Source organism: Ascaphus truei, chromosome 2 (genome assembly GCF_040206685.1).
Source record: "Ascaphus truei isolate aAscTru1 chromosome 2, aAscTru1.hap1, whole genome shotgun sequence".
In the NCBI taxonomy this organism is placed as follows: domain Eukaryota; kingdom Metazoa; phylum Chordata; class Amphibia; order Anura; family Ascaphidae; genus Ascaphus; species Ascaphus truei.
Window position 1 is genome coordinate 60429685 of NC_134484.1, and position 226989 is coordinate 60656673.

The following is a 226989-nucleotide window of genomic DNA, read 5'->3' on the forward strand; positions in this document are numbered from 1 at the left end:
GTGAATCTTTTTTGTCGAGAAGCACCCCGCTTCACAATGTTCAGTTGCCCCTACAATAGAGCAGACAGCTACACACACACACATATACACAGTCACAGAAACAAGAAAGACAAACAGAGACAATCACAGAAAAAATGGAACAGCAACAAAACAGAACAGGCAGACAGTCTTGGTTTAAAATACCAGGGTTATAATTCTGTAGTTCTTTATAATTCTAGAATAGTCCAATCTATTATTTTTTTAAGTATGAATCATCAGTATTTTTATAAAAGATAGGCTAACACCATTAGTAATGTTAACTTTTAAAAGGGAATAGATTGACAGAAGAACTACAGAATTATTACCCCGGTTTTTAAACCAAGAATGGGTACATGATACCATAAAGAGAGGGGTTATTTGCAGTAGAAACTAATGCTTTTTACAGAAATTCTAAATATATCAATTAGCGGGAAAAAGGAATATCTTAAAAATTTTAAAACATTACATTTGAATTCCCTTAAAAATCCATAAATGTACAAATTTAAAGGATCTATTACGAACAAGAGAAATAGAATCACTCAGTGATAAAAGCTAGAATACTCAACATACTCACCTATACAAACCTATAAGAATCCTGGATTTATAATGTTGTCAGCTACAACAAGATTTAAAGGGTATCAGCAGGTATCATGCACCACACAATCCGTAATGGCCACATCTCCCACCGGGTGGGGGAAATACTGTTACATAGGTATAAATTGGACCCACATATTCTCATGCAGAAAAACTGTGTTGGGTGTAGAAAATTCTTCCATTGGCTTCTTTGATATAGTAAAAATGTTGTTGGATGACCTGTTTATTTATTCTGGTCAGTATTCCTTTGACTCTCTAAAGGTCTATCTTGGACTTTTTATTGTTGGGAGATATCTCTGATGTAAGGTATTGATGGTAACTTCCATCTTCCAAACGAATGAGGGAATATAATTCAGTTCTTTTCCAAATAACTGGTCATCTTTTCAAGGGAGTCTGTGTTTGTACTATCTTTCATTGAGGAAAAAAACTTTTGTTACCTTTTCATGCAATGTTGATGGGGGCATGAACAGATAGAAAGATTAACTCCTTGCGAGCCATTATGACATTCTCAGGACATTAGACTGCCCAGTACACTAGTACACGTCATATGACATCAGAGCAACATGGCTTTGTTGCTAATTTTCTAAATTACTGTAGAAAAGGCAGAGCAGTGAATACAATCTGAACAGAAGATGAGGACCCTCTACATCCATTTATTTCATCAAATGCTCTGTGATCATTTAAAAGAGCAATGGCTCCATGGCACTCTGAAACCATTGTATACAGTATATTCTTTTGTATAAACATTGTATAAATACCGCCGACTGCGGTGTTTCCCTTACTTTGCATGGGGTGCGGTCTCTGCTTGAATCAAATGTAAGCTGTGGTAACATCTAGCATTATCCCAGGACTTTTTTTCATCATTAGACCAAGGGGTTTTTGATTCAGAGACCCCCAGTTAGTGCCTTGTTATTGTGGATTTGTGGGTTCATGTGGATCCTTATTTTATGAAGTGAATGTTATTGTTTATTTTTACTAAGTCTAATATAAAGGTTATTATCTTTACTGACTGTGGGGCTTATGCAGAGAGGTACTGCTTAAATTCGCCACAGGATTGTAATTTATAGTTGTGGTATGCAGGGAACTCCGGTAGCGCGGTGTGCAGGAAATGGCTAATTAGGCGAGTTTCACTTGGTGTGAAACTCGCCATTCTGAGCCGCGCGGTATTAGCCCATAATACAGCCAACTTTTGTTGGCGGGCAAAATTTCCACTAAACGCGCCATTTAGTAGCTCCGATTGGCGCGTTCATGCGCATCGGAGCTACTGGAATCTTGCGTTTTTTCGCAGTGGCGAGATCACGCTTCTCGCCACCCGTCTGGCGAATTTGAATAGCCCCGCCAAATTCTCACCACTATCTCTTTCAATGCAGACATTTTTGGCGCAAACCTGCCGAATTTGACCTTAACGTGCCTCTCTGCATAAGCCCCTGTGTGTTTTTCCCTTTCTTGCGCTTTCTTTTTATTTGCATTGTATATATACTGCAGACCCTCCAACATTTGGAAAACAAAAAATAGCTACACTTTAAATAGATACAGGACATAACAAAAACAGGTGTAGTACCTGAATATGTATAGTTGGAGGGTATGGTTACTGTTATAGCTCAACTATTATAATGGAAACTTTTTAAAGTGTTTGTTGCAAGCAATATTTATACACAAAGTACAGTTGTGTGCTGCAAAAAGATAGAATTATTCTAAAAACTATATTGGAGGGCCCCCTTGTGGCAAATCTACTATAGAATATCACACATGGCTCTATAGACTGATATCCTCAGTCATTGGAGAGTTAGGTAGGCAAGCGTAGTGTAGTGTTAGGAAAGTATTAACACCTGTGGTGCCTGTGGTATACAGTACATTAGTATGGGGGCTAATGTATTTTATGCCATTATTTTGTTTTCTCCTGGTGCAATATTAACTCACTTTTACCAGGGTTTGATAACTCCTGACAATTTACTTATTTTCATCCAAAAATATTATTTTATACTCCATGTGGGAAGACAAAACACACTTGAGAAAGAGATACCCGAGAAATATGCAAATAAATTGGGAATACATATTACAGTATTTTATTTTTGCATATTTCCTAGCTATCTCAGGTTAGTTGTGTCTCCCCATGTGGAGTAAAGGGTAATCTATTTAGAGATATGGTGTATATAAGTCAATAGGCTCTCTCTGTCACTCTCTCCCCTTCTCCCTCCCTCCCTCATACCTTAGGCCGGTGAGATTCCTGGTTGTGACTTTCTGACCAAACAGACAGCTTACTGAATAGCTCATACATATGTAGATGTGCCCGATTTGGATAACACACAAACTTGGATACTCAGGACCAAATTGCGTCAAAAACTTGCATTTTTCCACGGTTTGGATACGGGCTTAATGAATATGGTGAGATGCACTTATTGCAGTTTAATGGATGATAAGCCCATTCACTATCAAGGTTGATTGGACTACTGAGGATATTTGAATCACCAGACAGAACACGGGTATAACAAAACAGAATTAATTTAGCCGGAGCTAACCGTAAAATCACATAGCACAACAATACTTTACTTGCACAAGGGGACAATGGTGCACATCTAATCTCACTAGATGGAAGGTGCTGCCAGCTTACCTCCTTGAGTCCTCTTGGTACCAGAACAAGCGTGTTTCTTTTGCACGAATACAAAGTCCATAAAAGTATAAAGGTGCAATCCTAGTACAAGAGCATGACTGGGAAAAAAAATTCTTGTGGGTAAAAGGTGCTACGAAGCTAGTTGACCTCCCAGGATCTTCTTAAGGTTGGAATAAAAAGTAAGTATAGTCTGGCTAAAGACTTGCGGCTTGCGTCCTAGTAGTAAAACACACAGCCTTTACAAAGACTGAATGCAGGCAGGTAACCCGATCACGCGGGACATAGGACTGAGTTACAGGAACCCAGGATGCACACAGAGGGCCTGAGACAAAGTGACAGTTATACCCTTTCCTAATTAGAAAGGATGAAGAACAGCAGGTGCGCACATTTCATCAGGACATGGAAGAGAATAAAGACACCCAATAGTGCAATATTGTCTGTTTCAACAAATACAGTGTTGATGAAGACTCAAAAGATTTTACACTCACACATATTAGACGTGATGATCAGGCAGTGTGTTTGTATAAGTAACCAACTTTTCACCAAACAGGTACTCCGTGTTTACACAGGTATTATTCCATGGGAAGGGAGAGAAATTCCACATATAGAAAGGAAAAAGCAAAAATAGTATAATATTGTTTTTATTTAAAATAACAAAGTAATGCACTTACTGTACATAAGTGACTTTGTGGTGAGCATTTAGACCACCCTGGGTCAATTTGGACGAACAGCACTTCACACAACAAAAGCTTCTGCTTCACGGCCGATACAGCATCCACTGGGCTAGATGGTGCAGTCCTTCGTTTTCAATGTCCCCAACAAAGTGTCCTCCAGCAGTGCAAGACTCCACCCTACGCGCGTTTCAATTTATTAGTCTTCCTCAGGGGCTAATCTAATAATATCTGGTGTTCCTCCCCTTAAATAACCTGTCGCCTTCCTGCTTGTGACGAGTTATTGGTGACGTCATTATGCATGCCGTCACTATGACACGTCATCACGTGTCTCAAGTTTGTTTACATTCTGAACACAATGCGCAGTAACAATTTTGCTGCTGCCATACAGCTAGTCTCTAAAAGGAAGCAGTGTGATTGCATGTATCTATCTTGGATACCCATAATAACACCCTCATGTGTCCCAATCCAGACACTATATAGATATAAATAACGCTCCATTTAGACACATGCAAATCAGACCAGCAGAGACATAAACATAGAATAATTACAAATAGTCAAAAAACTACACATAGGTAATTACATTTAAAAGTGATAACATAATCACAATTGTTTCCTTGTGTGTACATTAAATTAATTTCTTATTTGGACTTTATTCCGTAGTTTATTATCATTATTTCTTTAGAGACAGTGAGTGCTGGAACATTTGTGTTTGTTTGTATATGATTTTAGCGGGATTAGGGTCCTCTAGGTTCCGATTGCACCCTGCAGTAAGTATCTCATTACCATTTACTAGAGTGCTGTCTATCACTTTTGTTTGTATTATTTAAATATGACTAATAAATGGAAAAGTAAATCCCTTCATAACTCCAGTAATGGTAATCATATTAATCCCAGGATCAAAATTCTTCCTATGTTTGCCTATGTGGTATATCTCTGTGTACTGTATCTTTCCTTTCTAAGAAGATGTCTAACCATTTCTTAAAGATACCTATTGTATCTGCCATCACAGTCTCCATGGGTAATAAAGTCCACTTTTTAACTGCTCTTACTGTAAATAATCCTTTCCTTTACTGCTGGTAAAATCTCCTTTTCTCTCAATATCAAGGGATTACCCGGGGTTGCTTGTACTGTCCTTGAGATGAGTAGATATTTTAAAGGTTTCTTGTATTGACCCTGAATATGTTTGTAAATAGTTATGATATTCCCTCTCACATGCTTCTTTTTTAAGGCAAACACATCTAATCAAGCTAGCCTTTTGTCATGTCAGATGTTCCATTCTGTTTATTCATTTGGTGGCTCTTTCCTGTACTTTTTCCAGTTCCATAATGTAATTTTATGGATTAGTGCCCAAAACTGCACTCCATACTATATGTAAAAAAAAAAAAAATTCACAATAAAGTTTGTATTTTTATGAATCTGGGTCCATACATTATCCTGGAGATGCATTCCATATTTTACTCTCTTAATTACATCTCCAGATGTAAGAAGATTGACTGTGTTCGGCATCAGGGTAAACTGCATGATTGGGGCTGCCGTGGTGCCGGAGGATTAACGTTGCGGGGTCTGATCCGGATGCATGGACGCCTCATAGCTAGATCGTAGCAGACACTGTCTCTGTAGCAGCAGCTTTTTGCTTTTCATCCATGACTCTAAAAACAGTAAGTCATGCTACATCTGTTACAGTAGTGCTTACACAGATACAGCTGAACCCCGTTATAGTGCGTCCCTATATAACGCGAATCCGCATATAACGCGGTTTTCACGTGGCTCCCGGTTTTTTTTTTAAATATTTTTTTTTAAATATTTTTTTTACATTTTTTTTGCACACTGCACACTGCACACTACACACTGCACACTGCACACTGCACACTGCACACTGCACACACTCCCAGAACTCACTGCACACACTCTCACTGCACACACTCTCACTGCACACACTCTCACTGCACACACTCTCACTGCACACTCTCTCACTGCACACACTACCAGCACTCACTGCACACAAACTCCCAGCACTCACAGCACACAGCACTCACAGCACACACAGCACACTCATAGCACTCACAGCACACTCTCACAGAACACTCTCACAGCACACTCTCACAGCACACTCCACTCACACCTCCCACTCCCCCTCCCTACCTTTGGAGATCGGAGCGGAGCTGGCATCAGGAGGAGGGGGGGGTGTCGGGAGGAGGGGGGTGTCGGGAGGAGGGTGAGTGAGGAGCAGGCTGGGCCTCAGAGGGCCGCGTGGGCTAGGCCCAAAACTGATTATGCCGTGGAGGGCCATTAGGTGTGGGGGCCTTGGGGGGGGTAGGAAGTGGATGCCAGTGGAGGGGGATGGATGCCGGTGGTGGGAGGTAAGGAGCAGGTTGCGGCTGGACTCGGAGGGCCGCTGCTGGGGGACATGTAGGGCTTCCGGCCACCTCTTCCTTCCCTCCTTACTCCCTCCCGATTGGGCGCACGGCGGCCATTTTTTTTTAATATTATTTTTTTGCGGTGGCCATTTTGTTTTTTTCGCGACCCCGTTACTAACGCGGTGGTCTCGGGTGGACCCCGAGGACCGCGCTATAACGGGGTTCAGCTGTATTTCCAGTGCAGAGAACGCCTGAGATAGACTTCTCTGAAGATGGAACAGGTTAACAACTAACCTCAATGGACACTACAAGAGAATGAACTAGTGCACAATAAAATAGGTGAGAAAAATGCTCTTATAAGAAGCTAAGCTAGAACAGATGTTCTATTGCATGAGGACACAATTTTGAGCTAACCAGTGCACAGTAACCCACCAGGAAATTATTTGAGTGTTAAGAGCTCCTTATAAACGAAGTAATATGTAAAATTCACTAATTATTGATTAAGGATTTATATCCAAATTACTTACATTTGTTTAGTGTTAATGGCATCTATGTTATCTTTTCTTTCTCCCATTCTACCCATGTTATGATCATCACCTGATTACCCCCAAGTGGAGGAGCTTGGACTCCGTTACCTGATTAATACCTCAGGACATCACATGGTTGGAACCATTTACTCCATAGTGTGTTTATAACCCTCATTGTGGTATATCAGAGGAGACATTAGAGTCTATTTTTCTGCTATATGTATCCCTTGTGATCTTGGTTGGTCAGATGATGTGTTTGGTAGCCATTGATAATTTGTCAAATTTTGATTTTAATTCATTTGTATATTTGCATCATTCACAATCACAATCAGTACTCACTTTATAATCTCATTTAGTAGTAGCGCTACACAATCTTTCTTTTCACATCTATATTTTAATGTCACACCAATGAAATTCATATTATAATCCCCATGTTTATTTATATATTTGAGCCCAGGTGTTAGACATTCTATTGGAAAAATCTGTTTAGATCCATGGAACTATATTTTCTTGTCGGCTGCCTTTACAGCAGGTAGGAAAATGGGCAGACTACAGTAGGTGCCATTGGCCCATTGCCTTCTAAATTTTGAATCCCCTGACAAAAAATGGTAAGCATATATTTAGCCCAATTATATTTATTTGGTATATGAATCAAACCAAGGAACCACAATACATTTCCAGCTATTTTGTCCTTCCAAGCTACATTTTCATCAATTCAGTATTTACCAGAATTTACTCAAGTAAATTGGGCTAGGCGATATTCTGTATTTACGGAATCATACCCAAATGTGGCCATTTTTATGTGATTTCTGAATTATGTAATGCCTAACTTTCAGATCAGTATCCATGCTCAGCTTTTCAAAATCAAGTTCCCCTATAGGTGGCTAAAATCAAATCAAAAGAAATGAAAACACATTCTGTAAAAGCTGTGGACACCTGCTGCCTTTGCCAGCATTTTTACATCACCTCATCCTAAACTCCTTTCTTTATCTCTTCCTGGCGTACAGCAATATATGATCAGAGATTTCCTACTGACTACTGATTTGATGCTGCTCTGTATTCCTTCATGAGCTAAAAGGAGATGGTTCACAAGTTAATAGGACCATCATACCAATGATTTTCATATAGCAACACCACAGGAAAATTACAGCTTTGAGAACTGAACTTCAGTTGACACTTCCATGAACAAGAACATAATCTTTAAATGTTTCTGGAAGCAGTAGATTAACAATGACATTGGGGAAAGAGAATGTGAGTCGTTAGCATTAATTGGCTATTAATTTCCACTGATTACAGATCACTCCCAGATAGAAATGTCTACCATACCAGGGTGATGCTCACATTTTAATATATATTACTCTTCAAGTTGTTGCAAGGCCAAATACACTTACTGTGATGGAACCGTTATCATAATTAACTTTGTAAAATGATGAACCCACCTAATGATTTTTATATACAACCTACCTTGGAATACCACAGAAATTGTGACTTCAGAAAGTCTATAACAAGTCTTTAAATGTTTGCATATTATGAATGTTTACCAATAGATAATGCACTAGGAAAGTACATTTTACCTAATTAATATATCCATTAATTTAAAAAAAAGTTCTAATTACTGACTGTGAACACAGGGTTTGATTTATTATTGTCTTTCAGCTGAAAACTGGTGCAAAATACAATCTGCACCAGATTTCTTAAAAGTTAAAATCCAATTGCTTTCCAAGGGAATCTTTACTTTTGATCAATGTTGTACTATTTGGCACCCAAATAGTCTCCACGTAGGGAGACTTTGGGTTCTATTGACCAAAGTCTCATGGCTGCAAAATTGGAGCAAAAGCATTGCAAAAACAGAAATATATTTATTAAAGAAAAGGAATCCCATTGAAAACATTATGATTTTTTCCTTTGCAAAATCTGGTGCAATTCTTTTTGCCCTAAATTTGAAAGCAGGAGGCTTTAATAAATAACTTCCCTTGTATCTGTACTCTACCAACAACTGCAAAGACACAGAACAGTTGTTGTTTTTGTCTTTGGATAATGGTAATACTGTATATACAGATGCAGCGGCCATTATCCGATCATTTCAAGGGTTGTATTCCTTTGCACACCACGTGTTGGCTTGAGATTTCTTGAAATTTTCCTGGTGAAAGAAGCGAGTTTACTAGTGTTTTGATCGAGTGCAGAAAATTGCATTTTAGCGTTTTCTGCAATACCGTTGAGAAACTCAAGTGGGCGATCACGAGTTGTCTTAAAAAATCAAATTGCAATTCAACCTGTCTTTTATTCCAGTACAGTACTTCAAGTGTGTGTGTAATTATAATTTGAAGATTAAAAATATGAGTTCATATACAGTTCATGGGAAAGAAGTATTTTCTGAGGCTCCTTAGCTTTTAGCCATACAAAAATTCTCAAACTCTAGAAGATTTAAAATATGAACACACACAACAAAAAGTATTTTAAACGAATTAAATGTTTTATTTGTACAGGATAATAAAGTAAAAATTAATAATACAAAAATTCAACTTCGCTCTCCTTCCGAATGTAAAATATATAATCCACACATGAGTTTGTGTCAAATTGGAACCTTGTTGAAACGCATATGCGTGTCATCACAGTTCTGTGCATGCGTGTATGTCAAATTGTCAATTGTATCTGTTGTACAGTAGTCTTGCTCTTTGTGTATCTATAGCACAGTAATGTACTGTATATAGTAAAAACACTGTTTATGTGCTACAGTATATTGTAGTTATATACTGTAGTATACTGTACAGTATCTCTATGAGACACTTTTATATATTTAAATGCATTTAGAACTTTACATTACAGTATGTCAGAAAAAGAATTGATAGTCCTCCAGCGCGTGGTCTTATTGCTTCTTTCTCCGTATTATGTAGAGAGAAAAACAGAAAACAAAAACAAACCACAAACCAGTGGTATAATATGCGTTGATATCACTAGGGATGTTAGTATAGAGATGAAGTTAAAGAACTTAACACTTGCCTGTGCTTTCTTCTTGCAGCATGTATTCCTCTATACCCTTCCTGCTGTTACCTGTCAATACGGGGGTCCTTTCTATCTCCACTCTCCTAGTAATAATCAATAGGAGTGTAATAAGGTCCCAGGTGAATGAATCTCAGGAAGGCATCACATGTATTGTAGGAAACCCAAGCAGGCAATGAAATCCAATTGCAGATAATTGTTTGTTTGGGATCCCCAGAGGATCACTCAAGGCTTGGGAAAGAAGCCGAATCAGCCCTGATCAGGATCTTGAATAAAAAGCAGTCTCTTTTTGATCACAACCTGTGCATTTAGAGAATGTCACATACAGTACACCTCTGCACGCTGTAGTGTTGCTTGGAGTTGCTATGGACGCTTTGGTGCTGACAGAGCTCTCCCACACCTACAAACAACCGGCTGTCAGCACCAAAGCGTGCATAGCAACTTCAAGCAACACTACAGCGTGCAGAGGTGTACTGTATGTGACATTCTCTACCTGGACAGGTTGTGATCAAAAAGAGACTGCTTTTTATTCAAGATCCTGATCAGGGCTGATTCGGCTGCTTTCCCAAGCCTTGAGTGATCCCAAACAAACAATCATCTGCAATTGGATTTCATTGCCTGCTTGGGTTTCCTACAATACATGTGAAGCCTTCCTGAGATTCATTCACCTGGGACCTTATTATACTTCTATTGATTATTACTATGAGAGTGGAGATAGAAAGGACCCCAGTATTTGCAGGTAACAGCAGGAAGGGTATAGAGGAATACATGCAGCAAGAACAAAGCACAGGCAAATGTAAAGTTCTTTAACTTCATCTCTATACTAACATCCCTAGTGATATCAACGCATATTATACCACTGGTTTGTGGTGTGTTTTTGTTTTCTGTTTTTCTCTCTACATAATACGGAGAAAGAAGCAATAAGACCACGCGATGGAGGACTATCAATTCTTTTTCTGACGTTCACACATGGAGGAGGTTCAATAACCTCCCGGGGACTCTGGCTGCGGGACTACAACTAACTTTATTGAATTTGAAATGTACAGTATTGTTAAAATAGGTCTGGCGCCGTTCTACCACTTTTTGCCCACATTACAGTATGTAGTGGATTTTAATGATTTTTATAGTGTACTGTATGTCAAAGATTAACAATATTTAGATATACTATATTTAAACTACTGTACATCAGTACTTTATTTTTTTATAGTACTATTTAAGCACTAAAAGCAACTTAATTTCAAGATTGATATACTGTATACGGTACTGTACTGTATGTCAGATATTTATATATATTTAAATGCCTTTACAACTTTATGTATAGTACGGTGTAGTCCTGTACCTGTACTACTGTAAGTGTGTAAACAGTAAAACATGAACACACTCAAAAATTATATGTAAAGAATGAACCATTCTTTTTTTTCTGGATAACAAAGGAAAAATGTATAATACAAAAATACAATGTCGCCTCTTCTTCCAAATGTACAATCTTGTCTTTTTCTTCTTCTCAATGGCTTGTGCTTCTTGGACATCTTGGTCTGTAAAGAAAGAGACAATATTATATATTTACAATCTCACCATACATTATTCAATCCCGATTTTGGGGGAGAAAGGGCATGCCTTGTATCTTTTGCTTTTGGGGGGGGTGGAATAGACAAAGCATGCATTGCATGTGCTACAGCGCTTTACCATAGGACTAGAGGTTTACAGTACATTAGGTTTTGGGGAGTTTGGGGGGAAAAGGCATAACATGGGGAACAGTATATTATGACTACAGTGCCTTGTAACTTCTGCTTTGGGGGGGAGTTGGAGACAAAGCGTGCATGACATAGGGTTCAGCACTTTACAATATGACTAGAGGTTTACAGTACTGCTGCGGCAGCTTTTATTCTAACAAATCGCCAGTTTTTCCCTGGCTTTTTCCTGGAATGCGACGCTCCTCACTTGGCACATGCCGCGTTCATTTTGCGTTCCCAGCCACGGGTCATGCGCGGCTGACGCGCGGTTCATGCGTTTATTGAGAATGGTTCGGATTTAATAGGTTGCAGTTCTTCGCGTGTCCGCCAGATGGCAGATATTCATGAATTGTAATGCGCATGTGCTTCAGTAATGTGTCGACTTGCAGGTGTTTCTTTTAAAAAATATACCATGGTGTGCTATTGTAACTTGGCCTTGAGACAGAAGGAAGAGGTTGCAAAAATGTATCAATTTAGGCTTTTCATATTAAAGAAAGACAAAGACCAGTTTCAGTTACAGTATTCTCCAGAGACCCGCCCACCATGAGTGTTCAAGTGCAGCCCGCTTTCCAAAAACCCGACAGAAGTTACGCGTATTTGATATGGGCCGCGATTAATGCAACAGAGGATAAGATGGCAACAGTTGTTCAAATTTATCAGTATTTTATCGAAAACTATGACTTTTACAAATTTTTGCCAACTCCTCATACGTGGAAGCGTGCAATAAGGAAAAGGTTATGTAGCGATCCCTGTTTTTATCGTATTGAGCCACAATTTGTTGGAGGGTATTGGTGTATATCACTGGCTTTTTCCTGTATCTATGATCATGATGACGGCAAAAGGCGAAGGGTCGTGTTAAAACCAACTAAGAAACGACAGTCGCTGCCAAGCAATGCACCAGCACCGGCTTCCAAAGACGGTCCCGCCGTCAGTGACAACCCTGAGCCTGAGCCGGATTTTGCGTGCAGTTTCGATCAAGCTTGCATGTACACAGGCGGCACACTTTATTTGAGTACGGCTCATTCCGCAAGCCGGGATATGTCCCGGCTTGCGAGCCGCACTCCCTCAGGGTGCCGCGCATCACCGATGCGCGGTCACGCGTCATCGGGTGCCTGTGCCTGTGCCGCCCCGAGGGAGCCCTGGTGTCGCGCGGATGTGAGGACGGCGGCGGGACGTTCCGGGGGACCCGGCGGACCCGGTGAGGAGAGGGGGAAGCCCCGATCGGCGGGCCTCTCCTCCGAGGCTTCGGCGCGTGCCCGGCACCCTCCGGCGCGCGCCAGGTTACTGCTGCGGCCGAGAACGGGCAAATGCTCGAATAAACTCGGCCGCAGCAGTACCTAAGCAATTTCCAGCCTCATCAGTTGACTACAGGTGGACTTGTCCCACTGCAAACTATTGACGTGGATGATCAAGAACACTGGACTGGCAGTGGACCGGCGCCGGCGCCAGCTGAATGGGAAATACTATGGTGAGTATTGTTGCCGTATTATTTTCTGTGTTTTTATTATTTTGACAATACAGTATCAATATCGGTGCGATTCAAAAGTCAAGCGATTCTCCTGTAAGCAATATCATTGGCTGAGCGGCTTCTACAGTACTGCAGATACTGAACAATTGGGGGAACGCTAGGCGCATGCGCATTGGAGCCTTCTCGAAATGCATATGCGTGTCATCGCATCGACGGTAGGCGCATGCGCATGTGAACAGGAGATGCCCCCCCCCGAGAAAATTATTGGTGGGACTGGCTGGGTACTTCTTTAGGGGGCTGACCATTACAGTAAAACTTTTCTTTTTGTTTTTCCTCAGAAAAGAAAACGGCTAATGGAGGGATTTTGATGGATAATATCGCTTTGTGTAACAATGCCTGCACATTGCTGAATCGGATTAAAAAACCCACGTACCAGAGTCTACAGTTTAGTTGCCGTTGTTATTGATTAGGATAGAATACTGTACCTGAAACAGTATGCTGATGTTTTCCGGCCGTACAGTATACTGTACAATACTTTTTTATATACAGTACAGTATACTGTGTAATAAACCCGAAAAAATAAAAACTATGCATTTATTCTACATGTATCACATACATTATGTGTCTTCTATAGTATACAGTGCCAGTACATACAGTATAGTACAGTTTGTGTCTTCTATTTTTTTTTTAATACTCTTATACTGAGCATGCCTACAGTATACAGTGCAGTATGCCTCGACATTCTAGAAACACTGTATTTTGTTACAGTAGCAAAAGAGCAAATGGAAACAATGTAAGACAAATCAACATGTTCTTTTATTGGTGGAGTAAGTACAAAAACATTTATTTACAAATACTGAACAATGTAGAAACATTTTAAGTGCACAGCAATTCAAAACATCAACAGGTGTATGGTTTACTGCTACATTTGTGAAAACATTTATGTCAGTCAGTATGGTTTACAGTCACATGTTTTAAAAACAAATTCTTTATTCATAAAATAAGCAAAATGCAACATCTCCTTTATTAAAGAATGACAAGTCAAAACATATACTGTACAGTGGGATGGTGTGCAAAACAGTCTGCACCACTACAGTCCTTGAGGGCAGCAAACAGGGCGGGTTTTCAGGGTAACCTTTGAAAACCGTGCCTGTTTGCGGCCCCCAGGGACTGGTGTGTGGACAGCAAATTAAAACATTTCTGTATAAATACAAGTAAAAAAACACACAACAACATCTCCTTTATTTAAGTACAGCAGGTCAAATCATGTACAGTACAGTACAATACAGTTCAGCACAACAGTATGGTCTTACAGAAAGTCCTCCGCATTGTCCGTCCATGGCCGATTCCTTGCATGGCGCAAAATGCCATTAATGCAGTCTCGAACGCCTTTCATTACAGGATCTGTAATTGGATAAAAGCGCCGCCTTTCATTCCGAATGTTCCGTCTTAAATTGGCAGGAAGCGCCTTTTTAACGCAATTTCCGTCGTAGTTCACTTTGAAGGCCCAGTCGCAGTACAACGAGTAGGGAACATGGTGCTTAAAAAGTAACATGGCATACTTGTGGGGTGCACCAGCATTCTTCACCCTATACTTCTCCCTGAGCGCCGGTGGCAGATCGCACAGGGTGATGTCGGGCACCGTATCAATGCGAGCGACTGTAGGTCTTTTGGGAGTGGATGTGCTTGAGGCGACGGGCGATGGTAGGTTGTCTGGGAGAAAGCTTTCCTCCGGTCTTGGTCGCCGTGTTGTCTCCTGGCGTGGTCTTGACGGGGTTGTCATGTCCTCCTCAACAGCATACATGTACACTGCAGTGGAGGGGGTGCGCTTGGTGATGGAAGGGGGTCGAAGGCCCCATTCATCACATCCATGTCACCCCCTGCTCCAGCGTCGGGGAAACAGGCATTAACACCGAGCAAATAATGTATGCCCGCTATGTCAGCCTCTATCTTCTCCATCCGTCGATCCATCCGTTGATCCATATGTATCATCCGTTGATCCATTTGTAGCATCCTTTGCTCCACATTTAGCATTGTCTCCAGAAGCAGATCTATCTTTGCTAGCACAATAGAATTCCAGGGGAGATCCACAGTTATCCCATTCAGCATCCGGTCTAACGAGCTGCTTCTTGTGCATGGCGTGTGAACATCTGGGGGGATGGGTGCAACAGAGGATGAGATGGGGTTTCCATGGAGAGAAGCAGCAGCGACATCGAAGAAGAGTGGAGGAGGTGACCTGTGGATATCCGGTAGAGGAGAAGCAGCAGCGTCGTCGAAGAGGGATGGAGAAAGTGACCTTTGGATTTCTGAGCGAGAAGCAGAGTCGTCTAAGAGCAAAGGAGAAAGTGACCCGTGGATTTCAGAGGCAGCGTCGTCGGATAGAACTGGAGAAGATGGCCTGTGGGTTTCCGTGAGGGCGGCGGCAGCGTCAAGGACGAGGGGTGGAGAAGACGGGCTGAAGATTTCCGGGACAGCGGCGGCAGAGTCGTCGAAGCGTATGGGAGGAAGTGGTCTGCGGGTTCGATGAGTTGGCTGCCAATCGTTTTGCGTCGAGAGTACATCACCGTATAGGCATACCCCGGTTTAAGTACACTCACTTTAAGTACACTCGCGAGTAAGTACATCTCGCTCAATAGGCAAACAGCAGCTCACGCATGCGCCTGTCAGCACATCCTGAACAGCAATACCGGCTCCCTACCTGTACCGAAACTGTGCGCATGCGGGGAGACTATAGAGACTGTTACAAATGCATTATTTCCATCAGTTATGCACGTATATGACGTTTGCAGTACAGTACATGCATCAATAAGTGGGAAAAAGGTAGTGCTTCACTTTAAGTACATTTTCACTTTACATACATGCTCCGGTCCCATTGCGTACGTTAATGTGGGGTATGCCTGTATATCTTCTTGACATAATAAGGCTGACATCTATGAAAACCCTTAGCCTTTGGGGTCAGCAGAAGGTTTTCTTTATTGGCCTTAGCCTGTCGCTTTTGCCTTGGCGTGGAAACGGCAACCGCCTTTCGCCTTTCGCTTTTTCTGCTTACAAAAATCAGAGCCCTACTTACAAGCAGCAAGGTATATACAGGCAATGCAACAAAGAGTCCTCTGGGTGCTGCTGATGTTTTGTCAGAGATGTAATTCCTGCTGCACCGCGACTCTCGTGCTGACCCTCCCTCCAGGGGTTACCAGGAACAGTGGCAGTGTTGGAGGCCCGCTCGTGGGGCTCACAGCTCTACTCCACGAGAGGCTGTTCTCCTCACTTCCTTCTCCGGTTACACAAGCTATCTCAGTGCGCCCACGCGCGAGTGTGCCCGTGCCCTTTAAGGGACAGTGTGTGCGTCCTGTATGCCAAGAACTGACGGCTGCAATGGGGCGCAAATGTAACCAAGTGTCCCAATAAGTCCAGTACCAAGCTCAAAGTGACTGTGTCACCTGCCCTACGCGTTTCGTGGACGTTACTCCACTTCCTCAGGGAATACAAAGACTGACACTAAATGACATATACATATACCCTAACCAATTAAAGTTAATTGCCCAATTAGGCTGTATAGCTTGCATGTCATTAATATCAGATCACTACGTCTCTAACAACATAATACACATACAATACATTAAAAACATTCAAATATCAACTCATAACCATATACCCAAAATTGAGGCCAATTGTCATATCATAATAGGCATATGTGTATACCAAAAAATGCCATATTGTGGCCAGAGGATAAACAAACTTGCTTAAACCGCTTAATATGCAATTGCTGGTACAGAGTCAAATGGGTGAGGTGCCATCCATTAGGTTATGGTTGCACTTAACTTAATGCTTGTTTTAACCCTCTCATCTACCTAAAAAGGAGCCCAGCTCAAAATCAATATTCAGCCCATATGGGCTAAGTTCATAAATCCAAAAGGCCTCCCTCCTATTGATGTGTTGAATGTTGAAAAAAGATTTAAGGACCTGTGACAGACATCAAATATCATGGACAGGCAGATTAGCATTGGTAAAAATGAACACACTACCCAGGATGCTGTATCTATTCCAGGTACTACCCGTTAGAGTTCCACAAAAGATATTAAAGAGCTAGAAAAGGAAATAACAACATTTATAAGGCATGGCAGAAAGCCAAGAATAAAGAAAAAAGTAATGGGACTACCAACAAGACTAGGGGGCATGTTTCAACCAGATCTAATGAAATATTATGAAGTGGCCAGGTTAAGTCCCCTGGTATACTGGTCAATGGAGGAGTGTACGAGACCATGGGTAGACATAGAAAGAGCAGTAGCCCAGACAAAAGACATGGCGACATTACTATGGTTAAGGAGAGAGACAAGGCAAGAGACAGTCAAAACACAACCAGTGATCTCACATTCCCTAAAACTATGGGATACACTTTGCAGAGTTAAATCTGTCTCTTCTGTTCCCTCACCCCTGACCCCAATTCTGTCTGACCCAGAGTTCACCCCAGCCATCCAATCGAAAGCAGACAACATATGGAGAGAAAAAGGCTTGGGGAGACTCTGGGATGTTGTAAAATCAGACAGGATAAAAATATTCCAGGAAATAAAAGAGGAGTTTGACCTACCAGACATGCATCTGTACCAATATTTTCAGATAAGACACTATGTCACTTCAATAGAACCTGCACAGGATGTTTTTAGACCACTAACAATTTTCTAGAAACTATACTCACCTAGGGTATATCATAAAGGAACTATAGAACAACTATACCAGACTCTGACTACATAGAAAACCGAGCTACCAAGTAAAAACAATCTAGACTGGGAAAATGATATTGAGCTAGCGCTGGAGAGTGAAGAGTGGAAGGAAATATATGAGTGATCAGTTAGATCATCTAGGTGCTCAGCAGTTCGAGAAATCAATCTCAAGATACTACATAGGTGGTATTACACCCCAGCCAGACTCCACTCGTTCTTTCAAGCCACCTCCCCCCTATGTTGGTGCAACTGTTGCCAAATAGGCACATTCAAACATATATGGTGGATATGCCAGAAGATTACAATATTCTGGAGAAACATTAAAAGACTAATAAAGAGAATCACGGGCCTGGACTGCCCATGGAATATAGAGACAGTAGTAATCCTAAAACCAACAGGGGATATAGAAAGGAATGTAGACAAACTAATGATACATATTGTGTCCTCAGCTAAGGCTGCGTCCAGGGTGAATCCAGCCGGGTGGAGGCACGCTGAGGCTGAGGGAAAGCGGGTGCTTTCCCTGGCCTTAGACCACGTGCCATCCGGGGGGGTGTCGGGGGGGGGGGCTGTGATGTCACGGAGCTGGTTCGCCCTCATTGGGCGAACCGCTCACGTGACCGGCCCTGCGCTCCGGCGAGCGCAGAAACTAAAAATTTGGTAAAACCTACGCTTCTGCACACTTGCGGAAGCGTGCACGAGCCCCTGCTAAAGCCGCTCTCATTGCAGATGGAGGGGCTCACTGCCGAGCAGCAGCGCGCCTCAGCATGGGTCAGCACCTAAGCGCTGACCATGCCCGAAGCCTAAGGCAGTTATAGCTAAATACTGGAAGCAGAATGTTCCTCCGACAATAGCAGAGGTCAAAAACAAACTAAATTATATTATGATAATGGAAAAACTTACCAGTTTAATTCAGTATAGTTATGAAGGATATCTGAAGATATGGGTACCATGGATGATCTACTGGGAAGCTAATGTTTAAAAACGTTCTGTTCACATTATATCTAGCCAGTAATCATGTATCTGTGATATGAACCAATCCAAAATGCAAATGTATATGTAATAAAGTATAAATGGAAGTACCGTGAACAAAGTCAAGATTGAAATGTACCCCCCTTACCCATTTTATCTTTTGTACCCCTCCCCCCCCCCCTCCTAAATAGAACTTGTAAAAAAGAACAATAAAATACAATTTTAAAATAAAAAAGGAGGAATATCTTCTGGTCACTTTTCTAGACCCTCACTTAAAGAAGCAAATTAAAGAATGTGTGCCTAGGGAGAAGCAGACAGTAGCACAGTGCAGGGAGAAACTTGTTTCTAGAATGCAAGCGTTGGTGGAAAAGAAAAGGCAGAGGAGAAGAGTGAAGGACTATGGCCGGACACATCACAATTAGGATGCGCACTTCAATACACTAGTGACTGCTAAAAATGCTGAACCATCACTGGGGAGTAGTAATTATAGGGTAATTCCTGATACTAGTATTAGTAGACACAGTTATGCCTCCAACTTGAACATGAAGCTAAGGTATGGTGATTGGGTTTGATGATGGTGAGAATGTGACAGTACAATGCCTCAGCTATCAACCAGCCAGCATGCTATCTGAATGAGTGTTCAGCGCTCTTCGGTTCATTTAACGGTTCATAGAACTGGTCTAGTAACACTGTGGAAAGGTTTACACTCATTACATCCATTTTCCATGACTATGTTATGCTGGTCTCCCTCTTCTGAGGAGGAGGAGGAGGAGGAGGAGGAGGAGGAGGAAGATGATTAAATAGCAAATTATGTAGAAATCTGTGTTTGTAACTAATTGTGTTCCAAATCAAATTACAATACACAGTACTTACTGGATGCCTGTGTGCTGAGCTGCCAGACTGAGCTTCCATCAGTGCACCTGACATGCATGGGTGGTTGGGAAAGGGGTGGGGGGCCTGGACACACTCCTAATAAAATGTTTGCCCTGTGAGAAACACTGTGTTTTATGTGTCATTGCCCACTGCATGTGCTTCCTCCCTGTACCTGCAAAAGAAACAGGTACTTCTACCACTGCTAGCGCTGTAATGCCTGCCTCACTAACTGAGCTTCTAGAGCTGGCATAATCCCTTTTCAGTTTTACAGAGAAAAAACTAGTTAGTTTATTGTTTTTATATTTAAAAACAAAATGGCAAGAGGGTGGTTTGGAGCATTTTTGCAGTTTTTCAGACGTAAACCGAATCTTGGCAAGTTCGTACATTTCTACTCAGTTCCTCCCTTAAAACATATGTAGCCAAGGCTGGGCCAGCAAACGTTCTGCCTTACTTCTCATGTAAGTTCTAGTAAGATCCAGGCAGTGACAGGCTATCCTATGGCTATCCTATGGGGTTTTCCCCCTCCTGCAGCCTCTGTGAGTGGCAGAAGTGGAGATGACCTGGGAGTCTGCATGTGTCTGCATGTGTCCAATAAGGATGCAGATCCTGTGCCCTCCCCATTTGCACCAAAGAGGAGGTGTCCTAAATTGAGATGAACCCAGCCCTCACAGGGTGGGGTTCAGGCAGTTCCCTCTTCCCCTTCAAGGGTTGAGGATGTAAGCCAAGTCTCCTCCCGGCTGGGAGGAAGATCTGCTCAGTCCCTCGTGGGCTGGGTGCATTCCACTACTCTAGTGAAGCCTCATCATTACCAGCAGGCCTGTACCATCCAGGATCCTGGAAGCTATCCTGACAACTGATTGCAATCGCTGTAAGAACATCATGCAGTGGCTGCAGAATAAAGACCATCCCTATTTATATATCTGGCTGAGTCGCAATCTATTAGACAGATGTATCGGGATAAAAGACTGTCATGGTGGGGATTGCCTTCATTTCTACTGGAGCCCACTATGGCTGGAGGCGCTGGCACCAAGAAAGAACATCCAGGATCACCATGAGCCTGTCCTGTTTCCCCACTACACCGCGGAACACTCAGCATGTCCTGAGCCAAACAGGTACCGAGCACCACACAGAACTGTAGCCAGGGTAAATCTCCCAGGGGGGGGAAGCATTGCTAAACATATAAAAATAAATTAATGTGCAGAGGCTCTGTTGGCATTAAATTAGCTTAGTGAATCTGTAGGCAACGCAGGGAAAATAACATCTGGCTGATTAAAAAAAATGGCTGTTTCTCCCGTTGGTGCATTGTATACGTCCAGCTGCAGCACAACACGGGTTGCAAGAACATTGTCTCCATCTCTATACTGTATCTAATAGCAGCCTTAGTTTAAGCCTAATGTGTCAAACTGACTAAACTACTGTATGCCGTCTTTCTTATATACGTTGTTCTACCAGTACCATTAAAACGGAGTTATTCATTCAATTCCAATAGTGCCGATCAGGGCATTATCCCTCTTTAATGTAAAACCCCAATGAGTTTTGTTAGTCATTTACAACCTCATTTGTCAACTAATGAACTGTTTTAGTCAAGGTTTAATTTAAACCTCATCGGACCATTTAGTGCCACACATGTCTAAGTAATGAATGATATTCACATGTACCGATTGTGACTGTAAGTAATTATCCTTCTCTTCCTGCTATTAAATATTTTGTTAGGCTATGACAAGTGAAGGGTGCCATGTAAAATACTACCAGGATGTGCAAAAAAAAAAATAATCATGCGGTTACATCGTTTTCTACAAAAAATGGGAATTCTACAATTCACTTGAGGCATTAGCAGATTTGTTCACACTCAGTAGGGTGATGTCGATGCCTCTTTCCTTAGTTCTTCAATGTGCAATAAAATAACCAAAAAGAGACAAGTGTGGTTATTTATTAAACATAGATAGTGCCGATTGGCGGACTATTGCAAAGAAACTCCAGTTGAAGTCAATAGCAGTTTCTGTGCAACAGTGCCCGATGAGGCACTATAGTAGAACAAAGAATAAGCCCCCTAATTAATATAGATATATCAAAGGTAATTTACATACACTAAAAAGTGGTACAAATGCTTGCAATGTTGGTGACATCTGCCAAAAGTTTGTTCAGATAGGAATTTGGGTGCATGGTGAATGAAGGCCCTAGAAACAGCACTAGCCCAAGCCCCACCATAGAGGAGTCCAAAAGTTACTGATGTTTGGGTTCCACAGTCCCAGGCCTTTCCCTTGAATCTTCTTTACCCTATCAATGTAGTTCTGATAAAAAAACCTTAAAAAGAGGAACATACAGTAAGACCCACACACTTGCACTCTGGTTTCAGCATTTAGTGTTACAAAAAAAATAGAAAAAGATTTTTTTTTAAATATTCTTTTTGGTATAATGTAATTATGTAATTTGACTCCTATATGCAACTACCCTGTATATAACGTGAGATTTTTTTTGGACAACTCACTGTTTTGTATAATTGATACAGGACCTTACCTGTGACTTGGTAGTGGGTATAAGGAACTGTTTGAGGGCATCTATCTTATAAATTTCAAATGATGTTAATAAACTAAGACACCAGATTTTAAAAAATGCGCTCCTAAATTGAGATCAATGATGTCTCCATACAATATGTATATACATTAAACCTATTTATTATTTATTTATAAAATATTTTACCAGGAAGTAATACATTGAGAGTTATCTTTCATTTCCAAGTATGTCCTGGGCACAGAGTTAAGACAAATAATACATGGTTACAAATACAGTTACATAAATGAACAGGGTGTACCTTATATACAAGACATTGCATGCACAGTTAAAGATAATATATATTATGGGCGCATGAAACAGTTACAAACCAGATTAAAATGTGAGACAGCCTTAGATTTGAAAGAACTTAAACAGGTGGTGGATGTGAGAGTCTCCGGTAGGTTGTTCCAGTTTTGGGGTGCACGGTAAGAGAAGGAGGAACGGCCGGATACTTTGTTGAGCCTTGGGACCATGAACAGTCTTTTGGAGTCAGATCTCAAATAATAAGTGCTGCATGTGGTAGGGGTGAGGAGCTTGTTCAGATAGCTGGGTAGCTTCCCAGAAAGAATTTGAAGGCAAGACAGGAAAGGTGAACTTTGTGCCTAGACTCAAGTGATGACCAATCTAGTTCTTTGAGCATTTTGCAGTGATGTGTGTTGTAGTTGTATTGGAGAACAAAACGAAAAAATTGCATTGTAGAGGGTGTCAAGTTTTCTAAGGTGGGTTTGAGGTGCCGAGCCATATACTATGTCTCCATAGTCAATAATTGGCATTAGCATCTGCTGTGCGATACGCTTTCTGACCAGGAGACTTAGGGAGGATTTGTTCCTGTAAAGTACCCCTAGTTTGGCATTGGTCTTGGTTGTCAGGGTATCAATATGCACCCCGAATGTTAAGTGGGAGTCAAACCATATGCCCAGGTATTTAAAACTAGTGACAGGCTTTAGGATGGTGTTAGCGTTGGTTCTAATCTGTAGCTCAGTGACTGGAAGCTTTAAAAATTTAGTCTTGGTCCCAAATACCATTGTTACAGTCTTGTCAGTGTTTAAAAACTGTTTGTTTTGGGAAATCCAGTTTTCGAGTCTCAAAAAGTCACACTGAAGTATGTGTTGAAGGTCAGAGAGGCTATGGCTTTGTGCATATAGGATTGTGTCATCTGCATACAGTGGCGACCAACTTTATTCTAACTCGGCTAGCTCCGCGAATTTCAGAATATCCCGGTGATGTGCGGTTTTGTGTCGTTTTCGCCCGGAGTGTATTGCGTTATTTTCGCGGCTGTGATTTAAGTATTTTATTCCCGCTGTCTGCAATACTGCAATGCCGTGTAAAAATTCATGGGGGCGTTTGTGAGCTGTTGTCTTTGAAGCCGTCCCCTATAACCCCTAACATACACATATAGTACTGTATATGCACATCAATGATACTATAGGCCGGCGGGGGCGAGATGTGTTTGCAGCAGAGAGAGATCCGTTGCTCTCTCTGCGCAAACATCGGCACATTCAAAATTATTTAATGTGTAGTTATGGGGCGTGAGTCCCAAATACAGTGCTCAATCTAATCTGAACTTGAATAGGTAATAAAGTTCATAAACTTTTGGGAAGTCAGCCTATGAACACAGCAAGGTATTGGACCCAGTGCTTAATAAATGCATCCACAATAACGTTATCAGATGAAAAAATAAATAAGGGTTAACATACCGTTAGTTTGTAGGATTGCGCCATACATGACCCTTGTGTTGCTGCACTGTTACCGGTCATCAAGTCTCAAAGGAAAGAGACATACAATACTCACATAGGGCTGCTTCCCTGGGTGCGTGCATCCACGCTCAGTGTGCAATGTAGTAGTAGAAGAGATCCGAAGATTCCAGCGGTGCACAGCTCATAGGAATGGGAGACCAGCAAGGTGTTGATTAAAAATATGTTTTTATTGAAAAAGCATGGTATGGGGGACACACTCTGACGCGTTTCGGACTGGCGTAGTCCTTAATCATAGGGCTGACTCGCGTCTTCAGTTCCCCCTGTCTTATACAGTAAACCCCTCCCCCTTGCGTCATCGCGCTATGTGTTTAGGCGCGAAAATCGCCGGTAAGGAACCTCATTGGTTGCTAATCTATTCCAATCAGATGCCCGATCGCGTGGGTTGGAGAATGACGTGCATGATAATAAGCCGTGCGCACAGCCCTCAGGCAGCACAAGCCGCGACGTTGCTAAGCAACCGCCATAAACAATAACATTGGTCTTCCCGGCATAACACTGTTTAAGCTGGTAATTCTCATACAGTAAACCCCTCCCCCTTGCGTCATCGCGCTATATGTTTAGGCGCGAAAATCGCCGGTAAGGAACCTCATTGGTTGCTAATCTATTCCAATCAGATGTCAGATCGTGTGTGTTGGATAATGACGCGCATGATAATAAGCCGTGCGCACACCCCTCAAGCAGCACAAGCCGCGACGCTGCTAAGCAACCGCCATAAACAATAACATTGGTCTTCCCGGCACAACACTGTTTAAGCTAGTAATTCTCATATAGTCGCCACGTGAGGGGATCGGGCAAGGGGGGGGGGGAGGGAAGGAAGAGACAATAAGACAAGGGGGAAAAGCAAGATACAATAAACATGATATAACATGTCCAATAAAGTTAATAACATACATGACAAACAAGAACAATAAACATTAAATATTAGACATTAAAAATTATGTTGCGAATCTTATATCCGCAGTGGAGGTACTAAGGTACTACAAAGGGCAATATCATGTAATGAATATATCAAATATACATAATTTACATTAACTAAGCTTTTGTCATAAATGATATAGTTTTTTCATTTGCCCTTACTGTACTCTAAATAAGGACATATTTCTGCTCATTCTGATTAAGATTTATGTATTGTACATGATATAATACGTATTCCTGGGAGAAGCTAGGCAGAGAGCACTTAACATGAAACACTATGTACCTCAAAGAATTCCTGAGTTCAGAGATGAATAACTCCCCCAAGCTACTAAAGTATAGATAGAGTATTAATTTATTTAATTAATTAAGGAAATGTTTCAATTCCCAGTCCTGTTTCATACCCCTGGGTGCCATTGTCCCAAGGGCATAAATCCAGAACATTTCTCGGCGATTCAATAGTGCCTCCCTATTTCCTCCTCTGGGATGTATAGAAATCTTCTCAATGGCACTGTATGTAAGTGTTTTAATGGATCCATATCGACATGTATTAAAGTGACGCGCTACTGGGAAACGTTCATCTTTATTTTTGATACTGCGTATATGTTCTGTGATTCTCACTTTCACTGATCTAATGGTCCTGCCTATGTAACCACTGCCACATGCACATTTCAATAGATAAATTACAAAATCAGTATTACATGTCATAAAGGACTCGATCTTATAGATATGACCAGTATAGATATCCCTCAAGGATTTGACAGGTTCCGCATATCTACAAAGGTTACAATTGCCACATTTAAAGAATCCCCTTGGTAGCTGTGTGGTGTTTTTACTTTTTGAGCTAAATAAACTGGGAGATATAGAATTACCGATGGTCTTTGCTTTCTTAAATACCATTCTTGGTTTTTGTACAGTATAAGGATCTAGTTCTGAATCCAATTTCAGAACCCCCCAGTGTTTTTGCAAAATATGCCTTATTTGCTCTGCTTGTTTAGAGAAGGTCGTTATGAAGAGTGGGACCTGTGCAGCATCATCCCGTTTGATGGATTTCTTAGATTTCCTCTTTTTGCTTTATTGTGTGTTTAAAGTATTTTAAAATTAGATAGATGTAATTGTTGATATTGTATTGTGTGCTTGTGTTCAGGGTTAGCCTTGGTTTTAAAGTTTGTATTCTGGTTGGTACTTATATTTTTTCACATGCTAAATTGTTCTGCTCCAGGCGTGAATTAGTTAATTGTTTCATTGTTCGGGATGGACTGTCAATTGTTTAGGGATGTAAATAATGATTGCTAATTGATTTTTGTTTACTTGATTGGTTAAAATAGTTTACTTGTTTGGAGGTATTTGTATTTTGCTTGCAATGATATTGTTAACATTCATTTGCAGAATGTATATGGTGCATAGATTTTATGCATCATTTATACAATGTAAATGCAATGTATTGATTGGAATGTGAGGTTTTTCATTGGCATTTGATGATTTAGATTGTAAGATCAGTTAGGATTATTAAAGGAAATTCATTGTAATGTAGTGTGTCTGTATGGAGAAGTGTTATTTGTAGTACAGTATGGTTTTGATAACCCTTCTACATTTATTTGTATATTGGTTCATCATGTGTGTGTATATACTGTATATATATATATATATATATATATATATATATATATATATATATATATATATATATCTCTGTGTGTATATATATATATATATATATATATATATATATATATATATACTGTATATATAGTTGCAAGATGAAGCCACTGTACAAATTCATGGGTGAAGGGTGGGTATCGGGCCAGTGTGGCTTAACCCCTTAATTTCCTTTGCGGTTATTATCTGATAAGGTGTTTAAGGGGTTAATTGATATCTGAATGTACTTGCAATGTATTGGCTTTGTATTTGCTATGTATTTTGTGGGCAAGACAAGGATGTCGCTGGCGACGGAGACTTCTTATTGATGAGGTCAGTAGCACTTTATTTATTTGAATATGCTAGTTAATGTTTTTAATAATGGGCAATTAATCTATTATCCATATCTGGATAATAGTTATTTTGCACATTATTGTACTGTAGGTGTTGGGGGGGGGGGTGTATGTATTGAATGTATAGGCCAGGTTTTTTTTTTCACATTCAGGGTTTGTTCCGTGGTTCCGCGTGAGACCTCTGGAGACCACCTGTGGGTCTCCTCGGGTATCTCATGGGTATCAGGCTGGTGGTTCCATGGGTGACACATGCGGGGATGAAGCGGTGGCCTCACATCTGTGGGGGCACCGCGGACCCGTAGTCTGCGGGGATGAAGCGGTGGCCTCACATCTGTGGGGGCACCGCCGACCCATAGGTGCGGGGATGATGATGTGTGGTCCCACTCCTGTGGGGGCACCGCGGACCCATAGTGAGCACTCGTGAGTTCCCCAGACCCCCGTGGGAACCACCCGAGGCCCCGCAGACACCTGTGGGTCTGACCCGGGGCTCCCAGACATCCGCGGGCCTACCGTGGGGACCCAATTGTGGCCTACGGTGTCCCAAGGAGACCACCTGGGGGCCATGGCGCTGGTGGGACCCACCAGCAGGCCTCCAGAACCTGTTTGAAAAGGGCTGCTGGTACCCTGTAGGTCTGTCAGGTGCCCCGCCAGCCCACCGGGGACTCGCGTGGGGCTGCGTTATGAACCCTGTTTGTAAAAGGATAAATCTTGTATTTATGGGGGGGCACAGGGGGTGGGTAATGTATTTAATAAATATAATGATGCTTATTGTGGGTCACTGTATTGTTTTTATTGTGGGTACTGGGGGTGGGGGGTATGTGGGTAGGCCTCCCTTGTGTGTGGGTAGTGGGTGAGGGTGGTTAGGCCTCACGGGGTGGGGGTTAGTGTGGGAGGGTATGTAGGCGTCCCGAGTGGTGGGTGAGGGTGGGTTAACCCCTTAATGACTGTAGCGGTTAATAACCGCTATGGTGATTGAGGGGTTAGGGGACATTACTTTGGATGTTTTAATTTTTGTCTCTGTTTTGCAGCAGTGGAGGGGCCATGGGCAGGTGGGTAGTGGGTAGTGGGTGTGGGTGGTTAGGCCTCACGGGGTGGGCCATTGGCAGTGAGGCGCTGCATTATATTTACACGGGATCCCCCTCCCCTCCCCACATTTACATACACTGCACTCACAGAAACACAGGCCAGGGAGATTAAACAGACACATTAGGGGGAGGGGGGGCTTAAACTTTCCTGCCTTGACTGTAATCTGTGTAACAGACACATTGGGGGGAGGGGGCCTTACATAGATTACAGTCAAGGCAGGGAGGTTTAACAGACACATTAAAAATATGTATTTAATGTATTTATTGTTGTTTATGTATTTTAAATACACAGGGGGTGTACTGTACTGTATGTTGTTTATTGCAATGTTTATTGGGGGCAAATGTCCCCAATAAACATGCTATTCTGCCTTAACCCTTCATTGCCTTAGCGGCTATCAGCTATGGTAATGAAGCAGCATTTCTGTATTTTAATAATATTGTGCAGGAGCAGGGGGTCCCTTGAGCTTTGATTTCTGGCTCAGGGAACCCCCTGCTCACTGTACAATATTATTAAAAATACATTCATGCTGCTTCGTTACCATAGCACATAACCGCAAAGGTAAGGAATGATTCTTTATTGATGTGTGTGTTTTATTCATACTGTAGATGTGCAGAGGGTCTCCGGAGCTGAACCGCTGTGGTTTTAGGTCTGGGGACCCCCTGCTTCCTGAGATACAGGCCCCTTTAGGGGGTGCCGGTATCCCTCTGCTTGGTTTATATGCCGCGGTCACGTGATCGGGACCTTTAAATGCAGAGGGATACCGGCACCTCATAAAGGGGGCTGTATCTCGGGAAGCAGGGGGTCCCTGGACCTGAAACCAACGCTGTTCAGCTCCGGAGACCCCCTGCACATCTACACTATGAATAAAAATGTATTTTTAATAATTTTTAATGTGCCGATGTTTGCGCAGAGAGAGCAGCGGATCTCTCTCTGCTGCAAACACATCTCGCCCCCACCGGCCTATAGTATCATTGATGTGCATATACAGTACTGTTTCTACAGAGCTAAATAAGTCTGAACAAACAGAGTTCAGTTATAATTAAGTGGGTAAGAGGTCACTTTCTCACATCTGATTTGAAGGCACAATTACATATGGCATTTAGTTAGTTTCTGAGATTTAAAATGCTATTATATAATGGTTATAGAGAAATGGTTATATAGCAATCAAAATGGAGTCCCCCCTTGATATACACATTATCAATGTGTATGTTAGGGGTTATATGGGTTGTTGTTATACAGTATATATATACTGTATATATACTGCATTACAATTCATGAATTTATCCCATCTGGCGGACACGCGAAGCATTGCAGCCTATTAAATCCTGAAAGAAAGGGATGTGTGTGGTGCTCTCAAGACAATACTTAAAGCCAAAAATAGGTATATGAAATGGAAAACAACCCTTAAATGAATATATAAAGTGTCTCTAGGATGCAGCCCGGTAATGACAATCCCACAAACCAAGTAGTAAGGAAAATGTCAGTAACACCAGCAGGTGACCGGTAGATGAAACATCCTAAAACTGACACAATAATATGGACAAAAAGGAATGAACTCACTTGGGAATCTTCATCCACTATAGGCAGCAAGTCCAATCAATTCCAATGTCCCAGGGTTGAATGTGCATCCGTGAAGGGTACTCTTGATGTAAAACAAATGGAGAAAAAACGAAGCACCAAGTCCAGCTGTGAGTACAGCAATAACACCAATAGGGATACGTACCAAAAAAATAAGCTGTTTAATTGGATTTTTCGCGTTTTCGGACCTCTACAGTCCTTTATCAAGGTGAATACAACAATAACCCATGGAGTGCAATTTATACTCACCACTGTGTTTGTTACTTTGTTCTGATCCAATTAAACAGCTTATTTTTTTGGTACGTATCCCTATTGGTGTTATTGCTGTACTCACAGCTGGACTTGGTGATTCGTTTTTTCTCCATTTGTTTTATATTAAATCCTGAACCATTATCAATTAACACATCAACCGCGCGTCAGCCGGGCATGACCCGTGGCTAGGAACGTGGCATGCTCCGGGTGAACAGCGTGGCATTCCAGGAACAAGCCAGGGACAAACCGGTGATTTGTTAGAATAAAGTCTGCCACAGCAGTACATGTGTATTGAGGCTTCCTTACAAGCTGTGGGAAGATCATTGATGAACACTAAGAAGAGTAGGAGCCCCAGAACAGAGCCTTGCTGGACACCACAGGTGATATCCAAGGGGTTAGAGTTAGAGCCTGAGATGGACACATGTTGGGATCTACCTGATAGGTAGGACTGAAACCAGTTTAAAGCATGCTTCCCTATTCCAGATCACTGGAGTTTGTTAAGCAGGATAGCATGATCAACAGTATCAAAAGCCTTTGCAAAATCTATGAATATTGCACCAGTGAGTTGTCCCCATTCCATTCCACACTGGATTTCATTGCAAACTTTTAGCAGGGTAGTTACGGTGGAGTGTTTGGGGCGAAAGCCAGATTGGAATTGGCTAGGGAAATTTGTCTTGGTATTGGTATCGCTTAATTGGGAGTGGACACATTTTTCCATGACTTTGGATAGAATTGGGAGAAGGGAGATTGGCCTGTAGTTTGAGACCGTGTTGAGACCACTTTTGAAGATTGGGACAACTCTGGCAGTTTTCCAGGTTTTAGGGATATGGCCTGCAGACAGGATAGAGTTGACTATGGAAGCAATTGGTTTGGCAATGGCTGGGGCACCAAGTCGTAGGAACCTAGATTGTAGTAAGTCAAGTCCACATTGGCTGCTTAGTTTTAATTTGAGGAGCGCTTGTGTAATCTCCACTTCGAATACTGGGGCAAATTGAAAATTGTGGGCAGTGTTGGGAGGGGATGGGGCTAACTGGGTACTCCCAGGATGAGATTCAGGTTTGTGGTTTGGGCTGCGTTTCGCTAATAAGTTAGTGGCACACCCCACAAAGTAATCATTGAATGCATTAGCAATGTCAGTGGGGTTTGTCAGAGTAATATCCCCCTTAGTGATATTACATGGTTGTTGATGGTTAGAAGGCTGGAATATATTATTGATAACTTTCAAAAAGTTAGCTGGGTTTGATGTATTCTGGTGGAGATTGTCAGAGTAATATTGTGCTTTTGCATGCCTTGTTTGCCTTGTGCACATATTCCACAGGCTTCTGTAGTCATTAAGACCCTTGGTAGTGCCAGTTACTTTGTAGCTTTCCCACAAGGCATCCCTGAAATGGTAGAGTGCTATGAGTTCAGTTGTAACCCACGGAAGGTGGGCCCCCGTACTCTTATTCTGCGTAGTGGAGCATGGGTATCGCAGAGTTTTAAGAACTCGGATTGGAAATAGTCGAGCGCCAAATCAGGGTCGGGAATTAAATCGATTCTGTGCCAAGGGCAGTTGGTAAGGTCATCCAGAAACTGTTGTGGCTTAAAGTTTCTAAATGTTCTAGTGAGGAGAACAGTAGGGCTTGAATGGGGCGGTTTAATTTTTCTTACACAGAACACTATTGCATGGTCACTGAAAATGTCAGGAAGGATGCCAGAGGATTGGATTCTGCTGGGGTTTGAGGAGAGTATCCAGTCTAGCAAGGAATGGTTGTGTGATTTCAGGTTTGTCCGTGTGGGTTGGGAAATGAGTTGCGATAGGTTAAGTTACTTGATTTGTATCTGGATTTTGTGGTTTTTAGGGTCAAGCCAATTGAAGTTGAAATCCCCAAGAACTAGCAGCTCACTCTTCTCATTCAGAGAGGAAATGGAGCCAAGAAACTGGGTGATATCAGTCAGGGATTGTAGAGGTGCTTTAGGGGGGCGGTAGATGCCAGCAAGCAAGATGGGCTTAGAAAAGGGGAGGCAGATTCTGCCAACTAGAATTTCAAAAGAAGGTGGGCTTGGGGGGCAATTTAACAGTGTAAATTGTAAGGTGTCTGCAATATAAAATAACACCCCTCCTCCTCTCTTTGACCTATCTCTCCTAGAAATGGAGTATCCCTGAATGGCGATATTTGCATCTGGAGTTTTAGGGGTTAGACATGTTTCTGTAAGAACGATGGCTTTGGGTTTATGCATAAGGCACCATGCCCTTAGTTTGTCCAGTTTGGGCAGCAGGCTCCGGATATTTATATGGGCGTCAGATAGTCCTTTTTGGAATTTAAAGGTGGAATTCTCAGGGGTATTGGACAGAGCTGGAATGGGAGGACCTCGGTTAGGTTAAATATCACCTGCTAAAGAGAGTAATAGTATGAGTAGAAATTTGAGTAGCTATTTGGAAGTTGTACATTTGTGGTGTTTGCCATTAGAGTGAGCAGTGGTTAGTGTTTTGGTTATCAGAGTTCTCCACCAACATTCAGTAGATAGTGCAAGGCTTTTGAGTAGTCCAGGGTGTATGGTGATGTTGGGTGTGCGCCAGGAGGGAGGAGTTTGTAGTGGATAGAGGGAGCAACATTTCCATGAGGCCACGAGAAAGAAAAAAGTTAAGATACATAGCAGGTTCATTATGCCAGAGGTAGGCAGTGCTGCATGAAGCTGTTGTGAGCAAAGTGAGTGTGCGCAGACTAAACAGCAGGGGTGTGCCTTTCCCTTGTCAAATGTTTTGCTATATTGCAATGCTAGAGTCAATTCAGGGTTTCAGTGGGCTGAGTGGGTGTGGGAGGTAGTTTTGTGCAGTCAGTTTTGGGAGAGGCTGCAGTGATATAAGTTGTAAACGGGTGGGGGGTTAAAATATGCAGGCTAACAAGCATGGGATTATAGTGTGGTCATATAATCTCACCGTTTGTTGCCTTGAGTAAAAGAGTTTGCAGAACGGTGCAGTCCCCAGCCACCTCTAGTCAAACTATAGTCTAACTATATATTGTCACTTAAAATGATCACTTTAAATGCATCACTCTTAAGATGCCAATGCTACCGTGCCAATGATTTGTTTTATACATCTAAGCAGTCACATGACCCTCCCTCTCCCCAATAAATCAGCTTGTTCCAGTTGGTCAATTAGCACCACACAGTTAAGAGGGAGGGGGGGACACCTTTTGATATTCAAACATACCAAAAGATCAATAGAACAAACTGGGTGGGTAATTCTTTTAAAACAGGACTTGCAGATCAGGGACATACCTATGCAGAGAATGCAATTAGATCCATGTCATATCAGCGGAGGTTATTGGTCTTACATGAAGAAAAGTAAATATATAAACTATAGTCTAACTATATAATGTCACTTAAAATGATCGCTTTAAAGGCATCACTCTTAAGATGCCAATGCTACCCTGCCAATGCCAATTTATGGCAATGGTAGCTGACACAGATCAAACATAAACAGTCTAGGGGGCCAATGGTAGTAGCCTTCATCAAAACAAATCGCCCTGCCATTTCATCCGCCAGTTTTTTTTAATGTTGCTTTTACGGTTTTCAGAAAGCCTCAAATACCCGTGATAGCAAAATTCCCAAAGTGGGCAAGACATTTAAGTGCATAGGAGATACCGGCACCCCAAACGGGGCCTGTATCCCTGGAAACAAGGGGTCCCCGGACCTGAAATCAAAGCGGTTCCGCTCTGGAGACCCCCTGCTCATCTACACTAGTATTAAAAATATATATATTAAAACAGTTTCATTACCTTAGTGGCTAGCCACTAAGGCAATGAAGGTGTTAAACATCAATATGCGAAGCAGAGGAAAATACCTCCCAGCCCGACGCTACAAGCCCGGTAGACAGCGTGTATCACGCGCAGGCTAAATTGACCCTTTGCACAACGGAGACTAACCATGTATGGATAAGAACTGCAGCTGTACTGAAAACCTTGATCACATTGAACGGGGGAACCCCTGGACACGATGAGCCCTTGGTCCCCCTGGGGGAACCGACGGGACTTCGCCTAAACCAGGTACCCCTTTAGTGATGCAGGTAACAGCAGGCAATCTCCAGACGGCGTACTCACGTCCAGATCCAGATGGGTTGAAATCTCCGGTGCAGGCAGTGTGCGTCCAGGGGAAGCAGGAACAGGTAAGCAGGAGGAAAAAACTTGGAGCACAACTATACAAGAACGAGAACTGGAGGCTAATGAAAAAATAACAAATAATTTATTGGGACATAGCTAATTAAAAAGAGAAACTTCTAACGCGTTTCTCGCATGGTGCGCTTTATCAAAGCTTGATTGTCAAAGCTTTATCAAAGCTTGTTTGTTTATCAGCTGAGTTTTCATTTCACATTTGTTGCACAAGAGCAGGACGTTTTAACCTGCGAGTGCGCATGTGCGGGACTATGTCAGGTGAATCATATCATTTTTTAATCAACCACCTATAAAAAGGACATTTCGGGACATAATCATTATACCCCTGAGGAAGGAAGCAGCGCTTCTGAAACCCGTGGGGTGGTCACGCTGATCACACTGCTGATTTTTTGATTTATCCCCCCCCACTGGCTGCTGTTTATCAAATCTGCTGCCACGGATTGAAAGACCATTGTGGTATCCTTGGCGAATCTGCTGCCGTCGTTCACAGGCTGGCTACACACTCTGAGTAGTGTATTGAGAGGGGCGTTCTGTCCACACACCAGCCGATGTGTGAAACTTTTCCAAGACAGAGGAACAACGTGTCCAGCTGTGTCTAGCCACTGAGGAGTGGGGATACTCTCAAATATATCCACTGCCTGCCCTTATCATCTGTCTGGTGAGTGGGCAATTCTACCATTGAAGCAGAGTTATCAGTCTGACCCATCTCATTTTTATTCAATTTATGTACCATCTATATTATTCATATTATTTTTTATATGTCATTTATATGTCTTTTTATTAAATGCTAATATATCTGTTCACCTGTTGATCATCTCAGCTGTTTGTTATATGTTTTGTTTGTCATGTTTACCACACAGTATTATGCTATGCACTTTATTTATTCTTTTTAAGCACGAATTACATCACATTGGAGACACCTTGAGATCTGCACATCAACCAGGCTCGGCTGTTTATATCCTTTTTACATATATTTATATGTTAGGCGCCATAGATACGCATTTCTTTTTTCTACTTACACCTGCCTTCATGAAGGGTGTCCTCATCAGCATACTGCAGATCCATGTTGTCCGATGCCAGAAAGAATACAAGAAAAAATAAAATCTAATGGCCCCTAATCCCTTAAGTCTCCTTAGCAGTTAATATCCGCAAAAGTAATTAAGGGGTTAACCGCCATCCCCCGTTACCTATATGGGCATGATAAGCCACTATATCACTCAATGGTCAACCTAATAAAAATAATTAAGGCCAAAAATCACAATAATCAAAGAAATGCACATGCCACTAAACACCCCATCAATAAAAGAATTAAAAAGCCTCAACAACACATCAATTACATTAATCTATCTCGAAAACAGCAAAAGGATTACAATTATATTATTTCAAAACATAAGATTTAAATTAAATAAACACCTATACAACCAATTAACGAAATAAAACCACTAGCAAAGAATCAATAAAATAAATAAAACCACTAGCCAACAAATCAATTAATTAAAAGCTGTAGCCAACAAAACAAAGAATTAATCTAAACCAGTAGCCAACAAAACAAATAATACATTTAAAACTCTAACCAATCCTAAAATGTACTATAAACAAGCCATCCAAATTCAAAACAATTTTACCCAAACAATAAACAGAAATCGAAAAAATAACAATTAATAGAAAAAAGCTTTTGCCAAAAAATGCGTTGGCTGTCACTGTATTTATCTGTACCCTAAAGGGGCACAGATTAATACAGTATCAGTCAATGGGCAATCACAAACAAAAATAAATACAATGAAAAAACCTGCAAAAAGACATTTACATACATTCAATTGTTGCGGTTAACACGCATTATTTTCTACATTTGCTAAAGAATGCCTGCAATAAAATCCAACAATAAAATGTATATAAATGTAAAGAATCTTGCTGCTTGAATGATACGCAATGTTAGCATTAGAAAGCAGCGGCTGTAGTAATTGTAAAATTGAGAGCTGTGTCTCTTTAATGCTATGTGAACCTGATGTTTCACATAACGTGCAGCTTCGTTAAGGGTCTGGATGTAATCAATTCTAATTTGAACTGAGACCTAACTAGCGCGTCATTAAATAGCCACGTTAACCGTAACAGAGGTCTGTGGATTAGAGATGTTTAGGGGAATGCTTGTTTTGCCTCTGATTATCACTAACGTCCATTATAGCAATGCCATGTCAAAACGGCACAAAACTCTGCATTATTGAGCTTTGATGCACTTAATGATACGTTAAATTCAGTTAGCGCGTCGGTAAGTAAATAATGGAGTTCTGTGAATCTGGGCCTAATCGTTTTTCTCCAAAATGTGTTGCCTTGCAAAACGTTTTCGCCATTGGGCTAATCATGTAGCAAAATTATGGAAGAATGGAAGAAATCTCCCACAGTAGAACTTCAGATAAAAAATTATACAAGCAGCAATCACCATTAAATCATATACTTATAAAGTGCACGATATTCCATCCAGTGAATGATCCTATGTGAGCTCATTTGCGCGGTGTACACCAAAGATAAAAGGGTTAATCAGGGGGTGCCATATGATAGACCAACCTGGCTCCCAATGATTGGATAAACAACACCCTAGAGCTGGATCCCACAGAGTATAACACTACAGTACTCACTGAACTTGATTGAAGAGGTCTGGATGGGCGTGTGTTAGGAATCGGGGAACACGCCCCCTGCGGCGTGCTCCCTCCTTACCTGCCGCATCTCAGTTCCCGCTCTCCTTATAGAGCATGCATGCACCCGCGGTTCCCAACTCGTACCTCGGAGCCCGGCAACCCCCGGTCGCGTCACGCATTCTCTCATGCGTGGCACGTACACGTGACGGCGTGCGCCGCTCTCCAGATGCGAGTTAACTTCACACCCCCTTGTGGCGTATTCTCTACCCATGCCTAGTTTCTCTGATGTCTCTCTGTATGGCATGCGCTGCCCTCTAGCTGCGAGTCAAGATTCCCTGTTGATTCTCTGTGTGGCGAGCACTGCCTCTAGCTGTGAGTCTTCCTTCCTATGCATCGCTGCCCCTTAGTCTGTTGGATCGCTCGGGGTTCGATCCTTAAGAGGAGGATACTGTAACGATGCGTGGAACACGCCCCCTGCGGCGTGTTCCTTCCTTACCTGTTTCCTTCTGATTGCCGCTCTCTAGCTGCGAGATCCTGTGTCTTTAAGGATTCTGAAGCAAACGATGCCATCTTGCTTCCTGGCAAATCCTGCCCTCCTCCTCCTGACTGGAAGTAAGCCTCTCTCTGACTTTCTCATTGCTTACAGCTGCCGCTTCCTCTAAATAGCACTCAGTGGCTACCTATCTGGGTTCCTGCAAGTACTACCATCATTGCATGCTGTTCCTGCCTGGACCTCCTTGGGACCTTTACTCATCTCCTTTGGATTCCGGAAGACTGGGACAGTCATTCATATACTACGAAGGTTAGTTTACCATCGGGTAGTGTAGGTACCTGCTTAGTAGGGTTCACCTTGACGTGGTAGCAGGCTTATAATTCCTTGGCCAATGGATTAGACTAAGAACCCTTATGTTATATTTAGTTTCGCTGCACCTTGCTGTTTCTGGCACTGTGCCTTTAAGGAGGCTGGACATCCTTCAAAAAGCAATTCCCTTGTGGATGTTACCTTGTGCTCTGGACTCTACCGCCTCGGCTCCTTCCATGTTCATGTTCCTAGTTCCATGTTCCATGTCCATGTTTCTAGTTCCTGGTTCCCGTTCCTGACTCCTGTGCTGAAGCGTTGGCTTCCAGCAAACCCCGCGTTGGTGCCTGAGAATGCGCGCACTCCCGCTCTGCTGTCAGAGCATGCGCGCACATGCAGCTGGATCACTCGTGTCTCTGAGCCAGGCACCGCACCTCCGGAAGCGTCGTGCATTCTCATGCGCGCGGCATGCTCACATGACTACATGCGCCGATCCCCAGCTGCGCGGCAACTTACTCCCTTCGTATCCCCTGTGGCTTCTCCACCTCGCTAATGGCCCTTCCCTTTCTCTCTCGCTTGTGTGGATAGCACAAGCGTGACAGCGTGCAACGGTTCAGCAACAGATGCAGGTAAGGAGAGATCCCAGCCAGGGGGAAAAGTGCCATGCACAGCCGCCGTGGAATCGCCGAAATAAGCCGATGTTGCTGGGTCACTTAAAAATGCTTTATTGGGTATTCAATGCATACAAAAATAGGTAAGTATCTCACGAAGGAGAACTCTGACGCGTTTCAGCCTCAGGGGCCTTTGTCAAAGAGTAATCTCCTCCGTGAAAGTACCGGCATTTGTCATCACAGCCATGTAATGGCCCGCCCCCGTGAGTCAGCTGCTAGTAATCTCACGATACCAGATAACGAGACACTCCTAGTATGACACTACGGAGGGTAACCAAGACAACCGGCAGACTCAAAAATGCCGGAACACATACAGAAATGTTTGACAACAACATCTACAGTATAAAGAAATGAAAAACGAAGTGGAAAGTTAAAATCTAAACAACAATACACAAATTATCATCTAAATAAATATGTCTAAATCAAAAAAAATGTACAATAATGAAATAACGAGAAAATGAAAAGAAAATAATATTACAAATAAAATATGTGTATAAAATTATATAGAATCAACTGCACAAAATATACCATTTACAAATACTGTTAAAAACAAATCTAGAGGTACTTAATTGTCATAGGTAGATAACTCTCAATGCTTGTTTGAAAATTATTTAAAATAAATTTTTTGAAATAAATTTTCATGCCAAATCCATACACACATTCTGTATATATATATATATACAGTATATATTCTGTATATATATATATATATATACAGCTAAACCCCGTTATAACGCGCCTCGCTATACCGCGATTCGGTTATAACGCGGTTTTCCCGTGGCTCCCGTTTTTAAAAAAATTTTTTATTTTTTTTTGCACACTGCACACACTGCACACACTCACTGCACACACACTGCTCATTGCTCACACTGCACACACACTGCACACTGCACACACACTGCACATTGCACACACTGACACACTGCACACACACTGCACACACACTGCACACTGCACACACACTGCTCATTGCTCACACTGCACACACACTGCACACACACTGCTCATTGCTCACACTGCACACACACTGCTCACACTGACACACACTGCACACTGCACACACACTGCTCATTGCACACACTGACACACTGCACACACACTGCACACACTCCTCATTGCTCACACTGCACACACTGACACACTGCACACTGCACACACACTGCTCATTGCTCACACTGCTCACACTGACACACACTGCTCATTGCTCACACTGCACACACTGACACACTGCTCATTGCTCACACTGCACACACTGCACACACTGACACACTGCTCATTGCTCACACTGCACACACTGCTCATTGCTCACACTGCACACACTGACACACTGCTCATTGCTCACACTGCACACACTGACACACTGCTCATTGCTCACACTGCACACACACTGCTCATTGCTCACACTGACACACTGCTCATTGCTCACACTGCACACACTGCACACTGCACACACTGCTCACACTGACACACACTGCACATTGCTCACACTGCACACACTGCTCATTGCTCACACTGCACACTGCACACACACTGCTCACACTGCTCATTGCTCACACTGACACACACTGCTCATTGCTCACACTGCACACACTGCACACACTGACACACACTGCACACACACACTGCACACACTCACTGCACACAGCCCTCACAATACACTCACATGTCAGCAGCCCACCCCCCCTCACATGTCAGCAGCCCACCCCCCCCCTCACATGTCAGCAGCCCACCCCCCCCCCCTCACATGTCAGCAGCCCACCCCCCCCTCACATGTCAGCAGCCCACCCCCCCCCTCACATGTCAGCAGCCCCCCCCCTCACATGTCAGCAGCCCACCCCCCCTCACATGTCAGCAGCCCACCCCCCCCTCACATGTCAGCAGCCCCCCCCCCCCCTCACATGTCAGCAGCCCACCCCCCCCTCACATGTCAGCAGCCCACCCCCCACCCCCTCACATGTCAGCAGAACTCACATGTCAGCAGCCCAACCCCCCCCCCTCCCTCTTGCAGCAGCAGCAGCAGCAGCCGATCTGGCTGGGAGGACACAGACACACGTTGCCACGCACCGCAAAACCAGGAGGCTGGGAGGAAGAGGGAGGGGGCTGAGAGGGAGGGGGGCTGAGAGGGAGGGGGGCTGGGAGGGAGAGGGAGGGGGGCTGGGAGGGAGAGGGAGGGGGGCTGGGAGGGAGAGGGAGGGGGGCTGGGAGGGAGAGGGAGGGGGGCTGGTCTCTGTTTTGGGGTCACCCCTGTGCCCTGGCTGGGAGTGAGGGGGGCAGGTCTCTATGGGGGATCCCCCCTCCCTGTGAGGGGCAGATGAGGCTGGACAGAGGCAGCCCCGTCCACTCCCAGAATGCTTTGCTTCTAGCAGCATCTGGCTCCGGTCCCAGCTTTCCTCCTGGGGGCTCCGTCTCCATTTTGCAGCCTCTGCAGCGTTGTACTTGTGACCGTGAGTACAACGTGCGGCTGACATGTAACCCACCCTCCTGCACCCAGAGAGGGGCACTGCCCTGCGGGGGCATACCTCGGGGGTGGGGGGGGAGTTGAGAGGGAGGGAGGGGGCTGAGAGGGAGAGGGAGGAGGGATGAATCGCCGCCATTTTTTTTAAACTTTTTTTTTATTTATTTATTTAATTAATTAACTCATTCCCTCCCGATCAGGCGCGCGGCGGCCATTTAAAAAAAAAAAATTAGCGCGACCCCGTTACTAACGCGGTGGTCTCGGGGTGGACCCCGAGGACCGCGTTATAACGGGGTTTAGCTGTATATATATATATATATATATATATATATATATATCAATCAGAAAATATAGACAGCGCCCTTCACACACTACACCTAAATTGCTGCAGCCCTGATAGATGTGGCAAGAATTTGCACCAGGCAAATATGCCCAATAAACAGTGGTGTGAAAATAACTAAATGTATTCTGGAGGGAAAAACTAAAAGTGACTATTAGATAAAAACACAAAAGCAAAAAAGAAGTGTGCATAACATATAAAGATAAAAATAAAAAAAGCAATAAAAGAGATATTGCCAATTAATGTGGGTAAAAATGACACTGAGTGTCACTGGAACTTAACTAAAAAATGCAAATATAAAAAAAAATGTGTAAAAAAAATGGGTTCTTGTGAAAAGCAATGAAAAAATCAATACACGATTATGAACCCATAAATGCAGTGAATATTAAAAATACTTAAGTCCACATGTGTCCATGATAAGTTGATTTGCAAAAGGTCCAGGCTGCTTCTTCTTGGGCTCACCGAACTCCCACAGTACCTATTAGAGAAAAAGAGAAAAGAAGCGCCCGATCCTTGTGTAAAATCAGATGAACAAAGTTTTAATATCTCATGGACAAGACAAATGCACACTTACAATTTGTTTGATAAAATAAAGCATGTTATGGGACCTGCCCATGCACCAACTGAGGACTCCTCGGTCTCTTCTTTGTGTATGAGTGTCAGTATTGGCTCCAAAAAGGATGTTGCTGTCAGCTGCTGTCTCCAGGGGAGTAATCCTTAGTGTTTGTGAGCACTCAATCTCCACATGCAGCCGCCATTTAGCCTTCTCACACTTGAAACCGGAAAAAAATCTTCAGGCAAGTCCTTGCCTCCTCACGCTGGTGCTGGGAGCTGCCCTGTCACTGTAGGCTCACTGCCAGATATCCCTACGCGTTTCTTCCGACTCTGCGGATTTCATCAGGGGATCTCTGATCAGCTGGAGACAGCAGCTGACAGCAACATCCTTTTTGGAGCCAATACTGACACTCACACACAAAGAAGAGACTGAGGAGTCCTCAGTTGGTGCATGGGCAGGTCCCATAACATGATTTATTTTATCAGACAAATTGTAAGTGTGCATTTGTCTTGTCCATGAGATATTAAAACTTTGTTCATCTGATTTTACACAAGGATCGGGCGCTTCTTTTCTCTTTTTCTCTAATATATATATATATATATATATATATATATATATATATATATATATATATGTATGTATAGGTATGGAAGGATGGTAAAAGAAGTTGTGGGACACAAAAATTGGAGCTACAATAGCAGTGTTCCAATATTGTCTCCATACCTAAGTTGAATACATTTATGGGAACAATATAACACATATATAAATATAATATAGTAATTATCCCCAATTTGCATGATTTAAATCTAAAGGGTAATGAGACAATATGATTATAGATTCAAGAATACATATGCGTATGGGGAAACTACAGTATATGGAAGATGTATTCGTCTAGATGCATTACTAGACACATATAAATCAAGTAGTTCAAGAATAAACATGATATCTAACTATTAATAAAATAGTAAGATGTGAGCAAAGGTATCAATCAATCAAAAAATGTAGAGTATTAAGGGTGAATATCCAGAACATCTCACGTTTATTTAAGATGTTTTGTCTATTCCCTTTTCAAATAGAGGGTGACATATGTTCTAAACCACTGAATTTAAAATGATCAATTTGTCCTTATGGACAGTTTGAAAAGTGTCTTGATACAGGTAAATGTATGTCTTTCTTTTTTATAGATCTGCGATGCTCCATAATTCTTATTTTGAGCAGTCGGATTGTGCGGCCAACATAATTTTTTCCACATCCACAATACAAAATATAGATGACATAATCAGTGTTACACGTGATACATTTATTTATGGTTAATTTATCTTTGGTCACTCCAGACGAGATGTGTTTGATGGACTTAGTGTATTTACAAATGCTGCAGAAGCCACCCTTTTGGTGGACAGAAACCTTTAGTTTGTTTCTTCGGAGTCTCATAGAGGCTTGGTGATAAATATGTGGAGAGGGTATTTGCTCTCCTAAAGGTAAACTTAGGTGGTCTCTTAACGAAAGGTTTAAGGGTGTGATCTAATCTCAAAATATGCCAATGTTTCAAAATTATTGATTTAATATCATTTGAGTGGTGACTGTATTGAGTAGTGAATAATGGATTATCCATAAATTTGTCTTTTGTTTTTTATTCTGTCCCAAATTTGGTATGAATATTCTTCAATAAATCAGATTGTGGTGTAACAAATGCATGATTGAAAGCTTTCTGAATGTCATCACATGTATACCCTCTCTGTTTGAACCTGTGGGCCAAATCTTTGGATTGTTCAATAAACATATCACCTGTGGAACAAATCCTCTTAATTCTCAAGAACTGGGCTTTTGGAATACCTTTAATCATAGAAGATGGATGGCTACTTGTAGCTCTTAATAGAGTATTTCTTGACTTTGGTTTACGAAAGATGTTGCTCTGAATTGTATTGTCCATATCTATGAACAAAAAGGCATCTAGAAATTCAATATGTTGAATATGTGCTTTGTTAGTAAAATGTAAATTAACATCATTACTATTTAGGGAATCCACGAAGCTCTTCAACAGTCCCATACCACCCTCCCAAATAATAATAAGGTCATCAATATATCTTCTATAAAACTTAATATTGTGCTTATAGGGATTGGTGTCACCGAAAATATGTGTCCGCTCCCAATAGCCCATAAAGAGGTTTGCGTATGAGGGAGCGAAAGAAGTGCCCATTGCGGTGCCTCATTGTTTTAAGTAATATTGCCTATCAAATAAAAAATAATTATGTGTTAATAAAAACAAAATAGATTCTATAATAAAAGTGTTTTGTGTCTGTGAAGGATAAAAAAGGTGCAAAAAATGTTGAATTGCTTGTATGCCGTGTTGGTGATTAATAATAGTGTACAGTGAGGTGACATCTAAAGAAACCCAAGTGTAAGTGCGTGACCAAGTGAAGTTATGGAGAGCGTTGAGGAGATCCGTGGAGTCCCTTAAATAAGAAGGTAATTAATGCACCAGTGGTTGTAGGAACCGATCTATATATCTTGATAATCCATCTCCCAAAGATCCAATGCTCAATATAATTGGTCTGCCAGGCGGGCAGACCAGAGATTTATGGACCTTTGGGAGATGGTGGAAGATTAGAACCACAGGATCAGTACAATAGAGAAAGGATCTCTCTTTTTCATTAATTACCAGCAAGAGTACCCCAAAATCTAGCACTCCGTTCAGCTGTGAAAGAAATATATGAGTTGGATCATTGGAAAGTTTTAGATATGACGTTTGATCTAGTAATTGTCTAAGAGCTTCCTTACTATAGCCATCAGTACTTTGGATGACTATAGCTCCACCCGTATCAGCATTTTTTTATGACTATATTATTTTCTTTTTTAACATCTTTAGTTGAATCATTTCATCTCTAGTCAAGTTGCTATGTTCATAGGATGAGAATCTAACTCCTTTAGCTAATTCCAATAGATCCCTTTCAACAAGCTGTTCAAAGGTGCTAATATGGGGTCACTTACAGTGTGTAGGGTAGAATATTGATTTGCGTCTAAAACCTGAATCAATTGAACCTAAAAGGAAAGAATCCGTATCAATAGCAGTATCGACATTGAATTCTTCCCAAAGGTCTTGCATATCTTGTACTGTACATAGTTCTTTAAATGAAGAAACAGTACAATCAATGGGATGATCCAATGGAGACAAGGAAACCAAATCCCCAAAAGGGGAAATGGATATCCCACCATCCAAAGGTCACCCATTGGTTGTATGTGTTTTGTTTAGATTGAAGAATTTTTATTAGAACCAGTTTTCGGACAAACTTCTCAACATCTATAGTGGTATCGAACAATTTAAAATCCTCCAATGGGGTAAAATTAAGCCCTTTATTAATGATAAATAATTAATTGTCAGTCAAGTCAACCTTTGAGATATAAATCAAATTTAGATTATCTATTGATACGTTTTCCTTCTGTTTGCTTGATTTCCTTTTTGACCTTCTAGTCCTTTTCCGTTTTTTGACTCTTTTGAGAATAAGGAGGGTGGCGTGTTCTTATCCTTATTGGAATATCGTCCTGTATATTCTTTAGGACCTCGTGCTCTCCAATTTTCTCTTTTTTCATCTGTGGAAAAAGAGACTGCCGCAGAATGATTATCGTTATCTGAGGCCTCAGATGTACTTGAAATATCACTTGTATAGTTTTTATTTTTCAAAATAGATTTGTGTGGTGTAGAGGTATCTGGATTCTTTGTATTTTTTTGATGCCTGTTACCCATTGTTTTTTTCAGGGGGTTCGGTTTTTGCCAGATGTATATTTGATGTTTAAGATAGTCCATTTTATCTCTCTCGAATTTCTTTTGTTTTTGATCTATGATATCATCTTCAATATTATCAATGTAATCTAATAGTTTTCTTTATCATTTGATTTAAACTCCGGTGTCATACTAAAGGTGTCTAATTCTGTTTGAAGTTCATTGACACCTTTCTCTGTGAATGTTTTCTTTTCAACTTTAAATGTAATTATTAATTCTATCAGTTTGTAGGAACAAGTATTGAAGATTTTAATCCATTGTTCCTCAAACGTTTTATTGGGAAACCCGAATGATACAAGCAGCAATCACCATTAAATCATATACTTATAAAGTCCACGATATTCCATGCAGTGAATGATCCTATGTGAGCTCATTTGCGGGGTGTACACCAAAGATAAAAGGGTTAATCAGGGGGGGGCCATATGATAAACCGACCTGACTCCCAATGATTGGATAAACAACACCCTAGAGCTGGATCCCACAGAGTATAACACTTTAGTACTCAATGAACTTGATTGAAGAGGTCTGGATGGGCGTGCAATGGTTCAGCAACAGATGCAGGTAAGGAGAGATCCCATCCAGGGGAAGAAGCGCCATGCACAGCCGCCGTGGAATCGCCGAAATAAGCTGATGCTGCTGGGTCACTTAAAAATGCTTTATTGGGTCTTCAATGCATACAAAAATAGGTAAGTATCTCACTGTAACGCTTGACTGCCCGCAGACTTGGCCAGTCCCCAATACTGAGGTGGGTAAGGGTATAACACGCACCCACAGCAGTGAGGGCATGTCCGGAGTGTGGTATGATGCGTTGCCGGGCCTGGTGAGAAAGGGTTAGCCTGATACTTGCCGCGTCCGGGGTGCCAGAGGTCTGAGGGTAAAGATCCGAAAGCCGTAGGTAAGGGGCAGGAGAGAGCAGCGTAGTGAGGTCCAAAGCCGAGTCCAGGGAGTAGAGAGGTACACGAAGTCTAACGAGAGGCGAGATCAAATCCAAGGGTATCAAACGAGGGCAGGGGCTGGAGCGAGAGCTGCAATACAAAGAGAGCCAGGCATAGACCTCCGTACTACAAGAGCCACAGGAAAACTATGCAGAGCGAGGAAGGAGAGGGCAGACAGGAACTATAAATGCCGGAGAACCAATGGGAGCAAGAGGCGGAGCGGGGTCTTGACTGAGCGGTCCCAGGGATAGGTTAGGATGCCTGGTGTGGTGTTCCCTAGTGGGAATAGCCTCCAGCTGCTGGGAGGTGGAGCCAAGGCTGCAAGAGGAGTGTAGAAGAGGACGGGTGCGCGCGCACCCCTGCAGCGTGTGGGTGGAGGCGGTGCGTTCTGCGGAGGAGCAGCGTGGCGTCCGACTTGAGCGGGTAAGGAGCTGACGGGGAGGGGGCCTGGGATGAGCTGCAGTACTGGGAGCCGGGGTGACGGGGACCTGCTGTAAGGCGCGTGTCCCCCGATCCTTTACAGTACCCCCCCTTGAGGATCGGGCTCCGGACGATCCTCCCAAGGTTTGTGAGGAAATTTTCGCCGAAATTGTTTAAGTAGAGCTGGGGCGTGAATGTGATGACAAGGTACCCAAGAACGTTCCTCCGGACCATATCCCTTCCAATGAACGAGGAACTGAAGCCTGCCCCTGGAAAGTCGTGAATCAAGAATGGACTGGACTTCAAATTGTTTACTTCAGGAGTTTACTTCATTTATCAAATGAATAAATGAATTTTTATTTTTGCCCCAGCCCCTTTCTTCATTTTTGGCAGTGCTCCACTTTTTTCTCCTTTTCTACCTTTTGCTCCAGTGGTGTAGCAGCACGCCCCGGTACAAACCATTGCAGATCAGCGGTTTTCATCAGGCGGATTTCCTCTACGAGCTGCAGAGTGGATCCGGTTTTTAGCCAGTGTGTGGTCCACACCCCTGCTCCTCACCTGTTCCGGGATGGACTACAACTGACGGGGACGAACGGCATTCGCCTTGGATCGCTCACCGTCCCTCCTGCAGTGACCACCCCCCCAGACTCTGTCGGACGGATACATCGCGGAATCCCCATCTGGCACCCGGTAAGGCGGCGGGAGACTCTACTTGCAGGTCTCTACTACCAACAGCCGGTCCTGTGATACCGGGTAGCCGTCACCGCATATCCGAGCGAGGAGGGTCTTATTCCATCCACCACGGGGGGTTGGCACCATCGGCTCTGTCGGAGCGTATCCCGATATCCAACAGGTGAGGTGGGGATTACACAGACACACACATTACATCGGCATCTACTACGGGACACTCTATGCTTTATTTTTCATTATACCGGCACATATGTGATTTCTTTATTTTACAGCACTTGCCATATTTGCAGCTTCCACGCTGGGACATTCCCCGTTTTTCTATATTGTCAGAGTATACCAGAGTAGGGGTGAGTAAAGACACTGTCTGGCACTGATTTAGAAGCACGGAAACCTGGTTCAATTCCCAGACCCTGGGTAAGTAACTTTATCTCCTTGTGCCTCAGGCACCAAAAACAGATTGTAATCTCCACGGGGCAGGGACTGTGTCTGCAAAATGTCTCTAAAGCACTACGTAAAACTAGCAGCGTTATACAAGAACAGTTATTATTATCATTATTATTTTTATTATAGTGACAATATTATTTCTGGTTCTGCTAAGTGCTAACATAGAGTAGATATGAAAGACTTGTGAAATGTCATGTATTTTGGCTGGATATAAATATATAAAGAAAAACGCATAGAGAGACACTATTAGAAAAATAAAATAGTACTTTATGTAAAAAATATACAATACAAAACTTGCATATTACAAGGTGCTCCAATTCCCAGCCAGGGTTCTGATGGCAGCTTAAACCTCAGTTACAGTCGCTGGAAAAAACCTTCCTGCAAACAAGAGAGGATGGAAGGAGAGGAACTGATGTTCAGAAAGAGTCCTGGTACTCGCTGGGAAGCTTGCAAGTAGCTAATGTAAAAAGCCAGTTGTGGCGTCCTTGCAGGGGAACGTTGACTTCGGGCGTCTGTCGCCACAGCAAGCGTTTTACATCACGTAACATACTGACTCAAACCTCTACACGTTTCACGTTCTGGTGGCGTTTCATCAGGGGTGAGTGACATTTAGCTTTCCTAATCCCACTAATATGTTCCCCTATTCTGATCTTGAGGGGACAAATAGTTTTGCCAACATACAGTAAATTGCAGGGGCATTTAATTATGTACACTGCAAAATTAGTTAGACAATTAATAAATTGATCAATCCTGTACTCTTTGCCAGTTATATTATAGATGATCTTGTCTTTAGACATATATTTACATACAGTGCAACTGTTGCAGCAATAGTTACCCAAAATCCATGGCCTATAGTTGGATTAGGATTTTTAAGCAGTAAGAAGGCAGATATCTGTGAAGTGGTGCATCATACAAAGAAAGGGAAGAGTAATCAAAAGGACATAAAAAGGTCCATTTACCTTCAAAGTTCTAAAACTAAAGGTGTTTCATTCATAAATTAATCATTGCATTTATTAATACATTAAACAATAATTTACTAATATAAAAATATAGATCTTTAGATGGACAACTGTATATAACAATTACTCCCGTCCTAAACTAAAATCCTATACTGACACTACAGCTTGCAGTTATATAGTAAATAACCTTGGATGGTTGATTTCTACATCTTGGATTATTCTGTATTCAAATATAAACAGTTGTTAATCTGAAGTAATAATTTAAAGAATTATACCGTTTTTCATTTGAAAGTGTTTTCAAACACCCTGCTTTATGTGTTGATCTAAACATAGCATTGCCTTTATAAACCTTCCTCGTAGATTAATTGTTTTGTTATATTGCATTACAGGTGGTCCTCGTTATCTGTCATTCCGTAATCCATGGAACGGATTATCTGACACGTCATAATGCATTCCGCGGAACGCTTTATTCGATGTCGGAACGGATTATCCGCCGCAGATTAACATTGGATTTTCAATCTGATATTTTGATATATATATATAAATGTGTGTATGTCCGATCCTGCACAACGCTGTTTCCTGCAACCGCAGCACTTGGGACGGCGTCCGGTAACCACTGCCTGTTCCATATTTTATGGAAGGTTTTATTATGAACATATTTTATTTGACCTTATTGCTCTATGGAGCATGCGCCCAAAAAAGTGACAAAAACCCTCCACAGTAAAGCATATAGCAAATGGAAATATTACTGCATGCGTATTTGCATGTCTTAGACAGGTCTGCAACACTGCGGTCTAAGACATGCAAATGAGCACACAGTAATATTTCCATTTGCTATATGCTTTACTGTGGAGGGTTTTTGTCACTTTTTTTTATCCACCATAACTTAAACTAAGTGTGTGTATATATATATATATACACACACACACACACACACACACACACACACACACACACACACACACACACACACACACACAGTGGTCGATAAATCACCCAAAAATCTACTCGCCGAACAAAAAATCTACTCGCCACCTAGCCCCAACCCTAGTCCCGCCCTCAGACCCGCTTTAAAAAAAAATGAATAAATTCCTAGTAAGAACAACATTCGTTTTTGACATTAGTTTATTTATTGTATTACATTATACTACAATTAGTCCTTGTTACGTGTGTGTGTGTGTGTGTGTGTGTGTGTGTGTGTGTGTGTGTGTGTGTGTGTGTGTGTGTGTGTGTGTGTGTGTGTGTGTGTGTGTGTGTGTGTGTGTGTGTGTGTGTGTGTGTGTGTGTGTGTGTGTTAGATTTAGAAAAAAAAAGCCAGATGTGAATTGTATGTCTTTATTTATATAGCGCCATTAATGTACATAGCGCTTCACAGTAGTAATACATGTGGAAATCAAATAAATAACAGAGCATGGGAATAAGTGCTTTAGACATAAAAGTAACATTAAGGAAGAGGAGTCCCTGCCCTGAGGAGCTTACAGTCTAATTGGTAGGTAGGGAGAACGTACAGAGACAGTAGGAGGGAGTTCTGGTAAGTGCGTCTGCAGGGGGCCAAGCTTTATGTATCATGTGTTCAGAATATCCACATTGCTATTCATATGCTCCTTTAAGCAAGTGTGTCTTAAGGTGGTTCTTAAAGGTGGTTAGAGAGGGTGCTAGTCGGGTACTGAGGGGAAGGGCATTCCAGAGGCGTGGGGCAGTCAGTGAAAAGGGTTTAAGGCGGGAGAGGGCTTTAGATACAAAGGGGGTAGAAAGAAGTCAAAGAAAGTTCAGTCCGCGCTCTTGCTTCCTAGTGTTGCAGAAATGAATTCTCCCTCCTCTTGCTGCTCCTATGGCTTGAAGTGTATCCCCTCACTCCAAAAAACGAACTCCGGTGGAAGACCCCGTCGGCGAACAGAATGACCAAGAAAAGAAGCACAGGAGCGCACCAAGGTAAGGACAAATTGTAAATGTAATAAACAATAAGGCAATAAAATAACTAAACGGAACTGAAATTGCCCCCCTGTCTGACGGATGATGATGCCGATCTGTTGAACATTTCGCTGACCTGGATACTCATTTATTCTTACTTACATGTAAGTTATTTTATTGCCTTATTGTTTATTACATTTACAATTTTTCCTTACCTTGGTGCGCTCCTGTGCTTCTTTTTTCGTGGTAGAAAGAAGACATCTTTGAGAAGAACGCAAGAGTCCGGATGGTGCATATCGAAAAATTAGGGCTGAGATGTAAGGAGGGGCAGAAGAGTGTAAAGCTTTAAAAGTGAGGAGAAGAATGGAGCATGAGATGCGGGATTTGATCGGAAGCCAGGAGAGGGATTTCATGAGGGGAGATGCTGAGACAGATCTAGGAAAGAGTAGAGTGATTCTGGCAGCAGTGTTTAGGATAGATTGTAGGGGAGACAGGTGAGAGGCAGGAAGGCCAGACAGCAGGAGGTTACAGTAATCAAGACGGGAGAGAATGAGGGCCTGAGTCAGAGTTTTAGCAGTCGAGCAACAAGGGCGTATCTTTGTTATATTGCGGAAGAAAAAGCGACAGGTTTTAGAAATGTTTTGAATGTGAGGGGCGAATGTGAGAGAGGAGTCGAGTGTGACCCCTAGGCAGCGTGCTTGGGCTACTGTGTGAATGATCGTAGTTCCAACAGTAATGTGGAAGGTAGGGCCAGGCTTGGGAGGAAGTATGAGGAGCTCTGTTTTAGCCATGTTGAGTTTAAGGTGGCGGAGGGCCATCCAGGATGATATAGCAGAGAGACATTCAGAAACTTTGGTTTGTACAGCAGGTGTAAGGTCGGCTGTTGAAAAGTATATTTGTGTGTCATCAGCATAGAGGTGATAATTAAACCCAAAAGATGTTTTTAGGTCACCTAGAGAGAGTGTGTACAGAGAAAAGAGAAGAGGTCCCAGGACAGAGCCCTGGAGTACCCCCACAGAGAGATCAATAGAGGAGGAAGATGTGTTAGCAGAAGAGACACTGAAAGTACGATTGGACAGGTAGGATGAGATCCAGGATAGAGCTTTGTTCCGAATACCAAGAGTATGGAGAATGGGAAGGAGAAGAGGGTGGTCCACGGTGTCAAATGCTGCAGAGAGGTCGAGTAATATGAGCAGAGTGTAATGACCTCTGTCTTTGGCATCATGGAGGTCGTCGGTTATTTTAGTGAGGGCTGTTTCCGTGGAGTGAGCAGTGCGGAAACCAGATTGTAGAGGGTCTAGGAGAGAATAGGTGTTGAGAAAATGGAGCAAGCGAGAGAATACAAGATGTTTAAGGAGTTTAGAGGCAAAAGGCAGGAGGGAGACAGGTCGATAGTTAGAAAGACAGGTAGGGGCAAGCTAGTTTCCTGAACCCCATAACTAGTTCCTGGACGCCCTGCGTCACAATATCTAAAGCAGCAATCCCGCCTGGGATCTTACCTGATCCGCAGTCCCTCAATATCCAGGTACCCTCATTCCCGCAATGTTATACATTGGAGGGGAGGTGTTCCGTACCTGTCTTCTGGTTTAGGGGGGATTCCGATGTCTTCCGTGTGAAGCTCGAGAGTTAGATCTGGAAGAAAGCAGTATAGGTTATTTCGGTGTAGGTATAGGGCAGTTAAGATATATAGGGTAAATAAGAGATCCAGAGAGAGAGACAGAGAGACAGAGAGACAGAGAGACAGAGAGACAGAGAGACAGAGAGACAGAGAGACAGAGAGACAGAAAGAGAGACACAGAGGGAGACAGAGAGAGAGAAAGAGAGAGAGAAAGAGAGAGAGACAGAGAGACAGAGAGAGACACAGAGAGACACAGAGAGAGACACAGAGAGAGACACAGAGAGAGACACAGAGAGAGACACAGAGAGAGACACACACAGAGCGGCACACACACACACACAAAGCGAGAGAGAGACACACACAGAGCGGTGCACACACACAGAGAGCGAGAGAGAGAGACAGAGAGAGACACAGAGAGAGACACAGAGAGAGAGACACAGAGAGAGACACACACAGAGCGGCACACACACACACACAAAGCGAGAGAGAGACAGAGAGAGACACACACAGAGCGGCGCACACACAAAGAGAGCGAGAGAGAGAGAGACAGAGAGAGACACACACAGAGCGGCACACACACAGAGAGCGAGAGAGAGAGAGACATAGATACAGAGAGAGAGAGACACACACACACACACAGAGGGACACACACACACACACAGAGAGAGGGACACACACACACAGAGAGAGAGGGACACACACACAGAGAGACACATACACACAGAGAGAGAGAGGGACACACACACAGAGAGAGAGACACACACACACACACACACACACACACACAGAGAGGGACACAGAGAAAGAGAGACACAGAGAAAGAGACACAGAGAAAGAGAGACACAGAGAAAGAGAGACACAGAGAAAGAGAGAGAATGAGAGAGACACAGAGAAAGAGAGAGAGAATGAGAGAGACACAGAGAGAGATGGAGAATGAGAGAGACACACAGAGAGAGAGAGAGAACACACACAGAGAGAGAATGAGAGACAAAGACAGAAAAGGAGAGCGACAGAGAGAGGGAGAGGGCGACAGAGAGGGTGAGGGTGACAGGGAAAGGGTGAAGGCGACAGGGAAAGGGTGAGGGCGACAGGGAAAGGGTGAAGGCGACAGGGAAAGGGTGAAGGCGACAGGGAAAGGGTGAGGGCGACAGGGAAAGGGTGAGGGCGACAGGGAAAGGGTGAGGGCGACAGGGAAAGGGTGACACAGGGAGAGGGTGAGGGCAACAGGGAGAGGGAGAGGGAGAGGGCGACAGGGAAAGGGTGAGGGCGACAGGGAAAGGATGAGGGCGACAGGGAAAGGGTGAGGGCAACAGGGAAAGGGTGAGGGCGACAGGGAAAGGATGAGGGCGACAGGGAAAGGGTGAGGGCAACAGGGAGAGGGTGACACGTAGAGGGTGAGGGTGACACAGGGAGAGGGTGACACAGGGAGAGGGTGACACAGGGAGATGGTGACACAGGGAGAGGGTGACACAGGGAGGGGGTGACACAGGGAGGAGGTGACACAGGGAGAGGGTGACACAGGGAGAGGGTGACACAGGGAGAGGGTGGCACAGGGAGACGGTGAGGTTGACACAGGGAGAGGGCGACAGGGAGAGGTTGACACAGGGAGAGGGTGGCACAGGGAGAGGGTGAGGTTGACACAGGGAGAGGGCGAGAGGGAGAGGGTGAGGGCGACAGGGAGACGGTGAGGGCGAAAGAGTGAGGGCGACAGGGAGAGGGTGACACAGGGAGAGGGTGAGGTTGACACAGGGAGAGGGTGACAGGGAGAGGGAGGGAGGGTGACACACACAGACACACATACTCACTCACAGACACACACACATACACACACTCACTCAGACACTCACAGACACTCACACTCTCAGACACACATACACACAGTCACTGTCTCACACTGTAACACACACACACTCACCCACTGTCACTCACACACACACACACACACACACACACACTTACCCACAAGGCAGAGGGTTGCACATGGCAGCAGTGGGGCCTCCGTACGCTAGTGGGCCCTCCACACAGCAGGAGGGCCTCTGCAAGGCAGGGGGGGCGCCCCCCCCCCCTCCAGAGGCGGATACCGTCGCAGCACACACCCCCCCCACCAAGCGGAAGCAGATGCCGCCGCAGCACCGCAGCACACACCCCCAAGCGGTCGCTGCCGCAGCACACACCCCCCCCCCTCAAGCGGACGCTGCACCCCCTTCAGAGGCGGACACCGCCGCTGCCTACTTCCTGCCCCGGGCAGCAAGCGGGGACCCCCCACAGCCTACCTCCCGCCCCGGGCAGCAAGCGGGGTACGGGGGGCGGGGGGGGAGGATATCGGGGGGCAGGAGGGGGAGGAGATATGGGGCAGGAGGGGGAGGAGTTCAGGGGCAGGGGGGGGAGGAGATCAGGGGACGGGGCTAACCCAGAGCTGCCTGCCGGCCCTCTTCCCCGCGTCAACCCAATCAGGGAGGGGGATTATGTATTTATTTAAATAAATAAAAAATTGGCGGGAGCAGGGGAATTCATCTTGCCTTCCAATTTAGGCATTTTCTTTTTGGGGTAATTACCAGGTCATCTGGGCCTGAAGACTGGTAACTCACTATTTCCTTGTCTTGTGCCATCTGTGGGGTCTTTTTCCTCTTACGATCGCGGGCACACTTCCGTCTCATTCGTGGCTGTCTCTTCACAGTGACTGCCCTCATGGCAAGGAATCCACTTTGGGTCCCCTGGGCACTGCAGTATGACTGGATTCCCACTGTGCTACTCCATAGCACCTTGGTCTTCCCATTCCATGCCTTGTGGAAAGTAGACTGTAGTACTGCAATGGTATTGTAGTCATTCTTCCTTGAGCGCCTCACTTGCCTAGGCAGTTCAAGCTTTGTAATCTTATTTTCCAACTGAGCGTTCCCAGTTCTCATGGTACCGTTGTCTTCACGGGCATTCGTTTCTGTGGGATATAGACGCTTGGGCTGGGCCAATACCTTTTTCTCCAACTTCAGCTGAGAAACCTCCTGCTGGGCAGCAGTAGAGTCCAACATAGCATCATGCTCAGTTTTTAGGGCCTCGAGTATTTCGTCTAGGTCACACTTTTGTTTCTCTGCCATCTTGCGGCCAGCACGCTCAGACTCCAGGTCCTTCCTCAGGTCACGAAGCTGTCCTTCTGCATTTCTTTTTTCACTCAGTGAAGCTGCCAGTTCAGCTTCTTTGGCATTGAGTCGCGACTCCACATCTCCTAGCTGGTTCAGCGCAAGGCTTAAATCTGTTTCTTTTCCTCTATTTCTGACCAGCAACTGCCGGTGCTCCTCCCGGACCTTATCCAGCTCCAGCTGCAGCCGAGCCCCCTCATTGGACGTGTGGTCAAGCCGCTTGTAGATATCGGCCATCTCTGTTTCATAGCGTAATATCAGGCACGTTACCTGATAGACGGACACCTCCTCCCTCTCGGCGAGCTGTATCTTGCGCTCAGCAATCTGCGTTTGCAGCTCTTCAATTTGATCCTGCAAGTCCCCTCTCAGGGCCTTCACTTCTTCCCGGTACTTGCTCTGAGTTTGCGTCAGCGCATCCTTCATATTTTGGAGCTCTGCAGATGTCATCACCAGGGTCGCTGCTGCTTCTGTTTTCCAGGCCTCTTTCTCCTTGGCGTACTTGCTCATGGGAATGGAGCAGCCTCTCTGCTTCTCCTGCTCTTGCTCCAGGTTCTGGACCTTATCCCGCTCCCACTCATACAGAGTCACCTGGCATCTAAGCTCCGTCTCCAGCGATGCTTTGGTGGCCTTCAGCTCCTCATGCTGCTCTGTGGGGACATACTGGGTACTCAGCCTTTCCTGTAGCACCTGTACTTGGTTAGCCGCCTGGATACATTCTTCCTGCAGGACCCACTGCATCTCCTTGGCCTCCTATAGCTGCGCACGCAGATCTTGCAGCAGGCTCTGTCTTGCTGCCTGTATTTCTAAAATTTCCTGGGACAATTGTTCCTTAATTTTTTCTACTTGGTGAAGCTTCTCCTTTCCTTCACTAGCCTGGTCAGACAAATCTGAATTTTCTTCTTTCAGACTTACATTCTCTTTTTTTACAGTCTCTAAATCCCTCAGGGCATTCTCATGGGTTTCCTTCAACATACCCAGCTCTGTGTTTAGACTGTGGCCCTCCTGGAGTGAGTGTTCCACCTCTGTGCTCAGAGCGTGAACCTCTTGAAGAGCCTTCCCGTATTTCTGTTTGAGGTTAGCAATCAGTTTGTCTGATTTGTTCTGCTTTTCCTCCATGGTAGCAATTGAGGTGTTGGCATTTTCCAGACCAGTCGTCACCTCCTTCAACTCACTCCGTAAGAGACAGTCTGTTTCCTTCAAAGCCGCGTACTCTTGTAAAGCTGGGAGTATACACCTCTGTAACTCGGCGTTCACTTCTCGCTCCTTCATCAATCCCTGCCACAGGACTTCATAATCATGGCGGCAGCTTGGAGTGCAGAAATTAAAGCCTCTTTATCCTGGATAAAGGATTCATCTTCCCTTTGCTCCTCAATTTCCTTTGCCACCGTTCCCGTGATGATTCCGCCCGTCACTTCGGTCTGCAGCACATCTCGGCGCCTTTCTGACGCATGTCCTGACAGCGCAGGTTCAAGTGGCTCGGTCACTTCCTCTGTGACTTGAGGAACAGTTTTCTTTTTCTTCTTCTTTCTTTTTGCTTTATTAGCTCCAGAGACATCAGTAGTACTGGGCACACACTCACTGGTATCAGTTTCCACATCATGCTTGCACTCCCAGGGCCTTGTTTGCTTTTGCAGCTGTTTGTCTTTCAAAATTTGGGGACACACATCTTCCATGTGACCTACTCCAAGACAGGCCCAGCATACTAAATTAATCTGGTATGAGTCGTCATCATCATCGTATGGCCTGAAGGGACACTGTCTTGTATGGTTATGTACATTGCAAAACAAACATTTCACGTCGGCCATTTTAAACTCAGCAAGGAAATTCTGACACTCAGCACTTTGCTCATGGCGTTATCTTTATACACAGCACATGCTAGCTGCAACTTCACTCACTTCAGCAAAAGGCATTAGTTTTACACAGCAATCCTTGCTAGATGCAACTTTCACTTTCTTCAGAAAAAAATTTGGTTTTCTGCTTGAGTTCAGTACTTTTAAATCTTCTGACCTATGGGTGCTATTGCATCCACACTTTACACATTCTCTGTGCATGCTGTAAGCACAACTGATCACTCACAGTGGGACAGGCTTTGCTTGCTTTTTACTTCAGTTGGGTGGCCATTTTAAATCCCCGCATTAATCTTCAAACCCACTGTTTCCGCTGCTTGGTGCCTTAGGGACTGCCCGCATTCTCCACCATATTGTGATGCCGACACCACATTGCAGTCTCTTTTATCCTAAATAAGGATAATAAATCAGGCCCTCATTCTCTCCCGTCTTGATTACTGTAACCTCCTGCTGTCCGGCCTTCCTGCCTCTCACATGTCTCCCCTACAATCTATCCTAAACGCTGCTGCCAGAATCGCTCTACTCTTTCTTAGATCTGTCTCAGCATCTCCCCTCATGAAATCCCTCTCCTGGCTTCCGATCAAATCCCGCATCTCACACTCCATTCTTCTCCTCACTTTTAAAGCTCTGCACTCTTCTGCCCCTCTTTACATCTCAGCCCTAATTTTTCGTTATGCACCATCCAGACTCTTGCGTTCTTCTCAAGGATGTCTTCTTTCTACACCCTTTGTATCTAAAGCCCTCTCCCGCCTTAAACCCTTTTCACTGACTGCTCCACACCTCTGGAATGCCCTTCCCCTCAGTACCCGACTAGCACCCTCTCTATCCACCTTTAAGACCCACCTTAAGACACACTTGCTTAAAGAAGCATATAAATAGCACTGTGGATATTCTGAACACATGATACATAAAGCTTGGCCCCCTGCAGACGCACTTACCAGAACTCCCTCCTACTGTCTCTGTACGTTCTCCCTACCTACCAATTAGACTGTAAGCTCCTCGGGGCAGGGACTCCTCTTCCTTAGTGTTATGTTTATGTCTAAAGCACTTATTCCCATGATCTGTTATTTATATTATCTGTTATTTATTCGATTACCACATGTATTACTACTGTGAAGCGCTATGTACATTAATGGCGCTATATAAATAAAGACACAATACAATACAAATAAGGCAGAAAACGCTGTATTTCTCTATACTTGGGGTTTATTTACAGGGATAAATAATATGAATAGGCCCACCATCCCTTTGAGAAAACAAAATAAAATCCTATCCCTATTCAGGGAACTAACTGACTTCTCAGGCCCTTACTATCAGGGCCGCCAGCTAAGCCGGTTGTCAGCCGCAAAACATGTACATTCCATACAAAGTCTCTGCAGACAATAACAAAGCGCTTGCCTTATCTTTAGTCTTTTAAGGTCCTCTGCAACCAGATGTCACTGCTTCAGCATGGCTCTCTCAGCAGTGTCTCTCACTCTCTGCAAGCTTCTTTAACCACCTCCTGGTAGCTGGGGAGCTCCTCTGTCTCCCCTCTTCTCTGGGGAAAACTGTCTCTCAGTGCCTTGCTGCTTCCATACTCTTAAGGCACTTCCTGATTAATTAGCCAGCAGGTGAGCAGCCATGCCAGATAGGATTAACTTAACTCGCTGTGGTGAAAAAGTCCAATAACTGCCCCATTCAGCCCCTAGAGGACAGCGATGGCACCACAATATATATATATATCTTTTCTGTGTCCTGAAACAGAACGTTTTCTTTTTTGCTCATCACTTTCAGAAGAAGCCTTCCATAGATCTAGTAAAACAAATCTCCTATACTAATAAATAAAAACAAATTTGCACTATAAAAATTATGAAATTATACCGAATACCTGGGCAAGAAAAGAAACACTTGGATGATGCAATCCAACAGACCTCTAAACCTCCTATACTATATGATTTAACTGAGATTTAATTCTGGTGCCTTATCAAAACTTTAAAGAATTGCAAACCTCAACATTTTTACTGTGATTCAATTGCATAAGGTAAAATTGTAATACTGTACTTTAATCTTAGTCAGGACGATTTCTACAATGGATAAATCATAATAGTGTGGGGTATTTATCATTGTTTTCAGTGGAAATTATAAACTAGAGCTTATAATTGATTTAGGTACAGTAGGTTATCACAGAGTGCTCATAACAAAACAGATTGGTCATGAGTCATCAATTTCCATTTAAACTGAGTTAATATCACACCCTAAAAAAAAAGACAATCTTATTACCTCAATTTTATGACCTAAATCATCAAGATTGCAATAAAAAGAATCCTTGCTGTCATATTTTTAGACAAGTCGCGATGCGGTTAAATTTTTTTAAAACATAAGCCCATTGTCACTGTGGCAAACTAGGAACTCTCCATAGGAGCCTAGATGGCAACACTGGCAATCAATGTCAACCTGTAATAAAATTTGGAAACTTACCCCATCCTGAATGAAGGTCCTCCTCATCTTCAGGGCTGTAATCCCCTGGAAAATAATCCAAAAATTATCCAAAACCCAATAAAAGGCGCACTGAAGATAATATAAATATAGCTAAATTAATAAATTGTAGATAGCTTAAGATATCCCTTCACTTGGTTAAATGGTAATGCCATTAGGACATCAGAGGCACCCCCAACCAAGAACATTAGAAGAAAACATTCCCAATAAGGAAATCACCCCACATCCGGCTAGAGGTTTAATGTCCCCAGATTTGATAAAACGTTAACAAAACTTGAATGCGATTTATAACTCAACCCCGCTAAAGTGCCCAACCATACTATCAGACCATTGACACACTACTTTGGCCTATCCACCCTCTAAGGAAGGAGTTCCAGATTTCCTACAGATAGCCTTCCTCTTACCCCCAGGAGTGGGTCTCACAGGTGACCAATTCTGCCATTTGTTATCCATTCTTGGCTCCCAAAGCAGCTTCCTGATCTGTACTGAGTGGCTCTGGTGTGTGGGCCTATGTATGTGCCACACTGTGGTCATAGCATTCCGAGCCACCCCACTACCACCAACTTCATGAGACACTGAGCCCTCCATAGTGTGCTTTTCTCCTCATCCCTGGCAGCACGTGGTACACTGTATACAACATGGAGAACCCCAACAGTTGTCACAACTGCTGCTGAAGCTACATTGCTGACGGACAAACACAGACCAGGCACAAATACCCGTAGTAGGAACAGTAAAAAAAAATTGCAAGCGAAAACTGTTGGTCTGGTCACTCTACCTCTGCTACACTAAAAGTAACCTTTGGCCCACCAACCATTTTCTACTTCCTCCCATCCCTTCCTACCTAAATTAACCCTATATGGCAAAAACGTATAGGAAGTATAAAATACGGGATAAAGACTTGATTTTGTTTTGCTCAATTACACATTTACAATTACTTGGATAATCAAAATAGTGACACAGTGAATTAGTTTAATTTAAAAGAACCCTTGCTATTTTCAAGGAGCTAGACTTTATGGGGCACATGCATTGTATTGTATTGTATGTCTTTATTTATATAGCGCCATTAATGTACATAGCGCTTCACAGTAGTGATACATGTGGTAAGTGCTTTAGACATAAACATAACATTAAGGAAGAGGAGTCCCTGCCCCGAGGAGCTTACAATCTAATTGGTAGGTAGGGAGAACGTACAGAGACAGTAGGAGGGAGTTCTGGTAAGTGCGTCTGCAGGGGGCCAAGCTTTATGTATCATGTGTTCAGAATATTCACAGTGCTATTCTTATGCTTCTTTAAGCAAGTGTGTCTTAAGGTGGGTCTTAAAGGTGGATAGAGAGGGTGCTAGTCGGGTACTGAGGGGAAGGGCATTCCAGAGGTGTGGGGCAGTCAGTGAAAAAGGTTTAAGGCGGGAGAGGGCTTTAGATACAAAGGGTGTAGAAAGAAGACATCCTTGAGCAGAACACAAGAGTCGGAATGGTGCATAGCGAGAAATTAGGGCTGAGATGTAAGCGAGAAATTAGGGCTGAGATGTAAGGAGGGGCAGAAGAGTGTAAAGCTTTAAAAGTGAGGAGAAGAATGGAGTGTGAGATGCATCAGGTTATCACACCAGTTACGCTATATACGCTCATTGACTTTAATGGGAGTTAGCGCTGGAATGGGCGTAACAACCTGTGTGGGCACATGTTGCATGTGCTCCTCCTACATCTGCCCCTAATCCATTTTCTGAATATAAAACAATGTAATAGCAAATACTCAAGTCGGGAATATTTGGGAAGCAGTGATCATAACATGGTCTCATTTGAAATAAAAGATGATAAAAAAAACATTAGAGATTTTTACTCACCACTTACCATGATGTCGATCATGCAATAAAGGACTTTTATTCATCTTGGTGTTTAGCCCCTGCATTTGCTCTGCTGTGCTCCGCTCACCTCCCGCAGGATTTCTTCTACTGTTTATCATTAGCGTGACGCACGCCAAAGGAACAGCTGATATCTGCCAACCGTGAGTACCCCAGTCCGCTTACCTGCGTTCTGGGGCTAATGTTCCTTGTACCCACACACCTCCTAAGGGTGACATTATACTGTTCTTAGGTAATCAGATATTTTACACTGATTTCACCGTTAGATACAGGTCCCGCCCGCCACAGAGGAGCAAGGGTTAACTGTATGGAACACACGGTTTACATGCTTCATAAGACGGCTTCTCCAACCTGTTATTGATTATATGACATATACCTACAATCATTTCTACAAGGAATACCACTTAGCTGAGCACGGTACTGGGGATCTTTTCCCTATTTTTTCATAAAAAAAACATATACATGTTCAACAAAGACTTTACTTTTTAGAAATGCAGATTTAAATAAACGGAGGAATAATCTACAAGGAATACATTGGGATGACGATTTTTAAGAACAAATGTGGAAGATATGTAAATGGGCAGTCTTTAAAACATTGTTAGAAAAGCGCACTTATCAGTGTATAACCTTGTGTAATAAATCTAAAAGAAACAACTCCAAAGAGGTAGGGGAGGAAATGGAAAAAAGAGACAGGCATTCTAAATTTAGCATAGGTAGAACTTGATGGACATATGTCTTTTTTTCAAACTCATCTACTATGTAACTACTATGAAATCAGCTGCCCAGCATACAGGCCCTCAAGCAGACATGCAGGAGGGAGGGGCTGACAATCTCCAGGTGGTCTTTGGAGTTGGAGTTTCTGTAAGCCCTTTCTGTGGGGCTTACAACTTTCTCTTTTTTGATAATAGTGTCTGCTTTTACTCCAGAGAGCACCGACTGTATTACACAGGTGTATTCTGTGGGTACTTCATCTATCCAACCGGCAGCAGTGCTTTTTCAGTCACCCTGTATTCATCACATTTTTTGCTGTGTTTTGCAGTACTTTTCTTGATTTATAGCTCTCCCTTTGTTAATATCATATTGTTGACATTTGCGGTGTACTATTTAAGTATTTAGTTGTTCTCTTTTTATCTTGCATTCACTGATACTGTACCACAATGGATTGTGAGAATAACAATTTAGATTTTGGCCTATACCTATACAACACCTATACAGACACCAGTACTTACACCTACTCTGAAAGATAAGTTTAATCAGTTTAAAAACACATTAATCAAACAGAGCAAAACATGGTGGAACATTTGCAGCTTACAACATTATATTAGGGCAGAAATGATTCCAAGGGGTCTAGAATTAAAGTGCTGGCCACTTGGGAGGCCAATGACCTATATAAAGCCAAATGGGAAACTGTCCTTAACAGATGCTCTAAAGAGCTCTTGGAGCTTATTATTGAGCATGATCAACACAAGCTAGAAATAACTCTCACAAGTCTGCTCCAGACCCTCAAAACCTGATCAGAACTACAACTCTGCCCTATCCTCCTCTCTTGATCTACATGCCCCACTTTCTGTCTGCTGTTCTCGCCCTTTGAACCCCAGACCCTGGCTAAATTCCCACACATGCATGATGCATTCCTGCACTCGTTCCTCTGGAGGAAATCTCTCACACTCGCCGACTTCCTTCACTACAAATGTATGCTATCCTGTTTCAACTCTGCCCACTCTCAAGCTAAACAAACCTATTTTTTTTCACTAATCAATACGCACAAGTCTAATCCACGCCAACGCTTCTCTGTCTTTGACTCCCTACTCAGACCACCCTCTGCTGCCTGTTCTTCTTCCATCTCAACTCAGGACTTTGAAGACTATTTCAAGGAAAAAGTGAAATCCATATGTGAGGCAATGGCCCCTCTGTATCCTCCCATCCCACACCTCTTCCTAACTCTCCTCTTGCATTCCTTAACTCTTTTTCCGCTGTCACAGAGGAGGATGTGTCGTTGCTAATTTCCTCTTCTCCCTCTACCACCTGCCCTCTTGACCCCATTCCTTCCCATCTCCTAAAACCTCTTGCTCCTACTATAATCCCTTCGCTCACACACATGTTTAACGCCTCCTACTCTGGTACAATTCCCTCTTCCTTCAAACATGTAACAGTCATACCATTACTCAAAAACAGCAAGCTTGAGAGGCGCATGCGCGGCAGGAGCAGGGATGGCAGCTTAACCTGATCGCTCCGAATCCAGCCGGCAGTAAACACATAAAAAAGCATAATAAAACTCACCAAAAGCGCAAAAAAATAACAGGACTTAGTAGGCATAAGAACCAGACATAAAGTCTCATGGCGGCTACAAGGCGAAAATCTAAACAGAAGGAAGACGTGCGTTCATACTTTGCGGGAGCGCAAAAGATACAGGAGGAAGAAAGCATGGCGGCATCCGAATCTGATTCCGGTCCGGAGATGGACGCGATAGCGGAGAAACAGACGGGCGCCCTGAAGAAAGAGATAGCCAAACTCCTATCTGACTTAAAAACATTCTTCCGCGGGGAAGTGGACGCTTTAAGAAAAGACATTCACAGCATCGGGGCCCGCACGAACGATCTGGAGGAGAAGATGGACGAATCCACCCGCTGTCAGACAGCTACAGACTCCAGAGTTACTATACTGGAGAGAAAAGTAGCAGAACTTGAAGAACGCCACGAAGACAGCGAGAACAGAGACAGGCGAAATAATCTGAGGATACGGGGGATACCGGAAGAGATCCTGGACCCTGAGCTATTAATAAACCGCTGGATGACATCCATAATGCCAGAAAAAACAGAAGCCGAACTGGTAATGGACAGATGTCACCGGGCGTTGAGGGCCAAGCCACTTCCCAATAACCCCCCCAGAGATGTGATCATGCGACTACATCACTTTAAAACCAAAGTCGACATCTGTAAAAACACCAGGGCCACCCCCACGATCAAATTTGAGGGCATAGAGATGTCAATATTTCAAGACATCTCTCCAATCACTTTGGCAAGACGTCAAGCCTTACAGCCAGTCACTAGACTCCTAAGAGAGAACAATGTACGCTACCGTTGGGCTTTCCCCTTTGCCCTGATTGTACTGCAAAATGGCAGGTCACACGTCCTTAAGCACATCGCAGAGGGGTCTGAGTTCCTGGCCAAGTTGGGATATCCTAATGCCCTACCGCAGTCTGACACCCCAGCTGGACGAGTGACCCGACGGACGGAATGGGAAAAGGTGAGACAGCCATCCGGACAACAACGCACGAAAGCTGGCCCTTCAAGACCGGGGTGAAGATTAAACACCACAGTTCTCAGTCTCGTTCACTAGTTGTTCACGTTAAAAGTTTGGAACTATATACCCTCCCGAGCTACAGCCCCAAGTAAGAGGGACTATAATACATCCCCCACCGAAAGCTCTGACTCAGATTGAATTGGCCTCGCTGGCAGCCCAAAAAAAGACAAAGGAAGCAAAAACATGGCAAAATCTGCCTAGCCTGTAAACTTACCAAGATGGCTTCATAAGGCTCCACGAGGCTCCAAGAGTAGCTGGGCGGGAGAAAACGGAGAAGAAGAGACGGATCAGAATGGCGGAGAACGCTCGGGCGTGCATGTGAGGAGCTAAGGGTAACCCCGCCCATCGGGACCGCCTACACCAGCCACAAGACACTGCCAGATCTGCGCACGCCCCCAGCTGACGTCGCTAACTATCTTCCCGCGAGAGGTCGGCGCTCGGAAACTGACGTCACCAGCAGCGACTCTGACGCGAGACGCACAGGATACAAGCAGTTTAAGGACAGAAGCAGTAACCGGAAGGCTGGCGCAGAGCACTGGAGCTCTTCAGAGGGGTCCGCGCACTCCCCTACTGGGGAGAGGGGATGAGCTCAACCTATAGAGAGAGGGTAGCCAGTTAAAACCTGTTAAATAAAAATAATAGAAGCTAGAAAGTAAAAGGGTGGGATCACCCGGAGTTTTCTACTAGACAAAAAGATGAGTTATAGTTGAAATTTATCATGTTGTTTATATGCTGTATGTTAAAAAATGTTTTCATATTGCTGCCGGCGGAGGGGCGGGAGTCTGCCCTCTCTAGTGCCTGTTGGCATGTGCCTCTGGGGTTGGAATGTGGCCTTAAGCCACACTCTAATCAAAGACCTGGGCTGCCGCGAGCTGGATGCCTTCCCACAACCCTATTTGGGGAAATGGGAACATCCGGAAGCGGAGCGGTGTTCCCGGGCAGCAAACCACAGGTCTCCAAAGACCAAATGGGTTTCCCTTGTTACTATAACAAGGTTATATGTCCCCTGTCACCCCCTTTTGTGTTTCCCTTCCCCCCCCTCAGGTACCCTCAGAACAGAAAACATAGCAACACAAGACCTACTGATCCTCTTCCATTGGCCGCCGGGCCACCACAACCCGGGTAAGAGGAGAAACCTATACACATACGCAGAATCATCACACACACAACGATGACATTATCATTTATATCCCAGAACGTCAAGGGATTTAATTCCCCCCAAAAACGCAGAAAAGCGTTTGCTGAATTCAAGCGCAGAAATTCTGACGTTCTATTCCTTCAGGAGACGCATTATTGCCGTAATAAGAACCCGAGTTATATAGACAAGCAATATAGGAAATTCTATTTGGCTTCAGCCAAAGAAAAGACAAAGGGAGTGGCTATCTTGATTCATAATAGAATCCCATTCGTGTTGGAGAAGATAAAAAGAGACCCAGACGGTAGATACCTTATTATAGTAGGCACCCTACAGCAAACTAAAGTTACATTGGCGTGTATATATGCCCCCTGCGATAATAATCCCCAGTTCTTTTCAGAGTTCTTTCTTAAATTACAAAATTGCGCAATTGGTAACGTGATACTAGCGGGTGATTTTAACAAAGTCTTAGACCCGCGCATAGATAGATCGCCGAGACAGGAGAAGAGGAGACAGGCAGGAACCAGAGAGCTACTAGAAGGGCTCCGTAGGGGATGTCTGGTAGACATATGGCGAGAACAACACCCAGGCGAGCGCTCTTATACATTCTACTCGCACCCACATGACAGTTATAGCAGACTGGACCACTTCTTTGTATCGAGTAGAATGGTCCCACAAATTTCCGACACCCTTATACATGACATTACATGGTCGGATCATGCGTCTATAGAGCTAAGATGCGCCCAAATTAGGCAGGTTAGCCCGGGAGCAAACTGGAAACTAAACGAGTCCCTTATTAAAATTCCAGAATTAGCGCAGATAATCAAAGACGAGATCAGACAATTTTTTATTACAAACTCAGGCACTGTGGAATCCCACAACATGTTGTGGGAGGCTCACAAGGCCACAATCAGAGGAACACTGATTGGTCTCGCAGCAAGACGTAAAAGGCAAAGAGAAGCGAAATTGACACAGCTATATCAGAGGCTACATGAACTCTCCGCACTACATAGCCGATCAGGTGGAGAGGATATTCTTAAGGAGCTGAAAGATATAAGAATTGAGCTTAATCTTCTCCTCACGTCCCAGGCCGAGAGAGATATAAGTTGGACAAAGAGGAAATTTTTCGAGAAAGCTAACAAGCCGGACACTATGTTAGCCAACAGGATCCGAAATAGGCAACCAAGTTATAACATACAAACTCTAAAAACCAAATCGGGGGAGATGACCTCCAACCCCAAACGCATAGTGGAAGAGTTTAGGCAGTATTATGAACAGCTATATAATGGGGAGAAAGTGACACACAATCCAAAAACAACTAATCTTTTACAGTCCTTCCTAGAGGAAGCAGACCTTCCAGAGCTGAGCAGACTGGAAAACGAGGCAGCTCAGGCTGACTTCACGTTAGAGGAATTGATGACGGTAATCAAACATCTGAAACCCTCCAGGGCCCCAGGCCCAGACGGGTTTTCTAATCTATATTATAAGAAATTTATAGGGGTGCTAGCACCACATATGCTTAAGTTATTCAATGGAGTTCTGGCGGGGGAACCCTTCTCGGCCCAGATGCTTCAGGCGTCAATATCCATAATTTATAAAAAGGACAAAGATCCTACAAACTGCCAAAGCTACCGGCCAATCTCTTTAATAAATTCGGACGTTAAAATATATTCCAAACTATTGGCCAATAGATTGAGTTCGATCCTGCCGAGGCTTATCCACCCGGACCAGGTTGGTTTTATTATAGACAGACAGGCGGCCGATAACACAAGAAAAATAATAGATATTATCAACTACATTAACGCCAACGGGATCCGAGGAGTAGTTTTAAGTTTAGACGCAGAGAAGGCTTTTGACAGGATCGATTGGCCATATATGGAGTCCACGCTTGAGGCATTTGGGTTCGGAGAAAAACTCATAAGGGCAATAAAAGCATTATATACGACCCCGACCGCCAGGGTGATACACCAGGGCTTCCCATCTGAGGTGTTTAAAATTAAAAGCGGTACCAGACAGGGCTGCCCTCTATCGCCCCTGTTGTTCGCCCTATGCGTGGAACCGCTGGCGGCACATATCCGCCACCACCCGGACATAGCCGGAGTGCAAATTGGTTCCCAAGAGCATAAAATCGCTCTATACGCAGATGACATTATATTATCGTTAACAAAGCCGCTTACTTCGTTGCCCAATCTGTTCGCGCTATTAGATAAATTCAGCAGAATCTCCGGCTTTAAGATTAACCAATCAAAATCGGAGGCATTGAACCTCAACATCCCAAAGGAGACAGAGAAACTAATTGAGATTAATTTTCAATTTAAATGGCAGGCCAGAGCTATAAAATATCTCGGAATATCTCTCACGAAACATAGCCGCAATCTCTATCAAGAGAATTATCCGCGACTCCTAAGAGCCCTCACCAAGGAACTCAAAGAGTGGGCCGCATATGGGATATCCTGGATTGGCAGGATCTATTGTGTGAAAATGAACCTCCTCCCCAGGATACTGTACCTGTTCCAAACTCTTCCGATACCCGTAGTAAGATCAGACATTATAGAACTGCAGAAAGCAGTTACGAAATTCATTTGGAAAAATAAAAAACCACGGGTAAAAATGTCAATCATGCAAAGGCCTAAGGAAACTGGAGGTCTGGCAGTGCCGACCTTGATGGCTTACTATAAAGCGGCCCAACTTTGTCAGATCACGCAGTGGCATGGTGATCCAGAGCTGAGGCGATGGGTAGCTTTGGAGAGGGAGGTGTGCGCTCCGCTAGAGCTCAAAGATATTATTTGGTATCCCAGGGCTAGACTAAAAGATCTAAAAAACCCGCTGCCCTCTGTGTTGAACTCTCTCTCGGTCTGGGATTCGACAAAAAATAGACATTCATTGACCTCTAAAAATTCATTAATGGCCCCTTTATATGGCAATCCGGACTTTGCTCCAGGGTTAACTGGAAGGAACTTCACATGCTGGCAAAAGGGGGGCGTAAGAAGGCTTAAGGACCTGGAGGGCAGAGACACAATCAAAACATTTGAGATCTTACAGTCAGAAAAGGGCTTACCCAACACAGATTTTATTAGATACCTCCAGGTTCGGGCATTTTATACCAAACACCCAAACAGACCACCACTAACCAATTTTGAAAAGCTCTGTGATCGGGGAACCGATACACGGGGACTCATCTCTGCTCTATACAGGGAGGTGGTTGGGACAGATAAGGATGACTCACATCGACCCAGATTTATGACTCAATGGGAGACAGACCTGACAGGACCGTTAGACGACGAAGAGTGGACAGCAATTTTCAAAGCTGCGGCCAGCAGCTCGATCTGTACGACACTGAAGGAGAACTCATATAAAGTATTATTGAGGTGGTACCTCACCCCAGTTAGAATGGCAAAATTCGTCGCGGGAGCTTCCCCTCTCTGCCCTAGGCAGTGTGGGGAACAAGGGGATCTGGTACACATGCTGTGGTCTTGTCCACGAATCATTCCCGTCTGGACACAAATTAGAGATTGGCTGCAAAAGGTCTTTTTGGGCCTCCAAATCCAACTGGATCCGTGGGTCTTCTTATTAGGTAGGCCCACGGACGAGGTATCTCGATCAGGAAACAAACTAATAGCACACTTTGCTACGGCAATGAGGTGCGAGACCGCAGCGTTGTGGAATCAGAATGCAATTCCATCGATAGACAAAATTCGGAACAGAATTTGGTTCGCCTGCCAGATGGAAAAGATGACAAGTCTAGTCAACGACACTGGCTCAAATTTTCAAAAAGTATGGTCATTGTGGCTGGCACAGACCGATATCCCAGGGATGAGCAATGCCACCGTTTGGCTTTGATAGTAACAGGTGGGTTGTCCTTCGGTGACGGAACAGACACACGAGAGAGTTGACAAATAGATTGACATATAGGACGAATGCGAGAGACCTACACCTTCCCCCGATCGCCGGACGCGGTGGGTTGATCGAGGAGTTAGATCAGAACACGCAGAAAGAGCTAGGTTTATTGGAATACTTGGAGGATGCTACACCCCTCCATGAGCCGTTACCTGCCCCCCCCCCCACCCCCTCACCTTCCCCTCTCATGTCTTCCCCCTACCATGTTCGTCTCGATGTTGTATGTTATAAAGCAGACTAATTGATAACAATATGATATTGGATTGTACTATCTCTGCAAAAAAAAAAACCAATAAAAGAAAGTTATAAAAAAAAAAAAAAAACAGCAAGCTTGACCCTACCTGTCTTTCTAATGATTGACCTGTCTCCCTCCTGCCTTTTGCCTCTAAACTCCTTGAACGTCTTGTATTCTCTCGCTTGGTCCACTTTCTCAACACCTAGTCTCTCCTAGACCCTCTACAATCTGGCTTCCACACTGCTCACTCCACTGAAACAGCCCTAAGTAAAATAACAGATGACCTCCATGCTGCCAAAACAGAGGTCATTACACTCTGCTCATATTGCTCGATCTCTCTGCAGCATTTGATACCTTGGACCACCCTCTTCTCCTTCACATTCTCCATACTCTTGGTATTCGTAACAAAGCTCTATCCTGGATCTCCTCTTACCTCTCCCATCGTACTTTCAGTGTCTCTTCTGCTAACCCCTCCTCTTCTATCGATCTCTCTGTGGGTGTACCCTAGGGCTCTGTCCTGGGACCCTTTCTCTTTACACACTCTCTCTAGGTGACCTAATCACATCTCTTGGGTTCAAATATCACCTCTATGCCGATGACACACAATTTTACTTTTCTACCCCTGACGTTACACCTGCTGTAAAGACTAAAGTTTCAGAATGTCTCTCTGCTATATCATCCTGGATGGCCCTCAACCGACTTAAACTTAACATAGCTAAAACAGAGCTCCTCATACTTCCTTCCAAACCTGGCCCTACAGTATTTCCTCCTTCCCCATTACTGTTGGAAGTACTATCATTCACTCCTCTCTCACATTCTCTTCTCACATTCAAAAGGTAGCAAAAAACTATCGTTTTTTTCCTCCACAATGTTACCAAGATACATCCTTTCCTCTGTTGTTCGACTGCAAAAACTCTGACACAGACCCTCATTCTCTCCCGTTTCGACTACTGTAACCTCCTGCTGTCTGGCCTTCCTGGCTCTCACCTGTCTCCCCTACAATCTATCCGAAACGCTGCTGCCAGAATCACTCTACTCTTTCCAAAATCGTCTCAGCGTCTCCCCTGCTGAAATCCCTCTCAATGCAAAAATCCTGTATCATACACTCAAATTTCCTCCTCACTTTTAAAGCTTTACACTCTTCTGCTCCTCCTTACATCTCAGCCCTAATTTCTTGCTATGCACCATCCCGACTCTTGGGTTCTGCTCAAGGATGTCTTCTCTCTACCGCTTTTGTATCTAAAGCCCTCTCCTGCCTTAAACCTTTCTCACTGACTGCCCCCCACCTCTGGAATGCCCTTCCTCTCAATATCCGATTAGCACCCTCTCTATCCACCTTTAAGACCCACACTTTCAAACACACCTGCTTAAGGAAGCATATGAGTAGCTCCATGGCTGATAATTAGCACCTCATACAGTAACCTTGGCCCCTTGCAGATGCACTTACCAGAACGCCCTCCTACCGTACGTTCTTCCTAACAACAAATTAGATTGTAAGTTCTTTGGAGCAGGGACTCCTTTTCCTAAATGTTATTTTTATGTCTGAAGCACTTCTCCCCTTTATGTGTTATTTATATTATTGTCACGTATATTACTGCTATGAAACGCTATGTACATTAATGGCGCTATATAAATAAAGACATACATACTTACATCAGCATTAAACACTAACATAATATTTGGCTCTCTATTGTCTATTTCTATTTAATAAATGATTTTAAAAATAAAGAACTGCAATTAACAGACATGCATTTTCAACAGTGGCTAGGGGTATTTAACAAGCCACAAATTACAGGGTACATGAAACTCAGTGAATTTAAATTGCATTGCATTGTCGGTTTATTAGATTGACAATGGATTATTTACTCCACCAGAGGGACCTGTTTTGCAAACTGTTTCATTTCTTTGCTTTAATATACTGAGCATCCTTTGATTTATAAAGCAGGTTTTAGCACACCTCTCCAGCAGTGTAAGATCTTTGCAACACTTTCCTGTTTGTGATAATTTGTTGTCAATGTTCCCGCAGTTTGAGCTTCAAACTGTAACAATAGGCAATGTTAATCTTCATAATACAAGGATACATTGTAGCTGCTGAGTTACACTGACTGAAGGATTGATTGAAACTGAAAGACATTATGTGAACCCGGGGAAGCAGGATTTTTTTTTGTGCCTCTTAGAATTATATTTAGTGCGACTAACAGAAAAAGCAAAGGTTGAAGTGCACGTGAAGATTTTGACTCTAGCATAAAAAAGTACCGTCACAGCATTTTTAACCAGAGAAGGGTTCAGCTCAATTTCTATTAATTCTACTAAATTCTTCTCTCCCTCCCCTATTGCTCAACGAATTGGCTAAAATCGTAGCATTCGTCTTAGCAGGCATGCCACAACTGGAAAAGGTTATTTACAGTAAGGGCCGTTAACATGTGGAATTCATTACCCATGGAGACTGTGATGGCAAATACAATAGGTATCTGTAACAGGGGAGTAATCCCTGTTCAAGTAATGTGCCTTTAATCTAGCAGTGTGGGGGTTAACTGCTGGTAGTCAATTAATAAACACCACCTGCCTGATCTAGTTTGCTTACAAAAGCCTGTCTGTTGAGACAGGAAGTGACTCCTTAGCTCTGAATGAGAGCTGACCTTTGGAGACACCACATGTCCCGAGCGCTGCCAGAAAACACAGCAGAGCTGATTTCAAGACACAGGGAAAACTACTAAACCTGAAGCTGACACACCCTGAGTAAGGAGCTGAACCAGGAACTGAGAAGATTCTCCATCCAAGGAACAGATAAGACTTTTATTCTTAAGAGACTGCTTATATCTGCTTATTTCATGCTATATGTTTTGGGGCTGCGAGACATGCTTGACTTAGGGAGTTGTGAATTAATTGCATGGTATTTCCACTAGAGATACTCCCAAGTGAATAGAAGCTTTGTCCCCCCCCCCCCCCCTGTGTTTGGATGATTTCCTGATGAAAAGGAAAAGGCACAATAAAGCCTATTATAATTTCACCTTATAAAGTCTCCAATTGCGTACCTCTGTGAACGTCCGTCTACATTTGGTGTCCGAGGTGGGACAAGAGGTGTCCTTGTAGTTAAAAAGGACCGGAGATTTTTAGGTGAAATTTTTTTTAGGCTTTTTGCCTACAAACAATCTGAGAAAAAAAAAAAAAAACCTCATGCAGCTGAGATCGGAATTAAAGGGATACACACCATTGAAACCACACTGCACTGAAACTTACAAAAACCCAGAAGAGACTGCTGAAGTAGCTAAACCTTATTTTGCCTATCACAAAGTGTAATATGGTCATTGAAATAGGGGTTTTGCCTTTCAGCCATCGTCAGGTTTCAAGAAGTGAGTCAGCCCTTAAAAGGGATAGGTGTTTGTTGTTTTCAAAAGTTTCGCTGAAGCAGTGAATACAGATGGTGACCCACGAGTGGTACTGATTTTGCAAATAAAGGTTGCCATATCGCATAGGGCTACCAGCTGTGAATGGAGTATATGCAGAAAAGTGTGAAAATTGATACAAGACTGTGCTGAAGCAGGGGAATTTTTAGCAAACAAATGCTGAGTGAGGCGCATGCGCGAAGGATCGGAGTATGGAGGCATAAAAGACTAGCTCCGTCCCGCGCGATCAAAAGATAACGAATAAAACTACCCAAAAATAAATTCGGGTTTTCAAACTTATATCCGGAGCACTATTAACATCCCAGGATGGCTCCAAAGAAACCAGGAGGGCAAAAAAAACAAAAGCTGGCTGATGTAAGGACATATTTCGGAGGAGCAGCAGAAAGTGCCCCAACCAGAGAAATGGCCGACACAGACACTGAAATGGACGGGGAAGATGAGGACATAAATGGTCAATCCCAACTCCCAGTCAGACGCTGTGACATCGAACGATTATATATGGATCTGAAAAACTGCTTCAAGCAGATATTAAAGAGCTAAAGCGTGAGCATACTAAACTGGGGATGCGCACAGATGACCTGGAAACCAAGGTGGATCTTACGATCAAAGCAGGGAGAAAAACAGATAAAAAACGGCTGACTTACAACAACAGATAGATGACCTCAAAGAAAGGCAAGAAGACGCGGAAAACCGCGATAGAAGGAACAACGTTAGGATCCGCGGGGTCTCAGAAGAGATAGGAGACTGTGAGGCTTTTACTGAAAGATGGCTGGAGTCCCTCATGCCAGACAGCCCAAAAGAAAAACTTCTGATGGACCGCTGTCACCGGGCCCTACGATCACGTCCGACACAGAACGACCTGCCGAGAGATATCATTCTCCGGCTGCACTATTACTCCACCCGAGAAGCAATATTGCGGTTAACAAGAGCAATGCCGTTGGTAGAATTTGAGGCCAATAAACTACAAATTTTCCAAGATCTATCCCCCCTTACCTTGGCGAGGCGTCGCTCCCTGTTCCCTGTAACCAAAGTGCTCCGGGAATCAAACACACGCTATCGCTGGACGTTCCCGTTCGGACTCCAAGTCACAAAAAACGGGAGATCCCTTATGCTAAAAAACATCGGAGAGGGCCCAGGGTTTCTAAAAGCACTTGGCCTGCACAGCCCCTGTTGGGAACGGCGGAGGAAGAACCGGCGGACCATCCACACCAAAACCAAAGCGAACGAAATGAGGTTCGCAATAAAACACAATTGTTTGTCACTTAAAACACGTTGTTTTGGGTTTTCTCAAGTTTAACGTTCAAAACCACATTGTGCCAAGTTGTGTACTGTCTAGAAGCAGACCTACACCCACACAGCGATCTCAGATCCCATGCGGAACAACTGCAACAAACCCCTGGAATAAAATCTAAGTCCTCTCGCTATATCCGCCCAAAAAAGAGCCAAGTTCTAGCGAAAGAACTTAAGAGACTCACTTTTTGCCGTCCGCCATGCGGGCAGGAGTAGATGGCCGTCATGCTGGAGCTTCTTGCACCCCACCGTGAAGCGCAAGGTGAGGAAATGGCCGGCGCGCGGGAGCAACGAACAGAACAACCACCTCGAACTAGCCAAGGATCCAAAATGGCTGCCGCCGGAAACCGGAAGCGGATATCACCAAACAGAGGAAGAGACACCCGCGCCATCTTGGAGGTGGCAGAGCTGCCCGGAACGACCACAAGCCGCGAAAGCCTCCGCAGGCGGGAGAGGACACCTAAAGGACACAGACACGTATACTATACGAGAGACAGAGTCCAGACAGGTCCCGAGCTGAGACACCGAAAACGGCGCGGGGGCAGGGGGACACGGGCAATTAACAAAGGAAATAACACAAATAACACCATACACACACTTACACAGATAAAGATACAGGAGAGAGCGGAAGGCGAGGGCTCCCATTAGGCAGCAAATAGACACTCCAGAGAGGCCGCCCACATAAGGCCCCGCAACACTGCTAACAACAGGGATATAGAGAGAAGGGAGCAAAGGGAGGGAAAAAGAAACAGCTATGAGTAAAGTAAAAAGAACACTAAGGGGTTGCAAAATAAGCTGGAGGAGAGAAAAAGGCACAACACGAGTTACAGTTATAGGTTAAGCTCCAGAAATACATAAGACCCTATCCATTAATACAGGTCTACGAGCAGGTGAATGTTACAGTTACTTAAAGTTACACAAGAGTTAAAGTTATTGCCTAGATAGACCGTCAGAAGGTAGTTAGCAAAAGAGAGCGGGCCGGAGGGTATGAGGGAGCTCTATACCCCGAGGTAGGCATGTGCCTTGGACGAGATCTGGGATGGAGGGTCTCCCAGAATCCTGTCAAAGTCCTTTGGGGAGGGAATGAGGGTAAGGGTCCTAAGGGAATGGGGCCACACTCCCCGAAGGCGCTGGACTCTATATCAGGACTGGGGAGTCTTGATGGGGAGCCCATGCTGTTTAGATATGTTCATTTAAACGGCGTTTTTTTTGTTATGTCACGTCTGTACCTACCCTCTCGTGTCTTACCCCCCTCCCCCCCCACCCCCCCTCCCAGCGACTGAGGTCACCAACGAAGCGGAAGACACAGCCCTACCAGGCCGAAAAAGGAGAAGGACTACGCAGCAGGAGCCCAGCCAGATGTTAACAGCCACCGCAAAGAAGCCACCAGACGATGATCCAAATGGGTAGAGAGATATGTTGCCTTTCCCATAATGTAAAGGGACTGAATAACCCAGCTAAACGTAAGTTAGCCTTTAAAGATTATAAGAGACACAGAGCTGACATCCTCTTCCTTCAAGAGACCCACTTCTCCAAAAAAAGCTACCCCAAATATATAGACAAAGAGTTCTCCACAATATATCTAGCCTCCGCCTCAATGAAAAAGAGAGGGGTGGCCATTGTATTCCACAAGAACCTACTGTTCGAGTTAGAAAAGAAAGTAATAGATTCTGAGGGCAGATACATTATCTTAATAGGTTCCATCCAAGGTAAAGCTATCACATTAGTCTCGCTGTACGCCCCATGCGAACAAGCAACAGAGTTTTTTGCTCTTTTTTTCAGGCGCTTACAGCGGGAAGCAAAGGGCCAAATCATATTAGCAGGTGACCTGAACAGGGCGTTAAACCCAAAGCTAGATAGATGTACGGCCCCTAACCAGTCCAACAAATGAGACATACTAACAATCTCCCACGGACTTCGGGACTGTCAGCTAGTAGACATCTGGAGGGAGCAACACCCACAGACCAAGGACTATACTTTTTACTCCCACCCCCATGACCGATATAGCTGGATAGATTACTTCCTTGTATCCAACAGACTGGTCCCAATGGTCTCCCACACGGGCATACACGACATTTCGTGGTCAGACCATGCACCTATAGAGCTGCGGTGCGAGCTACAGTTGCGAGATAGACCGGGAGCGAACTGGAGAATAAATGAACTAGTGCTAAAAATCCCTAAATTTGACCTCGAAATTGCAGACAAAATCAGAGAATACTTTGAAGAGAACGAGGGAAGTGTATCCTCACCTACCACTCTGTGGGAGGCCCATAAGGCTACCCTCCGAGGATCTCTCATGTGCCTAGCTGCTAGACGCAAGAGAGAACAAGAGAGTCAGATCAAGAATCTGAAGGGGAAATTGGCTTCCCTGACAGCAATACATAAAACCTCAAAAAACGAGGCAATCTTGACTCAGATTCAAGATACCAAAAAGCAACTAAATCTAAAACTGACATCTCAAGCTGAAAAAGAAATGAGCTGGACGAAACGCCGATTCTTCGAGAAAGCGAACAAGCCAGACACGCTTCTAGCGACTAAACTTAGAAATAAACAACCATATTACCAAATACAATCAATACGCACGCAAGGAGGGGAACTTACCTCTAACCCTAAGCGAATCGTAGAGGAATTTAAGCACTACTACGAGTCGCTGTACGATGGGGGTAAGGTTATCCACAATCAAAAAACAAATAAAAATCTCCGAGAATTCCTGAAAGAGGCAAATTTGCCCAAATTGGGTAGAGTGGAAAGAGAGGCACTACAGGAAGACTTCTCTTTGGAAGAGTTGACGGATGTCGTAAAGTCTCTTAAGCCAGCCAAGGCGCCAGGTCCAGATGGTTACTCCAACCTCTTTTATAAAAAATACTTAAAACTTCTAGCCCCATACCTATTGAAACTCTTTAATTCGGTACTACAGGGAGCTTCCTTCCCGGCGCAGATGCTCCAAGCGTCCATTTCATTGATCTATAAAGCTGGAAAGGACCCGGCAGACTGTAAGAGCTACCGGCCCATCTCTTTAATCAATACAGACATTAAAATTTTCTCAAAACTCATAGCTAATAGAGTGGGTATCGTCCTTCCCAAGCTGATACATCCAGATCAGGTGGGGTTCATTAGTGGCAGACAGGCGGCAGACAACACCAGACGAATAATTGACGTTATCGATCTGGCCCAAAAGCAAAATATTCCTTCGATGGTGCTTAGTCTGGACGCCGAAAAAGCGTTTGATCGGATTGATTGGCCTTACCTGAAGGAGACGCTGGGGGCGTTTGGCTTCGGAGGAAGCTTATTGGGGGCAATTATGGCACTGTACGAGGGGCCGGCGGCTAGGGTGAGGCATCAGGGATTCCCTTCAGAGCTTTTTCAGATTCATAGTGGCACGAGACAGGGATGCCCGTTGTCCCCCTTGCTGTTCGCCCTATGTATAGAACCCTTGGCGGCACATATTAGGAACAGCCCGGATGTCAAGGGCATAACTTTTAAAGAGCAGTCACATAAGGTTGCCCTGTACGCAGATGATGTGATCCTGACATTATCGCAGCCTCTTACCTCTCTACCCAATGTGTTCTCAATCCTGGGGAGATTCCATCAAATTTCGGGTTTCAAAATTAATCAGGCCAAATCAGAAGCTCTCAATCTCAATCTGCCTAAATCAACCGAAAAACTAATTGGACTCAATTTTAATTTTAAATGGCAGCCCTCTACGATTAAATATTTAGGGGTTAACCTCACCAAAGATTATAAAACCTTATATAAGGCAAATTACCCACAGTTGTTTAAGACACTAAAGGAGGACCTACGGCGATGGGCAGAATATAGCATCTCGTGGATAGGCAGGATACAAAGTGTAAAAATGAATCTTCTCCCACGAGTGCTATATCTCTTTCAGACCCTCCCGATTCCCCTGCCAAGAGACGAGATCCTCTCTTTACAGTCCGCGATAACAAAATTCATTTGGAACAAAAAAAGGCCCAGAATTAAACGAGATATCTTGAGGAGGCCGACATCAAGAGGGGGGCTGGGCGTGCCATGCTTGTTTGCTTATTACGAAGCAGCTCAATTAATGCAGATTCTGCAGTGGCATACAGACCCGACCCTTAAGAGATGGGTGGCACTGGAGAGGGAGTGCTGCGCCCCGGTGGATCTGAAGAACCTGATATGGCTACCCAAGAGTAGCCATGTACGGATGTCAACACCACTGCAGGCCATGAGAAATTCCCTGAAAGCCACTAAAGTGGGGGGCCACTAAATTTAGATGTTCTCTTACAACACAGCAGTCATTGATGACCCCCATATGGGGCAACCCAGATTTCGCTCCAGGCCTAGACAGCGCTCAGTTCACAAAGTGGATCCTAGCAGGCTATCTCCGATTCTACGATCTAGGCAGCAAGGGTGTAATTAAATCCTTCGCTCATGTAAAAGAGAAAAAAAACATCCCGAATACTGAATTATTTAGATACTTACAGATCAGGGCCTTCTATACCAAGACCCCAATTCGGCCACGGAGAACAAATTTTGAGCAGCTGTGTGCCAGACAAACGGACGCACGGGGACTAACCTCTCGAATGTACAGGGAAGTGATTTGTCCGGAGACAGCCGACGCGCCTAGACTTAATTATATGAGGCAATGGGAAGCTGACTTAGGGGACACACTAGAAGACGACGACTGGGATAGGATCCTACAGGCAGCAGCGAAGAGCTCTATCTGTACCACGCTAAAGGAGAATGCCTATAAGGTCCTCATGCGTTGGTACTATACCCCAACAAAACTCTCGAAATTTGTCAGAGGCTACTCCCCGCTCTGCCCCAAACAGTGCGGGGAGAGAGCAGACATGCTCCACATGCTGTGGTCGTGCGCAAAAGTGGCCCCGATTTGGGAGGAAGTACAGGAGTGGCTACAGCGGTTATTGGAGATCGAGGTCCCCTTGGACCCGTGACTGTTCCTGTTAGGCCGGCGGGTTCAGGGGTTCTCGAACGCAACACACAGACTAGTTGCGCACTTTGCCACTGCCACCAGATGCGAGATCGCAGCATTGTGGAAGCAACCACAGATTCCAATTATACCCAAAATCAGAAATCGAATTTGGTTCGTCTGCCGGATGGAACAGTTGACAAGTCTGGTCAATGACACCGGCACAAATTTTCTAAAAGTTTGGTCACCTTGGCTGACACAGACAGACATCCCTGGGGTTGATCTTACCAACATATTGCAATGATAATTAGCAAAGGCGTTCTCCGGTAGCGAAATGGATCCTAGACATTAGGCCCTGGGGTAAGTGATGAACAAAGGAAGATTTAGCTAAAGTGTATCCCAAACTAGTAGAGGAAAGTAGGCATACAGCCACATAAAGAGCTGAGGTCCCGGACCTAATTAGGGAAGCCTAAACAGGCATAGACCAAAAACCGCCAGTGTCGCTCACCACCCCCCCACTCCCTTCCCCCCACCCCCCTTTTTCCCTATCCCTGGTTCCTTTGTCTGTCCGGTATGTCATGTCACGTTTTGTATGTTGATTGGAGGAGAAATACGGAAACAAGGTGACTCATTGTAAGCCAATGGATTGTGTTAACATGTCTGTATTGTTTCACCTAATAAAATGAAAGTTATAAAAAACAAAAAACAAATGCTGAGTGTTGAGTCACCCTGCCGGGAATGAAAGAATGGTTTTTTTTTCTGCAAGTAAAAAAGGTCTGCCTATATATATCTTGGGAGCAAAAACAGACACCCAGAGTGTGAAGTGTGAATGCCATAATACCCAAAGATGAGACTGAAAATTACTGAACTCAGGCAGAAAACCAAATTCTGTCGCTGAAGTGGAAAGATAGCACTTAGCAAGTAAATGGTGTAGAGCAAAAAGACTTTTTACCTAGCAACTGCACATCTTGTATACCTGATAAGAGAAAATGCATGCACAGCACTGCTGATATTGAAAAAAAAAAAAAAAATTCCAAGAAAGAAAAGTCTACAGAGATGCCTGTGAGAGCTACGACCTCTACAAGCAAAATATGCCCATCTGTAGGACTACCACAATTGGGGGTTCTAGCAAATACAGTGGCAACAGCTGCAATAGTGCCTCCTGAGGTCAGGAAGAAAATTACACCTGATAGCCTAAAAATGGAGGACAAGATGCAGCGTTCCTGTAATGAACCCTACCCCACGGAAGAGTGGCCCTTCCAGCCCAATAAAGAGGAAGACATCTCTTACGGGGAACCCGAACCGAGTCACACCCACAAAACACCCCAAGAATGGTGGGGGTGCCTGAACTCGGCACGAACAGAAAAGCCTGGCGTATATAATGAAGCTGCTAAAATTTCTAATGAAGATGGAGACCCCAATATCCCTGAAGGGACGGTGTCATCCAAATAAAAAAGGCGGAAAAAGAAAAGCAGTTCTTCACTTACCGTGGAAGGAACAGACACGTCCGCAGATCCTGTGGGGTAAAAGAGGGACCGAGTTGTCCTGCGGCCTAGAGAAAATGGAGAATTCGTCCCGCGGTTAACCGAATATCCAGAAGGCCCAAGGCAGAAGTCGTGTACCCCAAGAAGTGTCTGTCCGGTGCCAACAGTGAGGAACCCTCAACCAGTCATCCCAGGGAAGCGGAGCCGGAACCAGTGAGTGATGATCCCTTGACCAGCCCTGAAGACGCCCTGAAAATTGCCAGGCATGACTGTGATCTGCTCTGTGAAGAATTGGGAAGGGAGAGAAAAAATAATGCTGAGCTACAGAAGACTGTGCTCGCAATTTACTCTGCGGCCAAGACTGAATTGGAGGATCTCAAGACTGAGCTAGATACTGCAAAGGCTACTATTTCCACCATGGATGAAAAGCAGAGCCAATCGAATAAAATGGTGGCTACGCTAAAGCGGAAGTATGAGGAGGCACTGAAGCAGATGACTGTCTTCCAGCAAGAGGTTCACACTCTTCGTATAGAGCTTGATGCCTCACATCATGAGACCAACAGCTGCCGCACAGACCTGGAAGTTTCCAGAAAGGAACTACACAGTCTCACTGAGGAGCTGGACATTGCTAAAGAAACTATTGGTAATCTTGATATAGATCTCAAAATCTCTCAGAAGGAGCTTCAGACCCTCAACCTAGAGAAGGAAGTCTCACGCCAGGAGAGTGTCATTCTCAAAGCAGATGTGCGTAAATGGAAGGAGGACTGCAAAGAAGCCCTGAAGAATACAGAGACTGAAAAAAGAGAAAATTCAAGATTAAAAAGAGAAAACTTAAAACTGAAGGAAGAAAATTTTCAGTTGACAGAAGAAGTCAAGGAAAAGTTTGAAGCAGAGCACCGACTGCAGAACCAACTGCAAGGTCTGCGTACACACCTCCAGTATGTTGAGGAGAAGCAGCAAACGCTGCAGGAAGAAAAGCTGCAGGCTGCTAAAGAAATTCAAGTGCTGCAGGAACGTCTGATGACCCAGTATGTCCCCGCAAAGCAGCATGAGAAACTGAAGGCTACCCTGAGCATCACCAAAGCAACGCTAAAAGCCAAGCTTAGAACCCAGGTGACGTGGCACAAAAGGGAGCACAAGAAGGTCCACAAACTGAAACAAGTAACTGTGGCCCAAGCAAAGAAGTTCATGGTGCTCCACAATGCAATAAAAATGTGGAGGCAGGCTCAGAGAAAGCAAAGCATGCAGATAAATTCCCTGAGAAGAGACTTGCAAGACACACTCAAAAAACAGGGATCTCTCACGGATAAGATTACAGTCCTACAAGGACAAGTATTGACCCTGACTAAGCGTCAGTATCCCACAGCCTCAAAAACCCATGAAGACAAGGGTACAGTGAGAGCTGGGAATACCGCTTATCTGAAAGACAAGGTTGCAAAATTTGAACCACCTAAAAAAGCACTAGCAAAACCTTCAGCCACCCAGCAGGCAACAAAAGAAGGTACACGTGCTGAATTAAAACCAGAAGAATCCTTCGCTGATGAAGCTGAAAAGATGGGACATTCTCTGGAAGTGGGTGTGGAATTGCAACTTAATCAAAAAGGGGCTGAATTAGCAACCCCATTGAGTGGGAAAATGGCGGTTTTTAAACGCTCTGCAACTGCTGCCATACAGTATGCCTACAATAAGACGAGCACCCGACGCGAGGGAAATCGCATGACCGCGCACGTACAAAAAAGACTATACTTGGAGAAAGTCCTCCTCGAGGGGTGCTGATCTCAAACACCTTCAGGAGGAGACACGAATAAACTGGAGAAAGGGCTCCAATCCCAACAGGACTGAGGGTTCTCTTCCTTCATCCACTCTCATTCAAGTCACTGAGATATCTAGAATGAGAGTGGAAGGATGGGCTTTGGCCGTGGCAAGCCCGAGCTTCCCACAAACAAGGGAGGTATGTAACAGGGGAGTAATCCCTGTTCAAGTAATGTGCCTTTAATCTAGCAGTGTGGGGGGTTAACTGCTGGTAGTCAATTAATAAACACCACCTGCCTGATCTAGTTTGCTTACAAAAGCCTTTATTTTTATCTAAAGAAATGTGTGGGGAATACTTTATAATTTTTTAGTAAACTTATAGCTATTTCTATTGAATTGGATGTGTTTACCATTCATTATATAATTTTTAATATGGATTTTTTAGTATATTATGTATTAAGGTTAAATTGTATTTTAATATATTTGTATAAATTCTGTGGAGATCTGTTAGGGTGGTGAGTGTAAATCAATTACCCAATTAATTAGATCATCATATGTTGTGACCAATAGGGAGAAAGGTCATTACAATTAGGAAGGGTATATAAAGTATCCTCCTATGGGATTACGTCACTCCTGACGAAGCCGTCGACCCTGCACGGCGAAATGCGTAGAGCGTAACCCTCAACATAACACCCTGAGGGAGACGATACCCAGCTGATGTTCCGGTGGCGCCAACTGTACCCGTGTAATTCGGAAGTGACGTATCGGCATCTAGCTTGCAGCTCCGGTGACGCCAACCACATCCGTGAAACCCGGAAGTGACGTATCGGCATCCAGCTTGCAGCACAGGACGAGTACCGGTGGAGAAGGCGGACGCGCTGGAGGTTCACGAGGTCGCGACTCGGTGTATCATCTTTACCTTTCACAACGCCCGTTTTACTCCGGTATCTTGTAAGCCTTGATTTTAACCATTCCGGATAAATTCATATGGTTTTTTAATCTTTGGCTCTGTTGTCTCTCTTCGGGAATTTATTTCTCCCTTCTGTTGTTTAGGGATATGTTCCTTATCCAATAGCCTTTTGCTCCTTGGAGCATTACCACATTTATATTGCCAAACAGTATACACTATGGTAGTTTGTATAATTTCCAGGTATTGACGCTCCCCTGACTCCATTCCACTATCTCGTTTGAGGACCTTGAAACAGTCCCAGAAGGGTTTGAGTGTCTTTACTTTTATTTTTTTGCACGGTGAAGTTTATAATTTATATTATATTTGTTTATCACTGTTATTTGCACTGAAGTATAGTGTTAGAGCGCCATCTAATATACTGTGTATGTTAGTTCTGTTTTGTTTCTATTATTAGTATGGCAGCACCACTGGAAATAGAGGAAATAGAAATTGATAATAATGTTTCTAATATTTTTTCTAGAAGGCACACAAGAGTTGTAGATTTTAGTAATATTTTAAAACTCAATTTAGACTCTGTATCAGTAGTAGAAGAGTCTCACACTTTAGAATCTGAATTTGATAAATTAGAAAAACTTTTTATCAAAGATATTAAAAAAATTTGGGATTACACTTTTTTAGAGCAATATATACTAAATGGTAGAGTTCCAAGAGGCCTTAGAATCAAGAAACACCCGTCCATGGATTTAGAGGATGAGGTGTTTATTGATAAATGGTATACTCTGCTGGAAGAATGTTCTAGAGATCTCATCAATCTCATAATTGAACAGCAGAAAAATCATGTTCTGCAGATTGACATTGAAATCAATGAAATTGAAACAAGAATTGGGAATTTAAGCCAAACGAGTTTATTCAGAGAAAAAGATGCCAATCTGCAGAATAAATTGGATAAAATCAGAAGGGAAACCATCACTAGGAAAGTTAAAAAATTTCTTAGGGATGAAGAAGATTATAAGGATGGACCTCCGAGAAAATCTGACCCTGATGAGAGAGAGAGCACAAAAGAAATTTTAATAATTGAAGCTAAAATCCCCACAAAAACCCATGAAAAACCCCAGAATAAAAAACCATTTGCAAAGAGGGATAAATCATGGGATAATAATAAGTATAATAAGAAATCTTTTAAAACAACAAAAGAGGCACAAAATAAATACAGAGAAAGTCCAAATCAGGAGAATTGGAGATACAAAAAAAGTAAAACTCCAAAGAAATCAAGTATTACTCCTAACAAATCAAATATAAAGATCAATGTGAGGAAAACTCCTAAAAGGACTATTAGTATAGACTTTGATTCGGAAATAGAAATAGTGACTAATAACAGAAAAGAACAAAGAGAAGTCCAAAAAGAAAGATTGTTCACTAAAAATGACCCAAAGAAGGATTCTAAGGAGGATTTTTTAGGGGAGGGGGGGTCCACTTCTTTTCAGGGAGCAAACAAATATGCTCCTCTGATAAGAAGGGATCCCTCATCAGAAAGGAAAAGAATAAGAGTAGAAGAAAAAGGGGAAGAAGAAGGGAAAAAGAAACATCTCAAAAAAAGCAAGAGATAGGTAATAATATCTTCAACCTAAGTTCAAAAATACTCAGTGAACCAGAAAAGTCGCTGATTGCAAAGGGGCTTAAGTTTGCTCCCACTGTGGGTCCCAGCAATTTCGGTCTTTTTGTGGACGCTCAAAGGTTCCTTAGAAAACTCACTATTAAAAGGTTTTTTAGAACAAAGGAGGTAGAGCAGAGAACATCTGACAACCTGAAAAGGGATTCAAATGATAATTGCTCAATAAATATTCCTCCTAAGATACCTATTTTAGTCCATTCTGGTCTTAAATTGCCCTCTATGTTTTATCCCAAATTTGCAAAGGGTAATAATTTGGAGGTATTTTCAAATTTGGTGCAAAAAGATTTTGAAAAATTAGTGGAAACAGATAAAAGGTTTGACAACAATCTAACAAATTCTGAAAGAAAAGCTTTAAAAACTTTGCAGGAAGATACCTCTGTGGTTATAAAACAAGCTGATAAAGGGGGCGGAGTGGCTATCCTGGATAGAAAAGATTATATCGCAGAATCCAATAGGATTCTGGGTGATAGCCACACTTATTTACCTTTAAAGAAAGATCCAACAACAGATTTTTTAAAAGAACTTAAAATTCTGTTAGATAAAGGTAAAATGGAAGAAGTAATAAATATGGAAGAATACAATTTCTTATATAGAGATAACCCAGTTAGACCTATATTTTATTACCTTCCTAAGTTACATAAAAATATTTGTAACCCCCCAGGAAGACCTATTATTGCAGGCATAGACTCTCTAACGTCCCATCTATCTGCCTACATAGATGTTTACTTACAAAAATATGAGAAAGAACTCCCCTCCTACCTCAAAGATACTACCGATATTCTACGTATCTTAGACAATCAAGTTTGGGAAGAGGGATGGTATCTAGTGACATGTGACATCACGTCACTATATACCTGTATAAACCATAGAGACGGACATGAGGCAGTTGACAGAGCACTGTCCAAAGACTCAGAGATGCCAAATGAACAGGCCAATTTTATTCTGGATGGCATCAAATTCATCCTAGAGCACAACTACTTCATGTTCGAGGGTACATATTATCTACAAAAATGTGGTACCGCCATGGGCACAAAATTTGCACCCAGCTATGCAAACCTCCTGATGGGTGCTTGGGAGGAAGACCACATATGGTCTGTTGCAGAGCTGGGTGAAAGTTTGTGCCTATGGCGCAGGTATATAGACGATATCATTTTTGTTTGGAAAGGGGATGAAGATAGCCTCATCCTATTCACCCATTACCTTAATGACAATTTGTTAAATTTACATTTCACATGTGACTATAGTCAAGAAAAAGTGAACTTTCTAGACTTAGAAATTTTCATTGAGGATGGTCTTATTAAGACCAAGACCTTTTTTAAGGGTGTTGATATTAATAACTATATATCTATGGACAGTTGTCATCATCCAAAATGGTTGGAAAATGTGCCATATGGGCAAATACGAAGAATTAGGAGAAATTGCACTGATGACAGCAATTTCTATAGCCAATCAGCCTTTTTACAAAATAGGTTTAAAGAAAAAAACTATGGGGATACAGTGATAAGAAATGCACTAGTAAAAGTAGAAAATTTAGAGAGGAAAAATCTGTTATGTGATAACAAAAAACAGTTGAGATCAAAGAATAACTTTGAGTTTTCATTTTGTACAAATTACAACAGCCAATCAGAAAAAATTTCAAAGATCATTCATAAACATTGGCATATTGTTAAAAATGACTCTGTACTGGGAGAAATTGTCCCAGATAAACCGACTGTAATTTTCAAAAGAGCCAAGGTTTTGAAGGATAAGTTAGCCCCTAGTGCATTGCAAAAAATAAATCCAATTACAAATAGGTGGCTAACACAAACTAAAGGCTTTTTTGGTTGTACTACGTGCACGGCCTGTAAATACAGGACTGATGATAAATTCGGTTATACATCATTTGTAACAGGAAAGCGGTTTAGTATCAAACAGCTTCTAACGTGTAAAACTGATCATGCAGTATACCTTGTGTCTTGCCCTTGTGGGCTACAATATGTGGGTCAAACTTCAAGAAAAGTACAAACACGCATACTTGAACATATTGGTAACATAAGGAGAGGTATCACAACACATTTTCTGTCTAATCATTTCATCCAAAAACATAATGGAGACACATCAGGTCTTAAGTTTACTGTTTTGGAGCAAGTGTTACCACATTGGAGAGGAGGGAATAGAATCACCTCTCTGAAAAAGAGAGAGAGTTTTTGGATATTCACCCTCAAAACACTTGTTCCCTTAGGACTTAATGTGGACTTTGAACTGAGTGCCTTCCTTTGAAGTTTTTTGAGTAAAAGCTGTATAGAATATTAAAGAGGATAAGGATTTGTTGATGTTATGTTTACTATCACACTCATAATGTTTTTCTTCTTCTTTGTTTTTCCTTTGGAGATGCATCAATCGACGTTTTTAATTAAAGAAATGTGTGGGGAATACTTTATAATTTTTTAGTAAACTTATAGCTATTTCTATTGAATTGGATGTGTTTACCATTCATTATATAATTTTTAATATGGATTTTTTAGTATATTATGTATTAAAGGTTAAATTGTATTTTAATATATTTGTATAAATTCTGTGGAGATCTGTTAGGGTGGTGAGTGTAAATCAATTACCCAATTAATTAGATCATCATATGTTGTGACCAATAGGGAGAAAGGTCATTACAATTAGGAAGGGTATATAAAGTATCCTCCTATGGGATTACGTCACTCCTGACGAAGCCGTCGACCCTGCACGGCAAAACGCGTAGAGCGTAACCCTCAACATAACACCCTGAGGGAGACGATACCCAGCTGATGTTCCGGTGGCGCCAACTGTACCCGTATAATTCGGAAGTGACGTATCGGCATCTAGCTTGCAGCTCCGGTGACGCCAACCACATCCGTGAAACCCGGAAGTGACGTATCGGCATCCAGCTTGCAGCACAGGACGAGTACCGGTGGAGAAGGCGGACGCGCTGGAGGTTCACGAGGTCGCGACTCGGTGTATCATCTTTACCTTTCACAACGCCCGTTTTACTCCGGTATCTTGTAAGCCTTGATTTTAACCATTCCGGATAAATTCATATGGTTTTTTAATCTTTGGCTCTGTTGTCTCTCTTCGGGAATTTATTTCTCCCTTCTGTTGTTTAGGGATATGTTCCTTATCCAATAGCCTTTTGCTCCTTGGAGCATTACCACATTTATATTGCCAAACAGTATACACTATGGTAGTTTGTATATTTTCCAGGTATTGACGCTCCCCTGACTCCATTCCACTATCTCGTTTGAGGACCTTGAAACAGTCCCAGAAGGGTTTGAGTGTCTTTACTTTTATTTTTTTGCACGGTGAAGTTTATAATTTATATTATATTTGTTTATCACTGTTATTTGCACTGAAGTATAGTGTTAGAGCGCCATCTAATATACTGTGTATGTTAATAAACACCACCTGCCTGATCTAGTTTGCTTACAAAAGCCTGTCTGTTGAGACAGGAAGTGACTCCTTAGCTCTGAATGAGAGCTGACCTTTGGAGACACCACATGTCTCGAGCGCTGCCAGAAAACACAGCAGAGCTGATTTCAAGACACAGGGAAAACTACTAAACCTGAAGCTGACACACCCTGAGTAGGGAGCTGAACCAGGAACTGAGAAGATTCTCCCTCCAAGGAACAGATAAGACTTTTATTCTTAAGAGACTGCTTATATCTGCTTATTTCATGCTATATGTTTTGGGGCTGCAATACATGCTTGACTTAGGGAGTTGTGAATTAATTGCATGGTATTTTCACTAGAGATACTCCCAAGTGAATAGAAGCTTTGTTCCCCCCCCCCTGTGTTTTGATGATTTCCTGATGAAAAGGAAAAGGCACATTAAAGCCTATTATAATTTCACCTTATAAAGTCTCCAATTGTGTACCTCTGTGAACGTCCGTCTACAGTATCTTCAAAAAAAGGTTGGGATTGACTTCCGGTACGGCGACAGGGCTGTGAGGACGCACTGAGAGGAGCTCCACTGGTCCGACGGGGAGAGCCGCAGTAACCGCGCACCGATAGCCGGCAAAACACCTCCAAAATTTAAAGGGACAAGCTCCCCAACAAGCAGAGGCACCTGCATGGAGAAATACCTCTACAAAACTACACAGATGGCTCCAAAACAGCAACAGCAGCGCCAGGACAAGGGAGAGAAAAGGAGAGAGACCCCCAAAATGGCCGACAGCCACGAGGCTCATGCAGGAGAATCAAGCCAGACCGGGGAAGCAGGCAACCAGGCACAAACAAGGTCAGAGCATGAGAGCATTGCTAAGGCTGTAACAAGAGAAATTCTCTCACAACTAGACAAAAAAATTGACAAAATAAAAAAAATCCATAGATAAGCTGAAAAATGAACTGACAGCACATACCTCAAGAGTGGAGGAGACTGAAGCTAGAATCAGCAATGTGGAAGACGAAATGTCTGAAACGCACCAAACAGTAGAAGAACTGAGAAAAACAAACTGCTTACTGGAGGAAAAAGTTGATGACCTTGAAAATAGGTCCAGACGAAATAACATCAGACTGATAGGGGTGCCTGAAACAGTAAAACAGTACCAACTCATAGAGTTCTGCGCAAAATGGATCCCAGAGCACCTTGGGCTCTCCGCAGACCATGCAATAAAGATTGAGAGAGCACACAGAATGGGTGCTGCAAGGCAAGATCAAGACACTAAACCTAGACCGATAATAGCAAAGATTCTCAATTTTTTTTTTCCAAACGTTTTTATTAGGCATTGCTTGAAATACATTGTATACATAAAAGACATCATATTACCTAATACCAGTTTTCCTGTTTTAACGACAGTAAGAGGGAAAGACTCAACGCGCCCCCAACCATCAAACGTGGGTCGGCAGCATTGGCGTGAGGATGGAAACAGAAAGTGGGGGGGGAGTAGAGAGGTAGAGGTAGAGGGGGGGAGAGGGGGGTGGGAAGGCCCTTCCTCCTCAGTCCACTGTCCTTTATTCCGTCGCTACCTCTGTCTTCTGTTGTATGAGATGATCATTGTTAATCTTTCGTATGGGATAGCCACGGTTCCCATGTGTTATAAAAGGGCTCCGTTTTCCTTTTTAGGAAGGCCGAGAGCTTTTCCATTAACATGACCTCCTGTATGCTCTTTTTGACAGTTTGCCTAGGGGGGGAGACACCTTCTTCCACGAGGCCGCCACCGCACATCTAGCCGCCGTAAGAATGAAGGAGATCAATTTACTTGTTGGGCAGTCAATGTTCTCGATTGGCCTGGCCAACATATAGGTCAACGGATCAATGGGTATTGTGAGGTCTGTGACCTCCATGATTAGAGTCTGTATGGTTTCCCAGTATTTCTGAATTTCTGGACATGACCACCATATATGGTCCATGTCACCCTTATGTCCGCAGCCTCTCCAGCATAGGTCAGAAGCCAGAGGGTAGATTTGATTTAGTCTAACTGGGGTAAGATACCAGCGAAACAGTATTTTATATATGTTTTCTTTGATTGTGGTACATATGGAAGTTCCTGAAGCTGTATCCCAAATACTTTCCCAATCCTCTCGGTCTATAACTGTGCCCAATTCTGCTGCCCAATGGAGCATGTAGTCATGAACTGGAGCATCTGTTGCTCGTTCTAGTTCTGAGTATATTTGCGTTATGAGACCTTTTTGGTGTGCTGTCTCCTTGCTTAGTCTTTCAAAGTTCGTGAGAGGGGGAAATTCCAACGTTGGTGATATTGATTGGGCGTAATGCCGTATTTGGAGGTATTTGAAGACGTTTAGACCTCTTATTTCGTATTTGTTTTGCATCCTTTGGTAGCTCAGGAACTCCCCAAAGCTCAGGAAGTCAGCAATCGCCGAATGTTTTTTGTCGTAAATTGATCGAATTGTCTGGGCTCACAACCTGGTGGGAATTTGGTGTTTTCGGTGATTGGTATAAGTTAAAGATTCTCAATTTTAATGACAAAGTCAGAATTATTAAAGCTTTCAAAGAATTGGACCAATTGACATATGAGACGAAGCGAATTATGATTTTCTAGGACTATTCGGCAACGGTCTCACAAAAGAGGAGGGAATTCAGCAGGGTTTGCACCACCCTATTCAAGCAAAAACGGAAATTTGCGCTGATATATCCGGCAACCCTAAGACTTTATACCGACACAGGAGTGAAAACCATTACGTCCCATGACCAGGCAGAAAAGTATGTGGCAAAGATGACAGCAACCAGGGGTGCAGAGGAGGATTGAAACGCCGCAAGAGAGGATCAACGCTGAAGAAGACGTATGCAGAGCCCAGAAGCCCATTTCGTCCGAAAGAGACTGAATTAAGATAGATGTCCCTTTATTGCTTAAAAAAAAAATGTGTGGATGTATGCGGGTGTGTATGGGTACATGTATATGTGTGAGTAGGATCATATATGAGCATGTGTATGGGTACATGACAATGCATAGGTATGCGTATGGATATATGAGTCTATATATGTACATGTGTACAGACGTGTCTATATACATGGGATCCTACCCCACAGGTCTCCCATGCCCTATAACTCTGAGCGGAGTGGGGGATTAGTTTTCCATCTGCCGAGCCGATATCCAACTGCCTAAAGATACCTTGATGTGAATGTGCTCATTGAATATATTGTGAGTACATGTCCTGCAAGTCTCTATGATAAAACTTTGTGTTATCTGGTAAAGCACTATTGTTTCCATTATCTCTGTATGATTGCATATGACTGATTGGGAGCTGCTGCCAGAGTAAATACACCATCCTGCCTGACACCAACCCTATTGATGTATGCTGCTGTATGCCGTGGTCCAAAGCTGAGGTGTCCAAAGATCCATCACTAATACAAACCTGCTATTTTGAATCTTACATTTTGTAAGTAGGTCACCATAAGAGCCAAGTCTCAGAGTTTGACATATATATATTTTTCATACCACACTATGATTATTTTTGTATTTTTTTCTGGGTGTTCCTGAGGATACTGCTCCCTTCCTGCCCTGGATCCTAAACTGTTGTAAGGGAATCAGTGCATATTCCCTGGAAGGTTGAGAGAATTCGTCAGTTTCACACATTTTTATTTTTTTTGATCACTTTTATAGTTGTTAAGCGCCTTTTCCAAGTCACTGGGTTTCACATTGTTTCTCTGCACTTGATTTGGTGGCTGCTGTACACTATTGTTCTATATTATACACTGTTATTATCATTTTTTTGTGATTATGGAAGTTGTTTCACCAAATATATTTGCCAAAAGACACAATAGACACTTATTGTTCACAGACACTAATATAACACATACACTAGTGAAAGATGATTTTTTTGGATGAGGAATTTATCAAACTAGAGAGGTTACTTATTAAAGATACTAGAAGATGGTTAGACCTCAAATTTTTAAACAAATATATGGATTGTAAACGAATCCCGAGAGGTTTGAGATTTACAAAAAACCCTTCTTCCAATTTGGACGACGAGGATTTTGTGAATAAGTGGTATGAAACCATAGACAACTGCTCCTTTAACCTTATGACATCCTTAATAAATCAACATAAAAAACATATTAAGAAAATTGACGAGGAGGTTACTATAATAGAGGAGAGATTGGCCCATATGGAGGATACCACTGAATTTAAAATTAAAGATAGGGAACTAAAAAAGAAAATTGATAGACTTGAACAAGATCTTGTCACTAGTAAAACTAATAAATTTCTAAGAGACGAGGAAGATTACCTTAGAGGGGAACAAAGAGATTGGAAGAAAAAGAAAAACTATCAAACACAAAGTAGACCTGAGGATAGACAAGTCAGAGAATCTCAGATCACATCAGAGAAATATAGTACTAAACCATATTCTGATAAACGTCATTTCATACCCAGAATACCTAGGAGAGACAATTATGACTCTAAATCTTTGTATTATGGTTCAAGGAATGATTTTATACCTAGACAAAATTTTATTCAAGAAAGAGATCATAAGGAGAAAGAGCCATATAAAGAGAGAGAATATTTTAATGAGAGATCATCTTTTAGAGAGAGAGAACAAGCGTTAGAGAGGGAGAGGCGTAGGGAGAGAGACATAGTGAAAGAGAGAGAATTAAGAAGAGAGAGAGAGTGTAAAGAAAGAGAGCAATACAGAGAAAAAGAGAGAGAACAAAGAAAGGAAAGAGAATTTAGAGAAAGAGAACAATATAGAGAAAAGGAATTACAGAGGGAAAAAGAACTTGCTAGAGAGAAGGAAATAAAAAGAAATCGAGATCAAAAAGAAAGGGAAAAAGAAAGAGAAAGAAAAGAGAGAGAATACCAAAAAGATAGAGAACTCAAAAGAGAGAGAGAATTAAGAAAAGATAGAGAGGACAGAAAAAGAGAAAGAGAGAGATTTGACTCTGCTAAATATGCTAAAGCAAGTAGATCACGTTCACCCATTGGAGCCGTGGGGAATAGTGATCTTCTAGATATCAGTATTTGGGAGACAAAAAACCCATTTACTCCCCTCCTGGAAACAGAAGAGGGGAGTCATTACCCCAAAGGGGAAAGAAACAGAGAGGAAAGCGGGGGGGGGAAGAAAGAAACAAGTGATAACTGCCAACCCTGAAAAGAATAAAAGTATCTTTAATCTTAGTAGTGTGGATTTAACTACTTCACAATTAAGTGTTATCTCCAAGGGACTATCCTTTGCGCCCACTTGTGGACCCAACAATTTTGAGCTATTTGTGGACGCAAATAAATATATTAGAAAACTAACAGTCAAACGTTTCTTTTTAAGTAAAAATGTGGAGTCAAGAATGTCTAACATCAAGCCTGCTATAGAGAAAGAAAGTGAAATATTCAAACACACAACACTTAAGAATAAATCCACATTCAACCCTGCTTATTGTAAGGGAAATCACTTAGATGTCTTCTATAACCTCATTGTAAAGGACTTTGAGGAGCTCTCAAAGAGTAACAAATCTAAGATTAGAAACAATATGAATAAAGAAGAGAGGTCTGCTTTAGAGGAAATAACTAACAATACAAATATAGTTATAAAACAGGCAGACAAGGGAGGGGGGGTAGTCATCCAAAATAGAGATGACTACCTAAAAGAAGCCCACCGCCTTTTAGGAGACAAAAAAACATATGAAATTCTACCCAACAACCCTACTAAAACTTTTTTGGATGACTTAAGAGTGCTTCTAGACCATGGCAGGGAATTAGGCATATTGAATGAGAACGAATACAAATTCTTATTCAATGAATGTCCCCAATTACCGATATTTTATATATTGCCTAAAATTCACAAATGCATGAAACAACCTCCCGGGAGACCTATTGTCTCCGGAATTAATTCACTTACATCAAATCTATCTGCTTATATTGATACTTTTCTCCAAAGTCATGTAAAATCCCTCAAATCATATCTGAAAGACACCACTGATGTATTAAGTCTATTAGAGAATTTTACTTGGAATAACGACTATATTATGGCCACTATAGATGTTGCTGCTCTATATACATCGATAGAAAAGAATTTAGGATGTGAAGCTGTCAATTTCTTTCTGAAACAAGATCCAGATATGAAAGAACAACAAGTTAAGTTTATTATAGATGGCATATGCTTTATACTAGACAAGAATTATTTTTGGTTTGAGAATAGTTTTTACATTCAGAGATGTGGCACCGCCATGGGTACGAGGTTTGCTCCCAGCTACGCGAATCTCTTTATGGGATTCTGGGAGGAACAGCACATTTGGCCCGGTGGCGTTCTGGGGGCGGACCTTGTCCTATGGCGGCGCTACATCGATGATGTGCTTTTAATTTGGCGTGGTGGTCAGGAGAGTTTGGACTCCTTTCTGTCGAGTATTAACGTTAATATGTACAATCTACAATTTACCTCTGTAACAAGTAATATCTCTCTCAACTACTTGGACCTGAATATATATATAGAGAATGACACTCTCAAAACTAGGTCTTTCTTTAAGGAAGTTGACAGTAACAACTATATACTACGTACAAGCTGTCACCAAGATGTATGGATGGACAATGTCCCATACAACCAATTCAGACGGATGCGGAGAAATTGCTCAGACAATACAGTATTTAATGATCAATGCAATATACTTAAGGAACGTTTTGTAGAAAAAAGATATAGAACAGAACTCCTAGACACAGCATTAGAAAAAGCAAATGGTCTGAATAGAAATGACCTATTGGTACCCAAAAATAAAGATATTCCTCCAAAAAGAAATTTTGATACAGCATTTTTAACCTCTTTTAATAGAGAGTCAAATAATATTAAGAAAATAATACAAAACACTGGCATGTTTTATTAAATGACCCAATTTTGAAGGAAGAGATTCCAGAACGTCCGAGAGTAATTTTTAAAAAAGCAAAAAATTTAAAAGGCATAATAGCTCCAAGTAATATTAAAAAATTAGAGACGAACAGAAATGGATGGCTCCAGAAATTGGAAGGGTTCCATGGCTGTGGTTCTTGCAAAGCCTGTGAATACAAACAGCAAGACAAAAAGGGATTTAGGTGCAATAACAAAAATGAGAATTACAAAATAAAACAGTACATGAACTGTAACTCTAAATACATAATCTACCTCCTGGAATGCCCATGCGGGCTCTAATACGTTGGCAAAACATCAAGAGCTATTAAGACACGGATTTTGGAGCACCTAAGTAATATAAGGCGCAATGTGCAGTCACATAATGTTTCTAAACATTTTTCCTTTTTTCATAACTCCAATACGAAAGGGTTAAAATTCACCGCGATAGAACATGTGACACAACATTGGAGAGGACGGGACATAAATTTAGATTTAAGTAAAAGAGAAATGTACTGGGTGCATAAACTCAACACTTTGACACCACATGGTCTTAATGTTGATTTTGAAATTGCACCCTTCCTCTAGTCACTGTAATTGCACTTTCCTGTGTCATCCCTTTTTTAAGTCATGTCAGTCTTATTATTTGCATTTTAGTTTTTCACTTTTAATATGTTTTTATTAATGTTAGCCATATTTGATATTTATGATTAACTAACATATGTTTCTCTCTCTCTCTCTACCCTCCATTAAGCATCTCGATCTAACAACCCCCAATTAATTTTAGTATTTAATCATTTTTAAACTATGTAGGTACTCAGTTTCATGTTTTTTTATAATTAATAAAGTATTTTATTGCGTCGTTTTTTTGGCCACAGAGATCATGTACCCATTTTGGGAGACTCTGTGTGTAATTATGTTAACTATCATGTGTGGAATTATGCTTGATTACATCACCAATTGCCTTAATTGAGAAGGCTATTTAAATAACACCCAGTAGGGGACTTAATCATTGCTCCTGAGGAAGCTGCGGTATGCAGTGAAACGCGTTGAGCCAAAGAAGTTCCAGTTCCAGTTTAGCAGAGCCCAGCTGTATTCACCGTTGGGGAGCTGTTGTACTGCTGTTTCCACGGAGGCAGAGCTGCGGACCGGCGTCCCTCCTACTCCCCGTTCTACTTGCGCCTACCGGAAGTCGTCACCGCCAGGCCAGGAAGTGACGACAGACGCCAACCATCCGGCACCGGACGAGGGGGCACCCTCGTGGAGGACATGTGAGCGGAGTGGAGTGAGGGATTTGTTTTCCATCTGCCGAGCCGATATCCAACTGCCTAAAGATACCTTGATGTGAATGTGCTCATTGAATATATTGTGAGTACATGTCCTGCAAGTCTCTATGATAAAACTTTGTGTTATCTGGTAAAGCACTATTGTTTCCATTATCTCTGTATGATTGCATATGACTGATTGGGAGCTGCTGCCAGAGTAAATACACCATCCTGCCTGACACCAACCCTATTGATGTATGCTGCTGTATGCCGTGGTCCAAAGCTGAGGTGTCCAAAGATCCATCACTAATACAAACCTGCTATTTTGAATCTTACATTTTGTAAGTAGGTCACCATAAGAGCCAAGTCTCAGAGTTTGACATATATATATTTTTCATACCACACTATGATTATTTTTGTATTTTTTTCTGGGTGTTCCTGAGGATACTGCTCCCTTCCTGCCCTGGATCCTAAACTGTTGTAAGGGAATCAGTGCATATTCCCTGGAAGGTTGAGAGAATTCGTCAGTTTCACACATTTTTATTTTTTTTGATCACTTTTATAGTTGTTAAGCGCCTTTTCCAAGTCACTGGGTTTCACTATAACTCTGTACCAACAGATCCACGTATGTATCTTGGACTTGATGTAAAACATTGTTCAAACCAGGAGGGGGAGGCAGGAAAGAAAGAACAGGGGAGGGAAAGCAAAGGCTGCCTCAGATATACGAGCTGGGGGAAAAGGGGAGGAGGGGAAGAGAAGAAGGAATTGGAGAAGAAGGAGGGACAGGAGAGGGGGGGGAATAAAGGGGAGGATGTGAGGGAAAGGGTGGGAGGAAGGGAAGGAGGTGAGGGAAAGGGAAGGAGGTGAGGGAAAGGGAGGGAGGGGAAGGGGAGGGGGGGAGAAAAGAGGGAGGGAGTGGGGGGAGAAAAGAGGGAGGGAGGGGGGAGAAAAGAGGGAGGGAGGGGGGGGAATGAGGGAGGGAGGGGGGGAATGAGGGAGGGAGGGGGGGAGAAAAGAGGGAGGGAGGGGGGGGAAGAGGGAGGGAGGGGGGGGAAAGAGGGAGGGAGGGGGGGGGAAGAGGGAGGGAGGGGGGGGGAAGAGGGAGGGAGGGGGGGGGGAAGAGGGAGGGGGGGGGGAAGAGGGAGGGAGGGGGGGGGGAAGAGGGAGGGGGGGGGAAAGAGGGAGGGAGGGGGGGGAAAGAGGGAGGGAGGGGAGAAAAGAGGGAGGGAGGGGGGGGAGAAAAGAGGGAGGGAGGGGGGGGGAGAAAAGAAGGAGGGAGGGGGGGGGAGAAAAGAGGGAGGGGGGGAGAAAAGAAGGAGGGAGGGAGGGGGGGAGAAAAGAGGGAGGGAGGGAGGGGGGGAGAAAAGAGGGAGGGAGGGAGGGGGGGAGAAAAGAGGGAGGGAGGGGGGATGAAGAGAGGGAGGGAGGGAGGGGGGGGAGAAAAGAGGGAGGGAGGGGAGGGGAGAAAAGAGACGGGGGGGAAAGAGGGAGGGGGGGCAAAGAGAAGAGAGGGGAGGGGGGGGAGAAAGGAAAAAGAAGAGGCAAAAATATATATATATATATAACCATAACAACATGTTAATGTCATGCACTAACCTGAATGTGTTTTCCTATTGTTTTCCTATCGAGACATACCTCCATTGAGCTCCTGGTATCGCAACTGGGGTGAAGCAGTATAGACAGAACAAGAAGAGACAAGGACAGACACCAGACAGAAACCAAAACAGCAAGAAAAAGACCGATCCCCAAGGGGGACAGAGACGAGAAACCATGCTACCGACGAGAGGTACACAGATGCACAAACACACGAACATAAAAACAATGAGACCAAGACAATAGAGGGAAGGGGGGTAAACCCACACTGCATAGCGCTCACACCACAAACAACAAATACACTGGGTCAAGCAAAAGGGACACAAAGACAACTCAACATACGACCAATCTTATTAATAAATAAGGACAAAACATCTGCAGGACAAGGTGGGGGGGGGGGAAGAAATATAAAAGAAATAGAGAAAACTGCTAAGGGGAAAAAATAAAATAAAATAAAAAATAATATATCCCCTAGTAGGGACGCGGAGACTAAAGTGCACACACAAGGAGATACACCTGATATACAGAAAGTTGGAAAATACACCTCTGGAAAAAAGTGAAGTCCAGAAAAGAAAAGAAAGCTAAAAGTTTAAAAAGCTAGAAATTACAATCTAGCAATTTACGACAAAGATCATGTTGACACGCCGGTTTAAAAAAAAAAAAAAAAAAAAAAAGAGTGTTGGAAACAAGCAGAAAAGAGTATAAAAACCCCCAGAACAAAATACTCAACAAGAAACAGGAAAGAGATAAAGAATACATACATAGGAGACACCAAACACACACATATATAAAATGCACACACGAATAATAACATGGAATGTCAAGGGGCTTAACAACCCCATAAAACGCTAAAAAGTACTAAATTACCTATAAAAACAAAAAGCAGATATAGCATTCCTACAGGAAACGCATTTAAATTCAAAAGAAAGCAATAAACTCCAAAGAGATTGGGTAGGACACAGTATCTTTTCCCCGGCTATAGGAAAGAAAGTGGGAATAGCAATACTTATAAATAAAAACCTCCCACTAGAAATAATCAACACAGAGAGAGACAGCGAGGGAAGAGTTATAGTGGCAGAGGTTAGAAGTGGGGGAATAGACTACCTCCTTGGCAATGTATATGGACCAAATGACCACAAGTCTGAGTTTTTTCAAGAGACTATAAACAAGATACTGAAATATAAACATAGAAATATTGTACTGGGAGGAGACTGGAACGCAGTCCAAGACAAGTTCTTGGACAGGTCAAGCCACAAAGATAGTATCCAAACCAAAAACATGAAATTGATTAAAACAGCAATAGGGGTAGTAGATGAATGGAGAACACTTAACCCATTGGAGAGGGACTTCTCTTTCAACTCCAATGTACATAATTCATTGATGCAATCCTCCTAACACCGAACCTACTTAACAAAACAGCACACATAGACATGGGAGAGATAATTATTTCTGATCATGCGATGGTACGCCTAGATCTAGACATGGTATTAGGCAGAGCAAGCCCGAACACCTGGAGATTCCCAAACTACATGAGCGACAGCGAAGATTTTGTAAACTATCTAAAGGGGGCCTGGGAAATATTTGAAAATACAAATCAGGAACATAAGACGAATCCCATACTTTTCTGGGAAACATCAAAAGCAGTAATTAGGGGCGACATCATGGCATATGTCTCTAGAAGGAAGAAACAGGCAACCCAGAAGTTTTGCAAAGCAAGTAAAGAACTTAGCAAGGCATTCAGAGCGTTCAAAACAGACCCAACATCTCAAAATAAAGAAAACTATAATCAGAAAAAATCCACATGTGAGGTGTGGATAGAGAAAAAAAGAACTAGGGAAAAAATCAATAAAAGAAGTCACATTTTTCAGACACGGAAACAAGACGGATAGGCTCCTGGGAAACCTTATGAGAAAATATAGGTCAACTAAACCCATCACTAAAATATATGATAAGAGAGAAATAACCACAGAAGCAAAAAAAATAAATGAGGTGTTCAAAGAATACTATAGCAAACTATATAGAGACAGGGAAGTAAACCTAGAAGCAAGGGAAACTTTCTTTAAAAACATTAAGATACCTAAAATAAGTCAAGAGATATCGACAGACTAAACTCTCCAATCACCCAAAAAGAGATAAAAGACACAATCCAAAATCTTAAAAATTGCAAGGCCGCAGGCCCGGACGGGATGTCAGGAGAATACTATAAAATTCTGAAAGAGGATCTGATAGAACCGCTACATCAAATATATCACAAGGCACTCAAAGAGGCCACGTTTATGAAAACAAGCGAAATGGCCCATATTATGATAATACACAAACAGGGGAAAGATCCCCTGAGACCAGAATCGTACAGACCAATCTCACTGATTAACCAGGACGCCAAAATATTTACCAAAATTATGGCAGATAGGCTAGCGAACATTCTTCCGTCCTTGATACACCCCGATCAATCGGGGTTTGTCAAAGGAAGATCCGCAGTTAAAAATATCAGAAAAGTCCTAGCGGCAATAGAGTGGGTCCGACTACACAAATTAGGGAATACAGCCCTCGTAACTATTGATGCTGAGAAAGCATTTGACAACATAATGTGGAACCATGAGTTCTTCGTGCTAGACAAATTTGGACTAAGGGGAAATTTTAGCAACACGATAAAGGCAATGTACAATACCCCAAAGTCTAGAATAATAGCAGCGGGACATCTATCAGACCCATTCCAACAATATAGAGGGACACATCAAGGGTGCCCGCTGTCACCCCTGCTTTTTAATCTAGCAATAGAACCTCTGGCAATATACCTGAGGCAAATGGAGGAATTTAAGGGGATCATGATAAACAAAACAGAACTGAAACTATCAATGTTTGCAGACGACATATTAATGTTAATGACTAATCCTGATGAATCAATCAAAAAGGTATTACAGCAAATAGAGACATTCGGGTCGTTTGCCGGCTTTAAAATAAATATATCTAAAACAGAAATGATGTATATTAAAGAACCCCCAGACACAAAGGCACCATATAACTTCCTTGTAAAAGTAACGTTGGAGGCAGAAATTTCCAGACTCTACGATAATAACTTCAAACCAATCATAAAAAAAATAGTGCAAGAACTAAAAAACTGGACGACACTACCCTTATCACTATTTGGGAGAGCAAGCGCGATCAAAATGATATAGTTTGCCAGACTCCTACTGTATATCCCATGCAGACTCTTCCCATGCTCCTCAAGCATGTGGACATAACTGAAGTTAATAGAGCAATGACAAAATTCTTGTGGGGAAATAAGAGAAGCAGAATACTGTAGCTCTAAAAAAAATTTACAACTACCAAAAGAAATGAGAGGCATCAACCTACCGAATATCAGGAACTATAATATAGCAAGTATAATGAGACATGTAGGAGACTGGATAAAACACACCAACCATTACTCCTCCCTAGAACTAGAAAAAGAGTTCTAACCAGAGACCTCCCTGAGAGAACTAATACACACAAAATGGAGAGACATCCCAGTAACCCAAAGAAATAATATTCTAATCAAAGACACCATAACAACGTGGAAAATGGTCAGGAAAAAGTTTAAACTTTCCTACACAATCTCAAGATGTACACCAATCCAAGACAACCCCAAATTTATACCAGGGTATACCCAACCATCATTCCAAGTCTGGGAAAAAAAGGCATCACGTGCCTAGAACATGTGATCAACACAGACAAACAGGAATACATGACATTCCAAGAGCTTGCACAAAAATGGGACATTCCCCAAAATTTAATACACACCTTCTCATACACACAGCTAATTAGTTTTTGCAAAAAATTGACAAACCACAAAATAACAGTACTAAAAAACAACAGAAAAGATGACTATTTTAACTCGAAAGAGCAGGAAAAATGCAAACTGTCAGAACTATACAGTATTATAAGGGATCAGGACATGGAGACCACACATACCAACACACTCAGGGCATGGCAAAAAGACTTCCCAGAAATACAAAGCATGGATCAACTAATACAGGGTATCCAAAGGGTACACAAGATTATACCGTCAGAGACATGGAGGGAAATGCAATACAAAATAACACATAGGGCCTACATAGCATTCAAAAGACAGATAAAGACTAGGACAGAGGACACCACGTTCTGGCCCAAATGCAAGACACCAAAAGCAGACCTCAAAAACTGCCTCTGGACCTGCATACATATATCCAGATACTGGGACCAAGTGTTAGAATACATGAAAACAAAACTGAAGATCTCATGGGTAAAGGACCCAATACCTATGATATTCGCGAACATAGAAAACTGGACGAGGGTAAACAAATCAGCAGATCAGTAACTAGACCCACTGAAGTTATACTATTAGCCGCAAGAAAGAACTTTATGACAAACTGGATACAAACACAACAGCCCTCAATGGAGCAACTACATGACACACTATATAAACTAATGACAATAGATAGACTGGAGACATGCATAGAGGTGGGACTGGTTCCTACAGGACAGAGACATGATGACAAAGGACAGTATGGGATAAAAGCATCAGATAGGGGATGGAAAGTAGAAAAAGAGTGAAAGTACCAACATGGCAAGTTACGTTAGAGTTCAAAGTTAAAATAGATAGGAATTGAGTTTGAAAATATTGTAAACATTGTGTATAAAATATGGGTGATATATTGCGAATGTAACCGGAGAAGTCAAAACTAATCGCACATATGCTGAAAAGGAACCCAAGTTAGAGTTCAAAGTTAAAATAAATATGATTTGTATGTGAAAAACATTGTAAACATTATATGTAAAAAACGGGTGATACAATATGACTAACAGAATAAGTATAAGCTGATTGCCTGTAATCTGAAAATGAACCTAATAAAAAGATTTGTGGAAAAAAAAACAGGTTGGACATCTTTTTAGAAAGGTATACAGGGATATACCAAATAAGTAAACATGGGAAGGATGTTGATCCAGGGAGTAATCCGATTGCCAATATTTGGAGTCAAGAAAGAATTTATTTTTTACCTTATGAGATATAATTAGATATGCAAGTACAAATATAGGATAAAGTATCTGTTGTCTAAATTTAGCATAGGTTGAACTTGTTGGGCGTACGTTTTTTTCAAACCTCATCTACTATGTAACTGTGTGACTATGTAACATACACAAAGTGTTATTCTCTTTAAGTGAGGGGATCAGTCACAACATTAATTAGATGGAAAGGTAGATTCAGGTGAAATAATCCCCCCCTCCCCTGAACTCTCTACAAATGACCGAACAAAACACACAGGGTAAAGGGAGGAGCCAAATACATTAACTTATGGGAAAATTCCTCACTATGGCCACACTTACTGGTGCTGACCAAGCAACCGTTATGAGAGAAGGCTGAGAGGAGGGAAGTCAGTGGCCATCTTGGAGAGCCCTGGGATTCCATGAGAGGATGATCAAAAGGGTAATGTAGGGCAGTTGCTGGGGGGCAGGGCAGTTTCTTCCAACCTGATTTGCTGCTGGGTAATGCAGACAATGAGGAGGAGGTATCCAGAGCCTGGGAGTGCTGCCCAGCTGAGGAGAAAGGAGCATGGGTGGAGCGAGATGAGGGTGTGTGTCTGTCCTGTGTGTATTTGTTCTGTGCTGTTGTATGTGTGAATTTTCTGTGACTGTCTCTGCTCTGTGTCTTCTGTGACTCTCTGCCCCCTCTATCTCCTGTGCCCACTCTGCCTATGACTCTCTGACCCTGTCTCCTGTGACTCTCTACCCCCCTCTGTCTCCTGTAACTTTCTGCCCTCATCGAGCACCAGTGACAGTCTATTTCTGCCTGTGTCTTCTGCGACTAATGTCCTATTGTGGGGTTGCCTCAGAAAATGAGCACTGTGATTAGGGGTGCCTCAGTAACGGAACACTGTGATTAGGGGTGCCTCAGTAACAGAGCACAGTGATTAGGGGTGCCTTAGTAACGGAGCACTGTGATTAGGGGTGCCTCAGTAACGGAGCACTATGATTAGGGGTGACTCAGTAACAGAGCACAGTGATTAAGGGTGCCTCAGTAACGGAGCACTGTGATTAGGGGTGCCTCAGTAACGGAGCACTGTGATTAGGGGTGCCTCAGTAACGGAGCACTGTGATTAGGGGTGCCTCAGTAACGGAGCACTGTGATTAGGGGTGCCTCAGTAATGGAGCACTGTGATTAGGGGTGCCTCAGTAACGCAGCACTGTGATTAGGGGTGCCTCAGTAATGGAGCACTGTGATTATGGGGTGCCTCAGTAACGCAGTACTGTGATTAGGGGTGCCTCAGTAATGGAGCACTGTGATTATGGGGTGCCTCAGTAACGCAGCACTGTGATTAGGGGTGCCTCAGTAACGCAGCACTGTGATTAGGGGTGCCTCAGTAATGGAGCACTGTGATTATGGGGTGCCTCAGTAACGCAGCACTGTGATTAGGGGTGCCTCAGTAACGGAGCACTGTGATTAGGGGTGCCTCAGTAATGGAGCACTGTGATTATGGGGTGCCTCAGTAACGCAGCACTGTGATTAGGGGTGCCTCAGTAACGGAGCACTGTGATTAGGGGTGCCTCAGTAACGCAGCACTGTGATAAGGGGTGCCTCAGTAACGGAGCACTGTTATTAGGGGTGCCTCAGTAACGTAGCACTGTGATTAGGGGTGCCTCAGTAACGGAGCACTGCGATTAGGGGTGCCTCAGTAACGTAGCACTGTGATTAGGGGTGCCTCAGTAATGGAGCATTGTGATTAGGGGTGCCTCAGTAACGGAGCACTGTGATTAGGGGTGCCTCAGTAACGCAGCACTGTGATAAGGGGTGCCTCAGTAATGGAGCATTGTGATTAGGGGTGCCTCAGTAATGGAGCATTGTGATTAGGGGTGCCTCAGTAACGGAGCACTGTGATTAGGGGTGCCTCAGTAACGCAGCACTGTGATAAGGGGTGCCTCAGTAATGGAGCACTATGATTAGGGGTGCCTCAGTAATGGAGCACTATGATTAGTCGTGACTCAGTAACGGAGCACTGTGATTAGGGGTGCCTCAGTAACGGAGCACTGTGATTAGGGGTGCCTCAGTAACGGAGCACTGTGATTAGAGGTGCCTCAGTAATGTAGCACTGTGATTAGGGGTGCCTCAGTAACAGAGCACTGTGATTAGGGGTGCCTCAGTAACGGAGCACTGTGATTAGGGGTGCCTCAGTAACGGAGCACTGCGATTAGGGGTGCCTCAGTAACTGAGCACTGTGATTAGAGGTGCCTCAGTAACGGAGCACTGCGATTAGGGGTGCCTCAGTAACGGAGCACTGTGATTAGGGGTGCCTCAGTAACGGAGCACTGTGATTAGGGGTGCCTCAGTAACGGAGCACTGTGATTAGGGGTGCCTCAGTAACGTAGCACTGTGATTAGGGGTGCCTCAGTAATGGAGCACAGTGATTAGGGGTGCCTCAGTAACTGAGCACTGTGATTAGGGGTGCTTCAGTAACGGAGCACTGTGATTAGGGGTGCCTCAGTAACGGAGCACTGTGATTAGGGGTGCCACAGTAACGGAGCACTGTGATTAGGGGTGCCTCAGTAACTGAGCACTATGATTAGGGGTGCCTCAGTAACGGAGCACTGTGTTTAGGGGTGCCTCAGTAACGGAGCACTGTGATTAGGGGTGCCTCAGTAACTGAGCACTGTGATTAGAGGTGCCTCAGTAATGTAGCACTGTGATTAGGGGTGCCTCAGTAACGGAGCACTGTGATTAGGGGTGCCTCAGTAACGGAGCACTGTGATTAGGGGTGCCTCAGCAATGGAGCACTGTGATTAGGGGTGCCTCAGTAACTGAGCACTGTGATTAGGGGTGCCTCAGTAACGGAGCACTGTGATTAGGGGTGCCTCAGTAACGGAGCACTGTGATTAGGGGTGCCTCAGTAACTGAGCACTGTGATTAGAGGTACCTCAGTAACGGAGCACTGCGATTAGGGGTGCCTCAGTAACTGAGCACTGTGATTAGAGGTGCCTCAGTAATGTAGCACTGTGATTAGGGGTGCCTCAGTAACGGAGCACTGTGATTAGGGGTGCCTCAGTAACGCAGCACTGTGATTAGGGGTGCATAAGTAACGGAACACTGTGATTAGGGGTGCCTCAGTAACTGAGCACTGTGATTAGGGGTGCCTCAGTAACAGAGCACTGTGATTAGGGGTGCCTCAGTAACGGAGCACTGTAACTAGGGGTGCCTCAGTAACTGAGCACTGTGATTAGGGGTGCCTCAGTAACGGAGCACTGTGATTAGGGGTGCCTCAGTAACTGAGCATTGTGACTAGGGGTGCCTCAGTAACGGAGCACTGTGACTAGGGGTGCCTCAGTAACGGAGCACTGTGACTAGGGGTGCCTCAGTAACGGAGCACTGTGATTAGGGGTGCCTCCGTAACGTAGCACTGTGATTAGGGGTGCCTCAGTAACAGAGCACTGTGATTAGGGGTGCCTCAGTAACGGAGCACTGCGATTAGGGGTGCCTCAGTAACTGAGCACTGTGATTAGAGGTGCCTCAGAAATGTAGCACTGTGATTAGGGGTGCCTCAGTAACGGAGCACTGTGATTAGGGGTGCCTCAGTAACGGAGCACTGCGATTAGGGGTGCCTCAGTAACGGAGCACTGTGATTAGGGGTGCCTCAGTAACGGAGCACTGTGATTAGGGGTGCCTCAGTAACAGAGCACTGTGATTAGGGGTGCATCAGTAAGGGAGCACTGTGATTAGGGGTGCCTCAGTAACGGAGCACTATGATTAGGGGTGACTCAGTAACAGAGCACAGTGATTAGGGGTGCCTCAGTAACGGAGCACTATGATTAGGGGTGCCTCAGTAACAGAGCACTGTGATTAGGGGTGCCTCAGTAACAGAGCACTGTGATTAGGGGTGCCTCAGTAACAGAGCACTGTGATTAGGGGTACCTCAGTAACGGAGCACTGTGATTAGGGGTGCCTCAGTAACAGAGCACTGTGATTAGGGGTGCCTCAGTAACAGAGCACTGTGATTAGAGGTGCCTCAGTAACGGAGCACTATGATTAGGGGTGGCTCAGTAACGGAGCACTGTGATTAGGGGTGATTCAGTAACAGAGCACTGTGATTAGGGGTGCCTCAGTAACGGAGCACTGTAATTAGGGGTGCCTCAGTAACTGAGCACTGTGATTAGAGGTGCCTCAGAAATGTAGCACTGTGATTAGGGGTGCCTCAGTAACGGAGCACTGTGATTAGGGATGCCTCAGTAACGGAGCACTGCGATTAGGGGTGCCTCAGTAACGGAGCACTGTGATTAGGGGTGCCTCAGTAACGGAGCACTGTGATTAGGGGTGCCTCAGTAACAGAGCACTGTGATTAGGGGTGCATCAGTAAGGGAGCACTGTGATTAGGGGTGCCTCAGTAACGGAGCACTATAATTAGGGGTGACTCAGTAACAGAGCACAGTGATTAGGGGTGCCTCAGTAACGGAGCACTATGATTAGGGGTGCCTCAGTAACAGAGCACTGTGATTAGGGGTGCCTCAGTAACAGAGCACTGTGATTAGGGGTGCCTCAGTAACAGAGCACTGTGATTAGGGGTACCTCAGTAACGGAGCACTGTGATTAGGGGTGCCTCAGTAACAGAGCACTGTGATTAGGGGTGCCTCAGTAACAGAGCACTGTGATTAGGGGTGCCTCAGTAACGGAGCACTATGATTAGGGGTGGCTCAGTAACGGAGCACTGTGATTAGGGGTGCCTCAGTAACAGAGCACTGTGATTAGGGGTGCCTCAGTAACGGAGCACTGTAATTAGGGGTGCCTCAGTAACGGAGCACTGTGATTAGGGGTGCCTCAGTAATACAGCACTGTGATTAGGGGTGCCTCAGTAACGGAGCACTGTGATTAGGGGTGCCTCAGTAACTGAGCACTGTGATTAGGGGTGCCTCAGTAACTGAGCACTGTGATTAGGGGTGCCTTAGTAACGGAGCACAGTGATTAGGGGTGCCTCAGTAACGGAGCACTGTGATTAGGGGTGACTCAGTAACGGAGCACTGTGATTAGGGGTGCCTTAGTAATGGAGCACTGTGATTAGGGGTGCCTCAGTAACGGAGCACTGTGATTAGGGGTGCCTTAGTAACGGAGCACTGTGATTAGGGGTGCCTCAGTAACTGAGCACTGCGATTAGGGGTGCCTCAGTAAGGGAGCACAGTGTTTAGGGGTGCCTCAGTAAGGGAGCACTGTGATTAGGGGTGCCTCAGTAATGGAGCACTGTGATTAGGGGTGCCTCAGTAACAAAGCACTGTGATTAGGGGTGCCTCAGTAATGGAGCACTGTGATTAGGGGTGCCTCAGTAATGGAGCACTGTGATTAGGGGTGCCTCAGTAATGGAGCACTGTGATTAAGGGTGCCCCAGTAACGGAGCACTGTGATTAGGGGTGCCTCAGTAACGGAGCACTGTAATTAGGGGTGCCACAGTAACGTAGCACTGTGATTAGGGGTGCCTCAGTAACAGAGCACTGTGATTAGGGGTGCCTCAGTAACGGAGCACTGTGATTAGGGGTGCCTCAGTAACAGGGCACTGTGATTAGGGGTGCCTCAGTAACGGAGCACTGTGATTAGGGGTGCCTCAGTAACGGAGCACTGTGATTAGGGGTGCCTCAGTAACGGAGCACTGTGATTAGGGGTGCCTCAGTAACGGAGCACTGTGATTAGGGATGCCTCAGTAACAGGGCACTGTGATTTGTGGTGCCTCAGTAATGGAGCACTGTGATTAGGGGTGCCTCAGTAACGGAGCACTGTGATTAGGGGTGCCTCAGTAACAGAGCACTGTGATTAGGGGTGCCTCAGTAACGCAGCACTGTGATTAGGGTTGCCTCAGTAACGCAGCACTGTGATTAGGGGTGCCTCAGTAATGGAGCACTGTGATTAGGGGTGCCTCAGTAACGTAGCACTGTGATTAGGGGTGCCTCAGTAACGGAGCACTGTGATTAGTGGTGCCTCAGTAACTGAGCACTGTGATTAGAGGTGCCTCAGTAACGGAGCACTGTGATTAGGGGTGCCTCAGTAATGGAGCACTGCGATTAGAGGTGCTTCAGTAACGGAGCACTGTGATTAGGGGTGCCTCAGTAACGGAGCACTGTGATTAGGGGTGCCTCAGTAACGGAGCACTGTGATTAGGGGTGCCTCAGTAACGGAGCACTGTGATTAGGGGTGCCTCAGTAACGGAACACTGATTAGGGGTGCCTCAGTAACTGAGCACTGTGATTTGTGGTTCCTCAGTAATGGAGCACTGCGATTAGAGGTGCCTCAGTAACGGAGCACTGTGATTAGGGGTGCCTCAGTAACGGAGCACTGTGATTAGGGGTGCCTCAGTAACGGAGCACTGCGATTAGGGGTGCCTCAGTAACGCAGCACTGTGATTAGGGGTGCCTCAGTAACGGAGCACTGTGATTAGGGGTGCCTCAGTAACGGAGCACTGTGATTAGGGGTGCCTCAGTAACGGAGCACTGTGATTAGGGGTGCCTCAGTAACGGAGCACTGCGATTAGAGGTGCCTCAGTAATGGAGCACTGTGATTAGGGGTGCCTCAGTAACGGAGCACTGTGATTAGGGGTGCCTCAGTAACGGAGCACTGTGATTAGGGGTGCCTCAGTAACGGAGCAGTGTGATTAGGGGTGCCTCAGTAACGGAGCACTGCGATTAGGGGTGCCTCAGTAACGCAGCACTGTGATTAGGGGTGCCTCAGTAATGGAGCACTGTGATTAGGGGTGCCTCAGTAACGGAGCACTGTGATTAGGGGTGCCTCAGTAACGGAGCACTGTGATTAGGGGTGCCTCAGTAACAGAGCACTGTGATTAGGGGTGCCTCAGTAACGGAGCACTGTGAATAGGGGTGCCTCAGTAACGTAGCAGTGTGATTAGGGGTGCCTCAGTAACGGAGCACTGTGAATAGGGGTGCCTCAGTAACGTAGCAGTGTGATTAGGGGTGCCTCAGTAACGGAGCACTGTGATTAGGGGTGCCTTAGTAACGGAGAAGTGTGACTAGGGGTGCCTCAGTAACGCAGCACTGTGATTAGGGGTGCCTCAGTAATGGAGCACTGTGATTAGGGGTGCCACAGTAACTGAGCACTGTGATTAAGGGTGCCTCAGTAACGGAGCACTGTGATTAGGGGTGCCTCAGTAACGGAGCACTGTGATTAGGGGTGCCTCAGTAACAGCACTGTGATTAGGGGTGCCTCAGTAACTGAGCACTGTGATTAGGGGTGCCTCAGCAACTGAGCACTGTGATTAGGGGTGCCTCAGCAACTGAGCACTGTGATTAGGGGTGCCTCCGTAACGGAGCACTGTGATTAGGGGTGCCTCAGTAACGGAGCACTGTGATTAGGGGTGCCTCAGTAACGGAGCACTGTGATTAGGGGTGCCTCAGTAACGGAGCACTGTGATTAGGGGTGCCTCAGCAACTGAGCACTGTGATTAGGGGTGCCTCAGCAACTGAGCACTGTGATTAGGGGTGCCTCAGCAACTGAGCACTGTGATTAGGGGTGCCTCAGTAACGGAGCACTGTGATTAGGGGTGCCTCAGTAACTGAGCACTGTGATTAGGGGTGCCTCAGTAACGGAGCACTGTGATTAGGGGTGCCTCAGTAACGGAGCACTGTGATTAGGGGTGCCTCAGTAACGGAGCACTGTGATTAGGGGTGTCTCAGTAACGGAGCACTGTGATTAGGGGTACCTCAGTAACGGAGCACTGTGATTAGGGGTGCCTCAGTAACGGAGCACTGTGATTAGGGGTACCTCAGTAATGGAGCACTGTGATTAGGGGTGCCTCAGTAACAGAGCACTGTGATTAGGGGTGCCTCAGCAACTGAGCACTGTGATTAGGGGTGCCTCAGTAACGTAGCACTGTGATTAGGGGTGCCTCAGTAACTGAGCACTGTGATTAGGGGTGCCTCAGTAATGGAGCACTGTGATTAGGGGTGCCTCAGTAACGGAGCACTGTGATTAGGGGTGCCTCAGCAACTGTGCACTGTGATTAGGGGTAACTCAGTAACGGAGCACTGTGATTAGGGGTGCCTCAGTAACGGAGCACTGTGATTAGGGGTGCCTCAGTAACTGAGCACTGTGATTAGGGGTGCCTCAGTAATGGAGCACTGTGATTAGGGGTGCCTCAGTAACGGAGCACTGTGATTAGGGGTGCCTCAGTAACGGAGCACTGTGATTAGGGGTGCCTCAGCAACTGAGCACTGTGATTAGGGGTAACTCAGTAACGGAGCACTGTGATTAGGGGTGCCTCAGTAACGGAGCACTGTGATTAGGGGTGCCTCAGTAACGGAGCACTGTGATTAGGGGTGCCTCAGTAACGGAGCACTGTGATTAGGGGTACCTCAGTAATGGAGCACTGTGATTAGGGGTGCCTCAGTAACAGAGCACTGTGATTAGGGGTGCCTCAGCAACTGAGCACTGTGATTAGGGGTGCCTCAGTAACGTAGCACTGTGATTAGGGGTGCCTCAGTAACTGAGCACTGTGATTAGGGGTGCCTCAGTAATGGAGCACTGTGATTAGGGGTGCCTCAGTAACGGAGCACTGTGATTAGGGGTGCCTCAGCAACTGTGCACTGTGATTAGGGGTAACTCAGTAACGGAGCACTGTGATTAGGGGTGCCTCAGTAACGGAGCACTGTGATTAGGGGTGCCTCAGTAACTGAGCACTGTGATTAGGGGTGCCTCAGTAATGGAGCACTGTGATTAGGGGTGCCTCAGTAACGGAGCACTGTGATTAGGGGTGCCTCAGTAACGGAGCACTGTGATTAGGGGTGCCTCAGCAACTGAGCACTGTGATTAGGGGTAACTCAGTAACGGAGCACTGTGATTAGGGGTGCCTCAGTAACGGAGCACTGTGATTAGGGGTGCCTCAGTAACGGAGCACTGTGATTAGGGGTGCCTCAGTAACGGAGCACTGTGATTAGGGGTGCCTCAGTAACGGAGCACTGTGATTAGGGGTGCCTCAGTAACGGAGCACTGTGATTAGGGGTGCCTCAGTAACGGAGCACTGTGATTAGGGGTGCCTCAGTAATGGAGCACTGTGATTAGGGGTGCCTCAGTAACGGAGCACTGTGATTAGGGGTGCCTCAGCAACTGAGCACTGTGATTAGGGTTGCCTCAGTAACTGAGCACTGTGATTAGGGGTGCCTCAGTAACGGAGCACTGTGATTAGGGGTGCCTCAGCAACTGAGCACTGTGATTAGGGGTGCCTCAGTAATGGAGCACTGTGATTAGGGGTGCCTCAGTAACGGAGCACTGTGATTAGGGGTGCCTCAGCAACTGAGCACTGTGATTAGGGGTGCCTCAGTAACTGAGCACTGTGATTAGGGGTGCCTCAGTAACGGAGCACTGTGATTAGGGGTGCCTCAGTAACGGAGCACTGTGATTAGGGGTGCCTCAGTAACGGAGCACTGTGATTAGGGGTGCATCAGTAACGGAGCACTGTGATTAGGGGTGCCTCAGCAACTGAGCACTGTGATTAGGGGTGCCTCAGTAACGTAGTACTGTGATTAGGGGTGCCTCAGTAACTGAGCACTGTGATTAGGGGTGCCTCAGTAATGGAGCACTGTGATTAGGGGTGCCTCAGTAACGGAGCACTGTGATTAGGGGTGCCTCAGTAACTGAGCACTGTGATTAGGGGTGCCTCAGTAACTGAGCACTGCGATTAGAGGTGTCTCAGTAACGGAGCACTGTGATTAGGGTTGCCTCAGTAATGGAGCACTGTGATTAGGGGTGCCTCAGTAACGGAGCACTGTGATTAGGGGTGCCTCAGTAACGGAGCACTGTGATTAGGGGTGCCACAGTAACGGAGCACTGTGATTAGGGGTGCCACAGTAACGGAGCACTGTGATTAGGGGTGCCTCAGTAACGTAGCACTGTGATTAGGGGTGCCTCAGTAACGGAGCACTGTAATTAGGGGTGCCTCAGTAACGGAGCACTGTGATTAGGGGTGCCTCAGTAACGGAGCACTGTGAATAGGGGTGCCTCAGTAACGTAGCAGTGTGATTAGGGGTGCCTCAGTAACGGAGCACTGTGAATAGGGGTGCCTCAGTAACGTAGCAGTGTGATTAGGGGTGCCTCAGTAACGGAGAAGTGTGATTAGGGGTGCCTTAGTAACGGAGAAGTGTGATTAGGGGTGCCTCAGTAACGGAGCACTGTGATTAGGGGTGCCTCAGTAATGTAGCACTGTGATTAGGGGTGCCTCAGTAACAGCACTGTGATTAGGGGTGCCTCAGTAACGGAGCACTGTGATTAGGGGTGCCTCAGTAACGTAGCACTGTGATTAGGGGTGCCTCAGTAACGGAGCACTGTGATTAGGGGTGCCTCAGTAACGGAGCAGTGTGATTAGGGGTGCCTCAGTAACGTAGCAGTGTGATTAGGGGTGCCTCAGTAACGGAGCACTGTGATTAGGGGTGCCTCAGTAACGGAGCACTGTGATTAGGGGTGCCTCAGTAACGGAGCACTGTGATTAGGGGTGCCTCAGTAATGTAGCAGTGTGATTAGGGATGCCTCAGTAATGGAGCACTGTGATTAGGGGTGCCTCAGTAACGGAGCACTGTGATTAGGGGTGCCTCAGCAACTGAGCACTGTGATTAGGGGTGCCTCAGTAACGTAGCACTGTGATTAGGGGTGCCTCAGTAACTGAGCACTGTGATTAGGGGTGCCTCAGTAACGGAGCACTGTGATTAGGGGTGCCTCAGTAACGGAGCACTGTGATTAGGGGTGCCTCAGTAACGGAGCACTGTGATTAGGGGTGCCTCAGTAACGGAGCACTGTGATTAGGGGTGCCTCAGCAACTGAGCACTGTGATTAGGGGTGCCTCAGTAACGTAGCACTGTGATTAGGGGTGCCTCAGTAACTGAGCACTGTGATTATGGGTGCCTCAGTAATGGAGCACTGTGATTAGGGGTGCCTCAGTAACGGAGCACTGTGATTAGGGGTGCCTCAGTAACTGAGCACTGTGATTAGGGGTGCCTCAGTAACTGAGCACTGCGATTAGAGGTGTCTCAGTAACGGAGCACTGTGTTTAGGGTTGCCTCAGTAATGGAGCACTGTGATTAGGGGTGCCTCAGTAACGGAGCACTGTGATTAGTGGTGCCTCAGTAACGGAGCACTGTGATTAGGGGTGCCACAGTAACGGAGCACTGTGATTAGGGGTGCCACAGTAACGGAGCACTGTGATTAGGGGTGCCTCAGTAACGTAGCACTGTGATTAGGGGTGCCTCAGTAACGGAGCACTGTGATTAGGGGTGCCTCAGTAACAGAGCACTGTGATTAGGGGTGCCTCAGTAACGGAGCACTGTGAATAGGGGTGCCTCAGTAACGTAGCAGTGTGATTAGGGGTGCCTCAGTAACGGAGCACTGTGAATAGGGGTGCCTCAGTAACATAGCAGTGTGATTAGGGGTGCCTCAGTAACGGAGAAGTGTGATTAGGGGTGCCTTAGTAACGGAGAAGTGTGATTAGGGGTGCCTCAGTAACGGAGCACTGTGATTAGGGGTGCCTCAGTAATGTAGCACTGTGATTAGGGGTGCCTCAGTAACAGCACTGTGATTAGGGGTGCCTCAGTAACGGAGCACTGTGATTAGGGGTGCCTCAGTAACGTAGCACTGTGATTAGGGGTGCCTCAGTAACGGAGCACTGTGATTAGGGGTGCCTCAGTAACGGAGCAGTGTGATTAGGGGTGCCTCAGTAACGTAGCAGTGTGATTAGGGGTGCCTCAGTAACGGAGCACTGTGATTAGGGGTGCCTCAGTAACGGAGCACTGTGATTAGGGGTGCCTCAGTAACGGAGCACTGTGATTAGGGGTGCCTCAGTAATGTAGCAGTGTGATTAGGGATGCCTCAGTAACGGAGCACTGTGATTAGGGGTGCCTCAGTAACGGAGCACTGTGAATAGGGGTGCCTCAGTAACGTAGCAGTGTGATTAAGGGTGCCTCAGTAACGTAGCAGTGTGATTAGGGATGCCTCAGTAACGGAGCACTGTGATTAGGGGTGCCTCAGTAACGGAGCACTGTGAATAGGGGTGCCTCAGTAACGGAGCACTGTGATTAGGGGTGCCTCAGTAACGGAGCACTGTGAATAGGGGTGCCTCAGTAACGTAGCAGTGTGATTAGGGGTGCCTCAGTAACGGAGAAGTGTGATTAGGGGTGCCTTAGTAACGGAGAAGTGTGATTAGGGGTGCCTCAGTAACGGAGCACTGTGATTAAGGGTGCCTCAGTAATGTAGCACTGTGATTAGGGGTGCCTCAGTAACGTAGCACTGTGATTAGGGGTGCCTCAGTAACGGAGCACTGTGATTAGGGGTGCCTCAGTAATGTAGCACTGTGATTAGGGGTGCCTCAGTAACGGAGCACTGTGATTAGGGGTGCCTCAGTAACGGAGCAGTGTGATTAGGGGTGCCTCAGTAACGTAACAGTGTGATTAGGGGTGCCTCAGTAACGGAGCACTGTGATTAGGGGTGCCTCAGTAACAGAGCACAGTGATTAGGGGTGCCTCAGTAACTGAGCACTGTGATTAGGGGTGCCTCAGTAACGGAGCAGTGTGATTAGGGGTGTCTCAGTAACTGAGCACTGTGATTAGGGGTGTCTCAGTAACGGAGCACAGTGATTAGTGGTGCCTCAGTAACGCAGCACTGTGATTAGGGGTGCCTCAGTAACGGAGCACTGTGATTAGGGGTGCCTCAGTAACTGAGCACTGTGATTAGGGGTGCCTCCGTAACGTAGCACTGTGATTAGGGGTGCCTCAGTAACGGAGCACTGTGATTAGTGGTGCCTCAGTAACGGAGCATTGTGATAAGGGGTGCCTCAGTAACGGAGCACTGTGATTAGGGGTGCCTCAGTAACGGAGCACTGTGATTAGGGGTGCCTCAGTAACGGAGCACTGTGATAAGGGGTGCCTCAGTAACGTAGCAGTGTGATTAGGGGTGCCTCAGTAACGGAGCACTGTGATTAGGGGTGCCTCAGTAACGGAGCACTATGATTAGGGGTGCCTCAGTAACGGAGCACTGTGATTAGGGGTGCCTCAGTAACGGAGCACTGTGATTAGGGGTGCCTCAGTTACTGAGCACTATGATTAGGGGTGCCTCAGTAACGGAGCACTGTGATTAGGGGTGCCTCAGTAACGGAGCACTGTGATTAGGGGTGCCTCAGTAACGGAGCACTGTGATTAGGGGTGCCTCAGTTACTGAGCACTATGATTAGGGGTGCCTCAGTAACGGAGCACTGTGATTAGGGGTGCCTCAGTAACGGAGCACTGTGATTAGGGGTGCCTCAGTAACAGAGCACTGTGATTAGGGGAGCCTCAATAACAGAGCACTGTGATTAGGGGTGCCTCAGTAACGGAGCACTGTGATTAGAGGTGCCTCAGTAACGGAGCACTGTGATTAGGGGTGCCTCAGTAACGGAGCACTGTGATTAGGGGTACCTCAGTAACGGAGCACTGTGATTAGGGGTGCCTCAGTAATGTAGCAGTGTGATTAGGGGTGCCTCAGTAACGGAGCACTGTGATTAGGGGTGCCTCAGTAACGGAGCACTGTGATTAGGGGTGCCTCAGTAACGGAGCACTGTGATTAGGGGTGCCTCAGTAACGGAGCACTGTGATTAGGGGTGCCTCAGTAACTGAGCACTGTGATTAGGGGTGCCTCAGTAACGTAGCACTATGATTACGTGTGCCTCAGTAACTGAGCACTGTGATTAGGGGTGCCTCAGTAACTGAGCACTGTGATTAGGGGTGCCTCAGTAACGGAGCACTGTGATTAGAGGTGCCTCCGTAACGTAGCACTGTGATTAGGGGTGCCTCAGTAACGGAGCACTGTGATTAGGGGTGCCTCAGTAACGGAGCATTGTGATAAGGGGTGCCTCAGTAACGGAGCACTGTGATTAGGGGTGCGTCAGTAATGGAGCACTGTGATAAGGGGTGCCTCAGTAACGTAGCAGTGTGATTAGTGGTGCCTCAGTAACGGAGCACTGTGATTAGGGGTGCCTTAGTAACGGAGCACTGTGATTAGGGGTGCCTTAGTAATGGAGCACTGTGATTAGGGGTGTCTCAGTAACGGAGCACTGTGATTAGGGGTGCCTCAGTAACGGAGCACTGTGATTAGGGGTGCCTCAGTAACGGAGCACTGTGATTAGGGGTGCCTCAGTAACAGAGCACTGTGATTAGGGGAGCCTCAATAACAGAGCACTGTGATTAGGGGTGCCTCAGTAACAGAGCACTGTGATTAGGGGAGCCTCAATAACAGAGCACTGTGATTAGGGGTGCCTCAGTAACGGAGCACTGTGATTAGAGGTGCCTCAGTAACGGAGCACTGTGATTAGGGGTGCCTCAGTAACGGAGCACTATGATTAGGGGTGCCTCAGTAACGGAGCACTATGATTAGGGGTGCCTCAGTAACGGAGCACTGTGATTAGGGGTGCCTCAGTAACGGAGCACTGTGATTAGGGGTACCTCAGTAACGGAGCACTGTGATTAGGGGTGCCTCAGTAATGTAGCAGTGTGATTAGGGGTGCCTCAGTAACGGAGCACTGTGATTAGGGGTGCCTCAGTAACGGAGCACTGTGATTAGGGGTGCCTCAGTAACGGAGCACTGTGATTAGGGGTGCCTCAGTAACGGAGCACTGTGATTAGGGGTGCCTCAGTAACTGAGCACTGTGATTAGGGGTGCCTCAGTAACGTAGCACTATGATTACGGGTGCCTCAGTAACTGAGCACTGTGATTAGGGGTGCCTCAGTAACTGAGCACTGTGATTAGGGGTGCCTCAGTAACGGAGCACTGTGATTAGAGGTGCCTCCGTAACGTAGCACTGTGATTAGGGGTGCCTCAGTAACGGAGCACTGTGATTAGGGGTGCCTCAGTAACGGAGCATTGTGATAAGGGGTGCCTCAGTAACGGAGCACTGTGATTAGGGGTGCGTCAGTAATGGAGCACTGTGATAAGGGGTGCCTCAGTAACGTAGCAGTGTGATTAGTGGTGCCTCAGTAACGGAGCACTGTGATTAGGGGTGCCTTAGTAACGGAGCACTGTGATTAGGGGTGCCTTAGTAATGGAGCACTGTGATTAGGGGTGTCTCAGTAACGGAGCACTGTGATTAGGGGTGCCTCAGTAACGGAGCACTGTGATTAGGGGTGCCTCAGTAACGGAGCACTGTGATTAGGGGTGCCTCAGTAACGGAGCACTGTGATTAGGGGTGCCTCAGTAACGGAGCACTGTGATTAGGGGTGCCTCAGTAACAGAGCACTGTGATTAGGGGTGCCTCAGTAACAGACCACTGTGATTAGGGTGCCTCAGTAACGAGGCACTGTGATTATGGGTGCCTCAGTAACAGAGCACTGTGATTAGGGGTGCCTCAGTAACAGAGCACTGTGATTAGGGGTGCCTCAGTAACGGAGCACTGTGATTAGGGGTGCCTCAGTAACGGAGCACTGTGATTAGGGGTGCCTCAGTAACAGACCACTGTGATTAGGGTGCCTCAGTAACAAGGCACTGTGATTATGGGTGCCTCAGTAACAGAGCACTGTGATTAGGGGTGCCTCGGGATAAAAAAAAATGGTTGAAAACCACTGGATCAGGCATTAGGAGACCACTGAAACCCTGTTTTATTTAATGGTGAGTGTTTTAACTGTGTTTTTGCGTTTCGCTCCTTTCTGGTCCCTGTCAGAATAAACCCTCATTTTTTTAAACCCTTTGTTCTGATAATGACATTTTAGGTTTCGTGTTTACAAAAAGATTACAGTGCTTCTTACAGTACAGAAAGTTTACAAAAACACAACATATAAATGCCGAAAGTTTTACAAAATAAAAATGTAGAAAAACAGAAAAACTAAGCTCTTTCAAAGGTTACAAGAACAGGAAATATGAAAATTCATGTGTTATGATGTAGTCATGTTTTGCTATAAACAGATACAGCCACGAGTATTAGAACTCGTGGCTTGGAAATTCTGGGGCAGTCTCACAGTAAAAGCCTCAACATTGCCTCAACATTCCTGTGAGATTCTTACTGGCCCATCAGATTAACACAGCAGGGGTCCCTGCAGTCCCCACAGTGCTCCCTTTGAGGCACCCCTAATCACAGTGCTCGGTTACTGATGACCCCCCGCTGTGTTAATCCTATGGGCCATTAAGAATCTCACAGGAATGTTGAGGCATTTACTGTGAGACTGCCCCAGAATCTAACAGAATTTCCCAGGTACAAGTGTCCTAATACTCGTGGCTGCATCTGTATGTCCTGAAGTGGTAACAGATACTAGTACCAATATTCTGAACTTTGGAGGAGCATATAAATGGAATTATGAAGAGGCACCAGAGGTGGTTAATCTGTCTAGCATCTCCTTTACAGGGAGTCAGCTACAGGTATTAAATAAGGGGTTTAAGTTCTCCTCTATCTGTTTACCAAATTGGTTTAATTTACCAGGTGATCTTGATTATTTTGGAGAGAAATTGTGTAAGTTAGGTATATTTTATTTGTCTTCAATAATAGAACCCTAAGTGGGATGAAAAAGAAATAACAATTTTGAGTGACATGATTGAACTTTTGAAAGAGGATAATATCTGTATGGATATAATGTCAATTATTCTCCCCTAGAGAACAAACATATTGCAGTTCTCAAATATCTCCCCAACCAATTGTTCATTCCTCTTTAAAGAGGAAATCTACCTTTTGACCTAATTTTGTGAAAAATTACGCAATTAATATGTTCCATAGGTCAGTTCAAAGGGATCTCAATGTTTTGCATGATCAACAACAGAAAATATGGAAAAAGAGCTCAAACAGTTGTCATGGATACTGATTATAATACTACAAATATGTCAACTCATGGTATCTTATGTTATACATGGAACTCTGTTGAGTGAGGACTCCGCAATGTGTTTAAAAAATAATAGCTGTGATTATTGAGGGAGGGGTTGTCTCTGGGAGCACTCAAAGAGACAGAGTTTGAATATATCTTTAGAGATAATCTGAAGGCTCCTTGGTTTTATTCCTTACCTGCAGAGTGGTCATGCCATGACATGGCTGCAGGCTTATAACACTTTGGCCAAAGAGTTTAATTAAATGACCCTTACAGTTAAGTATTTAACTATATATTTTTTTGTCGTATTGAATGTAGCATTGTGAATTTGTCTTTTGTTGTATGAAAAATTGCTTTAAGAAAAGATTTTGGGAAATTGTGTTAGTTAGGACTTCCTTAGGAAGAAAAATAAAATATACCTATTAATACTAAGTGGAATGAAAAAGAAATAGCAATTTTGAGTTGGGTTTAAAAAAAAATAATAGTTGTGATTATTGAGGGAGGGGTTGTCTCTTGAGCACTCAACAAGAAAGGGTTTGAATATATCTAGAGATAATCTGAAGGTTCCCGTGATTTTATTCCGTACCAAACTATATCGATGTCATCATGTGGAGGCACTATATTGATGATGTTATCATGTTATGGTCTGGTACAATAGAGGGTGATAATCCATATTTCATTAAGTTAACTATGGAATATTAGACTGAATTTTTGGATTTACATTTAAATTGTTCTAGGGGGTTGGTAGGTTTCCCCTTTTGTTAAACCTAATTCTGGGAATACTATCCATAGAGCTGAATCATGTCACCCATCCCATAAGATTAAAGCAATTTTATATGGACAACTATTAGATTAAAACGTAATTCCTCAGATCCTGGTGTTTTTCAGAAATCTAATACAGTATCTGGCATTCTGCTCAAGGATACCTTATCTCTACCCCTTTTGTATCTAAAGCTCTCTCCTGCCTTAAACCTTTCTCATTGACTGCCCCAACACCTCTGAAATGCCCTTTTCCTCAAAACCCGACCAGCACCCTCTCTATCCACCTTTAAGACCCACCTTAAGACACACTTGCCAGCCAGGGGAGCCGGCGCTCACCTCACCGCACCTCACCGCCCCCGCGCTGCCGTCCTCCCGCCTCCATTCAGCTGCGGCTTCCTGCCAGGGGCGCCGGCGCGCACCTCACCGCACCTCACCGCCCCCGCGCTGCCGTCCTCCCGCCTCCATTCAGCTGCGGCTTCCTGCCAGGGGCGCCGCCGCTCGCCTCACCGCACCTCACCGCCCCCGCGCTGCCGTCCTCCCGCCTCCATTCAGCTGCGGCTTCCTGCCAGGGGCGCCGGCGCTCACCTCACCGCACCTCACCGCCCCCGCGCTGCCGTCCTCCCGCCTCCATTCAGCTGCGGCTTCCTGCCAGGGGCGCCGCCGCTCGCCTCACCGCCCTCTCCCTTCCCCGGCTCCTACCTGCAGCCTCTGCAGCCGCTTCACGTACGGGGGATAGAGGGGGGGGAGATGCGTGGGGGGGAGAGATGCAGGGGGGAGACATGCAGTGGGGGGAGAGATGCAGGGGGGAGACATGCAGTGGGGGGAGAGATGCAGGGGGGGAAGAGATAATCCACCCACCCTCTCAGTCACTAACCCACCCACCCACTCACTCACCCACAGAGCTGTGAATGGTGGGGGGGGGGGAGGGAACACAGCTGTGAAGGGGAGGAGGGCAGGAGCTGTGATGGGGGTGGAAACGGAGCTGTGAACAGGATGGATGGACCGAACTGTGAATGGGGGGGGAACGGAGCTGTGAATGGGGGGGGGGCAACAGACCTGTCATGGGGGGGGGGAATAACCAATGTGAAGGGGGGGGAAACGGAGCTGTGAAGAGGGGGGAACTGAGGTGTGAAGGGGGGGGGACGACCGGAGCTGTGAACGGGGGGGGGGGGGGGCAGCTGTGAATGCGGGGGGATTGCATTCATGTGCAGTGGGGCCCAGATTGCTTTCAACGGGGACAAACAGACAGGGGGGAAGAAAGGGGAAGGGGGGGAGAGCGAGGGGAGCGGAGATAGGGGGTGAGCAGAGAGAGAGGGGGAGCGGGAAAATTAAATCCTGGGCAACGCCGGGTATATCAGCTAGTAATTGGAATATTCTTATGGCTGATCTTTATTTTAGGGTAACTCTGGGCACTAAACTAAAAAGCCCTTATGCTCAAAAATCAGTTACTTCCAAGTCGATTTGCAGATAAAAGAATGTGTCAAAGTAAATCTGGTAAATGGTTATAAAATATATTTGTGAGATCTTATCCATGCTGTAAGTGTAAGGCCTGTAGGGGACAAAATAAATAGACACATTTGTTAACTTTCGTTAATGGTAAAAGTTTTAAAATAAAACATAGAATTTCACTTACAGTATGTTGTATATTTAGTGCAATGTAACTGTGGTGTCCAGTACGTGGGTCAAACTATTAGAACATTGAAACTCAGAATACAGGAACATTTTAAAGCTGTTAATAGAGGTGATATTTTACATTTACAAAACATTTTAAGGAGGCTTGTGATGGTTGTGCACAAAGAGTTAAAATGATGGCGATTTAACAAAACGGTGGTAATAGATTGAATTTATTACTAAAAAGAGAATCATTTTGGATGTTTCACTTTACTCAATTTCCAGATGGTTTAAAATCACAAATTTGAACTGAAACCATTTTTGATTCCTGATTATATTTAAATGAATTTTAAAGTACCTTTATAGGTCTTCCCTGCTTCCTTTTTTTTCTTATACACTAAACAAATAATCAGTGATTTTTTCGAATAGCAACAGATTTTTGATAAGGGAAATGTATGACTGTATATATGAAATGACCGCCATGTGTACAATCCTCCTTAATATTATATTTGATATAGTCTGTATACCACAGTACAATAAGAGATGCATGTCACTTTAAAAACTGCGTTTAATGCTTCTTTCCGCCGTAGTTTAATTATGGACCATGTGTGTTTCTTTTAATAAATCAGTTTTGTACTATGAGAAAACACTTGTAGCATTTTTCTTTTAAATCAACTCTAAATAAAAATTTTAATGTACTGTATTATAATGTAACCAGCATTTTTTGTTTCTATAGCAACCATTTACACAGTCACACCCCCTTCCTTTTCTGAAACAGGCTATGGCACACCCTTTTTTGAGCCCTGCCCTCTGTCTAGCAGTGCACCAATTGTATTTAGTGACTGCCTTGTCACATGATCTTCCCCACAGAACTTTGCATCTTTGGTCCTCTTCTGCTGCACTGACAGCCACTTAGTGAACCCCGAGCCAAATCTTCGCCGATCGATCACAGGAGAACGAATTGATCTGCAACTTGGTTAATTACTTATTGTGTGGAATGTATGTATTGATGCACATATTAAAGGGGGGGGGGAGGAGAAACAGCAGCTTGGAATGCTGCTTTAAATTGAGATGCTGGCATGAGCAGTTTCTTCTTCCTGCTGTACTAAAAATTATTTCAAAGCTGTTATAGTGGCCAAAAAAGATTATTTGGCCTCACCGATGAAAAATTCCAGTAACAAGTTGCGGGAACTATTGAAAGTTGTCGACTCTTTGCTTGAGCCGGCCTGTTTAGACAAAACCTCAAGTCCTGTAGAAATTCCACCACATACTGTACTTTTCAACAGGTTTTCTCCTTCAAAGCCACAAAAATTTGGAATCAAAATTTCAGCTACACAACTGTCAATGCACGAGTCTGATATTTTCACAGTCAAACGGACTAAAACTAGGTGTAGCACCTTCCAATCAATTACTATAGACAAGCTCCTTATCATGACCAGAGGGATCAAACCATGTCCAGGGGCCTCTTGTCCTGCCTGGCTAAAAAGGATGTGGTGATAGAACTGGCCCTTTTCATTCTCTAAATTGCAAACCTTTCCTTGTCTTCAGGTTTTTTACCCACCCCACTTAAAGAAACCCTCCCTTGATCCACTAAACGTTAATAACTACCAACCGGTTTCTAATTTTCAATTTTTAAGCCCTAAAAAAACAGTTAGTGAATCACCTAACCAGATTTATCTGTTGGACTCCCAATAATCTGGATTTAGAAAACATTACAGCACTGAGACGACCCTGATAGGCATCACTGACTTCCTGCTAAACACAGTAGACAAAGGGTGCACCGCAGCTCTGATTCTTCTTGACGTAAGTGCAGCTTTCGACATAGTCGATAACACTCGTTTGCTGTTGGGTTGAAAGGTAAAGTGCAGGACTTTTTCCAGTCCTTCTTAGTGTCACGTGTGCTCATCACAAACAGGACAAGACCGCATGGCTGAGGTGAGAATATAGATAACCACCGACCTACAACCGCGAGACCGAGTCCGGATAGCAGAGTTAGGCTGCGCTTATAGTGCCGGCGACAGCGACGTCACTTCAAAACAAATGCATTGAATCTGTAGCATGCGCTTATAGTAGGCGCGACGGCGACAGAGAGACAGAGCGACAGAGCGACAGAGCGACGTGAATCTCTGTAGTCAGTAGAATTTGATTTTTACAGTGACGGTCTCATCACGTGACAGGCTGTAACAAATCAGATAGCTTCTAATGCAGAGAAAGGGGGAAAGTGTCTGTGTGTGAGTGCAGGGAGAGGGGGCAATGTGTGATTGTGTGTGTGTGGGGGGGATTGTGTGTGTGTGTGTGGGATTGTGTGTGGGATTGTGTGATTGTGTGTGGGATTGTGGTTGTGTGGGGAGGGGGATTGTGTGTGTGTTTGTGTGGGATTGTGTGATTGTGTGTGGGGGGGGGGATTGTGTGATTGTGTGTGTGAGTGAGCGTGTGAGAGTGTGTGTGTGAATATGAGTGTGTGTGGGTGTGAGAGTATGAGAGTGTGTGTGGGAGTGTGAGAGTGTGAGATCAGGGCTGCCAACAGAAATCATGGGGCCCAGGACAAATGAAAGGAGCAGTCCCCCAACCCATAGCGCACCTACCACAGAATTATTTTTTTAGCGTGTAACTTTTACTTAACCCCCCAATACATATAAAAACACATCCCACCCCGCCAATACATCTAAAAATATATCCCACTCCCCCACAATACATCTACAAATATACCCCACTCCCCCCCCCAATACATCTACAAATATATCCCACTCCCCCCCAATACATATGTAGCCCTCTTTCTTACGCTCTAGAGTGACTACGGGTACTGCACACACCTGTGGGCTCCAGGAGATCTGAGCCTCCGCTAACTGGGAGCCTGGGGTAACACTTATCTTAATGGCAGCGCCTCCAATTACCCAGGATCCCCATCGTGTAAGATTCCCCTGGGGAAGAACCATAGCAACACATATATAATTGAAACTGTTTACTGCACCGCATAAATGAACCCTTATAACACTTTATGGCAATAACACATATATCACATTCCTTAGCTGATACTTATAACGCTAGTGGCTCGGCCACTCTCTCTTAAGGAGTAATGTCTCTGTCCCGTCACCGCGTGCCCCACACCGTGTCCATGTACTGTAATATGTATTTAGGCTCAGTCCTTTGGCCACTCCTCTTAGTGTCCCCAAAGAGTGTTCCCTAAGGCGGGATCAGTGCCTGTTGACCGGTGTTGGTGCACTTTAGTAAATACCTTCCAGTCACTGCGGTGACCGGTAACAGCTTCGAAAAGGATCCGCCGATCCAGCGCCCGGCTTTCCGATGTCGCAATGTCCAGCCGTCTGGTCCCAGACGACTAGCAACAACTTTAGCTCCGCACACTTTGTCCCTATCTGCTGTACAGTAAGAGGTGATATGCTATCACTACAGGGCGTCCCTGCAGCACACAATCTACTGTGACTCAGGGAAACTCCTAGGGCCTACAGGGAAGATCTAACCTATGCAGGTGGGTCACGGACCCCCTGCACCCACAGTACCTCTTCCCTTGCTCCTCCGGTGCCCTCTCGCTAGCGTGGTCTCTCCCCCACGCTTCCCTTTCCTCCTCCCGCCAATCCAGCCCTCCTATTAGCTCCCTAGCATCAGGTGACTCCGCTAAGGCTCCTGGGAGTTGTAGTTACTGGCTGAGCCTTTATCTTATTGGCCAGCCGTTCGCGCGCTTGGACTGCGCATGCGCGACCTCTCTCTGCTCTGACAGTGCCCTTACTATTGCGCAATCAACATGGCGGCGCCCTATACTGTCGGGCCGCCACGGAACCTTACACCACTCCCTCCGGAGATGCACTGCAGCAACAGAAGGCAACCTAATACATCCCTACATTCTCCCCCTCGCAGAATCCAACAACCCCGCTTGGGAACGTAACCATAACATATTTACACATTTTTGCACACCTTATTCTGTATACTTTACATGAGGTTATACATTTCACTGAACATGCCAATTACAGATCTCACTTTATGGCGAGCCCACTGCTGAGCCTCATAATGGGGTGCCCCGAATTGATCGTAAGCCATCCTCATTGGAGGTTGACCAGTTCTTTGGCTTCTGCGAAGCTGCTCTTCAGTTACTTCCTCGGATGCGTAGCAAGTCTCATTTGGCACTTCAGATTCTGCCCTTGAGGGGCTCAAAATGTCTACACAGTCTTTTTGGGGCACAAAGCATGGGCTCTGCGGGTCTAGTGGCTGGCTCACTGGAGTCAGCGTATCTGTCGTTGCACCAAGGGGCTCCTTACCCGTAGCTCCTTCGGGGGATGCCCCTGCGGTCGGAAGGCCCCTTTGAGAGGTTCCTTTCATAGAATTCTCAGAGGTGGCATTTGTTACAGTCTCTGGGCCATCCTCTGTGCTGAATTACAAAGGGTGAATGGGGGAGTGGGGGAATAGGCTCTTGCTACTGTCCTGAGAACGGTGCCAGGGGTTAGTGGAACTACTCTGTGCTATCAGCTTGTCCATCGAGTGAAACAGTGGGCACTTCCAAGTCGTTATCCCCTACTTGAGGTATAGGAAGGAGATGGTTTCTATGCCATACCTTTACCCGGCCTTCGGAGTCCTTGATGCGGTATACCGGGAGGCCAGGCATCTGTGATTCCACTTCATACACCCCATCCCTCCATCTGTCGGCCAGTTTGTGCTTTCCAGGAATGCCCAAGTTACGGAGGAGAACCGCATCCCCTGGACGGATTTCTTTATGTCGCACCTTGTGATCATAGCGCCTTTAATTACTTGCATTTAATTGCGCCGCTGCCTTCTCAGCCAATTTGTAGGCCTGCTGCAAACTGTCTAGTAACCTTTGCACATATCGAAAATGCGTCCTATTGGATACCCCATCGGTAGATATCCGTAGTCGCACATCCACTGGCAGCCTAGCCTCTCGTCCAAACATTAAGAAGTACGGAGTATACCCTGTAGATTCATGTCGAGTACAGTTATAAGCGTGCACCAACGTCTCTACGTGCTTACTCCACTCAGTCTTCTGAGAACCTTTCAGTGTGCCCAGCATGTCAAGTAGTGTTCGGTTGAAACGTTCGGGCATGGCATCCCCTTCCGGATGGTACGGGGTAGTCCGTGACTTGGTGATGTTCAACAACTTCAGCAGTCCCTGCCTTGGTCAGAGTGCAATAGATTCGGTAGTCCATAGTGAATGAAGTATTCCTCCCACAGCACTTTAGCCACTGTCACCGCCCGCTGATCTTTGGTAGGGAAAGCTTGGGCGTATCTTGTATAGTGGTCTGTAATCACCAGTACGTTCCCGATGCCCCGGGTGTCGGGCTCAATACACAAGAAATCCATGCACACCAGAGCCATGGGGCCGGAGCTTTTCAGATGGGCCCTGGGGGCCGCCCGGGTGGGGAGTGTCTTCCTCTGTATACAGCGAGTGCACTGTCGGCAATGCATCTCCACTGATTCTCTCATTTTTGGCCAATAGAAGCGGTCCCGAAGTAACCCGAACGTTTAATCAACGCCAAGATGGCCATGATCATCATGTAGCGCCCCAGAGTACCATGTTCCTTAGAATCTGTGGAAAGAATAATTGTCGCCGGTCGGGATGATTATGGTACGGTATGCCCCGGTACAAAAGGCAGTTGTCCAGCTCGAATTTTCCGAACTCCTTCATTAATAGGTTCACTAGTTCTCTGGGAGCTTGCTTAAGTATAGAAGGATTCTCTTGTTGTAAGGCTTGACGAGCTAGTTCCACCACGGGGTCTTGGATCTGATATTGCACCAATTCCTTCCATGAAATGATCTTATCCTCCGTGATATTCATCCTGTCCGGACGTCGGTACGCTCTAGGAACTGCTCGGGATTGACACCCTAGCGAATCTGCTACTCTTAACTCTGAAAACGCCACTTGATCGTTGACCACAGCAGCTAAAGAACATAGTGCACGTATGCCAGGCCCCGGAATCTCTTCCCACACTTCCTCGTCGGTAATAGGGTGGAGCCCAGGACTTCGCGACAGAGCATCTGCCCCATGTTGGTGGGCCCTGGTTTGTACTTAAGATTGAACCGATAGTTGGCCAGCGACGCTAGTCACCGGTGACCCGTCACATCCAATTTGGTGAACGTATTGATGTAGGTCATTGGATTGTTGTCAGTCCTGACTTCGAAATGTACACCATACAGATAATCATGTAGCTTGTCCACCACAGCCCACTTGAGGGCTAGGAACTCCAACTTGTAGACTGGATAGTTCTGTTCACTTGGGGTCAAGCTTCGACTAGCATACGCCATCGGTCGAAGTCCAGTATCATGCTTCTGGTGCAACACTGCCCCCAAGCCGTTGAAGCTGGCATCCACGTGCAGAACGTATTCTCGATTAGGATCGGCATAGGCCAACACAGGAGCTTGTGTTAGATTGGTCTTTAATCCTAAGAACGCTTGTTTACAGGCCGCGGTCCATTTATCCCCAAAGGGTGTCTGTACAGAGGTAGCTTTCCGCCCGGGATCTTCAGAATAAATCTTTAAGAGGTTATTCAAAATTTTAGCTTTACGTGAGTATCCTTCCACAAATCGACGGTAGTTCCCGCAAAACCCCAGGAAGGACCGTAGTTCTTGTACGTTGTTGGGTCTGGGCCAATTCACCACCACCTCTATCTTTCCCGGATCTGTGGATATCCCATCCGCTGATACAATATGGCCCACATACGTCACGGACGTGCGGCAGAACTTGCATTTATCCATGGACAGCTTAAACCCCTCCTGGCGAAGTCGATCCAACACCTTCAACAGCCGCTCCTCATGCTCCTCCAGTGTCTTCCCGAACACTATAATGTCTTCCAGGTACAACAGGCATTCTTGCGGGTTCATGTCTCCCAGTGTCTTCTCCATCAACCTCTGAAAGGTGGCTGGAGCTCCACATATCCCCTGCGGCATACTCGTGAACTGGTAGAACCCTAACGGGCAAATGAAAGCTGTTCTCTCCTGATCTTCCAGGTCCAAGGGCACCTGATAGTACCCAGACCTCAAATCCAGCACGCTGAACCACTTACTCCCGGACAAAGCATTCAGGAGGTCCTCGATTCGCGGAAGGGTGTACTGACCAGGTACAGTGCGATTGTTCAATGTCCTATAGTCCACACATAGACGTACGGTCCCATTCTTTTTGCGTACTACTACGATAGGCGAGGCGTAGGGACTTTGTGATCCTTGAACAATACCAGCCTCCTCCATTTCGGCTAATAGCCTCCTCACCTCCTCCACATCTCGGGGTGCTATGCGACGGGACCGTTCGCGGAACGGCGTTGTGTCATTCAGTCGAATGGTATGGCGGGCACTGCGACTGCACCCCACGTCCATATCACTTATGGAAAACACTTCCCGCTGAGTTTCCAGCTTGGCCTCCAGTCTCCCTCTCCATTCCTCCGTCAACAGCGAGTCTCCGAAAGTCAAACGCCAACTTTGGAGTTACTGTATGGACGGTGGCCACCGGGCTTCTACCTGCTGCCTTCCTCTCAGGGGTCACCGGATAGATTCGACCCAACGGCTGCCGGTGGTCAATGCACATGAGGTACGGGGAAAGGTTTCACACGTATACCTGAGTTTGAGCCGGAATCTTTCCCGACCACTTCTTTACCGAGGCCAATACTTCGTAGCCGAGTCTCTGGTCATCACGTATCGTGCTTTCCAATGAGAATAGTCGATCCTCCAGACGTCTGGAAGGATAATGACAGGCTGCGACCATCATTCTTCCTTCCCCGGGAGGGATCTCGGTCAATCCACGCTCTTGATTATACAGCATCCCGTGCTCCTCTTCGGTCGCAATCCTACCGCAAGCCTCTTGTAACACTGGGCAAGTAGCTAGAGCCAGCAACGGTAGTTCACCCGCTTCCTGCAAGTACATGCAGATCACAGCTTGTACGATGTCTGTATTGGTCCCCATAATTATCGGGGCGCTGGGATGATCTTGGGGTTCCGGGCATACTAACGCTTCAACCTCCATGGGATGATGCTTGCCGGTGTTCAACTGGGGAATATCCAGGTGTACTTTCACCACTCCATCAATAGGGTTGTCTTCAAGGCTCAGCCCTCTCAACCTCAGAGAGTAAGCGGATAGTAGCGGCAGCCGATGCAGATGTTGATCGTAGAAGGGTCGATACACTATGGTCACCTGGGATCCAGTATCCATCAGCGCAGAGCCATAGATACCTTCAATCACCACCTTGACGATGGCCGCCGGTCCGATTCGACTATTCATCGGGGGCTGGCCCGCCGCTTCACTGGCTTGAGGAGTACACAGCATAGACTTGGCCAGTCGGGACGCCGTCCTTCGTGGGGAGGGGCAGTACGCTCGAATATGCCCCATCTTTCTGCAGGCGTAACACTGGAGGTGGCTGCGGGAGGGACTATCTCAGGCCTTCGGGGACGTTCGCCCCGAAGCGGGGCACTCCCTGGCAGCAGTAGGTTCTTCGAAGCCCTCCTTTTCCAGGTTCACATCCCCTGCCGCCTCAGCTTTAGCTTTTGACTTCTTTGCTTCTTTGACAACCACCCCCGTCTTCTTTCCCGGGGTCAAGTCACGCCCCAACAGCACAGTCTCATGTGCTTGCACTCGATCCATCAGGTCATCAAATGTCAGGGCTTGTCCCGGCACTAGACAGCCACTGACTCGCACGGATATCGGATTCAGCGGAAGAAGTCCCCTTAGCAATTGTGTGGTGCGCAGTCCGTCGGCGTCCACCTTTTGCACCACCTTCCTTCTCACCAGGGTCCACAGATCCAAGTGTAGGCACCTAAGAAAATCAGACACCATCTCTCCCTCCTTCTGAGCCAGGGCGTGAAACTTGGCCATCAGTGCAAACGCATCCACTGGGATCCCATAGGCTTTGGTAAGAGCGTGAATGATGCCAGCCATATCGGCATCCGGATAGTCGTCCCTGTAACAGTGCACTATGTGGGAAGCTGGGGGTCGCAGGCATTCGATTATGTGCTGCCTCCGTACGGCATCCATACAGGACCATTCAGGAAGTACCTGTTCCGCATGATCCAACCACTGTTCAAAACCGACTTCTCCCAGAGGAGTTGGTTTGTCGCCAGAAAACGCCTTTAGCTTCCGGTATTGATGGGACTGGGTGGAGTGGTGTATGGCCTCTGCTAGCACAGGAAGGGACACATTATCAGGCAGATTATTCCCAGCAGGGGCGTAGGCATCCAGTCTAGACATGCTGCTTCTACTTAGCGCCGGCCTAATGGTGGAGGGGGTGAACGAAGCGCATAGACCCATTGCAGCGGGCCATCTGGGTTTCAAGCTGCTCTCGGGGGTACGGAAGAGGTTGGTCGTGACTGTGCTTGATGGGCCAGGGTAACCCCTCTGTGGTGTGGACGCAGCCAGGGGGTCGGCGTCATCCACCTGTACTAGAGGCCAATGAATGCCGGGGGCTTCGGGCAGGATTAATACTGAGGGAATGGCTTCAGGGCATATATCCCGGTCTGTAACGAATAATATTTTACGCCAGTTATGCTCCCCGTCATAATAATGGTTTTTCACTCTGGCAGTGTCCAGGAACGGAAGTTTTCTTACTTGATCAGTCACAGTGCCCTGGGGGAGATGGCGACGGGGACGTGTCCAATGGCAATGGCAGGGGGATTTGGTGCCGCTGGGCCCACTTACGCACCTCGGGCTGTGAGGGCACAAACATGGCGGGGCAAAAATAGAGCACAGTTGAGAAAAAAATAGGGGGCACCCCAGGTCTGAGATCTCAGCAGCGCCTCCAAATGTAGCCCTCTTTCATACGCTCTAGAGTGACTACGGGTACTGCACACACCTGTGGGCTCCAGGAGATCTGAGCCTCTGCTAACTGGGAGCCTGGGGTAACACTTATCTTAATGGCAGCGCCTCCACTTACCCAGGATCCCCATTGTGTGAGATTCCCCTGGGCAAGAACCATAGCAACACATATATAATTGAAACTGTTTACTGCACCGCATAAATGAACCCTTATAACACTATATGGCAATAACACATATATCACATTCCTTAGCTGATACTTATAACGCTAGTGGCTCTGCCACTCTCTTAAGGAGTAATGTCTCTGTCCCGTCACCGCGTGCCCCACACCGTGTCCATGTACTGTAATATGTATTTAGGCTCAGTCCTTTGGCCACTCCTCTTAGTGTCCCCAAAGAGTGTTCCCTAAGGCGGGATCAGTGCCTGTTGACCGGTGTTGGTGCACTTTAGTAAATACCTTCCAGTCACTGCGGTGACCGGTAACAGCTTCGAAAAGGATCCACCGATCCAGCGCCTGGCTTTCCGATGTCGCAATGTCCAGCCGTCTGGTCCCAGACGACTAGCAACAACCTTGGCTCCACACACTTTGTCCCTATCTTCTGTACAGTAAGGGGTGATATGCTATCACTACAGGGCGTCCCTGCAGCACACAATCTACTGTGACTCAGGGAAACTCCTAGGGCCTACAGGGAAGATCTAACCTATGCAGGTGGGTCACGGACCCCCTGCACCCACAGTACCTCTTCCCTTGCTCCTCCGGTGCCCTCTCGCTAGCGTGGTCTCTCCCCCACGGTTCCCTTTCCTCCTCCCGCCAATCCAGCCCTCCTATTGGCTCCCTAGCGTCAGGTGACTCCGCTAAGGCTCCGGGGAGTTGTAGTTACTGGCTGAGCCTTTATCTTATTGGCCAGCCGTTCGCACGCTTGGACTGCGCATGCGCGACCTCTCTCCGCTCTGACAGTGCCCTTACTATTGCGCAACCAATATGGCGGCACCCTATACTGTCGGGCCGCCGCAGAACCTTGCACCACTCCCTCCGGAGACGCACTGCAGCAACAGAAGGCAACCTAACACATCCCTACACATATATAAAATACACCCCCAATACATATAAAAATTAGGCTTACCTTGGGGATTATCTCAGGTCGGGCCGGTGGCTGCAGGGGGGGCGGCGGTGTGCCGGTGGCTGCAGGGGGGGGGGGCGGTTTTTCGTGGTGGTGGGGGCCCGGCAACTGGCGGGACTGTGGAGGGCCGGTGGGTGGCAGGACTGCAGGGGGCCGGTGGGTGGCGGTGGCAGGGGCCCGGTGGCTGGTGGGATTGCGGGGGACTGGCAGTGGCAGGAGCCCGGCTGCAGGTCACAGCAGTTGGTGCCGGCCCTGCCCCGCTGCTGGCACCTCTCAGTCCCACAATGGCTGCTCGTGCGTGCGCCGGGCCTTTCTCTCACGCCGGCGCGCCGGAAGCTTAGCCCAGCTGACTTCCGCCACTGCCGAGAGACCCGGCACCGGGTGCAGCGTTTTATTATTGGGGGTGTATTTTTATATGTATTGGGGGGGTTGAGTAAAAGTTGTGCGCTAAAATTTGTTTTTCCGTGGTAGGTGCACTATGGGTTGGGGGGGGGCTGCTCCTTTCCTTTGTCCTGGACCCCATGATTTCTGTTGGTGGCCCTGATTTTGTGTGTGTGTGTGTGTGTGTGTGTGTGTGTGTGTGTGTGTGTGTGTGTGTGTGTGTGTGTGTGTGTGTGTGTGTGTGTGTGTGTGTGTGTGTGTGTGTGTGTGTGTGTGTCTGTCAAATGAAACACACTATATGAACAACTTTAAAATAATAAATTCTCCCGTAATTTAATGTAAAAGTACTGTAAATTCAGCATACAAACAAAAATTTCAACTCCTCTACATTTCAGCCTTCTCCCTTGCTCTTGTCCCCACCCCTCTGCCTTCCATCACTCCCCTTGTAGCAAGAGACGTCTCCCAAACTCAAATGACAACTTTCGTTTGGGCTACGGAGACGGGAGACGTCATCTGTAGCCGGCACTATAAGCGCAGCCTTAGGGTTGTGTAGCCGGGTAGAAGAGTTCAGGTATGTCAAGGTACTTGCCGTAGTCAGGGGTTGGAGAGTGGAGAGTAGTCGTAATCCGTAGCAGCGGTCGTGGAGAGAGCGGGAATCCAGAAGCTAGCCGAGGTCCAGGGGTTCAAGAAGGCAGAGGTCCAGGTACGAGCTGAGGTCAACACAAAAAGGACAAGGTAAGGCACAGCAACAGCAAGGAACAGCTAGTAGCAAGCACAAGTACATAAACAGGAGTTTATGCTCAGCCAATTGCCTAGGGGCTGACTGAGCGTGCTGACCACGTCATGATGGAACCTGCCCCCCATGTTTGCGTCGCGGGAGCGGAGCCTGAACTCCGTCCCTCTAGCACTGTGCCTCCCGGCAGTGTGGCGCGTTAGTGCGGACAGAGTCTTGCGCGCGTCTGCCGTGACGTGTTCAGAGGGCGGAGTTTAGCCCTGATCCTGACACTTCGTGACTCTAGTCAGAAAGTCATCCTTAAAGAGGAATCCTCAAACACAATCCCACTGACTTGTGGCGTCACTCAGGAATCACAATTCCTCGAAAACATATTCAATTCTTTCAGTACATGGATGATGTCCAATTCATGTCAGACATCTCCAACTATCCTATCAACACGGTCTGAATGATTGCCTTTGTGACATCAATTGGATGGCACTGAATTGGCTACAGCTTAATGCCTCTAAATCCGCGCTGCTCCTGATGGGCACTAAAGCACAAACAGATGCTGTGAGTAACGCCTTCAACCATCAAAAAATCAATAACTTCGCCATCACAAGGAAAGAGAAGGTGAGAAGCCTCTGAGCTATTATTGACAAAAAACATCATTTATCAACGTCATATTGCATCTATTATGAAAAACTGCTACCTGTACTTCCAATTCCATCAACTGAAACAAATTAAGGCCCCGTTCACTCTGCCAGCTACGCAATGTGCGCATGCACAATCGTCACTCTTGCATGTTTGGCAATGGGAGTTTTCAGACATGAAACTACTCCCAGTGGCGAAAGACAGCGTTGACGCTGCTGCAACTCAGGGAGACAACTGAATTTGTGATTTTGTGCGGCAGCAGCGTCACGTGTACTTCGCCAGCCAATGAATGAAAACTCCACCTTCTTTTTCTCTAAATAGAGGATGACGTCTTCCTCTGTCCCGCCTACTGTCGGTTCATTCAGTCTGCTGGGGATGTTCACACATCGCCTAGCAGACAGAGGCGTGCAACCGTGGACGTGCGCACGCAATGTCAGGTAGTAGGCAGAGTGAGCTCTGCCTAAGTCTTTTCTCTTGAAAACCAATCTACATATAGTAGCACAGGCCTTAGTCTCTCCAGACTGGATTTTGAAAATTCTCTGCTGATCGGTCTCCAAAAATATTTAAAAGTCCTGCAATTGGTGCAAAACGCCTTTGCCCATCTTATAGGAAGCAAGGTCACATCTCGCCAGTATTACAAGATCTGCACTGGCTCCCGGTGGAGCAAAGCCTTTAAGGCTATCCACGGTCTTGCCCCTCTTACCTTCAGAACTGCCTGATCAGTAGCAGCTGAATCATGTGATTTAACTTCTTAAGTGCAAAGCAACACTTCTACATTCTTGTACACTGCAAAATATATGTCTTACTGTGGCATGGTGGCTTCCTCTGGAGTCATCCAACTTCAGGGAAAGTTAACTCCCCTCCTATGACTGGGTGGGATATGTGTCGATTGGATGATAGGGCATGTTCACATTTCTCAGAGGATTAATGAAATTGAGAGATGCACTTATAACCCAAGGCCAGCAGATCATATACATACTTGCTGAATCTCCTCTGGTCTCGAGGAGCTGAAGAGAGCTTTCCAGCTCTGGTAGTGCTCACAGGAGGTTACTCACATACCGTACCATTAAAATGGGAAGTACTCTTTCAATTCTGGGTGAAAAATACCTTCCTCAAACTAAGCAACTTGCCAGGTACTATAGTGTTTCTTTCTGTAGCTGCCAGACACGTCTGTTCAAGGGTATTGACTTCAACTTGCTAATCCTGCCATTCTCTGGGTTTGTCATTTGTCCAGGTTCAAAGAAACCCAGTGATGAAAGAAGAAAGAGGAAGTAATAACCTCTTGGTACGACATGGTTCCTGTTCCATATAATGCAAAAGACACAGTTACAGCTGTTAGGGTTGTAAGCCTAGTTTTTTCTTTTTTTTTTTTATGTAGATGGATCAGGAGTACAGAACAAAAGAAAAAGTGACGGACCCAATTGCAGATATTGATAACCCAATTTAAAAACTTTTCATATCAGAAGCTGATGCACATTGGGCAAAAAAGCCGGGGGGATGGGGGGGAACCTTATACACTTATGCTTAAAAGATACAAAATATAAATATTTATTTTAGGGGCCTTGTAGCAGATGTGTGCAGAGGTTAAAACAGGGAGACATGCTTTAGGGCTCATTATTAATCAAATCTTCAACGTAAACAACTTGTGTTTAGTAAAAACGGGGTCTAAAGGAAAACATACAAAACAGACCTAACTCCCATAGGGAGCACTGACTACACCCCATTCTATGTATGGGTTAGGGGACTAAGCCCATTGGATCAGAGAGAAGTAGTCCCTGTGTGATCTCTACAACAGTCCAGGGTGTCTCCCTGACCTAGAGATCTCTAGCACTGAGAGCTTTAGGCTTTTAAATGTAATAACAAGCCAGCTGAGAAGATTAATTAGGGTGGTCTGCTCCAAATTAACCTGCTCAGTTCTGGGCTCAAGCTCTCCACACAGGTTTCCCTGCAAAGCTATTTAAAGAGGGAAGGCACCTAATTAGAGGCCGATTGAAGAAACTCACATAAAACTGATTTGTCCACTAAAAACCTTTGCCGCTCTTTACCTGAATTTTTTGTTGTTGTCAATTTGCCTTATTCAGTAACATATCAAATATTAATGAGCGGGTGTGCCAAAATACCCAATTTACATGCAGTAAAAATGGAAAGAATTATGCACATATTCAAGTGCTATCACAATATAGTTACTCACTTTAACATAGTAGTTCGCTATCAGGATGGATGGAACCCTTGGAGGTAAAATGTAACATGGAAACCAACAAAAGACAGAAGACCAAAATATATCAAAACTGATGGAATTTAATGTAACACAAAAATAATAAGATATGGAAAACAAAATGGAGTCTGCAAAATGTGCAGAACTACACCAAAAAGCAATGGTAGCTAGGGGACAGACAAAAAGCAGGGGCGCAAGAGGTGCAAATGGAATACAAGACAAATCTCTAGCAGCACGCTTCCACTGGGCACCACTATTAGGGTGTGAATAATGTATTTAGTCCAGGGGTGAGCAAACCTTTTATGCCTAGCCCCCCTTTTCATTCATGAAATTTCTCGGGCCACCCCCTGCCTGATGTAATCAAAATCACATGATGTCAGCGCACATGAACTGGTTCAGCCAATGAGGGCCAACCAGCTTTGTAACGCCCCCGCCACGCGTCTACAAAAAAAGTATTTAGAACAAATTACATCACTTAAAAATAAATATTATGATATTTGTCTAATAGTGTCCCCATTTATGCTGTATTATTAATCTCTCTCTTCCCGCCACATCAGGACCTCTCTCCCTTCTTCCACAATCTCACGCTCCTCTCCCAGTCTCTCCCTCTCCCAGTATAGTATTTCCCACTCCCCCTCCAGTGTCTCTCTATCCCTCGTAAAAGGAAAGGAGAATAAACCGTGTGTCCGGTGCTCTATAAAATGTATATGACTGATTGTATTTTTGCAACCTCTGACGTATATGTAGATAGATTTGGCAATCTTACTGCAAATAGAATAACTAAATGAATAAAGTTATAAGGAGAGTGGGATACAAACTAAAAACCTGCGTGGGGGGCTAGTAAGCAGGGAATAGATAAACGCAAGAGAAGAAGCAACCATGGATGACTCCCTCATGAACTCACGAAAGTCTACAGCCTGCTGCCCTTACCCGACCCGGTGTCTTCACTGGCCGTCCTGTCCTGCCGGTCCCAGCTCCACGAACACTCCACGTGTGTTTGGTGTCGTCTCAGGTAAGGAACTGCTTCTCCAGAATGACCCCAGCAAGCCGTGCGCTCCGGCGCTCCTCACACTCCAAGGGGCGGAACCAGAAGCTCACGCTGGGAGGGATACACGGCTCCCTGTGTAGTAAGATGCCGGCGTGCTCCAGTCAGGTATAGCCAATAGTAGATGTAAGATGATGGCGGTCACTGCATAATGGAACTCAGCCAAATGGTAGTTAAAATCAGCTTTATTGGATTTATTGGTGCTGCATCTCGATCCAATAATGCTGATTTTAACTACCATTTGGCTGAGTTCCATTATGCAGTGACAGCCATCATCTTACATCTACTATCTCTCTATCCCTCCCCTCAGTGTCTCTCCCTCCCTCCCCCCACTCTCTTTCCCTCCCCCCAGTGTCTCCCTCTCTTTCTCCCTCCCCCTACTGTCTCTCTCACTCCCCCAGTGTCTCTCTCCCTCCCTCTCTCCTCCAGTGTCTCTCTCACTCTCTCACTCCCCCCAGTGTCTCTCTCACTCTCCTTCCAGCCATTGTGTGTCTCTTCCTCCCACCAGTGTGCCTCCCTCCCCTCAGTGTCTCTCTCCCTCCAGCCATTGTCTCTCCCTGCCCCCAGTCTCTCACACTCTCCATCTAGCCATTGTGTGTCTCTCCCTCCTGCCAGTCTCTCTCTGCTATTGAGACTTACTTTGACATTGGTTAGCAGGCTTGTCATTATTTGATCAAAGGATGCAACCAAAAGTCTCCTTTGTCTTACAGACAAAGGCCAAGCTTATAGTGCCGGTGACGCGACCGGGGACATCACCCGTCACCGCTAGCGAAAGGTGTAATTCGCTTTCCGGCAACGTCGCGGGTGACCAGGTCTTCGATTGGTTCAGAGGCTGTCCCATGTGGCGACAGCCTCTGAAAAATCAAATTTGACCGGCTTCAGAAATTCGCGCCGCCAGCGTTGCTCCCGACGCTCCGTCGTGTCGCGCTTACTATAAGTGAACGCGGTGGCAGCAATAAATTTGTTTTGCCGCTACGTCGCGTCGCCGGCACTATAAGCGCAGCCTTAGGTTTCACTTTGTATATTTATTTGCCCATTTATTGTTAGCTCAATGGGAGAAGCAAAGGGATTCACTTTCTGTTTTTTTCTTTTTCTTTTTAAACAAGATGGTACCTGAACCTCAGTAGTACTGGAAGCCTTATAAAAAAGGATCAGGGAAAGTTGCAGCGCTAGGGAAAATAAAAGTAACCTGACTAGTAAACAGAAAGTTTGACAAGCAAAGACCAAACAGGATGGGTGGAATTTTATAGCCAAAGTAAAATGGCAGCTGGCCTCATGTACACGTCTTGTGTCTAGTGATGCGTCAGAATTTCGCTAATGCAATTTTAGCACCCACTACCTATGTCAGTTGTAAAAAAAATAACTAAACAAAAAGGAATTATTTAAAAAAATTATATGTTTAAAATACTCATATAGTATGGCAGTTTGTATGGTATACGATAAGTCTTGCTCCGATTTTAAATGTAGATAGCCATTATACAAATTCCATTCCAGTTTTAAAACAAATCAGATTGGTGGTCACACAACCAAATGTCCACACCAAATAAAAGTTTCATTTTGTTAAACTGTGAAAATTCAGTTGTCACTCTAAGGGCATTATTCTTTAACCCTCTGAGTGTCTGATCTGAACCATGTGATCGCAAGGCGTAGCAAACACGTGCTAACAGACAGGTCCCCCCATGGAGGGTGCTTCACTTCCGGTTCGATCGCGTTCACCAGAGATGATCACAATCACTCCCAAGAAAACAAGCATTTATAGTGAACCCCTAGAGTGCCCGTATTCATAACGTTAAGGGTACATAAAGGGGCACTTGAAGCGTAAAAGAGCAATAGTGCAGATATGGGCATTTGTGAGTTTCCGTGCAATAGTTCCCCAATTGGCACAATATCGCACATTAATAACCCGCCAAGAGTATAAAGGTTCACATTTTACCTGTGCACTAAAAGTTGAAGTAGGTAAAAATGCTTTAGAAAGTGGTACAGATGTCGCAGGACTTACTGCCTTCAGTTGTCGCTGCCAGAGTCGGTCGCTCCACTGAAGGATTAACACTGCAGTCTTGCTCCATCTGTAGTTTTATGGTTTTTTAGATGAAACTTTTTTGCCGGCACCAAATATCTTTCAATGAGACGGAAGTAGGTTATGGAAGTGTTATCAGTGCTGGCAGATGAGGCCGGTGAAGGCGCTGAGGAGAGTGGCGGCACCGGCTCTTGACCAGAGCCGGTCAGTTCCGCAGGCACATGCTCAGGGATGATCATGTACCTCATACGTGCCCGGTGCATGTGCATTATGCCCGTAATATAGTGGGGGGGAGCGCGCGGCAGTTATAGTTGGCTGTGGTTAGCCAGCCATTGTATGCTAGGGCCGCGTGCGCACGGCAGTGAGCATGGAGCCAGGCAATTGGGAGGAAGACTCGGAAAAGTACGTATTTGCGTCGCTACCGCAATGTATATGTATATATATGTGTGTATGTGTGTTTGTGTGCACAATATTAATAAATAATTTATTCTCACAGCATGTCTTTTTTTTTAATATACATACACACACGCATCTTCCCCAGTGACACACACACACACAGTACCTTCACAGCAGCACGGACCGTACACACAAAAAGTGTGCGTCACGTGCACGAGCTTTTGTACAGGTACGCCCACTATATTACGAGCCTTAGAAGCCGGTAGCACAGACATGCGCAGAGCAACTCCTAACCGCCTGTACTCAGGCTACACACACACACACACACACACACACAGGCTATATGCACACACACTGGCATCACCCACACACTCTGAATTTATAATAAAAAAAGGCAGAAGTGAAAAACATACAAGGTATGTAAACATGTAACACATGAATTTAAATGGGTTCCAATAATATAGTCACTGTAATGATTTAAAAAAAAAAAGGGGAGGTGTGCCGAGCACGCACCGTTGATATCAAACTTCTTTGCATTTTAACACTAAAATTGTATTTTTATATTTATGTTTTTGATTAAAAGTACCAAATATACGCAATTTTTTGCGAAATATCAGGAAGCACCCATACATATTTTGTTCTCCAATGCAACTACAACACACCACTGCGAAATGCTCAAAGAACTAGATTGGCCATCACTTGAGTCTAGGCGCAAAGTTCACCTTTCCTGTCTTGCCTTCAAATACTTTCTGGGCAAGCTACCCAGCTATCTGAACAAGCTCCTCACCCCTACCACATGCAGCACTTATCATCTAAAATTTGACTCCAAAAGACTGTTCATGGTCCCAAGGCTCAACAAAGTGTCCGGCCGCTCCTCCTCCTAACGTGCACACCACAACAGGAACAACCTACCCCAGTCTCACAGCCGACACCGGTCTACGTTCTTTCAAAACTAAAGCTGTCTCACACTGTAATCTGTAACTGTTACATACGCCTATAATATATATTATCTCTAACTGTGCATGCAATGTCTTGTATATAATGTACTCTTTACTTATGAAACTATATTTGTAGCACACTTTCCCCACCCCGAGAGATGTGTGGCTACGGTGTGTGTATATGGTGCAATACCTGTGGTGCACAGGAGACCTGAGTCTCCGCTACTGGGAACCTGGGCTATACCTGAGTCGGTGTTCGGTCGGTAGCGCCTCCACCTGTACAGGATTCTATGATGTAGAATAACCCCGCTACAGGACCCGCATACAATAAAACACACACTTACTGTATGAAAGATAACAGTTTTACTGAACATAAATAACCAAAGATATATATATATATACCACCAACCAGGCCACGCACGGCCGTACCCTCCAATGCTACGCTCCCCCACCCAAGGTGTGTGTGACAGCGCTGCCCCCTTATAGTGTTTGAGTTGGTGCACTGATGCGTTGGGTACCTGCCGGGTGATGCCACACCCGGGCACGCTGATGCCACGATGCTGGGATCCACAGATCCGATGCTGATACTGCAAAGCCTCCGCCGCTACGTTGGGTGGGTCCCTCGTGGATTGTACCATGGTAAACAATGTCTTTATTAATGTAGGGCGATCTGTGTCCTGGACCACAGTCTGCTGCCACCGTGCGGCATCTCCCCGTGTCCCTAACAGTAATATTGCTAAGCAGGGCAGGGTCTCTATCTGAGTGGCAAGTCCCTATCACAGCTATGTGGTAGTCGGGGCCTAGCTGGGGCATAATAGGGGGTATCTGGCCTAGTGCAGATGCCACTGACATCTGCACATATAACTTATTCCTTCCGTGTCCCAGCTCCAACTGCCACTCTCCTGTCAGCTCAAACTTCAAGCACACCCACAGTTCCAATCTCCCCTCAGGAGATTCTAGCAGCCCTATTGGCTGTACTGTGTCATATGTTGAGCAGCCCCTGGGGTGCTGGAACCTTTTCTGCGCATGTGAGCGCACAAACAAAATGGCGGCGCCCTTACCGGCTACCCACCTGCAGCGGAGGCGAGGAGAGCTAAAGGGAGGACTGGGCTACATATTTGTAACCATGTACTATTTGTCATCTTAACTCTATGCCCAGGACACACTTGAAAACAAGAGGTAACGCTCAATGTATTACTTGCTGGTAAAACATTTGATAAATAAATAGAGATATAAATAGAGACTGTTGCCTTGCCCTATTGTACTATATCCCATTGCTTTGAAATGTGCAATCTCTGGCAACAAAAGGGGGTTAATGAAAGAAAATAAGACTGCACATCAATCTGTAAGCAGCTGGTGTAACAGAGAAAAGGGAAGTGGTACAAACGGTGTCTGTATGTTAGATTAATCACACACTGACAAGCCGCCACAAGGCGAAGCTTCTGGGAAAGCGCTGCTCATCGGAAAACTACAACTCCCAGCAGTACTCTGGGCACACGCTATTTCCGCGTTCATGCAAATGCCGGCCTTACACGCTGTCGATGTCATCGGTGCTCGATTACGTTGGTGCGTAGACAGTTCCTTTCTCCCCCTACTTACTGTATGTTATCATCTCACCCACAAGGACAGCCCGCGCAGCCGCTGGCCGAGTGTCGGATCTGGAAGTAGGCGCAGGGTTCGTGCTGCTGGCCAGTGCTCGGTGGCGGCTGCGGAAGAGGAGGTCAGCGAGGCTCTGTCTGTGCGCTCCAGGGCTCGGCTACCGTGTCCTCCGGTATAAGAGAGCAGAGGATACAAACAAGACGCCCCAGCCCACACACTTCAGAGCTGGTCTCCCCCGGGGGCCTCTCTGTTTAGATCCCCCCTCCTCCATTACGCCCGTTACCATCTCCCACTGCATGTCATCATCTTGAGCTCTCTTTCCGGCGTGTCTTTTCTTCCCTCTGGCCTTCAACCCTATATGGAGCCTTTGTGTCCACCCTGAGCTGCCTAAGTACATAGGGAGTCCCTATCTGTCCCCGGTGCAGCCTCCCTATATAGAGCTCCCTGCTGCTCCTTGAGCAGCCTCCTTATATTGAGCCTCCTTTCTGTCCCCAGGGCAGCCTCCCTATAAAAGAGTCCCCTGCTGTCCCCTAGGAAGCCTCCCTATACAGAACCTCCTTTCTCTCCCCAGGACAGCCTCCATATAGAGCCTCCTTTTCTGTCCCCAGGCTGCTGCTCCCCATCAGTCTGAATTGTCATGGGACAGAGCAGAAGGTCTGTACTAGGCTGGATGCCCTTGCAGCTGCTTCAGCTGGTTAGCATGGTTGGTGAGTATGACATCTACATCTCACTCCAACACTCATTTATATGTATGTATATCTTTATTTATGTAGCGCCATTAATGTGCATAGCGCTTCACAGCAGTAATACACGTGACATTATATAAATAACAAATAATACAAATAACAATGGGAAGTGATTCAGACTTAAAAGTGACATTTAGAAAAAAGGAGTCCCTGCCACGAAGAGCTTACAATATACATTATATTCTGCATTTACTCCAGCACAACACAAAAGCAAAATTACAGACCCTCGTATTTTATTGTACACTACATTATAGTTGAATTGCATTAAGTTGAACTTAAAGCATAAAATGTTGCTGTTACTGGGAAAAAAACATATTGTTTGTTTTTGTTGTGGGTCCGATTTTAGATTTCTGCTCGTGATGGTTTCAATCTTTTAAGTGTGTATGTGCGCTTCAATGTGCAATCCCACATACATCTACATTAACTGAACATGATTATTTGGTTAAAGTTTGTTATATCTATTCAAGAAAAAGTATTTTAAATTCTGCAAATGTTTCTGCATTTACATCAGGGACCCTAAATGGGGGTGATGGGTACTAGCGTGACCCCATTGACAAGGTTCTGATGTATTCACATCGATCAACCTGAGTGATAAAGGGGTTAAATGCATTATATACTCCAGGCAGTCATTGCGAACGTATCTTGGATAAACATAAACACATTAGTTGTACAAATAATTGGACTTTTTTTTTTCCTTTAAAAGTCATTAATCACTTAGTTGTAACATATGAAATACATTATTTTCTCTACCCCATTGTGAGCTGTCTGGAACTGCACATTTAACAATTGTTTATAACAGGAAAAATAGAGATTGGGGTAATAGTACTAGAAAACAATAGAAGCCCTAGGCATCACTCCTTGCTCTATAAAACATTTATTGTAAATTCTTCTCATTGAAGGACATGCCATAACGCCAATGTGTTCATCCTAGCCAAGGCCTTCATCAGGAGTATATTGGGAAATAATCTTTGTGGGTATTTGGTATGCTCTGATACTGGTTATTGCACAGTGATTAAAGTCCATGGCAGGTAACATCGGGTTGAGCTGCGATATTCCATATGTCGTTTACAGTATTGATAAAAGCTATTTGCATGCTGTGGCTAACTTCAAGGTTTGCATTTCAAATGATTAACAATGTACTGGACAGACTCTTTAAGCAGCATTTCACGCTTCTTCAAAATTACTTTGTACCTACTGTGCCTTTAAAAAGGGGGGGTTCCCCTCCCCCATACCTGGGAAGTAGGGTGTCTCCGAACTGAACCGCATTTATTTTGGCTCTGGGGACCTCTAGTCCCTGAGCTACTTACATCAGAATGTGCCCCAGGTCCTCATTCAGGTTTAGGCTGAGTCCATGGTGACTGCAGCCGTTCTGAGGCGCGCTGAGGCTGAGGGAAAGCAAGTGCTTTCCCTGGCCTTAGTTCCCACGCCGTCGGGGGGCGTGTCGGCGGGGCGAGCCAGTGACGTCACGGAGCTGGTCTGCCCTCATTGGGCGAACCGCTCACGTGACCGGCCCTGCGCTCAAACGAAAAAAAAATTAGCAGCTACACCTCCGCGCGGCCGCGTGCGCGAGCCCCTGCTAAAGCCGCTCTCATTGCGGCTGCAGGGGCTCAATGCCAAGGGTCAGTGTGCCACAGCACAGGTCAGCGTCTAAGCGCTGACCCTGGACTCAGCCTTAAAGGTCCTGCATCGCGTAGGCCAATAGGAAGTCACAACGGATGACATTGTGGCTTCCTATTGGCCCTTGGGATGCATAACCTTTAAACAGCCATACTGGGTGCCTAGCTCGGGATGCACTTTCCAAGGTAAGTATTTCGGGAAGCAGGGTGGCCCCGGAGCTTAAATCAAGCTGAGGTATTAAACAAATTCTTTGCCTGTGTGTTTACCAGGGAAGAATCAAGTTCAATAGTAGTGCCGCAGGAGGAAGCCACAACCTCCATATTAATGAACAATTGGTTAACTGAGGAAGAAGTTCATAAGCGACTTGAAAAAATTAAAGTAAATAAGGCACCTGGCCTTGATGGCATACATCCAAGAGTTCTCAAGGAGTTAAGCTCAGTAATAGCAAAACCATTATATTTAATATTCAAGGACTCAATTTCCACATGCTCAGTACTACTAGATTGGCGTAAAGCAGATGTGGTGCCTATATTGAAAAAGGGAGCTAGATCACAACCGGGAAATTACAGACCTGTAAGCCTGACTTCAATAGTAGGGAAACTACTTGAAGGTTTAATACGGGATAATATTCAGGAATACCTAATGGAAAACAAAATTATTAGTAATAGTCAGCATGGATTTATGAAGGATAGATCTTGCCAAACTAACCTTATTTGTTTCTTTGAGGAGGTAAGTAGGAAGTTAGACCAGGGTAATGCAGTTGATGTGGTCTACTTAGATTTTGCAAAGGCTTTTGATACGGTTTCACACAAGAGGTTGGTGTACAAAATAAAGAAAGTTGGACTCAGTAATAATATATGCACCTGGATTGAAAACTGGTTAAAGGACAGACAACAGAGGGTTGTCATAAATGAAACTTTTTCAGGTTGGACTAAAATCGTGAGTGGAGTACCTCAGGAATCTGTACTGGGACCCCTGCTTTTTAACTTGTTTATTAATGACCTTGAGGTTGGGATCGAGAGCAAAGTCTCCATCTTTACTGATGATACTAAATTGTGTAAGGTAATAGAATCAGAGCAGGATGTAATTTCTCTTCAGAAGGACTTGGAGAGACTGGAAACGTGGGCAGGTAAATGGCAGATGAGGTTTAATAGAGATAAATGTAAGGTTATGCATTTGGGATACAAGAATAAAAAGGCGACTTACAAATTAAATGGAGATATATTGGGGTAATCCTTGATGGAGAATGATTTAGGAGTGCTTTTAGACAGCAGGCTTAGCAATAGTGCCCAATGTCATGCAGTAGCTGCAAAGGCAAACAAGATCTTATCTTGTATCAAACGGCAATGGATGGAAGGGAAGTAAACATAATTATGCCCCTTTACAAAGCATTAGTAAGACCACACCTTGAATATGGAGTACAATTTTTGGCACCAATCCTAAGAAAAGACATTATGGAACTAGAGAGAGTGCAGAGAAGAGCCACCAAATTAAATAAAGGGATGGACATTCTAACTTATGAGGAGAGGCTAGCTAAATTAGATTTATTTACATTAGAAAAGAGGCGTCTAAGAGGGTATATGATAACTATATACAAATATATTCAGGGACAATACAAGGAGCTTTCAAAAGAACTATTCATCCCACGGGCAGTACAAAGGACTCGGGCCATCCCTTAAGGTTGGAGGAAAGGAAATTTCACCAGCAACAAAGGAAAGGGTTCTTTACAGTAAGGGCAGTTAAAATGTGGAATTCATTACCCATGGAGACTGTGATGGCAGATACAATAGATTTGTTAAAAAAAAAGGTTGGACATCTTTTTAGTTGGGAAAGGTATACAGGGATATATCAAATAAGTATACATGGGAAGGATGTTGATCCAGGGATTAATCCGATTGCCAATTCTTGGAGTCAGGAAGGAATTCATTTTTCCCCTTAATGGGGTTTTTTGTTTGCCTTCCTCTGGATCAATAGATAGATATAGGATAAAGTATCTTGTCTAAATTTAGCATAGGTTGAACTTGATGGACGGAAGTCTTTTTTCAACCTCATCTACTATGTAACTATGTAACGTGGTTCAGCTCCGGAGATCGCTTGCTTCCCACCTAGTAAATAAATACCCCTCCCCTCTCCCCCCCACCCCCCGAAGAGGTAATGTTTCTTTAACTTGTCTACTACAAATATATGCTTTTTTTTCTGCGCATTGTTGTCTGATTGTTCATGTATGACACAGAAGATTAATGTTTGTCAGGGAATATATGAGGCTCAAAATAAAAATGAAGCCTCCCTGGCTTTACTTTCCAATTCTCTTTTTATATGGTGCAATAGTACAGTGTTGGTGGTAAGGACTGGAAGAAAACCTAAAATACATACAAATGGAAACATAATGAAACAATAGGTAATAAGTTCTGTGCCCTGAGAAGCTTACAATCTAAAAGGAATGAATGGTTGATGGGAACATTTATTTATAACCACATTAATTTAGTGCCCTTTATCCAGTTATATAGTTGGTAAAACAATGGTGGGGTTATATATGGAACATTTCGTGTCACGAGTATAGCGTAATTGTTAATATGCCTTTTGTGGTGGACAGGGATGGGAACATTATAGAGTTTAAGGCAACCTGGCATGGTATTAACCACAGGCTTGGCAGTAGGGTGCTGGCTACGCCTCTTTAAAGAGAACAGCTTTTAGGGAACTTCAGAATGTGTGAATTGTGGGAGCAGAGTCTCATGATGCATGATAAGGAGTTCTGCAGTTGGGGTGCAGCTCTGGAGACGTCTTGGAGGCTGGAATAAGAGGAAGGGAACTGCAAGTCACAAACTGAGCAGAGACTGCATGTGGTAGATTATTAGGGGATTAGATTGGAAATGTAGAGGAGCTGGGTCACGGAGAGCTTTGTAGGTCAGAGGCAGAACCTTGAATTTCATTCTGCTGGGTATAGGTAGCCAGTGTTGGGATTTACAGTAACACGCAAACATAGAACAGTTGGTGAGGCAGATGAGCCTGGCAGCAACATTTAGGATGGACTGGAAGGGAGATCATTTGGAAGTTTGGAAGAACAACGAGCAGGTTACAGCAGTACAGTGGGGATATTAAAAGTGCATGAATTATAATTTCTCCCACGTCCATCCTATGCCAGTACAAACGATTGGGGATTAAGCCCCGCACAGCTGTGGGTAGGACAAACTTTCACTAAACGCTAGTGGGGAGTTGGTCGTGGCGGAACGGTTTAGACCAAATGTCTCATTTATCTCCTGCTTACCGGAAGAGGATATCACTCCTCCCTAAATGATCCTGCCACCTTTTCGGACACAGTGTTGGAACACCCTGTCACCTTTTCAGTCATGGGTGGGCATGCCCTGCCGTCTTTTTGGGCACAGAGTTTGGAATGCCCTGTCACCTTTTTAGAGACATTTTCTTCTGATATTGAATTTGTTTCTGGATTAGTGATCCTTTTTTCTCCCACCCGAGAAGAGGATTGCTTGGGTATATCCCCATTTGTTTCGACTGGCATAGGAGGGGCGTGCGAGAATAGGGAATTATGCTTGCATACGATAATTCCATTTCTCCCAGTCCCTCCATGCCAGTACAAGGTTCTCTCCCATGAGAAATGTATTTTTTGTTCGTTTAATATTCAGTCTTTTTTTTTTTTTCTGTTGCTTGATTAGACGAATTACTGCTGTTGGTAGGAGTGCAGGGTGCCTTGTAGCGACTTTTGGTGCCTGATTTGTTGACCGTTTGTCCTACCCTCAACTGGGCGGGTACGTATTTGTTTGTACTGGCATGCAGGGACTAAGAGAAATGGAATTATCATATATCGGTAAGCATAATTCCCCCCTTTTTTTTTTGTGGATTGTGTGGTGAGGAAGTGGTATTTTGTTTAGCAATGTTTGAAGTGGTAGTGACAGGAATTGACAAGGTACTGGATGTGTAGTATGAAGAAGAGGGAGAAGTCAAGTATGATGCCTAGACATCTGGTTTGCGGTACGGGAAGAAACTGTATATATTGTTAGCAAGGAGTCAAATAAGAGAAACCATACGTGAAATTAACATGCCACGGGCGTTTAGTGGGTCACCTGCACTAATAATCTAATTGAAAATCTTAAATTGGTTGCTCAACTGCATCATTGTGATGTTTTGTGATAATGTAATATTTATAAATATTATACAAAAGGGATCATTTGTCCCACTGGGGAAAAAAAATACTTGCAATGCTGCTGTTTTTTATTTTTGTTCCCCAATGTTGCCAGAGGAGCCGACCATTGTGTAGAAGAGCAAGTTCATTATTGCTTTCCATTTCAAAGCGCACTTATTGATGTGTAGACGCTTTGTATTCTAAATTCAGATCATGCTGTTTTTGTTAGGTGTACACGCCACGGTTGAAAGAATCCTTCATTAATGTAGACTTTGCAGTGATCAACGTTGAGTTGTATAAAATAGTTAAAATAAACTTGTCGGAGTGAAGAATCTCACAAGTTATAAACACTACTGTGAGATTTACCAATCAAGTGTGGTGGAAAAATGTTTAAAACGTTATCTTTCATACTGTCCTGTATTTTTTCCTGTTTTTGAACCAAGTGTTCAGACCTCTATCTATAAGTGACAATACTATTTTAAGATAGTTTGTGGTTATTGCCCTTAGAATGAAGGTAGCTTTAATATTTTATGTTCTTCCCAGAGGGATCAGAGGACAAAAATTCAATCTCCTCTGTTCAGATGTCAGATTAGTGTTTACTTCTGTGATATGCCCTTGTGATTTTCATTCTCATTTGCTGCTTTGATTTAACCACATCTGTTGCTCTCTTCCCTCCCTTCCCACTAGTGTCCTCTTTTTACTCGGTGACCTACAGTATGTAACCTCACTGCTTAAATCTTTTATAGCAGGTCATCTTTATTGGCCTACTATCCAAACTGACCTTATATATCTTTTATGTGGCTATCCATGAAGGCTGATTTGGGTTGTATCCCTTATCTATCTATACATACAAGTTGACATACTGGATTTGTTTTCAATCAATAACTTTGTATTGACATCAAAATAATACAGTTATTTGATATGGTTTCGGTAATTAACATAGAAAAGGATCTCTCATTTTATTGCTAAACTTGGAAAGTAGCTTTGTTGGCTAGATTCAACTTTTAGTGTAGCTCTGTCTCCATATAGTGTAGCTAATATCTGTTTTAATTAACTAGTTATGGTCTCTATACTTGCATAAACAGAGGAGCAGCCATGTTGGTTTGTTTTTGTCTTTCATATGTGGAAAAAATAAAACTTAATGTATTTGACAAAAAAACATATTTCATTAGTTCACTTGATTCCTATGTAGCATTGCTCTGTAAGGCCGCGATTACAGTGCGCACGGCGTGAACAAAATACAACAGCTCTATCGGGCCGGACATAGTGTGTGCGCGAGGAAACGCGGCAGAATTTTGAAGCGACAAACAATTTTTTGTTTTTCGGCGCGTCACGTGAGCGGTTCAGCCAATGAGAGCGAACCGGCCTGGTGACATCACGGCCATGCCTTCCCATTGGAGTGCACAAATCGCTCGGGCGACAGGTGCGCACGACTCCATGCGCGTCTGCACGCGCTCCACGTGCGTCTGCACTGTAAACGAAACCTATGGGTGATGATGTGTTCCAGGAATCTAATTCTATTGCAAAAATGTTTACAATCTGGGTAAAGAGGAGGCAAGTACCCGTTTTAGTTGAGGATGACTTTCGTGGTCCTCGGTTAATGTACAGCATGATGTTCATCCAGTAAAACCTATCAAAAACCTGAAAAGAAGTATTACTGCGGTGCAGGAGAAAACCACAATTAAAAACCTTGTTCGATTGTGGCTGATTTGTTGTTTGTCAGCTATTTTTCCTGCAGTATGCACTTACTAAATAAAAAATTAGAAGCAAGATGGTGGTTAAAGGGACTGTCCCAAGTAGTGGGTAAACAACTTTTAAATGTAATTAGTTTTCTTAGGAATGTGTCCTGTCTAAAGGGATGTTTGTTAGTGCTTTGAAAGTCATGCTTATCGTGTGTGTGTGTGTGTGTGTGTGTGTGTGTGTGTGTGTGTGTGTGTGTGTGTGTGTGTGTGTGTGTGTGTGTGTGTGTGTGTGTGTGTGTGTGTGTGTGTGTGTGTGTGTGTGTGTATATATATATACATACACACACTAAAACATGTTTTTTTTAAATATGTTGCAAGATTTCATTTCCATGTGAATCATCTCAAACTTGGCCAATTCAACATTGTATGTAACCAGTGCTAAGAGAAAGTAGTCATGATGGATAAAAATCCAGTCTTACTACACCAATCTTGCATCACATTTGTCTGTTCCCTCCAGTTCAGGGTATCCATGTAGATTGTCCTGCTCACTTTGTCGTTATCTATGTAAAATGTTGTGGTATGTTTACATGATTCTGTCTGATGCAAATTTTCTAGTATTCATATTAAATCACATCTAATTATTTGAACAGTGCTTTGAAGAACATTTTTTTGTGTGCAATCAACATATGTGTTTAGATGAAATGCCAATCAAACTTCACTTATTTCATGAAAAGAAGACATGTCTGTGTGCTTTAACATTTTCGAACCAGTCTGTTTACCATTTTCCATAATTCTTTGTATTTTACTCCTTTATTTATTGGTGTTCGCTTAATCATATTTTTCATATGCATTATTTCTTACTCATGAACATAGTGTTACTGACAGCCACCAAATGTTCAGCAGAACGTTTATTTTAAAAAAAGTAGGTATTTTAAATTCATTTTCTCAGTTGGTTTGAAGCTGAAACTGACTTCCTTTAGTTCCTCTTTTCTGTGTGATAGGAGAGTGCAAAACTTACAACTCGCTGATCTCTTTGATCCTGTAACAAGGAAGAGGTGGGAGTGTTAAATACAAAATATGATTGTTTATTATACTTTTGAGATGTCTTTACAAAAATGTAATTTTTAATTTGATGAAACAAAAAATAAGTTACATTTGTTCTTTAAAGAGCCGTTGCATCCAAGAATAGGTTATTCCTTTTTTGATGGAGAACAATTAAAAACTGCCACGGTGTTACCCAATAGGAAGTCGGACACCTCCTGAGTGTTGGCTGTTAGCATGGCACTGTCTCGACTGCCAAATTGTGTCAATCAGGAAAGTATTCTCCGGTAACCGGGAGGTCCCTGGGACTTGGACCAACACCATTCAGCTCGGTTCCAATAATAATAATACTTTTAAAAAAAAGCAGAGTGGATTAAACATAAGGAGAAAGGGAAATAAGCAGCAGGTCCTGTCCTGCCAGTCACGATCAGAAATGGCACCTAAGGGAGTAGTTAAAGATCGGCCTGTCCCATGTTTCAAGTAACCACGTTTACAAACGTGAGTTTTAAAATGTAGACATTTGTAATGGTCTGATTTCAAGAAGGCAAGATAAAGTGGATATTATTTGGTGCCAGGCAGCCAAATAATACATTAAATTGACGACACTTTATTTTATTTTTGTTACCAAAGCTAATGGGGATTTTCAAAAGCTTGCCCTACTTATTAACATATTGCAGGTGACAATTACATTCCCTCAGAATGAAGGGGAAGAGTCACTGCAGAGAGCATGGGATGACTTTGTGTGAAGAGACCTTAACAAACCTAGTGTTTCTCAAAATGCAACATCCTGAATGCCGCCAGGACTGACATTTCAGACGCCTGGGATTTTACCATCCCTGCATTAATGCCCATTATTTTTAAATGTACCGATCTGGCATTAATTCCCGTGCAAGTCAATGTACGTTTTACGCTCCTTCTGGTGTGACAACCCAGAACAGATTTTACTAAATCTGCCTCTGTGGGGGTGAGGAAGAAATACTCCTTATGTTCTGTAATACACCTGTAACGAAGCAGCAGCAGTTATCAGCATTTCTGCTAGTAAGAGCCCTGTTGCTTTTTGCCTATTCACACCCCTGGTGTTTTCAGTTTAATCTGAGTGTAGCACGTTGCTTTTCAATTCATTAATTTTACATCTCTTCAGCATTATTTTTTTTCCTTTTATTTAGTAGGGACTCTGTTTCTTGTATTCAAGGTTCCATTCTCATTATCCCTTTTTACTGATGGTTTTGCTGGGCACTCCAGCTACGAAGGGGTTAATAGACCACCTACTTTTGTCATGTGAAAGCTGCATTGGTGAAATGTGACTGTTTCGTTTTCTACCTGTTTGAATTGTGTAGAGCCCATGTCTCAATCTCATGTGTCTATGGCAGTTGCAGAGTTTGAAATGGAATTTGCAGTCTGACTTCCGGGCACTTTTGCAGGGAATGACTGCCTGGAAGCAGTTACAGTATGGAGCAAGGATTGAACGTGACCTTCCATGACTTGTCTGAGAAGGAGCATCCAAACAGTCGCCAATGAATAGGATTTTGAAGCTTCCATAGATGCTGAAGCAGAAAGGGCAAAATGTTAAGCAACTACAGTGTGGAAATGATTTGCAAGTACTAAAGACGTTTTCAATTATACAAATATTGCAGTAATTGAGGAAAATAGCTTTAATAAATAACACCAATGAAAAATATATTCCTGAAGGTACACACCACAAGGAATTTAGATGTGGTAACCTGGCCTTCTCCCCTCAAAAAACTAAAAATATTTGTAGCGGGGCATCTTTGATAACGGTGGTCTTGATATTTTTCTCATCAATTTACACCGTCAGATTTTGTCATCCTTGGCAAGACAAAAATGCCCAGAGCATAAAAATACCCCCAGGAAAGTGTATACACACACTGTTAATTGCAAACATTGGTAATTTTTCTTTCCCCACAAGAATATATTTATGGGAATCGCCTTTTCACTGCCAAGGCAAGTTGTTCCCTACAGGGATAATGGAATTTTCACATTTTTTTTGCAATAAAATGTTTAGACTGTAATTTCTGTGTCAGAAGACCAGACAGTAGACCAATGTTTATTATTAAATTGGTGTTGGTCCCCCATATGCAGACTTGATCATGCAACAGAGACGGGTGATTATCGCAGTGAGCACCGATAGGGTAGTCTCCTCCTTCAGCGCATACCATACTTATCGCAGTGAGTGGGGACACTTGTAATAATCAGAAATATAGGTTTTCTAAGGGAACCCCATAATCAAACACGGGAATGACCCCCTGTTGATTTAGGAAGTTTGCCTATTAATACCATCCTCCTGATCTCCGCAGAGGGTGAGACTGGTGTCATATCCTTCTGTGCAGTGAGGAGTAGTACACTTTGATCACCGCTTAGGGACAACTGAGATGAAAAGGACATATACAAATATTCTTAAGGAGCAGTCCACATTTAAGAATTGATTATATTTAAGTAATAATCCCTGAAGAACAGGGCATTACTGGCCAATAATACCCTGGCTGGAAGAGTTGAAGGCCCAAGGCAAAGGCAAAGGCAAAGTCCGAGGGACTTTAACCCAGCCATGGGCAGTATTGGACAGTAATGCCCTGTTCTGAGGGGATTATTACTATTATAGGCTAAATGTAGGCTTTTAAAAGAAATAATGGACACTTTTGTATCGTTATATAGATATTTTTTTTATTAAAATAAAATGGTAAATATATTAAAGCACCTCCCTATATACACTTATTCTGCAGCTATCGATATCCACACACTGGCGCCACACACACACACACACACACACACACACTCACTCTGTAGCTACACCCAACCTCTGCTCTACTATACTCACACACATACAACACAACAGCACCACACACACACAGGCTGCTGCTGCTACACCCACAAACACTGCTGCTGCTGACACACAAACACGACAGACAAACTGCAGCTCCAAACAAACTCTGTATTTGTAGTAGCAAAGTAAGTTTCTGTCTGTACTCTCTTCCTCCTCTCACTGTGTCCGGCGTGGAGGAGCTCTGTGCACGGAGGGAGGTGGAGGAGTCACTGCCTGGCTGCTGCCTCCTGACCAATCTCCTGCACGGTGTGAGAGCTGTTCCTGCCTCTGATCTGACAAAGGAAAACCTGATTGGCTAGAAATAAAAACTTGGCAAGCTGCCAAAAATTCCGGCCATTACTGAATGAATAATGACCGGAATTTTAACCAATCAAAGGGCAGGGATTTCAATAATGCCCGGAGTTTTACAGCTTTAGCCTATAATGTTATTTAACGCTCATAAAATCTTTTAAAGAACTGCAGAATATAACAAATACTGCTGCGGCCAAGTTTATTCGAGCATTTGCCCGTTCTTGGCCGCAGCAGTAGCCTGGCGCGCGCCCGAGAGTGACGGGCGCGCGCCGAAGCAGCGGAAGAGCGCCCTCCGATCGGGGCGCTCTCCCTACCGCTGCCGGGTCCGCCGGGTCCCCCGGAGCCCCCTGCCGCTGTCCCGCGATCGCTGGACACCAGGGCTCCCTCGGGGAGCCCCTGGACGCGCGTGCAGGGGGCGCACGCTCCCGAAGACGCGTGACCGCGCGTCTATGACGCGCGGCACGCCGAGGGGCGGCCACTAGCAAGCCGGGAAATCTCCCGGCTTGCGGTACCGGCCACACTTTAATAAAGTGTGTCGGTAGTGTACTTCTTACAATTTTGAGGCAGACTGCATAATCTGTGTCAAGAAGATATTCCTTTCTTGAAATTGTTAGCATTCATTCTTCCAATTGTAGTAGACAGTAGAGCCAACGTGTCTCTTGTTAAAACATAAGCCTTTTATTCCTTTTAAATAAAGTTTCCAGACAAGTGTACTTGCGTTACAAACTGCGTGCCGCACTTCTCTTGACTGGTTTAAGCACATGCCCTTTATAAAACACTGGCTTTTGCAGTGGGCAGGTGGCCTAAATGAATCGGTGGTTGCAAGCCTCTGTTCTCCATGATATTCCAACAAATATTCTGATTTCAATCTCCCATTTTACTTTTGGTTGTCATCTTGGTCTTTTGATATCCCTTGGAATCTAATGGTGTACCATCTCTGTCCAAAGTATTTTTGCAATATGTCTGGCCCAGTGCCATTATAGGAAAGTGCGATATACTTGCTTGAGGAAAAAAACTCTCTTTATTTTTGCACATGCATCACATTTTAATGTATATCTGTGTTTTTCAACAGGGCTTCCTAGGAGCCCTTGAGTTCTGTGGGCATCCATGAAGGGTTACCTGCACTTTTGATATCTTTTGAAATTTGTACCAAATACAGAAGAATTTACAATAAATCTGATCTCAGAAACGCTATTAGAGAGGGTTGGGGGTTCCTTTCAATGGGTGAATACAATCTGTACTTGCTACAAAACCATAGTTTCTATGAGGCTGTGATCTGTATCTGAAAAATCCTATGTGCAATGTCGAGTAAGAAAACCTGTTTTGAAATTGAATTGTTAGTGAAAATAAGTAAATAATTGTAGATAAAACTTGATTTGATATACAAATAGATTTTTCTTTCCTCTGTTAACATGAGCAAGCTGAAACATGAGGGATGATGGAATGCATCAAAGTAAAGCATGTTTTTGGCATACAATTTTTAAAACTGTTTCAAAGGTATTTTTCTTAAGACAAGGGGGCCTATGCAGAGAGCAGCGAATTTTCGAAATTCGCCATTTTTTGGAGATAATCGCGCAGAAAACAGCAGAAAATGGAGATTTCCGAAAATCGCGCCAATTTTTCATTTCTATTTGTAAAACTCGCCTCGCGGCTGGCGAGAACCGCAATCTCGCCAGTTTAAAATATATCCGTATGCAGAGAGGCGCGAACGGCATCTAGCGGCTGTTCGCACCAATAAAATGGCGCGATTGTCTCCGTTTTGCCTCGCCAAAAAAAACTGGCGCTCGCGGCCATTGCAAAGGGAAAAAAAAGGCGCGAATTTGTTTTTACATGTTTCCGAAGCGCGCATCTCGCCAATTTAAACTCGCCAGACGTGTTAAACATAGCAGAATTCGCACTTTTCTGCATATGGAGATTAAAACTCTCCAAAAAAGCTCCTTTTTATGAAATTCGCCATTTTTAAAATTCGCTGCTCTCTGCATGAGGCCCAAGATCTCATACTTAAGCAGTTTAAACGTAATCTTATACAGCCTAGATAAACTGTGCATGTCGTTGCTTGTGCTCATATTTTTCACACAACAGCTTTTTGCAAATGTAAAATAACAATGAAAAGCTATTCCAACCCCCCAAAAAATCAGCTAAGTATTAATTGTGATCATGTTCACACAAGATACTGTAGATAGATAGATATCTATTTTATTTTTTTTGCTTAGGAGTCTGTCATGTCTACAAATCTACATTTTGCTATAATCCTAAATTTTTATTTTCCACTGCAGTATAACATTTGATACTTGGATGCAGACATTCAATTTGTTAAAAATTGCCAAAAAAAAATAATTATGGGGGCTAGAAAAGTAAAATATAAATAATTACTAATGACCTCCCAGGTAAACGAGGGATTGCCTTTCAGTAACGTTTTAATATTACTTTTAAAATAAACACATTTTTATCCACTTGGGAATTCTTATTTGTTTTTTTGGCTGGAAGTATTATCAGAAATGTGAAGCTGGGTTAACTTCAAGAAAAGTGCAAGCGAACACATGTATTGCACTACCTTATTTGAGCACACTAAACAATAATCTGAATGACATATAATCCGTGAATGCAATGTGTGTTAGAATATTTTTATTAGGCAATCAAAAGTTAAAAAAAAAAGTAAAAAAAAACCCTCCACAGAAAACACCTGGATCTATTTATCATGCTCTCCTGGACTAAAACTAGGGCAAAATGAGAGCAAAAAACAGAACTAGATTTACAGAGATGGAAAAATCCCATAAATGGCAGATGTGGGTCCGTGCTGCTGGCAATGCACGAGTGCAAAGCATAATTGGGCACCGATACCAACCGTGGCTGGGACTAACAGGTCAGTCATAAATGCACTGCTTAGGCTGCGCTTATAGTGCCGACGACGCGACCGTCTCGTCAAAACAAATGCATTGTCGCCGTCGTCGGCGCTTATAGTGCACGCGACGGAGCGACCGTGCTACCAAAAATCTGGTAGTCGGTTATTTGATTTTTTTTCGGCGACGGTCTCCCCTTGTGGTCAATCAGGAGCTTCTCCGTCCCTCTGCTGCCTTCCCCCTTTATGACGTCGCTGGTTGCCTACATTTAAAATATAACTATCGCAATGGCGACGGGTGACTTCATCCGGCGCTACAAGCGCGGCCTTTGTCTGTTGGGTGTGGGGGGGAGGGGCGAGGGAGCAAAGCGAAGGGCTCCATGACTAGGGTGGGCGATATTATTTTCACCACGATAACGATATTAAGAAAGGTATTGCGATAGCAATATATATATTGCGATATGTTTCGTAAAATAAGTGTGAAAATGTTCTAGTAAATCTAGCAGCCAGGGGAATAGTTTATAGGGCAATCGAGATACTCGGAGACCAAGAAAGATTGTGGTAGTAGGGCACTCCATTATTAGGAAGGTAGATAGGGCAATCTGTGCCATGACCGTATGAACCGAACAGTTTGTTTCCCGGGAGCTCAAGTTTGGCACATTGCGATTCGGGTAGACAGATTGGTCAGTCCCAGCCCCTCCCAATCGATCTTAGTACATTTTTGGCACCAATGACAAAGTTAGAGAAAGAAGGTGGTTCCTAAAAAAGGATTTCAGGGATCTAGGCCAAAAGCTTAAGGCAAGGATCGCTCAGGTAGTATTTTCTGAAATACTACCAGTGCCATGCGCTACCCCAGGGAGACGGTTGGAGATTAAGGAGGTTAATGCACGGCTAAGAAAGTGGTGTAGGAAGGAGGGTTTGGGTTTTTTAGAGCACTGTGACTCCTTTTCTGAGAGTGGCTATCTTTATGGTTGGGACGGATTGCACCTCAATGAAGAAGGATCTTCTGTGGTAGGGGGCAGAATGTTAAAACGGTTGGAGGGGATTTTAAACTAGGGGGAGGGACCAGAAACAGATAACGAACTGTGACGGAGCGGCCTGTAGGCGAGGTCAATAAGACGCTTAGACAGAGGGTTAAGCTTAATGGCAGTGGTTTATTATTCACAAGACAAATAGGCACACTGTCCCTTTTAAGAAAATCAAATCATAAAATAAACACCTACTCCTTCGTTGGAGACTGACTAAACTACTGTGGCCCTTTCTAACGGGCCGCCAACTTAGCTGGTTATCCGCCCAAAACCTATATTGCAATACACTAGTCCAATAAGAAATATAACACTCCTTATGTAAACAAAAGTCTTTAGGCATAGCAGTATAGTATTTAGTTCTTATCTGGTATGTTGCAGGGATTCCTTCACAGGGTCTCTATATAGCTCCTTGAGCAAGCCAGGAATGCTGGTTCCGGGACACAGGCTGCGTCCAACCCCTAGTAATCTTTATCCTGGATGGGAGTCCCAGCTGGACCCCGCAGGCCTGCTTCCTGCAGTCCTAGGGTCCAGAACAACCAGGGTCCCTCCTGGTTGGGAGACGCCTCTCTACCCTCCTGGGGTAAAACTAACTCTGTGTCTGTCAATTTATTGCTTTTTATCCCTGCTCAATCAGGAGTTAATTATATCCACCTCCCAGCTCAAGTGGGAAACCCGACACCAGTGCAGTTTCCTGCCCTGTAAAGGGAGTTAACTCCTTGAGTCCCTTACACAAACTCATTAGAATAAATGGGGATGGGGAAATAGCAAGGAGTTATGGGGGCAAGTGGGAGTTTGACAAGCAATAAGACACCCATATTAAATACATATAGTACTAGAAAACATCAAAAGACTAAATCCAATTGGAGAAGAAAGGCAGGAGCAGATAAGATAATAGTACAAACTGGAAAAAAAACTTAAATGCATGCTTGTTTTGCAAGAAGCCTGACTGATAAAATTGGGGGCGCTTGAATAAATGGCTACAAGGGAGCAGTATGATATCATAGGCATTACTGAAACATGGTGGGATAACACTCATGACTGGGCAGTTCATTTAGATTGTTCCCTTTTTCGGAAGAATCAAGTGAATGGAAGAGGAGGTGGAGTGTTTTTTTACATGTTAAATCAGATCTAAAACCTATTATAAGGGAAGTTGTTGTTTATGAAGGGAATGATAAAAATGTAGAGACCTTGTGAATAGAAATAAGCAGTGGAGGTAAAATATAAAGAAAATGTTTGTTGGGATATGCCCACCAAATATCTGTGGGATTGAGAAAGCGAAAATACTTTTGCAAATGGAGAAGCAACACTTGGTCATGTTTGCATAATAGGTGATTTTAACTATCCAGAACATGGACTGGGGCAATGAGATTAGCATTACAATGAAAGGAAACTATTTTTTGGGGTGCTTAAAGACAATTACATGACCCAAGTTATTGAGGAACCAACCAGGAGAGGGGCAATACTGGATTTGTTAATATCAAACAATGTAGAAGTAATAGCAAATATTCAAGTCCAGGAACATTTGGGTAACAGTGATCATAACATGATCTCATGTGAAATAAATGATGAAAAAACGTAAGTGGGTTAAAAAAAGACTTTAAATTTAGAAAGGCAGATTTTAATAAACCGAGGAATAATCTACAAGGAATACATCTGGATGATATTTTTACAGAGAAATTTTGGAACATAAATGGTCAGTCTTTAAAACATTGCTAGAAAAGCACACGTATCAGTGTATATACCCTTGGGTAATATAAAAGAAACAAGTCTAAACCAAAATGGCTAAATAAACAGGTAGGGGGAGAATGGAAAAGAGGCAGGCATTTAGATTCTTAAAGTCAGAAAGGACAAATGCATCATATCAGAATTTTAAGGAATGTAACAAAAATTGTAAAAAGGCAATACAATTAGCAAAAATTGAAAATGAAAAAAGGATTACAATAAAAAGTAAGATCAACCCTAAAAGGTTCTTTAAGTACCTTTTTATTACCCCAAAAATTAGAAAAAAGAAAATATAGAACCCTTTCAGTGTGAGATTGGTAGGCACATTATTGCAGATGAGGAAAAAGCAGAGATATTAAACAAATTATTTGCCTCTGTGTTTACTAGGGAGGAATCAATTGCAAAAATAGTGCCGCAGGAGGAAGCCACAACCTCCTATGGTAACAAACAATTGGTTAACTGAGGAAGAAGTTCATAGGCGTTTTGATGACGTTTAAGTAAATAAGGCACTTGCCCCAATGACATACATTCAAGAGTTCTTAAGGAGTTCAGTAATAGCCAAACCAATATTCAAGGACTCAATTTCCACAGGCTCAGAACCACAAGATTGGAGTAAAGCAGATGTGGTGCCTATATTTTAAAAGGGAGCTAGATCACAACTGGGAATTACAGACATCAATAGTGGGGAAGCTACTTTGAAGGTTTCGTACGCGATAATATTCAGGAATACCTAATAGAAAACAAAATTATTAATAATAGTCAGCATGGATTTATGAAGGATAGATCATGCCAAACTAACCTTATTAGTTTCTTTGAGAAGGCAAGTTTAATTTCGACCTGGGTAATACAGTTGATGTGGTCTACTTAGATTTTGCAAAGGCTTTTGGTTCCACACGAGCTTAGTGTACAAAACAAAAAGCAAATTTTAATCGGTAAAAATATTTGCACCTGGGTTGCAATAAATTGAACATTTTTAAGTTGGGCTTAAGTTGTGATAAGAGTACCTCAGAGATTGGTACTGGGACCCCTGCTTTTAAACTTGCTTTAATTAATGACCCTTGAGGTTGGCATTGAGACCAAAGTCTCAATCTTTGCTGATAATACTAAATTGTGTACGGTAGTAAAATCGGAGCAGGATGTAAATTCTCACCAGAAGGATTTGGATAGACAGGAACTTGGGTAGGTAAATGTCAGATGAGGTTTAATAGATATAAATGTAAGGTTATGTGTGTGTGTTGGTGGACGATAGGGGAGCGCAGTACATGGAGTATATGTGAAAAAGAAAATGGATAATATAGTATAATAACGTATGGATTATGTTAATTTTCTGTGCTGGAGGAGTCTTTAGATTTTAAACTCACCTTTTTTCAAACAAATAAAGGCATATCCAAAACCGTGGCAAAGATGTTTTCAGGGTAGATCTTCCATCAAGATGGGCATATCCCTCAGGGTACACAGGTGTCGTGAAAGGTGGAGAAAAATCAGATATAGTGCACACCAGTGTAAATCAAAATCTTTATCTAATAAAACTAGTGGAAATGCACTTACAATTTCACCATAGAATACAGGCATATAATAAAAGTGAGTGTGGCTTGTTGGGCTCTCACCCCCTCCTCCGCTTGGAACTCTCTCCCATCGTGTCACTTCTGGTCCGTTTCGCTCGTCTAGTAGCGTGAATGCCAGAGGATTCCCAACAGCTGGGGAGGCAAGGGTATGTTTGAGGTGAAGTCTTCAAGCTCCCTGTGAATTTCCCCCTGGGGAAGGGGTTTGTCAGTCTGTCAGTGGGTTTCACAGAGACACACTCGCACACCCAGCTGCCAAGGGGGATGGAGGGGTGGTATGGGGGAGGGGGAAGAGGTGTGCAATTAAGTGCCATGACTGGTAATGTGGGGATGGGGGTGGCGGCTGTCACGGCACTGAACCCCCACTCCTCCTCTTTACAAAACTCTGGCTCTTAAAAACCGTGACGCCTACATTTTTTTTTAGTGTTGCGTCCACCCGGTAGATTTATCAAAGTAGGGAGCTCCTGGGATTTTTTTTTCTTTTGATACATTTTTGGCACATAGCTTTGCTTCGGGGAGACTTTGTTAAATAAACCCCTTGTGTTAATTGAAAGTTTTGATATACTTACTAAAGGTGCATTTCTATGAAGGACCAACATTTATGATCATTAATGGCTCATTGACAATGTTTTTTTTTTATTAGATATCATCGAAGTAGACGTATCTGAGACTTGGGAATTGCTCTAGTTCTTGATAACCTTCTCACAGCACTGCCCCCTTCCTCCGAATTCTAAAAAGAAAAGAAAAAGATGTTTATCTTTCAAATTCTTTGTGAAGATATGTTTTAATACCAATTCTAAATGTTACTTTTAGCTTGCATTTGTGAATATCCGGAGACCAATAATGATATTTTATTGAACAAAATGATTAATGAACTGTACACATGTTCTTCTGATCAATATGGCACTCTTCTCTACAAACTGAAAGCGATAATCAGTCCATTGAATACTATGATCTTACAGAGATCAATGGATGCATATTCTACTCGCAGTATGGTGAATTTAAATTATATTTATGATGGTTTTCATATTGCCAAAAGCTATATTCATTAATAAATGCAAATCTTTTACAGCATACCTCTCATATCAAACATCACTTCTAGAAGGCTACTAGAGTGCTGCAAACTGTAGCAGTTAGCAGGAAACCATTTTTCACTTGATACTGTACTATTTTTAGGAAGTCTCTGCGCACAGTATCGATCTGCAGCTCAGCTAATCACTTGTCAGTGTGCAGATTTTATTGATGCATATATTAAGGGGGGGGGGTTAAAACGGCAGCTTGAACTGCATCTTGAATACATAATTGTTAGTATATAAAAAAAATGCAAAATCCATGGTTTCATGTAATCTAATGGTTAATATTAACAGTTGCAAGCTTGCAAGAGCTGTTCTTTTCCCCATATTGTAGGGTGGCCAAGTACACTGTACTTGTAATCTGTATAAATCTTTTTGGATCCTGGGAAAAAAAACTATATTCAGTATAATGTTACAAACCCTGTTTCATTGTTCCATAGGTTAATGACCTGTTTGATTTAGGATGTCTACAGCTAAGCGCATTAGAAGAAATGTACGTAATATTTCAGGGATATGTTTTTTTTCTTTCTTAAAGAGTTAAGTGTTCTGACATTTTCAAATTCCTGGAGGCTAAATTGCATACTTAATGTTTCCATGTATGTAAATTGGGGGGTAGGGGAGGTGGGGGTGCTAGCAATCTTTCTGATTTAATAATCCCTGTGTGATTATGTAGGTGCTTTCCAAAACAAGAGGGGTTTTTTCTTTTCCTTTTTTTTTTTTTGGAAAATTTTGCAAGAATTCTTATCAATTGCTCTTCATAACTACATTTATAGTTCATCATAACATATAAACGCCGGAAGTCATCAAAGCGTGACTTATAAATGAGCGGATTGGAGAGCTTGAATTTAATGCGATTTTTAAATCGTGTGTGTGGCGAGAGACATATATCCTAAAAACATTTTGCCAGCAAATCGCATTTTCTCTTCTCTATAGGCCGTATTTTCTAAGCCTTTTTTCCTATGTTACTTCAGTTTTATTAAAGCACATGCATGAAACCACAAAACGTGTCCTTGAATTTCAGCAGATGAATCTTATTTCTGTCACTAGCTAGTCTAATTATTTTTCTCTAGAATTGTAATTAATCTCATATGTAGAAGAAACTGACTGCTTAATGATGTAATTTTAGATGTTTTCCTCTTTCTTAGTCCTCTGTTGTTTTTGGGGGATTCTGTCTAGGGGACCGCCTTATTTAAAAACGAGTTGATTTGTTCCTTGTTCTAGGAAATGGTGCCCTTGCAGAGCGTTCAGAAAATGTTCGTGTTTTGGGACTCCCAGCTGGTAAGTCATTTTTGTGTAATCTTTACATTTTGCATGATTTAAATGCCAAATATTAACCACAAAAGTGGGTCCTATGAAGAGATAGTTGTTTGTAAAATGTCTTACTGCATATTATGTATGTTGCAAAGCAACTGGAACATTCTAAAAAAAGATTGCCCTGGAATCTGCCTAGTTCTGAGTAAATTTTGCTCTTTTAAATTGACTCATTTTTGTTTTTACGTTAAAACCTGCATTGGTAGGCGGATCAATTTTTTGTGTCCAGGGGTTCTATTAAATCTATATTGTTTCAAGGCACAGTTACCACGAAAAAATAATATATGTATATCAAATTAAGTCAGTCCACATGACTGATTAGATTTAGTATTTCAGACATTTATTGTGATACTTTTGTGTTAACTTTGTTGTCAATAGCAGAACTGGTTTTATTTGATGAATTTTGTAGTTTTAGGATGTATTTATGTCTTCATCTTGTACTGTGAATTTAAAGGGTATTTTTTCTTTAATTGCATGTTAGGCCATGTCCATGGTTATCGCGAGCGACTGAGTGCCGCGATCAAAATGCTGTACGGCAATCAGCGCGGCCATAGACCGCGCGACGTGCAAGGAATCAAATAAATGTGCTTTTTCCGCGCGACGGCCGGGTCACGTGCGCGGTTCAGCCAATGGGACTGAACCGCTCGCATGACGTCACGGACACGCCCTCCGTCGCCCAATCCTACAGGCTGTGCATCGCTCCACCTAAAAGCGAGCGCGCGCGGGAACCATGGATGCAGCCTAACTGGAACATAGGTCCGAACTGGTTGTAGCACCTTTTATAGTAGAAGACTTATACATTACGTCAGTGGTGCTCCACTCCAATCCCCCGATTCGCCCCTTTACTCCCCCCCCCCCCCCTCAACCTGTCCATTTTTCAGGATATCCCGGGTCCAGCACAGGTGGCCACATGTGCTGAAGCTATGACTGATTGAGCCACCTGTGCTGAAGCAGGGATATCCTGAAAATCTGACCTATTGGGGGGGGGGGGGGGCTTGAGGACTCGAGTTGAGCACCCTGGCATTACATCTGATTTATATCTTAAGCCATTTTATACTAAAGATGATTTTTATAGGAACAAGAGATGGTTCCTGAGTTTTTAGGAGCAAATAGTAGATTTCTGCCGGAGAGTACATTTCTGGTTTCATGCTTGCCATGTTTTCAAAATAAGATGGACGAGCACACACATCAATATACAGCTGGTCCTCGCTTATCCAACTTAAATTGCGTCCCGCAAACCGCCGTCTGATAACAGACCGTCGGATTGCGGGTCCATGTTAATCCGCAGCAGTGACCGTCGGATAAGCGGGTCTGACGTCGCATAATGCGTCCAACAGACTGCTTTATGCAGCGTCGGATAAGGCATTCGATGGAAAGCGGCTGTCGGATACCGAGGACCACCTTGGTAAAGCGTACAGTACGCTTTAAGCATCACTCATTTAAGCAAACAAGCACATTATATATAATTTTTTTAGGATCTAAACTAAAAGCGAAGGCAGTGTAGTATTTTGATTGGAATGTGTCGGTTTTTACAGCGCCTTCTACTGGGTTTGAAGTTAGTTATTTAAAAGTTTATTTACTTTTTTAGATTGGACCATGATCCTCACCACTGTAAAAAGGCAGTCACTAAGCAAGAGGGAGGTACCCCGGGTTTGTTATGATTAATGGGGGGTGCCCCGTCATACAGTATGCGATTAATTTTGCATTCCAATATTTGCACAGTCCTAAACGGAAGTCTGTGTATATGTGTTATAAGGGAAAGCACAAAAATAAAACTCTTTAAATGTGCATCATCCTTGTTTTCTTTTCAACGTGTCAAATTATCAGAATGTACTCCTAGGCTTCATTTACATCAATCATACAAGAAAAAAAGCCACTCCACAAAAATGGTCAACAGTGAGATATAGAAGTGTATATTTCTTGAACGTTTCTACATAATGTCGATTGTAGAAAATGTCTCTTGGTAAAAAGCTACACTAGCCAAAAAATGTGTACTTCATTGATCTTTGTAAATCTTGTTTGTGAAAACTGCAATTCTGCAACAGTAAGAAACCTGACGCGATCATACTAATACAATATAAAAGTTGCATTTCAGACATCCAAATTAACACTGTAACACACGTGCAGCTGAACACCGATCAACATTAATGTACATTTTTATCGTCATTTACTAAACGTTTTGTAGATGATTTTTTTTTTTTTACAGTGTTCGTGACAGTATAGTACACCTTGCATCTTCATTTTAACCCTTTCCTAATTGTTTTCCAGCTTGTGGAGGAATTACTGAACAGATTAAAGAGCAGAGCGGGGTAATTACGAGTCCCGGGTGGCCGTCCGAGTATCCTTCAAGAATCAACTGCAGTTGGAATATCCGAGCAAACACTGGAGAAATAATTACCATCAGGTGCATACTACATGTGCTTTACTACTCGCTGCTAATTTGTGTAGAAATAACAGATTAAAAGATCCTTCATAGTGCGGTTGTGAAAATGACAACATTTCTGTTTTAATTACCTTTTGGGATTTTAATAAAGGGCAGAATATACAGTGAGCAGTGATGCACTCACATTCAGTGCTATCATTTTTATGAATCACAAGTGGCAATAAGAGACAACCCCTCCCCAGGATCTAATGCTGAGTGGCATGAGCTAATTATTTCTTGCCATTAGAAAGGATTTTTAATGACTTCCGAACCGATACTTATGTGGATCACAAGTAGAATTTGTAAATTAAAAAACACAGTGCTCTTGAAAATGAATTGGTAATCAGAAGCTGACCCGGCCACCGTTGGAACCCTTCATTATTACCCTGCCATCATACTGTGAATGTCTGATTTACGTTTTGAAATCTCATTTGTATTTCAGAAGCGTCCTCGTGAATTTCCCTTTATCCACAGTGCGTTATAATCGTGTAAAGACCGTTCGTTATTTTACATGCGTCGTAGCGGACAGAAGTTCACTGACTCCGTTATAGTCTAATTTTACAGCGCCTCATGCTAAATTCTTACCGTCTACTAACGTCACACTTTTAGACGAAGTAACAATATTCCTTGATTTTACACATGATAACAGAACTCAATGTGTTTTATTGGCATTGCCAGGGCTGATGTGTTGCTTCTACATGGAAGTTGGTAGTAACATGGTATTTCCTTATCCATGAGTCGCGTATGTATGAACTTGGGAGCACCTATTTCCAGAGGTTGGTAGACATCAAGGACTGGGTTAAATTAAAAAAGGAAATTGAATGAAAAAGAGTATTGTGTTTCAACTCCTGTAGCTTCCCGCAAATGTACCTCTGATTGTTCCACTACATCAGAAATGTTGTGTACGTTTTTTTTAACGAAATATGCATAACTCTCCAGTTATTTTTGTTCCTTATTTCTCAATAATATAGAACACATAATTTATCATATCTTTGGGTCTGTGAGAAGCCCGGCTGATTAATTTTTATTGACGCACATTAAAGACGGATACTGCAGTTAATATTTTAACATTTATATAATGGGCATAGCAATATATAAACTTACAGGAAAGTAAGAGACTCACATAACAGAAATACAATAACATTATAAAAAGAGAAGTTGTGCTGAAAAAATACATAAAGTATATGGAGTGTTTTAATCTGGTAACCAATGTATTCTTCTCAATATTGACTAGAAATAAATAATAATCAATTGTGTGTGTGTGTGTGTGTGTGTGTGTGTGTGTGTGTGTGTGTGTGTGTGTGTGTGTGTGTGTTAAAAGTTAACAAAAGGTCAAATTTAATAACCGGGTGTATATACTTAAATTAGAAACAGGTTGGATATTACATCAAAAATCAATATATACCAAATAAATAGTCTCCACAATGTGTTTCGAAGTGAGTTAAGTGTAACAATGCTCGTCTTTAGGCTCTCCTGCAGTTTCTTATGGAAAATGCTCCACTACTCCAAGGGTAGATGTGCAAAAGAAGTACCTCATTATGTGAAACCTTTTTTAGAAGAAAAATAGGTACTCCAGTAAGTATTGCAATCCCAGTAAAACAAATGAATAATAGCTCATCGGAGGTAAATGCTACTCCACGCGTAGGGCCGGACTGCTGTAATTCTGTCTCTGGTCTAATCCTCTACACTGTGGTGCGTACTCAAACTGACTGACCTCACTTTCTGCACCCCGTTCAGCCGGATACGTGGGTGCTTGCTGGACTAAGGAGCGTTCCCCAAGACCGTGGATCATATCACATTCACCGGACGCAGCGAATTTACTTCAGATGAACGGTTATTAATTTGTTTACCTGAATACCTATTTCTCTTATAAAAGGTTTTACTCTGAGGCACTTCTTTTCTTAGTGTCTTTTTTCTGTAACATTACTTGTGCTCAAAGCATTGAAGAGCATACAATGTCTTACGCTGTCTCCACCAATGAAAGGGTTCATAAATTAAGTGGGGAATTTATTATAATAACACTACATTTATTTTATTTTTCAGTTTTCAAGAATTTGATCTCCAGGGATCATTCAGATGCAGTTCTGATTGGTTAACAATAGGTCCCTCCCAAAATTCTGATAGCAACAGAGCATGCGGCTCTACAATTCCAGCACCATACATCTCCTTACAAGACCATGTGTGGATCAAGTTTCATTCAGACGACCACATTTCCAGAAAAGGCTTTCGGTTGTCATATTTTTCAGGTATGGCTTCTGCACCAGATTTTTGTGTGTGTGTGTGTGTGTGTGTGTGTGTGTGAGAGAGATCTGGTTTCTGTCTGTATTTGAGTTCAGAAATATAACATATATTCACTTTGAATATCAAATATGCAGCAAACAAGAATACATACTAGCTGATGCAAACTAATAAGGCAGCTATTTTAAGGACGTTCCCTAAAGCTTTACTGTTCTGCAATAGGCATCTTGCACAGCCATGGCTTGATTAAAGCAGCACACTTTCTGAACTTATCCGCTTGAACTTGCTCACAGTCTGCATTATGTAACTTGGAACAGGCTGCAAGTTATGTACAATAGGTTTATGGTGGATTTAAACACCTCAATGGTAAGCAGTGCAGTCAATACAAAACACATTTAGGAGTATGCCAGTGCTATTAGCATTTTCATGAAATGAGTGGAAGCAAATCTTTTTTTCAATGAATTCGTTTTCACAACCTGTAAATAGTTTTAATGTAACTACCAGACCAATGCACCGCAACTGTAAAATACTCATCTCTAGCTAACCATACAGCATTCTTCACAACATTTCTGTTAAAATGTTTCATTTGTAATTATTTTTTTTTAGGAAAGAAAAAATGCGAGAGTGACCGGTTCCATTGTGAAAATGGAAAATGTATTCCAGAGACATTCAAATGTAATCACCTGGACGATTGTGGAGATGGTTCTGATGAAAAGCTCTGTGCCAAAGTAAATCGCCCAACTGCTGCTTCCTTTCAGCCCTGTGCGTTCAACCAGTTTCAATGTCTTTCACGTTTCACAAAAGCCTACACCTGCCTCCCCAACTCCTTAAAATGTGATGGAAACATTGACTGCCTGGACTTGGGTGATGAGATAGATTGTGACGTACCTAAATGTGGACAGTCACTAAAATATTTCTATGGTGCATTCAGCTCCCCAAACTATCCTGACTTCTACCCCCCTGGCAGCAATTGCACATGGCTCATAGACACTGGCGATCGACGCAAAGTGATTCTGCGCTTCACAGATTTTAAATTGGATGGCACAGGTTATGGGGACTATGTCAAAATATATGATGGACTGGAGGAAATTCCACGTAAGCTTTTGCGTGTCTTGACTGCTTTTGACTCTCATGCTCCCCTTACAATTGTTTCTTCCACTGGGCAAATCAGAGTGCATTTTTGTGCAGATAAGGTAAATGCAGCGAGAGGTTTTAATGCAACATACCAAGTGGATGGCTTCTGCTTGCCATGGGAGATTCCTTGTGGTGGTAACTGGGGCTGTTACACTGAACAGCAACGTTGTGATGGATATTGGCATTGTCCCAATGGAAGAGATGAGTTAAACTGTACCATGTGCCAAAAAGAGGAGTTCCCATGCTCCAGAAATGGTGTTTGCTATCCGCGGTCAGACCGCTGCAACTACCAAAATCATTGCCCGAATGGTTCAGACGAGAAAAACTGCTTCTTTTGCCAGCCAGGAAATTTTCACTGCAAAAATAACCGTTGTGTTTTTGAAAGCTGGGTCTGTGATTCTCAAGACGACTGTGGTGATGGTAGTGACGAGGAGAATTGTCCCGTGATTGTACCTACAAGAGTCATCACTGCTGCAGTGATCGGGAGCCTCATATGTGGACTACTGCTTGTCATTGCTTTAGGATGCACATGCAAACTTTACTCCCTACGTATGTTTGAACGAAGGTAAGTAAGTAGATTTGTCATTGGATGGTTAGCTCAATGGCTTTAAAGGTCTGTTTACATCAGGGGTGGGGAACGTCAGGCCCGAGGGCCGTATAAGGCCCCCGAAATCATTTGGTCTGGCCCTGCTAAGGCAACTGCTATAACCGGGGTCATGCTAATTTTTAAAAAATGGCCGCCGCGCGCCAGATCGGGAGGTGGTGGTGTGAGGCGCCGGCAGCCCTACACGATCCCCAGCAGCCACTGTACTAGCCCCAGCAGCCACCGTACTTCCCCCAGCAGTTCCCCCCCGCACTTACCCCAGCAGCCGCCCTACACGATCCCCCCAGCAGCAGCAGCAACTACCAGAGGTAGGGGGGGGATCTGTGTGCCTGTCTGTGTCTGTATGGCCTGCGAACGATGTTGTAAATATCCAAATGGCCTTTGGCAGAAAAAAGGTTCCCCACCCCTGGTTTACATTAACGTGTGTGTGTGTGTGTGTGTGTGTGTGTGTGTGTGTGTGTGTGTGTGTGTGTGTGTGTGTGTGTGTGTGTGTGTGTGTGTGTGTGTGTGTGTGTGTGTGTGTGTGTGTGTGTGTGTGTGTGTGTGTGTGTGTGTGTGTGTGTGTGTGTGTTAATGCAAATGTAGTATTTCCCAGAATGCGATGACAATATAAGGCAACTAAGCTATTCAAGAATATTAACTGCATTTTTTTTATAGTACCGCTGTTATTTTCAATAAGCACCTTATTAACATTAGAAAGTAGGTGAACCCTATTCAAATCCCAGTGTTGGCTTTTATTTGACACTGTAAGTTCACAAAAACTGATATGTACAGATACAGCGGCCGTTATTCGAACAAATCACGGTGCCATTTTCGTGTGCGCTGCGGCATTAACGCCGCCAATCGCCCCAGGCAACCGTGTTTATCGCGGTTGCTTTGTTTGAATTTCTTGGATTCTGTTTCTTTATGTGCAATGAAATGAATGAATTGTAATGTGTACAGTACTGTGCTACTGTGTCAATTTCAGGTGTTTAAAAGCCAGAACACTAAAATGCCATTTTCTGCACTCGCGTCTAAGGGTGGTACGGTTGGAAGAAATTGCGCGCCATCACATGGGTATTCTGAGGTATACACCGCGTGGTGTTTCAATAACGGCCGCTGCATCTGTACAGGTGTAGCAAGACTTACTGTCCCTATCACAGCGGATAAAAAAGCAAAAGTTCACAGTGCCTGAAAGCTTGCCTGTCGCTACTGTGCTCCTGGAGGGTCCGTGCTTCCGAATGGGACTCCCACAGTGTTAATTCTTTCCAGGCCGCGGCCGTCACAACAAAGACCATAAGGATTACTACATCTGTACCGCAATATTATACCATTATGATTTGTCACAGAAGATAATTCAATATAAATATTTACAATTCTGAGTATTTTGTGTACTATAGAACTTCACTAAGGTGAAAATACAAGTAGGGCCTCTATATATAGTCAGCCGGGTATAAAATTGTTCTGATAATGAATGTTTAATTCTTAAAGGTCATTTGAAACACAGCTGTCGAGAGTAGAAGCAGAGTTATTGAGACGGGAAGCCCCTCCTTCTTATGGGCAATTGATTGCCCAAGGTTTAATTCCACCAGTTGAAGACTTTCCAGTGTGCTCTCCGAACCAGGTAAAGTTTTAAAGTTTCAGTTGATTTTTAGTATCCCCATATGAAAATAACTTGTTGCAGTATAACACAAGATTTGATAGCTGTGTATTGCAAACCATCTACAATGCATCTATTTAAGAGTGAGAAGAACCCAAAAGCATTGATTCCAAACAAAGTGTAAGCATAAAGAGCCTAATGTTATAGCTAACAAGATGCTTTGGGACCTTGGATTAAAAATTATTGCTGTTATTTATATCCAACAACATTTGGGTCATTGTGTGTAAAATTCTAATAAGTTTGTCATTTCAGCAATGTACATACTTTTTATCAAGCATTATCTTTACACTTATCCCACCCTATCATTGTCAGAGAGCCAGTAAAGATAAAGGGAGGGTAATTTATGGGGGGATCTGACTGCAAACACTGTGAGATCAAACAGAAGGGAAAATCAAACCCCTCCCAAGTCTTGGCTCCCATGTTTACATACTAACTTAATATATTTTCAAATACTCTACATCTGGGTGACTGTCTGTTTTACCCAAATTTCAATCTCTTAAACATGCCACTCTAATTTAGTGCACTTAGGTCTTAGGATGCATTGCCCCTTTTTAAGTAAAAAAATAAACTTAAACATATTAGAAATGATCCCTCGTTGATCCAAGAACAGATTTTCACTTTTGCCCTATTCTATATCATAGACCCCATTATAGTTTGCTGTGAAGTTGTGTTGCTTGTCAGGAAAGCTTTGACTCATTCATTAAAATGTTACTTAAAGCATTCCTGTCAAGGCTACCTCAAAGTTAATAGGGGGTATGTAAGGCTACAGACATAGTGACTGTGTGCGGCACGAACAAATTCATATAAGTATACCAATCCGGCCATGCGCACGCCGCGTCTTTTGAGCTGTTTGACCCAATGAGGGCGTACCAGCCTGATGACATCACGGCCACGCCTCTCCGTCGCGCTGGAGGGTAATGGAGGACACAGAACGCTCAGGCAAGAGGCGCGCTCGCCTACGTGAGATCTGTTGGGCGCGCACACTATGTCCGCTGCTTAAAGATGTTTTCATGGCATTTTCAATAAGGGCTGTATTGAGCAGTAACTACAGTAGTGGTTCATCTTCTATTATGGAAGTGGCCTTAATTTTGAAAATAATCATATCACTTTCACAAACCTTGTTTCATTTTCCGTAACTAAGTCACTGTAGAAAATAGTGAGCAGAATCGAGAACTCGTTTTGTTAACAAATACATTATAATTAACTGCATGGTCAAATAATGTTGTTTTCCACTCAAATAGGGATTTTTTACATCTGCCTGTAAATCCTGCAAGTGTGATCAATACATTACCTACAGAGCTCACTAAATGTTAATGCAATATATAACATATCCTAATTGCAACTTTATTTTGTGAATATTACAAAGAATAATGGTCCATGCCGCTTTAGCCTTTGCAAATGACTTTTTTTAATGTTTTTTTTTATCTTTGTAGGCTTCCGTTTTGGAGAACTTGAGACTTGCAGTTAGATCTCAGCTTGGATTTACATCAATTAGACTCCCAATAGCAGGCAGGTCAAGTAATATTTGGAATAGAATTTTCAATTTTGTGCGATCACGCAATTCAGGGTCTTTAGCATTGGCCTCAACTGAGGGAGACAATGCCGTTTCAAGTCAGAGTACAAACCGAGAGGCAGATCGGAGTAATACACATCGAGGGCTTTTCTCAATCGAGTCTGACACAGATAGAGAAAATGAGCGGAGAGATGCACAAGGTGCAGTTGGTGGTATTGCTGCTTCTTTGCCTCAAAAAACTCCTCCAGTTTCTGCCGTAGAAGTCACTGTAGGTGCAAATGGTGTGTTGCCTCAAAATTCCAACAGCAGCACAATGGATAATGGAAGGGAGATGTCTGCTGCAGAACCTTCCACTGTAAGTCCAGCACGTCAACAACTCAGTAATGCTCTTAGTCGAATGACTCAAGGTTTGCGTTGGGTACGAATTACTCTTGGGAGGTCAAGCTCTACCAGCCAAAACCAAAGTCCACTAAGACAGCTTGACAGCAGCGGAAGTGGAAGAGATGATGACGATGATGTAGAAATGCTGATCCCTGCATTAGACTTTGATATGAATGATTGTAGTAGACCATTACTTGATCTTGCTCCTGATCAGGGTCAAGGGATTAGACAACAGTCTAGTGCAACAAATCATGGAGTGAGGCCATGTAATCGTGATGGCCCTTGTGAATGTTGTGGCATTGTGCACACTGCTCAGATACCTGACACCTGTTTGGAAGCTGTGCTAAAAAATGATAGTGATGACGAGGCATTGTTACTCTGTTAGGCGCAGATGTAGCAGTGGGAACATACAGTTTGGAGCAATATATATTCACTGTTTTGTACTTCACAGAAACAAATTAGTGCTTGGAATTTTCAAGTGAAAACAAATTACTGCAGGCTTGAATTTTTCGGCATGGGTACCTCTGGGTTACTACAGTGAATGTTTTACATAAAAAATGCTATCTGCATTTAACTATAAACCAGTTTTGAATTACACAATAAATCCATGCCGGTACACAATAGAATATTGTTTACACTATAGAAAGACTGGTTGTGTAAATGGCTCTGTGAGCATCAGTTACCTTGAATGGACACAACTACTTATTAGTAAATGATCTGTTACAGATGCAAGAACCATCACATTTTTAAAGCATCAAATGTTTGCACAAATGAAAGACATTTGAATCCGGATGCAATTCTCCTATCTTTGTTGCCAAATCCTACATTGTAAAATGTTGACATAGCCGTTATTTTCTAAATCCACATACAGTACAGTCAAACAGCTAATCGGTCTCATCTACCATGTAATGAGAACTAAAGAGATTGATTGATCTAATTATTTACAGTAGATTATTATAGCCAACCCTGACACTTACTAAGGCACCCATTACCTTATTTAGAAAAACTGTACTTTTCATATTATATTTGGATGGTTGCATTGCTTTCATTTGAATACAGTGGGTATTATACAAAAATACTATACAATTTTTTTAGGTATGATTTTTAAAGTAAATTATTTCCTCTTTTATTAAGTGATTTAACATTAAAGCCCCTAAAGTAAAGTTTGTTTGACTTTGCAGCAAAAATAATAGATTGGATGGAATGCGCAATCTGTTTTCTAGCTTTACCATGCAAAAAGCACATAAGCTAGGCCCAAAAATTGTAATCCTGTTTTAAATTGCATAACTGTTGCAAAAAATCACTGTTGAAAATGTTTTGCTGTTTGCACAGTAAGGTTATAAAAACAAACTTGGCTGCTTCTTAGAGTTTAATAGTGTTGATATGGAAGTGTATTTCAGCTTCAGCATCACTGTGAAGCCTTACTTGGACATCCATATCGATGTGAACTTTTTACTTGGAATTAGCATTAAAGTTTTTTTTTCCCTTAGGTGAGATTGAGGCCTTTGATCAATATGTTGTGAAACTGTTTCTCCATGTTGGAGACTGTTGTTATTTCCATTGATTTGATAGAGTTTAATTCCTTACCAGCACTGTGAAGCAGCTTCACAGCACCTTGAAAACTGGCCTGAGTTGGTAAAGGCGATCTTCTTACATTTATAAGGAAGTTTAGCTGTTCAGTTTTAGCTACATTGAATTGTCATTTCTCACAGTCCTTACATGGGATATTTAATTTAGAAGATATATACTGCATATAGTGAGGAGGGACCCTATGGAATGTAAAGTATGAGGCGCTTAGCTAGTAGAGATGTTCAACAATTTTGCCCAAGTTTGCAAACCATATGATTTATTGGTAAATCATCAATCTAAAAATGAGTCGTGGGTCAGTCAGCTCATAAACGGTACGATCAAAATTCACCAAGCATTTCAATTAATGATGCTAACTCCCATCCAGGGCCTAAAAATATGGGTTTACTGGAGAGGAGAAAATGCTTGGCTAGTCACCTGCAGATTGTGATGGAGTTGTGATTCACTTGCAAAAATGCAAATTAATGGGGGCAATGTATGATTTGTGCAAAACATTTAGCCCTTAAAAGTTCTATTTTGACAAAAATCAATTTTGTGCATTCAAACATTTTTTTTTGTTTTTAAGTTTTTGCACATCTCATTAGCTAGGATATATGTGCAAGTCGATATTTCTTTAACAAATATTTCTCATAACCTCATTAATAGACTTGCCTTCATTGCCCCACGCCAGCATATTTACTATATATTGCCATGGAATTTAAAAGCAGCACTCACATAGGGTTGTTAGGTGACTTCTCCAAAGACACAATGGTGAAAGGTGCGACGAGGTCAAGACACATATATATGTATATGTGTGTGTATAGGGGTTAAGAAGATTAAGAAACTGTATGTGATGTGGTGTTGAAATATATATTTGTGTATGTATGCGCAAACACGTTCAACACCACATCATATACACTGTTTCTTAATCTTCTTGACCCCAGCCTCCTACCACCTATTCCTGATTGGCTGCTGCTGGGTATTGCACCCAATCAGGATGGAGGAAGCCACCCAGCCCCTAGAAATAGCCCTAATCGGGGTAATCCGCAGTTGGCCAGGTCACTACGTCCAGAGAGGTAATACCAGACACATGTCCAGTATTACCTCAAATTTTTTAGTGGACATTGTGTCCAAATACAGGATGCTCCGGTTCAATACTGGACACCTGACAAAGCTACACTCTTGCCAACATAACCAGATGGTTCTAGTTGTGCTGACCTATTTCTAACTTAACATTTTTTTCAAAATCTTCATTTTTTGGGGCAGAGTTTTAACTATTCTATTATTTTACTGGCATCAGCTATTACCATAACAACCTCTATTGTCTTTGTATGAAGGGCACCGGCCATTTTAACCTATCAAGGAAACACATTTTCAGCAACTGATCTCTTCAGAACTCAACTACACAATTTAAAGAGCGGGATTGCTCAAATTAGCAGCCAAAGAAAGAACTTTGTAATGTTAAAAGGAAAGGATAACTTGTGTTTTGTGTTAATTTATTTTATTATTATTTTTTGGTGAGTAGAGCATATTTTTTAACTGTTCATCACAAACTCCTTTTTGACTCCAGAAAGTTCCTTTTCTGCCTCGCCTTTTCTCAGCATTTTACCAAGTGAAAATGCCATAATCGGCACGGTCGCAGTTTAATGAACAACCCCCCCAAAACTTAACTTGCTCAAGCCCACCCAAATCTTTAAAGTTGAATTTATCAACCTGGAATTCAGTGAATAAGCTTATTTCTCGATTTCTAATCTGATAGAATTGAAGGGCGAAGTAACTAGGAGAGTTATACTATGCATAATTTCCTGTATTTCCCTAAGTAACTATTGTACATTATGTATTCCATCTTATATTTTCCCCCTATTTTCTAATGTTCTATCTAATGGTACTAAAAACACGTTCCATTTTTGCTTAAAATTTTTGTAAAGAGATGAACGTTTGGAGTTGATGCAAGTTATGGTTGAAACATTTAGTTGGGTACAGTATTTGGTACATCAGAACTTGTACTAAAATGATATTAGGGTCTTTCATGTGTTTTAGTGCCCTATTCACATTAAATACTATCATTTTAAAATGGCATTTGTGTGTGTGTATATATAGCTATATACATATACACACGTGTGCTTGTCATTTCCATGGCTATTTTTCCATGGCTTTCTTCAGGTGGTTCATGTTTTGCTACAAACAGGTTTGCTATACTAATTCCATATTTGATTATTGTAAAAAAAACAAAAAAAAAAATTTAAAAAAGAAGAAAAGAAAAATAACTGGTTTAATACTGGTTATAGGATGTTTTTTCACACTATTTCAGTTTTCTATCATTTGTAATAGTACTTATCAGGATGAAGCAGATTCATGATGTGTAAGATGTAACTGTAGGAAATTGATATCAAGAACCTACAGTACATATTGGAAAAATATCAACTGCTGTTTATTTATTCTTTGCCATTTTATTTCGGGACGTACACTGATGTACTACGAAAATTGTGTTTGTCTGTATGCTATTTATTAAATTTTAAGTACTTGGAAAGTCATTTTAAAAGCATGTTTCAAGTCTTGTGCGTGTATGTCCTGTGTAGTCAGTGAAACTGACCAAATGTTTTATTCTGTATAAACATTAAAATTTACTTTTTTTGCTATGTTGTGAGCAATTCATTTTGATGATTCTAAATCAGTTAATTATGGTTATGTGCATAAAATTTGAAAACTGCCAATTTTGTTTTAAACTTGTCCTTAAATGCCGGTCACTAAGAATTTTATAGGAAAAAAAACTAAAGTATATGTCCAGTAATCATTTGCAAATCTAGCATACGGTAATTCATTGCTCTATGAAGGTCTGTATTGTTATACGTCTATATAGACTTTCTTTTTTTTTTTTTTTTAAAGAAACGCATACGTTTTAAGTGGTTTAGAGAACAACCTAAAACTAGCACTTTTATACATAGACCTCATACTTAATAATTTTTACAAACCTATACATTGCTGTAATAAACATAATACATGCTCAAATAGGTGATGTTTTAACATTCATAATAATATTCACAGCTATAGTGCCCTAATTGCCATGAAAAGTGTTGACCCAGAGGCTCTTATAACATATATGTTGACTTAGCGGTCATGTGCGCCATCGGTGCCGGAGGATCCATGGCCACGGAGGTGGCAGGACCCTCTGGCACTGAAGGGGTTAAACTGTTGCCCTCATTAGGTGGGGGGAGGACACTATTTTGTCTGTACTGTATTCATGGTCCAACATAGCATCACATCATGCACCAATAATATGGAACCATGTGGTAAAGATTGACATTCAAAAGCAGCAGAGCCTACAGGACAATTTTGGGAAGTATTTTGTTATGCTAAATTTCACAGGAGACCAGAGTTTAACCCAGGGATTAAGACTCCAGACAGGACAAAGCAGTTCAATAAAGAATTTTTATTCCAACCGGAGCCAGAAAGCACAACACACCCAAAAACAAAATACCACCTAGTCGGCTATAATTTATCCTGTCCGAGTGCCACAGCAGAGGCGTACCCATGGATATCTTCCACTCTCCGACGAGGGTGGGGCCGTCCAAACTTCTGGTACAATTTGCGGCAGAGCACTTTCAGAAGTCCCGCTCTCCGCTTCTCGGATACAAATACAGTACAGTTCCACAGCATAAAGCACTTTTGAATTTCCCCTAGGCAAGGCTCTCAGCCTCGTTTTTGGGTGACTGCCAAAACCTCGGAGCATCTCTCATATTTGGATCCGAATTGGGAGTGCTGATCGTTTTCCCCTTATGTAACTTCCCTGCAGACAGGAAAGCATGGGAGAGGGGCTGGTGACCAATCACCGCATGGATGCAGTTCATGAACCAATGAGGAGCAGAGGACTTGCCTGCATTGGCCATTCAGAGATGTGGCGTGTTTACAAAGTTACTGCTTGTGGAGGAAAGTTTAAACGGGCCAATGAGAGCAGAGGGTCACTGCAATGGTTTCTGCAGGCCAACGGGATATCTCCCTCTGAACTGGTGCTGCTCTGGTTGGGGAGGCAACCAAATTTTGGCTTTATGGGTGGATGGGCCCCATGGCTCAATCTCTGCCTTCTGGACACCATCTCCTGTGTCCCTGCACCACTCCCTCCAGACCCAGCAGCAGCCACTTTCTCTGGACATGAGGGCTGCAGAAAGGGTTTCTCAGCCCTGCATGTTCAAAGACTTTGGCTCTGCTTTACATTTACACGAATCACATTTTTATACTTAGTTACATTACACAAAGGAATAAAGAGTTAAAAAAAATTATATATAGGATGCAAGGGGCTACCGGGCATATATGAACCGGGTAGCCCTGGGGTCTGGTGGCCAGAGGAGCCCTAGCGAAGGACAGCAGGCGACAGACTGGGCTTAACCTTTATTTTACTGGTCTTGGCTCCTGCAATTCATTACTGGCTCCTCTAGCAGAAAAGAGGCTAATCACAAGTCTAATGTTTGAATGGGAGGAAATGAGTAGGAAACCCAGTTGAGACCTAATGACCGGGAGTCATCAAAGCGAGATTTGCATTATATTAGCCAAATTGGCAATACCTGTCTATCAAGTCAATGGCAGATCTCCGATTCTGGTGCGATAATGCAGATCACACTTTGATTCCTGGCCAGTGAATCTACGTCATAAATGAATTATATAAATAAACCATTATATATGCAAAAAGGGGGGGGGGAAACAGAATAGTGAAATTGGGTCTAAAGGAACAATCTCTCCTTAAACTGACAAATATACTAATGCTTAAACTAATTGTTTTGTGATCTAAGGAGGAAAAAAAATTGACATATTTAATGTGGGTTAAAAAAAATGCAAATCACAATTTGTGAATAAAAAGTTGTCAAGAAAAACCTTTAAATCAGTTGTCTGACTCACAAGCTAAGCCAATGCAATTTGGCTTCAGTGCCCTAGTAAGGTTTCAGCAATGGCACAAAAGCTTGTCTACGTTAGAGATGGGTGGATTTTCTGCCAAAATCCAATTGGCCAGGAGGAGGAGTCCAATGTGTGTGTGCGTCCATCCAAATAACCTATGCTCAAGGAGCAGCACACGAGGTACTCTGGAAGATATGCTAATAGCTATGCAAAGTTTGTTTAGATGAGTCACATCGCATACTTCTAACAAGCATCTAGTGACTGGAATTGTGTACTGGTGCCTGACCCAATATAATTAGAACTGACACAACCTGTTATTCGGAACAGTAGTTCTAACAGTGTGAGCTAAACCAGTTGATGGTTAGCACCACTGTCACCATTGTTGAGCCACTGTACTACAAAGTACAGTACTGTACCCTCTTCTGGGATAGAGAACCATATCTAATAAGCAGTCTTGTGCCATGAGACACCTTCTTGCGCATGTAGACACCTCACAGTCCATTTATTTGAATAGGCTGTAATGTATTCCAGCACTGAAGGTGCCTTTTGACAGAACACTGTTTAATGTATGTAAAGCGAAAATGTGCCTAAGTGGAAAAAATGGTAGTGCTTCACTTTATCGATGCATGTACTGTACTGCAATCGTCATATATGTGCATAACTGATGTAAATAACGCATGTGTAACAGGCTCTATAGTCTTCCCGCTTGTGCACAGCTTTGGTACAGGTAGGGAGCCGGTATTGCTGTTCAGGACGTGCCGGCAGGCGCATGCGCGAGCTGCCCTTTGCCTATTGGGTGATATGTCCTTACTCGCGAGTGTACTTAAAGTGAGTGTCCTTAAACCGGGATATGCCTGTAGTTCATACAAACATATCACTTTAATCACACACAAAAAAAAGCATAATACTGGTTGTATTTCAGACATTTATTGTGTGTGTGTGTGATGAGCGCAACAAATTTTTAAATGAACAGATTATCAATTTGAATAATAACACAAAATAATATACCAAGGAGGTGCCATTGACTTTCTACTTTCACTAATTACAATGCTGCCATTTAGGTCCACGACCCCACCACACTCGAGAGGATACGAATGGCGTAGAGGACCTAGGCGCAGAGAAAAAGAAAACAGGGAAAGGGGAGGGACAAACCATAAAATAGAATGCCTGTGCTATATAATAAATATAGAATGGAGAGACACAACTGAGGTGATGAATATGGATCAATCTCTCATACAGATGGTACCCGTTGTTACCGATCATAGACCAATTATAACGCTCTCCGCAGGATATGGCACAGGCGTAATAGCCCACTTAATAGTAATAGCCTACTTCCACCTCATCCACAAATACTCTATCATTCAGAGATCAACATGCTGGATAGGCTTGTAAAGAATAGTGATCAGGTATTATCTTCATAAACTAATGTAGGTCAGAGATAGTGCACATAGAGTATAAAACTATATTTATTTAAAAAAATCTCAGCTTGAAAAAATGAGTGCTGTAAAAGCAAATTAATTGCAAAAAAAGGGGGCGAATTCAATATTGGATAAATGAGGCTGTACACACGGTATGCAACAAGTCCCAATAATATAGATGTCCTTTTATAAGGTACATATCAGCTCTTGCATATTGATTTAGAGGGACATCTTATGTGAGAATTAATGTCTCTGCCAGCAATGATTTGTCAGATAGTTCTCCTTACCCCCTGCAGTGACGTTCTGGGTGGTGGGACCTGAGTAGTATACTATTGTCCCACACGGTACTCAACCGTCTTGTCCCCAGCTTCTCCTGCCACCTCACCGCTTCTGCGTCACGTGGGGTAATTATCTTGCGTTTGTTAAGATGTAAGTTAATGTAATTCTTCCTTACCCTCTCCAATGACGCTCTTCTGGGTGGTGGGACCAGAGCTATGTGTCGTTACATTTAACTGGTCCAACTCCGGCCCCTACCACATTATTTATTCTCACCGTTATGCCTCTCCTGCCGCTACATAGCCTGTAGACCTGCCTTTGTAGTAGAGGATACAGAGCACAGTTGGCTGTGTATATATATCTATGGCCCTCTACCGACAGGGGTTTCCAGTTAGCAGTGGCTACCGATAGTCCATATGGAGGTCTGAGGAAATACACCACCTTAATTTTGATACTTAAGATGGTACCTTGTAACCACTGGGTGGTACTTCTTAGCTACTGATCTAGAATTGCTAGGTATATATTACCCCTCTTACCGGTATAGCTTTATACCCTACTTTATTCACCTCTGTAGTATTGGTATTTGTTTATATCACACAGTGATTTTGGTCCTTAAACACCTAAGGGCATTTAACCCCTTCCATTTTGTCCAGGTATAGTTAGGCACTGCCCCCTAGCTACTGTTTATAATTACCCGCAACCCAGCGACACGTGTTATGTATGGTCCACAGAGCATCTACTTTTCTGTTTCCTTTTGTACGAAGAGTATTTATGTAGAGGGATTCCCTTACACACATGATGGATATTAATCTAACTGCGTTACCAGACGGGCGGCTCTGATTAACTGGGTGATACCATTGGCTATCGCCATAGATGACATTAGAGTGCAGACCATTCACTTCATCTGGCCCGGTTTTCGGACTGAGGGCAAGTTGAGTTTTAGTGTACAGGGGTTTTTTCCCTGGTCTCTCTTTTTGGCTCCTCTGCCCCCCTCCCAGCCCCACCTCTCCCATGTGTGTAGAGTTATGTATACAGGGAGAATTATTTAATTGTCCAATTTCCACTGTGATCCCATAGGTAATATTTCACAACATCGAGATCTTGTAGTATCTATCAGTAATTCCCTACTCAGGATCGGGCCACTCAGTTTTACATATTGCACAGATACACCAGTCACATGGTGTTCTAAATACATGTTCTGTGCTCCACACAGTTCCATATCTTTTAGATACCTGTTCTGTGCTCCACACAGCTGCATATTTTTGTATGCATACTTTATGTCCCTATTCTTTTAACTATTACTATAAACTAATTTTAACATGATTCACACTCCATTTTCCATTGTGGGGACTTTATTTTGTTCTTTTTGCTCCAGGGCTCATTGTCTCATCTTTATCCATACGGATCCACTCATCCATCTGATTGATATTATTTGATGTCATCACTACTGGTGAGACTATACTTACCAGCCACTGTCTATTACTCAGCCTACCCACTAGTGTTTGTGCACTGATCATATTCAACTTGAACGGTACGAGTGCACGCTTCTGGGACTTTCCTGTCGTCTCCCTATCCTAGGGGAGCATCTGTTGACAGGACCTCTCTCTTTTCCTCTAGAAACTAGACATTTATTCTATAAACCATCCATGCATCTGGTTGACAGTGAAACAGTACATTGTGTACTTTGGTCCTAATTTGGACAGCATCTCTAATTTTCAAAAATTTCTGTTGGCCATTGGAACAGGTGGCCTAACTAAAATATGTCTGTGTTGTAATGCTCTAACAATGCTCAGACTCTCCTTCTTGCAGGCTGATTGCTACCCAGAGCCAAGACAAGACAATCTAGTGTTGTATGTTTAATATTGGGGAAAAATTGATGTCAATGTACGCACAAAATAAATAAGTAAAAATACCCAGCTGCTGTAGACCAATGTCTCTGTGGGGAGCTTCTTCCAAGATGTCAGGCGTCTGTATACACCTTAGATTAGTTGCAGAAATAAATTTTTGCAGTTGCAGCCTTTTCTGAAGCCCTGCGTCTTCTGTACGTCACAGGCTGCATCACAAAAGACCAAGCCTCTTTCTCCACTTACACCACGTTGAAGCCCCACTCACCATGCAGACCACCATCCACACTAGTAATGCAAACACAATGAATCTTCTTAGGTCAGCTACCCCCTATTGGCACCCTTGTGGTGTTAAACACATTGTTAAACAAAATTAATGTTGTGTAGATAGTAACACTTCTCCACTAAAATGAATAAAGTTAAACCAGTTGTACTTTTAATACTGTAGCTCCATTTTAATTTTTAAAGACTTCTGTGATGAGATGCAAAAGAGGCATTCCAACTAGCAACTCATATCCGTTATTATTAACCAGTGACCTAACGTTACATTAGTTAGGTCATACCTAACAATGGCAATACTCACATGCAGACCCTGAAATAGGGCTACTAGGGCTCTTACAGGGGCTGGGTGGGTATAGCATCACAGTTAGCCATGATTGAACTAACAGGGTTGGGATGGGAGTAAGGCTACGCTTTTGGTGACGGCGACGCCAGGCAGCAGTTGCTGGAAAAATCAAATTGAGAAGACTTCCAGTGATCACGAACAAGCTGTCGCTCTGTCGCACCATCACGTCGCGCTTACTATAAGCGCACGTGATGGCGGCAATGCATTTGGTTTGACGCGACCTCGCTGTCGCCGGCACTATAAGCGCAGCCTAATACAACATACTTAACATCACGTTATTAGAAGCTAACACAACATTGCGCTACAGTAACGTGATGTTAAGCCTATGCTAATGTAGGCAAAAACTATGCAATTGCTTTTGCATACATTTAGCTTTGAGGATGTGTTAACCTTGGGGAAAATAAAGTGTGTTACCATTTATGGTAACATCACATTATTTGCCCTGATTGCTGTGAACGTATTCCCAACATGTTTGGAGGTAAGTAGACTGCTTCCTCGGGATCATACTGTTCTGGTGACCTGCAGGGTGAGTGGGGCTCAGAGTCCATTAGTGTGAAAAATACTAAAAGTGCAATAAGACCGTCACTCCCTGTTACAAGTGTGCAAAATGGTGACGTAACAAGTGAATTATAGTGAGTAAATGATCAAATGTAAATACAACCCCTTCACGATGCTGCTTTTTAAAAAAAAAAAATAGCATTGCTTGTGAAATGTTGAAGCACAAAAACTCACCAGCGTGTATGTATAAAATTAGAAATAAACAACAATATAGTGTAAATGTGTTAAAACAGATTATTGTGCTCAAAACTAGTGGTTAATGCACTCAAATGTGCCCCATGGTAATTAGGCTTTTCGGAAAATTTATATCATAAGCAGTCTTCCTCCAACGTAATCTGCTTCCTCAGGGCAAAAAAGTTAAAAACGACAGCACATAATGTAATCAAGTTTACTCAAAATAGTAAAAACAGGGTAGGGAAAGATAATACACTTGCAAATTATCCAATAAAAACAAGCTTTGATGGTGGTATGGTCACGGTCACACTCGCACCCAGCTTCAGATCTCTGCACTGTCTTTCCTCCAGCCGCTTCTGCCATTCTTCTCAGTCTCCTCCACGTCCGGGTTCGAGAGTCCCTGCAAGATGGCAAACGGAACCTCGTTCGGTGTCCGAGTCCCAAGATTGTTAATATTCCAACACGTTTCGCCGAATCGCTGGCTTCCCCAGGGGCTATTGCACATAGTCTCCCCACTGTCTTAAATAGCAGAATGTCTGCTCTTATCTAATAGGTTCCTGGCGCATATAATTGGCCAGAGTATAATCATAATGTGGGATGTGTTGCTATTTATTATTTGTACAGTATCCTATATGATGTCTACTTAAAATAGATGCATTGGCATATTTTATTTCTATCTAATTATACAAAAGGGTTAAAAAAAAAAAATGAAAATACAATAATACTGAATACATAAAAATAAGACAGAGAGAAAGTGGGGAAAAGGGGAAATATATTATTTACAAATTAACGCTGATCAATGGGTATGCTATTCTTTAACCCTTCAAAACCTTTTAAACAACTTAGTAGAAAAGTATATTGCATGTGTACAATGATTTGAAAAATGTTATTTATAAAATGGACAAATCCGACCAATATTCTATATTGCATGTACCTAGATCACAACTACAGTATACACTTCATATATTTATCATTAAATTGCCCGAAATTGATTTTAATAAAGCAAAATTCATATTTAATAGAGACAATGAATGTGTATTTCTATCTATCAATTAGATGACCCAAAAATAGATTTATGAATTAAAAATATATACATATATGTAAAATATGAAATGCTAATAAAGGACTCTTAAAAGTTTAAAATATCAATATGAAACTATTTTCAAACTTATTTATAGAATGGGAAAAAAAAGAAAAGGGAATAGTTGCTTATAATCTAATAGTTAATCCAATTTATGTACACAACCGATATATTTACTTGAAGTAAAATAAAACCAACCATAGTTTATCCGCCCAAAAAGAAATTCAATTCAATATCAACATTTAAACCTAAAGGATGTAATGTCTCCAGTTTGAAAATCCAGAACGTTTCTTTCTGGGATAAATCCTTAACTGTTTTCTCCTCACCATTTTTTGGGGACAAATTCAATAGCTCTGTACTGCATACATTTCTGCAAATAGACTAATGGCCCATCGGATTAACACAGCGTGGGTCCCTGGCAGTCTCATTCAGTTTGAATGGGACTGCCAGGGACCCCCGCTGTGTTAATCCGATGGGCCATTAGTCTGTCTGCAGAAATGTTGCAGCATTATTGGAGTATTGCCCCAGATTTTCCCAGGCAAGTGTTCGGATACTCGTGGCTGCATCAGTACCTTTCAGATCAAAGTTGAGACATTTTATATAGTACAAGGAAACATTATTTGATTTAAGACCTAGAGAGATTTTGCGGATGTGTTCTAAGATTCTCGTTCTCAATGGTCTTGTGGTGCGGCCGACATGTGGGGCTCAGGGACATTCCAATAAATATATTACGAAATCCGTCCTACAATTAATTAAAGATGCAAATGAAAACATTTCCCCTGTTTTTTTGGAGACAAAATTATTATTTTGTTAATACTGAATTTGCAGGCTTCACAACTGTTACAGCCTTTGAGTTTACCATGAAGCTAATTTGATGTTTTTTCCTTTATTATTTCACTGTCTCTAAATGCACTTGGGGCCAACTTAACTTTTTTTTTATGTGGAGCTTTAAAAACAATTTGAGGTCTATCTGGTAAATGGTCACCATATAGGGTTTTGTTTGAGTATGCTCGAATGTTTGTTCAGAATCCTCTTAATCTGAAAGGATTCTTTATTGAATTGTTTAATACACGGGGAAAAAATCTCCTTGCACTGTCAGAGTCTAATTTCTTATGTGTCGATACAAGGAGATCCTTCCTCTCCAGCATACCCACTTTTTTTTTAAGAGTTTAAGTAGCATGGGTCATATTTTCTTTCTAAAAAAAGTTTTTTCTAATAAAATATATCAAGAACAATCAATTGTATCTCTGAGGTGTAGTTTATTTTTATCCTTGTCATTCTGTCCATAGGGAATGTTATTTAGCCAGTTTTTATGATGACAGCTAGTCCGATGTACTTAGTTACTGCAATCTACTGTACGTGTTTAAAATGTGTCTTGCAGTTTATCTTATTATCTTCAATGTACAATTGCAAATCAAGAAATTGTATCTCAGTTCTACTGATAGTAGAAGTGAAGTTGAGATTTAGTTCATTGTTATTAATTAGACGTATATAAAGTCCTTTGCAGCTTCCTCTTCACCTCGCCAGATGAAGATATATATATATGTATGTGTGTGTGTGTGTGTGTGTGTGTGTGTGTGTGTGTGTGTGTATACAGTACTATATTTCTAAGTTTGTTATTCCGTTTGTTTGTATGTCCGAAGCATCGAAATCTCACAAACGGCACGACGTAGCACAACAAAACATTTACTGGACATTGTGCTGCGGATTTGTAGGTCAACGCAACTATTTTGAGCTTCCAATATGACTCACCTCCCAAATTATGGACATTCTAGGTTTCCATCTGGTGTCCTGCAAAAATGTTAGAACAGGAGCTGGGGGGGGGGGGAGAGGGCGTGGCTGCTAAGGGAGGTGGCGTGTCCTTGGCTGGGGGGCTGTGTGTGTGTGTCTCTGTGTGTGTGTGATGTGAGATGTGCGGGGGAGTTGTGCCAGCGGGGGGAGATTTACCAGCAGGGGAGGGGGGGCGGGGAGATGTGCCGGCAGTGAGGGGTGATGCGGCAGCAGCGCGGGGAGATGTGCCAGCAGCTGGGGGAGATGTAACAGCAAGGGGAGGGGAGATGACCCGGCAGCGAGGGGAGATGCGGCAACAGCGCGGGGAGATGTGCCGGCAGCGGGGGAAGTTGTACAGGCGGGAGGGTGGTGGGGCGAGGCGGGGAGATGTGCCGGCAGTGAGGGGAGATGCGGCAGCAGCGCGGGGAGATGTGCCGGCAGCGGGGGAGAGATGTGCCGGCAGCGGGGGAGAGATGTACCAGCTGGGGGAAGAGGGGTGGCGGGGTGATTTGCCGGCAGCAAGGGGAGATGCGGCTGCAGCGTGTGGAGATGTGCCGGCAGCAGGGGGGCGATGAGATGAGCCGGCAGCAGGAAAAGGGGGGGGGAGATGCCGGGTACAAAAGCTCATATATACATATGTAGCAGGGCTCCCCCTGGGACCAGCTTGCCTCCGCCTGGGTGCGGGGACCCCTGCGACATGTCAGGCTGCAGCATGGGCGAGTGCATCGCCGGGGTCTCCCGGCGGCAGAACGCCACCATGTTTACTGAGCTCGCGCAGTGTAGCCCCAGGAGTAGCGGTGGCCATGTTGGTATTGTAGCGACAGTTCACGCATGCGCAGAAGCATGCGCAGGAGATTGCGCTATGCGGCGGCCATTACAAGTCTGCTCCTGCGCTGATGAGCGAAGCGGCGGCCATTAAAATGTCGCACATGCGCAGCAGAGATAGCCCACGCGGTCCTAATAGGAAAGAAGCTCTACAGGAACTACATTACCCAGAAGCCTCTGGGGACTGCCCTTTCACCCATATCACCTGCTGCATTAAAGCCAATAGGACTTACAGATTCTCCTGCTGCAAAGGGGATACATTGTTGCGCGCTGGAGTCAGGAAGTTAGTAGGAGCTGGGATACAGAAAGGGGAGGGTGTATTTGTGCAGGGAGGCAAGTAGCCCCTGCACTAGGCCAGAGATCTCCCCTTAGGTCCCAGCTAGGCCCTACTCACCCTCAGCTTGTGGCTGCAAAAGGGATGCCCCCTAGGATAGGGACAGGGTCCTGTAGAGCCAGCTTCAGTGAGGGTTACAGCCAGGAAGCGTGAACTTCTTGGCCACTGCTGTGTTGATGAATTAGTATCTGTAACATCAGAGGCAGAGACATTCTGATGGTGGATCACTCCAGGCGGGAGCTGCCCATCGCTGAGGCGGATCACGATGCAGGATCATCCGTCTGGATCAAGGGATCATTGCCAAGCATCTGCGCGCCTGGGTGTGGACACACCCAGCAGGTACCATCATCCCTACATGTGCACCAACTATACCCCTCATCTTAGTGGGCAGCGCTGTTCCACACTTGGGTGCGGGACTCAGGGTACACGGTGTTGGGGGAGAATAAAGTGTGGGGTAAAGGCCCTGTGAGGCGACCGGGCAGTTGTACTATTAGTGTTACAGGGATGACACTAGTGTTGGTGATGTTATTGTTGTTATGTTCTCTATCTGCATACAGTAAACTGTTTTACCAATACACTGTGTATGTGGTTACTGTGTATGTGGGTCCTATGTCAGGGGTTATTCTACACTTAGAATCCTGCACAGGTGGAGGCGCTGTTATTGTGAAGATCGTTCCAGGATACACACCAGGTTCCCATCAGCAGAGGCTCAAGCCTCCTGTGAACCTGACAGGTAACGCACCACACCTGGTGATGTGTAGTTCTCCCACACAGGTCCCTAGATGAGATCGGGGGGGGGGGGGGGGAGGAAGGTACATGTGTTACATATATAATATTTTTTTTTTCAGCTAGAAGATTCTAGAATCAGGTTCCTAGAAGACTGATAGTGGAGGAGTCTCACTGTAAGCTATGTGTATAGTAACCATGCTAAGGATGTCTTGTCACTTTTATTGTTTTCTGTTAGAGAACATGCCCTTTACAGATAGAGCACATTGTAATAACAGAGATTGTTTTCTGACCAGAAGAGGAGCAGGTGAATGTTCAGCAGGGAGTTTTCAGAGTGAAAACTCCGGAGCATAGTTGGATCAGGCCAACCGGAAGGTCCTTGGTGAAGTACCGATCTAATAAGTATGGATGAGGTGGACAGAATACAGAATGACGGGATACAGATCCCCGAGGATATACAGTAGTGTGTTCCCACCGACAGGTCCCCAGTAAACTCCTGATCTGTTAAGTATAGAGAAAGAATGCCGTCCATAGTAAAGGGACACTGATCCCTGAGAATAGAGTGTGTTCCCCAACCACTGTCCACCAGATACAGGACATGGGCATTGAGGAATCTATACAAGAGATTGACAATCTAGCATTACTAAAGGACACAAGTATAAGTACCTCCCCAGTGTATAAGTGAGAGCTGCCAAGGGGATGTATCCAAAGAAGGCTTCGTACCTCCCAAGTATAGGAGTGAGAGCTACCAAGGGAAGGAGCACAGAGTAACTATATTATTTGACATCAATTATTGTCTATGTGAACAGGATGATACACACATTCCAGCACTAATCCACAACTAATTACACGCAGTAAAAATTGTGAAATTACACACAGTGAAGTTATTTACAATGACAGATAATAAACCTTAAGAACAAAAGAGTCCTGCAGCCTGGAGCACACCCGGATTGTCCAAATCCTTCCAACAAATGTCGAAAACAATAGTCCTCCTTAGTGCTGGTCTCAGGTGAAAGTGCACAAAAACAAAAAATGTGTCAAATACCTTACAGTATTAATAGGATAAAAATCCTCCAAGTGACTTTCCTCACCAACAGACAAATAGTGACTCTTAATTCAATTAAGAAATATAGAAAAAGTGATGTTGAACCATAAACACCATAAATATAAATGTGATCAGTGAAATGGTAATATAAAATATAAAAATAGTGGTGATCCCTTGAAACCTCCCAGTGCCCCTATGCTAGACTGGTGAAACCTGTCCCGAACACTCACATCAGTAATCAGGGAGATAAGTGGGATGTCACTTTCTGCAGTTCTAGGTCACGATTGGCTTGAACCCAATGGTTTACACGGACACTGCGCCCAAAATGCAGGGAATTTTCATACACCTGTGCAGGACTGGTCTATTGAGACACTTCTCCCTCCACTCCAGAGGTAAATGAGAATACAGTATTCGCAAGAGGATGACAATAGTGTTAACATGTCTGACTTTTCTATAACGTGGCTGTTGCATATTAAAAGATAACTGCGACCACTTAAAGATTTCAAGATCAAATCAAGGATTTTCTGAGAGAGATCTTTTTGACGGGGAGCTTATAGATAAGTAGTCATCAAAGTCTCTTGACTTTGGAATGAGGGCAAAACTGGTGTAAGAAACTGCACCAGCTTTGTTATTCTCTTTCTGACAGTAGAAAAAAAAAAAGAGAAATAGGCATATAAAAACCTCTGGCCTCCGCCACAGAGACAATACGTGTAACTGTTAACTAGTTTGACCGAAAAATAGAGAAAACTGCGACGCAGAAACCAGTTGCAATAAGGAGAAGGAAGGAGGGGGACTTAAAAAAATAAAAAAGTTTATTGAATCATGCGCAATAAGACCGACATGTTTCGCTCATAGTGCGCTTTTATCCTGGCGTGTTGTCGCAGTTTTTCTCTATTTTTCGTGTGAAGCAGATCCATCGCGGACAGCACACCGGAGGATTACTTCCTGCCCTGACTGGCTGAGGAGGACAGGAGCTACATCTCACTCCGTACAGCAACAGTGAGTTACTTGGCCCGGTGGGAGCCGAGTGCAGTTATTACTTGGGGGGAATTATGCCAGAGATTTGACGAATTGATAAGAGAACTGGGCATCATTTAAAATATTTCCTGGATGTTGCGGGCTCTGATTATGAGTGAGGTCAGGTAGGCACCATCTTAATATTACATTTTTTACCGGACACCCCCAGGCTGACACTCCCTACATGAATATATGGACCCGATTGTTTTTTTTTTTCTCATATAAACACACATTATACATGCTGAGGGGAGACCTCAATAGTCTCTCCTCAATTGTTTGATCACTCTTGAGCCCCAGTCAACTACGGACTTTCTAACTAGCTCAATCAACTAATGTATTGGAATGTAGGGAAGAAAGCCAGATTCAGAATTATTATGCATTATTGTATTCTTATTATCATCATCTATTTGTAAAGCACCAACATATTCCATAGCGCTGTACAAACAGGTTACAATACAATGAAAAGAAATAGCAATGCAACGAGCCTGAGAGTTAGAACTCCACTGATGTCACCAAGCCACAAACTGGGATGCCCAAGAGGAACCTGACAGAGATGCCGAAAGGAGAGACTCAGAGAGGCTAGCCATCTTTGGACGAGTAGCAGTGTCTCGATTTCCCTCAGGACTTGATGAGCGATATAAAGAAGTTTTGTGAGTGTAATACCATATATTTTTCATCCTAGTTGTATATAATAAAACATACTGTCCCATGTGGTGACAAAACTAACCAAACCCTAACCCTGTTCTCTATGTTCATTTTATTGTGTTACCCATCTGATTCGGAAATTTTTCTTACCCATTCATTTATATTTTTTTCACTACTAATGCTACTATTACTAATACTACTGATATTCCTTTATTTTACACACTTTTGTATTTGATATTGTAGGAGAAGCGTGCAGAGGTGAAAACTGGAGACAGTTTGGGGGAAAGTAAATGGAAGCTTTTATGTCGCCAAAATGCCATAAATAAAAAAAACATAGGCTTTTCCTCAGCCCAGGTGCAGCAAAAACAGCGTAATAAAAATAATGGTTAGGGCTTTTCTTGGCCAAAGTTTACTTCAGCTCTATAGACACTCAGAAGCAGGACTGGCTGCAGGTGTTGAATCTATTTGAAAGCCAATGGGGTAATAAAACAAAGGGAAATACAGAAAAGTGAAGAAATAATGACCCCTAGTGGTGAAAAGTCAACACGACACCACTACAACGGTGCAAAATCACCACAAGGTGAAAATCAGGGACCAGCAATAATAACAAATATACAGTACACATGTAATCGCACTCAACCTGCGCATATGGAAAGGCCTTCTTTTTCCTTGAGATACAGTGGACAAGCAGAATGAGGGAGCGGGATGTACCATATGTGAAAAGATAAAACAGTATATAGTGCAACACTATGCAAAAAAATGGATGTTGGCTACAAAAACTTTCCAAAAGTTATACTCACATACGTGTGAGTTGGCAAAGCATATCACACACAATAGATAGGTGTACAGGAACACAAGTCTGAGATAGACCGGGTAACCTCTGGGATTGGAAGGGCTGAATGGGGGTACTACGCTAGGAAACAGAGGAACACCATAGCGCAGACTGTATACTGTATGCAGAATTTTTTTCTTTTTTAATTTATATTCTATTATTCAGCGTTGCTATTTATGTGATAAGACCTATTATGTCAATTTCCAGTGGAGTTATGATGGGATGTGTCTTACAGCACTGTGTTTCAGGAGCAATATAACACAACACAGATATATATGTCTGTGTTTGTTCCTTAAGGATTTCTAGCACTATTGACATTGTGTTTACATTTTGTTCTTTTTATGTTTTTTTTCGTGTCATCTACCCGGCCTCTTCTGCTGGAACACTAACAAGCCTTGTATATTAAGCCAGATTATTAGACTAGATAGTCATGCAGTTTGATAGGATGATTAGCTGCTGTATTTTCAAGTTTGTCTTTCTGTTATGAGTGTGTTTTAATATCTATATGTATAAACACTGATGATTGCTTTTGTAGATCATTGTTATAATTTTGACATAATGACCGATTGATACTACGTTGCAGGTTGTCAGTATTTTAAACAAGTATTCTTTTCTTTTTGTAACTTATTTTTTATTTTGACTTTTTGAAAAACAAAAGGAAGGGATACAGAAAAGAGAAAAAAAGTGTGTGTGTGGGGGGGAAAGGGGGAGTTAGGTACCACCAATTTAACACTGGTATCATAAAAAACTAAAAAATCCAACAACAAAAAAATACAAAGATATAAAAATACAGAAATACAACGACGCCGTACAGTCCCAACTCTAGCTATCACATAAAATAACCAGCTCTGAAAGAGGAAATATGTAACTCTCCCTTCACAGTGAATAAACCGTTCACCTGTTCCCCCTAGAGTTTCTGGGTTCCCAGACCTTTTGGAATTTTCTTGAATTATGCCTAACATACGCTGTCAATCTTTCCATCGATTGCACTTCATTTATTCTCAAAATAATCTCTCTCCTGGAGGGGGGTAGAGGATTTTTCCAGGCCCCCGCTATTGCGCGTCTGGCCGCGGTCAAGATATGTAACAATAGTTTTGATTTATTTTTGTATAAACTATCTAACGGCTTACCCAACACCATTGTAATCGGATCTGGTTAGATATGATTGCAGTCGAGTAAGGGATTAATATTAATTAATTAAAAGTACTTTGTGCTGGAGAAAGGGGAGTTGGCTAGAGTAGCCGGTTTATTTTAACCCTGGTTGCTTAACTAAGGTATATGGGGATGGATTGAGAGGAGATATTGTTTATTTGAAGGACCTTTGCGAAGGTGAAAAGTGGGCCAGCTAGAGAGCTGTGTTTTAACCCTTGTCCCGTATGCAGGTCACGTGCTCACAGGTGTGCCGTACGTGACAAACATCTTAAGATATCTTTAAACGTAGTTAAACATATTGTATGCCCCATTCAAACTATAGAAATTGTACAGTATTAAGACGAGAGAGAGAGAGAACAATTAAGTACTAATCCCTGAAGAACAGGACATTACTGGCCTATAATGCCCTGGCTGGAAGGGTTGAAGGCCCGAGGCGAAGCCGAGGGACTTTAACCCAGCCAGGGCATTATTGGCCAGTAATGCCCTGTTCTGGGGGGAGTATTACTTTTATAGGCTAAATGTAGGCTTTTTTCATAAATAATAGACAGTTTTGTATACAGGAGAGCCCCGGGTATACGGCGGGTTCCGTTCCAGGGGCCCGCCGTATAGTGAAAATCACCGGAAAGCGGATCCGGCGATTTTCAGTGATTTCGCATGCGCAAATCTGCATTTTTGCCGTTCTGCGCATGCGCAAACTAGTCTGCGCGCGCAGACTACAATATGCGCGCGCAAACTACGGTCTGCGCATATGTGCAGGGCGCACCCGTCCATTCTGCGCATGCGTGACTGAGGATCCAAGATGGCGAAACCCTTCTCGGTTCCGCCATATCGGCGGATCGCCGAAAAGCGGGGCGCCGAGAAGCGGGGCCCTGCTGTAGTTACATAGATTTTTTTATTAAAATAAAATGGTAAATACATTAAACCACCTCTATATACACTCAGACTGCAGCTATCTATATCCACACACTGCCACCCCCTCTGTGTACACACACACACACCCTGCAGCTCTACATACACACACACACACATCACAGCAGCTCTACGCACATCACAGCAGCTCTACACACATCACAGCAGCTCTACACACACACACACACACACACAAACTCTGCTGCTGCTACACACACATACAACACAACAGCACAGCACACCACACACAGCTCCTGCTGCTACTACAACCATAAACACTGCTGCTGATACTGACACACACACACACACAATGGAGCTCTATACACACACACACACACACACACACACCACAGCACCTCTACACACACACACAGCAGCTCTACACACACACACAAACTGCTGCTACACACAAACTCTGCTACTGCTACACACAAAACACACCACACACACACATTGCTGTTGCTACACCCATAAACAGTGCTGCTGACACACACACACACACTGGAGCTCTATACACACACAACAGCTCTACGCACACACAACACAACAGCACACCACACACTGCTGCTGCTACACCCATAAACACTGCTACTGACACACTAACACACACACACACACATTGCAGTCTCCCCTCCCCTATTCAACGGAATCTGCCCAGTCACTCAGTCAGCTCTGTTTCACGAGGGAGGGGGAGGAGTCAACCCGTGTCTGATACTTCCTGACCAATCCCCTGCCCTGTCTCAGAGCTGTTCTGAAAGCTGATTGGCTGGAAATAAACACATTGAAAATATACACAATGCAAGCTGCAAAAACTCCGGCCATTACTGATTGGATAATACCTGGAATTTTAACGAAACAGAGAGCAGGGATTTCAATAATGCCCAGAATTGTACTGCTTTAGCCTATAATAATAAATAATGTTTAGTCTTACCGCACTGCGTTGTGTAAAAGATATTCGTTAGAAGCTTCTGATGTGTCCAGAGACAGGGCACTCATGTGGTAATAAGTTGAGATCTTTCTGAGTGCATGCTGTCCAATTGCAACATTTGTATTTTTTATATTTTATTTTCATTACTGATAATAACACTAATATTCCTTGATTTTGCACACTTTTTTTATTATATGTATATGCTTTATATATATAAAGCATATACATATAATGCATATACATATAATAAAAAAATGTGTGCAAAATCAAGGAATATTAGTGTTATTATTAATATCAGTAATGAAAATAAAATATAATAAATAAAAATGATATATATATACCATCACGTTTTAAGTTATGGTGGGTGAAAAAGGCAACAAGAAACCTCCACCGTATTGCATATAGCAAATAAAAAGATCACTTGTGAGCACATTCACATGTCTTAGGCAGGTCTGCAACCCTGCCTTTCACCATTATCCCCAGCATACAGTGCTTCCACTGCAGCAAGGGATTCTGGGAAATGGCATGCAAATGAGCACACAATGTGTCACCTTTTGTCTGAAAAACCATTGTTACATGGAGCCCATATAAGCTAATGCTCGCTGTTAACACAGCTTTAAAGCACAGCATGGGAATCAGATGCAAAGCTAGAGATACCATTCACAGACAGACATATATATATATATATACAACACAATTACATACTTATGGTGGGTGAAAAAGGTGACAAAAAAACTCCACCGTATAGCATATAGCACATAACAATATCATTTGTGACATATTCATAAGTTTGACAGGTCTGCAACCCTGTTTTTCACCATTATCACCTAGCATACAGTGCTTCCACTGCAGCAAGGGATTCAGAAATTATATGCAAATGAGCAGACAATGTCCCCTTTTGCCTCAAATTCTTGTTTGCATGGAACCCTTATGCGCTTATGCTCGCTGCATTATACAACTTTTAGCACAGCCTGGGTTTTGATGCATAGCCAGTAAATCTACTCACAGACAGCTTTTTTTTCATTCCCTCCCCCTTGAACTTAAGCCGCTTCAGCGGCTTGGGTGGTCTTGCTTGAGATTGTCCTCTGGAAGTCAAACAAGTCCTGTTACTCCTCCCAAGGTTCTTCAGCCTGATGGCCAGGAAGCTCCTAGAGCTCTTTGACGCCGTCCTCCATCAGGGTTATGGATGTCCTCGTCTTCCTTTCCAGCAAGAAAGTCCAAGACTTTTGGTTTTCGGTCGGAGCCTACTCACCCAGGTCTTTTCCTCTCCGAAGAGAGATTGTGACAAGCCGTGCATAACTGCATCTCCTCTGCACACACAAACACTAAGTAAGTGCTATGTGTAAAGTGGGTGCACTGCTACAGCGACCATGCGTGTCTGTGCCGGAGCACCCCGGCCAAAAGGCCAGTACAAAAATATTCAGCTTTCTCCCAGCCAAAAGGCCAGTGAAGGTGCTAGTGCAGGAAACGTAAAAGTCTTGCCAGATTAATCCATGTAGGTGCCAAGTGCTCTAGTGGTGTGTTTGGAGCCACATCACAACCCGAAGGTATAGCGACCTGGACTCCACCAGGCATACAAGACCTGGGGTTCACCAGGCTTCTTTGTGCCCGCCTTCCTGGCCATGGCCATCGGATCAAATACATTCCCGTGGGTCCATCCTTCACAGGACAGCCCCTACACTTGATCATAGCCAAAAGGCAGAGAAGCGCCAGACAACTGTTCCGACCCTTTGGGTCTCATCAGTGTGAGGCTGGTTGTACTGGCTTTGCAATTTGAAGGCTGGGTAGGTTTCATCACAATTAGATAACTTATGGTGGGTGAAAAAGGACACACTGCTAATTTGCATGTCAGTTCCCAGAATCCCTTGCTGCAGTGGAAGCACTGTATGCTAGGTGATAATGGCGAAAAGCAGGGTTGCAGACCTGCCTGAGACATGTGAATGTGCTCACAGGTGATATTTTCATTATATATATATATATATATGTAGCCAGGCCCCCTGGGTCCCTTACCTGCTGCAGGAGAAAGGGGGGGATATCTGCTCTGTGGGCACGCTAGTGCGCGCTAGCTACGGGAGCGTGGGTACCGGTGGAGGGGAGGCAGGAGAGCCTCCACTGGTAATCGGGATGGCGATCGCACCGCTGGGGGCTCAATGGAGTGAAGGACACTTTGAAGTGGAGTCCCAGATGCCAGGCCTCCCTATATACTGCATACAGGATAAAGATGGCAGGGTAAAGGTTTGGCATCATAATCATTTGCTGCCCATACCCCAAATGGGTGAGGATGACTCAGAACCAGAGACTATAACTAATAACTCTGAGCCTGCAGAACCTACTGACACTCCTACGCTTATTAGTACCCAAGATCAAGATCCTATGGAGAGAACCTCTGCTGAATCCACTAGTGATTGGTGGGCACCTCCCAAAGGAACACCGGATAATGGGCCTGATCTCCAGCGACTTCCACAAGTCGTCCTCTTAACCCGGGTAGTCCTAGCTTTGTGCCTAATAGAGACGGTGTGCTATCCGATTCATCTCCTGCCAGAGAAATGGGGCCTCAAGCCCCAGAACCATTTGCTTGTGAAGAACTCACAGAGACTGAGACTCATCTGAGTCAGAGAGTGAGGCGTCCACCTAATAGAGTGGTGTACGATCAATTAGGGGCACCCCACTACGAGTCTCAGCAGCCGGTAAAAGCTAAGCTGGCCTCGGTGATTAACATGTTTACTGAGTTGTACAACATTGTCTAAGTAGAGTGATAATTGTACCATAGTTATGTATTGCATTTTTCATTATATAATTGTGTGTATGCGTTCCCAAGCGGGGCCATTGTGGTTTTCACCAGGGGGAGGATGTAGGCGGGCCCCCTGGGTCCCTTACCTGCTGCGGGAGAAATGGGTGGACGTCTGCTCCGTGGATGCGCTTGTGCGCGCTAGCTATGGGAGCGTGGTACCGGCGGAGGGGAGGCAGGAGAGCCTCCGCTGGTAGTCGGGATGGCAAGCACGTCGTCGGGGGCTCCCGGCGGTGTAGGGCTGAAGGCGCCACCATCTTTGAGGTTGCGCATGCACAGTAAGGGTGGTGTACGACGGAGCCATAGAGACCTTGCGCATGCGCAGAAGATAGCACGCAAAGCAGGGCCAATCAGGAAAGGCTATTGGCAGGGATTACAAGTCCCATGAACCTTAGGGGCGACCACCTGATGCCAGGGAGTGAATAGGGAGCAAGGATTCTCTGGCAAGACAGGATACAGTCACTGACTAGGGACGTTAGTCAGTGTGTGTCAGGCAGGGATAGGGGACAGAGGTCCCTGTGCAGAGAGGCAAGTAGCCTCTGCACTTGGCCTGCATACCCCCTAGGCCCCGAGTCACTCACTGAGGTTGTGGCTGGTCCAGGGACAGGCCCTAGAATAGGGAACCTACCCCTTTAGCACTGCAGTGATAGTTTAGGGACACAGCGGACACTGCACTCCCTGAGGAGAGGTCTGGGACCAGGCCTCACCAGAGCGAGAGAGAGACATTACCCGGGTGGGATCACCCCTGAAGGACGTCGCGGAGGAGATCGTGGATCGGCGGATCCTTTTTGAAGAGCTGCAGACCGGGGTCTATAAAGTGCACCAACATACCGGTACAACACTGGCGCTGATCATGCCTATATGGGTGGGTTCCTTGGGGACAATAAAGGGTTAAGTGACTGAGGGACTCCTATGGTACATTGGAGGGTTGCACCCTCCGAGGTGCGTTGGATAGTTGTACTCTTAGGGAGCTAGGGTATGTTATATATATATATATATATATATATATATATATATATATATATATATATATATATGTATATATATATATATATATATATATATATATATATATATATATATATATACAAATGCATTAGTGTTAAGAATATCTCCTGTCAGTAAAGGTTCTTCTATTTTTACTGTGTGTGTGTACAATTGATTGTGTCCTGTGAGGGGCTGCTTCCGCTCTGCTGGGATCCCTCACAGGTGAAGGCGCTGCACTATAGTAAGTATATACCCCAGGCTCTCCGTGGTAGAGGCTTAGGCTCCTGTGAGCCAACAGGTACAAGGGCAGCACTGGTAGCTTCCTGTGTTCAAAGGGAAACAGGGCTACACATATATATATATTATATATATAAAATCACAAAGTGATAATAGTACCAGCACGACACAGAGGGGGGCGGGGAGGGTAATGAAAAAAGGATTTATTGATCCACCAGGTAAATAAATTCTGACTTTCCTCAGGGATCATATATACATGAAAGCATGTATATAAAAGCATGTATTTCTGATCACTTAAAAGGGAGACAATTGTTGCAAACTGTTTTGGTATGTGATTTGCTCCCTTTGCTTCACTGTATAGGCTAAAATTCCTTGGCTTTCTTATGTAAACAATCTGTGAGCAATCATGTGTTTCACAAATGCTCTCAAATGCAACTGGAAAATTCTGATGCGCTCTTTAATATCCTGACAGAGGATATTGAGTTTATTTGCTTGGTGAGCCGCTTTATTTTTATTAACTCCATCTTTATTAAGTCAATAGTCTTTCCAAGATGGCTTTCTTAGCCTTTGTACATGTTCCAGGTAATCTTCCAGGGGGATTTTATACAGGGTTAAACCAGTACAATTCTAATGAATTAAGCATGTACTTTCAACTGAGCTACTGATTGAGCCACCTGTGCTGAACAGGGATATCCTTAAATCTGACCTGTTGCGGGGGTCTTGAGGACTGGAGTTGAGATCCCCTGATTTACACAGTGTGACTACTATGGTGAATTGAAATGCTGTTAATGGCAGAAAAATAAGTAATTGATTGGCAGGGGGCAGGCAACATTGTGGCAGTGGAAACTTTGGGAACTAGACACTTTCAAATAGTGTAAAGGTTATAAGCATACCCCTTGATTTTCGTGTGAAGTAATCAAATGCTGACGCCGGTATATACACTGAGGGCAGGTATATATGCATATATGTATAGGAGACTTTTAATGCCTGGAAATAATAATAACTTTATTTTATATAGCGCTTTTCTCCCATTGGGTCTCAAAGTGCTTCACAATTACAGTATAGTTAGGGTGACCAGATTTTGAAAATGAAAAACCGGGACACATTTTTTTTTTTTACATAACAGTTTATTTATTGTATTACACTTCTACTTTACTAGTGTGTGTGTGTGTGTGTGTGTGTGTGTGTGTGTGTGTGTGTGTGTGTGTGTGTGTGTGTGTGTGTGTGTGTGTGTGTGTGTGTGTGTGTGTGTGTGTGTGTGTGTGTGTGTGTGTGTGTGTGTGTGTGTGTGTGTGTGTTGACCTCACTAATCGAACCAAAAAAAAGCCAGATGTGAATGACTTCTGAACCCATTAACCAGGGTCAGGACGCTCCCTCTTCACGATTTCTAAAGCAGCAATCCCACCTGGGATCTTACCTGAACCGCAGTCCCTCAAGGTACTATACTGGAGGGGAGGTGTTCCCTACATGTCTTCCGATGTCTCTGCGTGAAACTTGAGAGTCAGATTTGGAAGAAAGCAGGGTAGGTTACTTAGGTGTAGGTATATGGCAGTTAAGATAAGACAGAGAGGGAGGTGTTACAGGGAGGGAGAGGGAGACAGGGAGGGAGACCGGGAGGGAGAGGGAGGGAGAGAGGGAGAGGGAGACAGGGAGGGAGAGGGAGACAGGGAGGGTGAGGGAAACAGGGAGGGAGAGGGAGACAGGGAGGGTGAGGGAGAGGGAGACAGGGAGGGTGAGGGAGAGGGAGACAGGGAGGGTGAGGGAGAGGGAGACAGGGAGGGTGATGGAAAGGGAGACAGGGAGGGTGAGGTAGAGGGAGGCAGAGGGAGACAGGGAGGGTGAGGGAGAGGGAGACAGGGAGTGTGAGGTTGAGGGAGACAGGGAGGGTGAGGGAGAGGGAGACAGGGAGGGTGAGGGAAAGGGAGACAGGGAGGGTGAGATAGAGGGAGGCAGAGGGAGACAGGAAGGGTGAGGGAGAGGGAGACAGGGAGGGTGAGGTTGAGGGAGACAGGGAGGGTGAGGGAGAGGGAGACAGGGAGGGTGAGGTTGAGGGAGACAGGGAGGGTGAGGGAGAGGGAGACAAGGAAGGTGAGGGAGAGGGAGACAGGGAGGGTGAGGGAGAGGGAGACAGGGAGGGTGAGGGAGGGTGAGGGAGACAGGGAGGGTGAGGGAGACAGGGAGGGTGAGGGGGGAGACAGGGAGGGTGAGGGAGAGGGAGTCAGGGAGGGTGAGGTAGAGGGAGACAGGGAGGGTGAGGGAGATGGAGACAGGGAGGGTGAGGGAGAGGGAGACAGGGAGGGTGAGGGAGAGGGATACAGGGAGGGAGAGGGAGACAGGGAGGGAGAGGGAGACAGGGAGGGTGAGGGAGACAGGGAGGGTGAGGGAGAGGGAGACAGGGAGGTGAGGGAGATGGAGACAGGGAGGGTGAGGGAAACAGGGAGGGTGAGGGAGACAGGGAGGGTGAGGGAGACAGGGAGGGTGAGGAGAAGGAGATGGTGAGGGAGACAAGGAGGGGGAGGGGGAGGGATACAGGGAGGGGGAGGGAGACAGGGAGGGAGACAGGGAGGGAGACAGGGAGGGTGAGGGAGACAGGGAGGGACAGGGAGACAGGGAGGGAGAGGGAGACAGGGAGGGTGAGGGAGAGGGAGACAGGGAGGGTGAGGGAGAGGGAGACAGGGAGGGTGAGGGAGAGAGAGACAGGGAGGGTGAGGAAGACAGGTACGGTGAGGGAGACAGGGAGGGTGCGGGAGACAGGGAGGGTGAGGAGAAGAAGACGGTGAGGGAGAGGGAGACAGGGAGGGGGAGGGGCAGGGAGACAGGGAGGGGGAGGGAGACAGGGAGGGGAAGGGAGACAGGGAGGGACAGGGAGACAGGGAGGGACAGGGAGACAAGGAGGGACAGGGAGACAGGGAGGGCGAGGGAGACAGGGAGGGAGGGTGAGGGAGAGGGAGACAGGGAGGGTGAGGGAGAGGGAGACAGGGAGGGTGAGGGAGAGGGAGACAGGGAGGGTGAGGGAGACAGGGAGGGCGAGGGAGACAGGGAGGGTGCGGGAGACAGGGAGGGTGAGGGAGACAGGAAGGGGGAGGGAGACAGGGAGGTGGAGGGAGACAGAGAGTGGGTGACAGAGAGAGAGAGTGGGCGACAGAGAGAGAGAGAGTGGGCGACAGAGAGAGAGAGAGTGGGTGACAGAGAGAGAGAGAGAGTGGGCAACAGAGAGAGAGTGGGCTTCAGAGAGAGAGTGGGTGACAGAGAGAGAGAGTGGGCGACAGAGAGAGAGAGACAGTGGGCGACAGAGAGAGAGAGAGAGTGGGCGACAGAGCGAGAGAGAGTGGGCGACAGAGCGAGAGAGAGTGGGCGACAGAGCGAGAGAGAGTGGGCGACAGAGAGAGAGAGAGTGGGCGACAGAGAGAGAGAGAGAGTGGGCGACAGAGAGAGAGAGAGAGAGTGGGCGACAGAGAGAGAGAGTGGGCGACAGAGAGAGAGAGAGTGTGCGACAAAGAGAGAGAGTGGGCGACAGAGAGAGAGACTGTGGGTGACAGAGAGAGAGAGAGAGAGTGGGTGACAGAGAGAGTGGGCTTCAGAGAGAGAGAGTGGGTGACAGAGAGAGAGAGAGTGGGCGACAGAGAGAGAGAGAGAGTGGGCGACAGAGCGAGAGAGAGTGGGCGACAGAGCGAGAGAGAGTGGGTGACAGAGAGAGAGAGAGAGAGAGAGTGGGCGACAGAGAGAGAGAGTGGGCGACAGAGCAAGAGAGAGTGGGCGACAGAGAGAGATTGAGTGGGCGACAGAGAGAGAGAGAGTGGGTGAAAGAGAGAGAGAGAGTGGGTGACAGAGAGAGAGTGGGTGACAGAGAGAGATAGTGGGCGACAAAGAGAGAGAGAGTGGGCGACAGAGAGAGAGACTGTGGGTGACAGAGAGAGAGAGAGAGAGTGGGTGACAGAGAGAGTGGGCTTCAGAGAGAGAGAGTGGGCGACAGAGAGAGAGTGGGCGACAGAGAGAGAGAGAGTGGGCGACAGAGAGAGAGAGAGAGAGAGTGGGCGACAGAGCAAGAGAGAGTGGGTGACAGAGCGAGAGAGAGTGGGTGACAGAGAGAGAGAGTGGGTGACAGAGCGAGAGAGAGTGGGCGACAGAGAGAGAGAGTGGGCGACAGAGAGAGAGAGAGTGGGTGACAGAGAGAGAGAGAGAGTGGGCGACAGAGAGGGTGGTTGACTGACTGGCATGTGGGTGGGTGACTGTGACACTTGGGTGGGCCCCCTGACTCACCGGGCCCGGGACGCCAACCCCGGGAGACCCCCCTGTTGGCGGCCCTGTCCCCCATTCTCTCTCTACTTCCCCCCATTTTCTCTCACCCTCCCCAATTCTCTCTCCCCCTATTCTCTCTCCCTTTCCACCCCCATTCTCTCAATCCCCTCTATTCTCTCTACCTCACCCATCTCCCTCTCCCCCCCATTCTCTCTCTGACCTGCACAGACGCAAACAGCCACTGACCTACAGACACTAACACAGACAGACCAACACAGACACCCACACATACACACAGCCACTGCTGGCCTGCACAGACACACATACACACACCCACTGATACACACACTGATACACACTGATACACACCAACACACACACACTGATACACGCACACACACACACTGATACACGCACACACACACACTGATACACGCACACACACCCACTGATACACACATACACACCCACTGATACACGCACACACCCACTGATACATGCACACACACCCACTGATACACGCACACACCCACTGATACATGCACACACACCCACTGATACACGCACACACCCACTGATACACGCACACACCCACTGATACATGCACACACACCCACTGATACATGCACACACACCCACTGATACACGCACACACCCACTGATACACGCACACACCCACTGATACATGCACACACCCACTGATACATGCACACACACCCACTGATACACGCAAACACACCCACTGATACATGCACACACACCCACTGATACATGCACACACACCCACTGATACACGCACACACACACTGATACACACACACACACACACTGATACACACACACTGATACACACACCCACTGATACACACACACACACTGATACACACACACACACACTGATACACACACTGATACACACCAACACACACACACTGATACACGCACACACACACTGATACACGCACACATACCCACTGATACACACACACACTCACTGATACACGCACACACCCCACTGATATACACGCACACACCCACTGATACACGCACACACACCCACTGATACACGCACACACACCCACTGATACACGCACACACACCCACTGATACACGCACACACACACACACTGATACACACACACATACACTGATACACACACACCCACTGATACACACACACCCACTGATACACACACACACTGATACACACACACACTGATACACATACACACACACACTGATACACCCCGCCTCCCCCTGCACCACCCGCCAGCGACCGCGCAGCCACCACTGCCTGCCCACGAGCCCATCTCCCACACCAAGGGGATGGGGGGGGAAGGGAGCGCCAGGAGAGGCAAAGGTGGGAGCATCAGGGGACTAAGGTGGGAGCGTCAGGGGACAAAGGTGGGAGCGCCGGGGAGCAAAGGTGGGAGCGTCGGGGAGCAAAGGTGGGAGCGTCGGAAGAACAAAGATGGGAGCGTGGGAAGAACAAAGGTGGGAGCGTCGGGGGACAAAGGTGGGAGCGCAGGGAGGCAAAGGTACAAGGTAGGTGGTACAAGGTACAAAGGCAGGTGCATCCCCACTACCACCTCCTACTATCCCCCCTGGACAGAAGGGGGACACTCACCGCGTTGCCGACAGAGGAGCCAGGAGCGGGAAGACAGACACACTCACGTGTGCTCTGCACAAAGCGGGAGCCCTGCCCCCGGCTTCCTCTGACCTGCCTGCGACCAATCCCCTGCGGGCCGGCCGACATCCTAAGTCCCGCCCCCGGCATTCTCCTTCATTCAATCCCCCCGGCAGCATTCATTCATTCATACACACACATTGTACATAGAACATACGTTCCGGACGCCGCATTCTCCTCACCGCCGCTGCCCCGCAATACCGGAACCAGGGACAAAAACCGGGACATTTCCGGGACGGACCTGCAACCAGGACAAGGCAGAAAAAAATGGGACTGTCCCGGCAAAACCAGGACATATGGTCACCCTAAGTATAGTGCATGGTGCACAGCACATAGGATTGTTCGACACAGTTCCTGCCCCAAAGAGCTTACAATCTATGATTGTGGTGCCTGAGGCACAGGGAGATAAAGTGACTTGCCCAAAGTCACAAGGAGCTGACCCTGGGAATTGAACCACGTTCCCCTGATTCAAATTCAGTGTCATTGTTTACAGTCAGTGACTTTACTCACTTAGTGACTACTTCTCCACAAATGTCATATTTTAAAACTCGTATGTAACACCGCTATCCCCCCCCTCCTCCCCAAAGGGAGATCTACTTGCAATGGGTGTTACTGGTTCTGTGGTGCTAACCTGTTTGGGGACACAGAAGGCCTAAGCCTGCACTCATAGGGAGCTTGGGGTGCAAGGTGCAGCGCCTCCACCTGTGACAACATAGTGTGTATATATATAAGTATATATCTTGTGAATAACCACTCCACAACAGCATAAACAATTGAATACTTTACCAGCAGGGTGTCACATAACACATCAATAATAACAGTAATAACCACAGCAGTAATAATAACAGCAGTAATAACCAGAGCTCCCTCCCCTCTTACTGGGAGAATACAGCTCTATCCCCAATACCCCTGGGATAGTGTATCCACCCAAGGTCACATGGTATGTGTGTGAAGTAGCGCTACCCCCTGATGTTGTTGGTGCATGGTGGGTACCTTCCTTTTAATCACTCAAACAGCAAAAGCCTCCCTATTAGGAGACTGGCATACACGGTGTCCCACGATGTGGGGCCTCAAAAAAAACTACCCTCGCGCCTTACCACCAGCAGCCACTCACGTGGTCTCTAGGCCTTGAGGAGTTCCTTCTTTAAGTCCTTCCCTCTCCGCAGCTGCTCTACAGGTATGATATCACTATGGTGAAGGTTCCCTAACTTCTTGGCAGCCCTACAACACGCAACTACCGTGGCTGGGGTCTAACTGGGCCCTCTGGGAAAACCACTAACCTAGTCCCAGGCAGCCTTACTGGCTCCCAGGACAATCCTAGCAACGTGCGTGCTCTGGCAGCACTGACTGCACATGTCACAGTCACAGTGTATGATTCCCCTGTGTGCTGTATAAACGCCACTAGTGGTGTGGAGGAATACCCTGCTACACCTACTGCATAATATATTATTAATATTCAGAAGCCAACGGAAATAGCATTACAATGGTTTATTTTAAATGTTCTGGAAGCAAGCCTGCTCCGTAAGACTTTTTTTTTTATAGTTTATATTTTATTGTATATTTAACAAAATAGAAATGACCACCAATACAAAGTATAATTTCATATTTAGAAAAATACATACTGAATTATAGTAATACTAGCTGTACCTGGTGTAGCATACGCCAATCTAGCAAATTATAAAGGTATTAAGTAAACACTCACGTATTTTTTCTTATATTGTTTAATCATAGATTTATCGGTTCTTCTCCGACACTACACTAAGTGAATCAAACAATCTGACTCTTGATAGAGCAACATATAATTATCCATGACTAAAAAAGGCATTGGTAGGTAAAGGCATATTGTCATTTTTGATTGTCAGTGAAAAAGCAAAACATATTGGAAATTGTTTTAATTTGAAACTGAATGATACAGTTGTGGGATAAATGAGTGGGATTCTTGGAATAAGCACTGTGACTGAGTTTGCGACACTGATCACGTTTGCTTAGGTTATGTGTGTTTATATTCGAGTAACAGTAAGTCTTGTATGATTACATTGTCCTCTCAATGGCATGAAGTTTCTAAGGAGCATGATGACAGCTCCTACATTAAGTTTCAGTTTGAGTAAGACTTTTTAAGAATTCTTCCGTGAATGTAAGTTGATCAGCAGTAGCATGACTGAAAAGTTTCCACACTTTGCTGTAGCAATCAGTATGATGATAATATAATATAAGTATTATAAGTATCTACCCAATTTGTCAGTTTTTTTATACAAGCATATCGCAAACTTATAATCATTACCTAACTCTTTGCTTCATATTACAAAATATTGATACTTTTGTTGCAACGACTACATCATGTTGAACACACTGGTTTTCGTCCGATCACCAAAGTTAAGCAATATCGGGTTTAAACATCCTTAGCCTTGTTGCTGTATGTTAAACACACTTAGGCTGCGTCCATAGAAGGACAGGCCGTGCTGAGCCGTGCGGACGCTCCGCGCTGAGCCCCTGCATCCTCAATGAGGATGCCTTGAGAGGGGGCTCACTTGAGCGTCCGCAGGCGTGCTGACGAGTTGGAGGTTTCAGCCGAGCGCCAAGCTGTTTTTCAGCGCGCTGTCGGCTGAAAACCTCCAATCAGCCTGAAGCAGCGTCAACATCATGGCGCCGTGACATTGACGTCAGTGCCTCGCGGGCGATTGGCCCAGCGACGTCACTGCCCCGCCTCCAACCACCTCCCCCCCGGCTCCCTTCGCGCACACTGGCTCGTCTGCAAGTCCGTGCAATCGCGCTGACTGAAGCAGGCGAGCCTCAGCGTTAGCGCGCCTACGCTCTCCCCACACCTCTATGGCCCGGGCCTAACTTACCATTACCAGCAGCACACTAAAGGTAGCCTGGGAGAGGAGAAGCTGTTAGGATCTTCAGCGCCACCTGCTGGATGGATATCTACAGTGCAGACATCCTTAGCCTTTTATAATATATATAATATAGATTGAAACATATACAGATGCAGCGGCCGTTATCCGATTATTTATCAAATTGGTTTTCGATATGTCCCCAAAATTCTTTCAAAATTTTCCGCAGCAGACTAATGGCCATCGGATTAGCACAGCAGGTGTCCCTGCTGTGTTAATCCTACCGGGGTCTACCTGTTTGTAAGAGACGCGCAGTAAGAGATAGGCTGAATCAGTCACTCTAACTGCGCGCCTCTAACAGGCGATCGCAGGGTTTTTATTTAATTTTAATCACTACAGTATTGTAGCAGGGGGTTCTCCGGAGCTGAACCACATTAATTTTAGGTCCGGACACCCCCTACTTCCCAAGATACAGTCCCTGTTATGGTTACGGTATACCCATGATAAAATCCTGTGGGTCACGTGACTGTTAGATCTAAACAAAGCAGAGGGATTCTGGCACCCCATAACGGGGCCTGTATCTCGTGAAGTAATGGGTCCCCAAGGCTGAAATCAACTTAGTTCAGATCAGAAGATCTCCAGCTCCCGCACACTAGTATCAAACGCCCCCTCCCCCCCCCCTTCCAAAATAAAAAATCATTACCTTAGCGGATCGCTGCTAAGGTAATGAAGCTGATTACATTTTATTTTCAGTCTTCGTTAATGACGTATCTACAGTTTGTAAGGCAGCTTAAATGCACATGTATGTGGAAGACACAATCTTATATGCACACAGCCCTAGCCTCTCTGCCCTTGGACACACACTTCAATCTAATTTTTCAAGACGTGACTACTGGATTACCCAAAACAATTAGGTTTAAATACAGACAAAACTGTAATGATGTTTAATGATGGGTTAATTTTGAGTATGGGTTGTTCATCAATCGTTACATTGGTTTGTTTTGGCTGTGGGGCAGAGCCATTGCTCGGAATAGACATTGATCATCAATAATCTACCTACAGCTTGTAAGGTAGCTTCAATATACATGTATGTGGATGACACAATCCTATATGCACACAGCGGTGGCCTCTCTGACCTTCAATACTTACTTCAATTTGATTTTTTGAGACTTGAAAATGGGATTTCCCAAAACAAACTGTTTTTAAACACTGACAAGACTGTAACAATGGAATTTGGGACTAAAGATACCAACCATGGAGCTACAAATCAGAACCAACCACCACCTGTCACTAGTTTTAAGTATCTGGGAATTTGGCTTGACTACCATTTAACATTCGGGTGCATTATTGATACTCTGTCATCAAACATCTATGCCAAATTAGATATACTTTACAGGAACAAATCCTCCCTAAGCCAGCCAGTCAGAAAGTGCATCGCACAGCAGATGCTAATGCCATTTTCAGACTATGGGAATAAAGCGCCCCAAACTCACTTTAGCAAACTAGACACCCTGTACAACTCAATATACCACTTTGTGCTACAATGTAATTACAACACACATCACTGCAAAAAGCTCAAAGAATTAGATTGGCTATCTCTTGAGTCCAGACACAAAGTACTGAAACTGTTACATATACCCTTAATGTCATCTCTAACTGTCCTTAAATGCCTATAAATTGAATGCATAGCCTCTATTCATTTAATGTAACCATGTATCGTCATCATAACGCTTCGCCCAGGACATACTTGTAAACGAGCGGTAACTCTCCATGTATTATTTCCTGGTAAAAATTGTTATAAACAAAAATAAAGTTTATGTGCGTGCTCAGGGATGGGGGGAGGGAGTAGAATCATTTCCTTTTATTTTACAGCACTTCTGTTTTGGGAGCTTATATATTCAGGGATAGAGTGAGTCCTATTTTACTGGAGTACCCAGTAACTAATATGCCTCCCCAAACAGTCTTTTATACAATACATGGAGAGATACCTGTTAACAGAGGCAGAAATGGGGGCGGAGGGGAGTTGAGAGGGGAAACTGCTCCAGTTATAGCCTGGTAGGTGGAGCAGGTATCCCCCCTGGTGCCTGTGTTGCGGTGGTGACTTAAGTCAGTGCTGCCCGCCTGTCACAGTGCCCGCTTCACTACCGCAACATAAAAGCAGGATTGGGTGCATTGAGCAGCTGCGGTGCTGTCTGAAAGGGGTTCTAGTGCAGTGCTGGTCAGTGAGGAGGGAGGGGGCGGGGTGTGGAGCAGAGAGTGGGTGGCAGAGGCTGGGTGGGGGGCGGGAGTCAGAGACCCAGGGAAGAATCAATTTAAATAGTAGTGCTGCAGGAGGAAGCCACAAACTCTATATTAACAGACAATTGGTTAACTGAGGAAGATATTCATAGGCAGCTTGATAAAATTAAAGTAAATAAGGCACCTGGCCCCGGTGGCATACATCCAAGAGTTCTCAAGGAGTTAAATTCAATAATAGCCAAACCATTACCTTTAATATTCAAAACCTCCATTTCCACAGGCTCTGGCATAAAGCAGATGTGATGCCTATATTTAAAAGTGGAGTGCCTCAGGGATCTGTACTGGGACCCCTGCTTTTTAACTTGTTTATTAATGACCTCGAGGTTGGCATAGAGAGCAAAGTCTCCATCTTTGCTGATGACACTAAATTGTGTAAGGTAGTAAAATCAGAGCGGGTTGTAATTTCTCTCCAGAAGGACTTGAATAGACTGGAAACTTGGACAGGTAAATGGCAGATGAGGTTTAATACAGATAAATGTAAGGTTATGCTTAGGGAAGGAAGAATAAACAGGCAACTTAAAATTAAATGGGAATACATTCGGTGAATCCTTGAAGGAGAAGGATTTAGGAGTGCTTGTAGACAGCAGGCTTAGTAATAGTGCCCAAAGTCATGCAGTAGCTGCAAAGGCAAACAAGATCTTATCTTGCATTAAAGGGCAATGGATGGAAGGGAACTAAAATACTGTAATTATACCCCTTTATAAAACATTAGTAAAACCACACCTTGAATATGGAGTATAATTTTGGGCACCACTCCTTAGAAAATACATTATGGAGCTAGATAAAGTGCAGAGAAGAGCCACCAGATTAATAAAGGGGATGGATAATCTGATTAAAGGAGGAGAGGCTAGCTAAACTAGATTTGTTTACATTGGAAAAGAGGCATCTAAGAGGGGATATGTGTCACGAGAGACTCCTGTGGCGGGTAGGATCTCGGTGGCCGGAACAGCACGAGCGTAGTAGGGGTCACAAGCAGGGGTCCAAGGCAGGCGGCAGACAGCGCAGTCAGGAAACAAGCAGAGGTCCGAGGCAGGCGGCAGGTAGCGAAGTCAGGTAACAAGCAGAGGTCCGAGGCAGGCGGCAGGTAGCGAAGTCAGGTAACAAGCAGAGGTCAGCAACGAGGAGACTGGAACAGGACAGGGGAGCAAGGACAGGTCTGGGGGCAGGGACTGAGAACAGGAACAAACAGGGACAAGCCAGATTACCAGCAAGGGCTTTTAACTGTGAACAGACTTCTATAATACAGGTACAAGTACAGAAACAGATCAGGAATCAGAAGCATGTGCATTAGGAGTCTGACTTCAAGCAAAGGCAAAAACAACAGACAGGAAGCAAGCTATAAAGGACAGAGACAGGAGCAACAAGAAGACAGACAGACAGAGGAACCCAGAGCCAACAGAAGGCAGCAGCACACCCAGTGGACAAGGAAGCTATGGCTAGGCAGGAGGTCTAGGCGACCCTGACATTACTCCCCCCTCTCGAGAGCGTTCTCCGGACGATCCTCCAGGCTCTTCCCGGAGGCCTTGATGAAAAGTGGACTCAAGGTGACCCACCTCTGGTGGTTTGTCAGCGGGCAGAGGGTACTCCACAGCTACATTGGTTGCTGCAAGGAACCTCCAAATGGGTGCGTTCAGCCCAAAAGCAGGGGCAGAGACATCAGGAATGTGGGCATCAAGGACGACTGCAGCCTTTTGACATGAGTCATTGGGGACACAGAGTTCGCTCTCCATGGTCTCCTCTTGCGACTGCCGTTTCGTGGCATCACCCAATGAAAAACCAGCTATTCGAGTTTTCAGCTCTTGAAGCTGTCCTTCTGCACTTCTTTTCCCACTCAAAGCAGTTGTCAGTTCAACTCTTTTGGAGTTGAGTCGCGACTCCATATCTCCCAGCTGACTCAGAGTAAAGCTTAGATATGTTGCATCTTCTTAATTTCTGATCTGCAGCTGCCGGTACTCCTCCCGGGCATTGTACAGCTCCAGCTGCAGCCGGATCTTATCACGGGCTGTGTGGTCCAATAATTTGCAGGCATCAGCCATTTTGACCTCATAGCGCTGTGTCAGGCCAGCCACTTGACAGACGGACACCTTCTCTCTCTCCTTTTTGGCAAGCTGTGTCTTGAGCTCAGCAACCTGCGCCTGCAGCGCTGTGAGTTGCTGAGATGTGTGTTCAGTTGCTAGCTGTAGCTCTTCCTCCAGCGAGGCTCTGGTTATGCTCAGTGTGGCCTTCAGCTCCTCATGCTGTTCTTTGGGGACACACTGGGTACTCAAATAATCTTGCAGCATCTTTATTTTGTAGGCAGTCTGGAAACCTTCTTCCTGCAGAACTCGCTGCTTTTCTTCAGCATTCACCCATTTCTCCTTGGTGTCCTGCAGATGTGTACGCAGTTCTCGCAGCTGACTCTGCAGCATATTTTCTGCTTGTGTGCGCCGCTCCAGGGAGACACGTTCTTCTTGCAGCACTCTCTCTGCATTCTGCAGTGCTGTCTGCACGTCTAACTTTTCCTGGGCCAACTGTTTCTTCTCCTCTTCTAATTCATGGAGTTTCTTATCTCCTTCTCTGACTTGGACATAGAGATTCTTGCACTCTTGGGTTACAGTTTCAAAACTGATATTTAACCCTTTGAAGATTTCTCTCAATGAACATAGTTCTGTGTTGAAGTGGCAACTCTTCTCCTTAGAGGCTTCCAGCTCTGTAGTAAGCCTGTGGACCTCTTTCTGAGATGCTTCCAGTGCTGCGTCAACTTGAGCCATGAAAGGCTGGTACTGGGCAGAATCAGCATAGGCCTTCTCCAGCTTACTTGACAAGATCAACCTGTCATTCTCCAACTGATATTTTTCTTTTTCCCAGTCACCCTCTGCTTTTTCCAGCGCTAATTGCATCCTTGACTTTTCTTCTATCAATAGTCTCTTCTCCTCTTCTGATTCATGGAGTCTTTTATCTCCTTCACTGGCTTGGACAGAGAAATTCTTACTCATTTGGTTTATAATTTCAAATCTACTATTTAACTCTTCGGAGGCGTCTCTCATAGAACGTATCTCTGTTTTCAAGTAGCATCTCTCCTCCCGAACGACTTCCATCTCTTTTTTGAAGTAGCAAACCTCCTCCTGGGAGACTTTAAGCTCTGTATTAAGCCTGTCAATTTCCTTCATAGAGATTTCCAGGAATTCATTACTTTTAGAAGCGTGGCGCTGATTCTCAGAAGCATCAGTATATGCCTTCTCCAGCTCAGCTGAAATGCCATCCAGGTCACTCTCCAACTGCTCTTTTTCTTTCTCCTGGAGAACACACTTAGCAATTGCTGAGGATAGACAGTTTTGTAGTGCAGAATTAGCTTCTTGCTCCTTATCTAAACGTCCATAAAGACAATCAATCGCTTTCTGTGCAGCTTGAAGCGTCTGAGTAGGGGCATCTTTCTTCTCTTCCACTATTCTTGGGATACGTCGGTGAGTTGCCTTAAGCTGCAGCATATCTCTTTCATCAAATGCAGACTCTGAGGTTAATTTTTCATTCTTAATTCCTTCTGCAACTTCCACAGTAATGCCTCCCTTCTTTTTCTTCTTCTTCCTTGCTTTGAGAAGTTCTGAAGAATCAGTGGTACTGTGTTCACATTTACTGCTCAAGACTGTTTGAGTGGGAGCCATAATTTCAGACATGGGGAAACCACACTTCCCAAGAAACCAGTAAAGAGGAAATGTGTTTTTAAAACAGAAGCATTAGAATGAACAACAGGAATATTAGACACAGAGAGACACAAGATAGGAGAGCTGACCTTTTGAGACTTTAGCATCAGTCACAGAGATTTATAAATGCAAGGAAAAAACATAGACAGAGAAACCTGTAGTTATATCTGAAACTTTAGAAATCAGGCGTAGGGATATCATACAGACAGAGAGAACCTGCAGTTACATCTGAATATTTAGGCATCAGGCATAGGGATATCATATAGACAAAGAAAACCTGCAGTTGAATCTGAAACTTTAGATATCAGGCATAGAAATATCATAGACAGCAGGAAACTAATACAGAGAAAACTTGTAGTTAGATCTGAAACTTTTGACATCGGACATAGGAATATCAGACAGAGAACCCTGCAGTCAAATCTGAAACCTTTGATATCAGGCGTAGGGATATCATATGTTGCAGAGAAACAAACTTTAGGGGAACTTGCAGGTAAACCTGAAACCTTAGAACCAATCATATGAAAAACTACATATTGCAGGAAAAATCACAGTATGCAGTAACAAAATAATGGAAGCACTCTTGTCTTTTGAAATGGGAAACCTGTGAACAGCAGTGGTCCAACCAGGGATGCAGAGACAAGCCTTGTCCAGGAAATGAAAAGTCAGAGTCTAAAAGGTGGCAACAGGTACTACAAGGGTAAACCCAGGCACTGCACAAAAAGAAAAATCTCAAAGAAAGCTGCAATTGTCTCTGCAGCAACAGTTCTAGTCTCAGCAAAAATGTTTTTTCGTTATGAACGCAATAATTCTTGCAGAACACTTACCAGCAAAAAAACCTTCCCAACTGGGATTTTCCAAAAAAGAAACAAAGTACTTATCTTCAACCATGCGGATGTGGTCTGCTGCCGCAGTCAGGAAAGGGTACAGGCAGAAGAAGAATCTGTTCCAGCAAGATCCAGAAGTGGCCTTTGCTTTCTGTCACGAGAGACTCCTGTGGCGGGTAGGATCTCGGTGGCCGGAACAGCACGAGCGTTGTAGGGGTCACAAGCAGGGGTCCAAGGCAGGTGGCAGACAGCGCAGTCAGGAAACAAGCAGAGGTCTGAGGCAGGCGGCAGGTAGCGAAGTCAGGTAACAAGCAGAGGTCCGAGGCAGGCGGCAGGTAGCGAAGTCAGGTAACAAGCAGAGGTCAGCAACGAGGAGACTGGAACAGGACAGGGGAGCAAGGGCAGGTCTGGGGTCAGGGACTGAGAACAGGAACAAACAGGGACAAGCCAAATTACCAGCAAGGGCTTTTTACTGCGAACAGACTTCTGTAATACAGGTACAAGTACAGAAACAGATCAGGAATCAGAAGCATGTGCATTAGGAGTCTGACTTCAAGCAAAGGCAAAAACAACAGACAGGAAGCAAGCTATAAAGGACAGAGACAGGAGCAACAAGAAGACAGACAGACAGAGGAACCCAGAGCCAATAGAAGATAGCAGCACACCCAGTGGACAAGGAAGCTATGGCTAGGCAGGAGGTCTAGGCGACCCTAACAATATGATAACTATATACAAATATATTCGGGGTCAGTACAAGGAGCTTTCAAAAGAACTATTCATCCCAAGGGCAGTACAAAGCACTTGGGGGCATCCCTTAAGGTTGGAGGAAAGGAGATTTCAGCAGCAGCAAAGGAAAGGGTTCTTTACAGTAAGGGCAGTTAAAATGTAGAATTCATTACCCATAGAGACTGTGATGGCAGATATAATAGATTTGTTAAAAAAAAAAAAGGTTGGACATCTTTTTAGAAAGGAAAGGTATGCACAGGTATATCAAATAAGTTAACATGGGAAGGATGTAGATCCAGGGAGTAATCTGATTGCCAATTCTTGGAGTCAGGAAAGAATTTATTATTCCCCTTAGGTTACATCCCCAGTGCGCGACGGGTGCCTGGCGGCGCTCGTTCCCTGCATCCGAGCAATCTGAAGGAGTTCAGGCAACTCGCGACTGGGAGACGTGGCGGTGGCGGGTGTGCGGCCATGACATCACACAACTGGTTCACCATCATTGGCTGGACCGCCACCGTGATGTGGCCAACACTCGGCCGCTGCGCCAAAAGACAAAAATCTTGTCTTTTGGCAAAGGTGGTCCGTGCATCGTGCTTTTTCTGTAGACGCGCGCTGGCAGTGACTGGGGCTAGCCCCATAGACGGATGTATCTTGTTTGTGATGTGCCATAGCTGTCCTGGAACTAGATTCCATATTCCTCTGTCTCCCTTTGCAGCTTATGGGATTCATTTCTCCCTAGTTCAGCTGCCTGTTATTTTCCCTGTCCCAGCAGCTTGCTGCATGTGAACAGGCAACATTTTTGATACACATGTTGTTTACTCAGACATAGTCAGTGAGCTGCTATAGCAACCTCAGCTTTTCTCTCATAATGGGCTAGTCTGCTCTCTCCCCCTCTGCCTTGCTCACAGATGGTCTGTCCCCAGGCTATCTTGTTACCCAGAATACACTCACACTTCCTTTTCACCTTCACCATTGGCTGAGTGAGTACCTTCTGCTATTTGCTCTACTGGCAAGGCCTCATCCTTTTCACCCTTCCCCACTACCAGCACAGTCACTATAGAGACATTCTCTCATAACACCTTCTCCCACAAGTGCCTTTGTGAATCTACGCTTTCCTCAATAAAACTAAGGAAGACTAAAGGACTTGTTGTGCTTGTAAGAGGAACGAGTTGAAGCTATCTGGGCTATTCATACCACACATGACTCTGGCCTCAGAATAGTGAAAAGGAGGACCGTGTGCCTTAAAGACACATACAGGAGCTGCTACTCAAAGACTTTATGCTAACACAGAGCAGTCTCTGCAGACTGACTAGCAGCAGCCTTACAAACAAGCTCAAGCTTATGCCCCCCACCACTGTTCAGAGCAGCCTCCACAGCAGAAACAAGCGACAGCTTCATGCTAAGGAAAGTGTTACATTGCACAGCTTTACAAAGCAGCAGCTTTGGAAACAAGCAGCAGCTTTAAACAGCACCGCAGGAAAGCAAAACAACTTTGCACACTAGGCAGCAGCATTGAAGACAGAAAGTTCATAACACACAGAACGCTGATTGCCTTCTCTGTTTTTTGAGTCCACCCTCTGCACAGTTTCTCAGTGAGGAGCTACCATCTCACCTTAAACTGCGCACGTCCCCACGGCCAGCGCCACCAAGGGCCACGCCACCGGACACCCGCCAGGACACGGGTCAGAGCCACTGGACACCTGTGAGTACAGCTACCCCTACGCTGAACGCTGCAGGACACCGCTCGGCATCATCTGAGACAGTCGCCCATCGCTGACGCAGGTAACAGACCACACACCACACGCACTGGCTAAAGGCCTACACACACCTGCAGCATGGCAGAACTCGGATCCTCACCAAACACCACGCAGGAGAGTGATCACTCAGACACAGAGACCGCTGCGCAACTGCAACAGGCGCAGGCAGACGCAAGGCCTAAATGGATAGTCACACTGACACATAAAGCCCGTGAAAAATATGATGCTGACATTGAAGTGCACCGCGCCATGTTAGAAAAGTCCTGGGAAAGAACCGCACTAGAGTTACGCAATGTTGTTAGCATTGGCGATAATGCACAATGGCTCGCACAGGCAATTATTCAAATAAAGTCTAACCACTCGTGCTACCAAGGGCTGTCAGAGACATACATCACCTACTTGACCAGAGCCAACACCGACGAAAGCCTGCAAGAAAGAGACTTACAAAATAACATTGACCTTACACGTGATAGCCACGTGCGGACCACTATCACAGACGCGCAAAGCGTGAGGAAAGAGCTCCTCCTGGAGACCGCATCGCAGCGCTCCAGCACATCAAGGCACTCATCAAGGTACTCATCAAGGTCTGAAAAATCAGTGCAATGGAACGCGTCCAGCGCAAGCGCAAGCGCTACCAAGGCGCGAGCCACCGCAGAGGCCGCACGTGCCAGGGCCGAATATAGTCGGAGAGAGGCAGCCGTAAGGGCAGAAAGAGCGCACACAGAAGAGGAGGAGCAGACAGCCGCCGCTAATATCGCAGCCGCTACCGCCATTACTGCCGCCGCCGCTGCCGCCGCTACTGCTGCAGCCACTATGCGTAGGAAAGCCGAATTTAATGCGGAACTAGAGGCACTTAATCAAGAGAAGGAAGCCGCCGCCGCCATAGCCCAAGCTGAAGTCCTAGAAGCAGCCGCGCAACGGGACGGCGGGGAGCAACCATTCAGACGGATAGCCTCAGAGGATCCAGTCCAACGCATCGAAGACTACGTAAGGAGCCTCTTCAGTGTAAACACCAGCGCACCATCTCAACACGGAGGGAGTGACTCCACAGACACCGAAGACTTGCTAGGTCCACGAGTAGAAGACGCTGTTCCTTTAATGGTACATGCTGCCTGGGATAGCCACAGCCGCAACAGTGATCCATACGCCAGCGCGCACACGGATGCACTACAACTGGCTCACAATCCAAGTTCACCCACACGGGAGAACACAGCCCCTCACACTGACCAGCAGTCATCACGCGAACACGCCAAGGAAGAGGCGACCGCACGGACCCTCCCAGCAACTACCTCAGAACGTGACCAACACGCCGATGCCTCAGGCCTGACAGACATGGCCAACTACATGATCCGGCGTGACCTGGTGCAAACAGGACTTACCAAATTTGACGACCGTCCCGAGAACTACCGTATGTGGAAGTTCGCGTTCAAGGACGCAATCAAGAGCCTGGGCATCTCGGCTAGGGAGGAACTCAGGCTGCTAGCCAAATGGCTGGGAAAAGAATCCATGGAACACGCGAAGAGACTCGGGGCGGCAAATGCGAACCACCCCCGGGAAGGTCTTGACCTAGTATGGGAAAGGCTAGAAGAGTGCTACGGTAGCCCCGAAGCAGTCGAGTATTCGCTCTTCAAAAGAATCGACAGCTTTCCCAAGATCACGGCTCGAGACTACTCGAAGTTACGAGAGCTCGGGGACCTGCTGCAAGAGCTGGAGTTTGCAAGAAAAGACCATTCCTTAACAGGTCTCAACGCCCTAGACTCAGCTCGTGGAGACCCATCTTGGAGAAGCTACTCTTCAACCTCCAAGAAAGGTGGATTTCACAAGGCTCCAAATACAAAAGGAAGAAGCAAGTCGCCTACCCCCCATTTCAGTCTTCTTAAGCTTCATTCGCAAAGCAGCAAGGACGAGAAATGACCCCAGCTTCATCTTAGGTGCGCAGACTACATCCAGTGCCGGCCACCCGAGGAATGAAAGGTCAGCAGCGAGATACAAGGATGCCAGAATGCCCATCTCAGTCCACAGGACGGACGTTTCCCCTACGACCCATGCGAGTCCCGACCAGGCGGCCATCAGGAACAAGAAATCAAGGGACCTTAACAAAGAATGTCCTATACACAAAAGGCCGCATCCGCTTAACAAGTGTATCGGATTCAGAATGAAGCCCATAGAGGAGCGAAAGAACCTACTCAGGGAATGGGGAGCCTGTTTCAAATGTTGTGATTCCACAGCTCATTTATTCAAGGACTGCAAAGAAGCTATAAAATGCACAGAGTGAAATAGTGACAGGCACATAGACGCTTTACACCCAGAGACTATGAAGCCCAAATCTAGCAAGGCCCCTAACCCTTCGACAAAGCAGGGCGGGGAGGAAGAAGAGGGAGATACATCCCCCACGTCGGTAGCGTCCAAATGCACAGAGGTATGTGGAGAAAGAAGCGACGGTAGATCTTGCTCTAAAATATGTCTCGTAGCAGTGCACCCAGAGGGACAACCCGAAAGGGCTAAAAGGATGTATGCTATCATCGACGACCAGAGCAACCGGTCGCTGGTCAGGTCAGAATTCTTCGACATGTTTAACATATAAGACAGCGCCTCTCCTTACACTCTCAGAACAAGCGCAGGGTGAATGGAAACTACAGGGAGGAGAGTGAATGGCTACACCATATGCTCAATAGACGGCAAAGTGGAAATGTCTCTTCCCACACTCATCGAGTGCAATCACATGGCAGAAGATAGGAGCGAAATCCCCACACCAGACGTGGCGCGACACCACCCCCATCTCAAAGCTATTGCCGATCATATTCCACCACTGGACGAAGGCGCCCAGATCATGCTGCTACTTGGCAGGGACATCATGAGAGCACACAAGATCCGCGAACAGCGAAACGGGGACCACAACGCCCCAAGCGCTCAAAGGCTCGACCTTGGATGGGTGGTAGTGGGAGAAGTATGCATAGACAAGATACGCGGACCCGACAGCGTAGACGCTCTACGAACAAACTTGTTGGAGAACGGTCATGCATCCCACTTCAAACCCTGTCCGAACCACTTCCAGGTCCATGAGAAGCTCGAGATCAAAAGACATATGGAGACATGCTTGTGACAAACAAATACACTGATGACCTAGGGTGTACAGCGTTCCAGACTACAAAGGACGATGACAAACAGGTGCCATCAATGGAAGATAAAGAATTCTTGAGGTTAATGGATAAGGAGCTCTTCAAGGACGAATTAGGCAGTTGGGTGGCCCCACTACCATTCCGCTCACCAAGAAGACGCCTCCCAAACAACAGAGACCACGCCATGTCTAGGCTCACTTCGCTTCACTGTAACCTACAAAGGAAACCGGAGACCAAGAAACACTTTGTGGCCTTCATGCAGAAGATCTTCCGCAGTGGTCACGCGGAATCGGTGCCCCCGCCAGGAGAAGGCGAAGAATGCTGGTACCTCCCGTCGTTTGGCGTCTACCACCCCCAGAAACATGGCCAAATTCGAGTGGTTTTCGACTCCAGTGGCTCAGCACCAGGGAGTCTCCCTAAACGATGTTCTCCTCACCGGGCCAGACCTGACGAACAGTCTTCTGGGAGTGTTGATCCGCTTTCGCAAGGAGCCAATCGCCATTACAGCAGACATTCAACAGATGTTCCACTGCTTCCTTGTGCGAGAAGACAACCGTAACTACCTAAGATTCCTGTGGTACCAAAATGACGACATAGAAGACGAAATCATAGAGTACCGCATGAAAGTACATGTCTTCGGTAACAGCCCATCACCGGCGGTGGCTGCCTACGGCCTCAGAAGAACGGCTCAAGACAGAGAAGCAGAGTTCGGGAAGGACGCGAGGAACTTCGTCGAAAGAGACTTCTATATGGACTACGGATTAAAATCAGTCCCCACCGAAAAAGAAGCCATAGACCTACTCAAAAGGACACAAAAGATGTTAGCAAACGCCAACCTAAGATTGCACAAAATAGCTTCCAATAGTGCCATAGTGATGAAGGCGTTCCACGCAGATGATCACGCAAACGATCTCAAGAATTTGAATCTGGGGACCGATACGCCTCCCATACAGCGGAGCCTGGGGATAAGCTGGAATCTTAAAACAGATACGTTTACGTTCCAGGTAGCCATCGAGGAAAAACCCTACACACGATGCGGAGTCCTGTCCACTGTTAACAATCTTTACGATCCGCTAGGATTCATAGCTCCTGTCACTATACAAGGGAAGTCTCTTCTCAGAGAAATGTCCTTCGAGAAGCAGGACTGGGACACCCCACTACCTCCAGAAAAACGGAAAGAGTGGGAAACGTGGAAGTATTCCTTGAAGACTCTCGAGCAACTTCAGATCCCACGCCCCTACTCGCCTATATCTCTCACCGCTGCACACATCAAAGAGCTTTGCGTGTTCTCAGATGCCTCCACAAAGGCCATAGCAGCGGTGGCCTACCTAAAAACCACGGACGTGGGTGGAAGTTACCATATTAGGTTCATCCTTGGCAAGGCTAAGCTGGCGCCACAACCCGACCACACTATACCCAGACTCGAGCTATGTGGCGCAGTGTTAGCGGTAGAACTGGCAGAACTCATCGAAAATTAGATGGACTGCAAACCAGATACTGTCAGATTCTACACAGATAGCAAGGTGGTACTGGGCTACATATGCAACAAGAAAAGAAGATTCTACGTATACATGGCCAACCGCGTAGAAAGAATCAGGAAATCAACCCGACCAGAACAATGGCATCATGTGCCCACAGATCAAAATCCTGCAGACTATGCCACCAGATCAGTGCCTGCAGCGCAACTACAGAACACGTCGTGGCTCACAGGACCAACGTTTCTTACGCAGCCCGCGGAAACGCCATCAACTCCAGTCAAAGTTTTCAGCTCTAAGGATATGTACAAAGGTCAGTGGAGACAGGTGCAGCGCTTGGCCAACACATTTTGGGATCGCTGGAGACACGAATATCTCGTGACACTTCAGGAACGCCACAAATGGCAAACGGCTAAACCAGATATCCAAGTAGGAGATGTGGTTCTGTTGAAAGACAAAAAGGTAACAAGAAACGAATGGCCCATGGGACTTATTATCAAAACCATCCCAAGCGAAGACGAAAGGGTCCGCAAGGTAGAAGTGCGGGTGACCCAACGTGGAATTGTTAAAACCTTTTTAAGGCCCATCACAGAGATTATCCTCCTAATACCTAAATCGGACTATAACAAGGAAGAACTGACTACCAGTTCTGTGGACTCTGAGAGACATTGTGGTGCATCAAGCTAACCTAGAGCTGTGCATCCACCTGGCCTCCCTTACTGAGATGGCCAAAGGACTTTAATCTGGTGGTACCGACCGGTATCACACTGTTATGTGGACACGAACTTTGCATTGTTATGTTTGTTGTACTTCACATATGTTCCACAGATTTCAGGAATATAGTGGTATCTCCAGATACCAGACGGGGAGTGTCCTGGAACTAGATTCCATATTCCTCTGTCTCCCTTTGCAGCTATGGGATTCATTTCTCCCTAGTTCAGCTGCCTGTTATTTTCCCTGTTCCAGCAGCTTGCTGCATGTGAAAAGGCAACATTTTTGATACACATGTTGTTTACTCAGACATAGTCAGTGAGCTGCTATAGAAACCTCAGCCTCTCTCTCATAATGGGCTAGTCTGCTCTTTCCCTCTCTGCCTTGCTCACAGATGGTCTGTCCCAGGCTATCTTGTTACCCAGAATACACTCACACTTCCTTTTCACCTTCACCATTGGCTGAGTGAGTACCTTCTGCTATTTGCTCTACTGGCAAGGCCTCATCCTTTTCACCCTTCCCCACTACCAGCACAGTCACTATAGAGACATTCTCTCATAACACCTTCTCCCACAAGTGCCTTTGTGAATCTACGCTTTCCTCAATAAAACTAAGGAAGACTAAAGGACTTGTTGTGCTTGTAAGAGGAACGAGTTGAAGCTATCTGGGCTATTCATTCCACACATGACTCTGGCCTCAGAATAATAGCACACGCTACCGCAAGCAGTGGGGACGAGGCCTTATGAGATATCTGGGGATAGCTGGAAAGCTAGTATTCAACTGCGCATTCAACAGTATTATGCTATGCTGTTTTTTGTTTTCTTTTTAAATAAGATGCAGTGTTCCAGTATCTGAAGCTTGTATTGTATTGTATGTCTTTATTTATATAGCGCCATTAATGTACATAGCGCTTCACAGTAGTAATACACGTGGTAATCAAATAAATAATAGATAATATAAATAACAGGTCATGGGAATAAGTGCTTCAGACATAAAAGTAACATTAAGGAAAAGGAGTCCCTGCTCTGAGGAGCTTACAGTCTAATTGGTAGGTAGGGAGAACGTACAGAGACAGTAGAAGGGAATTCTGGTAAGTGCGTCTGCAGGGGGCCAAGCTATATGTATCATGTGTCCATTATAATCCACAGTGCTATTCATATGCTTCTTTAAGCAAGTGTGTCTTAAGGTGGGTCTTAAAGGTGGATAGAGAGGATGCTAGTCCGGTATTGAGGGGAAGGGCATTCCAGAGGTGCGGGGCAGCAAGTGAGAAAGGTTTAATGCGGGAGAGGGCTTTAGATACAAAGGGGGTAGAAAGAAGACATCCTTGAGAGGAACGCAAGAGTCGTGATGGTGCACATCGAGAAATTAGGGCTGAGATGTAAGGAGGGGCAGTTGAGTGTAAAACTTTAAAAGTGAGGAGGAGAATTGAGTGTGTGATAAGGGATTTGATCGGAAGCCAGGAGAGGGATTTCAGGAGGGGAGACGGGGAGACAGATTTAGGAAAGAGTAGAGTGATTCTGGCAGCAGCGTTTAGGATAGATTGTAGGGGAGACAGTCGAGAGGCAGGAAGGCCGGACAGCAGGAGGTTACAGTAATCAGGACGGGAGAGAATGAGGGCCTGAGTCAGAGTTTTAGCAGTCAAGCAACAGAGAAACGGGCGTATGTTTGTGATATTGTGGAGGAAAAAGCAACAGGTTTTAGAAACTTTCTGAATGTGAGGAGAATG

The 226989-nt window shown here is 44.3% G+C and overlaps 1 protein-coding gene and 1 long non-coding RNA gene across 7 annotated transcripts; one reads left to right on the forward strand and one right to left on the reverse strand.

Moving 5' to 3' along the window:
• Positions 1 to 10709: 10709 nt before the first annotated feature.
• LOC142478723 (uncharacterized) lies at positions 10710 to 143285 on the reverse strand. Of its 2 annotated transcripts, none has more exons than XR_012793466.1 (3): positions 142389 to 143285; positions 134483 to 134603; positions 10710 to 11316 (listed from the first exon to the last, which is right to left on the reverse strand). It is a non-coding gene; the product is annotated as an uncharacterized LOC142478723 (long non-coding RNA). The 2 variants fall into 2 exon arrangements; XR_012793460.1 differs by lacking the exon at positions 10710 to 11316 and adding an exon at positions 95268 to 95784.
• Positions 143286 to 143382: 97 nt separating this feature from the next.
• LRP12 (LDL receptor related protein 12) lies at positions 143383 to 179494 on the forward strand. Of its 5 annotated transcripts, none has more exons than XM_075582500.1 (8): positions 143383 to 143436; positions 144078 to 144176; positions 165269 to 165325; positions 167627 to 167762; positions 169824 to 170026; positions 170625 to 171717; positions 173227 to 173359; positions 174829 to 179494. In XM_075582500.1, exons 2-8 carry the CDS (start codon positions 144107 to 144109, stop codon positions 175672 to 175674), a joined length of 2538 nt encoding a protein of 845 aa, XP_075438615.1. In that variant the 5' UTR covers positions 143383 to 143436; positions 144078 to 144106; the 3' UTR covers positions 175675 to 179494. The 5 variants fall into 5 exon arrangements, with proteins under 5 accessions (XP_075438615.1, XP_075438612.1, XP_075438613.1 ...); XM_075582497.1 differs by lacking the exon at positions 143383 to 143436 and adding an exon at positions 143445 to 143590; XM_075582498.1 differs by lacking the exon at positions 143383 to 143436 and adding an exon at positions 143465 to 143641 and having other exon boundaries at positions 144041 to 144176.
• Positions 179495 to 226989: the final 47495 nt, after the last annotated feature.

Coding starts and splice junctions, on each gene's coding strand:
- LRP12 (XM_075582500.1), top strand. CDS start 144,107: ATGGGACAGAGCAGAAGGTCTGTACTAGGCTGGATGCCCTTGCAGCTG. Junction 170,027..170,624: donor TCGGTTGTCATATTTTTCAG/GTATGGCTTCTG, acceptor ATTTTTTTTTAG/GAAAGAAAAAATGCGAGAGT. Junction 173,360..174,828: donor CAGTGTGCTCTCCGAACCAG/GTAAAGTTTTAA, acceptor TTATCTTTGTAG/GCTTCCGTTTTGGAGAACTT.